Source organism: Rhinolophus sinicus, chromosome 15 (genome assembly GCF_057876585.1).
Source record: "Rhinolophus sinicus isolate RSI-liver-muscle chromosome 15, RSI-T2T, whole genome shotgun sequence".
NCBI lineage: Eukaryota > Metazoa > Chordata > Mammalia > Chiroptera > Rhinolophidae > Rhinolophus > Rhinolophus sinicus.
In genome coordinates this window covers 26,724,835-26,994,375 of record NC_142515.1, presented here as the reverse complement: position 1 = coordinate 26,994,375, position 269,541 = coordinate 26,724,835, and the positions used below count along the sequence as shown (strand labels likewise).

Here is a 269,541-nt window from a genome sequence, read left to right as displayed (position 1 = left end):
CCATAATGTTCCATGCTGCCACCACTGCTCTACAGGTGTAAGTAGGTTCCCAAGGTCAGTGCAAACAGGACATCAAGTCTTAACTGATACTTGTAAAATGCCTGAGACCACACAACATGGTTTCTATAGCACATGGAGAAAAATGTACCATGATAAACAACTCAGTCTCGATCTGCACAGTCCAGTGGGCGCAATTAATCATTAGATTAACAGATGAAAAATGGATAATCCCAACCTTAGAGAAAATTGAGAACTCCTATACACTGCTGATAAAAAATAAAGTAGGTGCAATGACACACATACCTACGATCCATATGGGTCATAAAGGTAACAGAGCACGAAGAATAGACCATGTACACTAAGTTCATGTACAAGAATTGTCACTAAAGCACCATTTCTAATAGAAAATAAAACAACATTGGAAATAACCCAATTTCCCGTCAACAGGAGAATGAATAAATTAGTTGTGGTAATATTCATGCAATGGAATATTAATCAACAGTGAAAATGAATGAACTACAATTGCATCGGGATGGATAAATAACACAAATAATTTCAGCAATAAAGGCAAGATCATATAGCATGATTCCAGTTATATTAAGGCAAAATTAACTGATATATTATTTAGGACACATACATATATGGTCAAACCAAGGGAGGGAACGGTAAGTGTAAACTTCAAGAGAATGGCTATCGGCGTGGGATTGGAGTGGAGAGGCACGTAGGGTTTCAAAGGCAATGGTTGTGTCCTATTTCTTAAGTGGTGAATATATAGGTACCTACTGTAGATATTAAATATTTAACAAAAACAAATAAAAGAAGACCTGGTCTAGAATTATGGTGCAAAGGCAGGACAGCCTGCCTAAGTCTCAGTTAGCTCTGTGAGATGATGAGGCGTGAGAACAAGAAGACAGATTATACTGGAGCTTGGGGATGAAACCCAACCCGCCCTGATTTCTCTGGGGCTCTTTTCCTTGCATCTATTGATGAGAACAAACAACAACATGCTTATTGATTGCTTTCCATGTCCGTGTACTATGAGGACATTTTACATGTGAAGAAACAGATTCATAAAGAGGTTAAGTAACTGGCCCAAAGGTAGGCTACTCAACGATGGAGGAGCTGGGATTCAAACCCAAGCCTGTTTTCCTAGTGCGTGCTGCTCGTCACTGGGCTTTACCATTTGCAAGAGAGATCTGTGATTTAGCACAGGGCCCTGTCCTGGCATCAAGGCACCGACCTAATCATAACCTTGGGGGAATCACTTAGTCTCCCTGACCTCAATTTCTCACCTTTAGAGGACAGGAAAGGAGATTCAAGGAGGGCTCAGGCTCCTTCTGACTTGCCATCTGGACACTGCCCCATGTGCCCAGAAATGGGATGCCACCAGCAGAAACACTCTTACAGTTTCCAGAAGAGAAGCCTCTGATTGCCTATACTAGATTGCGTCACAAAGTGGGGCTAGGTGGTTGTAGCAGTTTACAGAGCCTTAGAAGTAGTCCAAGCCCTCACCAGAACTGGGAAATCAGCCATGGTTTACCCTCTGTGCTCTGCTACCTCTTGCTGATGGCTTTTCCCTTGCCAGGTCTGGCTTAGGTAAACTGCCAAAGAAAGTAAGCAAAGTGTGGCATCGGTACTATGCAGTATGGTTCTAACCATAACCTACTCCCATGATGGGAAGCCTCACAACAACTCTTTGAGGGGGTATTATTATCATTCCCATTTTGGGATGTGAAGCCTGAACCTCCAAAAAGGTGACATAACCTACCTAAGGCCACCCAGCCTTCCTGACCCCTGAGCCAGGGCTCTTAATCCCCACACCGTTCATTCACTCTCTATTCCTCTCGTGGTAGCCCTCTTTCTTGGGGGTAGTGGGTGAGGGGGTTGCTGCAGGCACAGTGGCCCTGGCAGCTTTCTGACGCATACAGACCAAAGTAGCGGGAGCTTGCTGTTGGTCAGACCCATGCCCGATTAACTGGCCAGTGCCAATTAAGGGCCCAGGTGGAGGAAGGTTTGCGGGGAAGCTAAGGAGCCTGGGTAAGCCACTGAAAAAAAAACAGCAGAAGAGGCCAGGGAAAGGCAGAGAAAGAAAAGGAAGTACGGCAGATGCGGGTAGCAGTCTGTTTGTTCTCCACCTTTGTGGGGAGATTAGGGGCAGGAAAGGAGAAAGAAGGAAGAAGAGAACACATCTGTGACGAGCAAATGGGCAAAGGCTCTTTAAAGCTCAAGGCTTCACTTTCTGTGAGACAAATCAGTTCCCTATTTTATCTAGTCAGTAAAATCAATATTCTATATGTCAAATTGGCCCAGAGTGCAACATCTGTCTTATTAGGAAAATAGCTTAGAAGAAAACAGCCTTTACTCAGCGTATCAGTCCAAGACCGTAGCCTGCAAGAACATTACAATAGCCTATTGTTGGGACAGACAACTCCTGATCTGTGTGTCATCTTCACCTCCTCCCTTCTCTTCAGTCCTCAGAGCCAACTACCAACAAGATTCTCCTTTGTAATATTCCCACCTTCACCTCGCTCTTACTCCAGCCTCAGCCCTCACCTGGATCACTGCTCAGCCTCCTGCTACTTTTCCGTAGTTAGAGCCACCTCCATTCTCATTCTCAGGCCATGTCTCAGCTACTGTGTCTTCTTAAGGATTTCAGAGGCTTTTCCTTTCTTCTAGAACCAAGTATGAATGTCATTCATGCTCTTCTGTAACTGAGTCTCACCTTCAGGATCCATCTTATTCCTCGCTAATTCCCACCATCCCTTTGGTCAGCCTGGTTCTCAAACACCCTTTTCTCCTCATGAATCACACAGCCCAGCCACCAGACAGATACAGCCATCCAGAAAGAGGGTGGGAGGTAGATGCATGGGGTCCTAGACAATCAGCAGGCTGAGTTGTCCCCAGTAATCAGGGCCACGATGAAGCCAGAGAGCATGCAAGAGCAGAAAGGCAGAGCTCTCTGACCAAGGAATGGGAGTGTCAGAGATGTGGAGAACTGAGAGAAGGCTCATGGCTTCCAGGGGTGGAGGTCATGCAGGCCAGAGGTCCTCAATTACAGATGCTGTGGAAGTTAATTACAATTTCCTGTCACCATTTATCTGGTGGAGTTGACTAGTCTCCTAGTCTTCCTACCCAGGCAGTCCATCCAAATTCAAAAGGCCCCCAAACGAAAACAGATTTGAGCAAACGGGTAGATATTTCATGTGCTTGGATAGAATGACTCAATATCATGAAGATGTCCATTATCTCCAATATAGTGTAGAAGTTTAATGTGATGCCAATTAAAATAGCAGAAAGATCTTCCCCTCCTCCCATGCCAGAGACAAGTCGATTCTAAAGTTCCTCTATAAAAAGGAATAAGGAACTCCTGAAAAGGAAGATCCAAGAGTGGAAAGAGATTTGCCCTCTCAAGTTTAAAGCACCCTATGAAACTTCTCTAATAAAAACAGCATGGCATTTCTGAGAGACCAATGGAACTAAAGAGAAAATGCAGAAAAAAATGGAAGAAAATAAGGATTAAATGTTATGAATGTAGCATATCTAATGAGGGAAAGATGAACTTTTCAATAGCAGGGCAATTGCAAAGCCACTGGGAAAAAGATAAAAGATTCATACCTCAAACCATTAACCAGAAAACTCTCAATGGATCAGAGATCTAAATGTAAAAATGAAGCCATCCCTGTACCAGAAAAAAACACAATTAAATTTCTTCATAACCTTATTTATGACTTAAAATCCAGAAGTAATCAAAGAAAATACTGACAAATTTAACTAGAAAAACATAAATAACCTTTTCATGGCAAAAAATGTAAACAACATCAAAAGACAATGGACAAATTGAGAGTAAAGGGTTGCATCATATATCACAAATAAAAGGCTAATCTCCCTAGTAGATAAAGAGCTCCTAAAATTAAGATGGAAAAAAAAAAAACCTAGATAAAAGGGTAAAAAACAAGACCATGAAAGACAAGAGGACTTTACATGGATGAAAAGATGCTCAACCACCCTCCTATTAAGGGAAAGATTATAACTATGCCGAAAAACATATATATCTCACATATCGAATTAGCAAAAATCTAAAATTCTGATGATAGGGTGTGCTTAGAAAATAGGCACCCTTTGATTACAACATATTACATTCTTCATGGGGGTAGCGGAGGATTATCAATACCTAACAAAATACATGAATTTACCTTGTAACCCAGCAATCTCACTTCTAGGACCCTATCCTAAAGATACTCTTTCACATAACACACACATGTGACATCTGCACACAGTTATTTATTGCAGTTTTATTTGCAACCATAAAAGATTGTAAAAACCTCCATGCCTATCACTGGGGGACTGGTTGAATAAATTTTGATCCATCCTTGTAGCAGAGTTCTATGCAGCCATAAAAAAGGCGTGATCTCCAGAATATGTTAAGTGGAATAGACATGGTCAGGACAGTATAAGCTATTTTTTAAATAAACAAGAAGATAGAGGAAGTTTACACACACACACACACATTATTGCAAAAACAAACATCAACACTAAAAGGATAAATCAGAAATGAATAAAAAATAGCCATTTGTGGGAGGCAGAAGTGAGCTGGAAATAGAGCAGAAGTGATCTGCCTTTTCATGGAGTTTTAACTTTTAAACTAGGTAATGGTTTGACATAGCCTAAAAACAAAATTAAGGCAAAAAGTTTAAAAAGAGAAACTTGAGAATAAAAGTAAACAGAAACAAATTAATGTAAATGGTAACATAGCCCAGAGAAGAGAATTATTTTGACTTTTGAACAGTTTTCATTGCATCCTCAGTGAAATATATTCTAAGAATGAAAATAACTGCAAAGAAATCCAATCTCCACTCAGCATTTCTATTTTTAGTAATAAAATATCTATTATGATTTTGAAGTGATTTTTATATATTATAAAGTTAATAAATATGTTAATATTAGTAGAAACTAAAATTTTTTAGTACAAGAGGAAAAATACAAATATAAAATCAAAGAAAAAACCTTGGTAATGTTAAATTTGATTGGAAATATCAATCTAAACTCATGATTTCCTAGCACTAAATGTTGAATGGACCTAGGAGCAATGACGTTTCTGATTTTGAACATATGAAAAGATGTTCAATCACAATTATATCAAGAAATGAATAAAAATAGCCAGATGCCCCACTAGCAAGAGCTGAAGGCTCAGTGAAGGAAGGGTTGAGTTCAGGTTTTGTGGCATGGAAAATACAAGGTGAATCTGGAACATCTTGTGCCAGAAAGCAAAGAGACACTCAAAGGATAGTGGGTGGATGGTGGGGCAGGGTGTCAAAAAGACACAGGAGCAGATCTTTGTGAAATCTAACAAACAAAACAGAAACAAACTCATAGATACAGAGAACATTTTGATGGTTGCCAGATGGGAAGGGGGTTGGGGACAGGGTGAAAAAGGGGAAGGGATTAAGAAGTATAAATTGGTAATTACAAAATAGTCATGGGAATGTAAAGCATAGGGAATATAGTCAATAATATGGTAATAGCTACTGTGTTTCCCCAAAAATAAGACCTAGCCAGACCATCAGCTCTAACATCTTTTGGAGCAAAAATTAATATAAGACCCAGTCTTATGTTATACCCAGTATTAGATTATATTAGTTATATATATTATATTAGTTACGTATATCATATTATATTATATTATATTATATTATATTATATTATATTATATTATATTTTAAAGACCTGGTCTTATATTAAAATAAGATTGGGTCTTATATTAAGACACATTAGAGCTGATGGTCCAGCTAGGTCTTATTTTCGGGGAAACACAGTATGTATAGTGCCAGGTGGGTACTAGACTAGTGGGGGGGGTGTCACAAATTATATAAATATCTAAGTACTATGCTGTACACCTGAAATTAATATAAAATAATACTGAATGTCAACTGTAATTGGAAAATTGAAAAGTGGGGGAAGGTGAAGGGGAATAAAAGTTTCCAATTCCCAGGTATAAAACAAATAAGTCATGGAGGCGTAACGTACGCATAGAGAATATAGTCAATAATATTGTGATAGTGTGAGACAGTGCTACATGGTTGCTGGACTTATGGTGATCACTTCTTTTTTTAAAAAATTTATTTTTAAAATTTATTGGGGTGACAATTGTTAGTAAAATTACATAGATTTCAGGTGTACAATTCTGTATTACATCATCTATAAATCCCATTGTGTGTTTACCACCCAGAGTCAGTTCTCCTTCCATCACCATATATTTGATCGGTGATCACTTCTTTAGGTACACATATAAATACTGAATAACTATGGTGCAAACCTGAAACTAATATAATATTGTATGTTAGTTATATTTTAACAAAAATCTTTTTAAAATAAAATCTATTTTTAAAAAATCGTTAGATGTAACTTAGTGTTCAAACTTAGGAACTGAATTGATATTAAAAATTATTGAAGTTGTTGGTTTCACACGTGCAAGGAGCTTGGAAGTTGCCAATGCATCCTAACAACAAGTAAAAAGCTGAAGAGAATGAAAAATCAACAATTAATTTTTCTTCTTTGATCTGTAAGAAAGGAGAGTACACAGTGCAAAATGCTGCCCCCAAGACTGGAAACAGGTGAATATAGGTCATCATGGCTTACTGGAGCGGAGATTCAGGAGGAAACCACTGCAAGAATGAGTGAGGGTGTAGAAAAACCTGAAGTGGAATTGACAAATTGCTGGAGGCTCAGTGGGGACAACTCTGAGGTTTAAAAAGTACAGGGGGAACCAGCCATGGGGGCGGCCCAACAATATTGTGAGATTTACGTCTAGGAGCTTGACCAGGTTCCCACAGTAAGTATTAGAGAAAAATCCCCTTGGGCTTCAAGCAAAGGAAGAGAAAATAAACCATTTTGAAATAAATCAGAGCATTCTGTTCATTCTTAACAAGGCCTGCCCTTTGGGGAAACTAACTAACCAGAACTTAACCTGCTGGGGTTGTACCAGAGCCTTTGGACCTGGGAAAGGGAAATACCCACTCCAGCCCACTCTAGCCATCCTGTCCTACCTAAGGGGAAAGAATAAAACAGAGAAACACTTGTGAAGGTCACAGTCCAGAGGCACAGGCTCACTAAAAGACTGAGACCTAATCGTAGGATTGCAGAATGCCACACCAGGGCACTGCATTACTAACGGCCTAGTTATAGCAGCTCCTTTTACCAGGCGCATTATGTCTGTCCATCAAGAGAAAATTACACAAATATATGGTGATGGAAGGAGAACTGACTCTGGGTGGAGAACACACAGTGTGATATTAGATGAGATATTTCAGAATTGTACACCTGAAACCAATGTAGCTTTACTAACAGTTGTCACCCCAATAAACTTTAATTTAAAAAAAAGAAAGAAAATTACAAGGCATACTAAAATGCAAAAAATACAATTTGAAGAGACAGAGCAAACATCACAACCAGACATGGCAGGGATGTTGGAATTTCCAAACTGGGAATTTAAAATATCTATGATTAATATGCTCAGGGCTCAAATGCATGAAGGAGACAACATCCAAGAACAGACAAAACAGGCAATGGAAACGGAGATGGAAATCCTAAGAATCAAAAAAAAAAAAAAAAAAAACCCAGCAAGAAATTCAAGAAAAAGAACACTAACAGAAATGAAGAATGCCATGGATAGACTTAGTAGACTGGGCATATCTAAGGAAAAGAAAAATCTCAAAGTTAGAGGACATATTAATAGAATCCTCAAAACAGCAAAGTAAACAAAGACTCGGGGAAAAAAACAAAAACAGAACAGAGTATACTGGACTGTGAGACAGCTAAAAAGGTGTAACATACACATAATAGGAATACCAGAAGGAGAAGAGAGCAAGGAACAAAAGAAATATTTGAAACAATAATGACTGAGAATTTCTCCAAATTAATGTCAGCTACCAAACTGTACATGCAGGGAGCTCAGAGAACACCAACCAGAATAAATGCCAAATAACTACACTTAGTCATATTATTTTCAAGCTACAGAAAATCGAAGATAGATAAAAAAAATTCTGAAAGAATCCAGAGGGAAAATAATACCTTACCTACACAGAAAAAAGATAATCCCATCTGACTTCTCAGAAATCATGCAAGCAAGAAGAGAGTATAGTGATATTTAGTCTTGAGAGGAAAATTACCACCAACTTAAAATTCTGTACCTGTGAAATTAACCTTCAAAAATGAAGGAGAAATAAAGACTTCATCAGACAAACAAAAATTAGGGCATTTGTTGCCGGTAGACTTGCATTGTGAGAAACGTTAAAATAAGTTCTTTAGAGAGAAGGAAAATAATATAGGTCAGAAACTTAGATCTATATAAAGCAAAGAAGAGCATTGAAGAAGTAACAAATAAAAGTAAAATAAAACTTTAATTTTTAAAATTCTTAATTGGTCTAACAGATAATAATAGTTGGTTCAAAATAATATAACAACGTATGCATGCTTATGTATATATTTTATGTGTATATATGCTTATGTATGCTTATATATAAGTGAAATAAATGATAGCAATGATACGAGGGATGACAGGAAAGAATTAAAATTATTTTGTTATTATAAGGTGCTGATACTACCTGTGTATCAGGTACGGTGTTATATGAAAGTGGACTTGAATTAGCTGTAAATGAATATTGCAAACACTAAAAAATGAAAAAAAAAAGGAATTATAACTGATATGCTAAGAAAGGAGAAAAAATGGAATCATAGTAAACACTCAATTAAAACTACAATAGGCAGAAAAAGTGTGCAAGACAAAAAAAGGAACAAAGAATAAGGCCAACAAATAGAAAACAGTAACAAATATAGTAGACATTAATCCAACTATCATAGTTGTAGACTTCAACATTTCTCTGTCAGGAACGGACAGATTCAGCAGGCAGAAAAATCAAAGTCATATGTGAACTCAACAATAACATAATGACACCAGTCAATTGGATATAATTGAGATCTACAGGCTACTTCATCCAACAACAGCAGAATACACATTTTTCTCAAGGTCATAGGGAACATTCACTAAGAGAGACCACATTATGGGTCATAAAACACACCTTAGCAAAATTGAAAGAATAGAAATTATACAGTGCCTGCTCTCAGACCACATGGAATTAAACTAGAAATCAATAACAGAAAGATAACTGAAAAATCCAAAAATATGTGGAGATTAAACCGCACACTTCTAAATACCACATGGGTTAAAGAAGAAATTTCAAGAGATGAACTAAATGAAAATGAAAACAATTTATTAAAATTTGTGGGATGCGGTGAAAGCAGTGCTGAGAGAGAATTTTATAGCATTGAATGCATATATTAGAAAAGAAGACAGATCTAAAATCAATAATGTAAGTTTCCACCTTAAGACACTAGTAAAAGAAGAGCAAATTAAATCCAAAGTAAGCATAGGAAAAGAAATGATAAGAATTAGCAGAATTCAGTGAAATTGAAAACAGGACATCAATAGAGAAAATCAATGAAACCAAAAGGTGGCTCTTTGAACAGATCAATAAAATCAATAACCCTCTAGCCAGGCTAAATAAGAAAAAAGAAAGATCAAACAAATTACTAATATCAGAAATGAATGAAAGAGGGGACATCATTATAGATCCTATGAATATTAAAGGTTAATAAAGAAATACTGTGAATAACTATGCCCACAAATTTGATAAACTAGATGAAATGGACCAATTACTTGAAAGACACAATTTACCAAAAGATGCAAGAAGAAATAAAAAATTGTTGTAATCCCTCACATCAATAGGATAAAAGAGAAAAATCACATGATCATATCAATAGATGCAGAAATAGCATTTGACAAAATCCAACACCCGTTCATGATACTTTTAGTAAACTAGGAATAAAAGGGAATTTCCTCAACTTGATAAAGAATATCTTAAAAACCCTATAGCTAACATCATACTTGATGGTGAGAAACTTGAAGCTTTCCCACTAAGATCAGATACAAGAAAAAGATGTGTCCTCTCACCACTCTTTTTCAACATCGAACTAAAAGCCTGAGCTAATGCAGTAAGGCAAGAAAAGGAAATAAAAGGGTATGCAGATTGGGAAGAAAGAAAGAAAACTCTTTGTCCATAAATGGCACGATCATTTATTTATAAATTCTGAAAGATTAACAACAACAAAAAATTCCTGGAGCTAATAAGTGATTGTAGCAAGTTTGCAGGACACAAGATTAATATACAAAAGTCAGTCACTTTCCTATATACCCGCATTGAGCAAGTGTAATTTGAAATAAAAAATACCATTTACATTAGCATCCCCCAAAATGAAACACTTAGGTATAAATCTAACAAAATATGTACAAGATCTATATGAGGAAAACTACAAAACTCTGATGAATGAAATCAGAGAAGAACCAAATAAATGGAGAGGTATTCCATGTTCACGGGTAGGAAAACTCAGTATTGTCAAAATGTCAGTTCTTCCCAACCTGATCTACATCTTCAATGCAATGCCCATCAAAATCCCAGCAAGTTATTTTGTGAATATCAACACACTGATTCTAAGGTTTATATGGAGAGTTAAGAGACCCAGAATAGCCAATGCAGTATTGAAGAAAACCAAAGTTGAAGGACTGACACTACCCAACTTCAAAACTTACTATACAGCTAGAGTATCAATACAGTGTGGCATTAGTGAAATAATAGACAAATAGATCAACAGAACAGAACAGAGAGCCCAGAAATCGATCCATATAAATAGAGTTAACTGATCTTTGACAAAGGAACACAGACAGTACAATGGAGCAAAATAGTCTTTTCAACAAATGGTGCTGAAACAATTGGACATCCACACACGGCCTTCACAAAAATTAACTCAAAATGAATCACAGACATAAATGTAAAATGCAAAACTGTAAAACCCCTAGACGATAACATGGGAGAAAACCTAGATGACCTTGGGCATACAATGACTTTTTAGATACAACACCAAAGATGTGCTCTATGAAAGAAAATTGATCAGCTCGACTCCATCAAAATTAAAAACTTCTGCTCTGCAAAAGGAAAGGTCAAGTGAATCAGAAGACAAGCCACATACTGCAAGAGAATATTTCAAAAGTCACATCCAAAATATAAAAAGACTCTTGAAACTCAAAAATAAGGAAACAAACACCAGATTTTAATTTTAAAAAGGCCAAAGACCTTACCAGACACCTCACCAAAGAGATCTACAGATGTCAACTAAGCATATGAAAAGATGCTCCACATCATATGTCATCAGGAAAATGCAAATTGAGACAATGAGATACCAGTCCACATCTGTTAGAATGACCAAACTCCAGATATCAGAACACTGACAACACCAAATGGCAAGGAAGGGGAGCAACAGGAACTCTTATTCATTGCTGGTGGGAATGGAAAATGGTACAGCCACTAGGGAAGACAGTTTGGCAGTTTCTTATAAAACTAGACATACTGTTACATTATGATCCAGCAATAATGTTCTTTGGTTTTACCCAAAGGAGTCGAAAACTTATGTCCATAGTATATAACCTGTGCACAGATGCTTATAGCAGCTTTAGTCATAATTGCCAAAACTTGGAAGTAACTAAGATGTCCTTTGGTAGGTACATGAATAAATAAACTGTGGTAGCTCTAGACAATAGAATATTATTCAGCACTAAAAAGAAATGAGCTATCAAACCATGAAAAGACATGGAGGAAACTTAAATGCATATTACTAAGTGAAAGAAGCCAATCTGAAAAGGCTACATACTTTATGATTACAACTATGTGACATTCTGGAAAAGGCAAAACTATGACAACAATAAAAAGATCAGTGGTTGTCAATTCTCGTCTCTTTCATTATTGTCTCACTTGCATGTCTTACCTCTCTACAAACAGATCCCTGGCCTCCCCAGGCTTCACGAACATTTCCTTTACTGCCATCCCTGGAGCAGTTTCCTCTGGACGATGGTATCGAACTTCAGAGTGGGGCCCAGATTACCCAGACTGCAAGGTGCCTTGAGATTGGACTACAATTCATGGCCCTACATTCAATCACATTTTGTTAGGTCTGTAACAGGCCTTAGAGAGAGAGTTACCAGATTTAGCAAAGAAAAATACAGGATGCTCTGTTAAATTTTAGATAAACAATGGATACTTTCTTAGTAAAACCATGTCCCAAATATTGCATCATGTCTTGTATGTTATCTACAACCCTAATATGAGGAAATCAAGGCACAGAGAGTGAACTGACTTGCAAATGTTCATTTTAGAGAAAGACCCCAAGCCAGAAGAAAACAGTAGCGAAAAGAACTAAGATTTCCTTACTCCCAACCGATGTACAACGTTCATTTTTGCAAAGACAGTAATGTCTGCAGTCAAGACATGTTCAATCAGAACAAAAAGTAGATTGCTTATGGAAAAAAAATTGTAGATGCTTTTTTATATCAATTACTTAACCAAATTAATTTGGGCCCCTAAAGTGAAATGGCTTAAAGAAGTCCTTACATTTCCAACCTCAGGTTATTTGAATAGAAGAATTCAAGTTCCTTTTTAGGAAATGGCAAATCAAGGACTGACAGACTGAAACATCCAAGAATGCAGGGCAGCCCTGGGTTGGAATGAGAGAGGAATGGATCACTGTCGTCATCCCAGAGCATGACTGCCTGTCCCGTTTGATTTCAACATTCTACTCTTTTGTAAATGAGAGGACCTTTATGTGAAAAGTAACAAATATTTATGGAAAGGCACTCCATGGAAATAATTCTCTATAAATGTTCTATAACATTATTGCATAAAGAGATCTTTCAAATCAATAAGCAAATGGCTAATCTCCTAATAGAAAAGTGAACAAAGAACAGATTAAGTCACAAAAGAAAAGGTACAAATGGCTGACACGGAAGCTCACCATCTCACCAAAGCAAAGAAACATATTAAAGCACGTAAGGACACCATTTTTTAACCTATCAAATTGGTTCAAGTTTTAGAAAGCGAGCATATTCAAGTATATCAAAGGCATTGTTAAATTGATATTCTTGTTGCTGAGAGGACTACAAATTGATAGAAACTTCCTAGAAAGCAATTTGGTAATACATACCAGGAGGCTTAGAATGTTAATACGCTCAAAAGAAAAACGTAAAATTTTAGAAATTTTTTCTATGTGTGGAGTTATTTATAACAGTGCAGAATTAGAAATTATGTAAACATCTAACAATGATATAATTTTATAAATTATATATCCACAAAATATAATTCTCTGCAGCCACTAAAAATAGTATTTTCAAATAATCTGTAGTGATATGAGAAAATCTTCATAATATATTGGCAAAAGTATAGTAGGACCTGAAACTGTCCATATAATATGAGTCAGGTTTAATAATTACACACATACACGAAAACAGACTGAACATTTTAAGAGTGATTATCTCTGGGTGATTATCCTGTTCACCTTAAAAATGTTTCTAAATTCTATAATGGATCTCTTGTTTGCTTTTAAAATTAGGGTAAAATTGTAAAAGATACTTGTTGTACATGTAAAATACTACTGCTTTGTAATAGGGCTGCCATAACAAATTATCACAAATTTGGTGGCTTAAAACAACAGAAAGTCATTCCCTCAGTTCTGGAGGCTGAAGTCCAAAAGACCAGATGTCAGCAGGGCCATGCTCCCTCTGTCCCAAGTCTCTAGGGACGGATTCTTCTTCGCCTCTTCCAGCCCCTCATGGCTCCAGGCATTCCGCCGCTGGTGATTGCATAACTCAGATCTCTGCCTCTGTCTTCACATGGCCGCCTCTCTTCTCTTCCGGTCTCTCCTCTGTGGGTGTCTTATGAGAAGACTAGTCATTGGGTTTAGGCCCCACCCAATTAATTCAGGATGATCTCATCTCAAGGTCTTTAATTCCATTTTTTAAAAAGGTTCTAAAGGTTAGGGCATAGACATTTATATCTTTTGGAGGGCTACAGTTCAACTCACTACATGTCTTCAGTTGGTCTCATTTGATTTATAAACACAATTTATATATATATATATAAAAATTTGTGTCTCACTTAGAACTCTTCCAATTGCTCATAACACAAAACCCAACTGAGGCTGGATTAAGTAAGAAAGGAAATTGTTGGGGTGGCCGGTTAGCTCAGTTGGTTAGAGCATGATGCTGATAACACCAAGGTTGCTAGTTTGATCCCCGCATGGGGCACTGTGAGCTGTGCCCTCCTTAAAAACAAAAACAAAAACAAAAAACAGTGTTTAGGGGGTAGCCGGTGAGCTCAGTTGGTTAGGGCGCCGTGCTCTTAACAATAAGGTTGCTCATTCGATCCCCACATGGACCACTGTGAGCTGGGCCCTCCACAATTAGATTGAAACAACTACTTAACTTGGAGCTGATGGGTCCTGGAAAAACACACTTAAATAAAAAAAGTTAAAAAAAAAAAAAGAAATTGTTGGTTTATCCACCTGTCTTGGGCTGAACAGCCTGCAGAGTTCAGGGCCCAAACGCGAGTTAGGACTGTGTTTCACACTCTCTGGGCCTCTTGCCTAGTTCCTTCTTTCAAGGTAGCCAGATGGTTCCGGCTCAGTGGGTGGCTGGATCTAGTTCATACCAGCTCCTGAGAGACAACTGTTACATTTTTAGGAATTTTGTGAGCCTATTGTTAACATAGCCATTATTTTAGGGGAAAAAAATTATTTAAGCCTACAATTAAATAACCTATGTTTAAAACAAAGGTAATAAGTACTCAAAACTCATCTCTTCCTGGTTATTTTAGTACCTTTGCTATTATCTATGCTTTTGAGATTATTTACTTCGATCATATCTATCTCTATAATGGTGTGCTACTGCATCTCTCTCCCCAACTCCATGTTTAGTGATGTTATGCTGGAGCCTGAAATCAACCATGGTGGAAATATTTACATCACAGGAATTGGAAAATACTATAAATCGGACCTTTTATTTTTTTTTATTTTTTTTAAAGCCAATTATTAAACATTCACCAACATACCACCAGTCTGGCTGCTCCAGCCTCAGGTCAAGGACAACAGGATGGTGACAGCACCCTCAAAAGCAGTGAGATCCATCAGGATTAGATACTTGGGTTTCATCTCCATCTCTGAACCAACACCAAGGCCAAGGGAAACGTGATGCCCTGCCCCCACCCTGGAGCTGGGTTAGAGGCCCGCCCAAGGCCACATATTTGGCCTGATCCCCACATGTAAATCAGGGCTGTCACTGGAAGAAGGGAGAATGGCTACTGCACAAACCTCAAGCTACTGCTATTGCAAAGCAGTAGCTTATACTTAGTCTCAGTCTCCCCTAACCCACCTCAAGGTTCCTGCTTCCATTGTCTTGGGCAAGAGGCAAGTGGTTCCAGACCAGTGAAGCGGCTGGTAAGCAGGGAGAGACGGGTAGGCTCTGACCTGAGATCTCTCCCCACACTCTCTAGTCTTCCCTTTTGGTGGGATGATGTCTCCACTGCCTTTCCCCAGTCCTGGTTTTACTGCCCACCGCTTGCTTCCAACTTAGACACATGAAACACGCATTCCTATGTTGTGTAGCTTCCTGAGACATTTTTTTAAATTCATTTAAATTATTTCTTCCTGTGAAAAGAATTACAAGTAGAGAAGACATATAAAGAAATAATTACAAAACGATGTGACGTGTGCTTCCATAGAGAGATATTTAAGCTGCACTGAGAGCAAGTGGGGGATTTAGGGAAATGCGGACAGCTCCACAGAGAGAATGACTTGTGAGCTGGAGCTTTACCTACAAATAGGAAGTTCCCTGTGTGGCCAGAGGAGCACAAAAGGGACTTTCTATTCCACGAGGTCACCCAGCTTCATTTACCCCTCCCCTCTTTTTCCCCAAACTCTAGACACCTCAGGAAAATTCCCTTCCTCTCTTGCTCTCTTTTTCATTCTGAGACAAAAATAGAACTCATGCATGGGCGGCGCGTTAAAGTACAGTGTGGTTTGCCCTTGCATGGGGGACAATGAAAACCTAGGCTTTTAAAGAGCCTGGGCCACTGAAATGACCTGTGGCACCTCAAAAATCTCCAGCTGCCTCTGCCACTTTCTCAGATGAAATCCATTCCTTTTCAAGCATAGGCATTCAAAGCAAACACGTTTTTACTTTGTTAATTTTTTCTCGTTGGCTCAATTACTGTATTGCCACAGAATCGTTTTCTATTTTCATTAACAGAGCAGACATTTCTGCAACAGTCTTTCGAGCCTGGGGACCATTTATAGCTTTGCTTCTATGGGGAAAAGTGCTTTTAAGTTCCAAACAACCGACTTACAAATAAATGATTGAATTCAACTGCTTTTAAGCAATGAGCTTCCTGTAATGTTTTGCACACTTCAGTGCTAAAGGCTGATGTGTGTGTGTGTGTGTGTGTGTGTGTGTGTGTGTTTAAAATTTCTAAATATGGGTGCCAGGTGTTACATTTTCAGACTGACCAAGTGTGACATTTTTTCCCTCTTAAAGCAACAGAATCATTTCTTTGATGAACACATACCTGTTTAAGAGAAAACCTGGTGAAAGAAATGGCTGGGGCCAAAAAAATAAAGGAAATAGCAATGCTGAAAATTTAGGGGAAAACATATATTTGCACAGTGTAAGAAAAGAGGTTAACTTATTTATTTAACTTTACTATGACAGGTTTAGGCAAAACAGTAAAATGCCTCCAAGTAGAGGGAGAGATAGGAGATCAAAGCCCCTTGCACAGCTTGGTGTGACTTTGAGCCCAGTCACCCAAAGAGATTGGCAAGATGTTTCTAGTCTGTTACAAAGCAAGTCCAGAAGAAAAATTTAAAAACCACACAGTGAAGAGAGCACACAATCTGTTTCCTTAATAAGTCAATATCATCAGATACAACACACATCAAAAGGGTTGACCATGCGAATTGTTTTCTTTGCATCAGAAAAAGATACTGGGCTCAATTCTTAATTAATTTCACTCTCCTACTCTCGAATCCGCTCTTTCTTTTCTACATCCTTGACTGATCTTCTCTGTTTAGTTTCTTTATTTCTCTCTCACTTCCTCTAACGATAGAGGATGACTAGAGTGCTTATAGTTAATGCTCCTGTACCAAAGAAATTAATTCAACTATAGTTTTTTTTTCTTTCAAAACCATTAATTTATTGCTAGTTGTTAAAAATTCAGAGCCTTTGTAGATACATAAGCACAAAATATAAACATTATTCCCTATAAGCATTGGTGTGTAATTTTCTATGTACCTGAATAGTAGGCATTTTTTAAAAAATAAAATACTGATATGTATCAAACATTTATAAAGAAAAAAACAAAAAAAACCACACAAAACAAAACTTCTTTGCCCTTTTGAACAAAGCCCACTATTTCATAGTATGCCAGACTGACTACATATTTGTTTGAGTCCCAATGCAAAATGAAAATGTGAAGATGCTTATTCAAAAGTTACTAAGAATTTCAGGATGGTGAAAGCAGATCATTTAACGAAGTGTGGGACTCTTCTGAATGTGGGGCTCGATGTGACTACACAGGCCACATGTCCCCTGGAGCCGGCCCTGCTGGTGGGTTTTTTGAGAGCACACACATATAGATACATGCACAGTTCTCTAAGCTGGTATAGAATTAACCAGAAATTCACACTGAAAATTTAATAATGTGACCCTACAAAAAGTGCAAGCATCGGGTGGTGATTTCCAATAAGACACTTCCTGAGAATTCACTTATTTACAATAACTGACACAGAGAAAATAGTGTAATTTGTAACAGCACCTGGGCCAACTGATGAATAGGGTGATCTGGGGGCCTGTCTTCACACTTTTAGAACTTACTAATTCAGAATGTGCGGCTAAGCAAAGAAGAAATTTTGACGTCACCTTTCCCCTGGGGGCTGGGAGTATTTGTCATAATGCATATGGAAGAGCTGTATGGGTTGGAAACCGTGATCAACTTAGCCACCATGTAACAGATTGACAGAATGGCTGGTAAAGCCAGGTTTACAGGATTACGAACAGATTTCTCTGGTTCCAACAAATTAAATCACAGTCACATTTTTCTCCATTAGATATCCCTTCCCTGCAACCTAAATGGTGGTTTTATGAGTATTCTCCTAGTTCTTCTTTTGCTGGTCTCGTGGACCCCACCCCACCAAGTGTCTATCCAATGCCTGCACTTCTTTCCCTCCTGGACACTCTTCCCCTTGTGATAATGGAGTCATCATCCCATGTCCATTCTTGCAAAGTTGGCAGGGTATCAGGGGTATCTTCCTCTGCCCAAACTTCTGCTGGCTTCACAGGGGGAAAGAGCATTTGTCTGTGGGATGGGGAAGGATGACTGCCCAGACTCCAGTGGTACCTGACTCCGGCAGGATTGGTTGCAGATTCTACTGCATTTTCCAAAGGCAAACATAAGCCACCATCATGAGATTTACACTTTTGCCTCATTTGCCCACTCCAACCCCAAACTAGTCTCCCATGAGCATGAGGAATGCATATATGTATCACTGCTTCAGAGATAAGAAAAAGGGGCTACTAAAAGGAGGGATTCTGATTCAACCATTGCACTGCCTGACCCTTAGCCTTTATTCTCCACTACCCATAAAACTTGCTATAAGTTAAATTGTAAAATAGGAAATTTTAACATTTTCTAGGAAATAATTATACTTACAAGACCACAAAGTCCACTCACTCTCCCTCTGGGTTTTCCTGTTTTCTGTCCCTCCACTAAAATTACCCCCCTGCCCCCATGCTGATTCACCTCCCTCTCCCTCAGAACTAATGAATGATTCTAGATTCCTAGTCTTCACTTCTCTTTTTATCATCACCTCCCCCACCCAGATGCTGTCAGATAACAGACAAATAAACAAAAGTCACCAAACCCAGAATGCTCACCAGCAAGGTAAACACCTGCAAAGAAATTGGAAAGATTTCAAGAAAGCTGATAAATATAAAAATCTAGAATTGTGTTGCCTAAGTTAACTGGCAATGCTATACCAACTTGTAAAAATTCAAATGACTTATATGCCTATAGACCTTCATAGTTTATAAAGCTCTTTCACATGTATTAATGCACTTGAACTTCATAATACGACATAGATGTTATTATTAGGTCCATTTTACAGAGGAGAAAACTGAGGCACAGAGCAGTTAAGTGACCTGCCCACAATTACTCAACAGGAGAAGTGAGGTCAGGTTTTCTAACTTGGGAGCCCATGTTCTTTCCACTCTCCCACACAGCTAGTTGTTTAACTAAATTTTCAGATCAATGCATATGTATTTGTTCTTTTTCCAAATGACAAGAGGCACAATTCAGAAAGAGCTAAGAGTCTGAAGTTCTGCAGCTTGGACATCCTCCTGTTGCCAAATTTAGAAGTCACTGACCTTTTCTCAAACCTGAAGTAGGTTTCAAATCAATGGAGAAAATATGGATTATTTAATAAAAGGATCTGGGCCAACTAGGAAGCTACTTGGGGGGGAGGGGGGGAGAAACTTGTATCCAATACCTCACTTTGTACACAAAAATAAGTTCCAAGCAGATTAAATATTTAAACATGAAAATAAAACCATTAAAAAAATTTAAAAGAGAACGTGGAAAATTTTTTTTTCCTTTTTTAGAATCTCAGAGTGGGAAAGGGCTTTCTAAGTATGACACAAAACACAGAAGTCACAAAAGATAAGATTGATATATTGACTACATTAAAAAAAAAATCTATGTTTAAAAAACACCACCATTTACCAAATCAAAAATCAGAGGAAAAATTGGGTCAAGTGTTTGCAACCTACATGTAGGAAAAGGGCTAATTTTGTCATATGTAAACAAAGTCCACAAATCAATAAGAAAAACACTTAATAGAAAAATAGACAAAAGATGGTTTATAGAAATAGATGTAGCCCTTAAATGATTGAAAAAATGCACAAATGCACTCATATTAAAGGAAATGAAAATGGAAACTCCACTGAGATACCTTTTTCCGATGTCAGATCGGCAAAGATCCCACAGGTTATAACAAAGTGTATGTTAAGAGTGTGAGGAAACGGGTCTATTCCCACCTCTCTGATGTATAATCTAAGTGTAAATTAGTACATCCTCAACGGAGTGCAATTTGCAGATGGGAAATAGCTATAAAAATTTAAATGCACATGTGGAGGACTCAAGCCAATTACCTTGTCATTAAGTGTACATGGTGGAACCTAAACTTGGTTTCAAATGGCACGCTGTTGCACAGCACCAGAGCTGGAGGACCACGGGCCAGAGCAGCCCCTACCTACGTATTAAACAGACATTCAATAAGTAGCCACAAGTGCAAATAATGCCTTTAATTTTCATGATAAACGGAAAGAAAAGTATTTATTATGCATGAGGAGAGTGACTCAGAGAATTTAAGTTTCTCCTCCAAGGCCACACAGCTGCAACTTAAATGGCGAAGCCAGACTCAAAGCCAGAACCAGTCTCTTTTCTTACAGAATTGCTGCCTCCAGTGGTTGCCTCTGCCTGGTTTATGCTGACATCTGGAACCCCAAAAGCTCCACGGGCAGAGGGATCTGTGGTACACAATGCTGATCCCCAAAATTTGTTGGTCTATTGAATGAACGGTGTGATCCTATGCTGGCCTTTGCAGATAAAGAGGATGCTGCCCCCCTTTTCTGCACGAGGGAAAAAATACAAAGCAGAAAATGAAGGAGTAAAGGCTAAGAGGAAGAATATTAAAATATCATTAAATAATTTATTCACGATCAGATGCTCCAGACTTTCTCCAATAGAAACTTTGCTTTACAACCCAGAGACCTTTTTAAGAGAGAAAATGCTGACACCGCATGGTGACAGAGAGAATGTCTGTGCTGGCATGAGGCAACAGAATCATTGGAAATGAAGCACGACTATGCCTGGCCAGCTCACTAAATGACGACAATAGTTCAGGCAAATTGGCTTGTCACTGGCACCACTGACAGGGTTCATTTTGCAGCATTTCCCACACGTGTATGTCAGGATTCCTTTTTAGCCATGAGAATCCCTGAACATATTAGGGTAGCAACCCCACTGCTAACTTGTTTACACTGCCTTGGTCTACAGTGTGTGGATATGTATATGTAATTTAGCACATGAAAATGGTTTATAAGCTCATGTGTAAGGGTGCAAGACCACTTGCCTCTGGTGTACAGAGAAAATGTGATCTTTGTTATTTTGTCTATAGAAGAGCTGATTTTCTTTCTTCCGGCTAGAATGTGGGGAAAAAATTAAGCTTTAGTCTCATCTAGCCATTTTGGTCCAATTCAATAATTTAAATTATCCCATTAGGTAACTCAGTGTCTTCCTGGATAATCCCAGGAAATATAACACCCCAAGATAGCACCTGGGTAAATGAAGAAGCATGTGGCCCTGTGTCCTTGTGGCGCTGGGAACAATGTCTCACAGGGTGACAGTGAAGAGGATCTGGTGTTAACGGGTTGATGCCTTCTCCTAATGTCCTGCTTTGTGTCACCTGGCAAATGCTTGGTGGAGCAAGTTTGACTTGTCCGGAATATTGAGGGAAACACTCCATCTAAAAGTAGTGAGTTCATTTAGCAAATTTGAATGTCAAAAGAGAGTAGGGAAGGAGTCTGTCTCCATAACTTTTTAGCTTTATAAGAAGGAAGACAAAGTAGAGTTAGCAATGGCAGCCATCTGCGACAAATATTCTAAACCAGTGGTTTCTCAGCTTTGGCAGTACAGGAGGATAACTGGGGAACTTGTAAAAAACACAGATGCCCCCAGCTTCACCCCCACCCTCTGACATTTTAATTCCATTATCTGGGATGGAGTCTGGTCCCTGATATTTGAAAAGCTCAGGTAGTGCTATAGTGTAGCCACCGAAGTTCTAAGTAGAGAACAAATGTTTATATAACAATGTAGGCATGTAACAAGCAAACAATGGTTTTGTTTTTGCCTTTGATTTTACCCCTTGTCATGGACTGAATGTTTTTTTTGTTTTGTTTTGTGGTGGTTTTTTTGTTTGTTTGTTTGTTTTTTGTTTTGTTTTTTTGTAATGAATGTTTGTGTCCCTCAAAATTCACATGTTGAAGCCTTAACCCCCAGTGCAATGATATTTGGAGCTGAGGCCTTGGGAGGTCATTAGGTCATAAAGGTGGAGATTAGGGTCCTTATAAGAAGAGACGAGAGATGATACAGCAAGAAAGTGGTTCTCTGCAAACCAGTTAAGAGGGCCTTCAACAGGCACCAAAGTAGCTGGCACCTTGATGTTACATTTTCCAGTTTCCAGACTGTGAGAAATAAATTTCTGTTGTTCAAGCTACCCAGCCTATGGTATTTTTGTTACAGCTGCCCGAACTAAGACACCCACCATGCCCCAGGAGACTCTAATATCTAGAATTTACTGAATTTTCTCTCAGAGCTGCCAGCTTCCTCTTGGATTTTCTTGGCACTCTCTCCTTTTCCTCCCCATGTTCTCCTCCCAAGCTGGTTTTGCTCTCTGAAGCAAACTTCTTCCTTTAGCAGGAGTTCTTTCTGATGGACCCTTTTCTACCTTTTCTAATAGAGCTCAGACTTACTACTAGTACATAGCTTTATTTTTTCTGAGACTAAGTAACCTGCTGCCTCAGAAACCTTTTGAAAGGAGCCAGGCTCTTTTGCACCACAGTAGCATATAGTTTATACAAGTTAAAACATTTGGTTAAATATAATCAAACCATTTAGCAAGTAGTTAGTTATAAGCTAAACTATTGTCTCTAAAACTTTAAAACATTGAATGTGAAATTTTCTGTTATTTTTTTAAAAAGTAAACAATTGCTCACAAACCTTTATGAAAAAAGATTACTATGTTGAAAGTGAGCCCTTGCTCCCCTCTCCCTAAATTATTCTCTTTGAGAAACACCCATTCAAAATAAATTTCTCTTAAGTCATTGCATCAAGAACTGAGTTTTATAGCTTCTTCACCAATGTATGATTGTTTCTGCTGGGCCTGGGCGGTTGAACCCCTTTTTCCTCCCAGGTGGTGATAAAAGACTTTCACTTCCTGGTAGGGAATAAGAGAGGGTTTTGGCTGCATCCCCAGCAAACCCAGCTTTAGAGAAATGGTTTGGCACAAACCCTTGTGGGTCTGAGCTCTCCTTTTCTATGCAGCAGGGGTGTGTCATACATAGACTGCTCACTGATCTCTCTGGATGGAAGCAGAAGCGGTGTTCTTAAATGTAACCTGTAATGAGGGGCTCTCACCTCTGTACAAGGACCCATTGCAGACCCTCTTGGGTACACAGAGAGGTCAAGGATAGTCTCCTTGCCTTCAAGAAGGTTATAACCTAGGCAGGAAGACGAGCTGTGCTTGTCTACCTGAAGAAAGGTAGTTAGGGGCAGAAGACAATCAAAAGAAGGTAAGTATCAAAGGTGTGTTCTAAGGGAAAGTTCCCGGGCAGCTGGCCCTGAAACGGGGATTTGTGTACTGGAAGTCTATTGGGGATGCCCTTGGGATCAACATCTGTGGCAGACTGAAGAAAGTGGACTCAATACAGGGAATAGTTGGTCCACAGTGCAGTCACAAGACAGGCCTCAGCCCGTCCCACAGGATGTTCTGTAGCTAGAGGAGCCCTTGACACAAGATGGCCTGGCCTTCATGACCTCCCACTCCCAGCTGTTGCTGGATGCAGACTGTCCCCAGAAAAGGGCCTGACCTTAAGCCCTTCGACAGCGAGCCATCTGTTCACAACACTCCCAGCAGCAGAGGAAATGAGTGTCTCCATCCTGAAGGGAGGCTGTAGGCAGCACATGGCAGCATCTACTCATATCAGTGATCAGGGATCTACTCTGGGGGAATATCAGTGACCTTGTAGTGAATGTTTACAGCAGGAGGGAGAACAAGGCCCATTCCTAAGGGACGAGGAGCAATTGGAGAATTTGAAGCATATTATTTTCATCAGGCTCTGTTTGCTGTGCGTTTCACTCTGATCTAAGACCATCTCAAACCCCTAGAATTACAAATACTACTATTGCAGAAAATGTCCCCCATAAAATTATCTCCTAATTTCATTCATTATTGCCTGATTAATTTTCCTAAGGCACCATTTTTATCACATCCTGCCTTTGCTCAAACACCTTCAACAGCTCCCAATTCTTTGCAAAAAAAAAAATCCCAACTCTCCTATTCAAACTCTTCCTCGAGGCAACTCTCTGTACGTTCTCTCCTCCATGCCTGATACTCATGCTTTCACCTACTATACCGTGCATGGCTGGTGTGTAATAAATATTTTAATATATAAAGACTAGAAGTCACAATTGCCTTGTTCTTGCCATCATTTCTCACCTTGTGGACGAAGGTGAAACCCCAACTTATCACTAAAATATAGAATTGCCTTGTGTTTATCAGCATCAAGGATATATAGCAACAGATTGCTTCTCAAAGGCAAGAAGCAAATTTTCCAAGATTTTAGTCATTCATGAAAACCTTCCAGTTTTCCTGAGGAGGCAGTTCTAAGCTCCAGAAGACACTTGTTGCCAAGAACCAAACACAGCTGTTCCGGCAGCAGAGGAAGTTGGTGCACGGTAAAAAAAAAAAAAAAAAAAAAAAAAAGACATAAAAGAAAAAAACCAAAACAAAATTCTGCCCGCACGTTCAAGGATGGCAAAGTTCCCAGATCCACAGCTTGAAATAAGTAGATGATACAAGATATTTCATATAAAGAAAATAAAACTGCCGGAAGCAGAAGTTTTCTCTCTCAAACGGACTTCTTCCCATGCACCTATAGAATGGCAGGACTCCTAGGGATAAGAATAACATTTGTTGCTGGGAAGAGACTCGCTTCTCCACTGAACCAGGGACAACTTGTACCCCTCTCTTTTCTTTCCTGCCCATGCACTCACCCTCAATAAAGATCTCTAAGAACCATCCTGTGAGTACCAGTATTACCCCAAATGGGAAAACAAATCAAAAATAAGCTAAGAAGAGCAGCAACAGCACCGGAGCATGAGAGTGGCAGCCAGTGACCAGGTGTGCCTCAGTTTCTTCATATCTGTCATCTCTGACCCAAGGCAGAAACACTGGTCTTGCCTCCCAGCACATGGGAGGAGCAGGGCGAAGGGGAGGGTAGGCGAGGGACCAAACACACACAGTGGGCCAGGCAAGTACATTCGTGTTATATTACTCGTCACTTACGATGCAATGAAGTTGGCCATAATCACTATTTTACAAATTGGAAGCTGAGAATTCCACAGATTTAAGTGACTGTCCCAAGATCACACACCTAGTGAGTGACAGGTAGATACCAGACCTGTCTAACTCCAGGCCCCCAGGCGTAGTGCATATGTAGCCGTCAATATTTATTATATTCAACAAGGTGCTGTAAGTGTTCTAGAAAACAAACTAAACAAAAATAACAAGCAGGTTGGGAATACATTGGGCTAAACAAAATTAAACAGGTTCTAACACAAATTGTATACATTCTCGGGCGTCCCAAAACTTAATTCACTATAGAACTTTTTGTTTTGCCTGGGACACTTCGTAAGACCGGCGTTCTCTGGAGCTCATGTTGGAGCCCTCCAATCATTGCAGGACACCCCTCCCGTCTCACTGAGATCCTGAGTCTGTTCTTGAGTGGGCCTGACACCACTTTTGGAAGAGTCTAGGGAGAGCAAAAGGCCAGTGAGAAGTACTCTGACAGAAACCTCTCAAGTGTATGGGGACATGGGGGAGGGGCAGAGGAGGGAAGGGCGACAAGAAGGCTGCAGTATTATAGTAACAACAAACACTTCCGAGCCGTTGTTGCAGGCCAGTACTCTTCGAAGTGCTCAGCTAATTCTCATAACCACCTATCAGATAGAAATCGTAAAACCTTCATTGCACACACGACAGAATTAAGGCACAGAGAGGTTTGGTAATTTGCCCAAGGTCACACAGCTCATAAATGTTGGGGTGTTGAATTCAGGTCGTCTGGAGCTTTAACAACTGTATTATACTTGCTCATATTGAAGAGACATTGGAGAACTTGTAGGGTGGAGCGCAGTGGTGATGGCAGAAGAATCATATTATGGTCGCCCAAACAGCATAAAAGTTTAGTAACAATAACATAAGTGTGAAGCAGGGGGTCCCCAGGGACCTGGAACACAGACCTCTGAGGAGGGGGTGCTGCTTGTTGTTGCTGGCATTGTAGGAGTTCATAGGAAAATCCCTGCAGAGCTGGGACTCAGGCCTCTGAGATGTTTTTGGCTGGTGTTGGTCCCTCAGAAGGGCGTGACAAAACTATGCTCAGTTGTTCAAAAAAGGAAACGAAACGGGGAAAAGGTAAGAATAAAAAGCTAGAGAGTGGAGCCAGCTGTTGCCACCAGAGGAAAGAGCCATTACTGAGAAGACCCTGACAGTATCAGCTAGCAAACCAAAAGGATCACGTCCTCCTCTCTCCGGCCTTGCAGTCTCCCTCTAGCGCCCCCAACTGACAGAGCCTAACGTGGAGCCAGCTGACAAAGGAGAAGCTGAGTTTGCACAGCCCAGCCCCAACCTCACAGAGCAGAGAAAGGTAGATGTGAAACTGAGAGACAGTAGTCTAATAACCAGACAGGCATCATCACATTTTAAATTTTTGTTGGTAATCGTTTCAATGTCAGTGATTCAAAGCAAGTTAAATAAGACATTGGTTAGTATAATATTTTGATGATTTAAGAGTTTCATAATACACATAGATCTGCTTTTAGACCAGACTGGGACTTCTTTAAAAACAAAACACCAAATTACTACCAACTGACACTTATTTAAAGCGCTTCCTCTGTGTCTCGCACTCTGCTCCGTGGGTTATCTAGTTAGTCCTGATTTCACACATGGGGAAGACTGAGGCTCGGAGAAGTGAAGTAACTTGCTCAAGGTCACAGCTTCAAAACATTGGAGATGAGATCTGTACAGCAGCCAGATGTCAGAGCCTGGCTCTTAGTCATATCTCTACTTCTCCGTCCCCTTTACTATTTAGGTGACCCAACAATTTTTTTTTTTCCTCTGGCCATACTCTGTGATGAACACAACGACCTCAGAGGCTTGCCAGAACCTTTTGCTTGCTCCACGCTGTGGGCCACTTTATGGTTAAGACTGTTCTCATATGAAACTTTCAGCATTTCAGTAACCAAATGCCTAACAGTGAGGGTCAGAATGGACTCTCCTCCCCAGATTTTGATCTTTAGCAAGTAAGCATATCATACTGGAATCACAGAGCTGCATTAAAAGTCCTTACCAGATATTTGAATCTCTTCTGTAACATTTCAGTCAACAGTGGTCCAGACTCTATTTGGACACTTTTCATACCTGTAATGTCCCACTCTACAATGCAGTCTCTCTATATTTTTAGACAGCTCTACTTAATGAAAAGTCCTTACTCGCAGAGAGCTAAGACCTATTACTCTGCTAGCTCCACCTGCAGATTTTTTATCTTGCTCTCTTGAACAACACAGCTTTGCAAATGCTTGAAGGCAGCTGTCATATCAGTCTTCCCCTGGTGTGGTGAGAAGAGCTCATATACTTTTGGAGGTAGCAAAAGTCTCAAATAATGTGTCAGCGTGGATGAGCAGAGCTTAGATTTGTTATTGGGGGAGACACACATAAAGGAAAGCTTCTTGGTGGTTAAGAGCACAGCTTTTAAAATCAGACCAGTCTGAGTTCCATTTCTAGCTTAATCATTTCCTCCTGGTGACCACTGACTAGCTCTGTGACCTTGAGCAGGTCGTGTAGCCAAATGGGGATGCTGGTAACGATGAGACAGTGGTCCTGCGAGGACTCGCCCGCTAAGCTTTGTAGGCTTGTCTTGACCACGTCGCAGGTGCTGGGCAAATGCAATCTATCAAGTACATCGATGAAAGACATTAATTTCATTTTGCACATAATGTTATGAAAATGTCTCTTTATAGCAGTAATTCTCATCTAAAGATCATCCCATTCCATCCCAAAAGATCAATGTTAGTGTTATATGATAGACTACTCTCCAGACAACCTCAGTTCACTAAACAAACTGAGGTACATAGCATTTGGAGTCAGAAGACATGAATTCAAGATCTGGTTCTGCCCCTTATTTTGTGATCTTGAGTAAACTGTCTGAGCCTTGGTTTCCTCACTTATAAGAATGCACTGACACAGCTAAAATGCCCCCATGAAATACAGTGGAGCAATTAGAGGCAATAGATCAGAACACAGAGCAAGATGGATCGAACTGAAAACATAGTTTTAAGTGAAAAAAAAAGTGATCAACAGAATGAGAAACATAACAATGCCATTTATAAAAAATCAAAACAACCACATACAATGAACGCCTAACACCCATGCAAATTATAGATATTCAACATATTGTAATGGTTGCCTATGAGAGGAAGAGAATGCAAGTGAGTTAGGAGGTTAAAAAAGGATCAAAAATAGAGAAAAGAGGGGCCTCAACAAATGTGTAAATAAATAAACAATTATATACCTTCCTCACAAGTTTATTCTGAAGATCTGATGTGTTTATGCAGAGGAAAGCAAAAGTTAAATTACTGTTTCCATTATGATCTCTATATTGGACAAAGGAGCTGAACAGAGGTAAAAATTCCCCATCACTTTTCAGTAGGAAGCTGTCCAGGGCAGGGCCCAGGAAGCCTTGCCCTGGCTTCAGAGTCTGCTGGTGAGATGACATCAGAGCTCTTCATGAAGGAGGGGCAGACTCTCCCTCACTTCTGGAGATACCACTTGATGGCATAGCCAGAAGCAGTGGCAGCCTCTTTCCATGGATACCATGCCAATGGCCCATATGGGCCCTCGGAAGAAGAAACCCAGGCAGATGGGTGCCTCAATGGCCTCCCCTCCTCATGACATCAAGTTCCGAGACTTGGTCCTCTATATTTTGGAGAGGAAAATGGGAACGACCCGCAGAGCCTTCCTCATGGAGCTGGCCCGAAGGAAAGGATTCAGGGTTGAGAATGAGCTCAGGTAGGACACCACTGATTTGGTTTGTGAATCAATTTTATGAAGAGCTTCTTTGAAACCCAAGGAACCCCTGTTTTCTTAGGGAAGAGGTAATGTGCCCACCAGTAGAACAGGTTTGAAATCAAAGAACAAATTTGAGCCAAGTAGTTGTGGGAAATAAGATGAGTGTGAACTGAATACAATTACATAGAAACTAATTGGCACCAAAAGATAAGGTAAATTTTTGTGTTTGTTTGTTTGTTTTTTGCTTTGCACTATTATTCACTGTTATGAGATGAGGGGTCTAGAGGTGATAAACAAAAACCAAGTTAGAAAATTCAATGCTGAAACCACTCAATTTCATTTTTGAACGAAACCCCACTGAGTTCAATCAAAAAATTTCAGCTACTTTGAAGCAAAATGGATGGTTCGTTTGCTTGGCTCTTAAGCTAAACATCTGGCTGTGCTGAGGTGACCAGTGTCTGACAAGCTAGGATGAGTGACTGCAGCTGGCTTTCACCACAGGCTCCCCAGTGTGGCCTTGATCTTGCTTTTCCAAAGAGCTAGCAGTCTGAGTGGGCTTTGCAGAGAGAAGGATGCTAGTTGAAGACTCGGGGACAGCTCCATCCAAGGATGGTAGATACCATGCTGAGAGTGATAAGCTCACTCAAGAGAATCCAGACAATAAAGCAATTGAAGCCACCTTTCGGGCCACCTACACTGCTTCACTCACAAACCCACTTACATCCTAGCAATTAGCCTTGTTGTTTTTCTAACTGTTACATAAACTCTTCATTGGCCTCAAATAGATGGAAGAGAAAACAAAACAAAATCCAGAAACCAATGGTATTAGAACCTTGACTTAAATAGTTCCAAACAGAACTGCCAGGGGGCCTGCAATGAATAAAGAATGATGATTAATGCAATTGGCTGGCTTTGATGGTCCAAGGAATAGACAGACCACATTTTTTTTTTTTTTTCAGGAAAAACTGTAAGAATTTTATGTGAAAATAAATTTTTACTTAAAAAACAGTCTTTGATATTTAAAAGTCAATCTGACAAGCATTTCCTGATGAAGACATGTCAGCTTCAAATTGCTAAAGAGACATATGTCAAAAGGCGATAGTCAGATATGATAATTTTCACAAGACCCATAATTCATATGAAAAGGCAATGTCACAGAAACATTTTTATTTTTTTCTTAAAATGCCCCATTCAGAAATTCCTGAATCTCTCATGGTCTCTCTCCCATCTGACTTCTTTTCATATGGTCTCCTTTGCCTTTTCTCGGCCTCTTTTCTTTTAACCCCTTATCTCCTTTAGGATGTTAAGTCCAAAATATCGTTTTGGGCTTATCCTCTTTTCCATGAAATCTGAGATTTCATCTAATTGTTAAGTCTGCTTAATTTTACAGAGTAACATAAAATGTTGGAAGTGGAGGGAGGAGGTGGAGAAGATGACATAGGCAAAGAGGCCAAATATCAGAAAAGAAAGAAAAAGAAATTGAAAAAACAGAAATTAAAAGCCTTAGAAAATACGGAACTGCTTTTTGTAGTAAAGAAACTTGGCAAGGGCCAGGCAGAAAGGTGAGAGCCAGATGGTCAAGGTGCCACTTACATAGAAAGCTCTGTTGCACCGTCCATACTTCCAGCAAGGGCTGATTCATTTAGTTATAGGCACAGCTACAAATACATACATGGGGGCTGAGGCAGATACTTGGGGAGACGTTGGGAGGCAAGTTTCTTCTTTTGGCAAGACAGCCTAAGAAGCAGCTCCGTGCCCCAGAGACCTGTGCCAGGGAGCAAGCCCAGCTGCTCAGGCGACAGAGGAAACTGGTGCATGGTGAGCAAACTGCTACTGTGCATGTGATGGTGGCAAAGTTCCCAGGCTGGCAGCTCAGTAGACACATTAACTACAAATGTGTTCTATGGCACAAAAATAAACCACAGGAAGCAGAAGTCCTAGCTCTCAAACGGAATTTCCATACATAGATACCTACACTTTAATTGGGAAGGACAATAGAAATCATTGTAGGGGGAAATCTCTTGATAAGGAATGTAGAGACCTCCAATTCTGGCTCTGATCCTTCCCAGCCACGTGTGGGGTGAGATCCCCTTTCTCCTCTCTGACCTTAGTGTCCAGATAAATGGTCTAGTCTCCCTGATGTGACCACCTAATGTGGTGATGGATGTCAACGTGCTCTGATAAATTAAGTTATACAAGTGGAAAGTGTGATTGGTTTCTTGTTAATTAGCTGGATCCATTGATCTTTCTAACAGAACCTAAGGAGAGGGTTCTCTCTCCATAATATGAACTAGGTCAAATGATATAAACAAATAGAACAAAGACAGGAAGGAAACCCATCAAAATGTTATAAGTGGTTATTTTGGCGGAGTGGGGGAAGGGTGTAGTAGGGAAGGATTTTAGCTGCTTTTATGCTCTGTGTTTTCCAATTTTTTTACAATAAGCATTTATTTTTAAAATGAAAATAAATAAAACTGATGTTTAAAAGAAAGTATGCTTCTCAATAGTGAAGGCTAACTATACCTTGTCTTTCTAGTAATCAGAGACAGGGGAGCTACGAAAAAAAAATGTTCTGAAAATAGGCAACAATCTCCATAGTTCCTAGCACGTTCTTTGGCTGCCAGAAGGATTAAATTTGAGGAAAACTCTGATTCTTACTTTACCTGGGCCTGAACACACAGCTTAGAAATGGCTTACCTGCATGCATTGAACTTTCTGGGGCTCTTTCATTCCCCAGCACATGTGTACTGTATCCTTACATGTGGATTGGGCTGCATTAATATTTATGTTATATTGCAAAAATGTGCTATTCAAGGTGCCATAGGAAGCTGGTTCTTAACAATATAAATCGGGGGTATCAAGTCATGCCATTTGAGGCATTTTTGCACATTCATGAAAAGGATGCTGAATTTTATTCCATGGCTAACATCCTAAATTTTTGAGCAACTTCGTCATCTTCACGTTATCTAGGACAAGCAAGAGAAGGGTCAGAATCTAGTACTTGTCATGTTCTTGTTTCATCCTTGCTTCCAGTACTTTGAGCTTTTTAAAAATTTTATCTGTCATCAACCCTCCTCTCTGAACACATTAGCGAAGCCTACTCTGTATGACCTAAATCATTGATATTGAGGAAGAAAGAGCTGTGGCTAGGAAGGATGGCTCTCCAGGGTTATGTCACCCAGCAGTTTAACACTTGCTGAGTTCCACTGTTCAAGCAGTAGAAACCCACCAGATGACACTTTCGTCCTGCCTAGACCTCCATCATTTATCTACAAGGGTACCTTTAGAAGGCATTGTCTTGGATGAAAACAAGATATGCCATCGTGGCATCATAAATAAAGGGTTCCATCAGTACCCACTCTGCACAGTATTTGTCTGTTTCTGGAGATACAAATTAGTAAAAGACATGAGCCCTGAAAGCAAGAAGTTTGCAATTGGCCAGGGAAGTCAGGAATTGTACCTTTGTTGTCACCTAGAATTAAAAGAGACCATAATGTATTTTCCAAGTATGTACTAGTCTTCTTCTTCTTTGTATTAGTATTTTCCTACACAGCCCTTCACTTTCAGCCTTCTTGTATTGTGTTGGCTTAGTTACATATAACCTGCCTGCCTGTACTGTACATCTATTCACTATGTAATATTTGATATGTGGCTTCTGCCTCACTCATTATCCCAATGCTATTGTCTCCAATGTCCCAAGGAATCTCATGATAGTAAAACCCATGTTTTCTTCCCCTGAATGTTGATAAAAATTCTCTCCTTGATCAAAGTCTAGAATAGCTACTAGCAGCTTAGGGCCATATCCTTAGGATATTGCCCCTCCCCCAACCACCTCTCCACCCCACCTTAAAATGCCTGCTTGAGAAAGCTCAAGGCTGCCAGGAGAATTTACTACTTGTTCCAGCCAAAACCTAGCTGTAGGCAGATGGGTCCCTGAACCCCCTCTTGGAATTGTTGCTTTAGAAACCTTTCTAAATCCTTTCTCTGCCTCCTTTGAGATGTAAGTCTTCCAACCACCCAGAACTGTCTTCTCAAGGACCAGAGAGTTGACTCTTTGAAAAGCAAATATTCAAGGAGAGAACTGTCATTCCCATTCTCTGTGGGAAGGTAAAGGCCTAACTTTAATGGACACCTTTCTCTAACTTGCACCCTGCCTCCTGTCATAAAGATTCAAGAAATTTGTTTCTCCTCTGCATACACGCCAATTAGCAAATCCTGGTGGCCTGGTCATGTGGACCAACCCCCTTAAAGCCCCTCAGTGCCTTTCCCTTAGCACAGCCAGCCTTTAAAAGGTCTCCTTGAAGTTGAGTTTCCATCATGCTGGACCCCCTTCTCTATTGCAATAGTCATTACTAAATAAAATATACTCTTTTTTAACTAGTGTCCCATTTTGGTTATCCTTGACAATGTTCTGTCATTTCAAATTTGTGGTATCTGAAACCAAAATATTAAAAATCACTGTCTGCAAAATAAACTGAACACCACATGCAAAAGATTGTACCTGCTCTAGAAAACATGATGGTCAACTAATGTATCTCTAGGCCCCTTCCAGGTCCAATGTCCAAACACATCGTCACTAGTTGCTCTTTACGTTATTTTCTCACTCTTTCCCCCTGGCCTTGAACCTCTCTTCCCTACCCCTCTCTACATCTAAGATCTAAGACCCCTGGAAGCCCTCCTAGAGAAGAGAATTTCCTCCCTGGAGCACAAGTGCGGTCCATGGCCTGGGGTTGGCGGCCGGCGCTCCCACTTGGCTTTGTTCCTATCTCATCCAGTTCTTCATCTCACCCTCTCTGACTCCATGAGGACAAAGGTGTCATCTTGTAGACCTCACTCTCAGACCACTGACAATCTTCTTACACATAGTTGGCTTCAGAAAATATTTTCTCAAAAGAATGATTTATCTGGTGAATATAAAACCAGCTAGAGGAACTTGGGATTACCAAATTAATTTTTCTACAATGCACCAGTATTACTTTTGTAATCAGCAAAATAATAATGACTTTATTTTTATAAATTCAAGAGCATGTATTTATAGCCCTGCTCTGGTCCAAATTACTTTATAGTGCAAAATTTGTGGAATTAAAATTAATGAACATGTTCATAACACCATTTAAGATGGGCCAAAGAAATCAAGGCAAGACTCTCAGTCTTAAGTTTATCAGGGCTGGGAATAGAAACCTGTCTTTAATGGTGCTATTAAGAGTGTGAGATAAAACTGCTTCGATTTTTCTGTTTCGGGGATTATGAAAGAGATCAGTTTCTAAGGGAAATTAGTAGGAGGGTTTTTAAACTGTAAACAGCTCAGCTTAATTGTAAATTACTATTTAAAGTCATTATTTACAAAATAAGTCCTACATCAGATGGGAAGAATCAGAAATCACCTCTCCAGGGAAAGAAAACAGATAAAGATAAAAGCAGGTGACCATCCACGATGACTGGGGGAGTCAGACCGGGGGTCAGTCTGTCTCCAGGCAAAAAGGATGGCTGTCTCTTTCTTCATGGGGTGTTTTCCTAATTATCTAGAGAAGCAGGACCAACTAGGAAAAGAAAAGCAGGAAGAGTCAGGATACAGGTATCAGAGGGAAGAAAATCAGAACTGAGCTTTGTGAGTTCATCCCATAACTCAGAGCCTTCTGGACATGTGAGTGCCACATTCATGGTTCTTATCATGTCTTTTACCTCATGTGTTATCATATACTTAATGTTTCCTTTTCTTGTTCCTAAACGGAATTGTTGAAAATAATTCAGCTTTGTCCTAAGGAATAATGTGAAAACCATGAAACCCATAAAAGCCGTCTGATATGCATAATCTAAAAATGTAGCTATAAATAAACATATGGTGTATGCTTTTTAAATGCCCAGTTGTGTACTTGCTAAAATCATCTCATGTTCCTGCAGAGAAATGAGTACCACGCTGGGAAACATTGCTGTAACTGAGCCCAACGTCCCGCGTGGGGCAATTAAAGAAAACTTTCTTTACACCCGTGTTTTCTCAAAGTGGAGTTCTTGGGCTGTGGGTGGGTGTCGTGCGGGAGACCCTGCTCGCTGCGCCATGTGTCGTGCAGGGAGGCCTGCGGGGTCTCTGCTCCCGCTCCCCACACAAGAACACAGGATATGGTGAGGCCAAAAAGGAACACCCACGGAGCTATAGGTAGGGGAGTCATACCACTATATTCTCGCTGGCGACTGGGTTGGAGACACAGGAAACAGGAGCCACACAATTGTCAACCCTCATTGCTCTGCTTGCAGGCTCAGACACCATCTTCTTGCTAGCCCCCATTTTTCTTCTCTTTCTGCTTGCGTAGCCACGGCAGTTATATTAGTGGCCAATGGCTCACTGGTTACAGCTGACGGCCAACTAGCCACAGCTGATGTCCATACAATCACAGTTGATGGCCATTTACTACCTGAGCCAGCACCTTTCTATGTGAAGCCAAGAGCCTGGAAACTGCTTTTTGGGGCTCTGTCCCCACAGTGGATTTTAAAATATGGGCGCTCCCCTGGAGAAGCAGGAGCAATTTTCCTTTTCATTGCATCTGGAAGGGCTCTTGACTGCTTCAACCAAGAGTGACACTATGTGACTTTTGAGGCTGGATCATAAAAGGCTTTGTGGCTTCTGCTGTTCCCTGGGTCCCAGAAGCTCATGTAAGGAGTTTTGAGTTCCCTGTGTGAGCGGCCATGCAAAGGTGTTCTGATTGGTAGAGCTGTGAGCCCAGCCTCCCAGCCGGCTTCGCCAAGGTGCCAGACATGCAGAGCCATTTGGAGCGTCAGCGCCTCCATCAGCACCACACCGGACAGAAGGATGACCAGCCAAGCTGCCTGAATTCCTGACCCACAGAATTGCAGATATAATAAAATCCTTGCCTTTTTTAAACCATTACATTTTGAGGTAGTTTGTTACACACTAACAGATAACTAGAACTGACTGACTGTCAGAATCACCAAGGGAGCGCGTCAAAATACATATTCCTCGGCCTTCGGAAAGATTTACTGAATCTGATTCTCTGGTAATAGGGCCCAGGCACCTGAATTTTAACCCAGCTTCCTGGGTGTCTTGGGTAGACACTAGAGTGTAAGAAACATTCCTTTAGCGCCATTGATTAATAAGTTCATTTATTCATTTTACCAGTAGTCTATTTATTGATCCTTACTGTGAATCTGGCCACGTGCTGGGCACCAGGCATGGTTATAACCCAGATCATAACCAGGCAGATTACAGCCCTGTCCATGCCCTCAGGGATGCCAGTGAGCAGGGGCAGGAGGAGCACATTTTGCTTCAGCGTGAGTTGAAGGAGAACCCTGCATCTTTTTCCCTGTGGGAAGCTGAGGGACAAATTCTAGTTCAGAACGGCCAAACCTAGTCCAAGACACTAAGTAGTCATGGCTAAGAAACCAGGTGCTCTTAAGGAATTGAATCCGCTCGTATTTCAGGAACAGCCATCTCAGCAGCATCTTGGGGTCTTTGAAAGAGGTTTGGGGCAGCTGCCTGATGCTGTCGCTCACCTTTTATTATAAGGAGAAAGCCCAGGCCTCCAGTGGCAAGGCAGGAACTACCTCAGCCCCAGCCCCATGTTTGTTTGTCCTTGAAAATGACATTCATGTGTATTTTTTTCTCCTAAGTATAAAAGGGATGATAGAGATGGTTCACCACAGAAATTTACAGAAAAATACTGAAACAAACAAACCCTCACTCAGGGGTCTAACCACAGTCTAGCAGAACGTTAAGAGATTGCTTGAGTCATGCACACCTGGGTTTGAATCCTGGCTTCATGTAACCTCTACAAGCCTTGGTTTTCTTGTCTGAAATTATATTGCCCACCTCCTAAGACTCTTGTGAGGATTAAGTAAAAATGTACAGTGGGCTCTCCGTAACTGTGGGTTTCTCATCCACAGATTCAACCAACTTCAGATTGATAATAAGTTTTTAAATTCCAGAAAGCTGATGCCTGAACAGTAGGGTATAACAACTATTTGCATAGCATTTACATTGTATTAGGTATTGTAAGTGATCTAAATATGATTTAAAGTACATGGTAGGATGTGCGTAAGCTACATGCAGCTACCCCATTTTATATAAAGGGCTTAGCATCTGAGGATTTTGGTATGTGGGGGTTGTCCTGGAACCAATCCCCTGTGGAAACCGAGGGACAGCTGTGCGTGTGTGTGTGTGTGTGTGTGTGTGTGTGTGTGTGTGTGTAGCTATTATTTTTTCTACTAGTCTAGAGTATCTCTCTAGTCTTTTTCTTTTATATATATGCCTGTATGTTACATTATCTGTTCATTGTTCTATAGCATCCCTCCCCACACTTGCCCATGCTTCTGGGTGTCCCTGTTAGAGGCAGGGCTGTGTCCAGAAATATCCTAGATAAAGAGATAGTGATGGTGGAGCAGGGGTGGTAAGTGTGGATGGCGAAGGGCCTGAATTTGGAAGACGAGCCCCAGGGCTCCTCCTTGGCGTACCCGTCTCCCTCCGAGGTTTAGGCAAAGCCCAGAGCTCAGAGAGTCTGCCAGCTTCCCTGTGGCTTCTCCATCTTGGTTTGTAGCTATAGCAACTGTTCTTTCAGACTTTCTGGGACAGTTCTACACGTCTTACAGTCTTATTGTAGCCCACATGATATTGGATATAAAACACCAAAACATAAATTCTATGTGACAGCCGCAGGGATAGTGTGAATAATAGTGTGAATATATAGGAAGTATTACTGTATCTTTATTTCTGCTCTTTGGGGGCAATCAGGTTTTTTGGTTTTTTTAAATAATCATGATACCCATCCAGATGTTGTTTCTTCTGCATAAAAGAGCAGCTCTCTCTACAGCCATGGAATAAGCACCAAGTCACAGAGAGTAGCTCGGTTTAGTCCAGCATACAGGCTTTGGATTAAAATAGAACTAGGATCAAAGCCTCACTCCCCCAATTATTAGCTGGTGAATGTTTACATCTCCAAAGCTCTCTTTGTTTATGTTTAGATGGGGATGATAATACCTAGCTCATAGTGTTATTGATAATAAATGAGGTAATGCATGAAATGTGTCTGGTACATAGTAACATTCCAATATTATTAATATTTTCAATATTAGAGTACTCAGAGCACAGAGAAAAACCACTGCACCAGCAAACAGGTAAATAGCTGTTACAACACAGCAGTAAGAAATTGTCAGCAAAACACTAGAGGCAGTGACTTTCCTTCTCCCTCTGAGGTTTAAACAAGAGCCTAAGGACAGAAATATAAATGGAATATGTAGTTTTATCAATCCTTTCGTTGTCTTCTTAAAGTCTTCACATAAACAACCTTTCAAGAAGTTTATTATAAGTAACTTTTGGAATTGTGTGGACCCAGAATAGGGAAGCAGTGATCCATCTTCCCTCAACTCTTGTAAAATGTTGTTTTACAACGACTTATTTCTGCTGGGCCTCCAGCACATCCTGCCACATGGACAATCTCAGCTCTGATCCCCAGTTCTCTCCCAGCGTCGCCTCAGATCCCAACTGTCACCTGGATATTTTCATTGGGATCTCCTGCCATCTTTCAAATGCAACATGCATAAAAAAACTTCAATTCCACTCCCCCACCCCTTCTCCCAGAGAGATACAACTTACTAAATCCCTGTTTCTACCAAAAGTGCTAGTACTTTACTGTGATCCGTATGCTGGAATAATAGTTGACTCTATTCTCCACTTCCTTTTAGAAATGAACTAATGCCGGAGGTCTGTCATTTATCTCCTTTGCCTTTCTTCCTAGTGCTATAGGAACCAGACTGGGTTAAAATCATCTCATATTTGGTCCATTGTTTCATTCTTCTAAGTAGCTCCCCAACCCTCCCCACCCATCACTCTCTCCTCCAAATCATTGCATGTACCAGACTAGTCTTTAAAAATAACAGTAATGCTATCGATGTCCTGCTCAAAAAAACCTTCATTGGCTCCATTATCCCAGAAAATAAGATCTAACCTCCTCAACCAGGCTTCGAAGATCTTTTATAATGTGGTTGCCCCTGCTGACTCAGTCATGCCTACTACTTCTCATCATAAACTCTTCATCCAATCCAGGCAATTCTCCTGCCTTTCTTTCTGGCCTCTGAACCTTTTCTTCCAAGAGGGCCAATGTTCTGCCTTTCAGGTACTTTATTCCTCCGCATACATCAAAACTAGACACAAATCACACTTTTCCATAAAGCCATCCCACCTCTCCCAGCTCACCCTAAGTTTTTTCTTCTCAGCACACCTCATGCAGATCTTGTCCATGCCTCATGTCTTGTCATAACACATCATTAACCATCCGTTTCATGTAAAATAGTAATGTCCAGGAACTTCCCTTTTCTTCTTTAGTACCCAACACCTACCACCACCACCACGATTGCCACAAGGAACTCAGGGCTATGAATTTAACAGTGAACCAAAAAATTACCCAATGAATCCAAGAGTCAATCAAAAAAAGGAGGAGAAAAAGGAAGTCAGGGAAGAGAAGTAAGAAAAAGAAAAGAATTCTATTTTTCTCTTGGATGCCAAGATAATGCATCTTGCTATCTCCCAGATTCACAGACTATTTGAACTGAAAAGGCCATAAAAATCACTGGTTCCAGTGATATAATGCTGACTGTGAAAACTTGTTAAAAACTAGAAATAACACACTTGACCCAGAAAAGACAATAAAAAAAGGATAAATATCATTTACTAGCTGTGTGACCTTCAGGATGTCATTTTACTTCTCTGTTCTTCAGTTTCCTCATTTTTAAAGTGTGAATGACATAACACTTACTTGAGGAGCTATTTGAGTATTAAAGGATGTGTGTAAAGTTCTTAGACAGTGCTGAAACATAGTATGTGCTCAGTAGTTTTTAGGGAAAAGATCCCTGCCCATCTTACATCACACAGTTGTGCTTTGAAAAACGTGTAAAGCAGTCATTCTCAAAAGCTGGTCACCACCTATTAATGGGGTGTGCAATCAATTCAGTGGGAGGTTATAAGCATATCTACATCTATGTCAATTTTTATTTGGGGTCATGTATGAAATGTATTTCTATCTGTGGGTGACAAATAAAAATGAAATGGCATACCAGAGCCATATGTAGAGTGCTAGGTTCTACTTTAAGAACAATTCTATCTTCCATCTTCTCTGGACCTCGGTTTTTCCATTGACACCACAATCTTGCTAATGTTTTCTTAATTTTTCTTGTGTCTGACATGTAACATACACCACTCTTGCTACAATAATTAAAATAGAGAGAATTCCCTTGCACGGAGGTCTAAATTCTCCGTGCCCATGGTCAGGTCTAGTGTGCATCTTTCTCCATCAGGTGGAGTCCTCTGAACACCTTGAAGAAAGAGGACCGCATCTGATTTTTCAGCTGGTAACTGAGTCTTGCCTTCTGCAGTGATTCCGTCACCCACATTGTGGCAGAAAACAATTCTGGTTCCGATGTCCTGGAGTGGCTTCAGGTACAAAATATAAAAGCCAGCTCACAGCTGGAACTCCTCGATGTCTCCTGGCTGATAGAGTGTATTGGAGCAGGAAAACCGGTGGAGATGACAGGAAAACACCAGCTTGCCGTAAGTGCCACAGTTGTGATTTTCAATGTCCTTTGCTTGATGGTTAGGAACATGGGCGATTGGATCAACAGGTCTGGGTTCTCTGCCTCCTGCCTGTGTGACCTTGGGCGAGTTACTTAGCTTTGCGAGCTTCAGTTTCCTCTTCTATGATATGAGATAACAATAGTGTCTACCTCATAAGCTGGTGCTGAGGAGTAGAATAACATACATGTAAAGCACTTAACACAAAGCCTGACCTATAGTAAGTATTTAATAAATTGTAGCTATATTTATGAACAAGTCTATACACAAATATTTCAAAATATTAAATTTTCTGGTAGCCAGGAAAGTAAAGGGTTCCTTTTTTTTTTCCTTACTATGACCACTCATAAAGAAAAACAATTAAGAAAGGTAAGTTCTTAATTCAAAATTCTTCACCAATAGTGCTAGACTCCCAAGGAAGGAAGTTCAGACCGTAACTACATAAGTTTATGGAAAAGGAAAAGGGTATTTAAGTGATGGTCCTTTCTCATGTTTTTTTTCCTGATTGCAAAAGGAATACATATTAATTATAGCAAATTCAAATATTAGAGATTCAGATAACTTAAAATTTGACTCTCCTATAATTTTATCCTCTTCCCAGAAACAATTGCCATCCTACTGCCTCCATTTTTTTCGTACCTATCTATTATTATTACTATTGATTGTTACTAAAAATGGATGCTTACACATTTGTTTAGGCAAGAAGAGACTTTTCAGCCAGCTCCAACCCCGAGCCCCAGAAGACTCCACCACTTGCTGTACAAAAGATCTCTCCGTACGCGTGTCAGAGAAGAACCACTTTAAACAACTGTAACCACATATTCACGGTAATGGGGCTTTACAACATCCAGAGTAAATGAAGCACTTGCAGCTTCTTTCCATGGATCTCCAAATTAAATTATAAAATTTCCTGAAAATCTAGGAAAGTTTTCCCCACACTCACCCATCCACCTACCCAGGTCTGATCTCTGGTGCTTCTTTCTGTCAAGAATAGGTCTACTTCTGTCACGGACAGGGATAAATATAGTTGAATTATATTCTTAAAGATGGTAGATTACTATTTATTGAGAGCTGTCATTATTGGGCACAACAGTTGTCAAAGGCAACTATTCTGAAAAAATAAAAAACTATAATTAGTCCAAAACATAGTGAGAGCAAATTACGCAGAAACAGCAATAAACAGCTTTTACTGGGAAACCAGAAGATTAGGAGACAACAGACCTAGAGTCTTGCCTGCCTGATATTACCTATGTTGGGCAAGTCAGTTCCTCTCTCTGAGCCTCAGTTTCCTTATCCATTCAGTTAGAAATTAACTAGCTCATCTCTACAGCCACATCGAGCTCTGAAGTTTGGCAATCGTGTTCCAAATGACCCTCACAAGCCCACAGTTGCTTGTCCTCCAGCCTAGAGGCAGTCCTCAGGTGGATAAAACATGCAGTAGTATATCAAATACAAACTTCTCATTCCAGCCCCGCATGTGCGAGGAAGACCAGGAAATTGGCAGCTACTGGGCACCAGGAACACGATGCCGCACAGCTGCAACTACTTCCTCCTCTGCTAAAAGTGCAAACATGCCTTACCTTAAATAACCCCAGCCTCGGCTCTGTGCCATCTCCGATTACACCCGTTTCAACAAGTTTTTGTTAATAGCTGACTGTGTTTCATGTACTAGCTAAGAGACGGAGGATACCCAGTGATCAAGGCAGAATCCTGGCCACAGGCTGGTGGGAAAGTCAGCATGCAAAGTAGGAAGGATCATGCTGAGTAATGACTAGTAGGATGCTGAGATCATGTTTTGGTTCAGTCATTCCTGAATACCTCCCTAATGGCATCGAACTCAGTTTCTTTACAAAGCACTCCATGGCCTGTCTTTTCAATTCAACTCCACTCATCCAACGAGGGAGGGGGACGAGAGTACTGGACACCCGATCCTGACCTTCAAGGAAAAGGTCAGGAAGTGTTCCCATACTTAACGGAGAGCAAGAGATGTTTGCGAGGGACCACTGGCTCAGGGGCTAGGAAACAGACCGTGTTTTACTCACCTGGTTTTATTCTTCAGGACGCCTTTGAGGTACTGGCTGAAAATTATGAGTTTAGAGAAAATGAAGGCTGCTGTCTGGCATTTATGAGAGCAGCTTCTGTACTTAAATCTCTGCCATTCACAATCATCAGTATGAAGGACACAGAAGGAATTCCCTGCCTGGGGGACAAAGTGAAGTGTATCATAGAGGTAAGGGTGAAATGGGATTTGTCACACCTCCTAATAGGTAGGCAGGGAGGGAGGGAGGGTGAGGGAGAGAAGGAGAGAGAATAGATTTTTCTGTCAATTATGTAGATGTATTCATGACTTACAGTACTTTCTCTTAATAGGTCAGATTAGATAGATGATAGACAGACAGACAGACAGACAGACAGACAGACAGACAGACAGATAGATAGAATCCATACCCCAATGTTACCACATCTGGAGCTATGTGGAGCCAGCTAAATGGAAAAAGAATTCTCCTATATTGTTAGTAATCACAGTGCGAGATTCAAGTGATCTGAAACCTCAACAGCAGATGATGGTCTGATTTCAAACGCAGCTTGTGTGAAGGACCTCAGTTCCATCAGGGAATGTCACCCTCCAGAATGGTGGTGGATATACTAGATGAAAAGTCTTCTTGTTTCAGCAAGTTCATATCCATTGAAAAGAAAATGATCACGAGAGTGTCCGGATCCCAGGTTTCGTGAGGGCATTTAGGATTGTTAAATGCTGCAGGACGCGAGTTCTGTGAACCTTGGTGACAGTCCAGGCATGTACTGCAGACACTCAAAAGGACACTTCCACTCACCCAGTGTGCTCTTGTGGGGAGGATCTGTGGGCACGGGACCAAGCTCAGCCTTCGCCTTAGGAGCTTATGGACAGTATAAGGAGGATTTTAAAAAACTAATAACAGGAGAGTTGCAGTCAACATGGCACAGTAGGTAAATGCTGTTCTCACCTTCTCTCACAACCACATCGAAATTACAACTAACCTACAAAACAACCATTATTGATAATCACCTAAAATCTTGCTGACCCAAAGCCCTACAACTGAGGACGTGCAGAAGAAGCCTCCTAGAGACTGGTAGGAGGGACAGAGACGCAGACCAGGCTGGTCCCACACCCACGTGTGACCATTAAAAATCAGGAGGGATATCTTGGCTGTGCAGATCCTCATCAGAGGAGGGAGAGGTCCCAACGCCACCCCAGCCCAGGGTTCCAGTGCCAGGGAGAGAAGTCCCTGTAATTTCTGGTTGTGAAAACCAGCGGCGATTGTGACTGAGTGAAACAGACGGCAACTGCACCCCCAGCTTCTCCTCTTAAAGGAACCATGCAAGGACTTACCATCAGAATCACTGAGCTCCAGTGCTGGGGCAGCAGATGAAAAGGTGGCAGGGACATACGGTGGGGAACTGAGTTGTCTGGCTTAGGACAGGGGCTGGAGGGGCACCTTTCTCCTGGATGGAGAAGCTGGCAGAGGCCACTTCTTTTTTGTTGAGCCCTCCTTCTCCCCAGTGTGTATATGCAGTTGGCCACCATATCTGTGAGTCTCCATCAAGCTGACTAAAGCTGTTCATTTGCCACACCCTGGTGATTCGAGACACTGCCCAGCCCAACTTTAGGCCACACCCAAGCTACTTCCAGTGGCTTTTTCATATAAATCACCTGCCTTAGTTCATGCTGCAGATTTCCTAGGATCTCTCAAAGGTTTGTAGAGTCCAGATAAGCAACATCTGGCCTGAACATGTCCTCTACCTCTGACTGAGCAGCCCTAAGGCCAACACTAGTGGTAGCTGTCCTTGGTTTGCAGCTTGGCCTCTCAAGGTACGTCCACGTACGGTACAGATGGAAGCCATCTGCAGATTTCTTTGTGGCTCCTGCTGGATGGACCCAGGTGGGGCACAGGCTGTGGCTGAACTTGACCAGCAGCGAATACCCCCTAAGGTGGTCCTGGGGCTAGTGCCCCCAGTGGCCAGCTTTGAAATGAGCTAGAGCATCACCCAGCTGCCTCCAAGAATGACACACGCAAGGGGCAGATTGGGCAGGCACCAGAGCCCTGCTAAGGCAGATCCTACTCTGTAGAGTATGCCCCTGAAGCACAACTCCTCCACTGTAGTCTCAGCCAGTCTTCACAACCAATGAGCCCAAGGGTCAGTCCCTCTTATTGATGTGCAAATAGCAACCAAAGCTCAACTACAACAGGAGGGCACACACAACTCATACAAGGGACACATCTGGAGTGCGTGGCTCAGATGACCAGAAAGACTGTGCCACTGATCCCCACAGCACACCTACTACAGAAAGCCACTCTACAAAGACCGGAAGACATGGCAGCCCTACCTAATACATAGAAACAAACACTGAGGGGCAGCCAAAATTGGGAGACAAAGAAACATGTCCCAAATAAAAGAACAGAACAAAGCTCCAGAAAAAGAACTGAACAAAATGGAGACAAGCAATCTACCAGGCACAGAGTTCAAAACATTGGTTATAAGGATGTGCAGTGATCTCAGGGAGAACTTCAACAGAGAGATAGGAAACATAAAAATGGAGATAGAAAACAAGAAAAAGAACCAGTCAGAAATAAAGAATATAATAATGGAAATGAAGAATACATTATAGGGAATCAACAGTAGATTAGATGAAGCAGAGGATTGCACCAACAATGTAGAAGATACGGTAGCAGAAAACACAGCAAAAAGAAAAAAGAATCCAAAACATTGAGGACTGTTTAAGGGGCCTCTGGGACAACATCAAGTGTACAAATATTTGGATCATAAGGGTAACAGAAGGAGAAGAGAAAGAGCAAGGAATTGAAAATCTATTTGAAGGAATAATGACAGAAAACTTTCCTAAACTGATGAAGGAAATACATATACAAGCCCAGAAAGGCCAGAGAGTCCCAAACAAGATGAACCCAAAGAGGCCCACACCAAGACACATCACAATTAAAATGACAAAGGTTAAAGACAAAGAGAGAGTCTTAAAAGCAGCAAGAGAAAAGCAGTTAGTTCCTACAAGGAAGGCCCCATAAAACTATCAGCTAATTTCTCAACAGAAACTTTGCATACCAGAAGGGATTGGCAAGAAATATTCAAAGAGATGAAAAACAATGACCTACAACCAAGATTACTCTGCCCAGCAAAACTACCATTTAGAATCCAAGGACAGATAAAGAGCTTCCCAGACAAGAAAAAGCTAATGGAGTTCATCACCACCAAACCAATATTACAAGGAATCTTAGAGGGCCTTCTTTAAGATGGGGGGGGGGGGAATATATATATATATTCATATATTTCTTATATATGAATAATAAAATGGCAATAACTATATATCTATGAACAATTACTTTCAGTGTAAATGGATTAAATGCTCCAATTAAAAATTGGGGGGCTGAGTGGATAAGAAAACAAGACCCTTACATATGCTGCCTACAAGAGACTCTCTTCAGATTGAAAGACACACACAGACTAAAAGTAAAAGGATGGAAAAAGATATTTTATGAAAATGGAAACAAACAAACAAACAAAATCTGGAGTAGCAATACTTATACCAGACAAAATAGACTAAAACAAAAGCTATTACAAGAGACAAAGAAGTACCTAGTAATCCCACTTCTGGGTATTTGTCCAAAGAAGTCCAAAATGCTACTTCAAGGGGACATGCTCATCCGTATGTTCACTGCAGTATTGTTTACAATAGCCAAGATATGAAGGCAACCTGGGTGTCCCTGAATGGATGAGTGGATAAAGAAGAGGTGGTACATATATACAATGGAATATTAGTCAGCCATAAAAAAGAAGGAAATATTGCCATCTGCAACAATATGGATGGATATAGAGGGCACTGTGCTGAGTGTAATAAATCAGACAGCAAAAGACAAATGTCATATGATTTCACTTAAGTGGAATCTAAAGAACAAAATAAACAAAACAGAAACAAACTCATAGATACAGAGAACATTTTGATGGCTGTCAGGTGGGAGGAAGGTTGGGAATGGGTGAAAAGGAGAAGGGATTAAGAAGTACAGATTGGTTGTTACACAGTAGTCACGGGATGTACCGTGTTTCCCCGAAAATAAGACCTCACTGGACAATCAGCTCTAATGTGTCTCTTGGAGCAAAAATTAATATAAGACTGGTTATATTATATTATATTATATTATATTATATTATATTATATTATATTATATTATATTATATTATGTTATGTTATACCCAGTCTTATAGTAAAATAAGACCCGGTATTATTATATTATATTATATATTATATTATATTATATTATATTATATTATATTATATCATATTATATTATATTATGTAAGACCCGGTCTTATATTATAGTAAAATGAGACTGGGTCTTATACTAATTTTTGCTCCAAAAGACATATTAGATCTGATTGTCCAGCTAGGTCTTATTTTGGGGGAAACACGGTAGGGTATAGCATAAGGAATATCGTCAACAATATTGTAATAAATATGTATGGTGTCAGGTGAGTACTAAATCTATCGGGGTGATAGATGGGAGGGGGTTGGGGGCAGGGTGAAAAAGGTGACGGGGTTAAGAAGTACAAATTGGAAGTTACAAAATAGTCATAGGGATATAAAGTATAGGGAATATAATCAATAATATGGTAATAACTGTGTATAGTGCCAGGTGGGTACTAGTCAGGGGGTTACTTCCTAAATTACATAAATGTCTAACCACTATGCTATACACTTGAAACTAATATAAAATAATATTGAATGTCAATTCTAATTGAAAAAATTTTAAAGGAGGGGAAAGATCAATAATAATGTGTTAGCATGGTAATGTCAGATGTTTGCTGGACTTATCATGGTGATCACTTCTTTAGCACAGGTAAATAATCAATAATGATAGTGCCAGGTGGGTACTGTTGAATAACTATGATGTGTACCTGAAAGTAATATAATATTGTATGTTAGTTATATTTTAATAAAAATCTTAACAAAAAAAGAAAATGATCACAAATATTTAGACACACATTGGTCAGTGACTATTCTGGTTTGATGTTCTGTAGATTTGGACCCAAATCATTCTGAACCTTTATTACTGACGATTGTAAAGCGATACTTGGAAATATAATGACCTGGGATTTTCAATATTATAGAGAAATGTCTTATTTTCTCCAGATCAGCTAGGGAAACATCATCCACACAATGGGTGTGCATTTTATAAAAAAATCAAGCTACTAGAATCTATGAATTTGAAAGTCTTGGACTGTGATTGTCCAATATCACTAACTTAAAATATTTTTCAACTCTCCATACAGGAAATTATTGAAGATGGACAAAGTTCTGAAGTTAAAGCTGTGTTAAATGATGAACGATATCAGTCCTTCAAAGTAAGTGTGATTTTACTTATATTTATCAAAAACAGTTTTTCAGTGAATCCTCGTTCTTATTCTAGGTGATTATATTAGTCAGCTTGGGCTGCCCTAACAAAATGCCATGGACTGGGTGGCTCAAATAACAAATATTTCTTTCCTCACAGTTCTGGAAGCTGGAACTCTGAGATCAGGGTGCCAGCCTGGTTGGGTTTGGGTTAGGACTCTCTTCCTGGCTTTCAGATGGCCTCCTTCTCAATGTGCCTGCACATGAGAGTGTGCAAGCTCTCTGGTGTCTTTCTATAAGTGCACTAATCCCATCTTTAAGGCCCCACCCTCAGGACCTCATATAAACTTAGTCACTTCCCAAAGGCTCCATCTCCAAATACCATCACACTGGGGGTTAGAACTTCAGCATATTTATTTTTTGTGGGGGAGACAATTCAGCCCCTAGCAGTGGGCTAGGAAGCAGATGCCAACATACGTATGGGTGCTCAACCTTATTGCCATGCTATGGTAAGATACAAATTACCTTACCTTCCAGACATCTGTCACTCACGGGGACAAACACCATGGGGACACTAGAACCACGGGACGAAACAACCTGCTCTTAAAGAGCAAACCTGCGTTGGAAAGATCCTTGCTGCATCCTTCTCCACTTTGAAGCAGGGTTCAGTACCTCCCAGTGTTTCCTCCCTTGCAGCTGCAGGAGGCAGGGACTTCTGCCAAGCCCTTCAGTTCAGAAGTGAAGCACAGGCCTGAAAGGTGGTTGTGGGCAGGAGCCCAGGCTTGGCGTGCACACAGACTGGGTGTGAGTCTGGGCTCTGCCGCTTACTCGCTGTGTGGCAGTGGAAAATTTTTACAACCTACATGCACATCCCTCTTTAAATTCAAGGATGAGTATGCAGAGCATTCGTGTGTGTAAGGGACGCTTGGCAAAGGGGAGGGCCCGATAGGGCTAGCTGTTGTCACACATCGACAGCACAGGCCGTCCCACAGTCAGATTACACTGAAGCCTGTGCAGATGCCAGCGCCTGCCTCCTCATGTTTGTTTCATTTCTCAGAAAAGGATCCTTCTGAAACAAAAATGTCTCTAAAAAATCTCCATCACACCCGCACGCTTGTCATATCCAGGAGAAACTTGGTCCGACATTTACTTACACTTTTCTCAATCCCTTGACTTCGAAAGTATCATTTCATTGTCATAACGATTAATTTTAGAAACTAAAGGCAAGCCTTTCTCTGTTTCAGCTCTTTACGTCTGTATTTGGAGTGGGATTGAAGACATCTGAGAAATGGTTCAGGATGGGTTTCAGAACCCTGAGTAACATAAGGTCAGATAAAACCCTGAAATTCACACGAATGCAGAAAGCAGGTAAGTTGTTTCTCCTAAAAATCTCCCGTTGTTACCATGGGCTGGGCAGGATGCAGTAGAGCCGGAAGTCCGGTGAATGTCAACTCTAATCTTGGTGAGCTGGGTCACTTGTTTGGCCTCTTTTCATGCTCTGGTTGAAAGCACACGGCTTTTTGCCGTCAGACAGACCTGGATCCAAATCGTGGCTCTGGCATTCTGCAGCTCTGTGACCTTAGCAAGTCTGTTAAAATCTTTGGGCCTAAGTTTCCTCATCTGTAAAACGGCGATAACATTGGGACTTAAGCAGGATATAAATCAGGTAACACAGGCAAAGCCCCTCGCACTGTAACTGGCGCAGAGCAAATACGCTCTTCTTGGGGGCTGTTGTCATCCCTTTATCCAGTTGTCGAACCAGGTTGCCCTGTTGATCTGGTTCTGACTGAGCCGATCCTCCTGGACATCTGGGTCCCAGTGGGTAAGAGGTGTGGGTGAGGAGCAAAGGGCAGAAAGATGATATGGAGGACGGGGGAGTAAAGAATATTTGAACAAACTAGAGTTGTTGCCCGGCACAAGTATGGATCTGCTTTAGAAACTGTAAAACATCAGGACATAAAGAGAAATGGTGAAAATCTAGATACAGGATCGCTCTACCCAACCAGACTTGTTAACCTGAGAAGAAACGACTATGTTGACACAAGTATCTGAAAGCGGGGGGGGGGGGGGGGGGGGGGGGGGGTGCAGAGGTTGAAGGTGGCTTGGTCACTTCCATTTATGGAGGGTCCTCATAAACTTTTTTTAAAATGAAGAAATGCTAATACAGGGTCAAAAAAATTGTACGTGTTTTAAACATTTACTTTTAACATGCAATAGAAATCCGATAAAATTGGGGTTTGAAAGGGAGTCACAACCACCCCAGTCCTGAGCACTACGGCTCTGAGTTGCAAAGAAAGACAAGTCATCAACATTTTTAATGATGTTAAAGTAAGGGAATCTTCTACAAGAGGAAACCAGGAAGAGAGAGAAAAAAAAAAAGCTGTCTTCTGCTTAAGTTATGAAAAGAAACAAGCAACAGGAGAGGAAACAAATCAAATCTTGGTGGTTTGCACTAATGCTGTGATAGGAGACCCCTACTCATCTTTCATAACGTTGCTAACCTCTGAGAGATGGCGAAAAAGCTTTATAAGATACCACACGAGAAATAAAAGAATCTAAGAAAAAAAACAAAACAGTATTTATATTCTGGGTTCCTGAAAGTATACCAACCAGCTCTAGAGATGAAACTTATGTAACTTTACTAACAATTGTCACCCCAATAAACTTAAAATAAAATAAAAATGAAAAGAAATTTACATAAGTACTAAATATAAGTAGTAAGTGGCTTGGAATGATAGTAAGGACTTTCAACACAGAGAGAGAAATTTGGGGGAGGCAATGAGTGAGTGTTTGACTTAGATGAAAAACCCATATCAAATGACACCAAATGCTCTCAAGATCTAAGTAACTTCCAATTCCCCAGCTTTGTAAACTGGAATTTTCTCTTCCTCTTCAGCTCTTTGAGCCCACTGAGTGAAGCAGCTCGCTGAATCAATTAGTGATCACCATCAGACTGTTTAAAACTCTTGTATTATGCAGAATTCTAGGAATGCCTTCTTATCATAGCTTAAAACCTCTGGCTGTATGTATTCCGTTAGCTGCACTGCAATGAATGGCATTGTCAATGGGAATAGTTTAGATTACCGCCAAGGGTAAACTGATTGAACACATTGAAAATACGATCCATGGGTCAGATGGAAAACCTGATTCAGTTTTACCTAAAATTGCACTTGGTTTAGTTCCCTGAGAATTCACATATCACATTGGCCTTGAACAGTCAATGCCCGAAATATAATAGCACACATATAACATTACGCAGTGTAATAAGTTTCTGGTAATAAGTTAACCTCCCCAACCATACCAAAAGGAAGTTGCTTTCATGGGTGTCAACAAATTATTGTAGCCTCTCCAGGTCCCTACCTGATATCTGCACATTTTATTTAAAAAATTGTGAATCATGACTCTTGGGTTACATACATCCTGAGTAAGCAAAGGAATTGTATGGTTACCAGGTAAGTTGTACTTTGAATGTCAGTCATGATGAAAAATTTGGTATCAGTAAAAAGCTTAATAGAGCATTGCTGTTTATTTTTTTCCACACATTAATGAATTATGTATTTAATTTTATTAAATTGATATTTTTACTGTAGTAACACTTAACATGAGATCTGCCTTCTTAGAAATTTCTTCCCCATTGGTACCATAACTAGTTATCCATTTCCTGTTGATGGACATTTGAGTTATTTCCAGTTTTCAGTTATTATGAAAAAAGAAAAGGTGTTAGGAATATTGTCGTACCTGTGGATATATGTCCTCACCTCCCTCGTGCATATATATAGGAGAGATATTGCTGAGTCAGAGGAAAATAGCTATTTATTTAGCGCTAGTAGATACTACCTAACAGTTTTCCAAAGTGGTTGAACCGCTTTACACTCCCACTAGCACTGTGTGAGATTTTCAGTTGTTCCACATCCTCACTCATACTTGCTATTGACAATCTTTTCTGTTTTGTCCAATCTGGTGTACGAATAGTGTTATCTTATTGTAGTTTTAGTTTGCATTTTTCTAGTGACCTTTTTAAGTGCTTCTTGGCTAATTCCTCATCCAAGAGGTGCCTGTTCAAGTCTTTTCCCTTTTTAAAAGTGTGTTATTTTGTCTTTCACTTACTGATTTGTAGGAGTTAGTTTATGTTCTGGATGTAAATCCTTGAGCCGACAGATGAAATTCAAATATGTTCTCCCAATCTGTAGATTGCTTCTTCATGTGCTTAATAATGTCCTGGGATGAGCCAAGTTCTCATATTTAATGAAATCCAAATTATCAATCTTTTTGTTATAGTGGTTTTCATTCTGTTTTAGAGATATTTGCTAACCCACAAGAGTATTAGGGTATTTTCCTGTTTTTCCTTCAGAAGCCTGATTCTTTTAAACCTTTGCATTTAGGCCTTTGACCCACATCACATTAATTAACAAATTTTAAGTGTACAATAGAATGTCGTTAATGACAGGCACAGTGAGGGACAACAGATCTCTAGAAGGCAAACCTACCCTCTTCCTGTTCTTAACTTTAATTCTTTAATTCAATTATCGCTTCCAATCCTGACCCTTCCCATCCCTCGTTATGCACTGTCTTCTTTAAATAATAGGGCACAGCTTATTGATCTGGAGGGCTGGAACTTCAATAGAAAGTCAGATCTGAACAGCTTGGTTTCTACAGGGATATGAAATACTGCCTCTTAGTCAGGAAATTGTAAGGCTTTCCATCAGAAAGCAAAGAGCCATCATTACCATGAGAAGTTCACAACCAGGAGAACAGAAATAACTGGTCTCTGTGCAAACTGTTTGGTGTTGATGCCCGTGGCCATGTTAGCTCCGTGTGGGGGCAGAATCCCACCCCGCTGAGGGCTGGTTGTTTCACACAAGACATGTCACTCTCTCCACTGACGTGTCCAATGCCTCTCAGGATTCCTGTATTATGAAGACCTTGTCAGCTGTGTGACCAGGGCAGAAGCAGAAGCGGTCAGTGTGCTGGTTAAAGAGGCTGTCTGGGCATTTCTGCCGGATGCCTTCGTCACCATGACAGGAGGATTCCGGAGGTAAGGAAGGGGAGGCTGCTTCTGTCTCCCCTGCTCTAACCCCTTCAGTGGCTCCCCATGTTCAGAGTTCAGTTCTGAACATGGCACAAAATGCCTAGGGTGGTCTGGCGCCAGCCTCTCTCTGAACCTCATGTTTCACTCCAGCAATCCTAAATGGCTGTCATTCTGCACACACGAAGCTGTGTCTTGCCTCTATGACCTTGCTGTCAGACCTTTCTGTTTGTACTGTCTGTCTTCAGATCGTCACCTGGCTGACTTCTCCTTTGTCCTTTAAGACTCAATGCAGATGCCACCTCTCCAGAAAGCCTTCTTTGACTCCCTCCTCCCCATGCTGGGCTAGGCATGCTCCTCAGTGCTTTCTGGACAGCTGCCCAGTAGTTTGTTTGTATGCATGCTTTCCCCAAGTTTTTAGAGCTTAGTGCTCCATAAGGACCAGTGCAGGGTGCCTAGCACAAAGTAGGCACTCAAGAAATATTGGTTGAGTGAATGAATGAATGAATGAATGAATGAATGAATGAATAAATGAACTCTTCACAGAGATATGTGCTGTTGTTGGATACTGAAGCCTCTGTTTCAGAAAGAGACTCCTTCCCTCTCACACCCTCCCTAATTCTCCCTGTGGCCATCTTACATGGTGGCTGTTGGCTGTTCTGGCAAGCGGGATTTGAGGTGAGGAAGAAAGTGGGAAGAGAAGATCAAATCTAAGAAAATGCCCTTAATCTATGTCATAATTCCAAGAGCCCTATCTTACGTTATATGAATATAGTTCTTGGTTTGCTTGTTGTCATACTTGTCTGTGTGTGGAGAGGGGGAAGGTGCATGGGTGAGGGTTATAGAGGAAATAATCTTTGTCATTTTTTACCCAGGTGATCAGATACATAATGCATGATTTTTTATTTTTTCTGTGTCATGTATTTATTTTGCAAGGAATAGAGTTGTGCAACCAAGGATATTTTGTTTTTTAAAAAAATGTCATGAGCATTTTGTGTTGCAAACCTTAAGGATATAAAGGCATATAAACAAAGGTGACTTTTAAAAGTTAAGAGCTAAAAATCCAATTTATTTCCATTTTATGCTGTGTTGTTGTTATTGTTTTTTTTATTCAGGGGTAAGAAGATTGGGCATGATGTAGATTTTTTAATTACCAGCCCAGAATCAACAGAGGAAGATGAACAACAACTTTTACCTAAAGTGATAAACTTATGGGAAAGGCAGGTAAGATGAAAAATCAAAAGTAGATGTTTGGACACTCAAGCATTATATTAATACTCTTGAATTTTACATTATTTGCCTCATAATTACATAATGAGCACCTAATTGATTCTCAATTATTTGCAACAGCTATCACAATGTCACCTGACACACAATGAGATGTACCCACTTTGGGTCCTAGCGTCCATGTTACGGATACGTACCTTGTTTAAACACCTTGTCCTATAACTGAAGGGGCCGAGTTAGTTTTGTCTCTGCCTTGGACATGCAGAGGTATTAAACCTCTAAACAAAATGAAAAGCATGTGCTGTGAAGACCTGGGAAGTGTGAGAAGAGGCAGAGCAAGTGTAAGGGTTAGGCAGGAGGGCTAAGACTGGGATAAAATCAGTCTAAGAGGTGGTGCTGGCACACTGAACTCTACGCTGGTCAGTGACCACTTTGACCTTGTGCTGAGATGGGAAGAAGGAAACTAAGGAGGGTAACTTGGGCCCAGCAGAGGTCATGGCTTAGGGCCTCCTATCCACTGAGGAGATCAGATTTGCCACAAGCCGCCTATCGCCCACTGGTGAAAGCAAAGGATCACCCTGCAGCCAGAGCCACCGGAAGGGACCTGACCCCTGCTGGACTCTAGTGAGAGCTCCACTTCCTAAAGAGACCAGAGGGCTCTACCCAGGGACCCGGAGGAGCCTGGGGCTGGGGTTTTTCTGGCACAGCCTTATCCTCCCTGACTGATGCAGCTTCTGCTGGGGGTAGACCAGGCTCCTTGATATGCCAGAAAGAGAAGCCCTCAGATAAAGTGAAAATAAGAGTTAGACACACACAACCCTGAAACAAGCAGCACCAGAAGTGAAGACCCAACTTTGGAACTAAATGCAAATTCACCTGTGAGGCCATCCAAAGCCCTCTCTGTCTCTCTCAGGAGAGGGAACCCAGGGGGGCCAGGGGCCCTGGGAGTGAATGTAATAGGCCAAGCCAGGGGAAGGCAGGACAGCTACACCTGGGTGTGCCCCACTACTCTGCTCAAACAGGAAAGATGAAAAAATTCTTATGGATAGACAGCACGACTCAGGGACCCAGCTAGCTGAGGCTTGGGTGGAGAAGGCGCTGCCTCTCTCCCCACCCCAGGGCTCCTGCGAGACCTTGGCTTGACCTTGGTTTACAGGCACCATCCTCTGAGACTGTGCAGCCCAAGACAGGGAAGGGGTGGGGACATGGTGACAGGAGTCTTCTTTTCACTGGTCTTACCTCAGTTTTGAGGCATACTGCTGGTCCCCGAGCAAAGAAATAGGCAGGCACCAATGGAGGCTGACATGAAACATGTGGGTTTTAGACTTGGAATTTTAAAAACACAACCCTGCCATTTATTGGCTGTATGACCCAGGATGCTTGCTTAATCTTTCCAAGCTTCTCTTTCCTCACCTGTAGAACAGGGATAACAAACCTTTCCCGTTCTGTTAACGGGGAGGATTAACTGACAGAATGCCTGACACATGCCTAACAAATGGGGGCTGATATCCTGATCTCTCATGCACACTTATTTCTTGAACTCTGCTGCCAGGTGAGGTGACCCAGGAGAGAGGAGGTGCAGGCCCTCGTCCTCTCTCGTGGACAAACAGGGCCTCAGGGAGGAGACGCCTTGGAGTAGTTAGTGTCCCAGCTCTGCTTGCACCCCTGCAGCCCCAGGCCTGGCCCCCAACACCTCAGTTGTGAAACCAGCACACGAGTTCTTCACGTTTGACTTCCACCTCGACTCACTCCTAACCCCTTCCCTGCTTGCCTAAAACTGCCCTTTCCGGATTGTCATTACATCTCGCACAGGCACACGTGTACATCCCGCACAGGCACACGTGTGTACCTACTCATACACATCCAATGTTTTAAAACACCTGCAGAGCAGAGTGAACAGCCCATAGGGATTGGTGTGGGCCGCCTAGCACATGACTCTATGTGATTCTAGTAGGAGACCTCATGGTCAGGGGTGGGAGAAAGAGAGAAAAGAGCTTAGAAATGATCTCGGGGTGAGGTCTCCATCCCAAAGACTCCATTAGCTTGAATCTCACTGGCCACCAGCATTTCAATCCAAACAGGGGAGGGCTGACTACGTGTGGTTTGGGTTCACACCACGTGAGTGGGACCTTGGTACAGGGCCCCTGACTCTTCCCTGTGGCCACATCCCCAGTTTATGGAACTGCTGAGTGATTGACAGTATTGACAATCATTAGAGAGCAAAGAATATTTTTGTGTTGAAAAATGGATTTGACTTTGAATGGGGAATGCAGAATCTTCTGAGAAAGTGTTGGAGGGAATTGAAACCATAGGGTGGGTGGATCGTATCAAATCAGCCTCGAGCTGCAGCCTTGCCGCCCTCCCTGCTCGGTTGGAGGGAGACTGGGACTAACTGCCAGGCAATGGAGCCTCCTTCTTTGTGAGAGGGGAAGCTAGAAGCCAAACACAGGTCTCCTGCCCCATGTCATCCACGCTGAGAGCTTGTCCCCTGGGGAGGGAGGAAGCAAGGAGCAGGGAATGCCTCCCTCCTTGCCAGGAGTCCCTCAATTTCCAGTAGAAAAAGAAGACCACGCTGATGTAAAATCCAGTCCACTTGTGGGTATGATGAGGAAGCTAGAGCCCAAACCTTCAAGAGTTTTCAAAGAAGGAGAGAAGTTTCCTAAAGAGAATGGGGGGCAACAAGGAAGGAAACTGTAGAAAATAGAGATGCCCTGCAGACAGCCCAGGCCAGAGAGCGGAGGCGACCACAGGGGTTGAGTGTGTGTTTGACAACCGTGCGCTTCACAGACAGAACTGCCTGGATGTGCAGAGAGGAGCAGGCCATTCACGGGATGCACCGGGAATACCCTGCAAAACTCAGAGCAATCCCCTAGCAAAGCTAGCCCCTTGCCTGTCCCAGCCAGAGCGTCACCACCATGTGGAGAGAGTGTAAACACTGTTAGAAAGCCAGCTTTGTGGAGTTTTCTGGGGGGGAGGCGAAGGCGGGTGCGGGGGGGGGGGGGGGGGGGGGGGGGGAGGTGTTTTTGCAAATCTGGCTCCAAAGTGAGACTTGTTAATATGTTAATAGCTCACTTTTCAAGTGTACATAATTCAAACTTACACCAAAGGCTGCTATCGTGTACTAATTTTAGTAAGTTTTATTAAAAAGTGGAATTGTGTTTTCCCGAGTGGGTTATTAGATTTAGCCACAGCAATATCTGTCACCGCCCCCAGAGGCTCTTCCTGACATCGTGCTCCTCCCCCCCTTCAAATGGTGTCTGTTCTTCCTGACACCTTTCCTGGGGGACGCACTGAAGGGTGAAGAGCTCCTTCTTTGAGATCAGCAAAAGGAATGGTGTCCCCTCCTCAAAGCGTTAGGTCGAATTGAAACAATGTCTCATTGCAGAAGAAATGTAAAGCGTTTCTAATAATAATAAACTGAACCAGTCATGTCCACAGCGTGGTCCTTAGACCAGCGGCATCAGCATCACCTGGGAACGTGTTAGAAATGCACATTCTGCCCCCTCCCTCCCCTCCACTGAATCACTCTGGGGACAGGGCCTTGCAAACTGTGCTGTAAACAAACTTTCCAAAATGCCTCTGATAGAATTTGAGAACCTGTGACCTGAAGAATAACAAATCTCACTCCCTAATAGCTACGATTAAATTGTTTTAAGGCTGTTGGCTCTTTTAGTTGACACTCAGATTTAGCAGTTAATTGCATGTTTCTGCTTCTTCCTACTATACATCTGCCCTGTCTGTGCCATGAGGAATCCTCCCTGAGCAGGTAAATTGGAGGATGGCAACTTACTGGACACATCTTGGAATCACTAGTTAACTTGGAGTCACCAGTTATAAAGTTAAGTTTCTAACGAGGCAATGTTAAAGAGATGAGGCTAGTTGCGAGCACCAGCCTGCCATCAGAACTTGGAGGTAGATTCTCCCGCAGCCTCTCTATCCATGGACCCTATCCAGCGGGGACTCTTCCTGATGGCTTTCTGTTTCTTTTCAGGGATTGCTTTTATACTATGACCTTATGGAGTCCACATTTGAAAAGTTCAAGTTGCCTAGCAGGAAAGTGGATGCTTTAGATCATTTCCAAAAATGCTTTCTGATTTTAAAATTGCACCATCAGCGAGTAGACAGTGGCAAGTCCGGCCAGCAGGAAGGAAAGACCTGGAAGGCCATCCGTGTGGACCTTGTCATGTGCCCCTACGAGTGCCGTGCCTATGCTCTGCTGGGCTGGACTGGCTCCCGGGTAAGTGTTACCTGGATCAGTGGGACAGCGGCCTAGAGGAGTGACAATGGCCTGGAGGCGGGGTGACAGGGAGTGGATCCGTGCCCAGAAACCTCTAAATCGAGCATTCCACCTGCACATGGTCAAGTGTGACAAATTAGAACAGTCAGTCTTTAGAACAGTCAGTCTCAAAGTGTGGTCCCCTAACCAGCAGCATCAGCCTTACCTGGGAACAGGTTATACGTGTAAATTCTCCACCCCACCCAGACCTACTGAACCAGAAACTCTGGAGGTGGAGCCCAGCAATTTGCATTTCAAAAAGCCCTCCAGGTGATTGGGATGCAGCTGAAATGAGAGAACCATTGAAGTAGAGAAAGCAGCACACTGGCTAAGAGCACAGGTTTGGCCATACCAGACCCAGTTACACGTCCCTGCATTGCCTCTTACCAGCTGGATGATCCAGGACCAGTTCCCTATGTCCTTTAAATTTTGTTTTCCCATCAGGAAAGTGAGGGTGGTGACCTCAGCTACCTCCCCCGGCTTCAGGGACTCAATGAGATGAAGCCGGCCGGGCCCTCAGCACACACCAGGCACATACATGGTCAGTGCTGGCCAGGTGGCAGCTCCCAGCTCCAGTCATGTTATAGCCACAGAGATGGCGCCCCTGATTTGAATCTCAGTGTGTCCTCCATCCTCCGAACTAAGCCCTCCCATACTGTTTCACCAGTATCCCAAAGCAGCTGGCTGTTGCTGTAAAAGAAACGAGTCCTTGGAGGGTTTTATATGGATGAATGACATAACACAAAATAATTGTCCTCAACCTTGGGTTAAATGTCAGGTGTCTTTGCTTTGGGGCCAGAATTATTTCAGCACAGCATCTTAGCACCAGAATTTCTTGCCCTAATCAAAAATATTGGCTGGCATCTTTTATTCATAAAAATTAGAAAAGCCGATGAAGCAATATATCATAAATGCTGTTTGTTTGATAGACATAAATCTTTGGGAATGTAGAGTCTGTTGAGAAAAGGGAAAGTTCCAAAAAGAAGTCCAAGGTTATACAAGGTCATGCCAGTTAGGAATCACTGGAAGAAATGGTTGCCCTTTGTCCATTTTATTTTTAACACGGATGTATTTTCAGCCCATTTTAGTCTCTTCTCTGAGTTCTCTGAATTTACTGCCATTGGTTCTGTGGACACTGACAGAACACTAAACTCTGCCACTATTTAGCTAAGTGACTTTAAACAAATTATTTAACCTCTTCAAGCCCAGTTTCTCCATCCGTATTGTGGATAACAGTGCTGCCCACATCCTAATATTGCCATTGAATTAAGTGAGATGCTGCATGTGTTTAAGTGTGGGAAGGGCTCAGCAAATGGTAGCTACTTGTGTTATTATCTTTAGGCCCCCACTTACCTGACCACTGAATGTGGTGTGTTTTGTCCCCGGTGGATACATGTGGGTGGGTGACGGGGATTAGGTCTAGTCTAAAATGTTGTAGGTGAGAAATTCAATTTTACCTTTTTACCCAAAGATTTCAGGGCCTGGCAAATGTTCTCAAGACAAATTCAAGTCATCCATGAATCTCACCTCAGCTTGGGGTCATTCATTTACCAAGTTGTCTGAGTGCTAAGCTGATTAAGCTTCCTTGGGATCTTTGTAGCCTAAGGATTTCCTGAGCAGAATACGTACGTCCATAGGGACACATTAAGCTGAGATTTTTCTAGAGCCGTTCAGGTATGGTGCAACTTCTGGACTGGGCAATGAATAGTTAAAAACCAAAGGAAATTTCTATTTTCCTCTCAATCATGTTTCTTCAAAATAGATCTGCTTAATTTGTCAACGTGACTTGATTTGCCGAGATTCCTTCAAGAGTATTGTCCATGTTTTGTGTCAGGTGCTGGGAGAAAACACGGCCTCTCCACTGGAAACACATAGATGACTCATTCGCCAGGAGTCTAGGCTAACCCAGACCCTTTACTAACCCAGATGGCAGCCCTTCACCAACTTTAAAGAGCATCTCTTCCTTAAGATACCTTTCTGTCATTTTCCAGAAAATTGTCATAATACACATGCATATCTGCAAAGACTACAAATGTGATTGGCACCCTCTAGAGTTTTCACAGTGTATGTCATGCAGGGTGTCATGCGGGGTCTCTGGTCCCACTCCCAACATAATGCAGGACATGGTGAGGCCAAAAAGGAACACCCATGGAGCCACAGACAGGGGAGTCATACCACTATATTCTCGCTGGCGGCTGGGTTGGAGACACAGGAAGCAGGAGCCACACTATCCGCAACCTGCCATCTGCTTCTCTGCCAACCAACCCCACTTGCTAGCTGCAATCTGCAATCCACAATCCGCCTGGCTTGCTAGCGTAGCCACCGCAGTTATATCAGTGGCTAATGGCTAACTGGTAACAGCTGATGGCCAACTAGTCACAGCTGATGGCCGTCTACTCCCTGAGCCAGCACCTTTCCACATGTGGCTGAGAGCCTGGAAACTGCTCTCTGGGACTCTGTCCCCACAGTAGACGACTTGCACAACTGTATGTAGCAACCCTCTGAAATTTGTTGTGACTAATGATACAGCCAGACTGTAGTACCATCGCCCCTGCTTGATGTTCAGCTTTCTTCATCTGAAACAAGAGACAACATGCTTGCCATGCCTATGGCACAGGGTTGCTGGGAGAAACTAGAGGTTTTAGGGCAGAAGGCAGGACTGAGTCTGAGTCCTAGCTCTATCACCAGCTGTGTGGCCTCTGGTAAATTACTTAGGCTCTCTGGGTCTCCTTTCATCATCTGAAAAATGGGGCTGATAACAGTGCTAACTTCACAGGATTATAATGAGAATTATATGAGACAGTGCTTTCACCTGAGCACAATTTTGAGTTCAGTTATGTACTTAAAAGTGTTCTTCAAGAGGTGATGTTAAGCTCTTTTAGAAGCAGTTAAGTACTAGCCATAACAGAGCATATCAGAAAATTAATATGAAGTAAGAACTCTGTCCAGTGTTAGGCACAGAGTAAACTGCCCATAAATGTTAGCTAGGATAGCATTACCCGGAGGATGGCCACAACCTTCCTAACTGGTCTCCCTGCTTCTGCCCTGCCCTCAGCGAAGCGACCCTGTTACAACGTAAATCAGGTCAGGTCACTGCCCTGTTTGAAACCTTGCAGGGGCTCCCCGTTTAACTGAGAGGAAATGCTGCAGGTCTTACAGTGGCTCACAAGGCCCTGCACGATCTCCGCACCCTTTTATTTCTCTGAACTCCTCTCCTACTGCTCTCTTCCTAAGGCCTCTGTTCCAGCGGTTCCCTCTGCCTGGGTGCTCTTCCCCCAGAATCCACTTGGCTAACTCCTTCACCTCCTTCACGTCTTTGCTCAAACCCCTCCTTCTCAATGAGGCTTGTCCTGTGCCCAGCGCTTACCTGTTTTAACATATCTTATAATTTATTTATCCTGTTGCTGTGTCCTATCTGTGTCCCCTGCTCACGTCCAAGCCCCATCAGGGCAGATGTCATTGTTTTGTTCACGGCTATGTTCCAAGCACCCAGAATATACCTGGCACATAGTAGATGCTCAATAAATATTTGTTGAGTAAATATTATTACTCTGCAAATGAATGACATTGTTATAAGTCCTAACAGTCTATGGGAAAATGCCCCTGAGGTTTTAGCAGAGGAGTCCAGGAATATATCTCTCCCCACACAGAACTGGGGAGCCTCTCACTGCCCCCCATTCCCTCTTTCTCCAGACACTCCCCAACACACAGTGTGAGCAGCCATTATTCTGAGTTCTGTGGGGGGCACTGGAAGAAAGTGGCCCAGTACTGGGGAGGCGGCCCTGTGCTAAGCACCACTCCACTACTTTCACAGACCAGCAACTACAGCACCCAGAATCTACAGCACCCTCCTCAATTCTTTCACAACCCTGGCTTCCCCTCCGCTGCATTATAAAGGACTTCTGGTTGGAAAGTCTGTTTTCTCACACACTCAGGTGATGGTCTAGAAGGGCAGTTCCCAGCCTCAGCCCGCTTTCGTATAATACGAGGAAATGGTTCCTTGCCACTAGAGGGCGCAACTATTCCATACTTTCTTCCCATTCCCACATGGAAAGGACAGTATTTCTACATCTATGCTTCTCCCAGGAAAATTAACCTCAATGACAACTTCATTTGTTGCCCTCCTTTTCCAAGTACTTCCTGTCCTCTAGCTTAGGTTTCGGCTTTTGCTGCCTGCAGCCTCAGAGTCCTCGCCTGATCATAGGAGATGCTACTCTGGGGCAGGTGATAGGGCAGGTGGTTCAGGCCATCAGTTTTAAAGAATGTCATATGAGAAGATGTTAGAGCCAGACGTGACTTTACTCAGGCACTTCATCCATTCGCCCGTTTAAACAGCCAAGATTCAGAGAGGCTGGGTGACTTGCCGAGAGATGCACAGCCAGATAGGGACAAAAGCCGGGCTGGAATCTGGGTCTCCTGACTCCTTAGCCTCTTTTACAATAATGATATTCCAAACTATTATTTATCCAGCATTTACTCTGGACCAGACGTTATTCTGGACATAATCCTCACACTATTTATTTATTCATTCAACAAACATTTGCCACCCATCTTACATGTGCCGGGCATATTGGAAGAGGAATATCGTTATGAACCAAACAAATCAGATTCCCGATTTCAGAGCTTACGTCTAGTGTGAGCGCGTGAGCACAGAGCTCTGTCATCGTAGAGCTTTGCCCTGAGGGAGAGCATCGCTTTGAGAACGTGTAGCGGCGTTTAATTCCATTTAGTGGAGTATTTAATGTTGAGATAGATGTTTCATTATAGGGATTTAGATATCTCTAAACACATAATACTGAAGACATTCTGGACTAGATAGTAACTTATTTTAATTATCTCTTGTCCAGCAGTTTGAGAGAGACCTCCGGCGCTATGCCACGCACGAGCGGAAGATGATACTGGATAACCATGCTTTATATGACAAGACCAAGGTAGAGTTGTCTCCCTGAGACGGGCTACTTTGACCCTCATCCCCAAGTCTGGCTCCCTGAGCACTTTTCCTTGTAGTGTCCAGGTTCAATTTCCTTTGCCCTGAGAGTCCCGTTCCCACAGAACACAGCTGAGAGAAGTTGGAAAGATTCTGACAGGAGCACAGCCCCCAGCTGGCCCAGAATGCACCTCAGGGGCATTGAGCTCAAAGATGATGAGCTCATGGGGCCCCCAGAACCAGTCCAGCACTGAACATTAATTGAGTTTGGTATATCTTTGATATTTGCAATGAGTAACTCCAAAGAAAACCAAAGATCCCCCCTAATCACAAATACCACTCAAGCACCCCTCAAATGCAGTGGGTGGTAGCCTTTTGAGTGAATAGTATGTCATTAATGAGAGTCTATTGCAAGAAGGAGAGCAACAGAGCTGCCCTGGGATGTAGCTGAGTGGTCAGCTAGTCTCACTCACCAGCCATGTGACTCATTGGGCGGGCTAGCCATGCAATGGTCATGATTCAAATTCATGCGCCAGCAAAATGATAAATTACTGTATGAATTATGAAGAGTTAAATATTCAACTGTTAAATCCACAAGTACCAAGGTCTACTGTTCTTACAGTGGTCAAGGACACTGAGATCTGAGGGGAAAGGAGACACACAATAACTAAAATAGTTTCTGCCCTCCAGGAGCTTATAGTCTAAATAAGGTGTATTTAGTTAATACTGTCTCAGTTACAAGTGTCAGAAACCCAATCCAAAATGGCATAGGCAAAAAAGGGGGAATTTGGCTTATATACTGCAGCATCCAGGGTCATATTTACTTCAGGTGTGGCTGTATCCAAGTGCTCAGGCAGTTTGCCTCAGTGTTGGTTTCATTCTTAGGCAGGGTTTTCCCATGAGTCCCATCCTTTCAGCTTAGCTACCCCAACAGCGAAGAGCCCCTTTCCTAGTAGTTCCAGCAAGAGTCCTAGCTGATGCTCATTGGCCAGGCCTGGGCCATGTGCCCATCCATGAACCCATGACTGTGGCTCTGATTGGCCAGGCTTGGATTGTGTGCCCCTCCCTGGAGGTAAGACCAACCCCACCTGACCCTCATGGACTGGGATTAGGGAACGAGGGTTTCCCAAAGAAAAATCAAGGTGCTGCTGTCAGAAGCGAGGGCTGTGGATGCCAGCAGGAATGTGTCAGATGTCGAGCGTATGAGTGGAGCGTGTGAGTAGAGGCAGATTCACATAACCTTACTTAGGAATACTTACAGATTGACATAGAATAAATAGTTCAACATAAGCAAGTGTCTCCTGTGTGCCCAACACTGTGCTACAGACAAGAAGGGATGGAGGAGAAGTGGTGCTTGGTCTTAAAGAGATCACGTGGTGGGAGCCTGGTGGGGGTGAGGGCAGGTGTGGAAGGCCAGGAGGAAAACCAAACACCTACAAGTATCCTGTAATTGCCACTCCCCGTTACCTAGGGCAGCAGTATTTAATTCTGATTGCACATTGGAATTACCCAGAGCTTTTAAATAGATCGATGACAAGAACTCTCCTGAGATTCTGATTTCATTAGACTGGAGTATAGCTCAAGCTTCAATGTTTTTTAAAAAAACTTCTTCAAGTGGTTCTAATGAGCAAGTGTGGTTAAGAACTACAGCCCCATAGGAAAAACACCAAGTGCCTTTAGCTGAATATGTAAGGCTGTCATAATTTTACCTTAATTTATTAAGTGATATACTTTGGGGTGGGACAATATAAAAATTACAGAAGTCAGTTAAGAAGGGCTTTTATGCTCAGAAGAAGGAATTATGTTTTGGCAATAATTCATTCTGACAAGACAGGTTTACAAGTAAAATTTTCACTATGTCAGCACTGAGATGGTTAACAAAAATATCTGAATGCACGTATTTTTTTGTTATGCTTTCAGAGGATATTTCTCAAAGCAGAAAGTGAAGAAGAAATTTTTGCACACCTGGGATTGGATTACATTGACCCATGGGAAAGGAATGCCTAGAGTTACCAACATTGTTTTCTGTTTGTTTGTTTTTTTGTTCTTTTTTCAGGTTAAATAAATTAGGCTTCATAATATAGTGAAAAATGCCTTAGAAAGTTGGGGATTCTTTAAGTCTCACTGAAATGCAGATTGCTTCTAGAAATAAATAGTTTTGGAAACATGACAAGGCACCACCTGGTAATGGGTTATGCTCTAATAGGCCATTTGTACAACTGTTGCTTAGACTTCACAATGCATGCTGCCATAGAAACTGTGTTGTAGTTGGTGGCTCCTCTCCAGGGAAGCTCATCAAAGCCCACTTTGCCCATAGTGTAGCTGAAATACTGTATAGTTCCAATAAAAATAGGAGGATACAAGATGGTGGAGTCTTCATTTCTTCACTCAAATATTATAAAATACTCTTGAATAAAAATGTAACAAAATGGAAAAATAAAGTTTAAGATTTATCTCAAGGGGAGAAACAGGTGTCATAAGATCAGCAATTCCGAGGCAGGAATGACGGAACGAGGTGGTCAGAGCTTGATGTCTGAAATCCAGATCTCTCCATTATATTAGCCTCTCTCCAAGAGAAGACTGGAAAACAAGGGAAGAAAAATGAACAACAAAATGACAATATCAGAGATAAATGGCTGGTTAGCCTAACAGGTAGCCTAACAGCGACCTGGTGGGGAAGATGGACAATACAGGCTTAGAAACTGTGGAGAGAGCCCTGTGGCTCGGGAGGCCAGGAACCCTACCAGAGGAGGAAGGATCCGAGCAGGTGTGAAAGGATGGGAAGATCTGGAGCACACCTCTCTTTGCTCCAGGCTGGAACTTTATCAATTAGGTTGGTGAGTAGTGCAACTCAGCCTTCCCCAGTGCCTCCTGCTTTGGGAGCAGAGCGCCCTCTGGTGGCGAACAAAAGAACCTTTGACGGCAAGTATTATACAACATGATTAAGGCATATCACGTAAGAAGCCCAAGAATATTAAGCAGGACCTTGGAGACCTTCTAGTCCATCCCCCTCGTTCAACGGAAGACAAACCAAGGTCTAAAGAGAGGCACCGGCCTGCCCAACACCACACAGTTAATGTCAGAGCTTTTGCTGATTCAGCAGAGGATATGCATTTGGGCTGGGTTCCCCTAATTACCAGCTGTGTGGCCTTGGATAAGTTACCTAACCACTCTGAGCCTCGATTTCCTCTTTTGTGACATCAGGATGATAATGAAGCCTCTCTTTGTGTCTGCTAGAAGATTGAGGTAATGCAATAAAATGCTTGATTTGGCATCTATTTGGATTGGGAAAGATTAAGGAACAAGTTCATAATTACCTTGGGTGAAGGGACATCTAAGAATATTGTCAGTACTTTACTTGTAAAGTACCAGCAGTAAGTACCAAGTCCCTGAAGATAAAACAGGAGGTGGTGAAGATTAAGGCCAATGTCCTGGCTCTTGGACTCCCAGACCCGAGGCTGCCTGGACCAGCTGAAACTCTCTAGACACCAGGCCGAGGGTGACAGGATGCAAAGGTCTGGTCCAGTGGAAGACAAGAGCTACTTTACGGGAACCTCCAGGTGCTCACTGCCCTTTATCTCCTAGGGAGCCATCGTGGAGGTCACTTTTATTTGTTTTGAATATACTTTTTATCAATCAATTCATATTACTGTAAGTATTTCAAACTCTTCCCGCCAGCATATATATCAAAGAACCCAATAACACTGTGTTTCCCCAAAAATAAGACCTAGCCAGACAATCAGCTCTAATGCATCTTTTGGAGCAAAAATTAGTATAAGACCCCGTCTTATTTTGCTATAAGACCGGGTATAATATAATATAATTAATATAATACAAGATAATATAATTAATACAATATAATACCAGGTTTTATATTAATTTTTGCTCCAAAAGACGCATTAGAGCTGATTGTCCGGCTAGATTTTATTTTCGGGGAAACACGGCAATACAGAAACCCTCCCCAATTATCAGTTAAACTCATTATTCTTAACTCTTCATTTCCTGCAAACTTAAATCATTCCTCAAAGCAATTTGCTTTACAATTTCCAGGCCAATGAAACCTGTGTAGAGTCTCCATTTTCTCATCTGCAAAATGGGCATAGTAACACCTACACCCAAGAGAGAGCCTATTTGATGTCTTTGAGCCTAGAGGGAAAGCACCTCGATGAAAGCTTTCCTGATACTATTTCCTCTATTTGGGTGGAGAGACATTTCCAGAAAACCCAGTTGCCTTTGGCTTTTTCATTACATCTCCAATATTATCATAGGACCTGGCAGATCATCTGACATATGAGGGAAACCATGCACATTTGTTAAATTAATTTATGCATTAATCAATAAATCTTACCAGAATGGTGGGAGTGCAAAGATAGTATGAATAGGCGATGCTTCCTACGTTAGTCATTCATTGATTTTTTTGTCTTTAATTAGCATTACAGTGTTGCAGTGATAAATTCCAGAAGGAATGCTACACTACACAAAGCTGTTTATTGGCAAAATACAAGAGAAATAAGTATCTCCACCTGCAAAGCCAAGAGCTCAGGAAGACCTCAGAGGGTACAGAAAGCTGTGTTATGGGAGTGGTGAAACAGGGAGGCGGAAAGGCATACTTACTTCAAAGGATTTGGGAAAATAAAGGTAGAATGTTTGAACTGGGTAGATGTAAACTTAGAGACAAGCCAATCCAAACACCAGGTGATACATGAAGAAATGAGACCAAAACACATTGCACGACTGGACCCCGGTCATCTCTAAGCTAGCACTGGGTTGGGGAACCAGAGCTTCTGACTTCCGGTCTCAGCATTTTCCTCACAACACCGGCTGTTGTGTCATTGGAATTAACCCCTGGTCATTCTGAAAAGGTGAAGAAATTCACAGACTCAGCCTGAAATGAGGAGAGCAGGGAAGTAAGTTTATTCAAGAAGAAAGATGCCGGCATAGAAATTGCAGGGGCAGACAACTGCCCCTTCTTTGGGTTAGCTTTTTCTTATATAGGAAAGGGTAGGTAAATTTCCTTATAGCAGGAGATGTGACGTATAGACTGAGGTCATTTGATTGACATATGTTGGTTATACAACTGGTTTCTTCCTGCACATGCTCTTACCCAGAATGCATACAGAAAAACCCATGGGGCGGGGTGGGGTGCAAACCTTAATGTTCATTTTATTTTAATTCTATGTATTGCAATGATGCTAGAGTTCAAGGACATGTTTCAACAGTTTGCCCATATGTGAGGAACCAGTTAATACCAGTTGGGTCTTATCTCCTCTTTTTAGGAGTGTTTGCACACCCTTGATTTATTTCTAGGGGGTGAGCCTGGGCGGTTTTTGGCATAGGGATGCAGGCCTGGGCTGTCCCCCTTCAGTCTCACTTTTATTAACCCTTTTTTGCCTCATCACCCTCCATGAAGGACTGAACCTCTCCACATCAGCTTAGCAGAGACAGTGCCAGCACCAAACATATCCCTGGAATAACCTTAATTCCAACGCCAGGGCCAATGCCATGTAATATTGTCAAAGGAAAACCACAGACATGTTGCAGGTTCATAAGAACAACCATTTTACTTTTCACTTTATTCCAAAATAAGTTCTTGAGCATTGTAGCAAGAAAAATGACAGAAGTACCGAACCTTACTAGTGTAGTAGAAAGAATTTTAAATAAAGACTTTAAGCAATGGATTGTAAGTGGAATTAAAATAAATCGTCTAAACTACAAGCCACACATTATAGACTCCAAGCCTTATTCACATGCATATGTCAGTCCAGCCTCAGAATTGCCCTGGGGGTCGGAGGATGAGAGCTGCTATCTCCATCTTGTAGGTACAGAGCTGAAGCTCCCAGTGGCCAACAATGTGCCCCAGGGCTGGCACCTATAAGCACTGAGGCCAAGGCCACAGTCACGTTCTCAGCAAATTCAAGGTATGTCCCAAAATGTCAGAGAAGTACAAGAACCTAGATCACTGGACACACCTGCTTAAAAATGGCCAAACCTGCTTTGTCCAGGTGACTGGACCCAGGGGACTTGGCACAAATCTAAATTTCACAAGAGACTTTGAAAAGCATGGGTTGGCATATGGCAGAGATTGGGTTTATAGAACCCATTCTTGGTTATTTAAAGAAAAGAGGGGAGGGGTGTTTCTGGACAATCTGAGAAAGCAGCATTTCCACAGCATGTCAAGGTGGTGCATGGAACTGGTAGATGGACTGTGAGGTGCCCTGGAGCCAACTTCTCCCACCAGGAGACCTGAACTACTCATAAACAGTGGTTCTGGGTGGGGCAAGCAGGATTCCTGGAAGCCTCCTCACAGAAGCGATAATGAAGGCCTGGCCCAAGCAGGCTGACACTGCCCATGGGCTTCCCACAGACGCCAGGCACACTGCGACTCAGCCTATCTCTCTGGTCCGGTGGTCACATGCTCAGCGTCCTCTGGGTCTCTCTTCCTGAGAATGAGATTTCCCACGTAATAGGCCAAGGACTTGGGCCTTTCTCCCCACTGCCACAGCTCTCATTTCTAATAATCATTTGAAACAACCTCTGCCTTCTCTCCACATTATTTACACTCAACACACACACACACACGCACACACACACACACACGCACACCATTGCAGAATTGTCTTCCTTACATACTGTCTGATCACAAACAAAAGTGGGAGTGATGAATGATCCCACCACGTGCCACCCCTGTGGTCAGGGCATGTGTGGCTCCACATGATTTCTATCCTGAGATATTCAGAAATAAGGAACTGCTTCCCCTCACACATCCCTCTTAAGCTTCATTTATACACCAACTTGTACCACGCTGGCCTTGGGCAACCCTCCCATGGGAGCCAGGTCTGATGGCTTTTTGAGAAATGGGATGTGAAAAAAGATCAGAAGGCAAGACTCTCAGAAATTAAGCCCTTTTCCCAAAAATCACAAAGAAAAGCAAATTCTCACTGGGGTCAGGAACAGTACCCAAGGGCTCCTTCGGGATGCATAGTGACCTCACCTGGTGCTGCACTGCTTTTTAAACCACAAGATCTGAGATTTGGAATGAACCTTATTGGCTCTGTCCCCTAAAGACACAAATCAACCCAATAGTTTTCCAGATCTGTCGACGACATTTGGATTGGGTAAGAAGCAGCTTGACATCTCTCCTCACGCCAAGCACAAAAGCCTGGTTTTTCAGCGCTGTTCCAGCTCCAGCTCTGCTCCCTGACTGAGCTGCATCATTCTAGGCTCAGTTTGGGCATGAGCCACCACAGTCCTCTCCTTCTCTCCATTTCCACAGGAGGAGGGTAAGTGTCGTGCACGGGCTCCTCGCTTTCTGCTACAGTCTTCACATATATGTGACCTTCTTCTTCTCCCATCCTATTCGTCCCATGGGTAGGTACCCTCCTAGGATTCTTGAGAAAACAAAGAGGTTTTAAAAAAAGATGTAGCAAAGACTTCTGCTTCTGGCCAAGTTGGAGAAACAGCAACCAGATATACCCTCCCCCTAAAACAACCAAAAATCAGACAAAACCTCTAAACAATAGTTTTGAAGACTGGCCATCAGGCAAGGAAGGACAGTGATCCTCAAGAGACAGAAAACAAATGAGGAGAGGTCGACAACTACCTGAGCTTGCTGCCTTGGGAGAATTTTTAGGCCATTCAACACTCTTGTTTAATGTTAGCATGATATCTGTTTTTCTATCCTTTTACTTTTAATCTATTAGTGTCTTTATTTTGAAAGTGACTTTCAGTAGGCAATATATAATTGGCTCTTGCTTTTATATCTAATCAAGACAGCTCTGCCTTTTAATTGAGGCATTTATACCATTTACATTTAATGGGATTATTGATATGGTTGGGTTTAAATCTACCATCTTGCTATTTGTTTTCTATACCATCTGCTCATTGTCACTTTTTTCTGCCTTCTCCCATATAGATTTTAGAAGCATCTTATTAAGTTCCATGAAAAAAAATCTGTTGAGGTTTATATTGGAATTACATTTATTATGTAGATCAATTTGAGATTGTTTGGCGTCTTTATGCTATCGAGTCTTCCTATCCAGGAGCATGGTATATAACTCCCATTATTTAGGTCTTATTTAATCTCTTTTACTAAAGTTTTATTTTTCTCCATAAAGGGATTATATGTTTTTGCTAGATTTATTCTTCAGCATTCTATATATTTTTATTGCCACTATAAAATGGTATCTTTAAAAGTTACTTTTTCTAATTGATTGTTATTGATTTTTAGAAATGCAAATTACTTTTGCATACTGATTTTGTATCCAGTAAACTTGTTAGAGTCTCTTGCTAACTCTAATAATTTATCTGTGATAATCATATCATCTGAAAAAATTACAGTTTTGCTTCTTCTTTTTCAGTCTCATACTTTCTACTTCTTTTTCCTGTCCTACTGCACTGATTAGGACCTAAAGCACAATATTGAATAGAAGTGGTAATAGTGAGTGAGCATCCTTGTTTTGTTCCTGAACTTAAAGAAAATTCATTAACATTTTACCCTTAGGTATGACGTTCGCTATAATTTTTAAAAATATATACTGCCTTTCAATTTAAGAAAGTTCCTATTCTATTTTAGTTTGCTAAGAGTTCACATCACAAAAGACTGTTCAATTTTTTTAAGTCTCTTTTGCTATTGAGATGGTCACATGGTTTTTCTCTTTTCATGTGCCAGGGAAATAAGTTATATTAAATTGATTTTCTAATGTTAAATCAACCTGGAATTCCTTTCCAGCCAATAAAAGTACTGAGAACCTCCTTTGTGCTTGAGTTTCACTTGGTCGTCTCTTTTCCACATGTGCTCATATTGCCCTGCTCCTGTATATAAAAAAGTCTTTAAAACCCTTGTTTTACTACGTTTATTTCCTGTATGATGATATATAGTGATTACAGCCAAGAGTTCTTACCTCAGCTATCTTGGGATTATCATCAATTTCTGTAATTTCACATGGACTCTCACTTTCCTAAATTGGTATAAACAAACAAACAAAAAAACAAAACAAAATGAAGGGTCACAACATTTGCTCAAGGCCATGATTAAAATCAGTGGTTCTTAAACCTGGGTGCACATTACAATCACCAGAGAACTTTAAAAAGAAAACAAAATAAGCAAACAGATAAGAATTCTCCCCTTCCAAAACATACCCAAGAACTACAATTGTGAGTTACTTCAAAAATAATCCAGAGTTGACAGTGTGGAGAAGTGGGTGGGAGTAGAGATGAAATACAATTTGGCCATGAGTTGATAATTAAGTTCATTATACTAGTTTCTCTACTTTAGTATATGTTTAAAATTATCCATAATAAAAGCGTGTGAGAGTGTGTGTGTGTGTGTGTGTGTTTTCAGGAGGGCGCAGCTCACAGTGGCCCATGCGGGGACTGAACCAGCCACCTTGGTGTTATCAGCACCACACTAACCAACTGACCTAACCGGCCACCCCAAATTTAGTGTTTGTTTTTTTTTAAAGACCAATGCCACAGCTCTATTATCCAGTGATACTAATTTAATCGGTTTTGATGACTGGTATTTTTGTAGCCTCCTAGATGACTTTAAAGTGCACTGAAGGTTGAGAAAATTTTTACTTAAACAAATAACACCACCAGCAGCCGCAATACTGCTTAATGTGTTCAAAGTTTACAGCGGTCAACACATCTTTACACCCATGAGCTCATTTCCTCCTTGCAACTTTGCCTACCTCTTAAAATAGGGAGGATAGTTTTTATGACTCTTATTAAGTTGAGCTAATCAAGGCACAGAACAGGTTGTCACTGGGCCAGGATCACATAAATCATAGAGTGGCAGAGCCAGGGTTAGAGCCTTGGTTTTCTGTCTCCCTGTGAAAGCGTACCAGTGTGAGAATACCGGGAATGTTCATACACAGAGGATGGAATTAGAACCCAGAGTCCATACAACACAGTTGCATCACAACCATGGAACCTTGTTTGATATCAGTCTGAGTGGCCTTTGAATTCTGAGTATGGTCCCCAGAGCCATCTGGGATTTGGAAGGGGTGGGGTTGGTAGACTCCCTTGTGACTGATAGGTGTTCAGATGTGGAAAAGGGCAAAGATAAATAAAGCCACATCCACTGGACATATGCCTACCGGGCACCTCAGTACCTGTTTGTCTCTTATCTTTCCTAAGATTATCTCCATTCTCTTTATGAAGCTTGTGCCCTTTGACATGTGTTTGCCATGGCAACAAACATTCCTCTTCCCTTTTTGCCACTCCAAATACCATCCTTATTGCCACGGATTTGCTCAGGTGAGCTGAGGTTGTATGACAGATCAGCTCTGCCTGGAGTGTAATGTCATGAGTCTGAGATAGAAATCAAGGTGCAGAAATGTCCACCATTGGTCCTCAGAAAACAGACACAAATCCTGACAGTCTCTGCCCAAAAGCCAGTTCATGAAAATACCAATTTTTGCCAATACATCCAGACCCAAAGAAGCCACAAATCACCTCAGTGGACTCAGTGCTGCTTCTTCTTCGGTGAATCAGAATAAAGAGTAAAGCCACCAGTAGAGCTGTGGCCACCAGGGACGGGATGCCTGCGGCTAATCCCAGAGAGGGCCCACAGTCCTGGCACAGAGAAAAGCAGAGTCAGCTTCCACCAGAATAAAGGAAAAGTTCAACTGCTCAAAAATGAAATAAAAATGTTCAGTAACCATCTACACAAAAACGAAAGGATAATGAAATACTGTGAAAAATGTTTGCAATGTACACGGCTAATGTCTCATTTTCATAGGATTTAATTTACGTAATTTAAATCAATTGGAAAAGGGCGATAAACCAGTAGAAAAATGCGCAAAGGATACGAACAGTCCATTCCTAGGAACAGAAATACAAATGTCTCATCAACACTGGAAAAGCTAAGATACATTTTAATGTATCAGCAAAAAGTAAAATATTTTATTATATCCCACACCATTTTGATGTGAATTTTTTTTACTTATTTACACTAAATGCATTGATTAATTTTCAAATTCCCATTTCCCTTTGATCTGGGTGGAAATAGCCATGCTTGTATCCACATAAGTTTTCAGATTTGCAGGTTATCTGGAAATATCAACAATAATCTGCAACATCCCTATAAATGTGTAATTCTCATATAGAACACATACACCGAAAGCATATAAATCATAAACATACAGCTTGACGACCTCACAGGGTGAACCCTTCCATGTAACGAGCACCCAGGTGAAGAAACAGAACGTTACCAGCACCCAAGAAGCCGCCTCATGCTCCCTTCTAGTCACCCCATGGGTAACCACTCTCCTGAAATCTATCACCGTACATCAGTTTTGTCTGTTTTTCAATGTCATCTAGATGCACAGAGCAAGTATGCACAGTAAGTCCTCACTTAACGGTGCCGATCGCTTCTTGGAACTGCGGTGAAACAATGGATAATGAAACCAGTTTTACCATGGACTAATTAATATAAACAAGAGTTAAGCTCCCACAGCATCTCACCAACACTATAACAAAATGACGTTGAACAAAACAACGCTGTTTGAGGACCTGCCATACTCTTGCATCCAGCTTCTTTGGCTCAACACTTTGTGAACTCCACCTGTGATGCTGCAAACTCTCCCCCATTTTGAGCTGAGACGGTCATAAGAATAATACTTGAACCAGATTCTGTGCTTGGTGGGAGTTCACACATCAAATGCTTTAATCCTCAAAACAAATGCACAGGATGGGTAGAGCATTATTATCCCCATTTTATAAATGACCAAAACCAAGGCTCCAAAATTTAACTGACATACTTACAACTTCTTTCCCACCTGTAACAACTGGGGAGGCAGTCTGTGTGGAAAAAGCATATACATCTTAAGAAAGCAAAATCCATGGAATGCATATTATACAAGACAGTCTGTCAAAGGTGAAGCTATAGGCCTAAAGTTGGCCCCTTTTTAACATTCTATTAAAAACAACACATGACAACAACTGCCAAACAGAATCTTACTTGATTGCTTCCCAGATAAGAAAGAATTAAATTTGGCTACAAGGAGAGAGGATTCAGAAATTTAGTTGAGGTCTCTGTTATTCAAGTGTTCTGGATTTGCCATAACACTTTTTGCACCTCAAAAAGGCTTCCCTCTGTCCCTAGCGCCGACTTTCTTCCCAGCACACTTTGGGCCGACCTGTTCCCATTGCTAGAGGGAAAAAAACATAAAGACTGGTGGAAACAAGGTCTTTAAGGATGCCTTATTGTTTTCAAACATGCAATGAAGCAAACGGCTTTGGGGGGATCTGAAGTCGTGAACTATCCATGTTCCTGAGGTGGTTCCACTTTGAATGAATACATTGCATGTTTCCGCTTCACATCTCCGTTCAACGAGGGGTACTGGATCTCACCATTTATGAGCTATTTCAGGTGACAGTCTTACCTGGATCCATAAATTTCAGGTGAAATATTTATCATACATTTATCATATATTAGCAACTAACCTGTGTAAATTATGCTAAGTAGTGTAGTGCGGGGTTGACTACAGGTCCTGGGCTCACCGCCTGGAGTGGAACGGCGACGTCTCCACTCACAAGCTAAGGGGCCCCATTTCTTCATCTATAAAATAGGGATGTTAGAACCTATCCCCAGAGCTGTTGTGAGCACCAGAAGTATAAGCTTTTGTCGTTCCTTTAAATTTGGCAAAGCTCTGGTCAGACCTGTAATTTATTTAATATTCTCACCAACCTCAGTGAGTATCTTGGAGTCCCTGGGGCTTAGGCTTTTGACAATTATTGTCTCTATTTCACACAAAAAAGAAAGAGGAGGAGGAGGAGGAGGAGGAGGAGGAGGAGGAGGAGGAGGAGGAGGAAAGGAACTAGATCTCAGAAGTTGTGGAATTTTGTACAAAGTTCCTCAGATAACCATAAATCTAACTTGAACTTGGGTGTTTGAATTCCAAGCCTAAACCTCTTTCCCAGAGAGTTCCCACCAAAGGAGTGTAATAACGGAGGCATTAACATTTGGTACTTAAATGGTTACAGTTCTATCTAAACACAACCTCACTCTCCCCACCCCCACCCCCCACCCCTGCCCCCGCCACCATATTACCTTAATGCTGCATTTGCCTAAAGTGTTTGGTTTCTCTGGGTTGTGGTAAGAGTCGAATATTGTTTCAGGTAAGATATTCTATCTTCAGGTTACACAAATTTACTTGGGCTGGTTTTAAGCCCTCCAAAAGCAGTTAACTATAAGGATTCAGGGGTGCTTCATAGAGCCCCAAAGCAGCAGGAATCTGGTTTCTCTAGGGACTGGGAACTGGTTGGGACCAAAGCAATTCCTCCTGGGATCTCTCCCTCTCCCCCGAGTACATGACCTTTCTCTTGTGCTGTTCTCTATTTGCTTCCTTCTTTCTCTCTCCAGATGAATTTCCCTGCCCTCGTGAACACCTGCTAATGCTTATGGAGTACTTACTATGTGCCAGGCTGTTCAAGTACTTTTCCTGTTTCGGCTCATTTATTCTTCACAATAGCCAGTGAAGCATGACTATAATGATCCCCATTTTACAGATGAGAAGAATGAGGCACGGAGAAGTGAAATAACTTGTGAAGGTCACATAGCCCTAAGTAGCAGGTGCTGTGTGGGTGGCTCCAGGATCCAAGCTCTAACCACAGTGATACACTGCCTTCCAAGACCAAATGCAGCACCCAACCCAGTGGTTATACTTGACAGTTTAGTATGGCCCAGCAGGGACTGATTTGCATATGTGGCCCTGTTCCCAACCCCTGCAGAGGTTCTGATTAGCCAGGTATCCACCTCTCTTCCATGGTGGCCCCACTGCACTGGCATTCAGCTGCACCAAAAGGGAAGGCTTATGTGATAGACACATAACCAGGAAGGGTGACCAATCTTCCTGATTTTCCAAAGAGGTTGCCTAGGTTGCAGCACGTTCAATGCTAAAACCAGACAGTCCCAGGCAAGCTGGGTGGTTGGTCATAGGTTCAAAGGGAGGAGAGGACAGTTCTCAGAGAAATGGGCTGTTAACCAAGGAGGTACTCTAAAAGGTGACATCTAGCATCATAAGGACTTCTCTCTGCCCACTCACCTCTACCGCTCCAAGCAATGGCTTCTTGCTTCTCTAAGTACCGTCACAGGGTAGGCCAAGTGAGGGCAAGACAGAACCTGGGGTCTCTACAGACCTGCTGAGTTTGAGCAGCCAGGGGAAACTTCCAGCAGTGACCATATTAAAAGGTTTGACAGTTAAGGAGAGAGAGCGGGGAATTTGTCTGCAGACAACAGGCAGAGGCTGAAGCAGAGAGCAGAACAAATCAGGGGGGTTCAGATGGCAGGGCCCTACCAGAGGGTGGAGCAGGTACCAGGGGAGCCAGAGGACAGATGTCTAGGGCAGCCAGCAGTGGACACCAGAGGGCCAGCAGTGAGTCCCAAGGTTCTACCTTCCTGCTGCTCTCCAGGACCATGCACCCATGTTACAGTAAACATGAGTCCTGGCTGAGGTGTCCTCTTACCAGGTAGATTCCACTTATTCTCTCCGAATAATCATACGACTTATCAGAAACGTTTGACACAGCCAAATACACTAAAAAACCTGGGCCAGGACAATGCCAGGCTCAGTCACAGCAGCAGCACTGGTCAGAAAACAACCCTCGTGTCATCTCTCCACAACATGAGAACAGAAGGTGGAAGATCAATTCCGGATTGAAACTGCGCTCCGTCACCTATAGAAATCTCTCTTTTGACTTGCAGCTAAATGTCATCATCAAAAGCCATAAAATGTTTATTCTTGTTGACCCCTAAATTCCTCTTCTAGACTATATACTAAGGAAATCATTTTCAGTGCAAATAAAGGTTTATCTATACCTGTGTTTATGACCAAATTATTCCTAATTGTGATTAAGCAATTAAGAAAATCATTTACTTTAAGAAATATCATGTGGCCATCCTCAGTTATGGTTATAAAGGCTGATGGAAAACACTCATCCCGTAAAATTATATGTAGAGAAAGAACACAGTGGTACAAACACAACAAAAGTCAAAATCTACAAAGAGGCAAACAGACTGGAAGGACTGATGCTTTCTGATGTTGGTGGGAATTTAGGTGGTTTTTTGTTTTCATTTTGCTGTTTTCCTTTTCAAAATGCGTATTTATAACTTTCATAATTGAAAACATTTCTCTGCACACCCCCAACTCTTCCTAAGTGCCTTTGAGGAACTGTGCACCCCATTACCCCCCACGGCTTCCGTGATGGCGTTCTGGAGGCCCAGCATAAGCGCTGCACCGGTGTTTGCTGACCTGCCTGGTGAGTGGGGGCTGCTGTACTTACCGTGTTGGCAGGCAGCGTAAAGTTCAGTGAAAAACTCTGCCAAAGAGAAGAAAACATTAAAGCTCCCGGGAATGGTCAGCCAGGCACCTAACTGACCCCTCCACTAAATGGCAATGATTCTGGAAGATTCCAAGACAACTTACTGATCCCATAGGCTCAGTCAGCCTCAGTGTCTGCTCCCCATCTTGGCCCCAAAAGAGGGCAGAGGAACAGAGGAGCCTGAGGCCACTGGTTCTTCCCTCAGCATCCCCTCCCCCCTCCCAGGTCCTCAACCAGGGCCAGGCAGCGGAGCGATTGCCTGAGGGATCTCCATCCAAAAGGGCAGCAAAAATATTACTAGAAATTCAGCAACGTACTGGAAAAAACTTTTTTTCTAGGACTTCTTTCAGGGATGGAACTGTGTGAATTTAGAAGTACTTGGTACTTTCTGTGTAGGATAGGAAATAAGAACCCCCAGGGGCACCCTCCAACCACACCTGCTCTAAGGAGATGGTCTAAACCCCTTCCCAGGAGAGGGAACTGGAGAAAGACAAGGCTTCCGTTTTTGCTGAGTTTGAGGAAGAGGGTCCGGGCTGGAACTGAGCTGGTCAGGACGACAGAAGAGAAGCTGACCCTTCCCTCCCCCCCCCTCACTCAGCACACACGCAGCCTCACCTCTTCCCCAACTATGGAGTCAACAAATATCGGGGGCTCAGTGGGGCACCGAATTGTTAGCCTGCCCAGGTGCCCATACATCTGGTCAGGCCCTGCCCAGGGTCTCTGCTGGCTCCTTCCTGCTCCCTGTCCCCATCTTCTGTCCCTGCATTTAGGGTTCATCGATGCCAGTCTTTCTGATGCTGCTTTTTACCAAGACCAAGATGGACATCCTTTAGGACAACATAAGAGTAAGTGGACCATCGTAGGTCAGGGTCTTCTTGCTCAAGGGACCGAACACTGTCCTTCATGCTAATACCCACCAAGCCCACAGATGCTGCAAGGACATTTGAGGGAAACTGAATGCAGCTGCCCAGAGCCTTATCTCATCAGTGAGGAGTGGGTACTGATGTCAGCAGGCCCAAGACAAAGCTTCCTTTGGGGCACGACAGAAGGGAGGAGCAGCTACAAGCGGGCCGTTGCATGTGCTGTTTATCAGGATTTGGATGACGACGATTTTGGCCAAGTTCAGAAAGACATTCATGTTGTGTAGAAACACACTACTGTGCTCTCATGGAGAGAAAAACATCACGTAAATTTGGGTGGAGAAGCATCTGACGCACTATTCGTTAGAGAGGCAGCAGGGTGGGGTGAGGCAACCCTGGGTTTGGAGTCACCTCATCTGGATTCAAGTCCAGACTTAGCCTCTTACCAGCTGTGTGGCCTTGGAAAGGTGACCTGCGCTCTCTGCTCTCTGTTGCCTCACAACAAATCTGTTCTCCCACGCTCAGGTTTTCCATTTTCAAAATGGGAATATGGTTAACGTGCCCTGCCCGTCTCACAGGATAAGCCCAAAAGAATTCACATCGGTGGCAGCTCCACCCAAACTGTAAAACCCTGTAGGTGTATGAGGGTTTGTGTGGTGTCATATTCCTCATGACCTGGCCAGCACAGAGAGCACAGAGAAGACACTGGGAAATTCTTGGGTGGAATCACACGCATGGATCAGCAGTAGTGAAATTTGGTACAGAACACACTGCTAAAGTACACCTACTGTTAGTCTGAGAATAAAATAATATCTACCTAATGGTTCTGAAGACACTGTAGGGTCTGTGGCTGCATGTCACTTGTGGTAAGTTTGCTCTTTGGGAGGGGAAGTAGGAGAGATGGGATCCTTACTCACTGTCGCTGAGGCGGTGCTGTGTCAGACACAGACTCAGAACCTCCCCACGAGGGGGGCTGTCTCATTCCTATATCATGGGTGACGAAACGGAGACCAAGACAGGTTTTGGAAGGTCACCCACTGATAAGTGGTAGAGGCTGGGTTAGATCAGAGATCTGTCTGATTCCAAAGCCTGAATTCCATTCCTTTACACAATCTCTTTCATGAAGAATCAGGGAAGCCTCTTCTGTTTTCCCTTCTAACTTAGCAAACTTAATTTGATCAAGTACCAACCCAATTTGTATCACTAGTCAATCCACACAAAACGGTGGGCGGTTTCTGATGCAGCTGATGAATATCTGTGCTGCTGGTCAGGTAGCAGAAGGTGCACCGAACAGTAAGAACCAAGGCAGTGACCTGACCCATTGCGTCAATGGGGAAATGAATTCAGCTGAAACATCTACCTCGTACCCTGGCTGTATGTGGGCTGTCAGAAACAAAACCTTACTGTTAAAGTAAAAGGTAAGATCAGCAAATATTTGATGAGAATTTTTTTAAATGATTAGTATTTTGCATATAGGTACATAACTGAAAACAAAGCCCCTTGACTTCATTGTATCAAGGATAGATTTATATTAGAATTAGGATATGTGAGCTTTAAGAATTGTTTTTATAGAGAGAATGAGTTAGGCTGAGAAAAGACGCTAGTTCTCACTTACCATTCTGACAGTCTCCCAAGAACCTTCTCCAAACACTGTCCCCGGCGAGCTCCTTTCTCACTGGCGTTATTGGCTTGTGTCTCACATTTGTAGGAATATCCAGCTGGGAGAGCAAGGGTGACAGGGCAAGAGGTGGCTCCAAGAGAGTCCTGGCAAAGCCATTTATGGTCAGGGGAGTAGCCAAGTTCTCGGCCCATCCCTCAGGAAAGATGGTCTCCTGTTTCATGGCCACTGTGTATGGCCTGGGTCATCCAACCCTTTGCCTTTATTTTTGGTCCTTCTTACTTTTCAGGCCCCTTCTTTAAACCTTCAATGCAGCAAAGAACCCACAGCTGGTCTGAGAGCTCGGAGGCTCCCACAGCTGAAAGCACTTTAGAAACAATGGGTTACACAGGCTGTGGCTGGCTGCTCCATTTCCAGCTGCCAGGCATCAGCGTTGAGCGCTCGCTGTCCCAGCAATGATGGAGTCAACACATTGCCGGCATCTTGGTAGAAGATCCCTGCAGAATGGGGGTTGGAACCTGCTCTGTTTGAGGCAGGGCTGTAGCGGCCACAGCGAACACACTCCCTGGTGGATGAGCAGACAGGCAATGAGTTTGGTCTTATCCCTTTCTGTTCTCACACTGAGTGGGGACCCTCCTAGAGCTGGAGGGGGCCATTGATGTGTGCTGCTTTCTGTTTCTTACAAGTTCTCTGTTAGGAGTTTGCTTCTTTAAAATGGTGAAGGAGTTGGAGTTCCATGCCAACAAAACAACAGAATTAAGACCAATAAATCTGACCATTTAAATAAGTATATTCCTTCATACATTCAACAAATCTTTTTGACACCTTTTATCTGCTGAGCAATATTCTGGGCACTGTTCTCAGCATTGGTGATTTGATGAAGACAAATGAAGCCCCAACTCTTAGGGAGTGTATGTTCCAGGAGGGCAGGCAGACAACAGATCAGAACAGGTGAAACCATTGTAGAGGAGAAAAGGCGGCAGGGGGAGAGTTAGCAGAATGACCAGGAGGCACTTGACTTTACATGACATTTAAGCTGCATGTAGGGGTAGTGTATGGGGGAGGGGGATTGTCACTGTGTGAGGGATATAAATGATAAATGTCTAGTACATTGTTTTGTGCACCTGAAACTAATAAAAAAAAAGAAAAAAGATATACTACATACCCAACAAAAAGCTGAAATGAAAAGGATAGAAAAATACCAAATCACGGTAAGAATGTGGAATTTTTTTATAATGCTGGAGGTTGGATAAATAGGTAAGAATTATATATAATTATGTATGTATATAACTATGTAATTACATATATAAATATGTATGTATATACATAAAAAAATTATTATGGGAAAATAAAAAAGCTGCGTGTGGAAGATGAGAAGAGTGTCCCAGGCAAAGGAAACAGCAAACTCAAAATCCTGGAGCTGAAGCAGGTGTGGTGCGCTCACAGAACTGGAAGGAGCAACGTAAACGAGGGAGTGACCCCGGAAGGGGTTAAGGACAGAGTGCGTTAGGGACCTAAGATGTGAGCATGGCAGGGTACAGTAAGATTTCCATTGTAGAGCAATGGGAAAACTTCCAAGGATTTTAAGTGAGATGGGAGCCTGATCTCACTGATTACTGAAGCCAAAATTCACCTGGCTTCTCTATGGATCCTGGTTTATAGAGGACAAGAGTGTCTACCCAGAGACTGTTTAGTAGAATCCAAGTGAGTGATGATGGTGGCTGACCTAGGATGGGGCAGCTAGAACGAAGAGCAGTGAGTGGGTGTGTGACTTATTGTGCAGGCAGCAGAGGCAGTGACACTTGATGATGGAAAACCTGTGGGGCAGGGGAGGGGAGAGAAGATGAGGGAAAGAGCAGAACGAAGCCGACTCCTGGGTTTGGGGCTTTACTATCAGGAAATAGAGGCACCATTTGTTTAGTCAGGTAATACTGGAAAACTGATTTGGGGTGTGGGGTCCAGGCACTGGGATACTGTCTGAACAAGACCAACGTGGTCTCTGCCTCACAGGGTTCCAGTTCCCAAGATTCCTCGGCGATGCCTAAACCGAATCTACTGGCATCCGTATGTCATGGAGACATAGTTCAGAGAGACCTGTGTTTAAAGTCTTAGTTGCCGTTCTGGAAGCTGTGTGATCTTAGGCAAGTGAAGTAACTCCTTCCAGCCTTGGTCCCAAACTGTAAAGTGGGATAATACAATTGAAAAGGACCAGACTATTTAAATCAGCACCATCTGGTACAAATTATGCTTCCAACTTTGCTTGCTGGTGTAGAATCACCCCTGGATCAAATAACTAAACTAAGGAACTCCAGTGCATGGCCCCTGTCTCCTATGGCTATCTGCAGATGGGCAGGCCAGTGCGGTCCTTTTTGACACTTTTTGTTTGCTATGCATCCACTGGTCACCAACTCCCCTCTTCCTCTGATAGGCACGTTATTCCTTTAGAAGAATTGCTAAGACGGCTCGTCAGTGGTGCCTGGCCTAAATGTCTGGGTCAGTCATGATTCCCTGGTCACAAGCCTCAGAATGGACTCTGATTGATTTAAGAAGAAGGGGATTTATAGGTTGGATGTAGCGGAGCTCACAGAAGGAATAGAGGACCCAGGAACCAGGCTCTGGGGAGGCAGAGCTAGGCTGCTCCTGAGGCCCCACAGGGACTCCTGGACACTCCTCTCAGAAAATCCTCCCAGGGAAAATGAGCTCCCAAATCTCTCAGCCCTTTTGTCCCATGAGCAAGACTCCAGTTCCAGGAAAAGGATCTAATTGGTGTGGCTTGTGTCATGTGCCCAAGGAGGACCTGCCATCTGGCTGATGGTCTGCCCAGTGCGGGTCCCTCCAACATGAGAAAAGGAGGTTCTGCAAAAAGAAACTTGGCACATAAAAGAGGGAATGGGTGAAGTGATGGGCTCTCCTCCTCCAGAAGTATTAGGCCTGAGAATTATCTCTTTAGAAGTTGCAGAAGGAATACCCATAGTGGGTGAGAGGTTAGGGACACCAACTCTAAGATTCTCTGATCATATGTATTTTGCCACCATTTAAATTTGTACAAGCCTAGTCACACTGATGGCTTACCAGGCAACAACTGGTCAGTTTACAAAGCGGGTCCATTCTAAATGATAGGCGGCCTTCTGATTTTTGAAAATCTTTTATCTAAAATGTCAGTAAGGAAGTAGTGATGAAGTAAAATGTTAACATTAACAGAAGGATTCTGGTCATTTCCCAATCGACGAATGTCACATGTGAGAATCGTCAGTGGGGTCCACCGGATGTTTCTAGCTCACCTCGTTCTTCACCTGAAGCATAGCCATATGAGCAGATTTGGCCAATGACATGGGAATAGAAGTGATATGTCACTCGATGGCATTGTAAGAGGCAGTGTGTGATTTGTCATACTCTTTTCCTCTGCTATAGGAATCAGCAGTACTGTGTAGATACTAGCAGCTGCTCCATCAGCCCAGCCCAGCCCAGTCCTGACTGAGGAAGACGGGACAGAGCTTCCAGATACCAGAAATGAACATGTAATATGAACAAGAGATAAGTCTTCTTATGTAAAGCCCCTGACATTCGGGGGTTGTTTCTGTTGCAGCACAAGCTACCTTATCCTGACTGTACATCAAGCAGTCATATCCCTGTACCATTGGGGCTCATCCTTTAGGTATTGGTGACTGCAAAAGGCAGAAAGTCATAAAACCTTGACAGTCTATAGCACAAAACATTTCCATGTGTTAGCTAGTGTTGTATTAAGACACAGTGTTTTTAAAACCATGGTTCCCTATGATCCTTCCTTGATATGACCCATAAAACTCCAAACATACCCAGTAGTCTCTTCATCTGATCAACGTAAAAAGACTATCCTCGATGAGAGGGAGTCTCTGTCTTGCGTTAGAAATGACCCTGTATCAGTCAGGTTCCTGACAGGAAATGAGTGATATACTCAATTTGCTGTATTTAAAGAGGGCTTATCAAAAAGACTGAAAAGGTCCGTTTGGGGGATAATGCAGTACCCCAGGGTTAGGCCAGCAGAGTATCATTACCACCCCTAGGCCCGAAGGGACGAATGGAAGGAGTAGCTGCAAGAGCCCAGAGAGAGAGAGAGAGGGCCACCTTATAGGAACCATGACCTTCAGTTTTCTGTGTCAGATGTGGTCCGCAGGCACAAAACCAGGTGAAAACAAGTGGAGAGAGGGGCCAGCAGAAGACGTCTACCACATCTAGCAAAACTGCCGGAGCAAATATCTCAACAACACTTACGTTGTCAGATTTCCAGCCTGTTCAGGTCCAAGAAAGGAGGCAACTCTGAAGCTACCTTTAGCTTTTGCTCATGACCTTCTAGGTCCAATTGGGAACTGTGTTCTGGAACAAGCACCAGGTACTCACCAGAGAGCAGGGGGCCGTAGAGAAGGTCCCCCTTTTTCTGTCTTCCCCAAGTTCTTGTGGTATTGGGCAAAAATCATCATCAAGAGGAACCATCTTATCTGAACTGGTAATACAAACCCAGGACACATCAATCAATTCACATTCTTTAATGAAACAACTTCTTTAATGAAACAACAATTCTTTCTAGACAGAGACATATGTTAGCTCCTCTCCACTTTCTCTTTGAAACGGACAACACTTCATGAAATGTAAAATTACAGAAAATTGAAAATACAGTATATTTCTAGATAACACTCTGAACAGTTTTTCTTTCTTTCTTTTTTAAGAAATCTTTAGGCATCTGGGGTTATTTTTCAGAAGTTCAGTCTACAAATGAAACTTAAAAACCATCTGCTGGAGCCAAGGGAGGATTTGTTCACAAACTGAACAGTGACAATACCATGAGCTACTTGGGACTTATCAGAGGGACCAGATCAATGGCAAATCCTAGTGTGAATTTGATAGTTAACAAGATGTTACATGTGATTTAAACAGACTGAGACTTAACTTTAGAAGAAAACACAGTGAACCAAGGCATAGCCTCATTTTCTCTGTTTGGAGAATTTCCACAGTCTAAAGTTAATTCCAGACTTACCGTGTTTCCCCCAAAATAAAGACCAGGTCTTATGTTAATTTTTGCTCCAAAGACACATTAGGACTTTTATGTTCAGGGGATGTCACCCTGAAAAATCATGCTAGGGATTCTTTTCCAGTTAGGTCTTATTTTCGGGAAACATGGTATACCCTGCCCTGGGGTCCAGGTTCTAGCTTCTACTAGACCAGGTTACACTAGAACTGGAGCAGGCTGAAGACCCAACCCCAAATATTTCATGAGATCCTCAAGCTAATTCTCTGAACTGAAGGTAGTCTTGGAGCTCTGTGATACCTCTAAGGCCCAGCACTCCATTAGAGGACAAAGCAGCGTGGAGCAGCGTCCCCTGGTGCCTTCATCTGCATCCAGAGATGTGTGCAGGACGGTCACTGAGCTTTGGAAAAGCCAAGGCAGAGGGCCTGGGTCTCTCTGCTGAACAGACTTTACTTTCGTGAAGCCAACCAGGTGGTCCCTTGCAGAACCTGCTTCGTGCATAAATCACGTATCGTAAATGTGAACTTCCAGGGCAGCCGTCTGGCCAGTCCCAGTTGAATCGGAGCTTGTCTTTTCTGCGACTACGTCATTCCCAGAAGGCCTAAATAAAGGTTTTCATAAGAGTCCCATTGTTTCAAATTGGCCATAGGTTGATAATTGAAGTTGTGTGTTTCTGAAAATACTCATACTAAAGAGATAAAAATAAGTACCATTGTTTCACAAGGGTGGCATATACTGAAGCAAAGCTAACTGTTTCTGAGTCCCTCCCACTTATCCAGGGAATTCGTCAATCTTACTTAGACTTCTACAGGTTGAAACTACAGAGCTTTCACGTCTTTGGGGAAAGACCCTTAACAGCTTATCGGTGAGCAAAGTCGCCGATGCACTCTTTACCCTAATCGGTATCCTGATTTCAGTTTCAACTCGGACAACTAAGATGCAACAAAATCAAACCCCAGAAAATACAAAAAATCAGAAAAATGGAATCCACCCTAACAGGCAGGTGAGGCCTGAACCACCAGACAAGCTGCTCCATATGCTGAATCAAAGATTCCCTGGGGCATATGTCATGATATGAAAATGTAGGCTGAACCTCCACACAGGGTCAAGAGAGAGCTTGGTGAAAGGGCACACAGAAAACGCAGGGCCGGCTCAGGAGGGCCTGCTCAGTAAAGCTATGGTTAGTGGGTCGGCATTTATCACACTGCGTTGATTAAGGCCCTGCCAGCCAATCCTTTACATACATACATATATACAGACATATATTATTAATAATAATACTTTGATTTTTTTGTTTTAAGGAAAAAAATATTTCCATGCATTTTTTTCTACCTTTCTTTGTATTCTTTTTTTTTTATTTTACTCCCAGCATTCATTTTAATCAGACATAGTCCTCTGGGGGGGACATATTCAGATCTTTAAAAAATATAAACTTTAACCTTTTGCAAATACTTTGTTTAAAATAATGCTGATTCATCCCAAAGGAATTCTGATGCTTGGGAGCTATCTAGGCGCTCACTGAAAATACTCGTGCTCTATCCTGTGTTCAGTACCAACCAAACAGGACTTACGGTTATGTAAACATTATTTAAAATTATTCCAACATAAATACTCTTTTAAAGCTACATACCACAGCTTTTAGCTCATAATGCCCATAGATGCCTTAATGAAATGCCATTCAAAACTACCTCACTGTTTAACATTTACCTGGAGGTTCTACAGTTATGTAAACAACATCCGCCACACTTCTCTAAAACAAGTGCCAGGTGGTGAATTCTGATTGCAAGTTGGTGATTGGATAGTAGTTAGTCTGAGCAAAGTCACCGATACACTCTTTAACCTAATCGGTGACAGGAAGTCAGTCACAGGTAGACTTGTTCCACAGGGTGTTGATTCTTACATAACTTATAATTAACCAGTTTTTCAACAGTGTTCACCCCACGAGGGACCTGAGCTGGTCCCTCATAGGAGGTTTTTGCACATTTTGTAAATGCAGTTTGAGTTGTTTGTCAAGGAGTCGAGGTCAACCACAGCAAGTGCCTCCACAGCTGGAGGGAGGAAGAAAGGTTCTTCTAAGCCCATGGAATCCCAAGCACAGGTGGAGTCTTCTCAAAGTCATCGAGTGATGGAATATCAGGAGGAGCCAGGAGGTGTTCTTCTCGGCAAACTGGGGACCCTCACCAGCAAATGTTCTGCTGAAATTCACAGCAGACGCCTTAGCCTCCTGATGTAATTAGGGACAAGAGGACAAGATAACGGGAGCGAGAGCTGATGACACAGAGAAAAGGCTACAGGACTCCTGGCTCCATGACGATGATTCTCATACTCAAGCAACCTGTGTGCACCGCTTACTATGATGCCTTTGTTAGTCCCGAGGTCCATATTCTCAGCTTTCCTTACTGACATGTCTCTGACAGACAGAAGCAAAAGTCTCCAGCCAAAGCTGTAACAAATCAGCCACGGCCAAGCTTTAATCCTCGTTGCCCAGTGTAGACACAAGACAGCCTACGTCTCCAGGACATGGTCATGCTGCTGGCACCTACGGAAGCACGCTCACAAACAGAGGAATGACTATCCCAAGGTCTGGTCTTTTGCCCCATAGGAGCAAGGAAGAAGGAGAATGGGTTGGAACAGGCATAACTTGAATGATCAGTGACGTCAAACCTTAATCTTTAAAAGTCCACAGTTGATAATGTTGCAGCCAGAATCCAAGGAACATCTTCTGTCTAACTTGTTGGCTAAATTTCATCAAATACATACCTCCAAGATTAGATTTTGAGTATTTGTTTGAGAAAAATACTGTACACTGTTTTAGGGCAGATTCACAAGGTGCTATTTTTATTGAAAAAAACAAACAAACAAACAAACAAAAAGAAAAACTGTTCCCGTTCCTCTCTCTCAAAAACGTTGACATTATTTCTTCATGTGCAGGGCGTCCTGGAATTTGGTGCTGGTGTACCGGGCCTGAAAGCCTTTCTTGTTGATGGTGTCATCCGTGTGGAACCGAATCATCAGAGAATCCCCTGCAGAGTAGATCTCTTCCAATGGCTGAGGGAAGGAGAAAGAAAAAGCAGGGGACTTTAAGCCAGTTGGCTGTGGTTGGAGTTTAAAATAAGGAGGGTAAGACAGAAACGTACACAAAAACATAAGATGTCTGATGCTGCCATGAGGTGCCCTGGCACCAGAGACTCTGAAGGGCTTAGAAACAAGCTCCTTTCTGAAGGAAAGCATCGCAAATTCTGCTCCAGAGAGCTCCCCTGGACCTGCTTTTCCAAAGATAATCCCAGACACATTGCTCATATGGAACCTATTATTTATTAAATGCATAGATTGATCAAGTGTACTGCTCTAAACTCTTTCAGATCTTACTGCATGTAAATTTTACAGAACTTCACAAGGCAGGTACTATCTCCATTTTATGCTTGAGGAAACTGAGACTCAAGTGGACACAGCTAGGCAGGACCCTAGTTCAGGTCTTTCTGACGGTATAGTGTGTACCATGAACCACCCAGCTCTAGGGTCACCATTGTGATGTGTCTCCTAGGAGACCTAAAACATGAATGGGAGCCCGGTTCCAAGGCGACTGTCCGCCTGATTTGAGTGGAACCAAACTGGGCTTCCTGCACATTTCACTCAGGAAGCTCCAAGGTTTTCCTCTGCATGTGGACCTACAGTATGAAAGATGTTAATCTATCGAAGGCTCTGCATTGCTTGTCATAACTTTCATCCTTTCTTTCTTGGGAGGGTGCGGGGAGATGAAGGGAAATCATTCAGACACTTATGTAAATGCCAGTTTGAGGTTCTGATTAGCACAAGGAGCACTAATGCCTCCAAAATGATTGGCTGTATGTCCAGCCAATAGCAAAGAAGCTTGAGTGATGAGCCCTGGAGCTGGGGAAAAGGAGAGGCCTGGTGTGGGCAGTGCCCGGCAAGGTGCAGCCAGAGTGGGATCCACACACATGCACTGAGCACCAACTGTATGCCAGGCTGTATGACAGTTGCTGGGGAAACAGTGAACAAAACAAGCCTGCCCTCTCTCGGTGAGGTAGCCCAGGAAAGAGGTGACAAGGAGAGCAACGATAAAGATCTTGAGCATAACTATGGTGTTTATAGTAAGTTGGTGATTTGTAATTTTCATAGGCATTTGGTTTTGCTTGGCGAAGAGAACTGTAACTACGTGGAATATGCAAAAGTATAATTTAAAAAGTCTGAAGGCCAAATAAAAAATGGGGATGGGGGGAGGGTAGGGAACTCTTCGCAAAAATAGGAAGAAAGTCTTAATGGGAAAAGTTCTTGCACAGCTGACCTCAGTCAGAGGCCTTCATGAATGGGACTCTGGCTCTCCCAACCGCCTGACTATTCCCCCCAGTTTCCCACTTTGCTCTAGCAAAACAGGCCTCCTGCTTCGTGCTAATAAGTGGCTAGAACTCAAAACCAGGTGTGTCTGACTCCACAATTCCTACTCTGAATCACCATGCTCTGTCCTGGGCCCAGGGTCCCTGGGACTCACCCCCGAGCCACAGAAGCGGCCGAGCCTGGGCGCCGTGCTGTCATAGCCGTCGTAAGCTTCCATGTAGTCGTAGCCACAGTCGGCCTCCTCCTCGACCTCAAAGGTCCGGAATATCAACTCCACGCCGTAGCCGTCCTCCGCCACAATCACCCAGTCACAGCGGGCCTGACTCGGGTAGTTGTTGTCCCCAAACTGGGCATGGGAATAGAGCTCTTTGGTCTGCACTTCAGCCTTCAGTCTGCCTCCGCACTCTGGAGGGGAGAGAGAACCATGCTGCTCTCTGGGCACGGAGAACCCATGAGCCGCCCCCTACCCCCTACGTCCCAGTCTAGGACTTCTCTCTTCACACCCTCCATGCAAGCCAGCTTTCTCTACAAAACCTGCGTGTGCTCTGTGGGAGAGGCCAGGCAAGTCTCATCATCCCATTTTACAGAGGAGTACACAGAGGCCCATCCATGCCTCTGAGTTTCAGGGCTCACAGGGGAGGGATCCAAATTGGCCCTTCACAGCCAACGTCCTATTTTCCTATGTTGGGCCACGTAAGGCCTCTGGGAATACCTCAGCATACTCCTGGAAAAAGAATTGGCTGTCTAGATCTGTACTACCTCTTAATTCCCCGGAAGTGCTAGGAGCATCTGAGAAGGGTTCGCACCAGCCTGACAGACTTACTGTAATTTTCAATTTTTGCCAACGGAGGGCACCAAAAGCACATCAGAACTGCGAGTAAACTCTGAAACCTAGAAATCTCCTGAGACGACTTGCTAAGGCATTTCAGAGTGCTGACTGCAAGCTGCCTTGAGACCCCTGTGTCACAGGTGAGTTGTGCCTTACACTTTGTATTCCGTAGTCTTGACTTCTGGGTGTTTTACTAGGACCGTAACTCTGATTGTCCTGGGTCCCACACTATCTTTTGTCTAGGCCACTAGAGACCACAGCATATAAATGGATAAATGAGAGTGCTCAGAGATTAGAAAGCACCAGAAATTTTGGAGGCAAATTCCTCCACTGTCTGTCCTCAATGTGCTCCATGACCCTGAGAAGCCCAGAGCTCGCCGTGTGTGGCTTCTGCACTGTCCTGTAACACTCAGGCCCAGTTGGCCCCAGGCCTGTCCGACTGCCAGTCTTAGCCCCACGTGTTCTCCGGCTTGGAATTCTTTCCAGGTCTGAGTGGTCTTTAGGAAATGTCAAATGCCTCATGTGCAGATAGCAATGAAATGGGCACAGAGCCTGGCTGGATGGGTTCTATCCATCCTGCCAGATCCCCTCTCTGTTCTTCCCCACCGCTCTGTGCCCTACGAGGCTGACCTCCAGGTCGACATGGCTGGGCCCCCTTGCCCTCTGCCTTCCGGTTGGAGTCAGCCATGGGGAGCATCAGCAGATCAGAGGAGGGAGGAGAGAGAAGTCAGGGTATTTGGTCCTAGGCTCCTTCCCTGCCTGGTTGCCAAGACTGTGTCCTTCAGCTGAAGGTCACAGCTCCTGTCTGGGAGCCCTTGGCTTGCCCCCCTTCTGTCTCCAGGCTCCAGGAATGGCTCCCTCATCCAGGCCTGGGGGTCGTAACAGCCCTGCAGTCCTAGTTCTGGTGGCTAGCGACACTGCCTCTTGTGGTGTCCTCATACCCTGCCCACCCCTTTGTAAACAGTCCCTTACTAAATTCTCCTCAAATAACGACTCTATCTGAGCATACCCCCATTTCCTGCTGGGACCCTGAGCCACCTCAAGCACCTACACACGGTCTGTAGGGACAAGAGAGTGAAGTCACTAGTCAGTGGCTTTTAAACTTCTCTCTGGGAAGCTAGAACGCCCTAACGAGCTGAGAGCGTTCGGTAGACAATGAAGTGTTTTCTGCTAGGCAAGGACCACTAAACCTCCTAAGGGTGCTGGCTGTCACTTTGTTTTACCTGATTCCCATTTTCTGGCTCTGAAAAACAAATGGGTAAAGGGGCTGTTAAAGGGATCAGAAAACCTCACAGGGTCCCCTTGTGGGGACAGAGCCAGGAGTCCAGTTTCCAGGCTCTCGGACTCATGTGGAAAGGTGCTGGCTCAGGTAGTAAATGGCCGCCATCAACTGTGATTGGATGGCCATCAGCTGTGGCTAGTTGGCCGTCAGCTGTAACCAGTGAGCCACTGGCCACTAATATAACTGCCGTGGCTATGCTAGCAGCAAATGGGGGCTAGCAAGAAGATGGTGGCTGGCCAGCACGGGCTGCAGTTAGCACAGTGGAGTGCGAGTTGTGGATTGCAGAGTAGTGGACGGTAGGCTGTGGATCGTGTGGCTCCTGCTTCCTGTGTCTCCAACCCAGCCACGAGTGAGACTACAGTGGTATGACTCCCCCATCTATGGCTCCGTGGGTGTTCCTTTTTGGCCTCACTATGTCCTGCGTTCTTATGTGGGGAGCGGGAGCAGAGACCCCGCGTGACTCCCTGCATGACACCCCTGATCACGATCTCAGACTCTGAGTGGGCCGTGGAGAAGCCACTGCTTTGCCAAAGGGCCACCATCTAATGCAAGAATCAAAGAGTGGGTTCTAGTCCCAGGTGGTAATATTTTAGTAGCTTAAGGAACAGACAGTTTTCTTACTGACATTCTTCTATTTAACAAAGCAGATATATCAGTTATATGTATATACATTTTCCTCCAAAGGACCAAATAAACTATTTACATTTTAAGTGGAGGAACAATAATGAGGAACAAAAACATTTTTCATATTACAGAACTGGGCCTTAGAAAGGGCTGCTCTCCACCACTCAGTTCCCAGAGTTTTGGATTTCACAGATGAGTAAAATTACAGATAAATTTTTTTAAAGGGAGGATAGGCGCAAGGAAGGAATGGAGGAAAAAAAATGTGTCACCAACACATAAAGCGTTGCCCACTTTGACTGTTGTAAATTAAGGACATTACAAGAAAACACCCCTACCCCCTACTGCTTTAGGAGGCATATGTTGTCACATACCTCCCTCCACCCCAGTCAGAATAACAGGCAGTCCTTTTGCGGACTTTATCACCTACCGATCTCTAGTCAACAAGGCCGGGCATCCAGCCCACGTACCTGTGCTGTGCGCCACCTGGAAGCCTTTCCTCTGCACCGAGGCATCAGAGTAAAACCTGAGAAACAGGCTGCTGCCTGAAGCTACCACGGGGTCTGGTTTCTTGCTGCCACAGAAACGGCCAAGGATGGGGGCCAGGCTGTCGGGCCCGTCATACACTTCCAGGTGGTCGTAGGCACATTCCTGGTGCTGTTCGATCTCAAACTCATTAAACGTCTGGGGATGGAAGAGCAGAAAGTGAGGCGAGGGCCCGGAATTCGGCTGGGGTGGGGGCCACCTCCCCAGGGTGGGAGGGGGCTGGGTGAGACGGGACAGGCGTCTACCCAGACAGCTATACAAGGGGTGTGGACTCCACGGTGACATCTGTAGAGAGGGCCTGGACTTGGGCCCGCTTTTAGTCCCCAAAACAACCCTAGGAGTTAATTACATGAGCTACTGTTACTGGGACCACTTTCAGATGAGACGGTCGGTTCAGCTTGTTACAACGCTTGCTGATGTCTGTGTTCCTGCCATCCTATCACGCAGCTTCCCGCTCACTTAATAATGAGAGTGCTCCTATACACAATAGCCAAGACATGGAAACAACTGAAATGCCCATCGATAGACGACTGGATTAAGAAACTGTGGTACATTTATACAATGGAGTATTACGCAGCCATAAAGAAGAAATCTTACCATTTGCAACAACATGGATGGACCTAGCGAACATTATGTTAAGTGAAATAAGTCAGACAGAGAAATACAAATACCACATGATCTCACTTATATGTGAAATCTAAAGAAAAGAATAAGTGTATGAACTAATGAAAAACAGTTTTGGAGACATAGAGGAAAAACTGAGGGTTGCTAGAGGGGCAGGGGGGGATAAGGGGAAGGTGAGGGGATTAGAAAATAGTCGGTAACCACAAGATGACCACGGGGTTTTGAAAATTAATTTGGGGAACGTAATCAATAATGTAAAGATGTTGTAGGGTATCCGATGGACACGTGTCCCATTTGGGAGACCACCTCAGGGATGATGTAGATGCCTGATCTCTACACAGTGCACCTGAAGCTGAACAATACTGAATGACAGCTATAATTTTATATAACTATATATGTATGTACATTTATATATTTGTATGTATATTGTTACAGGAAGCCGAGTACAGCATTAGGAATAGAGACTGTGGAAATGTAATAGCTGTGCGAGGTCAGAGGGATAGTGGATAGGGGGAGGGGGGTTCACACAGTGTGAGGGATATAAATGATAAACGTCTAAGTTTTGCTTTGTCTTGTGCACCTGAAACTAATTAAATAAATAAATAAATAAATAAATAAATATAATGAGAGTGCTCAGTCCGGGCCAGGAGCTGTTTTAAGTCCTTCACAAGTATTGATCCTCACGGCCTTGTGATGTGTCTACCATTGTAATCCCCACTTTACAGATGAGTACACTGAGGCCCAGAGTTGCCAGATGACTTGCCCAAGGTTACCGTCAGAGCTGGGCCATGACCAGAACGTCTGGCTCCAGAGCCCGTGCCCTTAACCTCTGGACTAAACTGTGCAATCCTTCAGTACAAATGATGTGAAAGAGGCCTTATGACATGTACATTGCTCTGTGTCGTCACCCTCATAATGGCTGACGTTAGTTGAAAGTTTTTTTCCATGCAGAGCCCTGCATTTTCTCACTGACTTCTGATGATGCTGTGAGCCAAAGAAGAACTATTGTTATCCGCAATGTGCGGAAGGGGAAACTGAGTCTTAGAGAAGTTAAGTGGCTCTCCCAAGCTTACACAGCTAGAGGAGCATGGAGCTGGACCTGACCTGCAGCCAGCCTGACTCCAGCCCACACTCCTAACCATCACCAGGCTATACTGCCTCCCTCCTCCCTGGACCCCCTAAAGATTGTCCCCTGAAGCTGGCCAGGGGAGCCCCACAGTTCCAGGCCATACACCAGGCTTTGCAGCCCCAAATGTCGGGCTTCTCAGGCGCTGGGAAGAGGATTGATAGCCTGCTCACCGCCGCGAGGGAGATGGGACAAGGGGAGAGAGGACAGTGTTTAAAAAAGATTTAGAGCAAATGACAGAATAGGAGAGAGGACATTAGTTGGGGAGGGGGGATTTCAATTCACAAGAAGGGGACAGGGCAGGGATGGAGGTACAGAGAGGCCATTAGCAGTGGGGCTTTCATAGGAATGACAAGCACACTTGAAATGAGCAAAGTTCTTCACACCTTACAGAAAGGGAGTTGGGGGTCAGGGAGTAGGGGAAGGACAGTGGGTGGGAGCAGGAAGGGGAGACCAGTGGCACCAGGGTGGGTGATGTACTGGGAGACAGTGAATCGGGGGAGCAGGGAGCTCCGCAAAGGTCCATGGGACACCTTGTTGCTGTCCCCATAGAATGTAACGCCAACTTTTTGGAAGTACTCAACTCACCCTGTACGGTAGCAAAAGAATAAGAGCATGATCGATATATCCACCATTGACTTCCCAGGGAAGTTTTTATAAAATCTAGCACATATATGTATGAACCTCAGATAAATTTGAGGTCTGGCATAATTGTGGCCACTGTAATCGGTTGCTTTAGTTCCTTAATACTGTAAAGAACAGGAAAAGACGTTAGAGACAACGAGTACTAAAATCTTGTTTGTGGCTCTTGGACAAGAAGCGCCGCTTCCTGCTGTGTAGGTTGCGCATTCAGAACACCAGGGGGCGCCATTGCCCCGCCGTCATCAGAGATTTATGTTGCCATTGCGAACATTTTCCAGTAGACGGCAGTCTTGGGGAAGGAGTGCCTGTCTCTTAAAGGGCTCTCTTTACCCTCATCCAGATTCAAGGCTGTTCGGACCGACCCAGGAGAGCAGCACTCGAAAGCATTTCCCACATGGAAATGAGGTGCCCACTGGGGGCATCCTGTGATCAGGGGCTCCGTCGTCTCCACCCCTCGATGCCCCAGGCCTGGCACAGAGAGACACCAGCCCCCACGCTCTAGCTTCTATTCACCTACCTGTCCTCACTGCTGTTGCTAATCAACACCCTCGCAAGCCTCAGGGCCACCTCTATTTATCATCATGTTCTTCTTTGTTCCCTTCCATTCTCCATTATTGTTCATCATTCAGAGGGACATCCGTTTGCCTTCTGAAGCGCTTACTCATCTCCAGAGTCTGAGCAACCCATTTAAAAACTGTTTGTCTGTCTCGAGTACAACAACTTGTCCAGCTGGCAAGAGGGTTTGTTTTACACTCCAGACTTGGGAGTCCCTGGAGGCTGAGAAAGAGACTTGTAGGAAAGACTCATTTCTCTTTGAAATAACCCAGCGTGGTGTGCAGACCACAATCTTATGCATGGATGGAACTTTCAAAATACTCTTGGAAGATATATATTTTTTAAGTCAAGAGAGAATTAGCATACAAAACTTAATTTGCTATTGTTAATTGAGAAAACATGTAAGTCATATGAATAATAAGGGCCCATTGAGAAGTTTGGGCAAGAAAAAGTATATATCTTTTTCCTGTGAATGCACATACATGACTGTATATGCAGGAAATTTCTGGAAGGATTCACAAGAAAATGTTCAGAGAAAACACTTTTAGTGGTGGCGGATGGCTCAGTTGGTTAGAGCGTGAGCTCTCAATAACAAGTTTGCTGGTTCAATTCCCCCATGGGATGGTGGGCTGAGTCCCCTGCAACTAAAGATTGAAAACGGCAACCGAACTTGGAACTGAGCTGCACCCTCCACAACTAGATTGAAGGACAACTTGGAGCTGATGGGCCCTGGAGAAACACACTGCTCCCCAATATTCCCCAATAACATTTAAAGAAAAGAAAAATAAAAAGAAACCACTGTAGAGTGGCAGAGGGATCTGGAAATGTTTTATTTCCACTTTCTAACCCTCTGTACGAATTACATTTTTTAACTTTGAGAATGTATTGTTTTGTAAAAAATTAAAACAGGAAACAAGTAAATCTCCAACAGCACGGCGGAACAGGTGTGTTGGGTGCCACCTCAAACTGGTACCACTGTGAACAGGTGCTGCTTATAGAGCTTTTCTCACCCACCACCCTCAGCTGAGGGCTTAATGTGTGTCCTCCCTTTAAATCTGGACAACAGCCCCATGAGGTAGGTTTCACTAGCATCCCCATTTCCCAGATCATGAAACTGAGTCCTGGAAATGCTGAATAACTTCCCCAAGTTTTAGAGCTGGGAAAAGGCAGAGCAGAGACTCAAACTCATGTCTGTCTGACACCAAGGTCCCTGCTGTCCATTAAGAAAATGACTCACAAGTTTCACCCTGTGGCCCTCGGTTGAAGAGATGTTCCAGGTGCACTCCCTCCGGCTGGGGTATTTGTCAGGCCAGTTGGGGCTCACCAGGGTCCCCTCTGCACTGCTGATCTTATGCGCACAGCCAGCTGGGGGTGATGGGGACACGCAGAGAGAGACATAATTCACTTATGGGCATTATAGGAGGTGTTCTAAGACAGTCTCCTCCCCTTGCTCTTATTTGTCACATGGTCATTAGCAAATGTGGGGGCAGGGGGCAGCCTGAATCAAGTGTTGCCTGGCTCAGAGATTTGCTGGTTTATTTGGCGTTGCTGCCTTCCGGGTGGGGTCTGAGGAGCCAGGTCACCTTTCTTACTGTGACTATTCACATCCTGGTTATGACTGGAAATATGGTAGAGTGAGTGGTTTAACAGCACAGGCCCTGAGGTCAGTCAGAGGGACCTCGGTTCAAGTCTTGGTACCGCCACCTTCAAGCTGTGAGACTTTGGGTACTTACGTAAGTCTTGATGTCCTCATTTGTGAAAAGGGAATTATGTGGATTAAATGAGATAATGCATGTAAAAGGCCCAGCAAGGGCTAACAAATATCTTCATCACTATGCCTTCGTCCATATACTTCTTTTAGTTTTTCAAAGCAGTTTCATTTGGAGGCTAGGGATGTTGCCTTGGTTACGATGCTATTAGCAAAGAGTGGCCCCTTGTCTTGCTCAATGAGTAGGATTTTGGCCAATAGCTAGGATCTGTCTCCCTCTGTGTTGGGCACTGTGCTAAGCATTTTCAATGCATCCTCTCATTTCATCCTTCTCACTTTCCAGATGAAAATAAGTTTAGAGCAAGTAAGTGACTTGTTGGTAAGGGGTAGAGTCAGGACTCGAACCTGGGTCTACCTTTGCCTTTTCTGACTAGGAAATAGAGGGAGCTGAGGAGGTGGGCCGTGGACCACTGTGGTTTCAGGCTGAGGTCACTGGAGGGGGCAATTGAGGGCAGGTCAGAGGAAGGGGGAGGGTGAAGTGTCAGCAAGGACTTTCCTACTGCTCATTGCTGGCTCTGTTCCTCAGCCACACAGAGAATAGGTACCACAGGGGCAGGGACTCAGCTCCTGGGAGATTGGTTCCCACACCCCCTGCCTCACCCTGGGGGAACCCCTAGGAAGGGAGCCATGTTGAGCTGGTGGGACCTCAGTGGAGTTTCCATCCCTCATAGTGTCCCCCACACCACAGGAGGCAAGCCTTGTTCTGGCTCAGGCCCACCTCACAGGAGTTTGACAACAACTTTTAAAGTTCCAGAATGACAGTACTTTCCAAGTTTTTCCGGCCTGACTCTCAACCCAACTTGTGACCACCCTTTTCTGTGTCATAGGACCGAGCTTGGGGCGGCAGGGGGGCTGTACCCTGCTTCTAAAGATGTCTTAGCTCATCTTGTAACATCCCAGGAAGGCCCTGACCAGACTCCGTAAACCCCAGCCAAATCTCCTAACTGAAATGTGTACCCCTCACCCCTGAGATCCTTTGCAGGGCTCTGTGGCTGGGACCAAGACCCAGAGGCCTGTGTGTTTATCAGAGATGTTCAAACTCCCTTTACAGGGTGGGGTAAGAACAAAGGAAGGCCTTTCCCAGAATGACTGGACATTCAAAGCCATCTGGCCCTGAAGAACTCCCAGTAGTAAATGGAGCAGGGAGCAAAGTGTTCCCAACTCTATTTTACTATTAGACCTGCACACGATAAATATTACGACATAGATGGCTGACATTTATTAACATCTCAAGTGCTTAGTATGTGCCAGACTGTCTGAAATACTTTCTAGGCATTCTCTCATTTAATCCTCAGAAAAAAATTAAGAAAGGGTACATTTAGCCCCTTTTAACAGAAGAGAAAACTGAGGCTCAGAGAGGTTAAGTAACTAGTCCAATGTCACACAGCTAATAAGTAGCAGAACCAGGATTTAAACCTAGGTAGCCTGATCCTGGAGCCTGGGAGTTTAATCACTTGGCAATCAATAACTGCAGGAGAACACCTGAGGGCCCCTACATGCCTCCTGAAGGAGTGAGCTGCCTTGGAGAAAATCACTCTTCGACAAGAGTGCAGGAGAAGGGAAGGCAGATGCAGAGTCTCAGGGGGACTCAGGGCTTGGCAGACAGGGAGGAGGGGCTCCTCACTCTCCCTCTTACACACCAGCACACTCCTGGCAGCCAAGGTTAGCTCCCCCCACCCCCTGCCCCTGAGCAGAAGTCCAGCCTCACCCTCTTTACAGTCGTGCTCATTCTCATGGAGCCGGTAGCCATTCCTGCACCGGCACAGGTAGCTCCCGAACGTGTTGACACACTCGTGCTGGCACCCGCCGTTGTCCTTAGCACACTCGTCCTTGTCTGGGGAGATCAACGGACTCTCCTAAGGGGAACCACCAACTTGGGATGGTCCCTCTCGGCTCAGAACCCTGCTGAAAAGTAGCCTCCAGGAGGGAGCCTCCCTATTGCCCAGACTCTAATTATCCCCTTGCTGAGGGTGGGGGATGTGGGGGTGGGGAGGCAGCATTTGTTGGGTAATACATGGCCCTGGTATATATTGAATTCTCTATGGTCCTAAAGCACTTTAATGTATATTTATATGTTCTCCCCCCCTGATCCCCTGGCAAAAATAAGGAGCTCCTTAAAGGATAGGCTAATATTAATAATAATAGTAACAATAATAAAAATAACTACCATGTATTGAGTATTTATTATGCAATGGGCACTGCCCCAATCACTTTCTATACATTATCTAAGTCAATTCTCACACACCCTTAGGAGGTAGGTGCCTATGCCCCCATTTTACAGTTAAGGAAACTGAGGCTAAGAATGCTCATGTGCCCAAGGTTACTCAGTGAGAAAGTGGCCTGTGAGACCCAGAGGCCTGGGCTTATCTGCCATGACCCCACACCACCTCCTGCCTGTGGAGTAGGTAAGCGTGCGGGCCTCGGGCCAGACAACCGAGTGCTAGTCTAGCCCTGCTCCACCACTTAGAACTGCTGTGACCTTGGGCAGTCCTTGACTTCAGTGCCTCAGCTGCCTCACCTGTAAAGTGGAGTCAATAAGGGTAGGATTGTTGAAAGGAGGAAATGAATTAGAACAGGTAAAGCCTTTAGAACAGAACAGTGTCTAGCCCGGAGTAAGTGTTAGCTTTTATTCATTATTACGTATGAATTCAAGTGTGAGCTGGTGTTATTGTTATGGTTCTTACAGCTCACACCAGAGCAGTGTGCAGCCCTCTCCTAAGGCAAGTGCTTCCTGTAATAACCGAGGGCCAGCTTCCCTCCCCGGTCCCCTGGCGGGTAACTTCAGGAATCAAGGCGTACCATCTTCTCAGTACCCTCTGCCCGCTGTGGGTAATGTGCCACTGAATACTTTGTATTTTAGTGTCACCCTCTTATTTCACAAGGACAACTAAGAATCCTTGGAGAACACTTAAAAAATAAAGAGATGGAGCCTACCCAACACTTAAGCACTGAACCACAAGCTAGGAAAAGGCACAGAAGGGTCCTCCCCTGGAGCCTTTAGAGGATATGGCTCTGACCACACCTTGACCTCTGGTCCCCAGAACTGGGAGAGAATCCATTTCTGTTGTTTGAAGCCATGCAGGTAATTTGTTATGGAAAGACGATGAAGGCAGGGCCACTAGCAGACAGGGGTGGGCAGGTGCCTCAGAGGCTGGGAGCCAGCAAAGCCCTGTAGCCCTCCGCGCCGCGGCCTGGCCCTCCAAACCTGCACACCTGAGAAGAAGTGGGCCCGGAAGCCGCGTTTGGAGACCGTGTTGTCTGACTTGAACTCCACACGCATATTGTTGCTCTGTGAGGTGATAACCTCAGGCGTCTCGGAGCCACAGAACCTGCCGTGCAGCCTGGCGTCGGGGGACAGACCGCTGCGCACCTCCAGGAAGTCGTACTTACAGACCTGCAATCGAGCGCCGTGGGGAGCTGCCCGGTGCCCCTACACCCCCATCCCGACCCCCGTGCCCTGCAGGACCCCTTCCTGAGAGCTGCACCCTGCCAGGTGGTCAGAAGGGCTCAGCTAGGTCCAGAGGGAGGATCCTTTTGACTCCTACTGGGGCCCCTCCAGCCCCAGGGGCAGACACGGGGCACGCCTGACTACACTGGCTGTAGGGTTCTGCCGGGGCCTCGGCTACTTGGTCGTCCCATGACACCTACTCAAAGAAGGGAACAGGCTGTATATACCTGGTCCCCAGCAGCACCTCACTCCCTCCATTCCCCTCAGCTGGACACTAACCCCCCCAGAGTCCTCCCCCACGGGTCATGCTTGTGTGAACCACCTCCCACCCCCAAGACCTGCTTCCTTCCTTCTTGTCCTGATTCTCCTTGAATTTATCAGTGACAAGAGGACCCACACACTCTGTCTGCAGAGCATGTGCAGCTAAAAACTGCTGCAGCAAATACTCCCCAGATGCTGCCTAGCTAAGATGCCATGACCCTAGGAAGCCACCTCCCTGCCTGTTGGCCCCTTCCTGGTTCCCAGCCCGGAGCCACAAAGCTGCCAACACAATCCCCAATCAATTAGAGCGCAGAAACATACATCGTTGCCTTCCAGTTCAAATACTTCAAACTGAAGGGAGATCCGGTACTGAGTGGGGGCCACCACCTGCCAGACACAGTTTTTGTTGATGGGGTAATCCTTCGGCCACCCCGGGCTGGTGATGGTTCCGTTCAGCTTGGTAATGAAACCGCCACAGGCCACTGCACGGGGAAACAGAAGCAAGATTCATTTGGTGTTAGTTCCAAGTGAGTGCGATTCCCCTAAGCAATAAGCCCTGCTGTTCTTCAGAGAAAAAGTTAGCAATCTGCACTGATTAATTCAGTGTCCTTTCTTCAACTGAGGATTTGGAGGGATAAAGTTGAGGACAGGTCTTTACTACTTTTAAAAATGACAACAATGCATTTCTGCTGACGTGTCACCCAGTGGCATAGTTGGGAACTCCACATGACTTGGACCAAAGGAGAATTAGAAACGTTTGCACCAAGCCATGCAATGTACCTGGCTTATATAAACAAGCCGAGTCATGCAGGTAGGTAAGGTAGATAGAACACCAGCCAGGTAGAAATGGAGTGAATAAAATGGCTATTAGTTGAGTCGCATCAAAGTGCTCAGGGTTTTTTTTTTGTTTTTTGTTTTTTTACTTTTTTTTTTTGCTTTTATTTTCTACCTTAATAATCATGTGAATTTTACATGGTCACAGAAGGAAATAAACCACGGCTCCAGTTTCAGTTTCTAGCATGGAGTCTGTGTGATTTGGGCAGTCCTTTCACATTTGTGAATTTATCGAGTTGTTTCTCCCTCCAATCATCCACCACAGCTGTCTGTTGTTACTTCGCAGCCAGCCGGCGCCCCATCTCTGCTCCACGTCCCTTACGACTTGTAGCCCCCTCCACTCTCACTCCAGCTTGGCAGGTCCAACACCAACCTTCACATGTCTTCTTGTCAGCAGCCAGCTCATAGCCAGGATCACAGGCGCACTTGTAGCTGCCCAGCGTGTTCATGCAGCGTTGCTCGCACCCTCCACGATCTGGCCAGGAACACTCATCCACTTCTGCTGGGGGAAAGGTGACCTCGGTCAAATCGTCACAAGGCTGCCTGGTCTGTTCCCCATCACAATCCACATCCCAGAGTCCCTAGCAAGTGTCCTCCAAGAACAAGAATGGCTCCTGGGGACCACCTCCCAAAGCGTCTCATGTCCACATCTCAGAACCAGCAGCAGCTAGAGTAAAGGGTAGGATCCTGAGAACACAACAGGAGGAACGTGTTAGCCAGAAGCAGGGCTCTGCTCAGGAGAGATCAGGCCTGGATAATTTCCCTCTTTGAAGGACTCAGTCAGCTGTACTCATTTGCGATTTTTAAAAATCTCAAAGATTCCATACCAAAGACTTAACTAATTTCAATGCCATGGAATTACCCCCACCCGAACCCAAATACAGAACTTCTCAGGGACATTAAATAAAGGACAAGGACAAAAGGACACGTTTGTAGATGAAGATGTTTAAGTATTCTCCAGAGACAGAACAAGAACATGTGATTTAGCATTTTTATAAATAATCTGAAGAGGTGTGCATAGGAAGATCTTCAAGGTTACAGAAAACACTGGGCTCTTGGGTTAGCCAATGCTCAGGAGAAATCGTTGGCAGAGGCTGCAGGGAGACTGAGTCAGCAGGGCAATCAGATGGGATTCAGCACCAACAGTGTCCAGCGATGTATTTGGGGGCAATTAAATAACAGCAAGTAGGACGCCAGGAATGCTATCCAAAAGGAAAACAAGGGAGTCATTGGAGAATCTCCCCAGACACGTCAGCTCAGGAACCACTGAAGAAAAGCAAAATCCAGGCACTGAGCATCTCCAAGAAGAGTATCAGAAATAAAAGGAAAAATCGTTTTCTGTTGCCAAGCTGTGATACATCTGTCCCTGAAAGAGAGCATATCGGTTTGGGCCTAACCGAGACGGAGAGCCTAGTGAAGAGACATCTGAACACTGAGACATTAAAAAAAAAAAAGTCCAATCTAGGAAGAAGAAAGGTTGGAGTGGGGGAGGAAAGTATTGGTGGTTCAGAACACCATGGAAAGTAGGAAAGGAGCAAGCACAGAGATGTCCACAAAATCTCAAAAGACCATATAGTACAAACAAAATAAATCAGGATGGCTTTGAGTTAGTCAGTAAAGACCAGAAAAGATCCCAGTCCTGCCACCTCCGCAAGGATCCTTTTAATAACACTTCTGATAGATGGCTTATCAGACCCGGCTTGAAAACACCCAGAAATAGGGCTCTTGCTGCTTTTCTTGTCCTGTGCAGTTGGAATTGTCAAAATTCTGACTCCTTGCGATTTTCCAACCCCTTGGTTCTCCAGAAAATGCAAACCCTTTCACCATAATGTCTCCTTCCACTCTCCTTTTCCAGCTCAAATAAACCCATTTCCTTCCAATCGTCCTTGTTTACGATGCACAAAATACTCATCAATCGGGTTGCTGTTCGCTGAGTAAGGGAGTTTGTAAATATCCTGTCACTCGTTCTAAGAGAGCTGTGTTCTTGGGCTCAACAAAGGCTTACATGGGTCGGTCGGGGAGACTGGGATGGGAGGACGTGCTATAGGCAGGGGATTAAAGTTGTCCACGGACTCAAATAAATGTGTTAAACCAGATAAAATAGTAACAATCCTGCAATTATTTCTCACTTTACAATGTGCAAAGCTCTTTCTTCGATGTTTGTTTGAAAGCATAGAAGGAGGAGAATAAACGATAAGGAGACATGGAGGGTGTCCAGGCTACAGAGGGAGCCAGACAGACCTGGGTTGGATCTTCCCCTAATAAGTTGTGTGATTCGACCTCTCTGAGCCTTCCTCTTGCTTTAAACGGAGAAGAATAGCTGCTGGTAGGGCTGTGGTGAATGAAACGATGCCCGTGCTGATGCCAGCACATAGACACGGGGCAGAGTGGCTATCACCATAGACCACAGTGGGGCTGCTTTTGAAATTCCCGCGGGTGGAGAGACAGTGATGGGGGAGTGAAAAGGATAAGGTTACCTGCGCATACCTGAATCAGGGGAGAGTGGAGTGGTACCGGGGAAGGAGACAAGGCAGGAACAGAAAGAAGGAAAATGCACCAAGGATGGGCCCATGAAGACCAGATAGGGAGGAGGGCAGCACAGCAGAATCAACAAGCTGGCTGGTGAGCACAGGGAGAGGAAGAAAGGAACTGTGGGAAAAGCCCATTACAATAGACTCAGATGAACAAAGGACCAAGGCAGTGGTGGGGTGGGGGGTGCTGTGATGCCAGAAGATGCTATGGCTATGGGCAGGACACACATATGTCATAGGCAAGAAAGGGAGGACCACAGATGAATAAGTCTTCTGGTGCCATCACAGCCACATGGAAGGAAGATGGCTGGTGGGATCCGTATGAGCCGAAAGCAAAGGGAATATACCTCCTCCAGAGCCTAGAAGAGTAGGGTGTTTGGCCCAGGAAGGTAAGTGAAAGGTATACATGTGTACCCAAGCTCTCTCCACAAAAGCAGTGGGTATTTTGGCCATTTGCAGCCCTGCTCCAGCTTGGGTGGGTGGCATGGAAGTATGCAAGGGGCCCTGCTTTCAGTGAGAGCCTCGGTGTCCTCTGTGTCACCTCCACACTGTGATGACGTAGTGTCGGCTCCAAGCCTGTAGGTTCATGCTCGCTCTGGGCTACAGTGGCTGAGGCCAAGCCTGTCAGGAGAACCGGGGAAAGTGTGGGTGTGGGAGACACTGAACCCAGATTATATGGCTTCTTTGCCTTCTCCAAGTGATATTAGTGGAAAAAGGAATCATTCCATGATTAGATAATGAAATGACTCAGGTAGGATCCCAAAACTTGTTTCAAAAAGGGTTAAGGAAGGAGAAGGCAGGGCACATCCCGAAGGTTTTGAAGAAGTACCTTGAAAGATGCCGGCCCCCCTAATCAAACACCCATGGTGGTCCATCAGTAGTGGGACAGTGGACGGTGGGAACCCTCAGATACTTCTGTGGAAAGTGTGTGACCAAAATGGCCCTGCCAACCCTCGAATGCTCCTGCCATCTCCTGATGTAACCAGAGATGCGAGGCGCTCTGCCGGCTGCCCAGCCAGCAGGCGGAGAGAGGCTGCCATCTGGCACCAGGAGAGGGATGCAGAGGCCAACTGGCACCCTGGTCAGTGCCATATGCCAGCTGGGCCCTGAGCAGAACCTCTTGCCAACTGGCACCAAGGCGAGAGCTTCCTTGACTTGGCCCAATTCTTCTCCATCGCCTTGGTAGTTACTCTTCTAGTAGCTTTCACTGCACGAGTCCTGACACTTGCACTGGGCACTGTGTGTCCACAGGACTTCCTACTTATCGCCTCTTGGAAAAAGACAGGGCAAAGACACCAACTGTGCAGTCTCTGGACCAGCGCTGTCCCATATGGTAGCTACCAGCCCTGTGTGGGTATCAAACACTTAAAATGCAGCCAGTCTACACTGGGATATGCTAGGAGTGTAAAGCACACTGGATTTCCAAGACTTAGTATGAAAGGAAAACATATAAAATATCTCATTGACATTGTATAATACTGATCACATATTAAAATTATAGTATTTTTGATATATTGAGTTAAATAAAATAAATTAATTTGACCTGGTTTTATTTTGGAGGGTTTTGGGGGTGGGGGTAAACGGGCTGCTAGAATACTTAAAATACATACTTGGCTCACATTTGTGACTTGCATCCTATTTCTATTGAACAGCACTGCTCTAGACTTTGGTTTTCACCTCATTCATCCTCCTGGGGACCCCAAAATGTAGGCAGAGCAGGCAGCAGGATGACTAAACCACAAATGAGGAATCTGAGCGTCATTCATTCATTTCCCGATCCATTCATTGCCCAGTAAGTATGTATTGAGCCTACCGCGGGCCAGGCAGTGGGAATAGAGTGGAGAACAAAGCAGGTATGATCCAGTCTCAGAAAGGAGACCTGGCACCTGACAGAGAGCAGCTCGTAAGAAATGACAGCAGGGCTAGAACCCGAACTTCAGATGCTAAATGCAGGGCCCTTTACCCTATACTCCCCCGGTATCAAGAAAGCAGAAAGGTGCCCGTCAGAATCAAATCACAAACACGAATGAGAAATTCAAATTCCTTCACTTTACTTGCCTGTGGCTTTTAGGTCTCTGTTGTGGAAAGACAGTGCTCTGTGGGATGCGGAAGACCCAGGGTCTCGTTCTAGCTGGGCTGCCTTAGAACTCCAGTTTCCGCAACTTGAAAGTGGGGGTGACGATAATACCTACCAAGGGATTGTTCTGAAGATAAGGGGAGATAACTAATGTGGTTTCCGGCACACTCAATAGATGTCTTTGCTTTGCCCTTTAATAGTCCAATGAGGTTTCCATCAGTTCTGGTTCGTCTTTTAAGGTTCAGGGTCGAGGTCATCCTCTGTGACATAAAGATGTCAAGCGGGTCCCATGCACTCAGTTAGTATAGATGGGCCTCAACTAACACCTTCGTGAACATCTAAAAAGATGTTTGCAAATTGAAATGCCCTGGAGGCAGCAGGCTGGGTAACCTGACCCCACCCCCGGCTGGTCTCTGGCCTCCTCCCAGGTCCACGCCATTGCCCATCTGCGCGAGGGTCTCTTTCACCACCTGAAGCTCTTGAGAACAACGACTGTGTTCTGCTTTTTGTCCACAGCCCCTAGGACACTGATTGATGACTGCTGAATTAATACTAAATGGGGAGGAGGGAGAAGATGGGCTCTTCTAACCAGCAAATGGAGCTGGTTATCATGGTTACTTACCAGGCAAGGCTCTCAACTCAGTCCCTTACAAACCAGTTCAGCATCATAGAGAGAAACACTCTTTTCCATTGCACTGACATCTCCAGTGAGGTTGCCACACAAAAGGCAAGAGGCTTAATTAAATTTGAATTTACAATGAACAACCCATCACTTCTTAGCATAGTAGGTAATATTTGGGACATACTTATACTGAAACATCATTCTTCCTCTGAAATTCAAATTTAACTGGGTCTCCTATTTTTGTTTTTTCTAAATCTGGCAACCTTATCCTCCAGCGTTAGCTGGTTCTCTCAAATGTGTGTATTGCTGATTATCAGCAGAATCAGGAATGAGGTGCGTGGGGCCAGTGCCAACTGGTTACCAGTTACCTCACTGGAAAGAACTCCCAATACCTAATTTACAGACCTGAGGACGGAAGTCAGGGGAGCAGAAGGACCAGAGGATTAGAATAACAGAATTAGAATGAAACCTCATAATCATTTGTGACGTGTGGTAAACAAAATCAGGCCTCCCAAAACTGTCCATGACTTAGTCTCTGAATCTTGGGAATCTGTTACCTTAACACGGCAAAGGGACTTTGCAGATGTGATCAAAGATCTTGAAGAGGGAGATTATCTTGGATTATCTGGGTGGGCCCAATGTAACTACAAGGGTCCTTATAACTGAAAGCGAGGAGGAGAGTTAGGGTCAGAAAAAGAGATGTGACAATGAAAGCACAGGTCTGTGATACAGCCTGAGAAAGACTCAACTGGCCATTGTGGGCTTGAAGATGGAAGGGCCCCACGAGCCAAGGAATGCAGGGGCCTCCTCCAGAAGCTGGAAAAGGCAAGAAACTCTGCTCTCCAGAACCATAAGATAATACATTTGTGTTGTTTTAAGGCACCAAGTTTGTGGTAATTTGTTACAGCAGCAACAGGAAACCGATACCTGGCAACAGCAAAAAGAAATTGTCACGTCATTTTTTTCCAGAGAGAAAAATAACCGTCTCAAAAGACGCCTTCCCAAGCAAAGACAATTAATGGGACCAAACATTATACCATGTGTATTCGCTTATGCTATTTCATTTACTCCTGACAACAACTCTGCAATAATCTGGTAGCTGCCATTTCTACAAGTGAAGGGGATTGGGGCTCAGAAAGGTTGTGCAACTTGCTCAAGGCCCCCCAGCCAGTGTTGCTAAGGCACATGCAGTCTGGGCCAGGGTGGGGCAGGGGATGTGAATTTCCAGGCATCTCAGCTAAGACTGTCATGTTCTTCTTCCCTTACAACCACTAGCAGACCTACATTTGAAATATGCTTTCTGTGGCCTGGCTTTTTTGCTTGGGAAAGAATTAAGTTTTGTCTCCAGATATTCAGAGCATTATAATTCTTGTTTCTGCTTGGGTTCTGCTCTCCCCAGATGCCTCAAGACAGAAAAAAAGAATAATCCCACAAGCTTGTGTGGCACTTTTCAGCTTATGAAGTATATCCACAGCCATCCTGTCATTGGGGCATCAAAACAGGTTAGGTAAAAGGGGCAGATTTCCCCCCCGCCCCTGTTTTACAGAGAACAAAACAAAGTCTTCAGTAACAAATGGCTGCCTGCTCAGAGTCACATAGCTTGAAGTGGGTTCTTCTGACACCCACTTATGCAGAACCTGGGAGAAGGGGCTAAGAGGAGGCAGATGGGGAGACTGGGAGTAAGGAAGGGATCAGGATTTCTGGGTTGGCACAGCCAGGAGTCCTGGGAAGGGAGAGAGGGAAGGGAAAGCAGCCTTCTCCTGGGCAAGAGTGGTGCCACTAATCAAAGGACCTCATATGCAGACTGGATATCTCCATTTAGTGGCTGCTGGTGCGCTATTGGTGCCCAATCACAATGTATCGTTGAATATCCAATATTCCCTTATAGGGTGTTGCCTGAGGGGCTCCTGGGGTCCTGACAATAGAGAAGGAAGAGCTACCCATTGAGAGGAATCCTGGGAAGCCTGCTGTGCTGAGCCAGGAATGCTGGTCTTCCCGTACCACTGTGGGTCTGGTTTCCTCAAGACACTGCAGAGAAGTTGGTCCCTGAGGCAACATGGAGGTGTGTTCCCCTGAGCCCCACCCCCTCACTCTCCTCCCTACCCCACCCACTTTAGGCTAGGGGCTGATGTTTCGGGAGCTGAAGACCTGGGCTGCCTCACTGGCACACATCTGATAAAGCAACATAATGTCCTAGAAAGAGTTTGAGCTTAGGAGTCACACTTGCTGTGTCTGGAATTTTGATCTGCCACTTAACTATCTGAGTGACCCTGAGCAGCCCTTCTCAACACTGATTAAAAGTGATCCAAACACAACTAAAGGGTTATTTTGAAAATTAAATTACATTGTGTAAACCAAGTACCTTGCACAGTTCCTGTCACACAGTAGGTGCTCAATTAATGCTAGTGGCTACACAAACATTTATTGTTATCAGTGCTCAGTTTCCCTGAGGTTCACTGCATGGACCTTGCAAACTTATGAAATGTAATTTCCAAGCACAGCAGCAGAACGTCCTGCCACGTAGGAGCCAAGGCTGAGCCTGTTCTGAGTCGGTGTGAACTCTGTTGGGGGCCCTAGCGCAGCCCAAAAGTGGGTTGCTGTCTGCTGCCTGCAGAGAGCCTTGTTTTGGTGCTAAGGTGCCGTATGGGTTTTGTGATTCTTAAGCCAGGGGAGCAATTACCTCTTCCTGTGACTATAAGTGGAAACAACTGCTAATTCATACCCTTGAAAAAATTGGCTGCAAAGCCCGCTTTATTGATAGAGCCATCGGACACAAACTTCATCCACATTCTGTTAGAGCTCGATTTCACGTCCTCTGGCTTCTCATAGCCACAAAAGTGGCCAATCAGGGTGCTCTCATCCGTGGGGCCATCGCGGATTTCCAGGTAGTCATATGCACAGCTGTCATGCCTTTCAATCTAAATGGAGAAACAGAGGCAACGTGGAAGACGACCAATGGCTTGGCCTTAAGGTTTCTGATTTAAGAAGGGAAATTCAATATCAATCTGAAACATCTAACCAAGAGGCCAAAGGACCCAAGTGTGTCCCAGGCTTCTCCAAGACATCGCCTACTTGTGGAAGTCAAGGGTGAATCAAGCTGTGAAGAGACTGAGAGACGATAAATGGGGAAGAACAATTCTACAAAACTTCCCAGGATCCCATCCTGGACTTTCACTCGATTATTCTCCCACCCTCTCTAGCAGCCTTCAGAAAGGAGGCAGAGGACATTTCAAAGCCTGCAAAGTTTTTGATGTCAGATGTCCAGGTATAAAACATCATGGGCTTGAAACGTTTTCTTAGGGTCATGTTTTCCACCAAAAAATAGAAACCCATCTTTGTAGACCAGAAAATGCCTAGCAAGTTGGCATTGCTTTATCCCTGGAAAGACCATCCAAGCAGTACTTACCTCAAAAGCCTGGAAGGTGAGCCCCACGTGAAACCCCTCCGAAACTGTAATCCTCCAGACACATTCCTTGGAAGGTCTGTAGTCATCCGGGTAGTTGGGAGATTGAATCTGGCCAGCGTCTTTGTTAATGTCTCCCCCACAGGTAGCTTTAGAAAGAAAACCAGAGAACCAGCTTTAGAAAGAGAAAGGAAGGGGGTCCCTGGTCGGATCTCACGAAGGAAGTTGGCCTCTCATCACCACTAGGTGACTCCACTTGCCAACATTTTCATTTCCAACCAACCAGGACTGAGCCTCCAGAAAGGCATAATTTCATTTGTTTGCATCTCTGAATTTTTTTCATATAGAAAAGAACCATGTAGAGCAGCAGTCGTTCTCTACCTAGCTGTGCATCGAAATCGCCTGGGAGATTTTTCAAGCCATGGAAGCCGGGGCCACATCCCCACAAGTTCTAATTGAAGTGGGTCTGGGGGCCCTCAGAGCAGCAGTGATGTGTAAGAGTTCCCCAGGTGACGCTAATGTGGAGGTAGGGACCGCACACACGCACACGTACATTATTCCTTTTCTAAAAATGAAACATTGGCCTCTCCAAAATCACAATTTAAAGCCAAAAGGGGCCTTAGTAACCATGCAGTGGTTTCCTGGGGGGGACGGGTGGGGCAGTGCACAGGGGTAGCTACCCAGAGAAACGTAATATGTGGAACAAATAGAAGCGGAACTGCCCTGGTGGCAGCTGCTTAGAGCCGAGACCTACTGGTTCTCTCACCTCAACCACCATGGTGACGTCAGAGGCCCTTCCAAGAAATGTATCCGAAAGCCCCCCGAACAATGCTCAAAGTCCTCTCTTCACAAATGAAACAAACAGGGGCTTCGAGAGGTTAGATTTTTTGCTCAGGCTCCCACAACTATTCAGACTGTTCTCATTTCCACAGGGTTCTATACACCCTGGTACCACCCCTCACGGGACTGGAATGAGGGTTCAGCAGCTTGGTGACAGGTAGATGACATCTGTCCTGAAGTGAGCACAGCTGGCCCCTCCGCTTCCAGAGTGTGGAGGCAGAGGACAATGAATTTCTCAGCCTAGCCCCCTCAGTGGTTGCCCCATTCCTCACGGCTCTGGCAGCTACCACGCACGCCCGGCAGGAAGAGGGACGGCGGGCTGCATGTGAAGGGCAGAGGCACATCAGGAGCTACCCAGGTGGCTTCTTCCATCACGAACGAACCTTCATACACCGCGAAGAAGCCCTTGCCCAGGATGTTGCTGCTGCTCCGGAACTCCACCCAGAGCCGGCTGTCTGTGGAGACGAGGGGCTCCGGGGCTTTGTCGCCACAAAACCTACCTGGGAAGCGAAAAGGAACAGTCAGGCTGCTGGTGGACAGCAGGAAGCGGCTTACTGCAGGCAGAGAGAAAGTGGTGTTTCTTTAAATGTGGTTCAAGGTGAGTAATAACCCCTACTGTGGCAACTCCTCCTGTAGCACACACAGGAGTAGAAGATGGGATGGAAACAGTCACACAATGTGTGCCTTCCTCAGAATGCCTTGTACCTGGAATATAACCCAGGCACTTCTCTTTCCTACCAAATGGGTCTTGTTGAAGTGCTGAAGGTGTGGCGGGATAATGTCCTGAGATGGTGATAGCTGTGCCCCACCCCCCAGCCCCCGGTGTTTCCTATTACATACACAGCCTTCTCTTTTGGGGGCATGCCTTTGGGAAGACATTACGCCTTTCTCGCCTCAGAGAAGGCATGCCAGAGATCACATGATGAAGAAATCAGATCTTCTTGGCTTTTGAATGTCACAAGCCTAGTCACAATGCCAAAGATTTAGAAGAATACACAATGAATAAGAGCCCATCTTCCTGTCCTTGTAGCCTTAGAGAGAGTCCTAGGATGGAAGAGGGAGGGGACCAGGGAGAGAGCGGCTTGGAGAAGGCACCATGGAGCCTCTAAAAGGATGCAGTGCCCTGTCCCACCCTGAGCTGAGACTGGGTGGAAAGGATGATAGAGACGCTCAGTAGGTTTCAGGACCTGAGAAGCAGATAACTCTGCCCAGTCTCTGGGCAGAGCCTGGAGCAACAACAAGACCCTAGATTTCCCATGTCGCACCCGGGTCAGAACAAGTGTCTGCAGGTTTGTTAAGACATGAAGCCAGGCGGCACGCAGACAGAATTCTTCAGGGAAAGCAGGGTGTGACGGCAGCAATGTGGTTTCAGGCTCCTGGGAGGGGTGTGGAAATGACTTTCCTGTCGCCCAGAGGATATCTTCTAGGGAGAAAGGGACAAGGCACCAAGCTGAACTGGCCCGGGGCTGAGACAAGGAGGGGGCCCAGCAGCCATTTAGATGGACAGAGGACTGTAGACCAGACCGGGATGAGGTCATCCCAGCAACGCCAGCCGGGTGGTACCATGGAGGCCTCTCCTACTGCCGCGCCCTGGCCCAAGGTCTGCCCCCGCCAGCACCCCCACCCTGGGGGAAGGAGGAAAACACAAACTGACTGAAATTAAGTTCCCACTACCTGTTGGAAAGGGGCTCATAATTGTTATTGAACTTTCGTTATTTAAAAATACAAATACTGCATCTTTCTTAGACACTTGGGTGTCTGAAATTTGGACCCTCTACAGAGCAAAAGCGGGGAGGACCTGTCTTCCCAGTGTATGGTCATCCTTGGCCATATGATTCCTAACGCCATGTAAGAATGGCATCTGGGGCAGGGACAGGGAAGGAGATGGGCTGTGTCGCACCAACCAGTTCTCAACACAGACCCGTCAAGGCCTACTTGGACTAGAGGCCATGGTTCTGACAAGTACCCACTGGGTGAATCTCTTAGAAAATCCATTTAACATTGGGGGGACATGGGGAGTGACTTTTAATGGGTGTGGGTTTTCTTTCGGTGGTAATGAAGGTCTTCTAAAATTGACTGTGGTCACAGATGGCTGTACAATTCTGTGAGCATGCTGGAAACCACTGACTTGAACACTGTAGATGGTGAATTATACAGTGTGTGGATTATATTTCAATATATTTTTTAAAGTCCATGTAACAGACATTTAGAGGGCACTCTCTTATTGTCAGCACCGTGGTAGGTACTAGATCAATCTCTTGAAGCTGTAACTCTGCTTTACCTTTCTGAGAAATGGGGGAGTAAGGTGGGGGAAGAACTAATTTCCTCACGGCCAACTGTAGCATACATCTGGGGAGACATCGGGGTAAAGGCTGCTAATCTCCCTTTGCTTTCTTCCGATTCTGGCCACCTGCAGCCTTTTGGATTTGGTACACTTAATATTAAGTGAGATGAGCTGATGAAACCGCTGCCAAGAATTCGGCAAGGAAAATCCATCAGAAGCCTATAAATTTTCAGTAATGGTTCCTCTGGCATGGCCAATTAGTTCTTGGAAAACAACATGCAGGCGTGGGGAAGTATTGCTTACCAGAGAGGAGACGGAGCTGCTAAACCACAGTTAGACAACACCAGTTCACAAGGAATTCCTTCTTAGCCTAGCCCAAGTGTCAAGTCCAAATTCTCTTTTTAAAACCCCAGCTGTCACAGCTACTGGAGGTTGTTTCCAAAAGAGAGAGGAACTGCCACTGTCTTGCTGCCTAAGAATCCAACCGGACGTGATAAGCCACCTACCCCAAGACCACAGGACAACCCATTTCTGCTCGGTACTCCGGAGAAGGAAGCAGTGACAGACTAAGGTGTATTTTATTGCCTTGGCAGAGCTAGACTTGGCAGAACAAATTAAAAATTATTTATAAGTAATGTCTCTCCCCAAATCACCTCGTAATTCTTAACCGGAACCCTCTCTGTTGTCCCTTGAATGATGCCTCAACATTCTCACCTTCACCGTAATGGCACTAATAAAAGCTCCTTTTTTATTGAGCATGTTTATACCACACACTGTCCTAAGCCCTTTACATGGATTATCTAATTGCACCCCCCCTCGGCCATGAATTAGGTGCTATCATTAATCTTATTTATAAGAAAACTGAAGATTGGATAATTTGAGTTGAGTTAGACTCAAAGTTGTAAGGAGAAGCAGGATTTGAACCTTGGCAGTCTACAATCTGACCTCCTTCATCAGTCTCACCATCATCGTCACGTGACATCACCCCACCGCCATCAAAGGGAACATCTCAGCTTAAGGTGCAATTCTGAACACTGTGCATTTGGGGATTAATAGACATCAAATCTACTCTCGGAGAATGTAAAGATCATTCCTACTTCCCAGTTTGGAAGCAGACACATAGGCATGGAGATCAAAGCCTCAACCATAAAGAAAGTCTACGGCAATGGCAGGCTTGGCTGTTTGACTCGTGCTATCGTTTCTGCTTATTTGGGAGGCTGCCCCTGCCCAGGAGTCCCAGTAGAGGGGCCACACGACACTGATTGGCCAGCCTGGCCTTTCTGAACTTCCCTCCCCATTTCAGGGAAAGGGGGAGAAAGGGCTTTTGTGTGCATTGTGGTGGTAGAAAATACTCAAGGACAGTTCTGCATACAAAAGTACATTGTTCGAGTCATTCCTCCAGCAGAAATAAGGGAGGGGAATCCAATTAACAGGACAGTATTTCAGAATACTGGATGAGTTCTCTATGCAGCCACCTTCCTCCCCCCCTTTAGGTGCAATCTCATAAGTGACCCCTGCAACTGAAAAACCAATTTGATATCTTTAACCAGCCGTGAAATGTTCTCAATCTACTTACATTTCTCTTTAATCACTATGTGAAAACCCGGGTCCCAAACAGCCTCCTTCCAAGGAGACTAACAGGCTGGAGAGAAATTGGACTAGAGAAAAGGTGTCAAATTCCTAAATTGAAAACTGGTTCCTGGCTTTGGAGGAGGAGTTTAATAAGGATATCAAGAAGAGGAAATGCAGATGAGGGCAGGACAAGTGGGCTCCATGGGGAGTCATAAAGGGTTCATTCATAAAAAGTTATGTGCCCATTATGCCTGGATTTTCACACACTGCCCTGGGAAAATATGCAATGCACAGTTTTTCAGAGCAAGATGCATACTTTCACAATCCGCCCTAATCCTCTCTCCCTCCTGCCAAAGGGGCATTGACCTGCCTCCTCCCGGCAGATTTCATGGCACTGACCCCTCCCAGGGACCAACTCGGCCCACACAATGCACTTGTTCCAAACACAAAAGTTCACTAACAACTGCATTTGGAAACATCAGAGCGGGCCAAATAGTTGGCAAGGAGAATTCCCGCGAATGGAGGACGGTTGCAGGCGCTGGGCCATGCCTTGGCTGAGGCACACACACACACTGCAAAAGTGTGTAAAGTATAAGGCAAAAAAGAAAAAAAAAAAAACAGAAAAAAATCCACCCAAACAAAACAAACCATCACTCACAACAATGAATGGCAAAAGCCCATCTAATCCATGAAAGTGCAGCCAGAGATACCAGGATCTGTAGTGAGAAAATTCTTGTTTCAAGAAAAGGGAGCGACTGGAAATCCCTCTGCCCGTGTCCATTCTCAGGAGTGTGTCTTAGCCCTCTCTGGGGAGCTTCCGTAGTAACAGAGCGCTTCCTCCTCCCAAGCCCTTTAAGTCTATCGCATTCCTGGGGGAGTATAGAGTTGCTAGATTTAGCAAACAAAAATACAGGAAGTCCAGTTAAATTTGAATTTCAGATCAACAGTGAGTCATGTATCTTATCTAGCAATCCGAGGGGAGACCCTTCTCAGCTTCGGCAGTCGCCTCTCCCCATCACTAGGACATCCAAGTTCTGGCCTGATCTCGGCCGCTTAACAGGCTGTGCGGCCTTAGCAAGTTGGTCTGCACTTGGGGGAGCATGGTTTTCTTGTGAAGGTATGGGATACGCGACTCTAAGGTCCCTGCCAGGCTGAGGGGTCTGCGATTCCATGTTCTGATGAAACTCCTCCCACACAACTCCTTTTATTATTTTAATTATAAAATAATACCTGAATGCATTCTTGTAAAAGATTAAAAAAAAACCCAGAACTATGCAGAGCAAACCACGAAGCTGCCCATCGCCTCTGTGGTTTTCTCAGAGGTAACCACCTTCCATGGCTGGATGAAGACCCTCAGAGTCCCCTTTCTGTGTACTTGCTACTAGACAAGTTCATGGGCACAGGTATTTATAGGTAAGCAGGCTCATTCCCTGAACTAGCTTGTAGGGATTTCGATTCTGTAGTCTCCCAGGAATCTGTACTCATAGAAATCTTCCCAGTTGATGCCAGGTTTGGGAACCTCTGCCAGCAGGAATGCAGCCCTCTGTCTTTTTGCCACCTCCAGTCAGTGCTATCTATAAAGCCATGCCTCCTTCTGACTGCTAGCACACACCATGTCTGTTCACAATAGACAGGAAGCAAAACTCCAGGGCAGACAGCCTGTGCCCTGCCATCGGGTGGCATAGCCTATCTGCCCTGCAGTGTACACACTGCTGTGGGTGCTTAGCCCAGGGATCACTTTCTTGGCTTGCTTATCTGGACCACTACCTATCTGATTCCTCCTAATGGCGGTTACCTGGTGCCCCCACTCAGAGCCTACCTTGGCCCCTCTCTACAACACCCACGGACACAAATTCCTACCTATTTGCATCTGTAGGACTTTAAACTCATGGCCCTCAGTACAGAGGGAGCTTACGGTAGGTAACCTGGCTGAGACCCTTTGGCCATACAGAAGCCTAATATCTGCCAGGTCCCCTTGGGTCCAGCTAGAGCCTGTATCCCAGTCTCTTCTGACTTACCCCAGAATCTGATATGAAGTGGACTCGGCTTGTGCATGAAACTCCCCAACTTAGCTCTCTCCTTTCTTTCCTGCCTCCATCTTTAGTTAGCTATCCCAACAGCAGCTCACTCTCAGACCAGTCATTTGAAGCATAACAAGGTGGCTCTTCCACCCACATGAACATATGCCAAGGTCCAAGTTCTCACTGAGAGCTTAGACTTACAGACTGGAAGCCCCCCAGCCCCACCCCCACCCCAACTACAGACCACTCTAAAAATGAGGGCAGCCCACTCTTAGCCAAGACCCTTCGATCTGGCAACTTGTAAATCTGCTTCTCTCTCTCTGTCTTCACCATGGTTGCCATTGATGGGCTAAATGAGTCGTCCTGTCCCCGGATACCGAAGCCATTGGTCCTCTCTATACAACATTAATCCTTCCTGGTCACCCATGAGAGAGCTCTCTTCTGGTGACCAATCCTGAGTGAACTGACATTTCTCTTCATGCCACCTGCCCACTGACTCTCACTCAAAGGTCCACACTGCCTTTTTGTGTATGAGTTCGTGCACTGTTAACCTCCCAAAATACATGCTCATCATAGAAAAATTAGAAAATATAGCTAAACCAGGAATGATAACAGAATAAATTTTTAAAAATAACCCATCATCCTGCAATAATCACTGTGCATAATTCATTTATAGTTATAATTCTACTTGCTATTAATGTTGGAGATCACCAAATGAATTCTTCCAGTTGAATTCAACCCACATAATGATTTAAGCAATTTTGTTTTGAGTAATTTTGGCTACACTCCCCATTACTCTTTGTTTTATCATACCAACCCCATCTTGTTCATTTACACCTTATTTCTAAAGACATCTGAGTTTGCAGGGCCTGTATAATACACATAAGTGTGTTTTTGTTAAAATGGAATCCTACTGCATATGCTATTTTGTCACACTGTTTTTGTGTAACAATGTACAACGAATACCTTTCTGTATCAATAAATAATCATCTCCAACTTTAGTTTTAATGGCTGGATCATTGTCCATTGAAGAGATCTATCATAATTTATTCAGCTAACCCCTACTATCAAACATTTAAATTGTTTTCAATTTTTCCTGCTTCAGTGAACATCCCTGTGGCTAGAGCTCTGCACACTTCCTTAATTAGTTCTCTAGGATAAATTCCAAGAAGTGGAATTGCTGGGTCAAAGGGTATTCACAGTTTTAAAAGCTTTTAACATGTGTGGCCAAATGGAGTGTTCAGACTTTTACAATGACACAGACCCTTGAGAGCTTCCTGTGCCTGCCGTCTGGATGGACCCTTCCAAACATTAATAGCATCACACAGAACGTCTCATCACCCCTCTCTCAAGGTTTTCTGAAGGCAACTCACCCAACAGGGGGGCTTTCCTCCAATAACCATCGCGGACCTCCACGTAATCATACCAGCACAGGCGGCTTTTAAACAAATCCATAGACGTGAAGTTTAAAACGATCTGTAAAGAGTTACCACAAAGTGAGTTTCGGCAACAAAGCCTGAGGAGTTTTGAAAGATTCGTCTTGCAGACCGGTGTTCTCACATTACCCGTTAGCATACAGAGCTCGCAGACCACAGTAGGAGTGTCCTCTCAAAAACACACTCACAGGAAGCCTCATGACATTAAATAATAAACCTTAAGCAGGATGGGGAGTAAACAGAGGAGATGGGTCCTTTGGTTCTGTCTGGGGAATAACTTGAGCTTTTGAAGTCACTAGGTGGTTTACAGAAAGCAAGATGCATTAAAGACGAGCCAGGATGTATTGAGCCTGGGGATTTGGAAGGAGGTAAGGGGTCAGTGAAGTTCAGAGATACGAAAAGATCTTATAACATCATCAATCATTGTAAAGGGTCTGGGGTTAGCCCGAGTGCATCTGAGCACCTCCATGATCAATGTCCCCTCGGCCATGACCTCATTCTTTTGAGGCATGATGCGTCTAATAGCCTTCCGACAGTTTATTCGTTTATTCGTTCATTCATTCACTCATTCATTCCACCATTATATGTTGAACACCTACTGTGTGCCAGTCTGTGTTGGCCAATTGAGACAGGACTCTGAAAGATCAGAAAGATCAGAAAGACAGGACTCTTGCCTTTAGGGAGCTCAGAGAACAAGGGTAGAGCTGAGAAAGAGGGAAAGACAATTAGAACATTATGGAATAAATGTTGAAAAGAAAGGAATGGACAGAGAGGGTATTCAGGAGCCCCAAGGGCGGAGAACTGAATTCTGCCCAGTGATACTGGATGCTTCTCAGAAGAGGTGGCATTTAACCTAATGGGAACAGGGGTCCAGTGGGCTGAGAAGTAGGGTGAGAAAGCATTTTGGTGAGAAGGACTGACATGAGCAAAGGTAAGGGCATGTTTGGGGAAGTGTACTGTATGCCCAGCCTCGGTTGCTGTCTGTGTATCTGGAATGGGGAGGCAGAAGGGGTGAAGAGAAGGAGCGAAGGCTGGGGAAGTGGAGGGTTCAGATGGACTGGGAAGGAAGGTTTCAGTTCTTCTGGACGTCCTGAGGCCATCCTGTGATGCCCCTGTCCACACAGTGGAGGGGGCTAGGGGCCCTGCAGAGTCAGCACACAGGCACTGTACCCATGACCTGGCCATGCTCCCCACCACAACCCTTCCCTCTTAAGGCTCCCCTGGCAGACGGCCCAGACAGATGGCCCTTCTCCCTTCACCCCCATTCAATCCCACCATGCACTGTGCCCATGCCTCCACCTGCACTCAGCAGCAGTGGCTTGTCTAACTCTCAGAACAGCTCAGCATGTCCCTGCTCCATCCTTTCTCAGGTCTTCTTGCTCTGGGGGTCCAACTGAAGTCAGCCCTGCCCCAGCCCCTGCACCAGACCCTATTCGTTCTCCCCCCCCCTCCCCCGGGGGTGGGGAGGGGGAGTTGCTCTCAGTTCAACTCTCTCTAGCATCTTCATTTCCCCCCTTTCTTTTATATTCAAACAGCCCCAGGTCCCTCTCCAAGTAAACCCTTGGGCTGGAAGGCTGCAGGTCAAAGGTCCCAGTGCCCTCTTGGCCAAATCAAAGACTGATTTATCTGTCCTTGTGCTCCGGTCCCCTTTGCTCTGAACCTCTCCTCTCTGGTTTTCGTCACACTGGCCTATCCTCTCTCCACTGTCTCTCTTCTCTGCTGGCTCCTGTCCTGTCCACTTACCATGAGCTGTGAGGGCACCTCAAAACAAAGTGCTTCCTTTCCAGCTTCCCTGTCTGTAGGTGACACCATCGCTCCAATCACTCAGGTGCAACACCTTGGTATTATCTCTAGTTTGCCCCTATTGTTTACCCCAATGCTGACAGACTCTTTTCCTTTAAGAAGTCTGTGTCCCCTGCTCCAAGCCAGTCTCGCTGCCCCTTCAACAGCCTTCCTGCATGGCTCCTGCTGAGAGGATTCCTGAACTCCTAGCTGTGCCCCTGTCCATTCTGCACGCTAGGGCTTCTAGGTCAGTATCGCCCTTATAGCTCACATTTACTAGAGCCTCGTGCTCAGAAAACTTTAGTGGCTCCCTCTGCCCCATCTCCTAAATTAAACTCTCTGCTTACCTTCCAGAGCCTCCAGCGCCCATCCTAACAGGTGGCCTTATTCCCAACGTGCCCTAATATATCCATGCAAATGGAACCCTCCCCAGGCCCAGCTCAAGGGGCCTCTCCATCCTTCCTGCGTCCTTCTCTGATTGCCCAGATGGACATGATCTTTTCCTCATTGGAACACTCCCCTCTGTTTCTTACAGTGATTCCAGAGCAGGTGTTTTCATAGTCAGGCAGATCTGGATTTCTTCTCAGCTCCACCACTTACTAGCTCTGGGATCTTGGGAAAATATTTGTCCTCTTGGACCTTTAGTTTCCTCATCCATAAAACAACACACACAGCACTGGGTTGTTGAGGGGACTGGACAAGAAACCGTATAGACAGTGAATAGTGCTATGCCTGGCATATAACAGCTGCTCAATAAATGGCGATTTACAAAATCAAGCTACACCGAGTGCACACTTAGCGCACCACACACTGGACACACTAAGTGTTCTTCACAGGTTGCCCATCTTGTTTGATGTTGGGAGTACCCACCTCTTCCCTTGGGACAATCCCACCCAAGGTGCCGGTCGCAGGACAACTAGTACCCTTGTTCCACAAAGCTCTATGACCTCCTAGGAAATGAACAGTCAGTATCAGAAAAACCAAGCCAGCTCACCTCCTGTGTTGCTGTAGCGTGTGTGTGTGTGTGTGTGTGTGTGTGTGTGTGTGTGTGTGTGTGTGAGAGAGAGAGAGAGAGAGAGAGAGAGAGAGAGAGAGAAATATGTTGCTCTTCTTTCAAGCTAGAACAGTGGTTCTCAACACTACTTGCACCTTGGAAGCTTAAAAAAATGTTGGTGCCCAGCAAATGCCTCTCCTTCAACTAAATCAGACTCCCCAGGGATGAGGCGGGGACCCTAACTAACTTCTAAGTCTCTTAAAGACAGAAATTGTACCTTTGACTCCCTTTGTGATCCCTCATTGCTCGCATTCAGGTGGACTAGCTCAGCAATGCTTGCTAGCCGGTTGCAATAGAAAGCTTTAGCCTTTGCTTTTTAAAACTTCAGAAAGAAACTGTTATTACAACTTCCTGTTATTACAACATATTCATGATCTGAATGAACAGGATAATTATTTAGGCTAATTATGGTAAGTGTGTTAGTGAGCCATAAAGACTATGGGGGAAGAGGTGAGGAACAGGAGGTGATACTCAAATCAATCAGTTTGCTAATTGCTAGCAGCTCGGGGGGAAGGCTGGGTGAAGCAAAAAGTGAAATAATTGGTTCAGGAATTTCAATGATATGTATTCTTGCCCCAGTCAGCAATAATAATTAAAGCTGGGTGAATCTTACGCCTTTCAAACATATCACAGAGCCTCTGCCACACAGGGCAATTCAACAATTCGAGGATTTCCAGACCCCTTCCTCTCTTTCCTCCTCCTTCCTTCCTCGCTCTCCCTGAGGCCTCCCGCAGGCACAGGGATGGCACATCCACCCAAGGCAGATAGGTCTGGAGTCTCTCGGGCTCAAGATGACAACCACACTGTCATAAATGCTTCGAGCCAGAGGAAGGGTATGTATATGTGGGTATGTGAGTGTATGAGGGCATGTACGTGTGTGTGCGTGCACATGTGTGTGCACATGTGTGTATGTGGGCATGTGAGTGTGTGCATGTATGCCTGTGTGTGTATGTGGGCATGTGAGTGTGTGCATGTATGCCTGTGTGTGCACGTGTGTGTATGTGTGCATGTGTGTGCACGTGTATATATGTGGACATATGAGTGTGGGGGGCATGTGAGTGTGGGGGGCATGTGTGTATATGTGGGCATGTGTGTGTGTATGTGAGTGTGTGTGTATGTGGGCATGTGAGTGTGTATATGTGGGGTTGTGAGTGTGTCTGTGCATGTGTGTGCACGTGTGTGTATGTGTGCGCATGTGTGGGCATGTGTGTGCACGTGTGTGTATGTGGGCATGTGTGTGTACATGTGTAATGTGTGTATGTGTGGACATGTGAGTGTGGGGGGCATGTGTGTATATGTGGGCATGTGTCTGTGCACGTGTGTGCACGTGTGTGTATGTGGGCATGTGAGTGTGTGTGTATGTGGGCATGTGAGTGTGTGTGTATATGTGTATGTGGGCATGTGGAGAGGGCATGTGAGTGTATGTGTGTGTGTGAATGCGTGTTCAAATCTCTATTAGCCTGTCCCCTTTGTGGACTAATATAGGATGGTGGTTAAGCATCCAGCCTTTCAGAGTCAAATTGCCTGGATTCAAACCCCAACTCTGCAACAAACTGAGTGGCTGTGGTCAAGTCCATTTCCTTACCTGCAAATTGAGTGTGGTAATAGCACCTATCACATGAAGTTGTTGTGAGGACTAAATGAGAGTAGCCACATAATATGCTAAGAATAGTACCCAGCCCATAGAAAATGCTCCCAATGGCTCCTAGCCACTATTTCTCTCCAGCTATCACATTGTGTTTAACTTGACATTTAAATGAGCATTTTTAAAAAAAATATTATGAATTAGGACTACCTGTAACTTGGCCACAGGCACCCAAAAAAACTCCAACACCCTTCACCAAACCCCAGGTGCAGGTTTTTCACTTGGTTACTCATCTGTGTACACATCCATTCAACAAATACTTATTGTGTGGCTCTGTGCCATGGGCTGTGTTGGATGCTGGGGGCCTGGGGGTGAATAATCTCTGTCCTCAATGAGTTTAGGGTCTAGAAGGGGATAGCCAAACAAACCAGCAGTCATGATATTGTGACATAAGCTATGATAGATATGACTGTAGGGAGCGAGACCCAAGGGACAGAACGAGCATCGCAAAGATAGCTGCATCTATTCTGAGACAACTTGAAAAACACTAGGATTTGTAGAGAGGTACAGCGAAGAAAACACAAGCTTTGAACTACAGAAGCCCCAGTTCTCAGTTCTATATCTTACTGCAAATTTGGGCAATTGATAAAACGTCTGAGCCTCAGATTCCTTGCCCATATAATGGCTATAAGGAGATGCACTTTGCAATAGGATCAAGAACATATGCTCCTTGGACCAGAGCAAAAGAGTCCCCTGTCCTGGGCTTAGCTTTAGAGGGTCACAGAATCTTTAGGGCCACAGGAACATGTCTATCCAGAGCTTTCCCACTCCTAGACCTCACACCAGGAGCCCAGGACCCTGGAATTCCCTGTCCAAATAGCCCTGAGCCCACTTCCAGACTGTGCAAAGACCTCTGCCTTGGCTCCATCTGCCTGAGGGTAGACAGCACACCTGGGCAGTCCACTTCCCCTGATGGGACAGCCAAGGGTCAACAGTTTGCCAGGTAGGAATGGAGGATGCTCAGGAGTGTGGGCTGGAGTGTCGCCATGGGTGCTCCTGAGATGGAAATGGGGCTGAGAAGAGAAGAAGGGGTCACAGTGGGTTGGTGGCTAGCTCTCCCCATATTGCTGCCTGCCAGAGCAGCAATCTGAGGTGTCAAGAAATTCTAAATTGGATCCTTGCCTTCCTGGGCATTCCGGTGGTGTGTTTACCAAGGTAGAAGGATAGAACCTACTTTGTTTTACAAACTGTGAGCTTGATTTATAACTCAGGTGGACATTTAGTACACAGACCTCCATTTATGAGGGAGACTGGTTGAAAAGTCCAGAAATAAACAACACTAAGCAAGCTGGCACAGTGCCTGGCACACAGTGGGTGCCCATAATACAACAGCTGTTATTACTACTATTGTTAATAATAATAACTCCTCACACACCACCCAACTCAAAGAATGCTATGGCATTTCCTGAGGAAGTTCCACACCTACCTTTTCCCCGGGAGTGACCGATATCCTCCAAACGCAATGGGAATAAGAAGGGTAGCCATTTGGAAAACCAGGTGCGGAAAAGTTTCCCGTTGTGTCCTGCAGGGTCTCCCCACATGCTGCACAAGCAAAACGACAACTGTGATTCGGGCACACGCACACACTCCCCACCTAAGGGCTCTCTGCACAGGGCTGCTGAGCAAATACACCCTTTTACCAGTCAAAGGCCTCAGAACACATTGGTGGAAGTGTATCAGGCAGACTGACGTTTTCCTGGCTGATGAAAGTGAAAATAGGGTCTGGGCACCAAAAAGGAACACCCCAGAGGTTCTTCTGAGGATCTCAGGACTGAGTGTGACCCAGAGCTGGGTTTGAATCTCAGCTCTTCAGTGGGCTGTGTGTTGGTGGCCTTAGTTTTCTTATCTGTAAAATGGGTGAGACCTACCCAGAAGGTTAATGAAATCATCTGCAGTAAATGAAATGGATCAGCTTGGTCTTGGCACATGGTGAGTGCTCCACGCACAGCAGTCTTATAATGACTAATAATATCTGCCACGGAGAGAATACGGATGTGCAAATAGGTGAAGGAAAAAAAACACTTTTTGAAATTCATTTTTGCTGTTAATTTGAATCTTGCCTCTTCTTTTTCTGCTACCCACCCCTGAAGGAGCTGCCAAATAGTCAAGAAAACGGAGAACAATGACCAGAGGCACGAGAAGCTGGACTATTTTACAGGAGGCTCTTCTGCCCTTGAATATTTGAGGGTAGCTAGGTCACGAGTCTAGAACCTAATCCTTATGTATGTGAAAAATATTTCCCTAATTTGTCCTCAAAAAAAAAAAAAAAAAAAGTACCTGTATAAGTACACTCGGAAGCTGCAGGTTTTATATTCCTGACTCCCAGGGACTCAGACCCCAAAGATAAAGACACTGGGTTGCTAGGGGTCCCCTCATATGGGGCCACCCCCAAAGTGTGGGAAAGAAGCATTCTTATGCACGTTGTCCTAAATGCAATTCAAACTCTGCACGGCAACTACCCTCACTTTCAGTTACTACTTGAAACTACTAGGAGCTGCAGGAAGGGATAGCTGGAGAGCGGCCCATCCTCGGCCTCAGGAAATCCTGGATATCGGGGCTTCAATATCATGTTACCGAACAACTGCCAGGCATCATGAGAATTATGCCCGGCAGTGAACACCCCCGAGGGTTCCATGGAAATTATTTCAGAAGAATCATCAACATTCTGCAGGAACAGATACGTTACTGTATGGCTCCATGGTATTTACCAGCTGCCTCGAATCCTTTTGGGAAGTAAGAGGCATATACATTATAACTAAATAAATACTATGGCATTTCCCAGGGAATGCTATAAGGTTTCTCTTTCAATTCAGCAAGGTTATATGATATGTGTGTCCTGCACTGCAGCCCTAACATACTCCCAGATGACTAATAGCTGGATGAACATATTTCCTAGAGTTTCATGATGGAGCAAGCCTCATGCAGCCCTTTGCTGTCCCTGTGATATGGCTCAGTAGGGCAATGTGATAGCCCACATTTTCTAAGATAGCCCCTATTTCAAATATGCTGTCCTGTGATCAAACCGTGTACCTGGTCTGGGGTTTGGAAAAGGTTACTGGACTTGTTAGTAATGGAATTTCCTTCTTCTAACCCAAACCACTGAAATGCATTCTGTCCCATCAGTGGTAAAAACCTGGCAGCTGTGACCAATGCTTTGCATTAAAGTGCAACAGCTTAAAGGGATCAATATGAGCTCACCCCCAAAGCAGCAGGGCGTGTTATGATGCTGAAGCAAAGGGGACAGACGGCAAAGAGGGCTAACTCAAGGGAAGCAGGCTTCTGAATTGGCAGAGAAGTGAGTCTGCTCAAACTTCAGCATACTGTCCAGACTCCAAAGGCAGACTGGTGGCCACTGACCAGCCCCTCGGATGGCTAGGAGAGCCCCAAGACCATAGAAATGACCTCATTTACAGCACTGAGACTCCCTCCACCTTCCAGTGTTTGGAAGCCCTTTCATTCTCTTTCATTCTTTGTTTTCCTGCAAAACGCTTAGTTCTTGTTTTGCCAAAACACATCCCTTCCTCTAATACCTAGACGGGAGAGCTGCTGTTACCATTCTGTGGTGCATGTTGCATTGGACCCCTGTTTGATGTTGTTCTCCTTTGCCTTCTTCCTCTTCTGCACATCAGGGCTTTGCCAGAGAATTCTGCAGCTTCCCCCACAAGTCAAGCTGCGGGTCCAAGACTTGTTATTCACTTCACTACCAGCAATCGCTTCACCATTTGGGTTTCCCATACTGTCTCACACCGCCTAACAGCAGCATGTCAGAAATCACAGTGGCCAGGGGTCAGTCTCTCCAGCTCCCCAAGCTGTTTTCCTAGCCAACGGGAATGTTTGCAAAGGGCGGTTGAGTTGTGTGCTCCACGGAGGCTATGGGGGTCCCGGGACTCCCCAGGGTTCACAGTTACCTGGGCATTTGTACAGCTTCCTGGCTTGAGCTATGTCTCCCTGACTGAGCCGCACACGCTGGCCAATGGTTGGCCTGACGCCATTGTCGTCTCGACGGGGAAGGATGGTGTCTAAGAAAACTCCTCTATAGGAAGAAAAGAGAGAGGGAGAAAGGAGAAAGAAAAGTCAAGGCTGTCAGGCCGTGCGGGCTAGGATTTACAGTCTTCATTTCCTTGCCCATAACCCCATCAACATTCCTACCCCCTGGCCTGCTCTCGTGCTGGCATTTTGAGCATTCTGTTTCATCAGCTGCCTGCTCACTTTCCAATGGGAAAATGACTCTGCCAAGTTTAAAAATATGCCCTAGCCCAGTGGCCTACGGCTGCCTTACTGATATCTACTGAGTATTTCCACGAAGCCCCTGACAGGTCAAGGCCCCAGGGCTACCACCTGCGCAACTGCCGGGAGCAGCATTTAGAGAGACTATGGTGTGAGTGGCGCCCCCTGGAGTTGTGCGGTGGGCAGTACTGAGCATGGATAAGTCTTGGAGAGGATCCAGAGAGAGCTTGGGAACCAGTACAGTGTGAGACTCTCAGGGGCTGGTCAGGAAGTGCTGGTTGATGAGTTGGTGAATAATGGGGGTTGGAGTTTGGGGGCCTTGCTGGCAAGAGGGATAATCAGATGGAAAAAGAGATGAATGCAGAGAACTAGGGGTAGTAGAAAGCCCTGGCCTAGAGATGTCTGTGTGAGGCCTGGCTCTGCCACCTGGATGAACTCTGACAAGTCTCTTCCCCTCTCTGAGCCCCAGTTTACTCCTCTGAACAATAAGACATTGGCCTAGATGATTGTGGCAGCTCCTCTAATGTCTTCTTCTACTCCCACGTTAATGAAATCTAAAATGACCAACACGGACCAGTAGACACCAGGATTCCCAGCTGAGTGCTGGCCCTGCTCACACCTCCATGTTGTGGGTGTGGTTTACCCCCTGACTGAGCCCTCCCACTCTGCTTCCAGACCCCTGACTTTGGAACTGTCCTGAGGGGAGGGCCTTCCCTTGAACCGGCTCCCTCTCCAGTTACCACCCTGTTCCTTTCCTTCCCTTCTTAACCAAGTTACCAAGTTTCTGGAAAGAATTGTCTCTATTCTCCATCTGGCTACTCACCTTCATCCAATTGCAATCTGACCATACCAGCAAGAGTCACCAGTCACCAACCGATTGTCAAATCGGATGGACACGTCAATCTTACCTGCCCTCTCTCCAGCACTGACACCTTTGCAGCCCTCTCCCTCCTCAGACTCTCTTCTCTCTGGTTCCCAAGGCACTGGTCTCTCTGAGCACGAAGTTAGGATCCTCTTCCTCTGCCTCCCCCATGAGCGCTGTTCCTCTGGTTTCTGCTCTCTCTCTCTCTCTTCTCTCCTCTGGGCTTTAACTATCACCTACAGGCTCACAGCTAATTCTCTGATTCCAGCCCCAGAACCATCTGCTAAGCCAGATGCCTGGTGAACCTTCTGCTGGGCTGTCCTACAGGCCTCTCATGTCCAACGCATTCAAAACTGAATGTATTCCGTTCTTCTCCTGCTCCTTCTGTAAACCTTGTCTCCAGAAACTAAATCCAAGGTGCCTTCAGCTCCATCTTCTCCCTGATGCTCTTGTTCAAAACCAGGGACCAGGTCGTATCCATGGCACCTTCTACGCATTCCTTGAACCCACACCCTCCTTCTTGTTCCAGACCACGGCCTCAGCTCAGGCAACCAGCATCTCCTTCCTGAACTCTTCCCAGCGGCTTCCTAACTGGCGTCCCTCTCTCTAGATCTGGTCACGTCTGCTCTATCCCTTATAAGGCTGCAACATGATCGTCCTGAAATGCAAGACCAGGTGTGTGCCCTCTCTGCTTAAAAGACTTTCCCGACTTCCAGTCACCACCTACTTCTCCAGGCCCCTGCCTTCCTCTTCAGGCACATCTCCTGACACCTCCAACTTCACTCATTATCTTAAGGAACACTGAACTCCTGCGAGCCCCAAACATCCCTTACACGTGCTGTCCCCATCTTCTTGTCCACTAGCAAACTCCTGTTCATCCTAACCCCATCAGGTGGCTTTCCCTCATAAGAATCTTTCGAGCCTTTTCTTTCCCTCCCATCTTGAGTTATCATTCCTTCCTCTAATCTCTTCTGATCATACTGTATTGTCTTTTTTTTTTTTTTGAGATGACAGTAATTGATTTCTCTGCTAAACAATAAGTTCCTCCAGCAGAGACACTGGGTCCTTCGTCTCTAAGGCGTCAGGGACTGTACCATTGATGACCTCTAGACATGCTTCTTGAACTAAATCACGCAACCAAGATAGGACACTGTCTTCAAAAGATTTTGCAAATTAGCACACAGGACCCTAGCTCATTTGCTGATATCCTTTTAACATTCCTACCCCTGACATTTAACCACCTGGCCTAATGTCTCTCATTCCCATTGCCTCATCTCTGGGCCCAGAGTCCTCCAGAGAAACTTCCGTGGAATCCTTGGTGTCCCTCATTGACCTCACCAAGTTTTAAATCACAAGTGACAACTCCACATAAAATTCTAAATTCAATCACCTGCTAATCAAAAAATGGGTACTTCTGCCCTAACATAAAATATGTTCATTTGCAATTATGTTCTTGATCCCCCCACTGAAGAAAGACATTTTGCTGCACCAAATGCAAGGCTCATCGCAATGCCTTAGCAACCCAGTCTAACCGACCTGCTGAGGACCACGTCGTCCAGGTGACTTGGCCAGTGGAGAATTCTGCTGTATGGAGAATGAGTTCTCACACTCACTGAGCAGTCACAGGACCTTCCTGTGTGCCAGGCCCTGGCCGGACACTTTACATGCACCATCTCGTTTAATCCTCATAGTACCCTAGGAAGCGGTACCATTGTTATTAGGGTTCCTTGCTACAAGTGACACATGCAAGCCTGCAGAGCTTCAGGGACTCACCAAGAGGATAGTTAGTAATGGAGAGCCAGCCCTACAACCCAGGCATCTTCCTCCTTCCAGCCAGTGTTTCCCACACCCAAGAAATAGTAGACCTTAATGTATATTATAAAGGTTAGAGTAAGAACACTGGTGACTTCAAAACGGCAGGAACAACATGGTTCACACTCAGACAGCTGTTTGGGGCTGGGATTCCTCCCCCTACCCCACCCCGGCATATCCTAAGCCGCCAGCAAGGCGATGGGTTCTGGAAGATGTTTACTACAAGAGGCGTCCCCTGTGTAAACCACTGTACTAATGTCCCTCCTTTTATGTAGGACAACTCTTAGCATTGACATTCTGCTAAACTAAGAAAGGGTTTGGCAGATGCCTCGGGGAATAAAACCGTCAACTCTCAGTTCTCCAAACAAAGACGCCCCTGTACCAGAGAACTAACTGTCTCCTCATCTGCTGGACCCTTGCCCAACAAAATCTCCAAAGACACCACTTCCCACAGCCCGGGTCCAACCAATGGGAGAGGGGAGGAGCTGCAATAAACTGGAAGGAATAAAGTTGGAAGGGGATGGCTCAGTCATAAAGACACATGAAGACTGGGTTTCCCATCAGTACGAATCGCATTTGCCCCTAGATGAGTAAATGCTCTATGGGCCATTGTTTGCTCTTTTACAGAATTAAAGACAATGTGCAAGCTAGCTCCAGGGGACATGTGACCAGAAGTAATGACATGGAGTTAGGGAGTGGGAAAATTTTGACCAAAAGTGGACCAGAAAAGCCCACCAGTAAAGATACCATTCATAAGCGTCCCAGTGAATAAAGCATTTTCTGAAACTCCATGCAGAAAATCGCAGAAAGGACAGTGCAATTATCTACTTGCTATAAAACAGATTTGCCGGAACCATTCTGAACCCTGGGGCAGAGGTGAGAAGATAGTTGTGGTGATTGTTAAAATAATGAATTGCGCCTCCTCATATCCACATCCCTTTAATGTGAAGTTACCACTACCCATTAAGAGGTAGCATCTATTTCTCCATCACTTGAACCTGGGCTGACCTTGTGACTTGCTCTGGCCAATAGAACGTGACAGAAGTAATATCACGCAAGTTCTAGAGCCCGGGTCTTAAGAATCCTGCAGCCTCCCAGCTTGTCCTTTAAGAAATCTGAGTTTCCATGTGATGAAAAGCCCCATCTAGCCTACTAGAGGATGGCAGGTCACACAGAGGAGACCCAAGGGGCCCCAGAGGGCAGGCAGCACAACGGCCAGTCCTGGTACTGGCCATCTTGGACTCCCCAGCCCAGTCACGCTGTCAAATGACCACTGCTGCGGCCATGATCCCAGGCAAGATTATGGAAGCACAAGCCAGAATGTTCCATAATATCATAAAAGATAAGTCATTGTTGTAAGCCGCTAAGTTTGGGGGTAGGTTGTTACGCAGCAATAAGTAATGTCACGGGAGCAGAAGGGGACATCTTCCTCCCTCCAGGGCTGCAGGGAAGCTGCCCTGCTCCTGCCTAGCGGCCCATCACACCCGTGCTGCTTCCTTACCCATCTCCCGCTGACGGGTTCCGGGGACTGTTAATGAGGAACTATTATTTCATGGGTTTGGTCCATGGGCTTCCACTGGTCTATGCTGATAAAATGCTTTACATTGACAACAGTGCTAACGACGGTTATCTCCTGAAGGGGGAAAGGGCTGGCATTATGAGCTAGAGATCACAGGGAAAAAAAGAGACTTTTTTCTTTTCTTGTTTTTTACAAAAAACAAAAAAGAAATGCTGGTGCCAGGAGATAGTCTGTGTGATAATCATCAAGTGTGAACTCTGGCTTCAGAGCTTTGCATATTAACTGGTACATAGCAGACACTGAGAAGGCAGTGCAGTTCCTATATATAACCCATTAGTAGTAATTTATCCAAAATACCCTACATAGTAGATACTTATAGATTTCTCCTTAATGAAGTGACCACCGTATTTGTGAGTATTGGAAACTTCTTCCCTCACCTAGTCTCCAGCACTGCAGATTTCTCTGCCTCCTTTGACTCATTCATTAATTTATTAGTTTAACAAATATTTATTGAACACCTACTCTGTGGCAAGCACTGTGCTGGGGCTAGAAGAGAATGAGATAGTCCCTGTCCTCAAAGATCTCAGTCTAGTGAGGGAGAGGGGAATGCAACAGATAAGTATTAATACATTTACAATAAAGTTAACAGATAAATTATAAAGCAACACCAAGAGTCATGACAGCTACGGAAACAAGACTTAAGCTACAAGCTTCTCACTTGGACCAACTCAACATACTCTCAGTTTATTGGTCTCTTCATTACAACACGTTGCCTGTTGTATCTTCTGACAAAGACCCCGGAGAAGAGTAAAGGGAACATGGTAGCTCATTCCTACACCAGTTGTTCAAAGACGCTGACTTAAACCAAACTGCCCATTAGAGCCCTGGAGTGCAGGATGGAGATCATAACTAAACCAGCTGTGTGGCCACAGGAACAATGCCCCCTAAACACTTGGGATGCTAAGGTTTAGAGGATCTCTCCCATGGTTCTGTGACCTCATCAATAGGATGCTTTCAGCAGCCAAGGAGCCCTGGATGAATAGTTTCCCTTTCACTCCCAAGAGCTGTGTGTCTCCTTAATAAACGATTATCTTTGACCTTTACGGATATAGACACTCATGAAATGGATTGTTTCCCTCTTTGCTGGGACTGCTAGGAAGCACAGGGCAGGATTTGTTGCTAACCCCAACAAGTGTACAAGACTTTATGGCATATATTCTGAATACTAAATTGATTTCAAACTTCAACCTAGTTACCTACCTTTATTTTTTCTCTCCCCTATGCTCAAGTTTCCTCACCATTTGTTTTCTTTTTATCATATATATATATATATATATATATATATATATATATATATATATTGGGAATCACCTCAAATCTTTTTTCAATGGTTAAATAAACAAACAAATAAATAAACAAATAGCAAACAAGCTGGTTTTAAGAGGAGACGGAGAAAAAGTAGCAAGAGAAAAAATATTTGCACGGTGACTCCTTTAACTCAAGGTTGGAAAGATCTACAAAACAAGGGCTAGCAGGGGAAAACTTCAATATATGAAACACTTGTATAGTCTAAAAGCAGGGGCGGTATTGACGATATTTAACACCTGGTCCAGCAAAGCACTAACTCACCAAAGCAGGTCCTGCCAACGCCAGCCGTAAGTAATGGGTCCGGCCATACTTAGGGGTCCTGACAATCATGAAGTGTGACCAGCAGGCGGGAGACCTAGGTCTTTGTTTTCACTCCGACCCCAACTATTCGTGTGCCCTCAAGCTGTCTGGAGCCCTGATTTCTTCACCTCTGAAGTGCATCCATGATTCAGCACCCTCCCAGCTAGGACACATTCTAGCTTCCAATAAACCAAACCTCCTCTACGTAGAACTGGTAAATGCCATCATGCCTACACCATGCTTTAGAAGATTCCCCTACCCACTGGAAATTTTACACAGAGCCTCTAAGTTATTATCCTAGCCAACCTCCTGATAATGTCCCCTTTCCAGTTTGCTGCTTGTGACACTAGGGCATGAAGGAACCCCAGCTTCACAATGGGATTCAATCTTATTAGCGGGAACTGATTAGATAATATTTCACTGCAGCCCAGAGGCCACTGTATTTCAAGGACAGACATGCCAACTGTGCTAGGAGCCTGCAGAGTGCCGTTCTCTGCAGACCTCTAGGAATCCGACCCACGCCTGCGGCAGGCACAGTAAGACACACGTGAGGCATAAACATAGATTCCAACCTTGAGAAGGTGTTCCGGGCGTAGTGCATGATGCTGTCAAAGTCGTACGTCTCTCCCAGAGAGCTCACTTCCCCAGCTTCCATTTTTAAGAAATTATACTCCTGACCTGTGACACAACACTCTGTTAAGGCCTTTGAAAACCAAGGCAGGCACCTGAAAGGAGGCAGAGGCGGGAGAAGGAGGGCCCATAGCAACTTCCGAGAGCTCTGTTAGCCGGATCAGTCAAATAACTGGGTTGGTGGTGCTTCTCGTGGCTGTTTCTAACAGATTGGGCATTTGAAACATAGAGTAAGCCCTATCTATTCTCCCAACCCCACCACCCAACACCCCTCCCCAAATGCCACTCCAAATTCTTAAACTAAGTTTGCAGACAGGTTAGTTTTCAATCTGATTGAAAAAAAAAAATCTCTGCTCTTGCTACTGAAGGAGCAAAAGAAAACAAGTCAGAGTTAAGTTCAGTCCCACATAGTTCACAATTCAGACTCCTGAAAGCATTTTTAAAGCAACTGCATTCCTCAACCAGCTACTTTCATGTTCAATATAACTTCTGTATAAAATAATTTAACATGAGAAAGTATTTTTTTTTAAATCTAGACACTTTATGTGCTTTGGGGCAGAATACTTCTAGGCAGAAACACTGCTTTTACATGTACTCCTGTCCTAATTGCATTTCAGTTTCAAAAAAGATGTGTTCCTAAGTTAGCAAAAATGACTCTCATATAAGCACCAAGGGAACTCTTTTTTTGACTTATCAGCTTTGATGCTGCAACAGTATTCTGGTTGATTCTGTTCCTCTTAGGAAATGGAGTTGGATTTCATCATCATTTACAACATGGAAAGTCATTTTGCTTCTGTTCTAACCTACACGCTATGGAAGATGACCTCTCAGGAAAGGCCACAGATGGATAGTGGCAGTACTGGTGACAAACCCTGCACAACAGGGTCACTGCCACTATACTTACAAATGAGCATTGGTCATTTCCCTGCAACCCCTCTTCTTTACTCCCACCTGACCCCAAAGATGCCACCTTCCTGGCCTTTAACTTCCAGACTCCACACAGGCTCCTTACCTGGCTGGATGTTTTCTCTGATGATGGTGACATGCTGGTCTCTGTCTGGCCGGGTGTGTTCATGCCAGAACCCAACCACGTGGCCCAGCTCATGAGCCACAATGCCAAACTTGTCACAGTTTTTCCCAATGGATATGGCCTGTGGGCCTCCTCCTCTTCGCCCAACATAGGAACAACAGCTGGACAATTGCAGAAATAGCCGGGTCAGGTCAGGGAATAGCAAGAGTCTAATGTCCCTCCCCCACCCCCCCACCCCGTGTGTGTGTGTGTGTGTGTGTGTGTGTGTGTGTGTGTGTAAAATAAACACAATTTTAGAGCTGAAAGTGCTCTGCTTGTCCAACTTCCCTCCCAATATAGGAATAACCTCCAAAAATGATTCTTGACCATTTTGATGGTCATGGATCCATTGAGAATCTGAAGAGAGATATGGCCTCTCTTTCTAGAATAAAGCACATAGCCTCCCCCACCGAGTCTCTGCTGGACCATCACTGATGACAAGGCAAAGAGATGGGGAAGGAGGCAGCTGAGCTTGTGTAAAGCATGAGTCTTGGTACCATTATCAGAGCACCTTTGGGATGGCTTTCCTTCTAGGGACAATTATTTTTTCAAATAATATTTATTCATTATTCCTAACATTGAAAGGTATAAAAAAATAAATTAAAATGGCCGATAATCCCACCACTCAGATAACCTCTATTAAACATTGATATACAATATTTTCTCTCTCTCTCTCTCTCTCTCTGTAAGTCAAGGATCTATCTTTCCTACGCTACATTGGTGACTTTCTTTAAAAACAAAAGAAATTCATGTTAAATTATGCAGATGCCTTTTTAGCATCTATTGAGATTTGAATATGGCTTCTCTCCCTTGACCTATCAATATGGTGAATCATGGAAAAAGATTTCCTAAAGTTGAACTAGTCTTGTATTCCTTAGATATACTTTCTTGGCAGCCCACTCTTCTATTCTCATCCTGCTGTATCCTTTGTGTTGATGTTTTAGTTAGGATTTGCCATTCATAAGTTAGATGAGTCTATAATTTTCTCTTTTTTTGGTGTCATCTTTGTCATTTTGGGGTAGCATTGCCGTGACAGTTCCTCAAAAGTAATTCAGAAAGAAGTGTTCTTCTTTTTCTGTACTCTAAAAACCTTACATAGTACCAGAATAATCTGTTTCTTGAAGGTTTGAAAAAACTCATCTGTGAAATTCTGAGTTGGTGCTTTGGGGGAGAGAGTTTTTCCCCCAATTTTTCAGTTTCTTTCAATGTTACTGGTCTGTCCTAGCTCATTATATTTGTCTTGAAGTCATTCGCATTACCCAAATTTCCACATTTCTTGCCGCAGAGTTTTGCAAAATATTATTTTATGATTCTACTGCATCTGTGGCTATTTCCCCCTTTTTCATTTCTGATTTTGTATATTTCTGCACTGTCCCTTTTTTGTCTTGGTTAGACAAACAAGTAGTTTATAGTTTTTTGTTTGTTTGTTTATTCAAGAAATTCACTCTTCAATTTATTAGTCCTATAAATGTGTTACCTTGTCTATTTTCTTGTGCTCTCATTTGGTTTATTTTGTTGTGGTGGTGGTTTTTATGTATGTATTTATTTTGCTAACTTCTTTGGATATTTCATTGTCATTCTTAATTAGTGATGTGAATATCTGAAGCTGTGGGTTTTCCTCTGGACATAGCTTCCGCCATATCTCTTTAATTCTGAACTGTAGGGCTTTCATTATCGCGATATCTTATGATTTTAATCCAGATTTCTTTATGACCTAAGAGTTGTAAAAAAGGGGAAGCTTTTAACTTACCAGGTTATACAAGGATGTTTATTCTATTTTTTGTTATTATGTCCAGTTTTATTGCTTTGTGCTCAGAAAAATTTTAATGCTATTTCTGCCTTTCAGAATTCATTGAGGTAAAAAAAAAAGAATTCATTGAGGTGTTCTTAATGCTTAATAAATGGACAATGTCTAGAAACGTTCAATAGGCACTTAAAAAGAAAGATGTGTTATCAAGTTATAGAATCTGATAGACCATCAGGTCCACTCTATTAATTATATTTTCTAATCCTCTACAAATCTCTACTTATTTTTTGGTTAAATTGACAGTGATCTATGTGCATTGACAGAAATAAAATAGAGTAACATGTTGCTGGTGTTTCTGTCAATTTCCCCTTGAATTCCCTGAGGCTTGCTTTATGACTCTTCTTAATGCTATGCTATTGATGCATAAAGATTTATGACAGTTATATTCTCACTGTAGCTTGTACCCTTTCTCGTTATGAAGTGTCTCACCTTTTTTTTTTAATACTTTAAAAACAAAACAAAAAAGACCTTGTCTATAACTAAAATTGTGATCCCAGCTTTATTTTTGTTAGCATTTGCCTATATGCCTTCTTTCCTTTTAAACCTTTCTGGGTCATTTTCTTTCGTATACAGCATGCAGTTGGGTTTAAGTTTCTGTCAATAACAGAGTACATTACACTTATAGTTTTTGGCATAACAAGTAAGTTTATCCAGTTATCTTATTATTTATTATATTTTCTTGAAGAAATCTGCAACCCCATAAAATTGCATGCAGAATTTTGAATATATGTACATCCATCATGAAGGAGCCCATAGCGTCATCAGATTCTCAGTGGGGTCACTGATCCAAATTGGTTCACAATCACTTCTCCATATGAACCCCCCCCCCCCCAATTCCTACAACTGCTCCCATGACAGGAAGTCCAGACCCCTAGTCTTCCTGGAATCTTCCTCTTGACCCACCTACTTTATCACTGGATTGTGAGTTCACTGAGGGCAAGGGAAGTTTCTAACAAATCCGGGGCTCCTATATATTATAGCTCATTGGAAATACTTGGCTGTATAGAGAAAATTCAAGGCTCATAAGCCATCAGCTTTGTCTATCTCTGATTCCGTTGAGGTGGCCTTGCTTTCACTTACTTACCCACAGGTTCTATAACTGAACACAATAAAGCTTTCTTCATCCGTCCTCTCTATGAAGGTCACACAGGTGTGCTTTTCCCAGTGTCTCATGGCCTGCTTAAAAATGGCCCTCTGGCTTCCTGAAATGACAAGGCAAGTGTTCATTACTTCCTCCATGGACCCATGCCTTCCTTAGATACTTTAAGGCATCCTAACTTGAGACAAAGCTCGTTCCAATGATCCAAAAAGAAAAAAAAAGCTTCTTTGGGTGACCCAGAGTAGAAATGCACTAGGAATAAGAATTTATCTTGCTAAGAATACAATATAACTTTCCTGAATTACCAAAACTTACAGAGTAGGAGTTTGTGAATTGGAAGAGAGGGTAAAAATAGATTTTCAAACTATCCCGGGCTTCCCAACTTCTCCTTTGTATTGAAAGAACTTTTCTAAACTTTAAAAAAAAATCTTACCCAGGTTATTCAATTTGGAAATTGCAGGCTTTTGAAGCACTTCATTCCACACCTTCATTTTATTTTATACCTAGAGGAGGGTGTTCCTATATGCTCTGAGAATTCTTTTTTCATATACATTCATACTACTTTTACATGGGGGTTCAGTGTTTTCTGGAGTATCCTTGAGCATGATTCTCTACAAGCCCTTTGAAAACAGGTAAGTTTCATACTTTCTCTGAACCTGTCTTCATTATTTCCTTGAATAGAAATGTGTTGAGAAAACAATGAGTAAATTATCGGGGAGCAAGAATAAAGTAGTTGTAAATTCCAGGCTGATAGTTATGGATATGCAATAAGTATTCTTTTCAAAATCTATCAATCTGAGAAACAAAAGACTATTTTGTTTTTGCTAGAAGCAATGAGAAGACAATAGTTGTTTGGGAAGTACAAAGGATGGTTCGAGCTAGGGTCTGAATTCTAGAGTGACCTTGTTGCAAAAAAAACCAACCAACCAACCACTGGGGAGGCTCCCCTCACAGTCTAGGAGATACGGGTGTGGTGTCACATTGTCCCTAAAAACATTCCTATAGAAGAAAGAGTAACTTAGCTGTTCACTTTTTTGACATCTTGGTACTTTTTGTTCAAATTGTTTATAGCTCAATCACTCACCAAAATAGCAATCCTACTAATTATAGAGTAACAAAGATCTCTGTGTAAACAAAGTTCTCTCTACAAAATTAGTTCATTGATAAAGGTTATATAAATCTTTGGTCAGCAAAGTACTCCAGGTATGAGCGAACAGTAAGGATAAGTGTTATAAAGACTATAAAGCAAGGTGCTGGGAGAGAGTAGCTGGTTGGGGTATCAGGGAGTCAAAGAAGGACATATCATTTGATCGGAGATGCCCATGGTAAGAAGCCAGCCAAGAGAAGATCTGGGGAAAGAACACTCTGGGCAAACAGAGGGACAAGTGCAAGTGTGCTAAGGCAGGAATGAGGTGGGCACATTCCAGAAAAGGAAGATGACTGGTGAGGCTAGCACCGTGGGACTAAGGAGGAGAGAGGAGAGAAGGGTACAACTCTAGGTGGGAGGGGGCAAGGGCTGCCTGGAGGATGGCTCCTGGGTCAGGCGTTGCAGTTCATTAGTGGCAATGGGAAACCACTGAATGACTTACATATTTTAAAGATAATAATACCAATAGCAAATAATTACTAATTACTATGTACGAGGCACTGTTCTAAGTGCTTTATCTAAATTACTCCTCTAAATCTCAAAACAACCATATGGAATAGAAAATATCCCCATCTACAGAAGCGGGAACTGAGGCACAGAAAGGTTAAGTAACTTGCCCCAAGGCAGACAACTGGTAAGTGCTATAGCCAGGATTAGACCCAGGAGGTCTGATGGTGTCCATTGGCCCATTCTGGTGGGAGTGGGGGCAGTCCAGGGTGCTCCTCCAGGCCGAGGACAGATAAGCCTTCTTTCTGCCGGGAGTGCTTTGCTGACATACCCACTGTGCAAACTCTGTCTAGCCTTCAAGACCAGGGTCATATGTCAGCCCCTACATAGAGCCTCCAGGACCAGGTGACCACTTTTGGGGATGTAGCCCCAGTAGAGACTGCAGTTTCCCCCTTAGTGCACTTCCCCGCATAGGCATGAGGGAACATTAGCAGGTAGGACTGCTGTGACCTCCACATCTGCTCAATCTCACTTTAGTCCTTCCTGGGAGGACTAAGTCAGCCTAGGGAGACAAAGCGCCCAGCCCCAAAGCAGGCCTCATCTGAGGCGACTGACCGGTGAAATTCCCTCCAATGACATAGGGGATGACCCCCCCAGGCCATATCCTCTCTGTCCTTGAGGTTGTGGCTCTTCGGACACGGGGAGAGAAGGTCTCCGCTCTGGCATTCGAGGTCCCAAGGCTCTGTGGAAACATGGCATTCTCCTTGGCATCTGCAAGAGAGTCACACTGTTATTTACTTTGCTTTTAATTCTCCCTATGCATTATGGTTAAGATTATATTATCCATGAATCCATAAAAGGGAGTGTTAAAAACATGTTCCAAAGAGGGCATGTGGTCTGTTCAGGGTTTTGCACCCATGGTTGGTAGTTTTCCAGACAGGGCAAGAGTAAGTGTGATAAGTGTACCAGGCCTAGGACAGGAGTGGGTCTGGCTTGTTGTGGGCCCAAGGGCAGCCTGTGGGCCACAGAACTAAGTGGGCCCTGACAACTCACAACTCTTTGGGATGGAGCCAAGTTAGGGGTGTATGCTCTTCTCAGAGCCACAAATATTTGAGGGAATGAACTGAGTGAATTCCCTGCCTTGACCAAATTCCATCAATGTTGCAAATTTTTAAAATAATTTGACCACTTTCGCAAATAAAGTGAACAAGTCCATGATGCTGGGAAAAGAAACTCTGTAAAGTAAAACCCTGGAAAAAGCGGAGGCTCATAAAATCTCCCAGCTCTTCCCAGTCTCTCAGTACATCTGGACCTTTAAGAAAGGAATGTGGAAAAGAAATGGAGGCTCGATGAAAGGTTCTGAGTCAAGGAATGGCTCCTGGAATTAGCAGAGAGAGACAGGTGGGGGTAGAACTGCTCTAAACCTGCAGCAACCAAATAATTGAATCCACATTCATTTTATTTGTCATTCAGACAACTGAAAGTTTCCTTTTCAGTCTGCTTACTTAGAATCTCTCATTATTCTTACTTGGAGCATTTTTTCTTTAGTTTTTATACTTTTTCCCCTAAAAATCAGCTTTTGGTTTTCTTGATTCTTTTCATTAATTTTATTTACCTTATTATTTCCTTCTATTTTCGTTTGTTTCCTTTTCAGTTTTTTTTCTCTTTTAAAAAAATTTAGATATAATTCACACACCGAACTGTCACCTTTTTAAAGTGTACAATTTAGTGTTTCTCAGTACATTCACAAAGTTGTGCAACCATCATTCTATAGAATTCCACAATATTTTTATCATCCCCAAAAGAAATCCTGTATCCATTCATTAGCAGTCACAGCCCATATCTCCCTCCCCCGTTCTTGGCAATGAGTTATCTACTTTATATCTCCATGGATTTGCCTATTCTGGACATTTCATATAAATGGAATCATGCAAAATGTGTCTGGCTTCTTTCACTGAACATTGTTTTCCAGGTTCATCCATGCTATAGCATTAATCAGTCCTTCATTATATTTTATGGCTGAATAATATTCCATTGTAGGCATATACCACATTTTGTTTACCCATTCCTCAGTTGATAAACAGTTGGGTTGTTTCCACTTTTTTGGCTGTCATATATAATGTTATAAACATTAATGTGCACATTTTTTGGTGGCATGCTTTTTCAGTTCAGTATATAGCAAAAGTAGAATTGTTGAGTCATATGGTAACTCTACTCTATTCATTGAGCTATGTATTTATCTCAAAACATTGTTTATTTGCTGTTAAGGCCCCAAATTAGTCACTATTATTGAGGATTTGTTTGTTTCTTTTTTTTTTAATTAAATTTATTGGGGTGACAATTGTTAGTAAAATCACATAGATTTCAGGTGTACAATTCTGTATTACATCATCTATAAATCCCATTGTGTGTTCATCACCCAGAGTCAGTTCTCTTTCCATCACCATATAGATTTGTTTGTTTCTAATACAGATTTCTATCTACCTTCATGTTCATCCTTTTCATTGCTCACTGCTACTTGCATCCCAAACCTCCCTCCTGGACATGCATCTTTTATTATTCTTTCATGATGATAACAAACACTTAGTTTATTTTATACTCACTCTTATTTTATCTTTGCTCATTTATTTTATCCTCATTCTGGCAACACAGTATAGCTGGGAATGTATAGAGTTCTAAGTTGAATGATATTTTTCCCTCAGCACTTCAAAGACAGTATTCCAATGTCTTTTGGTCTTTATTGTTGCCAATGGGAGGTATCCTTTTAGTTTAATGGTAATTCCTTTCCCCATTATCTGTCTTTAGTTCTAGTTTCCTTCTTTTGTTCTTTGTCTTTGGTGTTCCTCAGCATCATTATAATTATCTAGATGTGGATTTGTTTCAATTCTCTGCAGGAGACTCAGTACAATTTTTGAAATTTCACATCTTTCTTTAATTTTGGAAAACCATCATTCCATAATGACCACTGCCCTCTCCTTCCCGGTTTCTCTATAGGTGTTCTCTCATTTTCTAGAATTCCTATTGATTATACATTGAGCAGCTTCATTTTATTCCCCATGTCTCTTTACCTTTTTTTTTTTTTTTTTTTTTTTTTGGCATTTTCTGTCTTCTTCTCTCTCAGTAGTAAAACTTGTATGATTTTCTCAGATCTATTTTCTACTTCACTAATTCTCTCTTCTATTGTGCTCCATATAATATTTATCCCATTCCAATTTCAATAAATATAGTTATCATTTCTAGAAGCCCTATTTAGTGGTTTCTAAATTTGCCTGTTCTTTTTATTGTTATTATTATTGTTTTGTTTTATTTTTCTCCCACTGTAGTGTCAAATTCTTCCACTGGCTCTTTAGTCATTTTATGTATACTTATTTAATCTCCTTCAGATTTTTCTATTATTTCCACATCTCGGGGTACTAATTCTCCAATTTATTGTCTTTGCTGATTCTCCTTCATGGATTAATTTTTTGTGTTTCTAATGTTTTTTATTTAAAGTTCATTTTTAGGGAAGGTTATTCCTTTCTATAAGTCTATATAACCTCAATCATGAGTATGACTCTGTTTTTCATTTTTGGGGTTCTTGAAATTCTATGGCTCCTGGATCAATTTTTGTGTTAATTTCTAAGTTTAGGGTTCCCATATATAGGAAATGTCATTTGAGAACTTATACCATTATGAGAAATAGGCTTTGAAATTTAGTTTCTCATAGAAGATATCCCCCCACCCACTCCCCACTCCCACTTACAGGCTAGGAAAGATAGCAAGATTTCTTGCTACTTCTCTCAACCACTAGGCAGTTTCTCTAGGCTTTTTTTTTTTTTTTTTTTTTTTAATCAATAGGAAACCCTTTCAGGGTGTTTGTTTTATATAAGATCTCAGTCTCGACTTCCTGCCACACATGGGACCAAGGCCACATCTTCTGGACTTATGTAGTTGTTACATGGGTATTAACACATCAGCTCCCTGTTACCCAAATCCTGGCTCAGTTTCAATGCCCTCTGCACAGTCTTGCCACCATCTAACGCTTAGTTCTGTGTTTTCATGTTCCCTATTCTTTTCTGATCGTAGCAATTTCTCTTTCCTTCATTTGAGCTTAACTCTGTATTTTTAATTTTGGGTGAAGGGAAGGTTTTATTTGCATATATACATATATATGTAAATATACTATATATTTTAATATAAACATATATGTAAATATATATAATATATATGTTATATACATATTTCCCCCCCAGCAGTTCTATGTTTGTATAAGAGGCCCCTACTCATTCAACTGGTCATATTGCCAGAACCAGAAAGTTGGCATGTAATATAGTTTTAAACCTGAAGATAATTGTTTTACTGCTAGAATTTCTAGATCGGAAGTCATACACTTGTAGTTCTTGGGATAATCCCAACCCACAGATGTGTCTTGTTTGGCCTGGACACTTTTGGCCCACATTGTTTTTTTTAAAACTCTCACTTTAGAAGCCAACTTTTAAAAATCAAGGGATTTCACATTAGAGTCCAGATTTTCTAGTTTTTCTTTAAACACGGAAAGATCTGCAACAGTGGGGCCACCTCCCGTCATTAACGACCCACTGGAGTGAAGTAGCACCTGCTCCCCATGGTCAGGCACATGTTTTCCCCGTTGCCAGAATCTCTCTCCCACTTCACATCGTCCCATCCAGCCTGCGTCATCTCTCGACACTGCCAGCTTGGCCTCTACAGATGTTCTAATTTGCCATCCCAGCCCTGGACTACAAATTGAGTTGCCCCAATAGACTGGAAGCTCCATGGAGGCAGGAACTGTGGCTGGCTTGGTCACACTCTAGTCGCCCCGAGCACTTTGCCTGGTTGGTGGTAAGCATTCAGGGCTTTTGTATTGTGAATGAATTAATGAAAGAATGGACGAGTTATTCTAAAAATAAACAGTCCAACAGTCCAAACAATTCTGTGACAAAAACCTCTTCAAAATGCTGGCAGCCCCAACGCCCTTAATGTTTAAACCCTGAGAGTCATCCCATCTTCAGTCATCACAGGCAGCAGTGCAGCAAGTAGACGTTTGTTATTCATTTCCCATATGGTTTTCAACAAGTCTCTTCATTTTCCTCTGCCTCCAACTCTCCTTTGGAGAATGGACCAAAATACTTCTCTCTTCGAGGGACTAACACTAAGACATACCATGTTTCTCAGGCCAGTTGTGTTATGTGTACATGTGATCTGGTACTGTGAGGGCTGGTATGCAGCCGAGTCAGCATGGGACAATCTTAAGTGCACCTGGAAAGAGACCGAGGTGTAATTTCCAGAGATGGGTTATTGAATGACAGCTTCCCCATCGGTCCAGTGAGAAATCTAATTTGCCAAGGACTCAACACAGGAAGCATTCGCCGATTAAAAATATGTCTAAACAGATGTTCTGCTTAGCTTGGAAGAAGGATCTTAATGCAACTGTCATTATTGGATTTTCTTGGATTACTACTATCTGGAATCAGAATTCAAATAGAAGGATGTAATTATTTATTATGGCCAAGAGTTCTGCATTTGAAGAGGAGCTCAGGGGCATCTGAAAGGATTTAACACTCTGGGGGTGGGGTCGGCTGGGGGGATAAAGTCCATTTAAGTTCTCTGGCTCTGGGAGTGAACCATGTCTTCTCTGAAAAAGCAGAGCGGCCGTAACTATTCAATGTTCCATTTCCAGCTGAAGGCACAGCCGTGTCATAAACAGAACCAGGCCTGGCTCAGCTTTCTCAAGCGAGGAACTTCGAATTTTCAATTAGCCAACTGATCACTCCCACACTGGAAGTAAACACCCTGACTTCCAACCATCTGCATCACCCTCACCTCGTGGGTGATGGGCAAATTCGCACCTGGCCTGAGCTGCACACTGCGGCAATCCTGAAAGACTAAAGAGCAGCTCCGCATTGAAAACGGAGATGGTGACTTATTCTGCATAAGTGGCTCCCAAACCTGGCTGCACATTTGAATCAACTGGGGAGCTTTTAAAAAATTCTGTTCTGAGATTGAGACTCAATGGGCCTAGAGCAGAGTCAAGGCATCAGTAGTTTTTAAAGCTCCTCGGGTGATTTGAAAGCACGGGTAAGTTTGAGAACCACTGATATAGTGCAAAGGTTAAGAGCAAGCGATTTGGGGTCCAGGACTTCGGCTAAGGATGAACACTGCCATTTGCTACCTGTGCGGCCTTAGACAGGCCACCTTGCCTTAAGCCTTCCTTCCTGCTGCATGGTGGTGTGGTGTTGTAGGCAATGAATGTCAAACGCCCGCCAAGGTAAGGGCTCAATGCAAGTTGCAGTAATGACTATCAAGGTCTGCACTTGGGGACAGGCTAGAAAGAATGCCTGAAGTTAGGCTCAGCAGTTACACCCAGACACGCTGACACTCAGGGTTTCGGCACTAAGTGGTGCTTTGCGTCCAAGTTTGTGGGATACCTGTTCTGTGGCGCAACCAGATTCCATTATTATTTGCTTCGGCATAAAGCCTTTAGGGACAGTTACTGAAAGTGAAATGTCCATTCTCTTTTATGAATATGGTTCTGGAAATCAGGCTTTAGCAAAAACAGTCACAGCTTCATTTGTGGAGCAGTTACACACTCCATTTCATTAATCCCATTATCAGCCCTGAAATGCAAGCTGAGCTCCCATCTCCAGGGGAGGGAGGCTCCTCAGACCAAATCATCTGCCAGGAGGATGCTGAGTGAGCAATTCTCTGAGCCCCCCAGCCTTCCCCCAGAGCTGGAAGCACAAATCCCCACCGTCAGGGCTGAGGGGAGCCACATAATGCCAGGAAAGAAACTGGCTGCTGAAGCCCAAGGGCCGGGGGCTTCCCTCAGATCCTTTCTCCTACTTGGGCGGTCTCTTTTTCTGGGGGTGGCAGAAGGGGGGCAGGTTGTGATCAAAGGGGAACCTGAGATTGACACAGCTGGTCTTATCTTTGATTCAAACAAAACAAGAAACACCCAAGTTGGCGCCTACCAGTATTCTGGAGGGACAAACGGACGGGAAGGCGGGGGAACAGGCTAGGGTAGCCTGCCCTCACCTCACCTTTGAGGTCTCCTTCCTCCCTCAGGATGCCCTAGGTGCTTAAAGCCTTGCTTGTCTCCTACTGTAAAACAGAGTGGAGGATGGCCTGGCCTTGACATTAGCCTCTTCAAACAAAGCAGGGTCATTTGAGAGGCTGCAGACTGTGGATTTGGCCAGCTTTAGGGGTGCGGGACATGGTGGGTGGGGGAGTGCTGTCATTATCCTCCTTAAAAATAACCCAAGAGAGTGTCTTGTTGCAGAGTGGGCACCATGCACAACCCCACCAGAGGCAGAATTTCAATGGGCTGCAGAAGGCTTATCCCTTCCCGTCCCCCTTAATTGTGTTCCTGTGCAGCTGTTGAACAGCTGTGGGATCCCAGTCCAGAGGTGGATGATGCACTTTCAATACTGGAAACATAATTCCTGGAGGTAGAGGCAGCAAGGAAGAAGTGGAGGAGTTATCTTCATGGAGCACCTTTTACATAACACGCACCTACCTGGCTATGCACTTTGCATAAACACTATTTCTAATTCTCTCCAAACCTCATATGAGGAATAAAATAACTTTTGCACAGTCACAGCTATTAAGTCACTGAGCTGGGATGCCATCCCAAGTGTATCTGACTCTCCAAGTTTATTTGGTTGGGTCATTTTTATACCCAAAAAGCTAGTAACTATTACAAACCCTGACAATGCCTATTACTGGTGAGCAGGTAAGAGGCAATGAGGGAATGCGGTACCTGGTCTCCAAACACAGCCACCAGCAAGCCCTCTCATCCCTGTGAGCTCCTGCCACTTCTCACATTAAGGGGTGGAATAGATTAGTTTGTCCTCAAACCTGGGCTGGCCCTTGGCTTGTTGTGACTCCTAGGATGTGACAGAAGCAAGATTCTCAGAGTTCTGAGTCCAGGCCTGAGGCAGACTCATGGCTTCTACTTCCTTCCTCTGGGAAGCCAGCTACTGTGCTGTAAAATAATCTCAGGTTAGATGACTAAGTGGTGCAAGTTCATGTGGAGAGAGGAGCCACATGGAGGCACAACTGAAGCACCAGGGCTGTGGCTAAAGCTTTTTTGGGCCTCCCAGCCCAGCTCAGCTTCAAGGTGAATGTGAGTCTTAGAGGGATTTCCCATAAGATATTGGCGAGTAAGAAAAACATGAGACTTAAAAAACGTGTATTGAATACAATCCCATTTTTTAAAAAATGACAAAGCTTAAATAGCTATATATATGTTTATATGTTTTATGTATGTTTATATATGTATATGTGTATATCTATGTCCAGCGAGTGACCCCAGGCAACGTCAGCTGAAGGACCACGCCACTGAGCCTAGTCAACCCACAGAATCGTGAAAGATAACAAATCACTCACTGTGTGAAGTTACTAAGTTTGGGGTAGTTTTTAATGCTAGAATAAATCACTTAAATTGGAAAAGGAAAATTATATCTGGCATCTACCTCACGGCAATGTGATGGTAAGCCCCTCTGGTTTCATTCCCACACACTATGCTCCATTTTTACCAATAGGTGCTGGTCATCTGTGGCCAAAATGAAGTGCCACTGAGTTTACCAGATGTCTCGGGAGTCTGAAAATGCATAAGTCAAAACACCCTTGAATAAACAAAGCAGATAAATGCAGATTTTTAAAGGGGGTCTTACACAGGGTCCCAGAAACACACTGTGTGACTGAGAAACAAATGCACATTTGTCCATTGGTGGGAGTGGGGAGTGGGAGCTGAAGAACCTGCCTCTCTCTAAAAGAGGTCAAATTGATAAGAGGGGGATCAGAAACCCAGTGAAAACTGGGAAAAGGATAGGAAGAGGTGAGTCACAGAAGTGCACCCCCAAATCACTGGCAAAGGTAGGAAAAGATGCTCAATGTCACCAGCAGTCAGAGGAATACAAATTAAGTCATAATAAGCTACTGTTCACAGTATTAAAAAGACTAATAATACCTAGTGTTAGCAAGGCTATGGGGAGAGGGTCACACTTGTAAGTTGCTATGGAAATGTGAATAGGTACACCTTTTGAAACTCATTCTAGCAACATCTATTAAAAACAGTAAGTGTGTGAGGGTCTATGTTCAGGAATTTTACTGCAGCATTGTTGATGATGGCAAAAACGTGAAGTGAATATTAACTGATGAAGGAAGGATTGAATAAACTGTGGTCCATTCACACCAGGAATATTTTGCAACTATTCAAAAGAATAAACTGAAGTTGTAACAAATGTCTTAGAGGAGTTTCCCATAAGATATTGGTGAGTGAGAAAAGCATGATACGTAAAAAATGTGTATTGAATACAATCCCATTTTTTAAAAAAAGACAAAGCTTATATAGCTCTCTCTCTCTCTCTCTCTCTATATATATATATATATAATATATGTATATATATGTTTATATGAGTTTATATATGTATATATGTATATCTCTACATAAATGTATATGTAAATATATGTGCATGGAGCAAAAATACGGAGGAGTGCAAAGTCATTAGCATATATTACCTGGGAAAGGGTAGCGGGGTTATATTTTGAAAAATGAAGTGACGGAGGTAGCCAACTTAAAGGAAAAAGGAAAAAAAAAGACAACACTAAAAAAAAGTATGTGATTATACCGTCACACGTATACATTAATGTGAATTATATGTATATAGGCATTTGTGTGAAATTATGTAAATATGTATATGTGTAAAATATAAAATAATATTAAAGCAAAAGCATAAAATAAAGAAACCAATGATTTCTATTTCTTCCCTACATAGGCATACCTGAAACACAGGATTCTGGCATTTAAAAATTATTCCTTTCGCTCTGTGTTCATTTTGTGTAGAAGAAACACCATTGCCAGCCTGGAGCCCTGATTCGCACAGAATGCAGGCCGGACAGAAGCCCAGGGGCATTCTCTCCTCTAGCACAGCTTCTGAACAGGAAAAGCTTCTCCAAAAGGGAGTTGCTTCCAGTGAGAGGCCGCCCCATAATCCCCAAGCTAGAATCTCTTAGAACTGGGAGAGCAGGGGCATGTCTGAGTGTTGCTGTGCAGACAGGAGGTGGTGGGGCATCCAGGCAGGTATATGCTGATAGATGGCCTTGCTCGCAGACAGCCACAACCTCACTTGCCCCCTCCCCCAACAGCCCAAGGCATCTCTAATCTACACCCTCACCCCTAGCCCCAGTCCAGCTTTCTTTTCCTTCCTTGCCTCCCATGCCCACTTGTTCTGTCAGACCCCTAGTTCCCCAAGCTTCATCAGCCCTCTTCTCAGCCCTCAGGGGCTTCAACTCACAAGCCAAGTGCTAGAGAGAAAGGTCAAACACAGATTGCAGAGTTTAACTGAAGAGCATACGGTCCCTGAGAGATCAAATGCCACCCTTCTATCCCTTTCTTTGGCAGCCAGCCCACCCCATTCAACAAAAGGGCACACTCCCTCATGCCCACAGACTTCAGTACTTCTCAGTTCACTAAGAGAAAAGGTATAATAAGAGGTTCCCAAAGCCAAGGGGATGGGGGAGGGGGAAATGAGGAGTGACTGCTTAACGGGTATGGGGGGGTCTCCTTTGGAGGTGATGAAAACGTTCTGGAACTAGATAATGGTGACGGCTACACAACATTGTGAGTGTACATGACACCACTAAATTGTACACATTACAATGATACATTTTATGGTATGTGAAATTTACCAGTTTTAACAACAACAAAAAAGCACGCAAAGGACTGGTAGGGCCTCACGTTACCCTTTCTAGCTTCGTCGCTGCTGGCATTCGTGGCTGTAGCATTCGGCCAGCTCTCGAATGACTGTTCTTCAAGCCCACCTGAAGGAAGGAAGAAGAAAAGGAATGTGAGGATGCATCCGTACCAGCACCAGGAGCGAAGGAAGCCAAGCTGGCCACCTGGGGGATGAACAGGACGACCAGTAGGTCAGTAAAGATTTGTTCAACAAACGCTTATTGAACACCTACCATATGCTGGGCCATGTTCAAGACACTAGGGCAAAAAAAGAACCTGCTTTTCTAGAACCATGCACATAATCCACTAATTATAAAAGTATCATTCTCCTTAGTCAATTCAAAGACACCTGAAGTCAAATATAAAAAGTTAACAGGCAAATCCCAAAGTCAGCCTCATAAGAAAGCTCAACTGCGCAAAGGGCACAGAACCCCACTCCTGTTCTGGAGTCCCCTTGCTGTGGAATGAGGGAAGATGTTATCCCCACTGTTACTAAATACGTGATATGGTCATTACTGCTGCCTTGGCTTCAATAGGCATTCTGGTTTCCTCTCTGGGGTGAGTCTCCTTTTAGAAATTGTTCTGTTTACTTTGTAAATCAGACTCTGCAGACATTGCCTCATTCAAGGCCAGTGACGCACATATTCATTTGCTAGTAGCCATGATCTACAAGCCAGCTTCATATCCGTCCCCACTAGGAACATGGTCAGTCACCAACTATTATTAGACCCACTGTGAGCCAAGTACAGTTCCAGCACCGGGGATCCAGCAGCTAACGAGACAGACGAGTGTGTATATTCTAAATGGGTAGCTGGATAAGAAACAGTAGGTAAGAAAATAAAGAAATAAGATCATTTCAAGTTCAGCAAATGCTCTGAAGATCAAATTCAGTATATGGTGGTGTGTGATTGGAGCAACTGCTTAGAAGGTGGTCGGAGAAGGCCCCTTCCAAGGAAGTGACATTCAGGTTGAAAGTTGAAAGACCCTAAGGAGCCAGCCACACGGAGATCTGAGCCAGTGCACCCCCAACAGAAGGCAGGATGGGAAAAGAACCTGGATCGGGAATGGGCTTGCCCTGTGGAGGGGCCGACCATAGTGGCCAAGGGGCACGAGGCCTGAGCGGGAGGCCAGATCCACAGAGTTTAAAGCAGGAGAGGGAGAGAAGGATGTGTTTTTATTCGTTTTACCAAGATCCCTCTGGCAGGCAAAACAGGAAGCCTTGCGATGGTCCAGACAAGAGACAGCAGTGGGGTGGGCTGGACAGTGCAATGCAGACGTTGGGGACCTGTCGTATTAGGGCTATAGTTGGAGGCAGAGCAACAAGAAAGGCTGATGGGTACGATAGGAGGAACTGAGCGGGGCCACCAACGTCTCCTACATTTGAGGTTTGAACAACTGGGTGGGTAGTGACACTAAAAAGCAGATTTGAAGATAAAGCCTAGGTCCGTGAGAGACTAGTATACATATGGATCCACATCCAAGCAACTATAGGACAATCTATTTACCGATGCAAAATTATTTCTTGTCTTTGTTTAGAAATTTGCAGCTTACAAGCTATTTCCCCGTATCCTCTTGGACCCTGGTTTAGAACACTCTGTGGTAGATGGAGTGTCACCTCATTGTACAGAAGAGAAAACTGATTAGCCCAGGGTTACCCAGCCCATAAGGGAAGCTGAGGGTTCAGGACAGTCTCCTGCTCAGAGCCTGAGGATCTTTCCCATGCTCCACAGCTAGGAAGGGTCCCAGACATGGAACCCAATGACCTGGCCCCAGGTCACCACTGCGGTCCTGCATCCCAAATCCTGACATGCAGACTCCCTCTTTGCCTCTCGTGACTCTGACTTTGGTGGTGGCCTGACACACGCTGACATTTTTGCATGCCTTCATTCTGCTCGTTCCGATGCCTTTCTGGCCAACTCAGAATCCACTCACACACTCCCTGCAGCTGCCGGGGCCTTCGCTGCCAGCTCCCAGCCCTCTGGGTATTCTTCCAGTTAAGATATCATTTCCTCTCGGGCTAAAGGTCCGGGGAAATCCTGATGGTATGAAAATCGCTGGCCAGCAGAGGAATGTGCCATGTGTGGAGCAAAGGAGAACCCGAGGCTGAGGCGCTACAACCAGCGGCGTCTTTTCTCTGCTGTGTAACTGTGCATCAGACCTCGGGCATTAGTATTTTTCATCTGTCAAATGGGCTGTTGTGAGGACCAAATGAGGTCATGGGTCTGTTTAGGAACTTGCTCATTCAACAAATATTTATCCAGCACCTGCTACATGCCAGATGCTGTTTCTGCTGCTCAGGATATGACACTGAACAAACTCTACCCTGACCTCATGGAAATTATATTCTGATGAAGGGTAGGGGAGAAAACAATAAACAAGTAGGCAACTAAATATCTGAGTTGGTTGCTAATAAGCACTATGAAGAAAATAAATGAAGGAGAGGGGAACAGCGAAGGCCAGGCATGAGGGCTTGCGGTTTCATATGAGGTAGAAAAACCGAAGCCTGAAGAAAGTTAGGGAGAGAGTCTGCAGCTATCTGGGGAAGAGCATTCCAAACTGAGGGAACAGCAGGTGCAAAGGCCCTGGGCTGGGAGTGTGCTTGGCAGGAGGGAGGCGAGTATGACTGGAACGGAATGGCAAGGGAAAGAGTAGGAGGCGATGAGGTCAGTGGTCAGGGGAGGGTCAGCTCAGGTGGGGCCTTGCGGGCCATTTTCAGGATTTGGGCTTTTATTCTCAGAGATGTAGACGGGAGCCAGAGGACATGAAAGAGCTTTTTAATTGCACCAGCTTTGAATATGATCGGTGTTATCAGTAGTGGATAGGAGAGGGACACAGGAGCTGGGATTTGAAAGGAGATTCCATATAGCACTCCCAGCATGGAGGGTTGGTAAGTTTAGACCTGCCTGGCTCCTGCACAAGGGTTGGGAAAGCAAAAGAAACAGACCTGTAAGGATACCTGGGTACAGACTGGTTCAAGGTTAGCTGGAGGCTGTGATTGAGGAGCAAAGCCCCGGGAGATTTGTATTCAGCTCTGAAGCAGGCATAGGAGAAAATGGGTTGAGGACTTCTGATTCCCTTTGCCTCCTGGTGTTTGGGGTTATAATAGGAGCAAAGCTCTGGAGCTGGGGGGAAACCAGGTGTCCCCAGGTAAATGGGGGAGGGGGAAGAATCAGTGTTCACTAAGTGCCAATTATGGTGCTGACCATGCCTTAAAAACAATGCTAAATGCTTTCCTGGCCCCAAGGTTTACAATTCTAGCCTCATAAAGACTCCAGGACAAAAGGGCCATAAACACCTCCATTTTATAGAGGAAGAAAGAAGGCTCCAAGAGGTGAAGTGCCTTGCCTGTCTTGAGAGTACAAAGATGGTTAGTAGTGGTGACAACTGGAGGTGGGTCCCATCTGACCCCCCAAACCTGTGCTCTTTCCCCTTAGACCCAGAAAGAACAAGGAGTACCAGTGGGGTGCCCGGGAGAGGCTGGTTATTCACAAGGGACAGAGGACATTTTCCAGGTCTATGGGAGGACATCCAAAGTCTGTGATGAGGTTGGGCCATGGATAGTTAATAACACTGATCCCTCCTCTGTCATCCTTACACAGCAAGAGACTGAAGGCTCTCTTTCTTCTCAGGAGGACTTTCTCAGAAGCTCCGATCTCATACTTTCAGCCTGGGATCTACCTGGAGTTAATGTGGTTTGGCTACTCCCCACTGCCCTTGGGATGTTCCAACTCCTATCCTAACATGATTGATGAGGCCCCTGTGATAGGGCCCTTCCAGCCTCCTCCATCTGGCGCCTCGGGGCTTCCTGTTACTTCCCCCACACTCACTCTGTGCTCAGCCACCCTAAGCTACTTACAGCACCTGGGATTTCCACTTGTCTCTTACTGATGCACCTGCCTCAGCCACACACACCTCTTCACCTGGCCAAATCCCACTGGTCCTTCAAGTCTCAGCTTGGATACCACTTCCTCTAGGAAGCTGCCCCATGGCTCCTCTCAGGTTAGAAGCCCCCTCCTCTGTGCTCCCACAGCCCCCTGGACTTACTCACATCCCTCATCACAAGGTATTGTGATTTCCTGTTTACTTAGCTGATCCTTTCAGGCGGGTTTCTAGTTTTTAGCATCTTGAAGAAAGCGATGCTGTCTTATCCAAAAATGAACAGTGTGCCTGGCACAGAGCAATCATTCAATAAAATATGTGATGTGTGAACGGATGGATGGATGGACAGATAGATGAGTTAAGGAGACAGTGCTTGAAAAGAGAACTCAATCATTTCTAACTCAGCCTAAGTGATGGAAAAAATCATCAGCTTTCATGGACGGAGGAAAGCAGAGATTCTTGGAACAATGGTTCTCCATCTTGGCTGCCCTTTGAGATCACCTGGACGTTTTTAAGAAAAATACTGACGCCTGGGTCCCACCCCTAGAGGTTCTTGTTTAATTGGTCTCGGGTGTGGCCTGTGCTATGGGATATTTTTTTAAAGCTCCCCGGGTGATTCTAAAACGCAGCCACGATTGAGATCCTATATTCAGAGAACCCTGTAAGAGGAAGCCCCAGCTCAGGGGGTTTTCTGACAACCAACCTCTCTCCTCCCAAGCTCCCCAGGAACGGGAGATGTGGAGCTGGAGACAGAGGTCAAACACTAAGAGAAGTCATTTTTCATGTCTAAATTGATGGCAAGTGTTGCTCTGTTTCAGTAAAAAGCTAGCAAATGAGCAAGACAGGTGTGATTGTGACCAGAACTGCAGTAATAGGCACTGCACAGAACAAGGAAGAGAGAAATACAGCCTGATGCAGACAGATTAGGGGCAGTGGGGGGTGGGGGTGGGGATATTATTTTTCCGTGGGTGTGATTTCAAGACAACAATATTTGAAAAAATATACACATAGATACTTATATTTGATCTTTGGTTAATTACCTCTTCAGTGAGAGGATATGCAAAGAGCTCATAGATTTCATTAGTCACAGGGGTGTATTCAAACGTCTCCTTTGCATAAGAAACCCAAGCTTACAGCTGGTCTCTGGGAAAGAATGCCCTCCAGGCCTTGAAAAGAGAGCTCCAGGCCTGTTCATGCTCTCACTGAAACACAGCAGAGGTCAGCGGCCCGTGATGCATGAGGCCCGGCTGAAATGTGTCTATCCAGCATTTGCAATTCAATCCCACAGTTTCCTTTATGGAACAATTCACTAAATTCAGAGTTGTTCTTTTTTCTAATTCACCATATAATTCACCTCCCAAATTCAATTAAGAAGCAATCTGTTAGCAACTTTGGGAGCAAGCTGCTTTTCTTTGGGAAAGCCCAATTTTCTTCCGCTCCCAACAAAAAAAATGGCTTAATTATATGCATCATATGAGATACTGATGTACACACAACGCCCCTCCACCATAATTACTGAAATATTAACTATACATCCAAAGACATCCAGGCAGTAAGGGATGGGCTTTTCCAGAGCCCAACAGGGCAGAGCCTTGTTCCATAGAATAACGTTGCTCCATTGAACAGGAGTGACTATGAATGCATATTCGTTCATTTGGTCATTAATACATAAACTTTGTATTAATTACTCCTTCTGTCCCTTATTCTCAGAGACTAACATTACTTAGTTTTTAGTTTTTTTAAACCAAATAACTGCCATTTTAAGTGCTGATTATTTGCAGGCCCTACACATATGTTATCTATTTCATCCTCAAGCCACCCATATGAGGTGAATACACTCCCATTTTACATGCAGGGTAACTGAGGCTTAGAGCAGTTCAGATATCACTGGAGACACACAGCTACTGGATGCGTAGGTTGAGATTCTCTCCGGATCAGTCTGGTATCAAAGTTTTTATCATACATCGCATGCTAACGTTACCCTGCCAGGACAACCTTTGCTCTCACGTTCATGGATGTGCAAGATGACATGAGTGGAGCCACATTAAAATGGAGCTGGCGTAGCCCTTTCAGAGGAGCTGCCCTGCAGTCTTGTTTTTCCTTATCTTCTGAACTGGACCAAACCGACAATATCCCAAGAAGTCAGTAAGAAACAGAAAATCCTGTTTGTAAGGACTGATGAAACTGGACTTTGCCGATGACCGAATCTAACCAATCAATGAAGTACAAAGCTAGCATTTCGCCCGATGACTGACTCTCAGGCCAGTCCATGAAGTGATACAGTGCGAAGGTCCAGCTGCATGCCACTTGCTAAAGTTAAATATCAAGAGACGAAGATGGTGGAAAGAAAAACAGGTTTATTCAGAACACCGGCTTTCTGGGAGGATGGAGGACCCCTGTCCAAGGCCACCTCCACTCTGGACTGGTCAGAAGGTTGTATAGGTGCACAAGAAGAACAAAGGAAAAGGGAGAGTCGGTCAGGCAGGTCCCAGGCCTGACAGCCTTCCTGGGGTCTGGTTTGTTTTAAGATAATGTTATCTCTGGACTCTGGACTTGGACTGGACCACAGAGGCCTGGGGCTTTATGTGTATTCCGGTGTCTGGGCGCCTGAGGATTAAGAAATTGCTCTTTTCAGGTTAGGATTTTGTTAATTAAATGGATTAACGAGGTATGTGTAGCCTTGAGAAAGGGAATCAAACAGAGTTCTTCAGTTAATCAGTGAGGGGAGAAACAAAGAGGAAATAGCTGAATATCAGGGCAGATCTAACTAGCTAGGTTTAATTACAGGTAGCTAGCTAGCTAGCTATACGGTGGGTCAAACTGCAAACTGGCTAAGTCTAATTACGTTATTGATTCCCGAATTTCTCCCTTACAGAAGTACAAATCTTACCTCACCTCATCCAGCACCAGTGAACTCTTCTTTAATACAATTTACCTCATCTTCCTTCCTTTTTCTCATAGAAACCCTGAGCCTCTCTTCTGCTTTGGGAGAACACTATTTGGGTTTCTGCCTGCATCTGTCCATGCCCAATAGTAATTCTTTGATCTCAAAGAAACATTCTGACTTTTTATTTTTAGGTTTATACTGACTGTTTCATACATGTATTTACAGCCCTGACCCCTCAGAGGTAAATCTAACATGAAACTGCTTTGTTTTACTCTACAAAATAATAATAATAATAATAATAATAATAATAATCTCTAGCATAAGATCCTAAAACTCACTTTATTACTAGTCCATTCATTCAGCAAATATTGGTTGAGTGCCTGCTTTGGGCAGCATTGGGCTGGGTTCCTGAAGGCAGACAGGCAGGGGTACGTCCATGGTGCTAGTGAAGAGGATGAAAATCAACAATAAGATCATTCCATGATGGATGAAGTATTTTGGAGAAATTAAAACAGAGCTTTTTAAAGAGCAATGGTGGATGCGAGCCCAGGAAAGGTCTCTGAGTAGATGACATTTGAGCTCAGACCTAAATGATGAAAGGGGGAACACATCTACCTGGGAAGAGTATTCTAGCAAAAAGAGAGGCCAATAAGTAAAAAACGTCCTGGAGAAGGAAAATAAGAGTGTGATGTGGCTGGAGCTAGGGCAGAGTTAGCCTCTTGTGCAGAGAGAGCCTCTGAGTCTTATCTTCACAACCATGTTTTAGCAGATTTAATTTGCATGCCCTGGCCGTATGTAAATGAACAGCAATCCAGTGAATACACGTAAGTAATACTATTCCTTTTTTATAGAAGAGAAAACTGAGTCTCATGAATATGTTGTCTAAGGTCATCCAGCTGGTAAGTGATTGAATTTGCATTTCATGGTGGGCACTTCTGACTCCAGAATCCATGCTCATAACCTCTGCCCCTCTACCGCACATCTGTGCAGGTGTGGTCTGAGCCAGCACCCCAGGCAAGGCCCGTGGATGAAACATCTGCACACCTCTGTCAGCAAACTACCTGCAAGACACACTGGTTCAGACGAGGGAGGTTTTAATTATTCATTAGGGGAAAGAAAAAAGACAAATCCTCTTTAACAGATTGATTCAGGAATGAGCTAGGCAACTACAATAGTAATCAATGCGTAATCCTAAGTAGTTCAGTGCCAAGTAATTTTTATATCTATGCCAAATTTCAAATGCTGCAGAAGGGAAAGTGAAATGAGTTAAAAGATTATTACCAGTTTTTGTTAATGGAATGATTTCCTATTGGCGAGTGTATATAACAGAAAGGGAATTCTTATACACTGCTGGTGGAGGCAATATAAATGGATAGCGTTTTATGAGGTAATTTAGCAAGATGTATCAAAGTCTTTTAAAATAGGCAATAATATGACTTTGACCTAATAAGATAACTTCTGGATTTTGGTACTAAGAATTGACTGGCAATGAAGTCAACGGATGTTCATCTCAACATTTTTCATAATAAAGACTGTAATGACCACACCCAACAGGGGAGTGGTAAGATGAATTATGATATAATGAAACACGGTATAACCTTTTAAAGTGTTTTAGAAGAAAGTTGGCTAAATGGAAAAAATGTTCATATTATAAGTCAAAAAACAGGTTAGGAAATAGTACCCAGTATGATTCCAATAGAATCGAGTATGGTTCCATCTTTTATTATTTTTTTTTAAAGCATACACAAAAAAGAAAGAAAAAGGAAAAAGACTGGCTGGAAAAACCTACAGTGTCCATTGTGATTACCTCTGGTTGGTGATTTTTGAATGAATTTTATTTTCTTATACACTTTTTGCACTTTCCCAATTTTGTTCAATATTTTTTAAAATCAGGAAATAAAAAAAATTTTCAAAAAGAAGAACTAAGTTACACTATACACTTTGCCTAAAAACATATGCTCTGCACTATGTAGTGTGTATATGCACACATGTACACACATGCACACACATGTACACACACGTACACACACGTGTACACACACACACAGATGGTTGCCAGGGAAACCTTTCTTTCCAATGGGAAGAAAACATAGCTGTGTTTATGCAGATGGAAAGTTGTGGTCCAGTCTTTTTCAGATTTTCTACACTAACCAAGAAAACCAAACAAATAATAAGCCCACAACTTGGCAAGATGGAACTCAAGTTTCTATCAGAACGTTCTCTCAGACAGGGTTGGGTGAGCTCTTCCGAGATCTAGCTCTCCCGTCCTCAGTCAGTTTAACTGGCTCCCACCTGTGTCCCTCACTGGCGAGGAAGCCTCAGAATTTCCTCCTGCCCCAGGCAGAAGCTCAGGGGAAGCATCTTAATCATGCAAATTTGAGCTGTCTCTCCCAGAGCCTCTAGTCAGGTATCCATTTTGCTCGGTGTTGGGGCCTCTGAGGAAGAAGAGGAAAGGACAGGTGATGAATGGGAACCTGAACCCCCAAGGGACACTGCCCTAGGAAACCACTGTCCACCTTGCCACGGAAACCCCACCCTACCAGGAGACCTCCCTAGACATGCACTGACAGAGCTCCCGGCCGCTAAACCAGGGATAAGACCAGATGCCTTGAAGACTGAGCAGGCTCTTCCTTAGGAATAGAAAATGGTCCCCTCCAGGCACAAAGGAGGCCCTTCACTTCCAGCTGAGCTCAGAACCACCGCATTCCCTCAGAGCCACCTAACGTACCCATTTTGGGCCACGACTCAACACCTGCTTTGAATCAAGTCAGTTCCATAATGTACTATGCCACGTGGGAGACGCAGTTGGAAACCCAATACTACCCCATCCATAGAAGCCATGAAACACAAAGAACCGTGAGAGCAATCAGGTGATGGAAATCCCACTCCTAACATGGAAGTCCAGGAGGGCTTTCTGGAGGTGGCCATTTACGGACAATAAGGGTTTCAATAAGTAGAGATGGAAGGGAGTCTTGCAGGATAGAACATGGAAGGGAAACAACATGCTCAGCTTGGTAGCACAGCTTTGCTGACCAAAGTGATCTTTGGCAAGATATTTAATTTCTCTGAGCCTCAGTTTCCTCGTCCATAAAAATGGACAAAATAGAAGCTAACTGTCAGGTTGTGAGCAGCCCCAAATACAGTGCCTGGCACATTGTGGGGACCCCATACCCTTACTAATCATTACTCTTCAGGTCACCTTCGGAGGCCTCAGCCTCTTCTATCGTCACCATACTGTAGCCTAAGCTCTAGCCAGGAGCATAGCTGTACCCAGCCCTCCCTATCCAGTTAGTGGAGGCCCCCCACCCGCAGATACCAGCCGACCATACCTCAGCATCTCCCAATTCAGGACAGGCCTGATAATTCAGGCCTGACAGATGACGGCTTATCTCTGCCCTACCCCATGGCCAAAACTTTAGCAGGGTCTGAGAACACATCCAGTTTTATTTAGAGAAAGAAATGGGAGAGAGGGAGGAGAAGACAGATAAGAAAGGAGTAGCCTCTTTCTCCCTCCTAGCAATGACTGTCACTTGAACTTTCAGTGGGGTTTGGTCCTTTTGGGTTCTACAAAGCTGTAGAGGAGAACTGCTGGTTCTTAGACGCCCTCGGGGGATTTGGGGGGACTTCTCCTTCACACAGATTTCCAGAAGCTTGGTGGGGGGGTGCTTCTAAAACAGGGGATCATTGGGTGTGGCTGCAGTGGGGCACTAGAGAAGCATAGCAAAGAGAAATTCAGGCACACCGTGTATACGACTGACGTGAGGCAGGAAGGGAGCACAGAGACCTGGGAGCATGATGGACACCAATTAAATTCTCTGAGACACTGAAAGTCAAAATTTGGACCAACAAGCAGAATGCTTAGGAGGAAGATTCTACAGGAAACTTCTCAGTCCCCATTTATTTCCTGTGGGGATTACTGAGCATTAGCAGTGACGATCTCCTTTATTTGCTTATGTGTTTATTGCCGGCCTCCCTGACACCCTCTAAAAAGCAAGCTCTGTCTTCTTCACTGATGCATACAGGAGGTGGCTGCTGGTGGGAGGGAGGCCTGGGGAAAGGGAGGCTGCAGGACGGGAGGCTACAGCGGATGGACGTTAATGCCCGTCTCCAGGTAAGAAGTGATGGCTGTGGGGATGGAGAAGAGGGTGTTTAGGAGAGCTGTTTTGGTGATGGGCGAACATAACTGGGTACCCAGTGGGATATGACAAGGGAGGTGGAAGGACCACCTTACTCAGCTCTGAGACGCCATAAAGGCACCCACGTGGCCATTCTTCATGCTGAAATATGCTCATCGAAAAGAAAATTTCAGAGGGCCCATTCAAAATAGTTGACGTGAAAGACTTGGGATAACTTTAATGGGAAATGTGTATCACTGCAAGAGTAGAATCATGCACTTTCATTGCAATGTATAAAAACAATCAGTAAAGACATGCAATGTTCCTGGATGAACTGGGTAAATAGGATAAATGTGTCAGTTTCCCCAAATTAAGTTATGGGTTTAATGCAATCACAATTCAAATTCTAAGAGAATTTTGTTGGGATCCTCTTAGGTTTTTGTAGAAAAGCGATTCTCAAATTCATCTAGACGAATAAACAAGTGAGACTATTCAAGAAACATGTGAAAATGAAGAGCCAGGGCAATGAGGAAGGATAGACCCCACCAAACACTAAAACATATAAAGAAACTAACATGAGAAGACATGTAGATGAATGGGACATAAATGCTAACACTACATATAGAAACACACACTGTGTGAGAAAGGAGACATCGCCAGATATGGGGAAAGCATACATATGAATTAGATAGTGTTGAGATTATTCAGAAGTTAGATTATTATTCAGAAGGGTATGAACCCTACCCCCAAATAAAACCCAAGTGGATTGAAAGAGAGAGTTAAGCATAAAGAAACAAATCATGGAAAAGATTTAGAAGAAATATGTTATTTCCCAAAGCTGTTGTAGGAATAATTTCATGTATATAGACGTAAAAGAAAAAGAAAATTTGATTTGACATAGTTAGCTTCAGAAACTTTAAAACTTTGTATATCAGATAGACTAATTCCTTAAAATGAAAACAAATCACACTTACAAGGCAAAATACCTGCTGAAGCTTACAAATGCTTACTATCCATTATATATCGTAAGTATCTCAAGCAAATCAGTGAGAAAAACTATATCCTAGAGACATATGGGTAAAGGAAATTAGTGAACATGTTACAGAACAAAAATCTAATTAGTATAGAAGTTCACCCTTGAGAAATGAAAATTTAAGCAAAAATAAGGTACCACTTTCCCACTGTGGAAGCAGCAAAATAAAGAGATCAATGGTAGCATTCACAGTCAGGTGGAAGTGGAACTTGCATTTTGTGAAGAATCATTTATTCAGCAAACTTGCTGAGCATCTAAAATGTGTCTGTCACAGGACGAGGCACTGGGCTGCTCAGATCAATGGTAATTCACAGAGCTAAGGCAGAGCCTGCTGTCCAGTCCGGGAGAAAGAGGAAGACATGGGCAAGCAGAGGATTCCCAGAGAGGGACTGGCTGGGTTTGAGGGAAAACCCAGGTGAGGAACAGACTTTCCGGGCATGAGGGAAGGAAGAGGACAGCCTTACAGAGTGCCAGCCCTCCGCACAAGTCCCACGGGAGTCTGATGCCAACACTCCTTTCCAATGTCTCTCCCCACCCCCAAGTCCCACCCTCTCACCCACCTGCCAACTACCCTAAACTGTTCAGTTCTGACAGCCAAGTTCCCTCTCCATGGCTTTGTTCATGCTCTGCCTTCCACCTGCAAGGCCCTACAACCCTAATTCAAATCCTTCAAGGCCAAGTGCAGCCTCTTCCATGAAGCCATCGCCCTCCTTTCTGCTTCATTTACATCTCCCTCATGGCCATTCATTCATTCATTCATTCATTCCCTCATTCATCAAGCTTTTATGGGGCACCTTTCTGTGCCAGGCACTGTACCAGGTGCCAGGGACAGACAAAGAGATCAGACACAATTCCTGCTCTCAAGGAGCTCCTGGCCCTGATCCTACCAGGCCCGAGGTATAATTGTGAACCAGTCTGTTGTCCCTACAAGACAATTAACGCCTTGAGGACAGAGACAACATCCTGTTTATCTCCGCCATGTGGTGTTCATAGCAGATGCTTAACAAATACATCCGTTTGAATTGGACTGAATTAGATCAACTAATCGCTTGCATATATTATCCCCTCTAATTGTCACTGCACTAGTGTGGGGTAAGGTATTATTATCTCCTCTTTACAAAGGAGGAAACTGAGGCTCGATGAGGTAAAGCGTGTTTGTCCTCAGAAAATCTTAGGATTTTATCACATGGCCTTTGCACAGACAACCAAATGACCAATAAAGATGTACAAATGTCTCAAACGGCAAACCCCATGAATTGGGTCACAGAAACAGTACCAAGGAACTCAGGAAATCAAAGCACGGAGGAGGCCAACCCAAGCCCTCTCCAGAGAACTGGAGGAGAGAAGCAGAAAGAACAGCATGGAGCTTCATGGCCTGTCTTTGGCCTTTCCGAACAGAAGTCAGTTCAGTTCAAGGAGAAATGCATAGCAGTGGCTTTACCTGTAAGTACAGGTAAATAGAGGCTGAGGTGACCACTGGTTTTTTGGGTGATGGCATATGTCAGTGACGTGTCATGGGCCCTTTGTTTCAGAGAGGTTAATACCTATTAATGGTTCCATCCCACTGATTCACTGGGGCAGGAAGAACCTATCCTGATGCCAATGCATGTTCTGGCCCACAAACCACCCCCTGCAAGACACTGAGTGTCCTGTTGGCCTTTTCGGTCACTTCCCCCCAGTGCCATCCAGAGCCCAGGACATGGCATGCTGTATATCAAGCAGGAGCCAGAGACTGAAAGCTCATGGAAAAGAAGAAAGTAGGTTGCAGAGGCAGCATCATTTTCCAGACAGCCAAGCAATAGCTGAAGCTTGAGGACCCGCCACTCTTGATGGAGAAGAGAGAAGTGGCCCTGGCCAGTGTTATGGGACCTGAATGAAGGCCCAAGGATGGTGTCCCTTACCCAGCGGCCCAAGATGCCACCTCAAATGCCTAGAGTTGGGAGGCCAGGCACATAATATATCAGTGGAAAAGGTCAGGTGTGAAACACGGTTAGGGAGTAGTGGGGACGGTGGCAAACCGCAGAGCACCTGGTCCTCTTGCGTTCAACCCATCATTATAAAACTGCTGATTATTGCCATGTGGGGTTGCTAGACTCGCATCGCCAGATCTTCCAACTTTTCAAGAGAAGCCAGAATTCTGGATATTTATGAGAAAACTGATTTTTAAATGTTGGCAGTAAATTAAAAAAAAAAATTATGCACTACAAAATAAACAAAGCACATCTGCAGACCAGATTTGGCTCACGGGCTGACCCCTTAGGACCTCTGGGATGCAGAGTGATTGGAAAAGTCATGCCTGTAGACGATGCCAAGGTGAGAGAAGACAGGAGTTCCTTGGGCAATGGCAGCCAAGGATGCAGGAGCGTTATGGAGGACCTGGGAAGCAGAAAGCAAGGCGCTGCAGGAGCTCAATAAAGTTCAGAAGCTCAGTGATAATGCCAGCTGGGGCTTTTGTCTCACTGTTTTGGGTAAACAGGATCATTAAAGGACACCTAAGAAAAATAAGATGACCAGAACACAGGATGAGATTCCACTGGCCACTCCAGCCGCCATCACTACCTTCTCTCTCTGGACCTCCTTGGAAACCACAGAAATAATGGCCTGCAAACATCGGTGCGAACAGCCCCCTGCATATCAGTCACCGGTCAGCACGATGGGGGTGGAGGAGCCTCATTCCAAACTCACACCAGTGGGTCCACCTGCCGCCCCTCAAGCTTCCCAGTCCAGCCCACTTGTCACTGGTGCAGTGTCTCCATCCCTCACATAACTGCTGTGGGAGGCAGGCTGACCTTTCTTAACCTCCTTTTCCAGCTCATTGTTGTTTGTTGTTGTTTTCTAAGATGGCACAAAGAAAGGCCATAGCCACATTTCTGCCAACACCTATGGGAGCGCACCAGAGGGTCTCTGGAAGATCTCAGGTTAGACGCAATTTGAGCAGACTGTTCTAGAGTTCCAGGAGGCATCCATGAAGGAGGAGCCAAAGACACTGTGGTTATCTAATCAGCCACGCATGCAGCAGACACCATGCATTGAGTCCCTATACATTCATTATCTTTGGCAACAGAACCAAGAGAGACTCATTCTTGTCCCTCAGGGATCTTAGAGTCCAACTATCCATTATACAGATAAGGAAACTGAGGTCCCATGAGGTGAAATAACAGGCCAAGATCTGCTGTGCTGTGGGTAACTCTAAAGGGTCGTGGCACTGGTTTTGTCCCCAAACAACTTAGTTTATCATCATGCCCAATAACAAAATACTTGAGTAGTAAATGCATTGGAAACGAAGGTCAATTCTCAGCAGTAACAAAACGCACATATCTAAAAGAGGCCAAGAAATACAGAGCAAAGGTGCACAGCTTTAAGAAAACTACAAATGCTAAATTCAAAAATTGTGGGGGGTGACTACTTATGGGATAAACACACGCTTTATTTTGTCAAAAAGGATCCATGACAGGTTCTCTTAAGTCGGGGTGGGGAATATTTTTTATGTCATTTCATTCTGCTTTTTATTTATGTAGCCCGCCAATCAACTACTATTTCAATTAAGAACAGGAAACACAGAATACCATCTAATAAATACAAGCAAAAACATATGCAGTTAAAGGAGAGCGAAAATAGAATCAGATTCAAAAGAACCAAACAGTAATGCTTGGGGGGGGTGAAGCACAATCTTTTGGCCAAAACTGAGAGGCAAAGTTGGATCCTCATGTGATACACTCCATGCCCATCTCTTACAAGGCTGTGTCCCCAAATTCCATGCATTAAAATGGCTGATGGGAACTCATACGGTATTTTCCCATGCACATAATATAATGACCAAGTGGATATGAGGTTACCAGGCTTCTCCCCATGACCAGATTAAACCCAAAGGAAGCTACCGCCACACCTCCACACCTGGGAGAGGTCAGTTTGCTCACCCATCGCCTCTGACAAGAAAAGCCAGCTTGTTTCTTTCTCTCTAATTTCTAGTCCAATCCCCAAGAGGCTGGCTCTTCTACTTCTGTCTTAGCTGGCCATGAGACTATATTCTTAAATAAAGACCTTTACTTGATCTATCTTGAGTGGCATTTGGTATCTTGAAACTGAAAGGAAGTTGTCTGGAATGTCAGGTCCTAAGCTCTTGTTTGTCCTGGATCTCAAGCTAATCTCCCCATTTAGACTCAGGCTCCCAGATTTCTGGCCCATGAGGAGGTCTGGGACAACGGCTCCCTGGATAGGTGGATGTCCACGGGTGGTCACTACCCTTCCCCTAACCGACTCTGAGCCCCACTGTGGCTCCAAGAGGAAGCCCAGCCCAGTTTCTCCAAATTCTGATCAATGCAACCACAGTAAAAATCAACCAAAAGGTGAATTTACTTTTCCCAACACTTCAAGTTCACAGTGAACTATGGCTTCAATCCAAGGTATAAGTCAGCCTCCGAATGAGGCCCCAGGGAATGCGCTGATAGAGTCCTTATGTTGCATTCTTTTCTCCTTCCCAAAGAACAGATGTGCGTTTTATCAGATGCCTCTTTATCATCTCAAATCATCTTACTAAATTGAAAACTTTATGGGCGGAATAACTGCCAGGCCTTGCCCAGTTCCAGCTTCGCCTCCCAGCTGCCCACTGCTGTTTACGGGCTGAGCCAACCAACCCTGTCCTCCTTCAGGGGGATTTAAAGCATTTGGGCTCAACTCTTGAGGGTCTCAACAGCACATCTTTGGCCCCGATTTTGATCTGTGGGATTCGGCTTAATTTCTGACGCTCGTCCGCATCTTATTCTCTCAGGCCAAGCTTCTGACTCATTGTGCTCCCTAATACTCACTTCCCAGAAGAACCAGGGGTCCTTGCCTTGTTCTTCTGAGCTCCCAGCACAGAACTGGAACTTTCTGTGAGTTCTACTAAAGGCCTCTCTAATGCTATGTGCCAGGGTCTCTGCCCTCACATGAACATTACTGCCTCCCCACGGCCCTGCTCTGCCTCCATCAGGCCCTATGCCCCAGGCTGGCTGGACCCCAACACCAACCCCAGCCTGATGACAGCTGTCACCTGGGGACTTTTCTCCACGTGGAAGTTCTGCCTACTGGACCATCCCTCCTCTGGATGCCCTTTTGCAATACTCCCTGCAAGGTGATCTGGGCTTGCCCAGCATAAAGGCACCACCCCTGAGCATGAGCCTTTCTTTCACTGCTGGCACCCACTCATGGCTGAGCCTGAGGCATCACATATTCAAACAAACAGCCTTAATCCCACCTGGTTTGTGGGAGGAGCAGGGAAGCGAGGAGGCCACCATGCTCCTGAGGTTCAGGGCACCATCACAATTCACAAATGTTTGTCTGGCACCACTCATGTGCCCAGCCTGATGCTGGAATTCAAGGTGGGGAGCCAAGACCAAATGAGGACAGTCACAGCTACTGACAGTCTGGTGGATGTGGCAAGGCACACACTGAGTGGCCCCCTGGGATAAGAGAGGGGAGGAGGGGGTGTAGCCCCATCATTACATGGAACACATCCTCGTCTTTTCCTATTACCTCCCAAAGGTAAAGATGGGGAGACCAAGTCCTCATAACTCCAGGGGTGGTGCCAACAGCGGTTTCTAGAAGCAATGGAATACAGAGGCTTAGACATCAGACAGTTAAGTCCTAACCTTGGCTCTGCCAATAACTAGTTGTGTAGTCAAAGACAGGTTACGTACCAATCTGAACATTAGCTTTCATATCTATAGGTACTAACAGTACCTGCCACACAGAGCTGTTGTGTGAAGATTCCATGAGATCATGGACATAACGTATACGAGGTATAAGTAGTATACACCACATGGTAGGTATTACTGTTCTCTGTGTTGTTGCTGTTAAAGAAGAATGAGCATCTAATCCATTTTCAGATCTCTGTACGGCCAACTTTATGACCCCGGGTTTGACTCAGGAGGATTCGGGAAGTCTTTATGTTGGGGATTGACAGAGATTTTCCATGTGCTGGTGAGATCTAAATCTAAGGATCTGATCAGATCACAGTGGTGCAGGCCCAGCTCCAGAGACCCCATAGGGGTGCTGGCAGAATACTGCAAAGACAAAGAATCCCAAGGTATTTAGGGAGTGTGGAGTCTGGGACACAGAGGTGAAATGCGCATTTAGAGCGAGGCTGGTTTCTTAAATAGCCATGGACACGGCCCAGTAGCTCAGAATAGACAAGATGGGAAACATCAGCTTCTGTCAGAGCCAATAAGTAATTAAAACCATTTCCCCTTTCGGAGTCCTCGTTACAAAGGTCAAGAAATCAGATCCATTATCCGGATGGCGATAACTGCAAGGTGAGATTTCCTCTCCAGGTTTCCAGACATTTGCAAAGATGGGAGTGTGCAACATGGTCTTCCTGGACTCTCTAAGGAAGAAACAAACACACAAAAGGTCCGAGACGTCAACCACACAGGCCTTTCCTCCACATCTCATGTGGTTAGGAGAAAAGGTATCTCAGAACTCAGAAACTGAGCCGTCAGGCTCGGCACCATCCCTTCGAAGAGGAAGCAAGAGGGTGGGGCGTGTGTGCCTGCGTGTGTGCCTGTGTGCGTGTCTTGCTAAGTACTTCCTTCACTACACAGCTAATCCGATTAGCAGCTGTAGGAAATTCTGCAATGTGAATGCAAGGGCCCCATTCATACAACAGCTTGGCCAGGCCTGCCCAGAATTCCCATTCTTCTCACTGCAAATAGAATGCACACGGGACTTTCCCTTCCTCGAGAATGCACTCTTGCCTCCTTGCCCGCTGACACACAGAGCCAAAATGCTGTTGCCATTTCCTCTGGCAGCTCCTGTGGCAGGGAAATGGGCCTGTCCAAAAATTGGAAGCAATCCCAAGTACAAAACGAGGCTAATTTTAACAGCACCGTCAACTCAGGCAGTCTCCCAAGCTGGCAGCTGTGCTGAATGCACACCCGTTGTAGGGTCCTGGGTGAGTCACTGGCTTTCTCTACACCTGCGTTTCTTTCTCTGTCAGATGCAGACTTGGAGAAGAGGGCATAGCTGGAACAGAGCCTGCAAGGAAGGACACTCAGAGCCTGTACAGACACAGTGTCACTGTGTTTGGCTGGAGGATGAGGAGAGAGAAGGGAGCTGAGTATGCAGGTTGTGGACAAAGCCTGGGGGGCCTTGGGGGTCAGACTGAGGAATGTTCTGAGAAGTGACAGCAAGCCACTGAAGGGTTTAAGGAGCATACTTGTATCAGTCTCCTAGGCTGCCATAACAAATTACCACAAAGTATGTGGCTTAAAACAACAGAAGTCGGGGCCGGCCCGGTTGCTCAGGCACTTAGAGTTCCGTGCTCCTAACTACGAAGGCTGACGGTTCAATTCCCACATGGGCCAGTGGGCTCTCAACCACAAGGTTGCCAGTTCAATTCCTCAACTCCCGCAGGGGATGGTGGGCAACACCCCCTGCAACTAAGATTGAACATGGCACCTTGAGCTGAGCTGCCACTGAGCTCCCGGATGGCTCAGTTGGTTGGAGCGCATCCTCTCAACCACAAGGTTGCCGGTTCAACTCCCGCAAGGGATAGTGGGCTAGCCTATACCTAAGAAGATGTCCTTTCAAAGATGTGAAACTATGAAATGGCAATAAAGGTGTGGTTCCTTTTTAATTTGTGTTTTAAAAAATCAAAGCAAATGTTTAAAGGTTAACGTTCAACGTTGTTCACCATAGCAATGTTTCTAATAGGAAAAGAAGTTACAGGAAAAAAGGAAAACAACCTTCATTCCCATCTGTTCAATAACTTGTGGCAGAGCTGTACATTAAATGTGATAGATCACAGTGTATGGCACGAAAAGATGTCCATGACGTGTGTCAAGTGAAAGACACAAGTTACACAAGAGCATGTTGACAAAAATCCCTTTTATGTTTTAAAATATCTCTGTATGTTCATGGCCCAAGGGCAGTAAGCCTGGAAGGAATCCAGCAAACAGGTAATGAGGAGGATGCATCCCCGGGGCTGGGGTCACAGGCGATTGTCACTTGCTACAATTTTGAACTATTGGACTTTTTTTTTTTTTTTAACAACTGGCAGCATTAGTTTAATCAGCAAAAACAATAAAAAGTATTCCCATTCTGAAAATAAAATAACTATTCTAGATAGATGCAAAGCATTCTTGGCCATTAGACAAAAGTAATCAGGATAAAAATCACCTTGCCATAAAAACACACTGGAAAAAAAAACACACACACACACGCACGCCAAGCTTGGGAAGGCAGACACACCAGGAGGGTACATGTTCCAAAGGCCTCAAGCCTCAGCCCCTGACGTTCCCTGTAGCACATGGCAAATTTCCTCCATTCTCTATTTTAACCTTAAACCCTCCCAGGTCACTGGTCTTTATGCAAATACTACTAATAACAATGAGGAGGAAGAGGCAGACCTGATATTATTGAGCATGTATTATGTGCCAGACACTGTGCTAAGCACTTTACACATATTCTTTATTTTATTTTTTTGTCCTCACATTACTATTCCTACTTGACAGATAAAGGAACAGAGGCCCAGATCAAGGATTCAAACCCAGGCTGTCTGACCCCCAAGTCCATAACTGTGACCAGTGTTTTAACCACCTTCCTGGAAGCAAAGCCCTGTTGGAGCGCTTTGTCACTGAGGACCCCGGGAGATGGCTCCAGGGTCTGCTAGCCACTGCCTACCTCTTCCTTCTCCCTTCTCCACCGATGCTGGCCAATGCCTTTCAGGCATAAGAAGCTGGGCCACCTATAGGAGTTCCAAAGCTTAATATAATGCAGACTCTGCCCTCTCTTAGCTCACAGGGGAGAAGGAAAGAAAAGATAGGCACTAAGTTCTTAGACCACAAGGCTGACCCTTCCCACCCACTCCTCTGCCAGGTATCTTCACCATCTTCCCCAGCCCACCTCTCCAGGTGCCTCTCCTTATCACAACCCCTCCGCCCCCAAAACAGCCACCCTCCAGTGACTACACTTTCCCTCTGCTCCCTAAATAAAGACAGCCCCTCTCACACTCACCGTCCTTGCACATTGCTTCCTCTCTGCCTGGTATGTCTTTCTTTGATTCTTCACCTAAGGACTCCTAGTCATTCTTCAAGACACAATGTCAGCGTGCCCATTTCCATGATGCCTTTCTTGGCTCACCTAGTATGTTTCTCCACTCGCTCTTCTCTCTTCCCCCTGCTCCTGGGTCATTACAGCACTTGCATGGAGGGATTACAGTGTATCTATTTATATTTCAGTCTCACTCCAGTAGATTGGGAGCACCTTAGTGACAATATCTGCCAGTGCCTGAGACTGTATTACGTGCCAGGCCGCAGGCTAGCCCAGTATCACAGGAGCTGATACTCCCAACCCCCTATGGAGCTGAGTGTTGGTTTCATCCCCACTTTATAGATAGTAAACTGAAGCTTAGAGATGGTAGAGAGCTTGTCCAGGTCTAAACTCTGCCTGGCGTGAAATGTTGCTTTGAAGGCAGAGATCACATCTTATTCCTCTTTCTCTCTCCAGCACTGCATTTGGCCCATGATATGTGTTCAGAAAAAGAGTATAAAGCTTCAGGTGTGCAAGATGAGTAAATTCTGGAGATCTGCCATACCACATCATGCCTGTAGTTTATAATACTGTATCAGTACACTTAAAAATTTGTTAACAGGGTAAATTTCATGTTGTGTTCTCACTACGATTTTTTTTTTAAAAGTCTCAAGAGAAAGGAAGGGTGGGTGGAGGTGTCACAGGTAGCAGAGACAGTGTGACATCTGGCACCTGTGAGCCTTAGTCACCAAGTAACAAGCCATCATCAGCCACACCAGCCCATCAGCCCCACAGTCAGCCTTCCTGGGCACTTCCGAAAATGGACATTCCACAGAGCTGAGGCGTCTGTGCCCGGTGGGCAGGGAGGTGAGGAGAATTCAAGAGACCAGTCCCATTACTATTCACTCCAAGGTGGAGGCAGGAGGGACAGTGAGAGAATAGTAATCAGTGTAAGGCCCCATCCGTGTTTCCTGGCCCCAGGGGATTTTCACCTGGGTTGCTGGGCCAAACAAGTGCACGACACCCCACGAGCAAACATCTCCCTGGTACTAATCGTCCTTAGCATCATCGTCAGACATGCCCTCGATGAAGCCCATCCAGAATCCTCTACAGTGGGGAAGTGCTGGACCCCGAGGCCAGAGTCCTAAGAACGTCCACTGAGCTCAAGCGTGAACCCTTGGATAAGAAGGCACGTCAGCCCTTCTCAGAAGGATCAGCACACTTGGAGGCTCCGGCGCCACAGTCTGCAGTGGAGAAGGAGGGGTGACCCCTTGGTTTTCCACAGACAGGTGGATACTGAACTGACAGGTCAAATAAGGGTGACTTGTGGTTCATATCTACCCCTGCTGGAGTCCCGGACCCCTCCCTCCGGGGCAGGGGAAGTAGTATATGCAGTACTTACCTGTTCGATGTCCCATTTCCTCCACTGACTGCTTGATCCAGTCTTGTGCCTTGTCTATATGAAATAACTTCAAGTCCTCTTCATCTAAGGCAATGTCTCCCCAAAAGACAGCTGGGAAGAAAAAACATAAGTGGGTCAATTTAAGCTGGAGGTCAAGAAGTGGATTTAGTAATGCTCCAGAGGGCATTGGGTATTAGGTAGCAAACTCTAGAAAAGACAGTCCATCCAATCAAATTTCTTCCTGACCTAGGGCTGGTAGAGAAAAAGGAATGAATGATATAATTCTGTGCATCAGAGCTACAGGGCTGGGGCCAACCATCATGAACATCAAAGGCCTAAGTCTATAAGGTATTTTGAAAGATCACCCTGCCTTACTCTAGCTGTAGGCAGCTTTGGGCAAAACCACCACACAAAGACAGCTGTTGCTCTCTTCCTCAGAGCCCCCAGGATATAAAAGAAAAATCTAATGTGATAAATGACACTATTGTTCACAGTAGTTGCTGTCCTTCCCTAGGGAATGGTTATATTTCCCTGCCCCACTGATGTCAGGATTAGCCACTTTACCTGCTCTGACTAATTAAATGTGAGAGAAAGCTTTAAGAGCTGTGTCCTCTTTTCCCTTTCCCTGATGACAAGCAAAATTCCAGAAGGAGGCAACTTTATCACCCTGGGTTCTGGAGTAAACACGAAGTGGAGCAGAGGGATGGCTAATTAGAGTGGATATGTAGTATGAATGAGAAAATAAAAACTGTTATTTTTATAAGTCTCTGAGATTTGGGGCTATTTGTTACTGGAGCATAACTTCTTTATCCTGACTAATACAAAAATTGTTATCAAAAGTGGTATGCTACAAACATACATTGTCTTTGGGAGACACAGTGAGTGTCAAGGAAACTGTTACTAAAGGCTGGAAGGAGGTGATCTATGTTATACAGTGATGAACTAGTTGGTAAAACTGTTGCCTGCATCAATTTAGAAGGCAGATGATAAACTGAATGAGTTGATGTCTTTATGTGAAGAGACTAGAAATCAGAACGTTAACTGCATGCCTTGGTTGCCATCAGCTGTGTCTGACAAGGTACTACAAGAAAGATAAGAGCTTGGGCAGCTGGATGGCTCAGGTGGTTAAGAGCATGAGCTCTGAACAACAGGGTTACCAGTTCGATTCCCACATGGGCCAGTGAGCTGCACCCTCCACAACTAGATTGAAGGACAATGACTTGGAGCTGATGGGCTCTGGAGAAACACATTGTCCCCCAATATTCCCCAATAAAAATTAAAAGAAGAAGAAGAAGAAGAAGAAGAAGAAGAAGAAGAAGAAGAAGAAGAAGAAGAAGAAGAAGAAAGATAAGAGCTTTAAAAATAATTGGACATGGAAGCATCACACTCCCTGAATTCAAACTATATTACAAAGCTATACTAATCAAAACAGATGGTGGTAATATAAAAAGAGACACACAGATCAATGGAACAAAATAGAGAGCCCAGAAATAAACACACGCATATATGATTAATTAATTTACAACAAAGGAGCCAAGAATTTACAATGGGGAAAGGAGAGTCGCCTCAATAAATGGTATTAGGAAAACTGGACAGCCACATGCAAAAGAATGAAACTGGTCCTCTGTCTTACACCATACACAAAAATTAACTCAAAATGGATTAAAGACTTGAACATAAGACCTGAAGCCATAAAAATCCTAGAAGAAAACATAGGCGGTAAGGTCCTTGACATAGACCTTGGGGATGGTTTATTGAACATGACACCAAAAAGCAAAATGAACAAAGGCAAAATAAACAAGTGGAAGTACATCAAACTAAAAAGCTTCTGCACAGCAAAGGAAACCATCAACAAAATGAAAAGGTAAGCTAATGCATGAGAAAAAATATTTGCAAACCATATGTCTGATAAGGGGATAATATCCAAACTATATAAAGAATTCATTCAATTCAATGGCAAAATAACAAACAATATGATTAAAAATAAGGAGAAGATCTGAATAGACACTTTTCCAAAGAAGACATACAGATGGACAATAGGTAGATGAAAAGATGCTCTATATCATTAATCATCAGGGAAATGCAGATCAAAACCCAGGGAGTTATCACATCATACCTGTTAGAATGGCTATTATGAAAAAAAGAAACAAAAAACTAGAAATAACAAGTGTTGGCGAGGGTGTGGCAAAAAGGGAACCTTTGTGCACCATTGGTGAGAATGTAAATTGGTGCAGCCACTATAGAAAAGAGTATGGAGGTTCCTCAAAGAATTGAAAATGGAACTACCTTATGATCCAGCAATAGTATTTCTGCGTATTTATCCAAAGAAAACCCTAATTTGAGAAATATATGCATGCCTATGTTCCTTCCAGCATTATTTACAATAGCCAAGATGTGGAAACAACCTAAGTGTCCATCGATGAATGAATACATAAAGAAACTGTGATACACACACACACACACACACACACACACACACACACACAATGGAATATTATTCAGCCATAAAGAAAAATGAAATCTTGCCATTTACTACAACATGGATAGTCCTCAAGGGCATTATGCTCAGTGAAATAAGTCAGAAAGAGAAAGACAAATATTGTATAATCTCTCTTTATGTGGAATATATATATCACAGATACAGAGAACAGATTGGTGATTGCAAGAGGCAGGGAGTTGGGGAAGGTGATGGGTGAACTTTTTGCTTACATAAATTAAGTTTTTTAAAAAAGAACTAGGAAATTTACAGTAGGAATGAAAAGGAATAGAGAGACTCCAGAAATTCAGGGACTTGGAGAGTTGGAAGAGTTCACCTATTTTCGTCACTAAATAATAAGAGAAAAAAAACTGAGAAGGCCTTTGAGTAATAAAGGCGGATCAAAACTCAGCTCTGTGGTTGGAGAACTGGGAACCCTCATCCACTGCTAGGGGGAATGTACAATGGTTTACTCCCTAAGGAAAACTATTTGGCAATTTCCTAAAAAGTTAAACAGAAACTTATTATAAGACCTAACAATTCCACTCCTAGGGATCCTCCCAAGAGAAATAAAAACATAAATTCACACAAAGACGTGTATTCAAATGTTTATAGAGCCTTATTCATAATAGCCCCAAACTATCAACCATTGAAAGAATAAACAAAAGGTGGTGTATCTATATTAATGGAAAGCTACTTAGCAATTAAAAAGAACAAACTATTGACACATGCTACAATATGTATGAATCTCGAAAACACGCTAAGTGAAAGATGCTAGATGCAAAAGACTACATATTATATAATTCCATTTATATGAGCTGTCCAGAATAGGCAAATTGATAGAGCCAGAAAGAATATTAGTGATTGCCTAGAGCTAGGGGTGGGAATGAGGCTCACCTATAAAAGGGCATGAGGGAAGTTTTCGATGTTGTAGAAATCATAACTGGATTGTGGTGATGATTGCACAACTATAAAATTACTTAAATCATTGAATTGTACACTTACTTTCGCCTTGTTGAAATGTGTAACAAAGTTGTCTTGGCCAATGATAGCTTCCAGCTGCCTATCCTGAGGCCTTTCCACCTCTCTGAGGACTTAGCACAAGATAGTCCAAATACAGTGTCATCGTTTCCTCAAAGAAAAATATGTCCTGTGTCAATCCTGTTATTCATAATGGCATGTGATCAGGAATAGTTCTCACACATTCTGAGAGCAGAAAGAGAGAAGCAAGAGGGTGGGAGGAGACGGGATGGGTTAACAGGAATTGGAAAGACCCAAACAATCTAAGGAAGTAATATAACGGTCTTCAAACTTTTGTACTTGCCTACGTATTCCCTAAATCATTTTTAAAAACTACATATCCTCATGTAGATGGTCAGCCGGACAGCTATGATTTTTCGCCGTAAGTTTAAATACATTTATTTTGTTCATAAGAAGTAGAAAATAGTGAACAGTTTATAAGATGAGGATTGACTATAATTGGAATAACTGTTTCATGATGTGATTTGGTGAAACAGATGTAATTACCTTATTGAATAACACATGCTGAATCTGAAAGAAAGCAAGGAAAATGTTTATCTTGGGTCTTATTCATGGTTCTTGAAAAATGTAGAAGTCCAGAACAATTCCAGTTATACTTAAAAGAATCGCTGTCATTAACTTACTCTACTTCAGTTATTCTGAACTCAAAACATTCCATTGTGCACCCAGCATCCCGCTAACGGAAATCCATACAGATAGGAAAAGGCAGGAGAACTACAAGTCTAAGATGCCTTGACTCGTCATTAGAGATGGCTGCTCTGTAACCGTTTCTAATTTTTCCTTTGGTGCTCACAGGTTTTCGTACCTGGGGTGATGTACTCAGTGGGATTCAGGATGGGTGAAAGGAGAGCCTCTCTTTTGTAACGTGGGGGAAGGGCCACCGAGACCAGGGCATCTTTCAGCAGTTGTAATAGAATTGTCTTTGTTCCAGAATCATACATGGAAATTCATTCCCTTAAACTCTCTTAGCAATGTACTCCTTGGTAAGACTCAGGGGCTCCTGCACACACAAGTTTGAAAACCAGGAAGTGACAGAGGTCATGGCAAAGCAGCATGGGAGATACTTCCCTTGCACTGTCCCAAGGACTTGCTCAGCCCCCTTTGGTCTCCACCTTCCTTTGAGCCCTTCGAGCACAGCACTAAGGCGTCCTCCTGACCTCAAAGGGCAGGAGCCCCAGGCTGATTGCCTTGCAGGGAATTCTCCACGAAGGCACTTCCTGCCTGCAAGTTTTGAATTGTTCACTTGGGAAGACATGTTGATTAAAATTATGTGCCTTCTCACCAGAGAGATCCTGAGTTCAAATCCCATTGTTGCCATTTAACAGCTGCATGACCTTGGGCAAATCACTTGATCTCTCTGAGCCTCAGTTTCCTCTTCTGGAAATAGAAGTACCTACCTTGTAGAGTTGGCGAGAATTACACAAGTGTGTTAAGCACTTGGTATGGGGCCTGGCCCACAGTAACTTTCAGCGGATAGTGGTGCCACTCTAATTTTCACCGGTTCCTCTTGGCCCCTTCTCTCCCTACTCTACTCTCTCTTCATCCAGAAGACCCTGCTCCGGCAATGCTCAACTCGATTCCCATCACCGACACCCATGCCTCCGCCATGAAGGTCTCCCTCCCACCCCTGAAACATCCTTCCTTTCTCCGCCTTCCTCTATTACAGTCTCAACAAGACAATGTCAGCCAGACATTGGGGGGGCTACACTGTGTCCATATATTCACCTAACAAATATTTACGGAGCCCACTAAATGCCGGGGTGGGGGTGGAGGAAGTGAAGCTGGCGTTATGGGGAGGAGATAATATTTTCTGTAATGGTTTACAATCAATAGTGGATTTCCCACATGCATCACTTCTTTTACTTTTCTCATTCCCATTTTACAGATGAATACACTGAGGGAGAAGGGACTGACTCACTCAGGTCACACAGCCAGCAAGTAGCAGAGCCCGAATCCCAAAACCTGGGCTCTTTCCAGTCCCCCAAACTGCCTTGCTCAGCTTGTAGCAACTACTCAGCTTCCCAACTTCTGCCAGATTCTAAATGCCTCAAGGACAGGCTCCAGGTATAATGCACATATTTCATACAGTAAATTCCATTTTATACACTCTAAGGAAAGTCGTCATGTGAGATGCTGCGTATGCCTAGTGGCTAAGAGTGAAAGTACTGAATCACACAGACTGGGGCTTAAGTTGTACCTGTGTAAACTTGGGCAAGTAACGTAACTTCTCTGTGCCGCCGTTTCCTCATCTTTCAAATAGGAATAAACAATAATAATATCTTCCCCACAACGTTGCTGTGAGCATCAACTGCAGTAATACCGTGTTTCCCTGAGAATAAGACTTAGCCAGACCATCAGCTCTAATGTGTTTTTTGGAGCAAAAATTAATATAAGGCCCGGTCTTATCTAATATAAGACCAGATCTTATATTAATTTTTGCTCCAAAAGACGCATTAGAGATGATGGTCCGGCTAGGTCTTATTTTCGGGGAAACACGGTATGAGTAAGTGCTTGTTAGGACAAGGCTGGCATCTGGCACCACTCAGTAAATAGAAGACAGTCACCTGAGCTGCATCCTCCAGACATGGAGATCCTTGACAATGGCCTATGTCAATGGTGCTGCGCTGTGAAGCCAGGAGATGTTCTTACAGTTATGGCGCCCATAGGGGTCACTGACTTACAGCTAGTGCCCAACCCAAGGCAGCCCTTACCCACAGCAGCCAAAAGAGGGCGCTAGCCTGCCCTCTTCTGGGAGCACATGGGAAGACCGCGTGACCTGCCACTGGACTCCATCCCACCTCAGGACCTAGAGAGCCTTCCCACATCCAACCTAGTGGCCTATCCTGTGGTATGAGAGGCTCCCTGTCCCCGTGTCTAGATCCTACTCTGCCTTTCTGTCCTACAGATCCCGTCTCAGGAACTCAAAGATACTTCCTGTGGGTGTCCCTCAAGGACACAGTCCAAGGAGGCTGCCAGTCGTTACCTAGAGAGGACGCCTCCAATAAAACAATTCCCTAGCACTACTCTGGGCCCTGGAAGCTCCCTGACATCAAACTCAGAGCTGTAGGCTTCAAAGCAGAGTGGCCGGCCCCCCAGGGTAGCGGTCCAGAATCAAGATGTCATCTAGAGTCCTACCCTGCAATCCCTTTCCAAGGATATAAGCATGCTGTGCAGGGAGGCTGAGCGATTTGTTCAAGGTCACTTAGCAAGTAACTTGGCAGAGTCAAGACTCAAGTCCAGGTCAATTCTCATTGCTCTCTGGTCTGAACTACCGGAGCAGAATTTGTCCAGAAGCATCTAGGAGCCAGAGGTAAAAACCTTTACACCAAAGGGGGAAGAAATTGTCTTTTAACATTTTAAATAAGCCTGAGGCAACAGGGGGGAGCCAGCACTCCAGACTCCTGCCACAACATGTTCTTCTGAACATAGGTCCTCCAAGGATCTCAGCCAATGCACTGTAGGGGAATGTAAGAAAGCTGGAGTGACACACCCAGGTAGGCTCATTCTGGGATTTCTCACAGGTCACAGCTTCATGTCAATGCAATATCTACTGCAGCTTAATGGCTCCTCCTCTGGGAAAAAGGCACGGTAAATGGCAGACTGAGGAAAGAAGGAAGGAAAGAAGGAAGGAAGGAAGGAAGGAAGGAAGGAAGGAAGGAAGGAAGGAAGGAAGGAAGGAAGGAAGGAAGGAATAAGTGCCACCGGAGCCCCTGGGCTGGTCACATCTGAGAGGGCGGGCTCCATCTCACTGCAGGGATTTTGAAGGCTGCACCCGGGGAGTTAGAGAGGGAGCCCATTTCTGAAACAGCCTCCCGTCTCAACCAAAGAAAGCCTATGTCTCCTGTCTGTTCAAATATAGTTCTTGCTGGCCTCTGCTGAATGGCCTGGATGGTCCTACTGTTCCACAGGGGCCATAGGAAGTACCACACCTGAGCCATCCCCCCCATCCCCTGGGCTGAGGCTACCCTCTAAAAAACAGCTGTTTTACTTGAACTTCTCTGTGATATCATCACAGCTGAAGTTAATTAATACTGGAGTTTAACTTCTATCTTTGCAGTTTCATGAAGCCAAGTACCGCGTCTGCCTGGCCTATTATTGTTCTATCCTCAGCACGTGGCACACAGTGGAGGTGCCGGAAGTATTTGTTGAATGAATGTCTGAAAAAGCTCCTAAGGCCACAAAGGACTGTCTTCTGCCCTGAGTCTCTCCACCCTGGGGTGGAATCCGAGGCCCAGCAGAGCTTCTCAGCCTTTCGTTAAGGGTTATTTACACCCCAGCAGAAAAGAGTACAGTGCTCCTGTAAGGACGGTGACTGTCAAACAGACTGAGGCCATGTCAGGAAATGAGGACAAGCCATTAGCGCTTAACCCTGTGGGAGACAGTTACCATGCTGCTCTCAAAACAAAAGCAAAAACATATTATGCACAAAAATCAGGCTGAATGCCTGCCCCGGCTGGGAGGCCACCATAAAACCAAGCTCCAAGACACTGCTAAAAGGCCTGTCGATGTGGGCAAAGATTTTTGTCTTCTTTGTTCACGACAGTATCTCCAGTCTCCAGAACAGTGTCTGGCATCTAGAATATGATCAGAAAATATTTACTGATAAATTAATGAAAGGAGAGAGTTCCCACTTCTATTTATATAACTTCAATGCCCAAAGCGAGGTCAAATTACTTTCCAGTCACCTACCCACTAACCATATCTTCTTCCTTTTGAAATAATGGGAATATCTGAAAACAATAAACTGGCAAGTAGATAACAAGAGGAAGGGGTATGCTGGCCAAAGGAACAGCATATGCAAAGGTCCCGAGGGGAGAAACAGCAAGGCACTGTCAGGGCAGGAGCAGAAAGGGACCAATGAGGGGAGCCTAGATGAAGTGGGGACCCAGCCATGTGGTCGGCCGGTAATAGTGAGAGTAAGCCAGGACATGGGGCCACAGGAATTGAGAGGCTGTTGGGGACAAAAAGGAAGGTTCAAACACAGGGAACAGAATTCTGGGGCCACCAGAGAACCCACGGGGGAGTTGGTCAAGGAGTGCCCCACTTTGGTGCAGCATTTCACATATTACCATCCCTTCCACGCGCATACTCTCCCCCAACCCTACCCCACCCTACACCCAGCTCAGGGCCTGGCAAGGGCCTTCAGTTCTGGCAGCTTCAGAATATTTTCATAAATGAACAAGAGAGTGAATGAATTCTCCTCGCCGAAGTCCTAGGGGAAAGCAGGGCTAAAACCGTTAACCCCATTTTACGGGGGAAAGCCAGGCTTAGGGAAGTTAATAACTAACCCAAGTTTACAACCAGTGAGAAGGGGGCAGGGGCTTGAACACAGACCTGTGGGCGCTAAACTGGGAGCTTGGTTCAGCAGTGAAAGCCCTGTTCCTGGATGAGTCACTGGCCTGGCAAAGGCTGGACAGCCCAGCAAGGGTGCTATGAGGGGACAGAATGCAGGAGGGGTTCCCCGGGAGGGCCCTTCACACCCATCCCCACATGACATTCTGAGAGTCTGGTTAAGCTCCTGGCTTGGGGCCTGCAGAGCTGGGGTGGCTGTGAGCCAGGCAGAAGCCCAGCCAGTCAGACGCAGACCCCTTTGACTCTGCTGCCTCGTCCCCAACCACACCCTCCCCAAGACTGTTTCCTGGCACCCAGAGATCAAGAGGCTGACACAGCTCGAGGATACGCTTCTGACCTTCCCAGTCCTCCTGGCCACCCCAGGCCCTGATCTGCCCCAGGGCTCACCCCAAAACCAGCACGTCTCGGGAGTGGTCTCCAGTAGGTGCTCACCTTGCCTCGTCTCACCTCCACCAATCAGCCTGTGTCCTGATTTTCCTTTCTACACTTACAACTTGGGCTTGCAGGTGCTTTATTGTTCCATCAACTTCCCACTTATGGACCTAATCACAAATGTTCCACAGAAAAGCTGCTTCCAGAACATGAAAGGCCCAAATTAAAGCAGTATGGAACCACACGCATGGTCTATACTGGGGCGGAGGGAGCTTCGATGCTGGCTATGACACTAGGCAAGTAACTTTTACCTTTGGTGGCATTTTCTTCACCCATTCAGTGAGACGGCTGAACCAGCTCAGGCATGACCCACAAACCACTTGTGTTAGAAGTGTCTAAGGAGAGTGCTAATATGAAGATCCGCAGGCCCCAACCCAGATCTACGAAATGAGAATCTCTGGGGACAGGACCCAGGAATACGCATGTTAAATTCACACCCCACCACCCTGCCCGGATGACTCATGCACACTGAAGTTTGGAGACCAGTGGAGCCCATGGTCTCTAAAGTCCCTCCAGTTGCAACGTTTGATTTCACAACAATTTCTGTTCAAGGAGTGTAGGGTATCCATCCAGGGCCTGCTGTTTGTCCACCCCAATAACAAGCCAGTCAGGAAGGACCTCGCTAATGTTCCATGAGATTGTCACCTAGAGATAAGCCAAGATTATTGGAGGAACTAAATATGGAGCATTCAAACCATTGGAATTTCTCTCAGGAAACAAGCTGAGGTGGGGTGGAGGGGCCAGAGGCGGGAGAGTTACAGGGAAATCCTACCCAGAGACACATTTAGTTCACTTCAAGTTTCCAGCAGAGGGATTTAACAGGTTTAAAGCAGTTTTCTGTGAATCTTTGTCAAGGGAGTGTATGTACAAACAAACAGGGAGGGTTTTTTTTTCCTGTTTTTTTTTAAGTAAAAAGTTAATCGGCTTAAAGTGTGCAACTAAATAAGCAAAGCTTACATTTAAGTGACCCACAGAGAAAGGACCCCATGGAAAGAAAGTTCTAGGAAATACAATATGGCCTCTATGTTCTTTTGTAGTTTCACGCTATAAATATTCATGGGGCAGTGTTAACGGGGTCCACCGCTCTGTGCAACCACAATAGTTTTTTTGTTTATTCTCAGGACCATGAACTTTGAAACCATGAACCTAAATTTCAGAACTCTGCCTTCAGGCACGTTGGCCGAGCAGGAGGGGAGAGGTTCAGGCTCGCGGAGGACAGAGGAGAGGAACCTGGGCACGATGCGAATCCTGCGTCCTGGACCTTGTGGTTGAGATTAAAGAGTAGAATCTGTTTAGTATGGGAGGCCTCTAGTCTCCAAGGTCTTCAGCTGCTCCAGCCTGGAGAAATGGCCTTCGCAAGGAATCAATAGCTTCGTTACTCAAGCACATGGCAGAGTGGAGTGGGGCGATGGAAATGTTTTAATTGGATCAAACAGATGTGTTGCATGTTTTACACCGAAGACCTTGATAGACTAGTTTGAATCATGGAATTTCTAAGATGGAGAGAGTTTAAAAGTCATCTAAGCAGGGTTCTTGTTTTCCATAGGAAGAAACTATGATGTCCAGGAAAGGTTGAGTGATTTGCTCAAAATATGGCGTTGAGAAACCATGTCTGCTGATTCTGAAGCAGTGCTCTTCCCCTAACATAGGGATGGTAAATGTGAAACAACCATGTGCCCACCTTACCCTCTCTCCCCCAGGGAGGGTATCGCTGATTGATCGCGGCCCTCCTATGCATTGAACCTGGACACAGCCTCGAAATCTATGTCAACACAGTGCTACTGAACGTCAATACAAATTGATAGGAATGGCAGGTGAGTTGAGACCTATGTGCCATCTGTGCCCTACATCATGCTGCCAATGTCCATGTCCCAGAGCCCATTTGCTCCAGCTAAGGGTTTCCTATTCCAAGCCTGAGCTCAAGGCTCCAAGAGTGCACAACCGAAATACTACAGGACCTGCGAATCCCTAGGTCCATCAGGACCTAGGAGAGCACCACACAGACGGGTATGACAGAGCAACTCTGCTCTGAAGGCTAGCTCTACCTCAGGAGAACCCCAGCCCTGCCTTCCACCTGGGATGGCATCGTCCTATTTTACAGATGAGCCAAGAGGATCTGCCTGCTGCCTAGGCTGGTGACCACCTTGCTCAAGGCAGATATGGCCTCCCGCCTTGCGTCTTACTCGGTATCACAATATGGTTGTACCGATACATGTCAGAGCCATATCACAGCTTGGCTTTCCATCAGGACTCACTTGGCTTACGAAATGCCTGCTCAGCTAATTCCTAGAAAAAAAAAACCACAAAAAATTATCCACCACACTGTCATGAGCAGGTAGGCCATACTTGCAAGGCTATTTAAGTTTTATAGCTCCAAACAGGTTTGATCTCACATGCCAACCCCACTCAGTTGATGATGTTTCTGTGAGGTGACTTCTTGGACTGATAGGAGAGAGAGCCATGATCAATTAGCCATGTCTGCCATTGGCACAGAGGAGGGGCCTCAGAGGTGCCACACACTGGCCACTCAGATATGTATGTTGTAAAGACACTAAACATGTTTTTGTTCACGTAAATGAGTGTCCGCAGCAAGGCCTAAGCCATGATTCAAGGTATCCTTTTTATACTTGCTCTCACCCTCTCTGCTCCGCGCTGTGCCCAGGAAGGCTGACTCTGTACTGCAGCTTCCACTTCCCCCTGCCCTCTGCCTTCTGGTTGCATCCAACCTGGAGGAGACCCTGGCAGATAAGATGGAAGAGGAGAAAGACATGCAAGCATTGGGTGCTTTGGTGCAGTCTCTGCAGTAGCTGCATCCCTCCACCACTGCCGCTCCCGCAGGGGTGCAGCTCCTTTAGCACTGCTTCCTCACCTGTCCCCTGAGCCACAGGGGTGGCTTGCCAGTCTCTTGTTTGTTCCCTTAACCTTTGCTCTGTAAGTATTTCTTCATTAAGGTCTCTTCATCTGAAACATATGAGGTGAAGTCTGTTTCCTGCTGAGACTCTGGATCAAATAGCTGTTCTAAGAACATCCTTCCATTCTTTTCATAAAGAGAAAGATGGGAATCTGACTGGCAAAGTGAATGGCTACTTTGGCCTAAAATGACACTTTTCACTGCTTAATTCCAGCAGAATATGACTCATTGCTACTTCACACCTGCTGCATTCCCACAGCCTGAGCTCAGATGGCCTCCTCTCAGTAATGGAGAGAAGGTCCTAGAAGCCAGAAACTTTTGGGGATTTAATTTTGCATCTTATATGCCTGATTTTAGGACCAGGCACATCTCATAAGCTCTAATATCTCCACTGTGGAATGACCTCTCGTGGAGCAGTAAGTTACCAGTGCAATTCTGCAGGACTCATTCTGAAGACGAAGGCCCACTGGAGACCCTAAGTAGTGCAGGGAGTGGAGGGTAGCAGAGACCTGGGATCTACCTCCAGCCAGGCCAGCAGCTATCCATGTGACCTCGGACAAGTTACTGCCCTTCCAAGGCCTCAGGGTTCTCATAGGAAACATGAAAAACTTAAAATAAATAATCCCAAGGGTTCCTTCCAGCTCTAACATTCTACAAGATTTCACTCTAAGATCTTACTTTGTGTATCTGGTTAACGTTCGGTAATAATCATGGGCCTATCATTATTTCAACTAAATTTTCTTCATAAAGATTCAGCATGTTTAGCCTACTGTGGCAGAGACTGCGTAATGTCCACCCCTACCTTTTCTCCCTTCTTCCATGATAATAGAAACTTTGGTTTTCAGTTCCACCTAGAAGAAAGATTTCTCAGACTCCCTTGTAGCTATCTGTGGCCATGTGACTAAGTTCTGGCCAATGAGATGACAGCACAAGCCACATATCTCCTGTGAATCTTCTTTTCACACATTCTTTGCCTCCTTTTCTTTTCCATGCCTTCCATGTCTAGACCATGTGTATGATGGTTTCAGCTCTGGCTACCATCTTGGACCACAAGGACAAGGGCCTCAACCGAGGGACACGAGGTTGTGTTACGAACACAATGGTAAGTGTCCACAACCATTGAACCCTTGTTGAGGACTTCCTGGAGGGAGCATCTTGGCCCTAGATTAAAGACCTCCAGACTTTGACGTGAGAAAGAAACTTCTAGTTTGTTTAAGCTACCAATATATCGTCTCTCAGCTCTAAATCTACTCTTCTTTGCCATGCTTTGTGATATTAGCTGGAGCCTGGAAACATTTCCGCTTCCGTGGTCTCATCTTTCTTGTTCCTGTGGAGGGGCTGCCAGCAGTGTTCAGGAGACCCTCCGGTGCCCACCCTTCAAAGTTTTGCCGGTATCCCAATGGGCGATTCCCGACTCATCCTCCTTTTCCTGCAGCATCTCGGTGAATTTCTCCAACTTTCAGTGGGCCACAGCCACACCTTCTCCTGAGAAGTTCGAGTTTCAGCCTGGTTGGGGTTGCGGGGCCAGGAGTGGCCTCTTCCAAGTTTATTCCTTCCTTAGTAGTTGTTCCCTACATCTGCTATTTCTGTTCTCTTTAGGGTCCTCCTACCTCCTTTAGTAGTCAATCCCTTTTGTTAGTTAATAACCTTTTATATTAAAATTTCAAATTACTGGTGTGGTTTCAGTCCCCCAACTGGACACTAATGGACAGAGCCAATTAACTTGGGTCCTTTACTAGCAATTTAACTTAAGCTTAACTGATACAGCCGTGCAATCATCTCCATGGAAAAAGTGAATAATACGGTACAGAATAAGCTTTCTGCTTTTTAAAAAATCTTCTCTCCAAAATTTATTTGTGACACAAATCACAAACATGACAGATAAAAGGTTGAAGTCCTTAATATTTAAGAGTTCCTACACAATGTTAAAAAATGAACATCTAATTAGAAAAAAAAGAGCACGAACAGAAGAGGAGAGAAGCACATAAACAGGAAATGAAGACAGCAAAAGAAATGCAAATAGTCAAAATATATTCTTAAAAGCTCAGAATCATTTGAGAAAGAAATACAATTACAATGCAAATGAAATTGAAGAAACAGCAAAATATTTTTCTCTTATCAAACCAGCAAAGATTTTTTAAACTAGAATACAAAATGTTAATCTTAATGAGAGTGCAAAGGAGTAAAAAAAATTTGAAGGGCAATTTGAAAAGAAGAATCAGAAGCCCTTAAAGCATCTATACTTTGACCCAGCGATTCTACGTGTAGGATATTTTTTTAAAGAAATAATTTAAAATGTACATAAAAACCTAGCAACAAGGATGACTTCAGTATCATTGTTTATAAAAGAAGAAGAGATTGGAAAAAAAATCTTTATGTCCAACAACAGGGTATTGAGTCAAGAAATATGGTGCCTCTATAAACGGGTTATAAAACAATTAAAATTGATGTTATACAAGTACATTTATTACATGAGCATCTTTATTGTCGTAGAAAGAGGTTCATGATACTAAGTGAAAGTGAAATACAAGCAGGTTCAAAGCGATATATGTAACATTTTATATATATATATATATATATATATATATATATATATATATATATATATTTGGAAAGAATAGACAGCAAAATGTTAACAATTACTTCTAGGCAATGGAATTACCAGAAATTTTTACTTTTGCACTCTACATTTTCTAAATGTTCTCCAGTGGGTGTATATTAGCTGTGTAATTTTTAAAAAAAACCATTTTGTGTTTTCTAAAAAAATCCCTTTTCCTATCCATCTCAAGGGCACCCCATGTTTGCTAAGCACGTCTTGATGAACTCATCCATGTTTCAACGGCAACGCTGAGGCACAGCTCAGCTTGGGCCCTCTCCCACATACGGAGCCACGCTCTCTCTCCCAGCTTCCCTTCCTTTCTATTCCCAAGGCCATAGCCCAAGTCTGGCCCTCATGCTCCCAGGGCCTAGAACTCCCGGTGTTGCTCCTACTTCCTGCTTCTACAGATACTAAGCATCACAGATCTTCATTATTACCGTCTTCTGCTCAAAAACCATCAATAGCTCTCCATTTCTTAGTGGGCATTTTAAATGTCTCAGCTGGACATGCACTGTTCCAGGCTTCTTTCAATCTCGTCATTACTTCTCTGCAAAGTAAAGCAGAGTGATCTCCCAGCTCCAGACAACATCACAAGCCTTCCTGCTGCCTCACCTTGAATCACGCTGTTTCTCCCTGAAATGCCTTCCCTTGCATCTGAGTTTCTCCACATCCCATCCATCCTTCCAGGCCAAGCTCAGGGTTTACCAGCCCCCTCACCAGGAAGCCCACCTTAATTGTCTTACAGTGATTGCTACCTTTTCTGAATCCCTCTGGAATCTCATTTGCTCAGTTTTTCACTTGACAAATATTGTTTGAGCACCCACCATGTTCAGGCGCTGTGCTGGTGACTAGGAAACCAAACGAGTCTAGTTTCTACCCCTTGGAACTTGTTGTCTAATATGGAGACAGACACTGAGCAAGTAATCAACCAAAAACTATACCCAGTTACGGACTATAAAACACGCACTGCTGAGAAACGAAGGTGATGAGAGATTTAAGAGAAGGGACCTGAGATCAGAGCCTGGGAAGGCCTCAGGGGGAAAGGACATGTCAGCCGTGCCCTGGAGGATGAGCCTCCAAGGCCTTTACAGGCCGGAGGAAGAACCTGTGGGAGGCGGAGCATGGCAGGAAAGGGAGGCGCCTGGAGGAGTAGGAGGGACAGGGTCTGCCATGCTCTCACGGGCAAGTGCAATGGGAAGTCATTCATGCGTCCTAAGCAGGTTGGATTTGACAAATACGATCAGATATGAGTCTCAAAAAGACCACTGCCTGCAAAGTGGACAATGGACTGCAGGAGGCAAGAGGGGCAGCGGGGAGATGGGGTCAGGCACTGGAGCAGTAGCCCACATAGGAGAAGGTGGGGGCTTGGACCAAACGGTGGCAGTGAGAATAGAGAGAAGTGGATGGGCTCAATTTTGGAAACAGGACCTGTTAGGACTTGGGTTGGGCTGCATGGGCGTGGGAGGGAGAGACAGGTGTCCAGGATGGCACCTGGGTTTCTGGTTAAAGCACCTGGGTGGTCTCTGGTACCACCAGGTACCTGCTACCACACAGCCCATCCCTCAGTGACCCACAGCAGACTCTGAGCCCAGGGGTGGCATGGAAAAACCAGTGCCAGCTCAGGGGGGTGGAGACCTAACCCAGAGACATGAGAAAGAGTTAAGGAAGAAGATAGTCTGCTCCTGTGGGAAACTGGCTCACGCAAGACTCACATCAACTCAAGGCCAGTAACCCAGGTGGGAGGAAGGGTAGGAGGCTCGGTGCAAATTGCAGGATGAGCTGGCAGATAAGTGGCCCAGCTGGTGGAGCGGGCAAAGACTAGGGGGTGAATGTCAACGCTCAAGTGCTCGTGCAGGCGAGCTTGAGAATATTTATTGGCAATTGACAGAAGTGGTTGAGGGTGGCGTGATCACAGATAGGCCTGTAACCAATCAGCAGGAAAGCTGGGTTCTTGTTGCTATGTTTGCATCTAGGCAGAACTGTATTACGAGCAGGCTAAGAGGATGCCATGAGAAACCTGCTTATATGCAGTGGTTTATATGTCATGTTCTCCCTGCTTCATGGATGAGAGCAAACGAGCGGAGGAGCTATAAATTATCACTTGCTACAAGCCATGGATCCTGCAGATCACTCTGAAGCCCTGAGAGGGAGAGAGAAACATACACAGGCCCCTAAGAGATTGTCATTTATAGGGAAATTCTTAAGTGGGGAACAATATGAATAATAATAATATTAGCAAGAAGAATTAATGACTGTTTTATAAACACTTCATATTCACTGCCTCAATTCACCCTCAAACCTAGTTGATGGGTTTTAACTTCATTCCCATTTTCCAAATCAGGAAAATGAGGCCCAAAACAGTCTCTTAAACAGGATGTTTCACTGCTTCTGTTCTATCACCCTGGCTGCCATTCACCTAGAGCCCCCTTGGGAAACATCAGCAGTCTAAGTCCTCTCCCTCTGGGAGATGGCTGGGCCCACAATCCTCAAATGACCTGAAGAAGGGATGGAGGGACAGGGAGGGGGACAGGTGCATTTCAACACCTTGAATTATTCATTTATTCTTCCCTAGGCATTGGGACTAAGAATACTTTGAAGGCCAGAATTGTCTCATTCTTGTTGGATTCCTAGCCAAGGATAGAGAAAAAGGTAGGGAGAAGGTTGGGTGATGGTACTCGGGGAACAAGTGCACAAACATGACCTTCAGATGGGGCAGCATGGAGATGCATGTTGACTGTGTGTGAAGAGAGCCAGGAGAAGGGGAGCGGCTCCAGGGTTGGACAGGCCATGTGCTTAGAAGGGAGAACAGGGGTTTGAGGAACCTGCTCCCTCACTTACAAGTTCAATGTCCTGTGTGGGTCCCAGCTCAGCCTCTCTCCTGTACAAGCATGCAGACCATGTCCGGCAATGCCCAGACCATCTCCTAGCTGACAGACCAATAGAAGCAACGAAGGAAAAGAGTTTTACAAACTGTCGGGTGTTGCCCAAAGCTCTAAGGCAGGGGTCCAAACTTTTTTCAACGTTTTTCACCAAGGGCCATATGCGGTAAAACACACAAAGAGCCAGGCCACTCACTCGAGGTGAAATACGTATTGCCTCACCTAGTTTATTTGAGTAAACTAAACATATTTTTGGAATTTGCTGCCGGCCAATTAACAATGGATCATGGGCCGCAGTTGGCCTGCGGGCCACAGTTTGGACACCCCTGCTCTAAGGCAATGCTGTAATCACTGTGAGGGTTAATATCATTGTTCTTCCTCTTGAAAAACATGGTGAGGGTTGAGAGGCAAAGGTCTGAGGACCAATGAAGTTACAGTCTCTACTCAGATTGCTTGCCTAGGTCTCCATGGCAAAAGGATGGGTGCCACCATCAAACGTGGCGTCGGCCCCAATCCTGCTGGCATCTCAGCTGTTTGAAATCTGGAGGCCATAGAAATGCTGCTTTGGAAAGCTGAGTGGCTGGCAGGAGCCATTGGCTGAATGGAGACTTGGGCTCAACTCAGTTCACACATCTCCAAACACAGTAAATCCCCACTTAATGTCATCAATAGGTTCTTGGAACTTCAGTGAGAACAACATATAATGAAACCAATTTTATCACAGGCTAATTGATATAAACAAGAGTTAAGTTCTTCCAGCATCTCATCAACGTTATAACAAAACAATGTGGAATGAAGTGATATTATTCTGGGACCTGCTGACCTGGACACCTGGTTGGCTTGCAGGGCATGGAACTAACCCCCTCTTTCACCCTCCCCCCCCCCTAGCCTAACCGCAAGGAAACCAATAAGATTCATGGCAAACTTGTTTTTAGACTAAGGTCTCTGGATATAGGGGAGCGATATAGTATATTAGGAAACGTAAAACTCTGAAAACATCATCAGGCTTCAGTTGTTCAGATACTTGGTTTCCTGCCACTCAGAAACCTTGTCGGATTTCCATGGGATGATAGTAATAAAAACACTATTATTTACTGACTGTTTACCATGTTCCAGGCACTATTCTAAGTGCTTTGTCTATATTCACTCATTTAGGTATCATAATAATCCTCTGTGGTAGATATCAGTAGCCATGTTTTATAGATGAGGAAACTGAGATCCAGATAGCTTAAGCTGGTCCCACAGCCAGTACGTGGCCGAGCCAGGATGGGAACTGGGCAATTTACCTCTAGCATTCGCTCGGCCCATAGGCTCTCTCGCAGAAATGGAAAGCAGTGCTGTACATGTGATTCAATGTAAGCCACACGCCTTTTGCACATGACAGGCCCTTCAGGAGCCACAAAATTACAGCATTATTTCACATCTATTAAGTGTTTAGCACAGTCTCAAGTGCCTTTCGTAGAACAACAAGCCTGCGAAATAGGAGTTTCTACTAATTGTATTATATAGATGAGGAAACTGAGGCTTTAAAGGCTGAAGGATTGCTCAAGGTCTCATGGCTAGTAAGTGACAGAGCTGAGAAGGAAAACCTAAGTCCTCCTGACTCCAAAGCTGGAGTTCAGAACCAATGGGTTGGGGAGAAGCCAGACGCTCAATCAACACTCATGGCCCAGGACAGTGAGTTCCATGAGCGTGGCCAGAGAAGCAGTGAGACACAGAATGTCCCGAACTGACCACAGGAGGTGCTGAATAAGACCTGCTGACTTGTCTACAGTTGGCTGCCATCAGGAGCTTCTTCCTGCTGAGGGGGCCACACCCAGAGCTGGAAACTCCCAGGGACAGGGTTGAGGTCTGGTTAGATCCCCACCACCCGGTAGACGACCAAGGAGCCTGCAGGTCCGGGCTGTCGTGGATGGCTCTGCGGTGTAGCGACTGCCCCATCCTTCCTCTTCTCACTGCGCTGGACAGAGGATTAAAGGACTCTCCCAACACACATGCCACCCCCAGGAGAGGATGCGAAACACTGATCACTGCATGACTGAGCAGGACAAAGAAGGAAAACAAGGGGTTCCACTGATGTCAGAGGGGGGAACTACGTTGGATGATACCACTGAGGACTTTTCTGTCTGCAGAACTTGAGCTCTGTCTACAGAGATGGTGACGGAAGTCAAAGGGGCATCAATGTCAGGTAGAAGGTCTAGGCGTGAAACTCACGTTCTCCTTATGCAAACTGGGAACCATCCCAGTTGCCTGTCTATCCCCAGGGCTGGGTCAAAGGTCGATGGGGTGGTGTTCTTGATATGACTAGGCCCCTAATCTGAAAGGGGCCGATGTGCTCTCCTTCCCGGCCTCCCTCTCCCACATACTGCTTGCCCCAGGGTAAGTCTTAGCAAGACCTGGGACCTCTGGGTTCTGTGTATTTCCTCCCCCAAGTCTGCCTTGGCCCGTCCTCATCTTCACTTACTTTTTCTTTTTCTTTTTGCAATCTTTATTGAGCTATGACTCACCATAAAATTCACCCTTCACTTATTTTTGAGACTCTGTTTACCAATAGGTATCAGGTCTGGATTCAAGAATCCCTAATTAACTACACTACATGAAATCAATTGCTCATTTATTACAAACATTCAAATTCCTCTACAGCATTTCAACGAAAGACTTCAAGAAGTACTTGTGAGTACCTGCTCTATGCTCACATAATGTACATATTAATCATTGAACACTTGTTGAGTGACAAGCATTTGACAAACATTGTATCATTTAATCCTTCATAGCAACCCTGAAAAGTGAATATTAGTTCTTTTCAAGAGAAGAAACTGAGGCTCAGAGAGGTTAAGTAACTTACTCAAGGTGACAAAGCCTTGCATAGGCAGTCGATTTTGAATCTAGGTCTGTCACGTGTCAAAGACTCCGCTCTTAACCACCTCACGCCCTTCCCTCAGTGCAACTCCGGACGTGACATATTGTAGACAAAGGTAGACCAGATGCTGCTCCTGCCTGGAGAAGCAGGGAAGATAAACATCTCACCTCAACACAGCCCTGAAGTATTTTGACTCCATCAGATCAGCATCTGCCCATCAGCAAGGACACCACGACAAGTAGGGATAAGAATAAAGTTGTAAAAATGCCAGCCATCCTCACCTGGGTGTGGCCCACGGGGACGGGAGTCTGATGGGAGAGAGAAGAGGTGCCAGGGAGACGGGAACAGGCAGTGCCAGGGAGACAGGCTTCCGGGAGGCACCATAGGAGCCTCACCTCTGCACTTTAGAATCCAGGATGCCTGCCCCTGCCATGAAAAATGGAGTCATAGGGAGCACGCCCAGACCTCCATGATTGGCGTCCAATTGCACCCTGAGCTCTTTTGGGATGGCTGCAGCCCATGGGGCCAGGGCTGCCTCACTCTCCAGGCTGACTGTGAGCTTGGAGATTCTTTCAGCCATGGACCCAATCCACACAGGGCCAAAATGATCATTGCTTGAGTCAGCAAATGCTGATAAGTGCCTACAATATACCAGATACTGCTCTAGGCACTGGGCTTAGAGCAGTGACCAAAGCAGACAAGAACCCCTGACCTCACAGAGTTTGACATTCCAGCCTCGCATCAGTAATGTGAGGGCTGCTGGCAAGAGCTGCGCCCAGAGAGCGCTGTCCTAGAGGGCGCTGGGTGACCCTGAAAATAAGGAGGCTTTGCAGAAGCCTGGTGAGGACAAGACCCCATCAACTAAAGCAGCTAGCTCGATTCTACTCCGCTCACTGGATTTCCTCCTTTCCTGTCTCACTCTCCCTGCTCCTTCATCCCGCTTCTTGGGATCAGCTCCCAAACTAACTACACACAAGTCCTTGTCTAAGGCTCTGCTCTCTGAGGAATCCAGCTACAACTAGCCTCATATCTGCCCTACAAGGCAAGCAATTTTGTTCCCATCCCCATTTTGCAGATGAGGAGACTGAGACATGCATGCGTGAAGTGACTTGCTCAAGGTCACACAGAGTAAAAGGGATAAGGACCCAGAAAGTCTGGCTCTGAATCCAGCTAAAGAATTACGAATGAGGGAAAGCAGGTGGAAAAAACCCTCAGCAGCTTTGCAAAGATTGCTGTCAGAGGAATGGTGGTTGGGAGGATGTCTTATAATTTACTGGCAGTTGAACCCTTGGCCATACTTACAGTGTGAGATGAAAAACAAAATGGCAGAGCTGTGAACCACCAGTCGGAGACCGTGCCCAGGAAGCCTTGTGTACCTTACCAGCCCCTGGCCAGGAGGGCTTCACAGATTTACTCCCAGTCTGCAATCATCTGATTTTAAAACCATACCTTTTCACAGCATCATATAGATTGTTAGCAAATTTAAATTTTACAGTTTAAAACTTGCTTGAAAGGTCAGCATGAAGACGTTCTTTCAACAAGTTTCTAAGACGTCTGTTTATAAAGTACCTGACTATATGTCAGGCACTGTCTTAAGCACTTTAATCTATTAAGAATCATGCTCATTTATAACCTAGATATAAGACCCGAAACAATAAATTGCATAGAAGAAAGCATAGGTACTAAACTTATGGACCTTGGGTTTAGAGAGGATTCTATGCATTTGACCTCAAAGGCAAGGGAAGTAAAAGCTAAAATAAATGAATGGGACTATATCAAATTAAAAAGCTTCTGCACAGCAAAAGAAACCATCAACCAAACCAAGAGGCAACCAATCAAACAGGAGAAGATATCTGCAAACAATACCTCCAAAAAGGGGCTAATATCCAAAATATATTTAAAAAACTCATACAACTAAACAACAACAAAAAAACACACAATGAAATTAAAAATTGTGCAAAGGACCTGAACAGACACTTCTCCCAAGAAGACATACAAATGACCAACAGGTATATGAAAAGATGTTCAACTTCACTAGCTATTAGGGAAATGCAAATCAAACCACAATGAGATACCTCCTCACACCTGTTAGAATAGCTATTGTCAACAAGACAAGTAATAACAAATGTTGGAGAGGTTGTGGAGAAAAAGGAACCCTCATACACTGCTGGTGGGAAGGTAAATTGGTACAATCACTATGGAAAACAATATGGAGGTTCCTCAACAAATTAAGACTAGAATTACCATATGACCCAGCAATCCGTGTTCTGGATATCGAACCAAAAAAATCTGAAAACATTTATCTGTAAAGATGTATGTACCCCTATGTTCACTGCAGCATTATTCATAGTGGCCAAGACATGGAGACAACCAAAGCGTCCTTCAATAGATGACTAGATAAAGAAGATGTGGTACAGATATGCAATGGAATATGAGTACTACTCAGCTATAAAAAAGATGATATACTGCCGTTTGCGACAACATGGATGAATCTTGAGATTACCATGCTAAGCAAAATAAGTCAGACAGAAAAAGTCGAGAATCATACGATTTCACTGATATGTGGGATATAAAACTGAAAGCAACAAACGAACACGACAAACAAACAAAAACTCACAAACACAGACAATAGTTTAGTGGTTACCAGAGGGTAAGAGGGGAAGTGAGTAGTAGAAGAGACTAAAGGGGGTCAAATATATGGTGATGGAAGGAGAACTGACTCTGGGTGGTAAACACACTATGTGATATATAGATGGTGCATTATAGAATTGTACATTTGAAATCTATATAATTTTACTAACCAGTGTCACCCCAATAAATTTAAAAATAAATAAAATTAAAAACAATAAATGAGGATACTAAAGGGACAGAGAAATTAAGTGACTTCCCAAAGTCACACAGCTTGTAAGTAGCAGAGTAAATAGTAAAAATTGTAAATGGTAAAATTATAAACGGTGGGCCGGCCTGGTGGCTCAGGTGGTTGGAGTGCCGTGCTCCTAATGCTGAGGTGGCTGGTTTGATTCCCACATGGGCCAGGGAGCTGTGCCCTGTACAGCTAAGATTGTGAAGAACAGCTCTCCCTGGAGCTGGGCTGCCATGAGCAGCGAGAGGTCAGAGAGAGCTGCGGTGGGCTGCTGTGTGCTGCCAGGAGCAGCCAGTGGCCAGCATGAGTGGCTGGCAGCCACCGTGAGTGGCCGGCAGCTGCTGTGAGCTTCTGTGAGTGGCCAACCGACAACTGGCGACCAACTACCTCAGCCGGGGGAGAGCGCAAGTCTCCTAATACCAGCATGGGCCAGGGAGCTGTGTCCTACACAACTAGACTGAGAAACAACAGCTTGAACCAGAGTGGTGGTGCGGGACGTGAGGGGGAGAGGCGGCAGAAAGTGGGGAGGGGGGGAATGGTAGAGGGTGGCCAGTTAGCTCAGTTGTTAGAGGACGGTGTCTTAACAACAAGGTTGCCTGTTCCATCCCCAAGTGGTCCATGTGAGCTGTGCCCTCCACAACTAGATTGAAACAACTACTTGACCTGGGGCTGATGGGTCCTGGAAAAGCACACTTAAACAAATAAAAGTTTTTGAAAAATTGTAAGTGGTAAAAATGGTTTTAATAATGGTAAAAGAGGTGAAATGGTAAATGATAAAACACTACCAATTCAGTCACCCTCTGAGAGACTGAGTTGGAAGCAAAGGTCATAGAACACTAAACAGGAAGGAACCAGGGCACAACTCAAGTGTCCTCAAGGCATAAAGTGGGCACAGGGTATAACAGGTATAACAGGGCTGATGTGGACCAAGAGAACCAGCTCCCTGGACCTGTCAGTTTGCAACGCTAAAAAGTCCAACATCTTTATAGATGAGCAACTAAGGCCCAGAGAGGAGAGGGTTTATCCAAGGTAGCAGAGCTCCTGAAAGGCCAGGAACAGACCCAAGACTCTCCTCTCTGAAATCTGGAGACCCACACTCAGAAAGGGAAGGTGGAAGGTGTTTTAGAGTTGAAGCCCTGAGGCAGGTCCTATGTGGACTCCGGCTGGAGGAGTCAGGGAGTTCGGATTTGACTGGGATACGATGAGAGGCTGCCCCTAAATGTTTGATTTAAATATGTAACCAGGAGGTGCAGTGTTCCCCCGAGCTAAGAGACATGTCCTTTCATTGAGACCTCAGTGCATTGGTGAACTGGTTGTTGTCCCTCCAGAAGGCTGTTCTCTAGCTCAGGGAATTTCCAGAAGTTTGGGCAGACTGAAATGTAATCTTTCCCTCAGGTCTCTCTTGACATCGCCCTCTTCTGGCCACTCTTAGCATCAGCATAGCCCAGGGAGAGGCCAAGGTTGACAGCATCAGGGATGGCTGTGGATGCTGGAGCTGGCCAAACCACACTCCCAAGATTCTCTACTTTACAGCCCTGTCCACCCATCCCATCCTGTCTGCGAAGAGTCGCACAACATGCTTGCCTAGGTTATCCAGCATTTTCTCCAAAATTACTGGAGAAAAATGAGACCTCAACAGGCAAATCTACCTCAGGGTTATTCCTCAAGGCTAAGACCAGGAGCTGGGAGCTCCCACAGACAGACTTATGCCTCTTTCACCTGAATTTGCAGCACCCAGCACACCAGAGGTGCTCAATACATTCCTGAACAAATTGGTCACTTCCCCATTCCAGACCCCAGCTGCCCACACCGCCTCTTACAGACCCCCAGCGCATACCCAGTAGAGTCAAGGATCTGACAGGTGCAGGCGATGGTTGATCCATTCTCTTTAGCCCCATCCCATTTTTGCAGCCTCAGTGTCACTCTTCTCTGGCAAGGTCACCATTCCTACAGTGCCCCAGGGACCCTTCTCCCTAGTCATGAGCTAGGTCCTGTGATGAATTGAGATACCTCAGTCAGAGCTCACGACCTGCTGATATTCTCTCAGATTACCCAGGAACCAAGTCTTCTGCCCACCTTTTCAACTCAGAAGCCCTAAAAGGTACAGCAATCAATGGGTTTTCTGAAGGAATCTTCCCGCACCGTAAGACCAGGCCCCTCGAGCCTGGTTTGATCTTCAACTCTCAGAAGATTCTCAGGTCTCACAACCCTCCAGGTCCTCTGGCCTCCTAGTAATCTGGTCTTTGTCGGATTTCACCCAATTCCAACCTGCCGGATGCCCAGCCTAGACCATAGCCACTGCTGTAGCAACACAAATAATTACAGTGCCATCATTATTCCATTTGCAGGGAACTTGCCCATAAATCATCTAAGTCCTCCTATAATTACAGTCACCGATTTAGAGGTGAGGAAACTGAGGCTACTAAAGGTCTCCAGGAAGTGAAGGAATTGGACTACCTGCCTATGATACTCCCACAGACCTGGCCAACCACCTGCCCTTCTGCGGATGGAGGCAGCCTCTTCCCTCTGTTGCTCATCTCTGCAGGCTGCCCAGTGAAAAGGCCAGTCCATGTCTAGAGATAAACACCACTACTACTGGCGGGGGTGGGCCTGGCCACCTGCCAGGAGCGGCTGGGGGGCCTCTGAGACCACCCTCTCCCTAGAGAGTGAGTACCCCTGTCCCTGGTGGTAACTGCCCCAGACCCATAGGCTCTCTTTATAACATGAGCTTGGGCCCTTCTGGGGCTGACGCCTCAACTATTCTGGCTCGGAAGCCGCTTCCCTCAGGACACACGAGCCGGTTGGTGGCTCGTGGGAAGCGGGAGCTGCAGCGCTCCGGCGGCGATTTGCGCCAGAAAGACCCGCGCGTCCCGGGGCGCCGATTCCTGGCGAGATTACCGCACCTGCCGGCTTCCATCTCCGCCTGCCCAGGGCGACCCCTAGGCCGGGACCACGCTAAGGGGCCACAGGGAAGTTTGCGGCAACTTGAGACATGCACATTCTTCCTCGGTTACCCCTTTCCATTTGCCTGGTGTGAAGCTTTTCGGTTTTTAAGAATTCTCTTCCAAGAGTAACCACAAGATGTTGGGAAACTTTGCCCGAAACTTAAAAATGCCGTGAAACCGGAGCCAGCGACTCCATCTGAGCCTGGGAACGCCTCGCCCAGCCTCGCTCCTCCACTCCAGCCCTGCGCTTCCGGCGGTGGCGGGTGCTGACCACCTGGCTGTCAGGCGGCCCCGGCGCCTGCCCCAGCCCTGAGCGCCCTCTAGGCCTTGGGCACCCTCCCTGATTCACTTCGGGAACCCTCCCGGGGCCGCCACTCCGTGCGCGCCGCTAACCAGGGACCGGGACGTCCCAGACCGAGTGGCATTTCAGCAGTTCATCTGGGGCATTGTTTTCCTGGGGAGCCCGGGGGACCTCGGGGGAGGGGAAGGGAGACCCGCCCCACCGACGGCAGCGCAGGCTTGCCCACCACCTTATTTGCATTTCAAAGGCAAACTTCTGCTGGACTTTTCCGGCGGCAGCGGCGGCGGCACCTACCGGCTTTGCACGGGTCGTGGTAATGCTCTAACTGCTGCTCCGTGCCCTCCTCGCCTTCCAGTGCCGTGTAGTCCGAGGCGGCGTCCGAGCGCTCCCCGAGCCCCTCCGCGTCGTGGGGCAGCGGCAGCAGCAGCAGCAGCAAAGGAGACAGCAGCAGTGGCCCAACGGCCCCGAGCGCAGTCGCCCGGGGCATGGTTGCGCGGGGTCGGCGAAGACCGAGGGAGTTGCGTGCGCGGAAAGCTGGGCTCGGGCGAGGGAAGGTGCACCGGGTCGATTCGGCGGCGGCCCGAGCGCGGAGGTTACGCGCTGCTGCCCAGCATGGCTCCGCGCGGAGCGAGCAGAGCGTGGAGCCCCCGTCCGCGTCGGGGCACCCAGGAAGCCGCCGCTCGGAGATACTTGCCCGGCGGCCGAGGCTGCGGCGGCTGCGACTGTGGCGGTGGTGGCGGTGGTTGGAGCAGTGGCCGCTCCGCCCCTCTCCACCCGGGATGCACCACACAGCCCTCGCTAGGGACCCCGGGCAGCCAATCACTCGGGCGCCCGAGGCGAAGCCCCTCCTCTTCCCGGCACCTCCGCAACTTCGGAGGAAGGGGAGCGAGGTGAAGATGCTGAAGGCAAGGACTCGGGGCCCGCGGCTCTCCCACCCAGCCGAGGGCGCCCTTCTCTGGGCGTCACCTCTGCCTATGGCCCCGGAGAACGCTGTTTCTTAAGATCAAGGCAGGACTTCCCGCCTTGTTTTATTCTCGTAACTCAGTTTACAACTCCCCAATGCGCACGTGGGTGAAGGCAGGCAGCACTGGTTACAGCTGGCGCGCAGGACCAGGAGTCCTATGTGATCTGGGAGGTCCGCTTTGCTACCAACTTGCTTTGTGCTTTTGGACAATCATTTCTCTGCAGGGATGAAGTGAATCTTCTCTGGTCGTTTTCAGAGCAGAAAAAAATAGATTTCGATCCTCAGCTTTCTCAGCATCCCTTCGTCCAATCATGATTTAACTGACGGATTTCCCCTCTAAGTGACCCTATCCTTTGGTAAATAGTCTAAGATGCTGCATACAGGCAAAAAGGCTGACAAATGAACAGCCGTATGTGCTATTTATGTTAAATTACAGACATGTTTTATTAAATAAGCCATTTACCATTAACGTGATGGAATAAAAATGACCAATTTCTGACATCTGGGGTTTTTTTTTTGCCAATTAAAAAATGCCCAAATAATTTAGGAGAATAATCAAGATATTTGAAACTCACTTATGTTGTCCCTTAAACGTAAAAATTGTCAGAACTGAGCCACTTTGATTTATAGACATAAAAGGTATTATTACCATGAGGTTTTATACAGACCGTTCATACAAGCAAAATTGCCCTAATCAAGAAGTAAAACACACCAATGTGTATAGTTTCAGCAACACGCCCAGAATTTTTTTTTTTTTTTTTTCATTTAAACTGCAAGCAGAATTGACTACACTTCCCTTTTGGTTTTCCACATGGTTTCACAGGCTCTGATAACAAAATAGTGGACAGGGAGCCCAGAGTAGGCTTTACACAGGACTCTAAATTTCCTGCATTATGATTATGTCTTCTCATCGAATAACTACAAGTCCTTCAAATCAGTAAAGGTTTTCAAGTTAACCACTGGAAGGGTGCTATTGGATATTTTCTCCTGGTCCTTGGAAAGAGATGCAAGTTGACCCTGCTTCATGCTATCAGTTTTCATCAAATGGGCACATACAGGATGGAGCCAGATTGGGCAAAAAGATCTGGTTAGGAACTGATAGGCAAAAGGAATTTGGGGGGAATGGATGCCAACAAATGGCAGGGAAGACCAAGTGGCCATTAAACAGGCAATGTGTGGGAGGCAGTTGAATGGCATTTCTGTCTGAATATTGGAAGGAGTCAAACCCAACGCCATAGTTCTCTGCATCCAACCCAGTGAAGGTCACCACCTGTCAGTAGACAAGTCCAGAGTCAACATCTAAAAAGCCTAACAAACTTTGTGACACTTCCAGGTCTCCAGATGGCACTAGGCAAATAGCCAACTGGCTTCCTCATTAGCAGGGAATTCCTCCGGAAAACAGATATTATAGGCAACCGCTTGTGCAAGCACTGAGGTTGTGAGCTTTCATGGCCTCTAATCCCCACCTGGTGAGTAGTTGCCAGCTCTTCTCACTGACACTTTGTCCAAATATTTTCAAAACAGTGGTGCTCCTGGATGAGCAAGTTGCAGTTTTATGTTAGAAGCCCTGATTAGATGCTACTTTTGCTATCAACCAATAATCAAAATATTTGGATCATAGACTAGAAAATTTAGATATGAACAATTCAAGTGATTAATTATTTTCTCATTTCTATGGTTCCTGATTTCACTTTTATATATTAAACTTCAATTTGGGTTCAATAATTTTTTAAATATGTATTTTTAATTTAAATCCTATGAAAAAACTAGAGATTTAAAATAAAAGGCCTTATGATACAAAGATGCTCAACCTTGTTCCATTATTAAATTCATATTATTTGTGACCTTACTCCCCCATTGCTCATCATCATGTGGAAAGTCTGCTAGTGGATATAAGCTTTTCCCCCTTTTTAGTCAGATGTCTGTCCTCCACCCCACTCATTCCATCTATACCCCAACACGCAGAGTGACCCATTTTTCTTGCAGTAGCTCTCAAATCTTCCCACATCTACCAAGTTTTAGCCTCCTGAACTACGACACACAGGCCACTTGGTCCTTTTGCCTTTCCAGGCTGCTACATAGCAGCAGCATCTCCTCCAAGGCGGGGAGCAGAACCTCCAGGGGAAAGTGAGCACTCTCTTCTGCTGGCTCATCCCGCAGTTACATTACTGACCACTGTGAAGGTATTTGGAGTCCTTTAGAGATGGTATTTTGACATATTTAATAATTACAATTTTAAGCAGCTGTTTAAATCCCTTTGTGGCTCTCCAAAGCCTTCATCCGAGCTCCTCAGGGTAGTATACCGGGCCCGCCAGCTACCATCAGGCTTCCTTTTACGATTCCAGCCTTGGCTCTTGCGACCTGTCTCTCCACTCTTGTCGCATTAAACACCATGCAGTCATCCTAATAGGGCCTTGCTGCTTCACACCTCCATGTCTTTGAGGGGGGCAACTTGGTAACCACACAGCCTGCACCTTCGTGCCAACAAGTATTACAGCAGCTACCACACTTATGACACTTACCTATTTCTGTCTGTCCTACGCTACTGGCCTGTAACTTGCAGCAGACCTATCTGACCATCTCCAATTTGGAACCACCTTCCGTGTATCTCTCTAGACGCGCCCCTGCCCCCTCCCCCCCACTTTCCCTTCAAGGTTAAGTCTTATAATTTTAGTGGCTTAGATTGAACCACTAAGAATAACTGTAACATCAGCCAGTTAAAATGACAGCAACTTCTCCCCATAAGCATCTCCTTCATTTTTTAAAAATTTGAAACTCTTATCGCCTTAAACACGTAAAACTTTGAAAATAATTTAAAATACATGTGTAGACTACATTGCCATTGACTACACATGTCCCAATGTAGGCTTGCTTTCCCCTTTTCTAATGTTAAACCATAGATTAACAGTTTAATAAAAGTTCTCACTTTGAAATCCAGAAGCTGGCTGTATCATCAGAACCCCTTATACTAAGATCCCCTAGTTCCAACCAGATGAAAGCTGTTCATTAGAGATCAAAAGTAATCCAAATTAGGTACCAACTTAAAGTATATGCCTAACAGGAATTGTCAAGTATTAGGTGTCAACTGGGACCGCTAATTAAATTAGGGGGAGAAAAGAATCAGGGAAGTTGACAAGGATTTAAATAACTAGTTAAAACTGAAGATGAAAAACAAAAAGTACAAACAGACCAGAAGAAACCAACCACTGATTCTGATGTAGCACAATAAATATAATCCCTTCCACGGGGACAGAACACTCGTTTTCAACGTGATCTCTCTACCTGTACTATCTGCTCCACAGGCTGGAGAGGTGACATTCCCATTTTATATTTAACAGCAGACAATAGGCCCCTAATCCTGATGATGTCTGCATGAAAATAAGAGACGCTTTAGCTATACTAGTTTCTTATCTATAAAATGTAGGTGTCTACTCTGTCAGCTTCACAGGATGGTTATAAGGGAACACATCTGAAACACCTCTGAAAAAGCAGGAAGTGCTAGACAAATGCAAACCATTATCAATCAGAAGAAAGACAGGCCTAAGGGTAGCGGGGTTTGAGTGTAGGAAATCGGTGCTTATATATAAAAAAAGTCAAAAGAATGATAATAAGAGAAAAATCATTTTAAAAAGACAATGCTTATTCATTGAACCATTCTTTCAAGTACATTTTCTTTCCCCCAAAATACAAAAGTTGAGAGGGAAATCAAATCTTAAATTCAAAATCCTTTGTTTCAGGGGTCAGCAAACTATGGCCCACTGGTTGTTTCTGTTTACTGTGCTTCCCCGAAAATAAGACCTAGCCAGACAATCAGCTCTAATGCGTCTTGTGGAGCAAAATTTGATATAAGACTTGGTCTTATTTTACTATAAGTAAATTATTTTATAGTAAAATAAGACCAGGTCTTATATAAGACCAGGGCTTATATTAATTTTTACTCCACAAGATGCATTAGAGCTGATTGTCTGGCTAGGTCTTATTTTCAGGGAAACAGGGCATATTGGAACACAGCCATACTCCTTAGTTTATGTATTACTGTCTGTTATGTAATAATATAGTCAAGTATTCACAACAGAGACCGTATGGTTCTCAAAGCCTCAAATATTTCCTATTTGGCTCTTTACAGAAAAGGTTTGCTGACCCCTGCTTTATTTAATTGTGGAAAACTATTAGTAATCTCTTCATATGCATGCCAACAATAATGGGCTATCCCTATGCTTGCTTCACCTGTTTCAAAAAGGGTAAGAAATAAAAAGTATCCAAGGGAAGTACATGGAACTTTTTATTACTTTTTTAAAATCCAACTTGTTAGATTAACAGACTAGATTAGAACCTCAAATGTATTTGATACATTTTATGTTGGATTTCTGTCACTAAAAAGCCAGTTGGAATATGGCCTACACAAACCAAGGGTGTATACAAAATGGGAGTAATCAGCGACCAGTCACCAATTGTCTGTGCTCTGTGGGAATTTATAGATTTATGTTTGACACAGTTCAAAGCCCAAGTAGGACTGCTTTTTCATGCATGTTCTATTGTCTTTCAAATAGAATTCCACATTTCTCCTTGCCTTAAGCTCTTACTTATGTTTAAAACTTGCAAATGACCTAAACTGATGAATTGGGGGCAACAGACAGAATGCTGCTTTATCAGTCAATTAGCAAGCCTAATTCACCAATAGGTACTTCAATGTAAGCAGCTTTCACAACAGTTCTTTATTTCCATTTTGCAATACAGTGAAGTAACAACTTAACTTTTACTTTTCTCTTTTCATACTTCTGCCTACAGCTCCAGTAAGAATGTCAAATCAGATGGCTTTTAGAAAATGATCACAGGAGAGAACTGGAGTTATTCCTCATACTGAATTTAAATCTTATAAATTTCAGCAGCTATACGTTAATTTTCTGTTCTTCCACCTCTAAATCTAGTCTGTCTATTTCTGCATACATTTCCAAATAATCTTCAAAAATTGTCACTTCTCTTACCTCTTTAACATCTTAATTGCTAAAATATAGCTTCATAACTATGGAATTTTTATGAAGATATAAAACATTAACGAATTCTTGGGTTTTCATGTGTCTCTATTCCTATTTATTATGTGTTCCAATAAATCAATAGGATGAAGCACTAAGACATGCTGAAATCTAAACTTAAAACTCAGATGGAACTACAGTATATGGATTACAAACAGGCTTTTCTTTCCCAGACTTCATATACAGAAGCCCTTCATATACAGAAGCCCTTCATATACAGAAGCCCTTCGGTATGTAGCTTTTCCTGAAAAAATTACATTAATACATTTCTTTTTTACATTTGTAAAAATTCAGGAAAATTTTAAATAACACATATTTGCAAGACATTTGGCATAAGGTGGTTAGTAAACATTTAAAAAACAAAAGCTTTATCAAAATGAATACAATTTGTGGATAAACCCTAAATAAAGTGGCTTTTGGAAGAACTGGAATTTGCAACAACTGCCTTTATAAAGAAGTCCATCCACTCTCAATGGAAAACACCCAAGCATACCATTCACTAGGTGAATGAACCATTCACCATACCATCCACTATTCAGATATCACCACAGGATAATGAATTCTAAGAGCATGGGGCTTGATTTATGGGCAAACCCTCTACAACCTAAGAGCCCAACACAATTTACTAAGGAATATTTTACCATCCCTCCAGCCATTACATTTCCACCTTATTCTATTTTTGTACTACGATAGATACACGAGTATATATAGATATATATCTATATCTATCTAAAATGATAATTACTAATGTAGCTAAATTTCAAGAGAAACATGCTTACAGATACAAGGGGAAAGTTTATCCTTAGTTGTTGATAGTGTTCAAAGCATCAACTGGGAAGTTGAGCAAATAACGTTAACAAATGAAAGACAGATAAGCAGCATTAATGGAGTGGAAAAACCCCACCTTTTAATTAACTTAAATACTATTTTATTTTACTATTCTACAACTGAGAGTTAGGGAGCCAAACCATTTGTGAACTATATCTTCTTCAAGATACACCACATCCAGCCCCTCTACAAAGCCATAAACCAATACACATTTCCTAAAGCACTTTTCAAGGTGATTTATATTCATTTTAATGGAGCTTTTAATGTTATTTGGAAATTAGAAAATGATTTTTCACTGAAGAATTCAAAGGACTTCAAATAGAGCTCAATTTAGAAGAAGGAACTGGTGTACCTGAAAGCAGCTAAACCACTCATTCTTTAAACACCCTACATCTTACCTGAAGATTCATGAGAAATTTCATTTTATTATGACAAAAGCTTGCTGTCCAATTTACACTCCATGAGACAGAATATACTGTCATAAGTACATGTGGTTAGAAAGTTATATAATATAAGCCATTAAATACTGACTTTTAGTTTCCTTTCTTATAAGATCTTAAAAGCAAGTAAGAAGGAAGAGAAAATCGGAGAACCAGTGTATTACATTTAATATAACACTTTGGCTTGAAGAAGAGAATTTACTTCTGATTAAATTTCTGTGTGCTAATGTCAGCCATACTTAAGAGGTAAGAAATAAAACTTTTCACTCTTTATAGTCCTTACATGCCACATGATAGGATGCAGTCTATTAATTTATGGAAACATTTTATAATGGAAACATCTTATGTAATTACTAATGGCATGATTTTCACAACAAGGTTTAAATACAGCTGTTTTGACTCTTTCTAAAAATACCAATATACAGTATTGTTTTAGGTGGTCATTTGCATAGCAAACTATTAAACTAGAAACTCAATGGTTCTAGGAAAACTTCACATTATGGATAGTTCCAGAAAGATGTATTCAAAATTAAAATCACTTCTCTTAGAAAACTGTAACCTTTTATTTGCTCATCCAATAGTAACCTAACCACTTTCACCCCATGCCCACTTCACACAGTACACCAACCTGAACAGATTTTGTGCCATAATTTAATTCAAAGGGCTTGCACTTGATGACTGCACTGGATAATCTAGATGTAAGCAAGTTTGGGGATTTTTAAAGTGTGGGTCCCCTGTATTAGAAAAGCATAGTTTATAGTATATTAAAAAACTGCATTCAGTAATATAGACTTTTGAAAAGATATCTTCAAATTGCAAACACATCTATTTTCACAAAACAATTTGGTCAGGAAATTTTATTTTAACATTCTAAAGCAGTAATGGCTTTAGATGTTACTTAAGTGCCCCAGACAGGATTAACAAAATTAAATGTTTCTAAATTACAAATTTAGCTCCTGTAGGAGTCTCAGAAAAGAAACAGAAGAAAACAATCCCCCCTCCCAAAAGAAGTAAGACACACACATTTTGAAGAAACCCCAATGTTTCATGCAGTGGTAGGCAAGATGTAAAAAGCCATCCAAATTCACACATTTCTACACCAATCAGCAGAAAAAAGTACTCCGTAGTCAATCTGTACATCCAAATGCATCTGGGAATCTATACCTACGTTACATTATTTAATGTTATGTACATTTATTACCCACCCCCCTGTTTTTAATAATTTTTTATGTAAAACCTTCATTCAAACCCAAAAAAGATGTAAGACTAACTTGGGGGGAAGAAAAGATAATCATTTTAAACATTCAGTTAAAATGTAGTTTATCTAAATCTCAAAATGTTTAATAAAAACAAGTATCTTCTCCATTTAACACTTCGCTTTCTAACTGTACAGTAAATTGCATTGTAGAGAGTACACCTCTATCTTCAGACTGTATCTTCTTTGGATGGAATTAAGATATAACTGGACAGTTTTAAGATAAATAAATGGGAAGTTGGTCCAACTAAGATGAGAGCAGATATATTACATGCAGGATTTAATATTTTTAATTCTCTCTTTAAAAAAAAAATGATGCAGTTGAATTGGGGGGGACAAAAAAGGTCAAAAAAGAACCCAGATTCAATATATAAAAATGTCCCACAATAGGCTGATGATAGCAGTAAAAATAAGAGAAAAAGTAATCTTTCTGGAACATCATTTTTCAATAACATAGAAACACTAAGTGCCAGGAAGATTTCTATTCATGTTATTTTAGCATCCAAGTTTCCCTCTATTTATTTTATCGGAACAAATGCTTTAAATAAACTATTTGTCCTCTTCACTGAAGAGAGCTGGTCTATTTCATCTTTAATGAGCTAGTTTTTGGGAAGATTAGCCATGTACTGTAGTAATGCCTACTGCATAAAATCCAAGCATTTGCTGTGAACAGTTGGAGAAAGCAGTCACTAAGAACCTAGGACCAATGGAAACAGATGTTACTTTAAAAGCCATCCACGAAAGACAGACCCACAAAGTACCCAGTGTTAAAGCCCAAATCTCTTCTTGCGCTTTTTCTGTCGTGCAAGTTCCACCCCTATGAAAGAGAAATTGATCCAAAGTTCCAGGTTTTCTTGGGTCTCTAGTCAATTTTCACATTAGTATAGATTTTTCGGACAAAGGCACTTGTTCCCATGTAACCAATTGCTCCTGTAAAGATAAAATAAGATATTTTGAAACAAATACATACAGAGCAGTACACATCATTTACTAAATGCCCCCTGCTCTGGAAAGTTATTCTGTTTTCAAGATACTGTCTTTGTTAGTATTCTTTCTGAACTTACTAAAATTGTATCATTTGTTTCACAAATCACCTGTTGCTGCCATATGCCAAGTTTGACCTGATGTAATATTTTTAGGATTAAGTATCAATTATTACATATATAATCAGTAACTATATAAATTAAAATATATCTCTTATAAAGCAAGAATAATTTGATAACAAAAGTTTATTGAATGAAAAAACTTTTTTTTAAACGTGAGCATACATTATTCTAGGTCATTAAACCAACATTAACACGTTCCCCAAATCATACGAAATTTTAGGGATAAGTAAGAAAGTGACTGGGAATTCTCTCAAGGAAGGCCTAAAGACAATGGCCCAATGGCATCTGAAGCTCTAGAGAAGAAGCATTTTCTTGAGGGTTTCTTTTTTATGTTTAAATTGTAGAAGCTGTATGGTTGGTAGAATGGAAGACATATTTGAAGGAATGAACGAGAGAGATAGGTAAGTAGGTTGAGAGTTTTGAAATGTTGTTTTTGAATAATTAGACTCAAATGGGGCTCAAAACACCAGAAAGCAGGGGTATTTGTCTGTTTTGTTAAATTACGTGTCTACCTCCTGTACCGGAGTGCTTGGCACATGATAAGGTACTCAATAAATATTTCTTGAATGAATGATTGAAATGGATAGTTCTTTACTATAAATACTAAGGGATCTTTAGTACAAAATAGCTGGCCATTCAAATCATACAAAAGATTCTCTGTTGGATTAGGAATTTACCATCTAGTCCAACATTATTGAAAGTTTAAAAGTAAATCTCCCATGAGTTAATTATGACACACACATACCCATATGCCTAATTGGTCACCTCTAAACTTTTATTCACCCAGATGGTGTATGCAAGGAAAGAGAAGTCTATTTTGTCTTTCCTATATATGAACTATATTTCAAGGTAACCAAATCGTTGATGAAAGAAAGTTTCTCCTTACAGAAGTTTCCTAGCTAATAAATGTAAAGGAAACAACAAAATTAGATTATAACCAGTAGTGAGTTATTTGAGCTAGGCAATAGTTATCAATGACTGCTAACCTCACAGAGAGAGACAATCAGACATTAAGTGCCTCCTGATAAAAGTTTACAAACCACCTGGGAAATATTCTTGAACAAGTACTCTTGAGTTTGATCGAGCCTACAGATCTACCACCTTACAGGAAATACGGGGGAAGCACATAGAGAAACATTAAATGACACCTCAGGGATATTAGTCAGTAAAATCCAGAGTGTGGAAAACTCTACAGGAATTCAAACAAACAAACAAACAAGTTTCTTAAATAAACTGCAAGGGAAGAGAGAACATCAATAGATTAAAAGAGCCTTAAGAGACATTTTAACCAAGCAATATGTGGACCTTAATTAGATCCTGATAAGAACAAACTGTATTGAGAGAGAAATGGGGACAGGTAGGGTAAAGTTGTATACTGAGTATTTGAGCAAATTAAGGAATTATACTTATGTGCGTATATACTGAATTATATATAATATATAAACATATTTTAAAATATTTTAATTATGTATTATATAAATATATTACAATATATCATAATATAGATAATATAGAAATATATATTTTTTATAGAGAGAAATATTTATAGTTGAAATGACATGAAGTTCAAGATTCATGTCATAATAAAAGGGTGGTAAGGTGGGAATATAAGTAAGAAAAGATTGGCTATGAGATGAAAATTATTGATGTCAGGCACATGGGGACTCACTGTATATATATATATATATATTATTGTCCCTCTTCATATATATATATAAAACAAAACAGTACTAACCTAGAGAATCATTTTTCCTAATTTTATGAGTACTTCAAGAATAAGCTTATACAAATGTGACTTTTTATAAAAAGAGGACACAATATGCTCTCCAGAAAAGTAAATGTCGTGGGAATAATAGATACACTTTTAATTTCCGTAAAACTAAAATGTTATGCTCAAAATATAAAGACTATAACAATCTATTTATTCCACCTTAACATAGTCATTTCTTTTTCCTATATTAAAAAAAAAATCAAATATTTTTCTTTCAAATACTGATACATAACCTGATGAGTATGTATAATTTTGCATTAAGACCACATTTTAATCAGTTACAGTCTGAACTGTTTCCCCTCTGCCCAAAAAACTGATTTGCACTGAAGGCATATAAACCTATTAAAGAATAAATATGGGATACTGCCAGAACAGCAGAGAACTATAAATGTGCCAAGATTTTCAGGCAGCACGATGAAATTGCAACAGGAAAAGCACTGAAAATTTTAGCTAAATTCATTCCATTTTATTTGTAAATGTCAAGGTAACTGTCTAGGTCTTCCTAAGAGCACATACAAAGTCAAGGGAAAAAAACTAAGCCTCTGCATAATCCCAAGAGTCTATATACCTCACTGAATGGTAATGATAACCAAGGAAGATCTCAGATTAAATAGAGGAGTTCAGTGAGCAATATTCTGAAGAAAAGATGGCCAATAGTACTAAAGGAATCTTCCGACTGCCTAGAGATGTACGAGGATATTCCCACATGAAACAAATCTAATTTTAACCTTCAGTTCCTATTCACCTTTCCCTCAAAGTTGGTCAACTAATTAATCATCACAAAGAAAGGTTATCACAACAGCCATATTTAAAACATGTGACTATAATATAGAGAACTGTCTTCGCTTATGGCTTGTGGAATGAGTTTTACTACTTTATAGTCAATGTCATTTGTGTGTGTGCACACATGGTCACATACATGGTATATATGAAATATTCTTTTTTTAATTGACATGTAACATATTAGTTTTAGATGTGCAACATACTGATTTGATATATATTGAAATGATTATCACAATACGTCTAGCTAACATCCACCACCATACAGTTATAAATTAATTTTTCTTATAATGAGAGCATTTAAAATTTGTAAGATCTAATCTCTTAACTTTCACATTTACAATACAGTATTACTAACTATAGTCACCATGCTGTACATTACATCCCCAAAACTTACTCATCTTGTAACTGGAAATTTGTATCTTTTGACCACTTTCACCCATTTCACCCAGAGCCCCAACTCCTGCCTCGGACAACTTCCAAACTGTGGAAGAGATTCTTCTGATGGAGGAAAAAAGCAATCCTGGTACTCCAAAGGGGTCTACAAATGTCATACCAGGGCCCAGCTTTTAACAAGATTATTATATCTCTTTTATTCTATTGCCCACCCTATAACCAAAGGTGGATCAAAGAAAAAAAAATGTCAATCAGACTATTGAGTTTACTTTGGTGTTCCTGATCAAACAATAGACCGTAATTTCTTAATTTTTCATTACTGTATTTTTCTGATTCTGAAACAACTAAAATATTTACTCATGATATTCTAAGAATTTCAGAACTTACCACACATAATCCCCAAGGCTGTGCTAAATACCGCCATATATCCAAAGTAAAATGATGTCTGAAATAAGCCATACATCCTGAAATAAAACAAAATAACTATGTAGTATATCCATTTTTACTTTCAACATAAGGCCTTAAATTTTGTATTTAAATGACAAATTTAGTTTCCTAAGTACAAAATGAGAAAATGTCTACACTTACTTTGTTTTGAAAAAATAGTAGTAAAAGGAATACATGTAAACATAGATTGCAGTTGATGCAGCAGAGAGAAAACTTGTCCATTGCCTGGAAGAAAATAGATAACTCTTTTGAATGAATGGCACTGAAACAAGGATTTTAAAAAGCAAAAAATTGTATTTAAAAAGTCCTGTAAAATTCTGTATATTTAAAAACAAAAGCATATACATGGAATTTAAATATATCAACAAGGAAAGAGCCTAAGAACTGGAAAAAGAGATCTTGAATTTTGTCAGATTCCCTATTACAAGTGACTCCAAATAAACCATCCATTTCCCTTTTCAGACGTGTCTCACTGTGTTTAAAATGGAACGATGCTTCCTCATAAAGCTCTTTCCACATCAAGCACTTTGTAAAAATATTTCTAATATGGTGACCCTCATCAACAACAACAACAAAATTGATAATACGTTTCTCCATTTTTATCACTGAAAATCTTCATCTTTATCTTTGTCATTTTTATAACTAAAAAAAAAATCCCTACACTATCTTAAATAGCAAAACTCTTACGCAAATCTTTTACTCCACTCAACACTTCAAATGGAATCTCATTTTAAAATATTATGGTCCCCAGAGGTTCTCCCCAGAAATAGTACTTACCACCTATAATCCTCTGCATTTAGTAGGAAGTACGTGCACACGATGGTCACACAGACGGTTACAATGCACAGGATGACCAGCACCAGCATCATGAAGCCATAGACATAATAGATCTTATATGCCCAGAAAGATGTGAAGATGAAATACCTAAGGAAAAGGCAATCAAGACATAGTTTTCTAGTCTTTAACTTGAAGCTGACCCTGTTCTTATTAAGTCTCACTTACATCTTAGTACTCAATTAAATTTCAATATTTTTCTTTCAGGTAACTTCCAATCGTTTCCCTTACCTTTTTTCATCTATTAAACACTCTAAAATTTTCTCAAAAATATTTTCTTAGATAATGTTTCAAGAACAGATTCTTTAGTAGGGCATTTATGTCGAAGCAAACGGAATAAATTAGAAACTGAAAGGAGCAACATGTGGGGAAAAAAATTAAAATAGCTAAAAACTCATATTTGTAAAATAAAGTCAATTCCCTTAATCTTTCATCTTTTTCTAGATATAACACTATTCAAGCAATGTATTGTGTATTTTATAAAATATCCTATTAAATTAAAAAACAGGTTTCATAGAATAATAATGTATAAAATTAGGGGGGAAAAAACTAGGAAAAGAAAACCTAACGAAGCTTCATACTGTCTTCAGAGGACAGTAAGAAAAAGGGCATTAAGATTTTACACTAAGAAAAAGACCCTTCACTCTAACTCCATTACCCAAGTCCATCGTTCAACTAGAAAGAGTCTTCTAACTTTTCTTTTTCTTGTTCTGTTCTGTTTGTTAGTTCACTTATTTGTCATTCGTTCTTTCAAGATACTTACAGAGCCCCTCGCACGTATCAGGGAAGTAGTGAGAATAGACTTGTGAAGACGACAAAGTCTCCACCCTCAAGGAGATTACTGTTTAGCGGGGAAACAGCAGTAAAGGGGCAATCGTGATGCACTGAATGTAACATGTGTGCTACCAACACACTTAAAAGTGGCATCTTACTGGCTTAGCTGGGTGGGGTTTGGTGGGTGGGGGTAGCTAGAAGAATGTTCCAGGCATAGAAACAGCAAAGGCAAAAGGTCACAAATAAGGGAATTCACTGTATTTTGAAAAACTCAAAGGTCAGTATGTCTAGAACTTCAAATGAAGGGGTGAGAGCTAAGAGATAAGATTAGAGAAGCGAACAGGGCCAGATCCTGTATTAGTAAGGCCCTTATCGGCCATGTTATGGAATTTGGACTTTACCTCAATGAAAACAAGGAGTCTCTATCAAAGAAGTGACATGATCAGACTGATACCTTAAATGGATCACTTCGGCTACCAAGGGGAGAATAAGCAGGAGGGAGGTGAAAACAGGAGAGGTTAAAGATACAGCAGAAAGGCTATCTCATAGAACAGAATACTTGAGAAAGCAGGAAGAGATGTGATCCAGAAGGTACTGGGATGGGAGTAGGAGGGAAAACGTAGTCGGAGGTCAGGTCAGGGTGAGGACACAAAGCAGTAAAAGACTGAAGTACACAAGTTCCTGAACTAGCTTTATTAGTCCGAGCGCTAGAGTGGCAGGCGCTCCAATCCCTCTCCAAGGTACTGACCAAGCCCACAGCGCACTAGCAGCTGGCAGGGTGAACACCAGGAGTTGGCCCAAATCTATGTCAGTTGTACTTGTTAGTGTAAAATTAAACGTCACATAAACCAATAAACATAAGAACAAAAAGGATGTGTGATTTCTATGAATATGACTTTGAATGCTTTGGAAAAACTCAGTCTAATGTGAGTTGCTTAAAAAAAAAAGTTGTAAAATTAGGTGTGAGAGAGATGGCTGTAAAAGGCTGGGGGACAAATGTACAAATCTAGAATCATTCTGCAGTTAGAATGCTTCACACAGGTATTTATGCTCTTGCTCCACTTTAAAAAGGCTGCAAAACACAGAAGATGTTCTGAGTGTCAAAGGAAAAATGGCAGAAACATCATCTGGATATAAATCAAAGCAAAGACCCTGGCTTTATATTAAAAAAAAAAAAATCAGTGAAGAATGTACCTTTAGTTGTTTTAAGTTAAAATAAAATGTTATGTATGTATCTTTTTTTATAATTCCCTTACATGATACAACTTTTTCAATTAACCAACTATCAGATCCAATTATGTCTGTTAAGGAGGCGTCCACTGTACAAGAGAGAATCAGCAGAGAGGCTGCTAGAAGGAAACACGTAAGGGAATCCTGAGCAGCTATGACTACTGGTATTTCGTGGGCAGGGGCCAGAGGTATATGACTGCAGTTCTTGAGAAAGATCCATACAAAGAACTGCCTTGCCTAAAATGCTAGAGCATTCCTGTCAAAGAACACTGAAATAGGTTGAGAAAAGAAAGGCTTACATTTTGCAGTGGTAACCAAGGATGCAGATGTGAAGTAACTGGACATACAGTGGCATACCTTCTGCCCCCCAAACACATCAAACACATTTCCCAGAACTCTTGCAAAACTCTATGGAAGGAGATTAGGAATGACTATGCATCCAGAATACTATGACTGGTAGGAAATGGTTTACCTCAAAATATTTTTAAAATACAATAAAACCAGTAATTCCTTATGTTATGCATGTGATCAAAGGTTGGTCTAGCATGCATGCTTTGATTTCTAAGATTTCCTGTTAGGTGAGAGAGGTCGAGAATATAATATAAAAAAGTATAAACGTCACCTGAATATTTGAGAACAGAGCAGAGAACTACTTTTGGATAGGTACACAGGTCCCTTTCTGGAAGCCATGGAATTAACAGATTAGCTGTTAGATGCTTTCCCATCTTACCCTAACTCCTACATTTTCCAATTACAATTAAATTCCTCAAAGCATACATAACATTGCCAAAACTTACATTTCAATAAAGATTGAGCCAAAAGGTAAAATTCCTCCCAGGCAAACAATAACTGCAGGCTCCATGAACCTGGAAAATATGAAAATTAACAGTAAACTTCTAGCATGGTTTTATGTTAGATAAATCCTGATAATAGAATGCAGATGCTTGGTATTTAAAAACAATCTAAAGAATAGAAACAAATCAGTAAAAAAAAAACCTAAACTCCAAAGAGATACAACACAGAGGTGGGACTTCAAATTAGTCCTAGAATATAGTCAAAATTCTTGCCACCATTAAAGGCCGAGATACGAACTTGGGGAACACAAATTTCTTGTCAAGGGCAGAACTGAAGGAAGACTCTAAGTGTGTGTTCCTTTCTACACCTCAATAATTTCTAAGAACTTTAGACATTTACTTACAGAAAGCCACAAGGAAAGAAAATAAGTCGTGAGACCCCTATATGAAATAATGTTTCCCAAACTTTGGCCTTGCCATTTCTTTGCTCATTCTTTCATTGGTTAATTCATTTTCCTATGAATTATACAAGTAAGCAATTATGAATTCTGAGTTACAATGGAGCCAAAGAATGAAAAAAAATTCAAACCTCACTCATCCACTCAACAAACATTTCTTGCCTGCAACTGGTAATTCTCTACCTGTATGGCTTCTCTTGTCTCATACTTCCGCAACCATCAGCTCAAGTGTTCTCCCTATAAATCTTTCTCTAAGTCTCTCAGGAAGAGGAGAGTCCTAGCCCCATTCTCCACTGCCCTTTGAATATAACTCCATCATAGCACTTAGACACTATATTGCAACAGGCTAATTACATGCATATCATACCTCACTGGATATAAGCCCTGGCAGGCAGAAGCTATTCATCTAGGTGCCCAGTGCCCAGCACAGCGTCTGGCACATAAAAGGTACTATACTAATATCTCTTGAATGAACAAATTAAAAACCTGAGAGGAAAAATCAAAGAATTTGAGATATGGGGGAAAAAACTTAAAAATCACTTAATTTAGTCTTTGTTCCTCATTTTATAGAAAGTTAAGACCCACAGAGGTTAAAAATGCTCTGCCTAAGGTGACACAGTCAGTGAGAGCTAGACCTAATATCCAGATTTTGGTTCCCATGTGACTCTAGGAAGAAAATGAAGATACACACAAGCCTTCCTGCACCTAAATGTGACCTATGGTTGGAGGTCCTGGGTTGTCCCTTCCTCTCCTCCATTAACCCTAGTGATTTAGAGGAACTTTTGTGATTTCTGACTACATTCTTTGCCTTTAAACTTACCATTCACCCTCCCATCCCCATTATGAATGAATATCAGGATATCAACGGGCCTTAACAATCTAATTTGAAAAAGATAATTGAGTTTAAAAAACTAAGAAAAATAGAACATGGACAACTTCTAAGACTAGAATAGATCTTTCTCCTTTAAACTATAGGGGCTATTTTATTCAGCCTCCAATTCTATAAATGTCTACATACCTCCAAGTCTACAAAAGACTGTTTGTTATAATAAGTACCTGAACATAAATTATATTTATAATGTGGTAAAATATCTAGGAACACAGACTTTTCAATATATCCCTTATTATGAATATGCAATCTACTGTATAGCTATTCTTATAAGATGGGAAATGTTATAAATATACAGTAAGATTGTTCTATTTTTGTCTGCTAGTAAGAATTAGGAAAACAAAGAATGAAGAATAGCATAAATCAATTTAATATTAAATGTAATATTATATAAATATATTCAATTCACTAATTTTAGAAGGCTAACTATATATACAAATATACATACACTGAGTTCACATTTTGAATTACAAGAATTAGAAATATAAACATATTAATGACATCTCATTTTATGTCCAAAATTTGAAAAACTACAAATCACCTCAAATTAAAAATCCATCAAGAATTATAATTTCAAAGATAACTGATCAAATGAACTGTAAACTATGTTTACACTATTGCAATAAAAGAACCTCTTCATCTGTTCAACAGAAATACTTGGTCAGGATTAAACTTGACTTATAGGAGGTCCTCAAGAACATAGTTGTGCACGAAATCTGACAGAAGATTAAGAACGGAAAACAGTAAGCTACAATTGATCTCAATCCTAATCCATCTCTCAAATGGTATGATATATATGGTTATAAATGTATCAGTATTATTTGGAATAATAAAATATCTGGAAAGAAAAATAAAATTATAAATGGGGGATTGGCAAACTTTTTCTGTAACGGTTTAGATAGTAAATACTTCAGGTTTTGCAAGTGATATAGTCTCTAATATAACTACTGAACTCTGATGCTGCATTGTCAAAGTAGTCATAGACAATATGTGAATGAATAGGTATGGCTGTGTTCCAATAAAACTTTTTTCTTAGAAAAACAGCAGCAGGTCAAATTTGGCCTGTAGGCTGCAGGTATGAAATTGTTGCAGCTTTAGTTCTCACCTACCTCTACACACTAGCATACTTATCAAAGCATTTGACTTATCTGTAAATGGCACCAATATTCAGAAACTAAAATAAGGATATAACTTATTACTATTTCTAACAATATAGGTTGAATGAAAAAGTAAAAGGACAAATTCTTAAGTTCAAACTTAAGACGGTCATTCTTATAAATACATGCCAATTCTAAAACTTACAAATACATAATAGCCTTAAGAACTTATTTATATATTATGAGAAACAATCACATAAGATTTAGCATTCTCTTTACCATTTTTTCTCCGGTATGGGACGAGGCACAGCATTGACACGACAAGGAAAGTTGGGCTGACCTGACAGATTTCGGCCAAGTATTGTACCAACAAGATTTAGAGGAAGAATAACAAAAAAACAGATGCAACAAACGGCCACCTGTAAATTAAATTAAAATGTGTGTAATTACTCAGAACAAGAACATTAATAAAAATAAATAAAAGGGACACTTAAAAATTTAAACACAATTTGATCACAAAAGAAAATGTTTAAGTTCAACATGGGTTAAAATTGTGCCAGATATACACTAATGAAAATAGGAAAAGAATGTGCTTTAAAATATTAGAATTGAACTAAATACAAGATGAAGTGTTTCCTATCTACTTTAGTTCCCCATTTTTCTTAATCTTCCTTACTGTCTCTGCTGTAGTCCTTTTTTTCTCTTCTTTCACTTTTTGCTGCCATGCTTTTGACATATCTTTTATCTTCCCTCATAATCAACTTACTTACATGGCTATACTTTATTGAGCTCCTCATATGCACAAACAGCTTTACATACGTTATTTCACTATTTTACAGATGAAGAAAATGAGACTTAGAAAGGCTAAGTAACTTGCTGTGATCACACAGCTAGCAGGTAACAAGACTAAAATTCCAATTCAATCTGCCTGTCTCAAAGATCATGCTCGTTTCTATTCTACACTGCCTTAGGATTGTAACAATAGAAACATAGCTCTATTTATTATATATGTGTCATTACTAAAATAATATGAATATTTCTCTGCTTGTCGGTAATTGAAAGTCTGAAGTTATAGGCGAAGACCATGTTGAGATTCTGGAACCAAAGTGGTCAGTTAGGAAAGTATTTATTTTTGTGATTTTCTTCTTTATATAAATCTGGGTACACAAGGACACACACTCAAGCTCTTTTCCTGCCAGCACTTGGGTAAGATCGCTTCATTCTGAACTTCCGTAAAATGAAGTAGGACTAAATCATTTCTAAGATCTCTTTCAATGATACATTTTGGGGTTCTAATAAATAGCAAGTAAAAGTGAGAGAAAAGTTGAATGAAAATTGGGAAGAAATTGAGAAGAATGAAGAGGTGTGGGGTAGAAATCCACAGTGATTACATGAGAAGAATTTCTTTGAAGTAATATTACTGAAAACTCTACATCTTCATTATATCCGTGTATGCGTGTGTTTAAACAAGCCAAAAGGTATCATCATCTTGCTTTCAGATAAAACTTGTATAAATGTATGATACGAGAGTTCTGCAATTACATTTTAAAGATCAAACTTAGGAACTCAAATTATTGGTGTTTAAAAATAACTCTCATTCTGTCTCTTGGGCCACTTCAGTACTATAATGGAAGAAATACTGGATTTGAAGTTAAAAACTTATTCTGTCTTCCTCATTTTCTTTGGATAAATACCCAGAAGTGGAATTGCCGGATCATATGATAGTTCTATTTTTAAGTTCTAATTTAATTTATTGAGGGACCTCTATATTGTTTTCCATAGTGGCTAACGCTAGCATTTTCCTGAGACCAAAACCAGAAAAAAAGACATAAGAAAACTGCAGATCATTGTCTCTCATAAATACAGATGCAAAAACAACAACAAATTTTAGCAAATGAAATTCAGCAATATATACAATGGATAACACATCATAATAAATTGAGGTTTATCAAAGTAATGTAAGATTGGTTAAGATTCAAAAATCAATCAATCAATGCAATTCACCACATTATCAAACAAAAAAAAGAAAAATCACAGATCATCTCAAAAGATGCAGATAAAGCCTTTGCAAGATCTGACCTCCATTCACAATACATAAAACTCAGCAAACTGGGATTAAAAGGAAACTTCATCAATTTGATGAAGGCCATCTACGAACAAACTACAGCTAACATTTTACTTGAGGACACAAGACTGATTGCTTTACTCCCAAGATCGGGAATAAGTCAAGGATGTATGCTCTCACCACTTCTATTCAACACTGTATGGAGGTTCTAGCCAGCGCAATAAGGCAAGAAAAAGAAACAAAAGGCATACAGATTAGGAAGACAGAAGTAAAAGTGTTTTCAATCATAGACAACATGATAATTTATATAAAAATCCTTAGGGATTTACAAAAAAGAAATTAGAATTACCGTATTTTACCAGGTATAATACACTCCCGTGTATAATGCACAACCACATTTTTGACCCATATTTGCAGGGAAAAAAATCTTTTAATTTTTTAATTCAAGTTTTTATTTGTTTATATTAGGTACCTGATTTTTGTATTATAAAGAAATTTTAGCATTTATCTACAAGAAATTTTATGTAACAAATAATTACAAAACACAAGAACAGATACAAGGTACAAGAAATTTTATGTACTGGTTTACGATATTTACACATCATAGAAGGCCAAGAACTTTTCGTCGTTGCAAGTTTGTAGTAAGTTCAACAAAACCGATTATTGAATTCCAGGGTATTATTCTACATATGGATATCATTATTGATTTCTAGGGTTATACTTTTAACTCATAAGCATAAATAAAAGAATTTAAAAATCTATATAGATACGGAATTAGTACTACCCATGTATAATGCATATCCTTATTTTTCCCTCACAAATTTGGGCAAAAAAGTGTGCATTATACATGGCAAAATACGGTAATCAGTGAGTTTAGCATAATTGCAGGATGCAAAACCAATATACAAAAATCAATTGTTTTTCTACACACTAGCAAAAACAATCAGAACTTGAAATTTAAAAAATACCATTTATAAAAAGCATAAAAATATGAAAACTTACAAGTCAACAAAAGATGTACAAAACCTAAACACTAAATCTATAAAATGTTGCAGAGAAGTTGTGTTCATTAATCAAAAGACTCAATATTGTTAAGATATCAATTCTTCCCAAATTGATCTATAACTTCAATGCAATCCCAACAGGCTTTTTGTAGATACTGACTGACAAGCTGATTCTAAACTTTATGTGGAAATGCTAAGAACCTAAAAAAAGCCAAAACAACTTTGAAAAAGAACTGATTTTAAGACTTAACAATTGTAAAGATACATTAATCAAAACAGTGTGATACTGGCATAAAAACAAAACAAATCAATCAATGAATCAGAACAGAAAATTCCAGAAATAAATCCACACATATATGATCAACTGATTATCAACAAAAGTGCTATGGCAATTAGGTAGAGAAAATGGTGACTAGCCATCAGCAAAACAAAACAAAACAAAACCCCGTGACCCTTAAGTCACATGATATACAAAATTAACCAAAAATGAATCACAGACCTATATTTGAGAGCTAAAACTAAAATTTTTAGAAGAAAACATGAGGAAAGATTACTGATCTTTGGTTTGGCAAAAGATTCCTTAAACAGGACAAAAAAGTATAAACTATATAAGAATCAATAAATCAGACCTCAAAATTAATAACTTGTTCTTCAAAAGACACTTTTAAGAGAATGAAAAGACACGCCACAAAATGGGAGAATATACTTGTAAAATATGTGTAAGACAAAGGATTTGCATCTATAATATATAAAGAACTCTTACCACTCAACAAGACAAGCTATTAAAATTTGGCAAAAGATTTTAACATTCATCAAAGAATATATATGGACGGCAAATAAGCACACAAAAATACCTTCGTTTTGATTAGTCAGTCATTAGGGAAATGCAGATTAAACCCACAATGAGACACCACTACATATCCACTAGAATGACTAAAATTAAAAAGACTGACCATATCAAGTGCTAGAGATGATGTGGAGTAACTGAAACTCATGTACAGTGTTAGTGGGAATGTAAAATGGCAAAACCACTTTAGAAAAATTTGGCAGTTTCTTGAAAAGTTAAAGTATGATCTGACAGTCATTCCACTATAGTTTTTTACCCAAGAGAACTGAAACATGTATATATCCACACAAAGAACTGTACATGAATACTCTTAGTAGGTTGATTTGTAATAGCCAAAAACGGAAACAATGCAAATGTGCATTACTGGGTAAATGGATGAACAAATTGTGGTACATCCATGCAATACTGCTGAACAACACAAAGGAACAAACTATTAATACATGCAACTACATCAATAAATCTTAAAATAATTTTCCAAGTGAAAAGAGACAAAAAAGAACATACTGTTTGATTCTACTAATATGAAATTCTAGGTAATGCAAACTAATCTATAATGACAGAGAGCAGATTGGTGATTACAAGAATGGGGGAAGGAGGGAAGGAGGAGGAAAAAAGGGATGAATTCATTACAAAGGTATACGATGAAACTTCTGGACTTGATAAAGACCTTTCTTTTACGATTGTGGAGATGGTTTCCTAAGTATATACAGATATCAAATCTCATCAAATTGTACACTTTAAATATATACAGTTTAGCACATATTAAATTACACCTCAATTCATACAGACAAAAAAAGGCAAAAACATTCTCCAAAGGCTGTCCAACGCTCTCTAACTCTCAGAATAAAGCCAGAATCCCTTTTGGCAGACGGGAAGAAAAGAAAAAAGACAAAAAACTCATCAACACCACCACCTGCACCACAACAAAGAAAATGTGATTTTTAAGTCAATTGCTACGTAAGAGTCCTGGTTTTTTGCTCTGTAAAACAGGAATGACACATAACTCTAGCTCTGCCTTTCTCTTTGGGTTCTCTAAAAACCACATAGGGGTTTCCAAAAGAAAGTGCTTTGTAAACTACAAAGTGCTATGCAAATGTATCTTTCATTATAATTCATCTTGTTAGATTTGTCACATCATTTCAGTCACTGAGATTGTTTTAGATACTGTCTTCATCATTCCATATTACTAGTTTCCTCCCTGGTCTCAAGTCCTTTTTCAATTTCATCATCAGATCACTATGCCTTTATGCAAAGTCATTAACAATTATTTGAATAGGTCAAAGTCAAGAACGTCTGTCCCATTCTACTAAAAGATAGTGACATATTATGGGTAATATCACTCCAATACTTTAATTCTATAATTATTTAGTTACACGTCCACCTCACTGTACTATTCCACTCACATTTCTCCATATTGCCCAACAAGATATAATACTTTACCTATATGTCTTTGTTCTTCCAGCCTACTAAAACCTACCAAAAAGGGGAAATGAAGTTGTTCTAGCATTTTTGCTTTAACAAATCCATAATGGCCCCTAATGTTTATTAATTTCTGTGATTTAAAAAATAAATTTTAGTAAAACATTCTAAAATCCTGTGCCTTAACATTCAGTTCACATTTGGTAATGTAGAACCCACTTTCTTCCCTACCTTCTGAAAAGTAAATTTGCCCATGTCCAGTTTCACAACACTTCTGCTCTCTAACAGTTATTTAGACATTACTTATCAGCATGAAATCTCAGTATCTGGTAAAAGATCATTTACAAGAGCAACAAAACTTCAGCTAAGGTAGCTGGGTGAGTCCTGGACAATCAATACCCTACCTTAGGCTACACTTCCCTCTATCAAGGATTATTTTCCTCATATCTCTCCTTGATTGAGGGGTATTTTATTTGATGAAAAATAAAAAAAGGAAGAATGGGATAGAGCCATTCTTCTTTTACTCTGTTACATCACTGATGACTTGCTATGAAAATATCTTTATACAATCTTTTTGTTTGCCTTAGCATTTGTTAACAGCCCAGGTTAGGTAATGGAGTTTTGCTTACACTATTTTTACAGATCTTTATTATTCTGTTACACTTGAGTATAGTGTACTCTTCTCACCACCTTTAAGAAATCACAAAATAGTGCCTACCCATCAATCTTGGTCTCCATTTTTTCCTTACTGTGGTAATTTCTGATCACATATCATGAGTTTCATTTTTTTGAGGTGTTCCAATTCTCATTTTCCCAGTTATGACCCAAAATTTGGGTCATGAGAGTATTTCCTTAAATATTTGTGAAATCTGATTTCCTAAAACCTAGGGCATATTTCTGATGACGTTCAAGACTCCCCTCCCATGCTGACACAGCCACTGAGATGACAAACACAACGCAGCTCACCCATGACCACGACCTGTTACTTCTTCATCAACCCACTGAGACACAAAAACCACAAGTATAAGTTAAGGATCTATCAGTGCATCTGAACTGAATGCTATTTAGAGTAGAAAGGCTATTTGTTTTTACACTAACTTGCCTCTGTGAGTTTTAAAACTCTGCAACTTGGTTCCTTGTCCCTTGAAAGCTATATAACATCACATTCAGAATCTGAGATTTACAGCCGACTAAAGAGTTCATGAGAAACTTCTTCAGAACATCTTGGCAAACTCTACCTCATTCCCAAGAAACTCTCTTATTTAGGTATTATACCCCAAAAGGATCAGAAACTTTTTCGGAATAATACCTAAATAATTCTTGAACAAATTTCCCCCACAAAAACAGTTTTACCTTCCCAGGATTAATCTAATTTCAAGTACGCTCTCCCCCATTCTCTATAGCACCTCTGCTAGAATAACCCAACTTCAGGAACAACAGGTATGTTCATCTTTGACCCCACATTTCATTTAAAGGCTCTCTTACATCTTCTTGTAATTCCCTCTCGACTCTAGGCACCACGCCTTAAAACTGGGGTACTAGACTCTCTCAGATTATCACCACCACCCTCTACCTATGTTTCTGTTATCTTTATTAACTTGCTAAAATTGACTATTGTTCAACAAGTTTAATGTGATATGAATTTAATGGTCTTCATGTAAAATTAGGTACTTTTAAGCAGAGAAGTTGGGGTCTTAAGACAAACCTCACCCACTTTCAATCTTATCTTGCGCTAATCCTGGTGATAGTAGCAGTATTCTGACAAAACTCCAGATCCCAAGCAGGCAAAACCCCTACTGTTCTGGCGTCTCCATAGTACAAGGCAGAAGCCTGAAGTCATTTTTACTAAGGTTGGAGTAATTCCTCAGCTGTGGAATCTCTAAGAAAACAAAGAACTAGAGCCAAGATCTCCCAGAGAAAAGGGCTCAACATCCAAGAGATCAAAAAAATGGAAAGAGATAAGGTCTGGGGAAGGGCACATGGAATGGTGTGAAGACAATGATTTTCAAATTAGGTATTCAGTTAAGTAGGGGCACCCAGTTTCTCAGATACATATGATTTGGGAGCTTTTCAGATGCCAGATTCATCCCCAGATATCGGGAATTAGAATCAAACAAACACTAGTGATTGAGTTTAGAGCAGGACAGATAAACTGGCTTGGGATGAAGCCCGGGGCACTGAAATTTTTTAAATTCCCAAGTGGTTCTAATGTGTACACAGGGTTGAGAACCATGATATTTATGAAAATATATAACCATTTCCTCCATAACATCAGAAAGACAAACAACTGAAAATACCTATTTAAGTCGTGAAAACGCTTAATGAATAGGTACGTCCAACATTTACCTCAAGTTCTTAAATTTCATGTTCTAAATAAGTTTTCATACTCTTAAAAGGAGAAATAAAGTTAGACCACACACTTGATTAAAACTTGAGGCCAATAGAATGCCCTTCGCTCAGCATTCCTTCATTTCAAATTAGAATACAAATTTAGAACATGATATTGTAGGAGACTGCTAAGCACCAACAGCCGGTCTTTCATACACCAAAGATCAATTTTATAAACCTCCTCTGCCCAGCATAGAGTTTGATACTGTATTCTGATAATCAGTAGTTTTAAAATTATCTAAAGGCAAATTACATTGCGTATTAATATTTAAAACCCCATTTACAAAGTGGCAAAATTTACAATTTTAATGAAACAAAGCAACTCTAATTTTCACCTCATCAAATTCAAAAATTTGAGGAAAATTATAACTTAATCAGAATTTTAATGTTTAAAGCACTAAGAAAGTAATTCAGCAGGTCATCTTTAAGAAGTAATCTAACTCCCCACATATACTTTCTGATGGCCTGGAACTACTATGAAACAAATTCTTTTCCAGTTCTGAATATAATTAATTATTTTAACCTTTCCTACCCATTGTCACTTACTATGGCTTCCAAAAAAGAAAAAACTCTTTTTCAATTTTGAAGCAATTTTCAAAAACATTCCAAACTAAAAAGTGTTAAAGACTTAGTAAAAATATATATGCAAATGTGTCTTTGAAAAACCTGGCCGACTGTAAAACAACCAAAATCATCTGGAATTTCTATGACTCCCATATAACAGAAAGAAAACAAAATAAGACTAAAATTCATAAAGAGATATGGTTTCCAGCTGCATTTCTGCCATTAACTATCTGCATGACCTTGGCCAAGTTATTTATTTAGCCTTTCTGAAAAGCAGTAACCACCCTGCAACTTGTATACTAGTATGTGTGTGTGCACAAGTGTACATTAAGGCTAAAGTCTACTCTAGGTCTAAAATTCTGGTTCTAGTAAAAAGGTAACAAGAGGAAGAATTTGGAAACTATGGATTAAATCTGTAAAGCAATGGTATATCTGTGTTTCAGTTTTAATATATTTAAATAACCCAAAACATTTCAAAGTCTGTGACTACAGGTAAAATATGTGAAAGGACTTCAATATCTACAGCAACATATATTAGCAATATTAATAAATGCTTAAAGAGGTTCTAAAAATAGTACATGGTTCCGGAAAAAAAACCCAAATGTGTTACGGAGAAGCTTCACTTCCAACCAATGGCACTCTTGTATCACTTTAAAATATCCATGTTTCTTGGTGTGTCATTATACTTTCTCTAAAATATATTCACCAGTTTCGCCCATCTCTGATAAAAAGTATAGTGTTTTCTTCTCTCCTACTTAAAAGCTGGACTTGCACTTTACTGGCTCACAGAATCAAGGAAAAAAGGGCAACTGTAGGTTTAAACTTAACCAAAATTATATGAAGACTAACAAGAACTTTCTTCTTCACCTTACTTTCCAGGACGGTAGAGACTGGCTGCAATTATCAAAACTCTTAATAAAAAGTACTTTGGAGAAATAGCAGGCCTCATATTAGAATGCTTATACTTTTTCAGTTTAAAAGTAAGATTCAAGCAACTTACCATTGTCCCAAAAGGAATGGCTCTTGATGCGTGGTAATAAATGGCTATAAAATTGATGAAGAAGGCAGTGCCACACACCATAGCTGGGATAAGGAATGCCCCAATAAACATCTGCTTTATCCATCTCCTTCCTGGAAGAGAAGGGAAACTATGAAAGTCAGAGAGATAGACAGACAGGTATATATTAATGTTTCAAAGATGATTATTTAGTACCAAACTATTTAAAATTTAACATAAATAACTTGAAATCTGATAACCTAATAACTATTTCAAAATGATAGAGAAAGACCAGCCAGCTATTCAAGTATGTCTGATGGAAACATAGCTTTTGAAGTGGGTGTACTGGAAAAGAGCAATGAACTACAGATGTTCTGTCCTGATTCTGCCACTAAACTGCCGGGGACTTTGGTAAGCCACTCAATCTTTCTGAGCTACAAGCTGGCCTAGCCAGGTGTTTTCAAACTATTGCTTGGAGTTCTGAAGCTTCTTGGAGGTGTCCATAAAGTCACTGGTGAAGGAAGAGCTCAGGTCCCTTAGCCCTGTTTCAACCATTACAAGTCCATTTTCAAGTTTTACACATTGGAGTTTCATGTAAGTTTCGGTTGAAAAGAGGGTAACACTGCTTTAAAAAAAAAGTTAAAAAAAAAAAAAAAGTTTCTGGGTTAAATGGTCCCTAAATTTACTCTTAGTTCTCCAATTGTAATTATAAATACATATTTACATTTATTTCGCTGTTTCAAAAGGAAAAAAACAGAGTATGTTCTACAAGGTCTTTTCTACAGCAATTAGAACTACAGATTTACAAGTTTTACTAGTTCTTTGCAGCTCTTTATATTGCCAAAATTCTATATAGTGAGCACTTATTATTGAAATAATCAAGGGAAGGCATTTCTTAAACTATGTAATCAAAAGTTTTAAATCATGTTCACAGTGGCCAGGAGAGCACCAAAGAGCTGTTTCTAACACAGCAGAGAACACAAGCCAAATGCATCACCAGGAAGCATGTCCACACCGCTTAGGAACAGACTATAAAGATTTAACACAGGATCACCATTAAAATTCAACCCACAAGCATAAGCAAATAGGGACCCAAACACAAAGTGCTACAGGAAAAACAAGTGATAACACTTCATTTTCTTTGTTTTTCTATAGAAAGCTCTTTTAAAATATCTGTCTCATAATATTACTACCCCCAAATCTTGACATTTCTCCAGAAAAACTCCCTGATTCTGAACTTTCCGCTTTACTTAATTTCTCTCTCAGGTAAGTTTCAAGAACCCCCTCCTTTCCAAACTAATACCCAGAATTTGAACAACACAAAAAGGTGCCCACTAATTAAAGTATGTGTTATTCCTCTATTTAATTCTAACTCTTTGCTAGCACTCTCTTTTCCTGCACTTTCTATTATCTTCTCAAATTCAGGTAAATATTAGTAATTTCTATATTCAACTCTATTTCTCCCTTTCCCTCCAACAGTCAAACAGAATCCCCCGCACATTGCACTGGGTACAACCAGTCGCCCAATGTGCACTGCTGTGCTTCCTACTCCTCACACCCTTGGCGACTCAGTCACGTTCCAGGCTATCCGCGCCTTCAAGTTGGGTCTGGAGCATCAGCTGGTGCGCTGGGGGCCAGTGTGAAGACCCTGAGATTCACTAGATTTCAAATCCTGAGATAACTGAAAAATTTTTGCTTCTCTGGGTTGACCTCTATATTAGCCTGGTTTTTAGGGATCGTTCAGACAAAACACAAGGACACAATCAGACCTCCTCAGAGCACTGTCAGTCAGGCAATAGCCTTTAGCTCATCCTCGGTAAGACTTGATACTCCTAGGTGCTTCAGTCTGAACTCTGTCAGCTTTCAAGCATAAGTAAAGTTTAGCTGGGTGTTCTTAACTTGCAATCAGACAAAAAGCAAATTTATGTCCAGTAGAAATAAATTTCTTGTTTAAATAAATCTATTTCTGCTGTGGACTTTTCTGAGGATCATAAACTGTAAAATTCTCATCCTAAATAGTTGCCAGGTCAAATTCAAAGAAGTTGCCTTAGGCAGCCTTATTTCCTTAGCATGGTAGTCCTGTGCCATAAGACTTGTTTCTCCATATCTGGAGGTGGAAAGTAGAGACTGATCACCTAACTAAAAGAGTCAGGCAATCCAAAGAATTACCTATATTGAAGGTACAGACCTTGTTAAGTCTAGTAGGACCATTATGGAACCAGGATATCCTGGGGGCATTTTAAATGATCCTATGCTCTAAGCTCCTATAACCTGTAAGCCTAACCTAGTAAAAGAAGACAGGATCTCCTAATGCTGACACTGCTTTTTATGGGCTGAGAAAAATCACATTAAGAAGTCTTTATCCTTAGGAATGTAATTTTAAGGTCTTTCAACAACCCTTCATTCATAACCTGAAATATGCAAATCTACTATCAGCACTTTTCTGACCCTAGACAATTACAGGGAAAACAAAGACCGCCAATACCCTTGAATGCCATCACAGGAAGCAACACCAAGAAGTATCCTTGCAACATCCATGCATCCCCCATCATTTCCAAGTCACCAGAGTAAATAAGGGGGTATTTAAAATGAAGTGCTATTATTAAAAGATTATGACACAGAATAACAGACATTTTTGTGCAGGGTCCTTCAATAAATATTTAAGAGTCAACAGAAATAAACAGCTCCCCTTCCTATTCTCCTTCCACTGTCTAGACCAGGGGTGTCCAAACTTTTTTCAATGTTTTTCACCAAGGGCCATATGCGGTAAAATACGCAGTTGGGCCACTCACTCGAGGTGACGTACGTATTGCCTCACCTGGTTTATTTAAGTAAACTAAATATATTTTTGGAATTTGCTGCGGGCCAATTAAAAGTGGATCGTGGGCTGCAGTTGGGCTAAGGGCCATAATTTGGACACCCCTGGTCTAGACACTTTATCCATAAGCCATAAAACATTATATGGCTTTATAACCAACTATAAAGCTAAACACTCTATGTGGAGGCCTCCCATGGAGCACATCCAGGAAGGTAGGCATCTCAAAGCCAAACAGTATCAATAACTTAAATATACTCTTTCCTACATGTTCCTCAGGGCTAAATCACAGTGGACAATAGAGATAATCTATTAATTATTCACAAAATAAAATGCAAGGGACTCCATAAAAGCAAGATAGAACACATAACAGGTTTAGCGGAGATTACGTGAAATTGGGTAACAATGGATTTTATAATGGCTGTACTGCCCATTTTAAATTCCAAATACCTCACAGTAAAATATTAGCATCTATAATTAAAATACAAAACAGTAACTCATACGTCACCTCCTTGTCTAGCATACAGACTTCCTCCAAAATAACCATTCACTGGAGATGTAGCAGCATAGACAAATATGGCTGTACTGAGCATTGACCCTCTCCTAAAAGGTGAAAACACATATAAGATAAATCAAAACCAACAATTTAAAGAACACATCATATAGTTTATTACATTAACATCACTTTAATTTCAAAGGGAAACTTAACAGGAACACAAACATATCACTGGACTACAAAGGACCTCAAAAAGTTGCCTAGTAAATGAATTTCCAGTTAAAATTGCACTTAAATAATACAGGCTGATCCTAATTTTTTTAAATCTGCAGTTCAATTTCATAATGTATTCTAAACAAATATTTCACATTTCTTTGGCAAAAATATTAGAAGGGCAATAAAACTATTTTGCAACCCTGTGAACCAATCACATCATATGGAAAAGATATTCCTCTATTAAGAAAAATAATTAGAATATTCCTCTTTATAATTTTATTTAACTGCTTAAGATTATTGCCTGCTGATAGAAATATAACCTAAGTAGTATAAACATATTAGTGCTATTACTTTAAATGGTATAACACTGAGACTATTCCTATTTAGTTTCCCTTTTACTGTCAAAATGATTTTTTAAAAATCCACAGATCCAGGGGTGGCCCTTTAGCTCAGTTGGTTAGAGCGTGGTGCTGATACCACCAAGGTTGCCAGTTCAGTCCCCACATGGGCCACTGTGAGCTGCACCCTCCTTTAAAAAAAACAAAAACCCACAGGTCCACAAATCAAAATTAACTCATATCAACAATATCTAACCTCTTCTTGCAATAGCTAGGGAATTCAACCAACCCTCCTGTTGAATAAAACTTAAATTTTAAAAAAAAGAAACTTAGATTAAAAATTTTAAATGCCTAACTGCAAAAAGAAGTATTAAAATGATAAATGACAGTATAATTTACCATAATATAGAAATGTACTTAACCCACTAACAATAAAGACAGTTTCTAAAACTCACAACTACAAAGGTAAAATAAGTTCTATATATAGAAAAGAGGTTCTATCTATTGATAGAACATATAACTATGTTAGTTTGAGATAAAGAATATTCTTTTAAAGAGAATTTACAAAAACATCACACTAATGTGTACACTAGGAGGATATATAATTTTCATAAATTAACTACCTTCTGGGTAATAATTATTATATTCCACTGTTCACCTATATATTATAAAATACAAAAACATAGTATAGATTTGCAATATGTAGCACTCCTCTGCCCAAACACTTAAGCTCATTTTCATAAAGTGGATGTGTAATAGTTAAAACATTGGGAGTATCTAAGAATGTCATTCCCATGTTTAAAAGATCATAGGTTTCAAAGTTAATCAGTTTAAAACATCACATTCGTTTTTTCAAGAACCCAGTTAAACAATGTTAAGTACTAATTCCTTCCAGACTATCATTAACAAATTCAACCCATTTTCTGTTTACAACTGGGTGTATGAGGCTGACATAGTCCTAACAATGCTAAACACTGAAAGGCTGCGTTAGTGAAGACTAGTCTAATACCAGCCCGCCGTCTTAGTGTTAGCAGAGGGTTCAAAAATGCTCATGTGACTGAAAGCTCAAAATGACTACCAGGAATTTAAGCTCACCGTCCCAAGAGACACATCTCCTAAATGGAAGTGCGTATCAGATACAGTTTTAAACGTCAGACATACACTTTACCTCTTTGTTCATAAATATTCTATGGGCATTTTGCACCCAAAATAGACCCTTCTCATCTACACTGAAAATCAGCTAAAGTAGGGAACTGTCCTCTTTGTTCATCTGTCCAAGACTGAAGGGGGAACATCTAAAGAGCTGCTTTGCCTACACTTATCACCTCACCACTCCACCGACACTTTCAGGGCAGTGGCAGCGGCGGAATTTCAGCAGCCTTCCCCACACCGTCTCCGACACTAGGCCTCCTCAGGAGTTGCCGTCACACACCCGGGGACCACACCAGTGCTGATCCTCTACCTACTAAATATCTTTTTCTTCTGTGATTGCTATGGTGATCACCGAGGCAAAGTAATTCTCACGCTATATTATCTGCTTTTGATCCTTTAGAATCATTCCTGCTCTGCAGAACTCTTACAAATTTTATGTGCAAGTTTTTCATGTTCTCCTTTGTAATTTTAGTGTTTCTGTTTTCATTTCCATAGCACAGCAAATTAAGAGAGAAGTTCTGAAGTAAGAGTACCCAGGGTCAAAACTAGGCTTACTCATACCTCTTACTAATAGCTGTGTGATCTCAAATTATTCCACCTTTCTGAGATTTACTTTTCTCACATGTAGAATGAAAATAATAATAGTGTCCTCACAGGGCTGATGTAAGAATTAAAGGAGCGAATGTGCATAAAGCACCTAACATGGAACCTCAATGTTAGTCACTTTGACATAATAATATAGCTTTAGCAATTATCATATAAGTAATTAAGTATGTTCCCTTCAAACAATCACAACATAGAACCATTGATAGTAATAAGAGACTAAAATAACAATGCATGTCTTGCCTGCTAACACCATCTATTAGATAGGGTTTCTTATTTCTACATAAGCAGAAGAATTTCCGCATTAAAAAATGAATTTCCCAAACTGTACCACTAACATTTGACAAGGAACAAAGCAAAAACTTGGTTTCTAGGAGAGGTTACCCACCAGTCGCTCCTAAGACTGTAACTGTATAGTCAGTGTCAATTTAGTGGTGATGAATTTAATCCAGGAAAGCATGATTTCTTGGTAGATCTGAAATGCTTTTCTTATATTTGGGATTTAGTTCATCTAAAATATGAACTGCCCACCATAACACTGAAGTTTAGGTTTGGGTCAATTATTTTAAAGCTTATATGGAAAATAAACTGCAAAGGTTATATTAGGGAATACAACAGAAACTACAGAGAAATATCTTTGTTGATTAATACACATTCACTTAAGTTCAACATTGACTGAGTACTTTCCACACACAAAGTTCTTTAAGCAGGTACTTTGAGAATTCAAAAGTAAATTAATACCTAGTCCTTGTTAAGAGCTTATTGTCTGGTGGAATAAACAGCAATGTAGTATAGTTAAAGTTAATATACAACTAAAGAACCATTCTTGGGCAACAATTTATTGCTTGTCCACCAAATGACAGATATATGTAAGAAAGAATACATTATGAACTGAAATAGAGGTATGAAATATAACTGGAGACAAGTGTCATTCTGACTGCGGACTTCATGGGACAGCATCTGAAGTGCCTGAATTATAATCTCTGCCACTCAGGCTCAGAGTGTGTTTGCTTCATTGAGGTTGTGGTTCTCCAAGCAGAAGGTTATAGGACCCTTCAACAGGGACTTGAGATCTTTGTAAATGTACAATTTCTTATGATACAAAAACATCAAATCAAGAATTTCTTGCAACTAGTTTTGTCCACAAAGAATAAAATGTACCAGAAACCAAGTAAAGCAGGATAAGTCATCCAATTATTTTTCTAACTTCATGTACCTTCTTCACCACTCTTTTTACTATTATTTACCCTGCTTTCTTCTGTTCTAGAGTCTTCCAGTTTTGGAAGTAAATATGAAGTACTAATTTAGCAACTGTGAAAGCCACGTGCTTCTTATGAAGATCTAATTGGATCTTCGGCTTTCCAAAAAATGCCTATTCACTTTGTCAAATAGCTCTGAACTGTAAGTAACTCTGCTCATACTTCTAATGGAACATAACCTTTATAATCAACCAAAAAGTTCAGTAAGGCTAGTTAAGTTTCAGGAGGTAACAGAAAAATATATTTATACCTGAAGATTACTGTTCATTATTTAATCTGTCTGCAATAATGATATTTATGCTATTTAAATTCTAAGGTAATTGAAATAAGCATCTATTTAATTAAGATTAACTTCAAAGGTGCCAATGATTAAAACTATTCAAGAACAAGAAAAAAGTAATAAAATATAAGCACTTACTCTGTATATAAATCTTCTATCATTGCAACAATAATAACAATGAAAGACACAGCAAATATCTGACATCCAGAACCAATGAGAGAGGAAAATATTAGTGGGTGACTTGATGGTCTAAACACATCTCCATGCACCTGCTTCCATCCATACTCATCTCCTAGGTCTCTGTCCTATATATATATATGTAGAGAGAAGAGAAAATAATTCAGAATGAAATTAAAATACAGAAAATAGGTGAAAAATTATAATCACAGTTTAAGTTTCCTGCCTCCAAACTCATAGCTATTTAAAAGGGTTCAAAATATCGAGAAAAGACAGTTTCAATTTAAAATAATCACTACATTAAATAACTTTTATTGAGGCCCAGGAAGTAGCTCTGAGTTGTGCTCAGAAAATCTCAAAGAATGAAAAAGAAAATGGTCTAGGAGCAAAAAGAAATGGTCAAATTGGGGGAACAGCACACAGACTGTCTTAACATTGCTTTCACTCTACTCTTGCCATTTATGTCATGACTGTGATCATATATGACCAGGGCCAGGAGGAGAAGAGTATGCAAACCAGTACTAGATGCGATGCCCTAACAATGCAGACATGTCCTTCATAGCCTGGAATCGAAGAAAGCACATGGGGAAAACATCAGACCATTAAATAACAGTATTTCTTAATAAATAGTATTTTTTAAAAGGGATTCAATTTTTCCTTTTCAACCTAAGTAAGCGAGTATCTAAAACAGTGTTTCTTAATAAATATCAGTCCCTCAAGATAACCTAATTTTTTGGAGGAAGATTCTGGTCAGATATGTTTGAGAAGCACCAAATATTTTATCTGCTCTCTAATACTTCACAATATACATTAGCATATTAAAATTTAAATCCATTTAACTGTTCTCCAAACTTATTTAATGATGGAGCATATCTATCGTGTTTCCCTGAAAGTAAGACCTAGCCGGACAATCAGCTCTAATGCGTCTTTTGCAGCAAAAATTAATATAAGACCCGGTCTTATTTTTCTAATTATAGTACAATAAGACCGGGTCTTATAAGATCTGGTTTTGTGTAAGACCGGGTCTTATATTAAGTTTTGCTCCAAAAGACTCATTAGAGCTGATTGTCCGGCTAGGTCTTATTTTCAGGGAAACACAATGCATAAAATAGCCTTAAACATTCTACAGAACATGTTTTTTACAACATTGTTCTACAATTCAGTAAAAGAATTTATAAAACAAGCCCCCTTGCCCTGAACCTATTAAACTAAATGTAAACTAACCTTTCTACCCACTCCCTGATGCAATATTTAACACTATTAGAAAAATCCAACACAGGTCTACAAATTCATAGCTGCAATTTCGAAATCACAAGCTTTGAAAACTGAAAGTTTGTTTCGTAAGTTTAACATATCCTAATTTTGTGGCAAAAATTTGGACTGAACTAACATGAGGTTATTTATACTGTTTATTTATCCCACTTAGAGTGAATGTTCACGTTTTGCTGGGAAAAAAAATTAATAGATTTGATTAGAGACCCCTCCGAGAGTTTTACACCTTTCTAAAACCTGAAAATTCTGAATTCTGAAACTCATCTGACCTCAAGATTATGGCTCTCTATTCCAACATACAAAATAACACTGAATTAAATTGTTTTTATCAATACAATATAAAATATTTGCTCACCATGTCATCCATTTCTTCTTCTTTACTGTACCGGGCATAATCTTTTCTTAAAGTTCTCATTAAAATCATCGAAACTAAGCCCACCAAGAAGATAACCATCATGAATGAGTTGAAAATTGAAAACCAATGAATCTAAAATAACAGAAAATATCAGTTTTATTTTGACTACATGAAATATCAGTCACAAATATAAGTCAAAATTCATGTTCCATGATGACAATGGGAATGTTAATGCAAACAAAAAAACCAATCTTCTAAAATTTTTACATAAAAATCCAAACTTAAGACACTGAGGATGAGTATTCTCTATACAGAGATTGGCTTTCTTCACAGTAAGCTTCAGCTGCCCTAAAAACACATTATTTACATAGATTTTCACAATCAAATTTATTATACAAATAAAGTACAATTTGGCCACATGGCATATGCTAGTCAGCATTATAGAGAAAGAACATGAGCTTTAAAGTCACACAGGCCTGGGTTTTAGTCGGGGCTCTGTCGCTTTCTAGCTATGTGACCCCAGTTTTCCTATATCAAAAAAAAAAAGAAGAAATAATACTATCTTGTGATTTGTATGATTTAATAACATATATAAAAAATATGGCACTGTGTCTGGCACAGAGCAGTAAATACTCAATAAATGTTAGTTCCCTTCCCTCCAAACTGAACAACCTGAAAATCTTAAAACACCAAAACTAACCCATCACACCTGGCTGCCGTGGACTCAAGCCACCTTCCTGAATGACTTGCTTACAGTTCCTCCTCTCCACCCTGTCACCATCCTTTGTCACTCCTTTCCACGTTAGCTGTCCATGCTACAGAGAACACTGAGGTACCCTACAGTTTCTCAATGTTCCCAACACTCTTGACTTTGATTTCACCGATATATTTGTCAAAAAATTATGTCCAGATTCTGGTTCATAGAATCACAAGGTACTACTGTATCTCTGAGTGTATCTCAGAACTCAATGCATCTGACTTCAACTGGGCCTGCAACACTCTCCAGTAATTCCTTTATATTTTAATTCCTAAGAGTTCCTTAGGAATAGTTCCAAAATTTCTCTTCTTTCAAATCCCCAATTTCATTTATTTTTCTGCCATTTATCCTTTCAATCTCCTAGAAGGTGTTTCTCCTCTTAAATCAATCCTCCCACTATGCTCTAGATTTCTTTAACTCCTTGAGGTGTCTCACCCCCGTCTCATCTTGCACCCCTAAACTATACCTTTCTCCAGCATTGGCAACCTCTAAAGGTCCCTACCTATAATAGTATCTACTCCCTGGGGTTGTTACATGGTTTAAACAAGATAATAAATATAAAGCATATAACATAATGCCTGGCACATACCCTGTTTCCCCGAAAGTAAGACCTAGCCGGACAATCAGCTCTAATGTGTCTTTTGGAGCAAAAATTAATATAAGACCCGGTATTTATATAATACCATATCATATTATATTATAAGAGCAGGTCTTATAGTCAAATAAGACCCGATCTTATATTAGTTTTTGCTCCAAAAGACACATTAGAGCTGACTGTCCGTCTAGGTCTTATTTTCAGGGAAACACAGTAATAAAACACTGGAAAAAATTAAAAGTTGTTATTAGTATTATTATCTTTTAAAGTGTTTGCTTTGCTTGATCTTTCGTCCCCTCACTCTTTCAATCTTCTTCTTACCTCCCTCCTTTCAATGCCAATACTTTTCAAACAAGTTGACTGCAGGCTCTTCTTCCTTCACTTACTTCTAAACACAATCCAATCTCACTTTGCCACACAAAAGTTCTATCTCCTGTAATAAACTAGACCGATTCAGTGGTCAATGAGCTGCCCCCAGTCTCCTTGCTCTCCCTGCGCCGTGCGACCTTCGCTGACACTGCCATCCTACTTCACTGACTGCTGCTCTTCCCAGCCTCCATGAACTTTCCCAACAGCTCATCTTGGTCCTCAGCAGAGACTTCCTCAGGCTCTTAGAACTTTTAACTAGCATTCCAGTGATGTGGTGACACCCTCTGCCACCTCGTTTTAGTCTCTTCCGTTCCTCTCAATCTGTCCTGTATAAAGTTACCCAGCAAATCTTTCTGAAACAGCATGTTCATGTATCACTCCTCTATTTTCAAACTTACAGTGACATTCCCTATTTTCTCACATATCAATTCTAAACAATTTCCCCTAATATTCTGTACCCCTTGTAATATGGCCACCTCATCTTAGCTTGCCAACCTTTCTTTCCATTGTACCTGGTATCCCAATCAGGCCTATTTTTCCGCAGTGACTCACAAGTACAGCGTACTCATTTCTACCTCTGTATCTTCCTCATAATTTCTTCTCACATGGGATCTACTTCTGCCCACCTTTGTTAATTCTATCTACTGTTTAAAGCCCAACTCAAAATCCCTCTCTTCCATAAAACCTCTCATCGACATATTTCAGTTATTAATATATACTCCTGCTCTAAACTTCTCCATGTACATACATAGAATTTTTAACACAAAGGATGTACTGTCTCGGGCAGTTGGGACAGATTTTAACATGGGCTCACATGCTGAGCTGTGTCCTAGGGTGAAGGGCAGGCCTGGCTCTTGTCACTGACCCTGAGACTTTAGGTAAGCGACAAAGTCTATGGCTCTCCCTGAAAAAGAGGAGACAGCTAACTGCCTCTGCCTCTTCATAAAATCATTTCTTTCTTCATTCAATACTTTATTGAATATCTACTGAAATTATAAATAAAATGAATGCACTGTATTTTGAAATATTTGCAAAGTATGTACATAATTCTGTTTTCTTTAGGGTTTGGATGCATTGTTTCTTTTTTAAAAAAATTAGTTTCAGGTGTACACAAAAGTATATAAATTTAAGTTTATTACTTAAAAAGTATCATTCAAAATTTATAAAGGCAGCCCATAACTATAGGCTTTTCCAAAGATTTGATTTTATTTCCACCCTGGGACACGAATGACCCAAAAAAGGACAAGAGAAAAAAATTACATATATGACTCACATTTTCTTTCAGTCAATTTCAAAGTTTTGAAGAGAAAAGGTTTTACATAGTTATTTAATAATAAGAAAGATTTTACTATAATGCTAAAATTTCTAACAAAGCTCTCCATTTTCGAATCAAAGATATGAACTTTAAACCAATACCTATTATAATGTGCAAATTACCTGACCTTTTATAATATTCCTTTACTCCAAAAATTATGAAGTACTATGTAATTTTGAAATTATTATACCAAGGGAAGCATTTCTTAAAAATAATAAAGAGATCAGCTGTCACAAAGGGGTTACTAACCCTACAAACTCCTGACTCCAGCGCCCCCTAGTGTTGCTAACCCTAAAGCAGCACCCCAGGTTTGTCATCAATTTTAGAACATAAAATAAATAGCTATACCACTAGTGCTGCCTCTTACTGAGCACCTGCTATGTTGTCAAACACTGAACTAGGTGCGTTATATACACTATCAAATGGAATTTCACAACGGCTCTGCAGATATTATAATCCTTGCTTTACTACTAAGGAGACAGAAGCTAAAGAACCAAGTAATTTGATCACGGTTAAGTAAGTGGCAGAGACAGACTTTGTATTCAGCTTGAGCTCCAAAGTATGTACTTGCAGTCACTGTATTAGAAACAATCCCTACACTTAGACAATAGATCCCATCCCTTCCCACCTACTTAAGGAAAATGCTGCAGGAATTCTACTACCCCTTTTCTCCTGCACTGTCAGTTATGCACTTGCTACTGAACCTCATCAACATATAAAAGAACCTCATCAAGACATAAACATGTTTTTCTTACATCTCAAAAAAAGAAAAAAGAAAAATCTCCTAACTCCATCTTTTCTACTGGTCCCTACATGATTTCTTTGCTCCCTTTAGCAGCCAAGCTTGCTGTCCTCAATTCCTCTCCTCCCATCCTCTTACACCAGTTCTGTTCAGATTTTGCCCCACCACTACACCAAAACGGCTTTGTCAAGTTGTTGACTCCAGATGAATCCAACAGTCACTTTTAGTACTCATCTTACTCGACCCACCAGCAACAATCCAGAACTATCTTTCTATCCTCCATGATACACTTTCTTCTCTTGGCTTCCAGAATATCATACATACAATCTCTCCCCTACCAACACCACCACCCCTTCTTTACTGGTATTACCTCAGAGCCCTTAACTGTTTTCTCCCGTTGTCCCTAAACTTTCATTATTGCCCCCGGCGCTCAGTCCTTGGTCTTCTTCACTCTTCCCTGGTAAATGCATCCAGTCTCATAGCTTTAAATACCATCTATATGCCAAAGGCTGCAAAATTTGTATCTGTAACCCAGACCTTTTTTCTGAACTCCAGGTTGATATACCCAACTAGCTGGTCAGTATCTCCATTAGGATGTCTTACAGACACTTCAAACTGACAGGTCCTAAACTGTACTCTGATCTTCCCCTCCAATATCCTTTCTGCCTCAGTGATAGCAGCTCCATGCTAATAGCTGCTCAGGTAGAAAACTCAAGAGTTCTTCTCAACCTTTCTTTCTCTTCCTATCCATCAGGAAATTCTGCTGGCCCTACCTTCAAAATATACTCATAACCTGACATCTTCTCACCACCTACACTGCTATACCTTGGTCTTTGAAACCTACATCTGGCGATGCTCATTAATGTCTGTTATTGATTGGAGCACATATCAAATGTCTTAAAACACACAGTTTACCTACCCTGTGTTGAAAAAAAGATGGATCAAGATATTTGTCAAATCGATCTTCAAATTTTACATCTGACTTTTTCCATTTTACCTGAAAAAAAGTTTTCATTTGAAAATCAAGGCCAGTAAATGAATTAATAATCTTATAACAAAACTCTGAGCAAAATTTAAAGATTTACACACTTACACAATAAGAAACTAGAGAAATGGTGGAAAGGTATTACCAACTTCAGAAAGTGAAACATGTATGATAAAATATAAAATACTAACTTTCCTCTCTTTGTATAATATAACAAAACTTACAACTTTACTTAGAGGGATCATTTCGTTTTTCAAGGACTATTAACTATTGCTGACTTATATACTCTGACCTGATAAATGTGATAAGAATTCAATTAATTAGACCAATAAAGTAAGAATCTGCATGTCTTTATCTTTAGATTGTAATAGTTTTATACAATTATCAAATTTCTGCATTAGTTCAGTTATACAACTAGTATTTGCACTAGGTACATATGCACAAAGCTTTAACAACTTTCAAAACTGGTTACTAGCCAATTGACACATTCCAATTCAGGGAAAAAACAGGAGGCTACCTACACTGGATTTCTCTTCTTTCCACTATTTTTATTCCTAATGGAACAGAATTAACTTGACAGTTGCAAAGGACTCTAACAAGCTCTTACTCTGCAGGAGTATCTTATTCTAACTGATAAAGCAAAATATGGTAAACTATCCAGCAATTTTCAATACAACATCATCTCTATCTGCAGAGACGACAAGGAATATTGCCATCTAAAAATGTAACCGTGAGAATACATAGTTGGCTTAGCTAGCTGCCCAATAATAATGGTAAGCTTTGCTGGAGCAAATGGGAGGTCCTGCAAATGCATAACTGGTACCTAATACTACAGACCTGACGCAAATCTTCTCCCTGCTCTTAGGTGGCTTACTTATATACATTGAGGAAATACAGTTTAATAATATTCTGTGTCATCCCATTTGAAGCTACATTTTCATTTACTAAAGTTGCAAAATAAACCTAATTATTGATATTAGATCATAAACACTTCTCCCTGTATACAATTATTTTAATACTTACTGAATATGACATCTGGATTTTAGTATTGGGAACCAATTTCACCTTTCCTTCACTAGTTAGATTAACATCAACAATTCGATTTCCATTAAAACCTATTTCAAGTTTTTTGTAGGTCCAAAGATAGTAATCTTCTCCATTTTCATCAGCTTCACCAACAATACCTACAAAAGAAGTAACACTTTATACAAGGTAATGTCACTTAATATTTAAAATACATTAGAACCAAAATGTCAGGCAATGGTTTCATAAAAAACCAATATTACCACTATTCCTCATAGAACAAGGTAAAAATGTAGGCAAGACTTCTACTCTTTGTTAACTACCAGGCAAACACAAACCACGATAAAAAAAAGTGACGAACAGCTCAGCATAACCTATTACTGATTTGATCCTCGAAGTTCATGCTTTGTCAGTAGTATCATTATAATAATTATCACCATATACATATGTGTAGATTCCCTAATATTCCAAAATTTCGAAGAAGTGCTATATTCACCATCTGGCAAGGTTATCCAGTTAGTAGTGGTCAAACTAAAATTAAAACCAAGAGCTCCAGTCCAGTAAGCTGCAATATGTGGTTATGGTACCAAAACTTAAAATAAAAATTCCTCCTCTTTACACCTCAAGTTCTGGACATATCACCGGGAAGTCATTAAAATGAAAGGAGACCAGAAACCGTAAAAATCCTTGCGGAAAACATAGGCAGTAAGCTTTTTGACATCAGTCTTAGCAATATTTTTTTGGATTATGTCTCCTCAGGCACGGGCAATAAATGCAAAAATACAATAGTGGGACTATATCAACCTAAAACGCTTTTTGCACAGCAAAGGAAACCATCAACAAAACTAAAAGGCATCCTACTGTCCAGGAGAAGATATTTGCATATGGTTTACCTGATAGGAGGTTAATATCCAAAATATACAAAGAACTCACACAATTAAACATCAAAAAACAAACAATCTGATTAAAAAATGGGCAGACGACCTATACAGACATTTTTCCAAAGAAAACATACAGCTGGCCAACAGGCAGATGCAAAGATGCTCAACATTACAAATCATCAGGAAATGCAATCAGAACCACAATGAGATACCACCTCACACCTGTCAAAATGACTATTATCAAAAAAACAAAAAATTGTAAGTGTTGGTGAGGATGTAGAGAAAAAGGAATCCTCCTACACCGTTGGTAGGAATGTAAACTGATGCAGCCACTATGGAAAACACCACGAAGGTTCCTCAAACAATTAAAAATAGAACTACCATACGACCCAGCAATTGGGTATTTATTCAAAGAAAATGAAAAAACTAATTCAAAAAGACAAATGCACCCCTATGTTCACTGCAGCATTGTTCACAATAGCTAAGATATGGAAGCAACGTAAGTGTCCACTGATAGACGAATGGATAAAGAAGATGTGGTATATATGTACACAGACAGTGGAATTAGTCAGCAATATAAAAGAATTAAAGCTGGCCATTTGCAACAACATAAACGGACCTGGATGGTATTATGCTAAGTGAAATAAGTCAGACAGAGAAAGACAAATACTGTATGATTTCATTTATATGTGTAATCTGAAAAACAAGACAAACAAACAAAACAGAAACACACTCATACATAGATACAGAGAACAAACCAGTGGTTGCCAGAGGGATGGAGCGATGAGCAAAACAGGTGAAGGGGATTAAGGGGTACAAACTTCCAGTTATAAAATAAGTAAGTCACAGGAAGAAACAGGCAGCACAGAGAATACAGTCAATTATACTGTAATACTAGTGACAGAAGGTAACTAGACTCATTGTAGTGATCACTGCGCAATGTGTATAAATACTGAATCACTATGTTGTACACCTGAAACTAACATAACATTGTAAGTCAACTATACTTCAATAAAAAAATGAAAGAAGTGTTGAAGATTAATGGTAACGAGGCAATAAAGTGATCATTATGATCATGATTTGGGATACTGGAAGGGGAAGACCCAAACAGTGTGAGGGTAGTAGGTGAGAGCTGAGGATCTCTATCACTCGCTGACGCCTTCATACTGTCAGTTATTTATTTATCCCATGTTCCCTGTCCATGCCTATATACTTCCCAAGAGGCTTATGCTCTAAGTTACTCCTTAGGGCCTTCCTTCTACGGTCAATGCATCTCATTACAGTATTAGGGGGAATAAAAAGATTACTTTTTTATTAAAGGTTATTTATTTGCTTACTAACTAAAGTTGTTCTAATTGGTACAAATTCAAGGAATACAGTTTTGTTTTGTTTGGGGTTGTAGAGGGATAATGTAATCCTTCTAACAGTTAATTTTATCAAGGTTTATTACCTATCCACTCCAAAAACTCTGGGGATGGAGACAGTTACACCAAGTAAGAAGCTACTCTCCAAGGGGCTTTACAAAGACTGAAATCTTTACCCCCACAAAAGCCAGGTAAGAATTTTTTTTTTTTTTTCTGACAAGGATTCTCATGATTTAGACATTCTAAGACATCCAAAAGTATCTCCCCTAAACATGGCAGACCCTAGAATCCCAGGCTAAAAAAGATTTATCTTAAAACAGGAAAGCACAGTTGCATCTTGCTAAGGAGGCCCACAGAAATGACTGGAAAAATCCTAAGGTTCCAGAGAAGAAACCCATAAGGAGTGAAAACACCAGGAGAATGAAACCTGCTCTCTCACACACACACAAAGGAAACCCAGACTAAGGGGTTCTTCTCCTGAACCATATAGGCTCAGAAATCATCAGCGAATTTTCAGCACATTTTCCTGCTACCCTCTGAGCTGATCACAGAAATGTCTGTTAATGTAATACTAATTACAGTCATTTATATGAAATGCTTACTATTTATACCTAATTAACATGCAACGGAGTAATGATGATACATACAATTATATCTTGAGATTAACTTTCTTATAAATTTTATCTTAGTACCATACTAAATTCTGATCTGATATGTTCACTCTTTGTTTGCTGCTCATGAATATAGTAGTCTGCTAACAATTTTAATAATCAGAATATTAATTATATATAAGAACAGGTGTGAAAGATTCCCCCCCCCCAAAAAAAAAGCCTAACAGAAAAACCACTAACAGAAAATGTGATCAAACATGCTGGCTATGATAGTTGGCTTTGTTTTTGCAATTTAAATAATTTAATCAAGTCCAAAACAAACAAGGTTTGTATTATGCAAAAGGTTGTATTTATTAACTATGCCATGGCTCTTCTCTATTAATACAGACAAACAAACTAAACATAAAAAAATTAGACATAAAATCTAAACAGTGAAAACTTAAAAACAATCTTAAACATATACAGTTTTGGAAAATAATGTAGGAATGAGCAAAGTAAATCATTCAGTAAAATATATCTAAGACATACTACCACAGTTCCACATGAGTGAAAGCCAGAATAAAACTTCAAAATCCCATTTAGTTCCTCTGATTGTATTTGATAGTATAAGTAAAAATAAGATATCAGGAAAATGGGGAAAAGGGATATTTTGGATTGTTCAAAGCACCTTTTAATCCTTTGAATCTGAAAAGATATACTGCATAACAGTTGTATTTTGAGGGAGTTTCATATAAGGTTTGGCAATGTCAAAAACCCTTCAGGTTACAAGGGACCATAAAATGGTATTAAAATCATTCTATGGAAAATAGTGAAAACACATTTCCTGATTCAGTATACAATCACCTTAACAAAGTCATTACATAAACCTTGCTTATTATGCAAATATTCCCAAACTTTAAAAGATAACACAATACTTACCCCATATTGGTAAGTCATCTATGTACATTTGGTACCAGTAGTGATTTTTGATAGCATACACAAATGCATCTCTCTTTTCTTTATCTAAGTCAATCTCACAGTAAGTGGCTGGCATCACATCATCTGCATAAAATAAAAATTGCAAATTAGCACACTGGTGTGCAAAACAGTACAGGAAAAATAACAAAAGAAAAAGCCATTCATAATAGTTTAATCTGGGTGCTAAATACTGAGGCTTCAATACACAATTCTTTCTTTTTTGTGTATGTTTAAGACTTTTCAATAATTAAAATTATTTATTTTAATCATCTTTATTTTCAAAATTATCTTACTAAGTGAAGAAATCATTCCTTACATAAAAAAATTATACAAGAACATTTACAAAGTAACTTTAAAATGAATTGATTTAAAAAACAAATATAAAAAAGCTTAAAATACATAGGGAAGTTTTTATTTAATATATATACAAAAACTCAAGAATATGACCTTAAATAGAGCTAACAATTTCTAGCTGTAAGAGCTCTAAGATTAAAAAAAGATCTCTGAGATAAATATTCATTTGAACATTCTTGGAAATGCAAGTCACTAGAGGCCACAGATTCTATGAGGAATCCCAGTGACTCTTCATAATTAGCAAGATTAAAATGCAAACCTCTATCTAGCAGGCAGCACTGTTTATAAATTACCAGAAAGTTCCCCAGAGAGGAGTCATTTCCACTCCTGACTGCTTTCAAAAATACTGCAACCATAATACTGTTCGGATGGTCTCTAACATAAACCTCGCAAAAATGTGCTTATGATCATTGGTTTCTAAACAAAATAAGCCTCCCCCCCCAAAAAAAAAAAAAACACCAAACAGCTAGATGTCCATCCAAAAGATTAAATTGTTTTTGTATGTTACTTAAGCAATTAAAGGGAAAAAAAGAAATCAATCTTAACAACAAAAAAATAATGCACAGTTGTTCGTTTTTAAGTTTTCCTATACTATAATACTGGTTGTTTAGAACTTGAAATGAAATTTCCCATAAGAAATAATGTTAAGTTTCTTTTTCTCAATTTTCAATTATGACATGAATGTTATTTTATATTAGCTTCAGGTATACAACATAGTGGTTAGATATTTATATAATTTATGAAGTGATTCCCCCCCATTAGTCTAGTGCCCACCTGGTATTAAACGTAGTTATCACAATATTAATGACTATATTCCCCATGCTGTACTTTATATCCCCATGACTGCTTTGTAACTACGGATTTGTACTGCTTAATCCCTTCCCCTTTTTCACCCAAACCCCAGCCCCCTCCCATCTGTCAACCATCAATTTGTTCTGTGTATCTGAGTCTGTTTCTGTTTTGTTTTTTTGTTTATTTTTAAATGTCTTAAATGTTGATTAAAACTTCTTAAACATGAACTGCAGCTGAACCATGACTAATAGCCATCTATATTATTTCTATGAAAAACAGCAATCTACATTGTAACTCTAGACACCAGCAACATATCTCCCCAATCCTCATCAGAGAGAACAGCTCCCCCTTATTATAGCTCAGCACAGAGGGGTACTCCAAAACTACAACACCAAAGATGGCAGGAAACACTGCAGTCTCACAAAAAAGGAACAGGGAAATAGTTTCATTCTCAAAGTGGTAGAAGAAAACTGCTTTGTCTCCAACAACAATGGCTCCAACACAGATTTCCTTTCTACCCAGGCCCTTTTAGACAGCATGGAATTTAGGATTTTCGTAAGGGCAAAGAACTGAAGCTGAGCAAACAAGGAAAGGAGGGTTAGGACAGAGATTACTATAGAGCTCCTACAGCAGGAGCTAGGAGAACTGACAGCGAGAGGTCTCCAACTGGGATTTCCATGGATTGTGATGCTGCACAAAGGGGAGGAGAACGGAGAGGGAGAACCACAGGAAGGGCCAGGTTTCAGCCGCAACAAATGGCCGCGCTGGCTCTGGGAGGCCTCCCAGGTACCTCTGCAAAGCCACCAAATTCCTTGCAGTTACAATCAGACATTCACTGATCATCTTCATTAACAGTGTGGTAGTTTTAGGTATGAAGTTCTGAGATACACAATATGACATTTACCTACATAAAGCCTTTAAAAGATTCCTCACTATCCGAACTTCAGCTCAACTCTTTCCAACTCTCTAGGAGCCTCTCTCCCTATACTCTAGCCATACTCAACTACCTGCAGTTCCCACAAACGTTCAAACGTGTTCTCTTGGCCTCTGGACAATTTTGCTTATGCTGTAAACTCCACCTCAAATTTCCATCCTAAAATCTCTCCCACTCCCCACACCCTCTCCTCCACAGAGTAATTCCTGACTCCCCAGGCCTCGCACCTCTCAAACCCCACAGCCTGCCCCTTTCTCTGAAGTCCCATGGCTTTCTCTCCATACCTCCCTATGGACCTAGACCTGTACCACTCATAACCTGTCAGTACCTTCACTCCTCAAAAAGAACATCAGATCTTGAGAGCTGTGTCTGTAACTGATTAAATCCTTTTTACCCCCAGCTATGCCTATTTCAGTACCCTTCAAATAGTACTAAGCAAACAAAAAATTTTAACAAATTTTAAGAGCATGATTTTCCGTTTATTTGGTAAAGGAAATCACTAAGTAGATCAGAGTATGCACATATACATGGATGTGTGTGCGTGTGTGTGTGGTGTGTAACACGAAAATGAGCAGAGTATCTCAGAAGGATTGCCAAGAGGTCTTGAAGAGTATCTTTCACTGATGCAAAATCTAAAAAACAAATGCGGTGGAATAATGAAAGGAAAAAACTATCATTACGCCAGGCTACAAAACGGGCCCTGGCTGGCCATATTTGAATGAAATTCCTCCTGCAGACATGCAGGAAAATACAAACATCACAAATAACTGCAGAGGCTGATGGCTCAACAGAAACAGCACTTCTCTCAGGAGGGGGCCACTTTGAAGATAACAAGATGCCAAATCATTATTCAGCATTCTATATAACCAGAAAACCATCCGAATCATCTATCACCATAAATCACTGCTTTAAAACTATAATACGGTATACCCCTCTCAGATGAAATACACACCTCTGGATTCTGAAGAGGCTACAATTAAGATTTTACCAATGTAAACACTTTTTATGGGGGGAAAATAAAACCAAAGTTATTAAGTAGGAAACGTTAATACTGATTTTTCAAACAGAAAGCAAGGGTAGAAAGCTACCTATCAATACGTCTGTCACCAATTCCCAACACTATAGACTTAACACTTGAATGGACAGTGAAAGTACTGAGAAAAGAATGGGATAATTACTTATGCGTTCTCTAAGAATATATCATGCCTGACTTTACTTTCTCTTTTGATAGCGTTGTTAGATTGAAAAATCAGAAATGTTCTACCTAAAATTCAGCAGCACTTGGCAAAGTTTCTCATGAAGTCACTACAGATAAACATAGAGAAAAGGGCCGAAATTTGAGTTTTAGTCTAGGTTCCACTACCTACGAGCCATGTGAATAAAAGCAAGTCATTTAACTTCTGTGAACCTCAGGTGCCTCAACTGTAAAAACAGAGATAACATCTATGCTATTTCTTTCCCAGAGTTGTACAAAGGATTAAAAGTGCCAATATATTCACAGGCAGTGTTAAATTTCCTTGAGGCACACATCCTTTTGAGAAGGCAATGAAAGTAATATCTCCCTTGCCCTCCAAAAATGCACATTCACACAAAAGTATGTGAACAATTTCAGAGGGCCCATGGATGCCTGAAGCCAGAGTTTCTGGTTAGGTTTTTGTATACAGAGCCTAACGTACTGCTGAAATGCAGTAAACATTCAAAAATTGCTAAATTAAAAAAGGGGGGACTGGAAAAACTAGTATATTCTCAGTTAGTCAATCACATATAAAGAGTATTGATTAACTGACCTACCTGACTGGCAGTATATACTGTACAGTTTTTTTCTAGGTGGTTATTTGTCAACATGTGTCAAGAAGTACCTTAAAAATGTTTATACCCTTTGATTCAGTAATTCCACTTCTAAGAAGTTATCTTAACAAAAGATTCAGAAACGCATGAAAATACTTATGTGCTAAGATAGCCAAAAGCATTATTTCCAATAGCAAAAAAAAAAAAAAAGGAAGGAAGGAAGGAAGGAAATCAGAATATCTTGTAATTGGGAAATGGGGCAAATTATAATATCCAAGTTATAGAATATTATATAAACACATTTTTAAAAGAGTAATTAACAATATGAGGACAAGCTCATTTTGATGTTAAAAAAGAAAAAAGGGTATAAACTAATTTATCCATAACTTATTAAATGAGTTAGTAAATGCTTAGAACAGTATCTGGCCCATAATAAATACTATAAAAGCATTAAACACAAGTTTTTGAGTTAGTAAATGCTTAGAACAGTATCTGGCCCATAATAAATACTATAAAAGCATTAAACACAAGTTTCTGAAATCATATATATGTAACATGAACCAATTTTTAAAAATTTAAATAATGTGGATGAATGTAGAGAGACAGAAGGATGGAAGAAATGTTAATAGTAATTATATCCAGGTGATTTTTATTTTCTTCTTTGTATTTCTCTGTAGATTCTAAATTTATACACTGATCCTGTATCATTAAGAGAAGAAAAAAAAATACACACATACATTCCTTTGAAAACAAAACTGATGCTATCTGGAAGAGAACAATGTTATCAATGGTTTGAATAACTTATAAAAAGCCCATGCTATTCAAACTTGCAGTTAGCACAAGGTTTAAGGAATTGCTAATACCAAGAATTCAAAATACCTAGATTTGAGATTCAACAGAAGACTGAAAATATTTGGTCTAGCTAAAACACTTTGATTGAAACCGAGAGGACAAAACACTGCATCAAGTTCTCAGCCTTCCAATTAACCAAGGCAGATTACCACAAGTATGTGTCTTTTCCCTCCTGAAACTATCAAAATGTCAGTAAAGAAATAAAAAGGATGTAAGTAGGCATGGACAAAAAGAAGACAGTGAGAAAATATTTCAGCAAGTTTTTGGAAAATGGAAAAAATGGAAGATGGCAAATGACTAATAAAGCAGAGGACACCATAATAGAAGGGAGGAAATTGGCGCCACAGAACACAAAAGGCACTCAGGACTTGAAGGCAACACAGATGTTGAAAGGTAAGGGACAGACGTACAGCTGAACACATAGGGAGATTGTACAAAAACATGTTTACGGTGGGGTTGATTCCCAGGTCCCTTCCTCCACCCATCACACAGCTGGATGAATTGCTTCACTTCCCCCCTGCAATAGACCAAAGTCACCTTCCCCTGGTGAACTTCACCAGAGAGGCTCCAGAATCAGGGAGCGTAGAATCCAGGGACAGAACACAGGGTGGGGGGATTACCTTAAGTAAAAATCTTCAGGCTGAATGCACGGACCTGCCACACCCAACCCCTTTCCTCACCCTTTGGTAATCAGGCCTGAAATACAGCATAGCAGTTAAAAGCTCAAACTCTACTGCTGAGCTGCCTGGGTTCAAACCCTCACTTTACCACTTTCCATCTGAGAATCCTTGGACAAGTTACTTAACTTCTGGGCCCCAATTTCCTCATCTGCAAAATAGGGATAAAATACTTCATAAACTTATTTTGAGAATGAAAGGAGTCAAGATTGAGAATCACTGAACTAAAAATACCTAAGGCTCTAAGCAGCCCTTGGCATTTCTCTGTATCGGCATGCAGTACTCTCAACTTACCATTCCACTCTAGAGAAGTAGAAGAAGTACTTGTAAAATAATTTCATCCCTCTGTTAAGCTGGGATATTCACAGAAAGTTCAAGGGAAGATCAGCAAATTAAATGGGAGGAAGGAATCCTCTAGAAGTCATCAATTCATTATACTGCAATAATTTTCAAATGAGGGGACAGGGGAGTGGACAGTGATCTTCCCCGGTAGGAATTACTATTCCAGATCACCTAATGTTCATAATGAACCAATTATCATACAAAACAAGTAGGCACAAACTGCCCAAGTGCTAGACAATTTATTAAGAGTATACTATGTCTTAACAGCTAAGGATGCAACAGTGAACACGGATGCTGCTGTCCCTGCTCTAGCAGAACTAAACAGACTGCCCAGTGGGCTAGTACAGCAGCTGGAGGATAAATGAAATCCTATAATCAATAAACTAACATTTCATAATTGCTAATACAAAACCAAGCTGGAACTATAGACCCACACTATATGCCATTAGTATTCATAGCAATGACCATTTTTAAATGTAAACTATGTGTCAGGAACTTTGATAAATGCTCTACATACATTACCTCATTTAAATCTGACGATTTTATCCAGTGGATATTATTTCCCTTATTTCACAGATGAGGAAAATGAAACCAAAGAGGTTGAATACTTCGCCCAGGACTACACAGGTAGGCAGAGGCAGAGCTGGGATGCCTCAAGTCTCTCTGACTCTACAGCCCCCTGTTCTCTCCACTCCACAATGGCAAGGATCGGAGAGGTACCCTTTAAGTTTACACGGTAATAAATTGAGGCCTAGTTCAAGCCTGCCCTTCTCAATTTTCTCTAAATGGTGTCAATTTAGCATTTTGTCTAGTGGTAGTTTATAAGACTATTAGGAAGGAAAAAAAATAAGTGGTACATAAAATTCTTAAGTGAGAGGCATCCTACATTAGACTTCAGAACTATCAGTTCCCTAAAACGGTCTATTGAGTGACCATAATTTTATGAAATATCACCAATTCACTTAGCTCGACAGAATTTACTAGGTTAAAAAAAAAAAAGTATGTGTACACATATATGTGTGTACATATGTTGTGTGTGTGTGTGTGGTTTCTAGCTTCACAGTATTTCCAAAAGTTTTTATTGGAATATGCTTACAGAAGAACATTTAAAAATCCAATACTAGAGGGAAAAAAGATAAACAATGTAAGTATTTCTACAATTCACACAGGGCCAGAACGTTCGAATTTCCAAGACATTATTGGTATGCTGAGATGTATCTTCTCTGCGCCTCCTCCCTGAGAGGAAATCAGAGGAGACAATCTCTAAGGTGCATCCAACCTTTAAAATTCTACACTATAAATAACAACCAGGAAACCTCGTAAAACACTTTTCAAAGAATAAGCAACTTTATCTTTGAACAGGGTAAGCAAGGGGCTACAGTGGAAAGAGGAATCAAATCAGCATTTTCTGTTTCATCTGGACCACTTAATTTTATCAGCTCCCTTAGTAGCATATCCATGCTGGAAGTACAGAGTTGACAGGAAGTACAGAGTTGACAAGACTCCAACTAACTGCCAGCTCTTGGGGAGAAATACCTGGCCAGTTCTTGTTCTTTTAATCTGAAGGAGCTTAGTCTAAAAGGAAAAGAAATCTCATTTTGATAACCCATGAAAACTGTCACCCTCTATCTAAACAATCTTTCCATCTCAGCCTCAAGGAACTAATAAAGAAGAAAGGTTAAAACAGCTGAATGAGTCCTCTTCTTTAGTAAATACAGGTGAGGATTTCAAAGAGTGATGAAATTTGTCCATAGTAGCAAAGTAAGACTCAGGGTTTCTGCCTATTTTCTTTCTCTGATTCTTTTTAATAAGCTAAAAATGTGCACCAAATATGGAAAGGGAGAAAGTATGTGAACAGATGTAGTACTGAGTTTCTCAAAGATCACACATTCTAAATTTTCTCCTTATTTGTAATCAAATATTTAAGTTATTTGATTAAATTGAAACACAAGCCTCAGCACATGTTTACAATAATTCATAAAGTTATAGGCGAGGCCACTGTGGTTTAAATTTACAACTTAATTTTATAATTAAGCCCCAAGGAATATAATGGGGAAAAAAAGGAAAGCAAGTATGTCTATTTTCAACAACAAAAAATATTTTGAAAACAAGAACAACACTTAAATTGAAGTTAAATATTATCTTTAAAATGTCATTTCACATCCACCACCTAAAAGTGCTAAAAAACAACAACAACAAAAAGTCATTTACTATTCATTTTACACATAGACAATGAAGTCAAAATTGGAGTAAACAACTTTATTAAAACCAATACAGTAAAAGATATAGGATTAAAATTCAAAGCTCTTGATTACAAGATCCATACTCTATTCAAAAATCAAGACACCTAATCAAAGATCCTGCAAAAATTCAATTATTTAAGCTTCTGCTTACCAGATTTAAAATGTCTCTACAGGAAATACATTCTCTAACAAACTTAACAGAGGAAAATACAAAATATGAACACACTCAGAGGACCTGATAAAACAAATACCTGAATAATAAAGAGGCAAGGAGGATTTTTTCCAATTTTAACAAGTATTTGACTTAAAATGTAAAACCACACTGTCCTACAAATATTGAGTAAACTAATACAACACTGATAAATACATTTGAAGCCAATGGTACAAGTCTGAAATTGAGGATTTACACAAAAATTTTAAGTATCCATGTACCCCACTACATCCCTGCACTTCAGCAATTACTCCATTATGAACCTGTGAAAGCCTTCCCCAATCACATATGTCCACTCACTAGAGGGTTTACTAGAAAACACTTTTCAGAAAGAAGTAAGCTAGAGAAATATAATTTTATTAACAATTATTTATTATTTTATAAATATTCCAAATAAATTATTTGTTAGTTACTAACATATTTTTCTAAATGCAATACACTTAAGTTATAAATTAAAACATTTCTTTGAGTCTAGAGCAGTGGTTCTCAACCAAGGGCAATTAGCAACATCTGAAGATTTTTCCAGTTGTCACAACTGGAGTGCTACTTGCATCCTGTAGGTAGAAGGCAGGGGCTCTGCTGACCCTTCTATAACGTACAGGACAGCCCCACAGAAAAAGAACTATCCGGCACCAGTGTTAATTGTGCCAAAGTTGAGAAACACTGTCCAAAATCTAACTTGTATTATAAGGAGTATTAAGGTTTACTTACCTTTGAATTTAATATCCAGACCACTAAATTCCAATTCAACTCCTTGCAGTGCTTCTCCCAGAGTTTCATGGTAATGACTAATACTTTTTTTTGACCCCACACAGAACGGAAGTGAAAAGTACTTATATGTCTCTTGGCGATTATGGTAGGGCCCAACAGTATTCATCCATAAGACAACTTCCTCCTTATCTTGATACTGAAACAAAAAAAGCAAATAAGAGTTTTTTTCTAAAATCTAATGCAAATTAAGGGAATAGTTATTATTTTTTTCTAAACAAAAGTGTACTATCCCTGTTTGGGAAGCTATAAAATAAAACACTGAAAGTTTATTTTAATCTGATGATCAATGTCCACACCTTAAAAAGGAAACTCGGTAAGGATTTTAAAATTATATTCTTTGATTGTGTTCTCAGGCAGATCCACCTTTTCCAAACTTTGTTTTACAGAAGGTATTGTTTAAACAAAGTCCAATAGCTCACAAAAGCATGCTTATAACGATCACTTATATTAGCAAATAATGGTAAACCCAGAACCAACATGATTCACCAAGCTAACGTGACCAGGAAGGAGGAAACAAAATGAACGGCTTATCCAAACCTCATGTTAAACATTAGAAATTCCAAAAATCTAACGTTGCCAGCAAACACAAATAAAATTGCATCTCCTTTCGTTGGTCACAGAACTAGAGAGGAGAGAAATGACTAAACAAGAGGAAGAGGAAGCCATCCTGTGAAATCTCCATAGTTCATTCAGGCCATCATTCCATACTCCCCTTCCTCAAACTGAAAGACTTGTAATATACTATGTATATTTCTTTGAATAAAACGCTATGGCTCTACCCATCAGTGAATACTCTATGTAGCTAAATCTGGAGTGTGGTCCAACAAATTTTGGTAGGTGACTTCACCTTTCCAGGGTCCAGTTGGGGGATCTGCCAAAGATTTCTAAGATCTCCTCAAGATTTACCCAAGTAATTTAAAAACTAGTAATCCTAATTAGCAATATAAAGACAACATAGGATACAATTTAAGTCAACTAATAGTGCAAAAGTCAAATCACTAAGCAATTATGTACTGAGAGTCTACAATGTGCCAAACAATAACTGTGTAACTGAGGATACAGCTTCGAACAAGGTATGTTCCTTGCCCAGTGCCTAAAGGGAAAAATGGACATTGGATAAACAATTATAATGAAGTTCGGTGCTATGGATCATATAACAGAGGAAGCTATCCAACTAGCCCAACTACCAAATCTTTAGCTCCAGTCCTCCACCTAAAACTATAAACAAACATTTTCAATCAAAATCCAACATCTCCAAAACCAAACTCATCCCACCCAAATGCTCCCCCCAAACTTTGTTTTTCTAATGGTGCCACCATTCTCTCAGACATGGAGTTCAAACCCCCAAGTCCCACTGCATTCCACTAAACATTGCCTTGTCTACTTTATCCAAAGCATCTGCCTCTGCCTTTTGATTCACACTACCACCATCCTAGGACTTAGATGTAATTACCTCATCTTCAAACATAATGTCTCATTGTTCACATAAGACATCATCAAGGTCATCAAGGCAATAAATTATCGCACTTTTTGATAATACAAGCAAGTACAGGGTTAGGTGTCAGGCATATACAGATAAATTAAATACTGTCCTTCCCTTTAAGAAGTTCAGGATCCATAGAGAGAAGCCAGACAAGTAAATGATTAACACTGAAGAAGTAAGTGTTATAATTAAGGAAATAAATGGCTATCGTAGCAACTTAAAGGAATGATTAATTCTGCTTTGGCAGAGAAGGGTCAGGATGAATAACAATATAGAAAATCATAAGCTGTTTCAAGTGAATTCATGAAAACAATTGTAGATAATCTTCATGTGTGAAGGAATGAATCAAAGGTCTGATGTATCCATACATCCCCATTCAGATGACAAATCCAGAGGGTGCCAAAAAAATGTATACACATTTTAAGAAAGGAAAAAACTATTAAATTGTAATACTCAATATATACCAATAACAAAAGATGAATACAAGTCACATTTGACTTCTGCAGTTACAAGAGGTGCTCAAAGTGGTTACCATCAGCGTCCAGACACTTCTGATTACAGTGAACTACTGTTTGAGCAACGCTGACCAACGTATCCACTTGTACACATTTTTTTGGCACCCCAGTATATGTATGACAGCAGTTTTCCATCCAATGCTCATGGTCACAAAGCACTAATCAATCAAGGTAATCTTATCTGCTAAACATAGATGTAAATATAATATGGCTATAATGTAAGAATTCTCAATGGGGTGGCCAGGTGGCTCAGGTGGTTGGAGCGCTGTGCTCCTAACACCGAGGTTGCCAGGTCGACTCCTACATGGGCCAGTGAGCTGCACCCTCTACACTAGATTGAGAACAACAGCTCTCCCTGGAGCTGGGCTGTATTGAGCGACCGGCGTAAGCTGCTGTGAGATGCTGTGAGAAGCCGTGAGCCAGGGCTGGCTGGTGGCTGGCGACTGACTGCCTCACCCAGGGGAGCGCAAGGCTCATAATAGCAGCAGGGGCCAGGGAGCTGTGTCCTACACACCTAGACTGAGAAACAACGGATTGAACTGGAGTGGGGGGGAGGGAAGGGGAAAAAAAGGTAAGAATTCTCAAAACAGTGCTCTAAAACAACTGACCAAGTTGCTGTTAGAACTGAAATCTGTTCAATAGGCAAAAAGCTCTCTGCATAATATAATGTATTCAAAGGTATTTAATAAATGATGGAAAAACACTGAATAAATGCTGAAATATAAAGTTCATTACTAGCAACTTAGCAAAAGAAGTTTGAAGCATGTGCGCTGACGTGTGCAGTGACTGCAATAGTAGCTATCCTTTTAGAGAAATGCGGGGGGGGGGTAACAAAATACAGCTATTTCAGATTAGAATGCTGAATGACAGGACCTATTAATGATGACCTTGCCATTAATCCTGCAGAGAGAGACTACAGAAATGTTTAAATATAACTCATGAAAATAAGCACAAAACACTTTCTCTAAAATCCTAACACTCGTATTCCTTTAAAAAGACAAAAAAAAGTGAACATATATACTCGTACTTGCTAAAATAGGCATTCATTTGTTTCATACAAACTGAAACATAGGATTAAAATAATTTCAGGGTCACACTGTGTATTAACTACACATTCTAAAGTCACTCATTTTAAACATTTATGAAACCTATTAGTAAGGGTAGTAGAGTTGTTATGACATGATGCAAACTACAAGAAAATGTTACCATTCTGTAGTCTAGAATTCCTTCCAGGGAGAGGACTGAGTAGTAATTTATAAAATATACATAATGTGTGTGTGTGTATATTATATACACACATTCATACATATATATACACACACATACACACACACACACACACAAACACACACACACATAGTTGATAGGGTGAATATTACGGTAAAAATGTTTATCTTTCACATTATTCCTTATGCAGACCATGGTCAGATATTATGAACTTAAAATGTTTACTTTTCATTGACGTTCTTGATTGTCCCTGAGAATAAGCACTCCCAAAACATGGTCAAAACAAGAGATCTTTTTCAAGAGAGAAAATGTGTCTTAACGTATCCTGAAATTAGAAAATACCAAAAGGAAGACTTCACATAACTTCTGAAAGAGAAAACCACCTTTCCTTTCTCTAAAGCTGCTGCGAAAGTCCCTGAGCCGCCCCCTCTTTATGGGAAGAAAGCCACAGGTAAGGCTCTTCCCTCCACCCTTGGCCGAAAGACTAGTCCAATTCATTTCCAAACCTTCCACGAGGACCTATACGCTTTTTAAATACTTTCCTTGGAAAAACTGAGTTGGCCAATGACACTAAGAAAGATGGAGTTTTATAACTTACTGTGGAGGGTAACCAAACAGTGCGGAAAAAAGTCAAGGAAGCCCAGCAGCGGATTAGAGGATCCCTGAGCATTACGGTAATTCCTTCCATGAGGCCTCCCTGGGAAGTAGCCACAAAAGGCCAGTTCAGACTACCTGCTTCACCTCACCATTCCATTCATTTTCTCGCTCTCTCAGAAAAGTTTCACTGTTACACTCAACTGCTGAGCTGTCCACTCCAGCCAGAATGGTCTATAATATTGTCTTCCCTTCCTTTCCTGCTTCACCTTGTTTCTTACACCATTCCCCCAAATCTGTAATGCTCTCCTCTCCACCTAGCCAATTTCTCATTGTTCAGAACTACTTAAATCCTCCTTTCTCAAATCCTCTAATTCTCAGGTAAAACCTTTAGAGGGCAATCCCTAACTTGCATGATCTCACCATTTTTCAAATAGTATCATCAGCTAACATTTAATAAGCACAGACCACGTGCTAGACATAGTTCTAAGGTCTTTACATGAACATTTAATCCTCTCAAAACCTTGTAAGATAGGTCCTATTATTTTCCCCATTTTACAGATGAAAACAAAGAACAGATATGTTAAGCAATTTGTCCAAGTTCATATAACTAATTACTAGTACCAAGTTTACAATTTTAAGGCTACACTTTTGCTAATCCCTAGTCAGCTTCATTAACTAAAGAGCAAAAACTAAATGAAGGAAACATGAAAACAGTAGCTGTACAAAGCAACTAAACACAGTACTGAATATTGAACAACTTTTCCATTTGAGCCTTTAATCTGCCCTAAAGAAAAAAAAAAGAAACTTCCTGGGAAGCTATTTGTGCTCTAATCTCTAAAGGAATGACCTTTATACTCAAGAAGTCACCAATGTTGGGCCTCTCATTTAAATACTGTTTATGTGCTGGAAAGAGGGAGACACAGAAGTTTCCCTACTTGACAGAGATCATGAATTAATTTTTCTCAGAAAGAACACTTTAGGAGATAATGTTACTGATGTAAAATCTGAATAAAGAAATCAGAATTTATACAGATGGGCAAAGGACTGTGGGCTCAGAATAAGCACCTAAATGACATCATTTTCATGGGATGAGTGTTTGCTTTAAAATACATATCTGAGAAAGCAAAAATCCAGTTCTGAAAATGTTTCAGGAATCATAATTCCAATGCCTTTTAATTATTTATTTAAAACACATACATCAGAATTCTAATACAAATGAATCATAAGTATATTTTTAGATAGTCTCTTGAGATGACTGCTCTCTCCCTCTCTCTCTCCAATAACGTTGTACCTAAATAAACTTTTAGTCTACCATAGAGTACAGCTGAAAATAGGACAACGAATTATGGCATTTCCTAAAATTAGATCTATATTAGAGCACTGACAAATACACGTGTAATAAACAGTTTATTCTCTTTATAAATGTCTTAAATTCTCTTCACATGTCTTAGACGTTCCTATACTCCCATCAGAGACGAAGAGAAAAAGCTGCCATTTGCCAAAGTCAAGCAAACAAAACATTTCTGAAACAACTCGGCGGTGTAGTAAGCTGTCTATGGCAGAGGCCAAGAACAGGCGATCCTCGCCACACGTCAGGTCCTTCCCACATTATCTACCAGAGGTACAATGGGCCACAAAGAAATGGGATTTTAGCCTAGGAAAGGCCCCTAAGTCACAACAGCCATCCCCAATTTTATGCATCTTAAGTGAACGATGGTCTGGGTTTGTTCACTGTGCTTTAAGCAATAGGGTTTCACGCTTCCAACATAGCATAGTCTTGTCCCTAGTAGTTCCCTAATTACTCAAGTCACTCAACAAGCACTAATTAAATGCCACTTTTTGTGCCAAGCATAAAGCCTGGATATGTAACAGACAAAAACAAAACAAAACAAAAAAAACCAACCTTGTGATCGTGAGGAAATAGAACCCATAAAAATTCAAGGCTACAGTGCAAACCATAAAATGCTTTAAGATTCCTGTGCCCTTGATTATCGTGTTTGTGTTTTTGGGTTTTTTTTGGTGCTGACATCTTAACATAGCATTACTGTGGAAATTACACGTACAAGACAGGTAGAAAAAGCAAGGACTAGAGATTAGAAATCTAGCTCAGCTTCTTTCTGTGGCCTTGGGCCAGTCTCTGGGCCTCTTCAGGCCTTCAGGAAAATAAGGATTCAATGGTCCCAAGTCTTTCAGATGATTCTCAATTTGAAATATTTTTAATGGAGTCCTTTGGAACCTTAGGAGACACAGTAATCTAACTCCAGATGCTCCCAAGTGCTCCGAGTTTCAGAAAACCATATAAGCATAAACCACACCCAATATGTCTTCCACTCACTCTAAAAAGTCCTTTTCATGACCCTTCAATCACATAGTAAGAGCCTGTCTTTTCTGAAAGCGTTCTTTAATTTTTATTTCAAACAATGCGCTGTAATTCACATATGATGGAACTTTAAAAAAACTGAAAGGAACACACCTTTGTATATTCTAGATATACACACACACACACACACACACACACACACAACCAACAGCACATTTTCTTCTCATTATTCTTCTGAGAATATTAAAGAGCTTTGGATAAATAGGTACATAAAAATATCTTATGAGTCAACTGGTCAGTTGAATCCTAAAGCAGTAGGTAAAGAGAAATAAGGGGCTTTGTGGAACCACACTATAGACTTGTTTCTTCTGAGAACCAGCTACAATTTGTGGTGCCCAGCACAAAATAAAAATGCAGAATTTCTTGTTCAAAATTATTAAGAATTCCAAGATGGTGACAGCAGAGCATTACATGAAGCAGCCCTTCCATCCTTGCACATATCCTGTGCCTGCACATGTCACATGCCCATTAAGTGGGCCCTATCCCTCCTTAATGCTAACCCAAACATTTTCTAAGCAACAACCCATTATGGAGCTAGACTTCCCCAAACATTTCTTTAAGCACTTCAAAATAGTATCAGTACAGAGAATTACTCTATGTAATACCAAGTGTTTTACTGTCCTATTTTCAGCATAAAGGGCTGTAGAAGCATATCCTACCAGAGTGCAGAAGACTATTAATTCAGATTGCCTGAGTTCAAATTCTACCTCTACCCTCACTGACTGTATGGCCTCGGCAAGCAACTTAATCTCTCTGGCACCAGTTTCCTCATCTATAAAAGGGCATTAATATCACCCACCTCACAATGTTATTAGTATGTTTAAAATATGAATCAATACATGTAAAGTACTTAGTGCCTCACACATGTTGCTACAAAAACAGTTATTATTTCTATCTGGAAACTGTCTTCACAGAAAATTAATCTAATGGGTAAACTTAAACTTTTGAAAATTGTTTTTTCATCAATAATTCAATTCCACAAGTATTATTTAACATATACTCAGCAACTTTCCCTTGGCAATTTTTCTCTTCCTTTAGTATCATTCTCTCTCCACTGGCTACTTCTGATTTCTTGGGATGTAAAAAAATTCACTTGACCATAGCCTTTTCAGTACTGTTACCTGGCTAGGGTGAATGGCTAGGGTGAAATATCAGAAAATATTTTCAAGAAACTTGGAAGAAGTAAAATATTTTGGCTAATAGCCAAAAATACATATGAATGACACTTATTTAAATTTTACACTTATATATTAACACTATCCTTCCTATAACATTTTCGCTTTTTTAATAATAGGTAACCAGGTATTAATAATAGGTAACCAAGTGAGAGCCGTTCAATGTAAACATGAATGAAACGGATTCTAAATTTTCCGTCCAGCAATTATCTTATACATATTATAGTCTCTCAAAACCTTTAATCAAATATTTTATATGCAATTACTGATATAAAAATGAAAGTGTTCCTGGGCAATAAAATTTCAATGCAACTGGTATTTACATTTTTAATATGTAAATTAAACTAAGGCCTTTTTATATACCTCCAATTGGTGAAATTTCGATTAACAGTTTTCCCTATTTATAGCAGTTTATATAAAACACAAGATAAAAAAGTATACTACTCTTAAGCTTATATGCTTCTATGGTACAACTATAGTTAAGAGAGAGTTCTGTTTTACACTTAACTTTCCTAAGGGTTAAAAAAATTGGAAAAAAATTAGTAACCATATCACTGACTAAGGATACCCACTGAGAACAGTTCTTACACTCTGAGACAGGTTACCTGACAGAACAACAGGAAATTGTTTTTAAATGTTTAACCTGTGAACAAAATTATCTTAAGGTGAAAAGTCACAAATAGAGGTCAGAAAAACGTCTCTAATGTGGGATTTGTCTCTAAAAAAATACACGGGTAAGAAGTTTCTGGCTGTGATGGAATGTAAAATAGCCAGAAGTTTAGAGCTTTTATGAGCTAAAATAAAGAGTTCAGCTAACCCAGAGAGTAAAGTCGTCTGGTTAATTACAAATAAAACCTAAAGTAGAGTGCACTGAATAAATAAGGACGATTGCTTCATTTCCTCACCTATCAGGAATGACAGAAGATGCCTTCGAAACTTTCAGATTTAGTACACACACAACCTCTCAGGCAAAATCATTATCAACGGGTTATGGTATTAAAAACAATTACTCGTCAAGCAACCTCTCAATTTACATGACTTTCCTGCCTTGCTCACACCTACCATTCTGTAAACATTCGAGTTACAGCCATGCCACTGCAAGAGTCCTTAACATCCAGGCCAACAGCCAATGAACTTTAGGATAAATGCAAAAGGCACTGTTCCCAGCGGACTAGATAGAAGAGTGGGAAACTCAAGACCCCTTATAATCAGAAGTTGCCCTGGTTAGACTGGGATGGGAGCCTCAGCTAAGGGCTGGACAGGGTGAGGACGAAGTTACAAGGAAGGCCTCGGAACTGAGTGCGTGTAGGTTGAGCGCACGTACACGTGTAAACTGCTCTTCACCCTAAGTTTATAAAGCTGTCCCCACGCCAGGGTTTTAATCCGGCTTGGGCAGGAGCGGAAAATAGAGGCCGGTGAGGACCATAAAGGGGTGGATATTTCCTGGTTGATGTATGACGGGTAATCGTGAGGCATCCATCTTCCGCTGTGTCGTAGCCCCCAGTAGCCAGAGCGCAGCTCCCTTCCCTGGGGGCACTAGCCCCGAGCCTGGGCCGCCTGCGGTCCCCACACCCGCGGAAACTGAGCCCCAACCCTCACCACGCTCTTTCCCCGACCCCCGAAGCCCCAAGACCTCGGGGTGCTGCGCCATTTAGGTCGGGGTGAGGGAAGGAGGCCCAGGCACTCAGGGCACGGAGTCCTGTCCCGGGAGCGCACGGAAATGCCTCCTCCCAGCTCCTGGGGTTCCTGCTCCGCCAGGCCCAACCGGAAGGCGCCCTCGGACGGCCACGGGGCTCAACCCGGCCGCCGTGCTTTCCAGGCCGCACCAGGCCTGCTGGGGCGGCGAGCGGGGGAGCGGGCCCGGGAAGGTAACGCCAGCCGGGGACTCCTCTCACCGTGTGCTCGTGCTCGTCCGCCCGGGCCCGGATCACCAGTAGCAGCAACAGCGCGGCGGCCGCCGCCACGCCGGGAGCGCCCGGCAGCGGCCTCATCCTCCGCGCTCCCACCGGCCCGGCGCCCGCCCACCGACTCCTCCTCCTCCTCCTCCTCCTCCGCCGCCGCCGCCGCCGCCGCCGCCGCAGTCGATTCGCATCCACCGGGCGCGGACAGATGCACGGGGCCCGGGCCCAGCCGCTGGCTCCTTTGCGCCGCCGCCGTCACCGCCCGCTCCCGGGCCTACCCCGCCCCCCGGCGCCTCCTCTGCCTCTTCCTCTGACTCAGCCACGTCATCCGGCCACCCCGGCACACGCCGGAAGTGCCGTGCGACGCGGGGCCGCAACTGCCTCGGGTAGCCCTGCGCGGGACGCACGAGCCTGCTGCTGCGAAGGGCCCGCTTGGGCCGCGGGCGCACGGACTGACCGCCTAGCGCGCGGGGCCTGCTGCCCCTGGGTCCCCGGAGACGCGGCCTCCGCCACAACGTGGGTGACTTAGCCCAACGTGGACGCCGCCTTCGCGCCACGTCCAGGCTCTAGGAGTTGTGTGACCTTGGCCAAAACGCTTAACTTTTTCTGGCCTCAATTTCCTAGGCTGTGAAATGGGGTCTGACCTGCCACCGTTCGAGCTTAAGGGATCAGATAAAATAACCCTTCTCAGGCACTCGTCCATGGTTGTGAGTGAATCACGAGATCATATAATAATCATTATGGGAGATTGACACTTGTACAGAGTTGTATACGTGTCACCGACTATTGGACCTCTAGCATTCAATCTTAATTGAAATTCTTGTTCATTTATTTGTTTACTTATTATTTGTTGGTCTCCTATCCACAGACATAAACACCTCGTGGAATCTAAGCTCCTCTCCTAAGGAGAGAGCCTGTTCACTGCCATATTTTCTGTGCCTAGAACAGTGCCAGGCACATAGTAGGAACTCAAAAAATATCTGTCAAATAAATATGTGAGTGAATACAGCACCACCACCTACACCGCCCTCTAAACCAAAAATCTGGAACTTGTAGTCGGATTGTCCGCCTCTCTCAGCCATCAGCAGTCAACTGTTCCAGCACTGGGTCTCTTAGAAATGGCTCCAGAGCTTTTTCCTCTTTCCACTCTGCCAGAAAGAGCTCACCAATCTCCATCTCGCTATATATTGCAACAGTCTACTAACAGGATCTCTGCCACCAATCTTGCCTCCCTGTTTATTCTCCCCAACAGGTGCCAGAATGATCTTTTCTAAAAAGAAACCTGGTGATAGCATTCTCTCGCTCAAAACACTCCATGAATATTTAAATAAATCATGGAATCATAGCTAAGATTTTCACCTGTCAGGCACTATCTTGAGTCTTTAACATGCATTGACTCTAATCCTCACAAAAACCTTATGCAACAGGCACTATTAGCATATTCATTTTACAGCTAAAACTGAAGCACAGAGAGGTTAAGTAAGTGGCTTCCTCAAAGACCAAGACCAAGGAGTCTGGCTCCAGAATCCGTTTTTCTTACTACTAATGGACTACCATCCATACAGCCATTTTAAAAAATGAAATAGCCCTGTCTGTACTGGCATGGAATGATATCCGAGAGATACTTTTAAATTAAAAAGTTGAAAAATCGAGTATAATTCCATTTTAATGGGTAATCTATTAGTTTACCCATTGAAAACAATCTGCAAGATTATGATTTAAACCATTAACAGTGGTTAACTTTCTACTTTGTACATATCTCTAAATATCTGGATGTTTTTGACAATAAGCATGTGCTACAGTTCCTTGCTAAAGGACAACCATGTGACCATGCACCTGCACAATCAGATCGCAGTTTATCTCCCAACTTTACATCCCATTGAGCTCTATGCCCTGGCTTCATCCCTATATTTCACACATACACCATATCCTTTTATACCTCTGTGCCTTTGCTCTTGATGTTCCCCTTGCCTAAAATGCAAATAAATAGACAACCATTATATAGTATCCCGCCAGCTCTAACTGAATTGTCACCTCTTCAAGGAAACCTTGCATGATGCCCTCAGGTAATCGAGCTTCTCCAGTATTCCAATAGTACTTGGCATGTTATGTCATAATTACCATCTAGTCCCATTTCCTCTTCTGTACTACAGCCTCACCTTTTTTTTTTTTTTTTTTTTTTTTTGAGGGCAGAGACTATCATTTGTTTACCTTTTTATCTGTCCCAGCTGTAGGGATAGTGCTTGTCACATCATAGACATTCAATAACTATTTGAAGAATGAATGAAGACATTAGTAAGTGAAAAGTAAAATAGCATAGGATTTAAAGAACGCTTTCCAGCTAGCCTAAGAGACATAAGGCAGTACATGATTAATTGCTGAGTGAATCATACACCAGTAATTGCTACAGAAATCAGAGGAGACGTCTTATACATCTTTGTGTGTTCCCCCAGAGCACCTATTGCAGGGACTTGCTCTTAGTGGAAGTTCAGTAAACGCTCAGTGAATGACTAATCACTGTATTTGAATCAAGTGATGATGGGCAATTGAACAAACAGTGTAAGTGCTGAATTAAAATGGATGAGTAGTTTCTTGCTTAAACATCCATCACCAGCCCCACAGACTTGAGGCAGAAAGCATTTGCTAGGTGGTGTGGGGAGCACTGGGTTGGCAATTGCTTGGGGGTGGGGAGAACACAAGAAAAAGGATCAAGTGTTCATTTGGGGAGGGCAGACTTAAAACCGGGAAACATTACACATGCAACAGGGAACAGGTATAACAGTGTACAAAAAACAAACTGCATAAAATGTGACCAACTGTGCAAATGTTTGACAGGCAATAAGTGCAATGGGCAAGGAGAGGAGAGGAAACCCTATTTTGGTGGAGTATTTGGGAAAGTTTCATGGAGGGAAGAGTATGTTGGGCTATTAATTCAACAATTATTTATTGAGTATCTACCACCGTGTTTCCCCAAAAATAAGACCTGGCCAGACAATCAGCTCTAATGCGTCTTTTGGAGCAAAAATTAATATAAGACCTGGTATTATATTATATTATAGACCCAGTCTTATAGTAAAATAAGACCGGGTCTTAGTTTTTGCTCCGAAAGACACATTAGAACTGATTATCTGGCTAGGTCTTATTTTCGGGGAAACATGGTGTGTGCCAGGAACTCTGGCAGACGCTAGGAAATGATTATGATACATGGCTTTAGGTGATAAAAGTCTGATAACAGTAGGTATGGAAAAAAGGAATAGGAGATAAAGTAACTGATCAGAGGGAAAAGAGTGTGGCTTCAAAGATCCTTGGAACCTGATGAACTCAAGGCTCAAAAACAGTTAGGACTCAGAGGTACAAGGCAGTTTTGCCAAACTAGAGTGTGAAATAGAAAGCTTATTTCACCAGTTTTTTCATCACCTCATTCCCTGATACCAACAAGTATACGGGGGAAATGCCAGTGAAAGAAGCCTCTTTTTTTATGGTAGTTTTAATAAGACTCAATTGTTTGTGACCAGCAAAATGATCCAGAAAAACCACAATTTAAATCTTTTATCCTTGTGCTCAATTAACATGATTATCAAAAGTCTTGGTCTATAGATGACAACACATCCTGTGATTTCCACCCTCAGCTACCTTTTCTTGGAAAATCTGTTTCGTTTTTCTACTTTATATTTGTCTTGCTGGTTATTTACTTCTGGGGTGAGCAGTTCTATTGCTATTACTACCTTTCATCTCTACCTTTTCTGTTCTAGCTGAAATGTTCCAGGTACCAAAGAACTTTATAATTAGTCTGAGTTCTTTCTTTAGGAAGCAATCATTTAAAACATTTGGCTCTTAGACTGAAGAGCAAATAATTTCCTTGGACAGTTCCAACTTCACTGTTTCTCACATATTTTTAAAACTTATCTGTCATAACAGTGACATAGGGCAAGGAATAGCAGCTGCCACATAATAAGATCCCTTGCCAGTTAGGTGGTGACTCCAGTAAGGCTGCCTTTCTGCTCCTTCAGGATGAGGAATTCCCAACCCCTTGCTTTAGACTTAGACTTACAGAGTTGAGGGGACCTGCAGTATTACTAAACACAAAATGCTTCACTT

The 269,541-nt window shown here is 42.3% G+C and overlaps 4 protein-coding genes across 6 annotated transcripts; 1 reads left to right on the top strand and 3 right to left on the bottom strand.

Annotated features, from left to right (window-relative positions):
* The first annotated feature begins 28,528 nt into the window (after nucleotides 1-28,528).
* DNTT (DNA nucleotidylexotransferase) lies at nucleotides 28,529-66,969 on the top strand. Of its 2 annotated transcripts, none has more exons than XM_074339305.2 (11): nucleotides 28,529-28,884; nucleotides 40,261-40,435; nucleotides 41,155-41,283; nucleotides 42,516-42,686; nucleotides 47,777-47,848; nucleotides 49,082-49,205; nucleotides 52,740-52,872; nucleotides 53,979-54,087; nucleotides 58,082-58,327; nucleotides 63,217-63,297; nucleotides 65,214-66,969. In XM_074339305.2, exons 1-11 carry the CDS (start codon nucleotides 28,682-28,684, stop codon nucleotides 65,298-65,300), a joined length of 1,530 nt encoding a protein of 509 aa, XP_074195406.2. In that variant the 5' UTR covers nucleotides 28,529-28,681; the 3' UTR covers nucleotides 65,301-66,969. The 2 variants fall into 2 exon arrangements, with proteins under 2 accessions (XP_074195406.2, XP_074195405.2); XM_074339304.2 differs by having other exon boundaries at nucleotides 28,566-28,884; nucleotides 63,214-63,297; nucleotides 65,214-66,966.
* Nucleotides 66,970-70,366: 3,397 nt separating this feature from the next.
* Nucleotides 70,367-81,435, bottom strand: OPALIN (oligodendrocytic myelin paranodal and inner loop protein). Of its 2 annotated transcripts, XM_019724777.3 has the most exons (6): nucleotides 81,093-81,224; nucleotides 78,579-78,614; nucleotides 75,060-75,095; nucleotides 73,749-73,868; nucleotides 72,194-72,250; nucleotides 70,367-70,681 (listed from the first exon to the last, which is right to left on the bottom strand). In XM_019724777.3, exons 1-6 carry the CDS (start codon nucleotides 81,093-81,095, stop codon nucleotides 70,505-70,507), a joined length of 429 nt encoding a protein of 142 aa, XP_019580336.3. In that variant the 5' UTR covers nucleotides 81,096-81,224; the 3' UTR covers nucleotides 70,367-70,504. The 2 variants fall into 2 exon arrangements, with proteins under 2 accessions (XP_019580336.3, XP_074195398.2); XM_074339297.2 differs by lacking the exon at nucleotides 70,367-70,681 and having other exon boundaries at nucleotides 72,234-72,250; nucleotides 75,074-75,095; nucleotides 81,093-81,435.
* Nucleotides 81,436-85,775: 4,340 nt separating this feature from the next.
* On the bottom strand, nucleotides 85,776-201,029 carry TLL2 (tolloid like 2). The gene is made up of 21 exons (XM_019725125.3): nucleotides 200,554-201,029; nucleotides 173,601-173,711; nucleotides 151,287-151,364; nucleotides 141,159-141,314; nucleotides 138,935-139,052; nucleotides 135,987-136,165; nucleotides 134,917-135,022; nucleotides 128,165-128,289; nucleotides 125,683-125,798; nucleotides 119,713-119,815; nucleotides 112,846-112,962; nucleotides 111,626-111,771; nucleotides 110,942-111,137; nucleotides 103,363-103,488; nucleotides 102,477-102,637; nucleotides 101,660-101,840; nucleotides 100,155-100,280; nucleotides 97,916-98,043; nucleotides 93,656-93,869; nucleotides 90,608-90,858; nucleotides 85,776-89,145 (listed from the first exon to the last, which is right to left on the bottom strand). The coding sequence occupies exons 1-21, from the start codon at nucleotides 200,744-200,746 to the stop codon at nucleotides 89,011-89,013; spliced, it is 3,066 nt and encodes a 1,021-aa protein (XP_019580684.1). The 5' UTR covers nucleotides 200,747-201,029; the 3' UTR covers nucleotides 85,776-89,010.
* A 7,337-nt stretch (nucleotides 201,030-208,366) lies between these two features.
* On the bottom strand, nucleotides 208,367-265,713 carry TM9SF3 (transmembrane 9 superfamily member 3). The gene is made up of 15 exons (XM_019724781.3): nucleotides 265,438-265,713; nucleotides 256,106-256,301; nucleotides 247,163-247,285; nucleotides 243,389-243,549; nucleotides 242,300-242,377; nucleotides 237,603-237,734; nucleotides 235,937-236,103; nucleotides 231,963-232,057; nucleotides 228,643-228,773; nucleotides 219,635-219,774; nucleotides 216,915-216,983; nucleotides 214,057-214,203; nucleotides 213,421-213,504; nucleotides 213,220-213,296; nucleotides 208,367-209,709 (listed from the first exon to the last, which is right to left on the bottom strand). Exons 1-15 carry the CDS (start codon nucleotides 265,531-265,533, stop codon nucleotides 209,642-209,644), a joined length of 1,764 nt encoding a protein of 587 aa, XP_019580340.1. The 5' UTR covers nucleotides 265,534-265,713; the 3' UTR covers nucleotides 208,367-209,641.
* Nucleotides 265,714-269,541: the final 3,828 nt, after the last annotated feature.

What these genes read in the sequence shown, in the direction of transcription:
- DNTT (XM_074339304.2), top strand. Translation starts at nt 28,682, where the DNA reads ATGGATACCATGCCAATGGCCCATATGGGCCCTCGGAAGAAGAAACCC. An exon ending in ATGACAGGAGGATTCCGGAG is followed by an intron (nt 52,873 to 53,978) that starts GTAAGGAAGGGG and finishes TTTTTTATTCAG; the next exon opens with GGGTAAGAAGATTGGGCATG. An exon ending in TAAACTTATGGGAAAGGCAG is followed by an intron (nt 54,088 to 58,081) that starts GTAAGATGAAAA and finishes GTTTCTTTTCAG; the next exon opens with GGATTGCTTTTATACTATGA.
- OPALIN (XM_019724777.3), bottom strand. An exon ending in GCAGCACTGAGTCCACTGAG is followed by an intron (nt 72,251 to 73,748) that starts GTGATTTGTGGC and finishes ATACCAATTTAG; the next exon opens with GAAAGTGAGAGTCCATGTGA. An exon ending in ATAATCCCAAGATAGCTGAG is followed by an intron (nt 70,682 to 72,193) that starts GTAAGAACTCTT and finishes TGTTTTCTCAAG; the next exon opens with AATCCTAGGAGGGTACCTAC.
- TLL2 (XM_019725125.3), bottom strand. Translation starts at nt 200,746, where the DNA reads ATGCCCCGGGCGACTGCGCTCGGGGCCGTTGGGCCACTGCTGCTGTCT. An exon ending in CGGTCACTCCCGGGGAAAAG is followed by an intron (nt 119,816 to 125,682) that starts GTAGGTGTGGAA and finishes AACTCTTTACAG; the next exon opens with ATCGTTTTAAACTTCACGTC. An exon ending in CCAGGTGGCGCACAGCACAG is followed by an intron (nt 90,859 to 93,655) that starts GTACGTGGGCTG and finishes TCTCCCCTCCAG; the next exon opens with AGTGCGGAGGCAGACTGAAG.
- TM9SF3 (XM_019724781.3), bottom strand. Translation starts at nt 265,533, where the DNA reads ATGAGGCCGCTGCCGGGCGCTCCCGGCGTGGCGGCGGCCGCCGCGCTG. An exon ending in TCTGGATATTAAATTCAAAG is followed by an intron (nt 247,286 to 256,105) that starts GTAAGTAAACCT and finishes TATTTTATGCAG; the next exon opens with ATGATGTGATGCCAGCCACT. An exon ending in AGCCTTGGGGATTATGTGTG is followed by an intron (nt 209,710 to 213,219) that starts GTAAGTTCTGAA and finishes TTATCTTTACAG; the next exon opens with GAGCAATTGGTTACATGGGA.